The sequence below is a fragment of the Choristoneura fumiferana genome, chromosome Z (genome assembly GCF_025370935.1).
Source record: "Choristoneura fumiferana chromosome Z, NRCan_CFum_1, whole genome shotgun sequence".
Classification (NCBI taxonomy): Eukaryota; Metazoa; Arthropoda; class Insecta; order Lepidoptera; family Tortricidae; genus Choristoneura; species Choristoneura fumiferana.
The window spans coordinates 27,706,913-27,976,009 of NC_133472.1; the positions used below are offsets into that span (position 1 = coordinate 27,706,913).

Consider the following 269,097-nt stretch of genomic DNA (forward strand, 5'->3'; position numbering starts at 1 on the left):
TTCTTCGAGGGCGCTGGTGAACAGTTTAGGAGACAGCGGGTTACCCTGTTTAATACCTTTTTCGATAGGAAAAGCTGACCTGAAGTTTGGAGCTTGATATCTGCTGTGCTATTGCTGTAAATGGATTGAAGGAGATTGATGTATATGGGCTCTAAATATATCTTGGTTACGTAAGGATGTAACAATTACAGTGTGTGTTGAGCTGTCAAATGCTTTAGAGTAGTCTACGAACGCGAGATATAGAGGGACATTGAACTCGTTTACTTTCTCTATTATTTGATTTAGAGTGTGGTGATCGGTGTCGGAAAACCCGGGGCGAAACCCAGCCTGCTCTACTGGCTGGTTCTTGTCAATGATTTTTATAAATGCTTTATAAAGGTGAGAAGAATAACACATACATAACACATAACACACACAAGAAGTGAGGTTAGGATTATGGGACGATAGTTGCCAATGTCGCTTTTATCGCCTTTTTTGTGCAGAACTACTATATTGGAATGGCAAAACATAGGTGGCAATTTACCAGTAAATAATATTGTATTAAATAACTTTGTGATGTGGGGTAGTAGAACTGATTTTCCCAGCCTCAGCATGTGTGCCATTCTCATCCTTTAAACTTTGATGATTTGAATTTCGAAATTCCTTTCTTGGCTATTCTGAGAGCACGGTTCTTAATTAGGGCCTCTTGAACTAATTGTGTGTTGCAACGTCGGATATCTTTTCTTATGTTACGCTTTACTCGTCTGTCAAATATGCTATAATCTTTTGTTCCTCTCTCCACTTTGCTTCTCTTATCTAATAGTTCTTTAGTTTTTTCCGTCAGGTTTTAAATTTTGTAGGTACTTTCTTTTTGAACACTATTACTAGTTCGTTGAATTCCTGCAATAATGTTTTTTTAAAGAACCTCGACATCGTTAACATCCATTTCTAAGGTAGATAAGTGATTTGTTAACTCCAAATTAAATTAAGTGCTGTTATTTAAATTATGGTAGACTTATCTAAATTCTTGATGCAATGGCTAAATAAGGATTTTCTGTGGATTTTTAAATTGAAAAAGAGTTTGACACATACAGGTCGATGGTCTGAGCTGAATTTAATCCTGTTAATTATTCCTATATCTTTTATTATTTTTTGATTAGAAGTGAGCACATAATCAATTTCGTTCTTGGTCTTGCCATCTGGGGAAACCCATGTCCAACGCCTCTGATCTTTTTTTGTGGAAGAAGCTGTTACTTATCTGAAGGCTCTGTCCAAAGGCAAACTGGATTAAATGAGTACCACGTATGTTTCGAGTGCTTAGCCCATGTGGCCCTATGACGTCTTTGTTATCCAGTTGTAGCCTTGTGCCGACTCTGCCGACCTTAGCATTTAAACTACCGAGAACTATATTCCAAGTGCTTCGTTGTTCATCGCAAGCCCTGTTCAAGAGATCGTAAATCTCCTCTAGTTCATCATCAGTGTGAGTTGATTTTGGGGCATACGAGTACGTTTGGACGAGAGTTAAAGTATGTTTTTCTGTAAATTTAAATTTAAGAACTGATCGCAGTCATCGCCTCTCAGAATACCCAATAAATTCAACAATGTTGTATTTCCACTTCTTCGCCACCAGGAACCACACCCCATACAGTCCACCAATGGTTCCAAAGTGATAGAAAATGCCAGTATCGTACTCAATAATTTCCTCGCCATTTCTTCTTACTTCAGAAAGGCCTACAATGTCCCACTTAATGTCTTCGAGTGCATTCTGATCTGAAGTTCGACAAGACGCTCATCTTTCCCCAGTGTTCGGTTCGGACATTGTAGGTTACTACATTAAGAAAATCAGAATCCATATTGTTATTCGCTTTTGTCACTTTGTGGTGAGGTAGTCTTTTCGCCCGGGGATTCTTCGCACCCCTGGTTCCAAGGTCTCTCCGGCTACCACTATCTCCGAAATCCCTGGAGCCGCCGGGCACTCGGGGCCTGAACGGGGAGTTGCTCCTTTCATGAGAGGGGGAGTGGACCATAAGCCCGCCGCGCGGGTCCAGTGCGTGTTGGTGGGTCGTCAAAGCCTCGTCTGTTGTTTGGCAGGGTGCACCACGTGCAGGTGAGGATGACTTGAGGCCCGTGAGATGTTGTATGGACCCCCTTACATTAGAGAAATTAACTTATTTTACCTGAGGAATATTACTTCCATTAAGTTCATCATCATCATCATCATCCCAGCCTATACACGTCCCACTGCTGGGCACAGGCCTCCTCTTAGAACAAGAGGGCTTGGGCCATAGTTCCCACGCGGGCCCAGTGCGAATTGGGAACTTCACACGCACCATTGAATTGCTTCGCAGGTTCGTGCAGGTTTCCTCACGATGTTCTCCTTCGCCGCAAAGCTCGTGGTAAATTTCAAATGTAATTCCGCACATGAATTTCGAAAAACTCAGAGGTGCGAGCCGGGGTTTGAACCCACGACCCTCTGTTTGAGAGCCGATAGGTCAAACCACTAGGCCACCACGGCATAACCACCATGAAGTTAAACGAGAATAAATAAATAATGTAGGTATGCTATATTAGCATGATTTAACATTTTCAACAGTTGAACATATTTAGACAAACTCAAAGCGTACCTAATAAATAAAACATGCGAATAACTCATACTTAACTGAAATTACAATATTATAGGTACCTACTTATAAGCCCGTGAGGTATTGTAATCCCTCTCTTATTTTCTTGACCCGGATATGCTGTGCGTAAAACAGTCAAGAGTTGGTTTACCCCGAGGGGCTCGGCCGGAAAACAAATCCCTTTTTTTCACTTTATTATTTTAATCCCAGTAACGTGATTTTTTTGTTCATTTATTTAAATGGAGGCAGGAGGTTACGTACGAGTACTATATGTATATCATTGACTTTTGTAAGCTACACTTATTAGTTCAATTATTGTTAATATTAACAGTTTTAGGTAGGTACTTCAAATTAATTACACTTGAATGTAATAGGTATAATAAGCACTGTTTTTATTTTATTCTATCTTATATTATATGTCGGCGGCCGATCGTAAAATCCGACAGATCACGAAATGCCATGTGCAATTTTGTCTTATTGAATAAAGATTTTATTATTATTATTATTATTATTATTATTAACAAAATCACACAGACTTCGCTGGTTCGGCCACCTACTACGAATGGGAGAGGATCGGGCTGCCAAAAGAGCGTACGTGGGACGACCGGCTGGTCGCCGCCCGGTTGGGCGACCCAGGTACCGCTGGGAGGACAGTGTCCAGGCGGATCTGCGACGTCTCCAAGTCGACGACTGGCAAGAGGCTGCGCACGATCGGGACAGATGGCGTGCTCTCGTTTCGGAGGCCAAGACCCTCTTTGGGTCCCTGAGCCAAATTAGTTAGTTAGTTAGTTATTATTATTATTATTTCGTGATACGCCTAAAAGTTCAGGCAAATCACGATGTGCCTGAAAAACAATACGGCAGATCGATTAGAGCAACGCATTCGTCGATATTCCTAGCTCTATACCGGGCACATCGTGACATCCCGAAAATAAGAAAAAAAAACCGGCCAAGAGCGTGTTGGACACGCCCAAAATAGGATTCCGTAGACCGTTCCATTACGAAAAAATTAAGTAATATTTTTCTAAGGATTTCGTATTTTATACGGATCTTCCAAGTTTAGGTATATTTCATACCTTAGGCTGCTATTTACTCATAAACTACTAATAATTCTCAAGCAAACTTAGCCGTTATAGTTTTCCTTGAAAGTTTGATATACTTACTACCATCCTGTTTTTTTTCAAATTTTTCCACCCACCGGTTTAGATTTTAGAGGGGGGGGGGGACGCTCGATTTATATTAAAATTTTCACTTTAAAGTTGAATATTTCGCAAAAAAATCACTGAATCGAAAAATCGTCTAAGCAACCCCCTAATAGTTTAAAAAGACCTATCCAACGATACCCCACACCATAGGGTTGGATGAGAAAAAAAATCACCCCCACTTTACGTCTATGGGAGGTACACTAAAAAATATATTTTTGAATTTTTAATTGTACCATTTTGTCGGCATACTTTACTTATATATCCGTGCAAAATAACAGCTTTCTAGCATTGATAGTCCCTGAGCAAAGCCGCGGACGGACAGAGAGACAGACAGACAGACATGGCGAAACTATAAGGGTTCCGTTTTTGCCATTTTGGCTCCGGAACCCTAATTAGGTACAACGAGCGAAGCGAGGATTTGTTAGTATGAATTGTGACCACATAGCACGAGCCGAGCGAGCGAAGCGAGCGTGCCGTGGCAGCGGCCGGCGAAGTGCCAGGACCGATATTTTATGTTGTCTAGGAATTTCATGATCTGCCTAAACTGGCCAAATCATGAAATGGCGGCGTTTCATGATATGCCTAGGTATTTCATGATTTGCCTAAACGTCACTAGGCAAATCGTTAAACGGTGAGTTTTGAACGATATAGCGGATGTCCCTTAGCCAATTCATGAAATTGCGCCATTTCGCGATATGCCTAGGAATTTATTGATCTGACGGATTTTACGATCGGCCGCCGACATATAGGTATATTATTTTTATTTTATATTATAGCAAACTTCACTCGCGCATCGAGGGTTCCGTACAGATTTGTAGGATTATGAATATCCAGTGTTAGCAGAGCTCTGCTCATGGTCAGCATTGTGAGGTCATTTTATAATGTTTACTGAAGAAAAAAATTAAGTCTTACCGGTTCTGGTATGACGACTTTCATACCATATGTCAAATGAATTTAAAATTTCAAAGCACCTGGAAGTAGGTAGGTAGGTACCCTAAAAATGGTAAAATGAGACAAAAATTCCCACTTACATCTTTTTTTTTAAAAGCCTGTGTTCCACTACTGGGCAAGGCCACCCCTTTTTCCTTCCAGTCGCCTCTGGCTTCGGCAAAATGTCGCCAGTCCGGCTAGAATCGCTCCGAATTGTTCCGCCATCTTTTTAGGTCTACCTCTGTTCTGCTAATTTCAAGGTTAACATCGGAAAATAATAGCATCCTAAAAATTGCAGTAGGTACTATATAAAAAAAAAACATTTTGTACTCTTAGAAATCTACTTCTGCCCGACGGTGTGCCTATCGAGCGGCAGCGCGCTAAATTCGTTGTCAAGATTTACAAAGCCGACGGACTGCCCAAGATGAACTACTCCATCCTGGCTAACGTGAAGCGCGCTTTCACCGGCGAGACGCAGGACCTGGTCGACCCTTACGTCCAAGTGTGCTTTGCTGGAATGACAGTAAGACAACTAAGTATAAGTATACTATAGGTATTAAGTTAGGTTTTTCATCGTCAATGAGCTTTGAGAGAATATCTAATTTAAGTAGTGTTGCCGATCGATAGTCCACTATCGATAGTGTTTCGATAGAATATCGATAGTTTGAGTAAAAGCGATAGTTATCGATAGTATCGATATTTTTGATGTCTAATAATGCAAAAATCGATAGTATTGAACAGAAAATTACGAAATACTATCGATACTATCGATAGTTTTGAACAATCGATTGTTATCGTTATTTCAATAGTATCGGTTGCATCTACACGGGGAGGTTGGCAGAACAGCCGTTGCAGCAACAGAATCCTAGTCCTAAGAGTAAGTTGGTCTGGTTCGGTAGATCGTTAAGTAAGTCGGAAAGCCTTTACCTACCTTACACGAAACCTTTACATCTTGCAATCTTGCTTATAATCCGATAGTATTGAAATATAGGTCCCAATCGATTGTTCGAAACTATCGATAGTATCGACAGTATCGATAGTTTTCGTAATTATCTGTTCAATTCAAAAATTCAAAATTCAAATTCAAATTCAAAATTCAAATGATTTATTCAGTAAATAGGCCGCAATGGGCACTTTTACACGTCATTTTTTTAAACTACCAGCGCTTTCGGAAAGACCATCATTGCCAAGAAGAATGCGCCGCAAGAAACTTGGCAGAAAGTCATTTTTTCATAAAAATATAAGTACAAATAAAATACTTAAAAACTATATTATACAATTAAAGAAAAAAAAATACAAAAAATAATAATAAAAGAAATACAGGGATGTATGGGGTCCCTTAGTTAAAATAATAATAATAATAAATTTCTTTATTTAGGCATATTTTTTTTTTTAAACCCATACAATTTAATACAATTGAAATACTAAACACTAACTATATCTACGTTCAGTGGAAGTGTAGAATGCTTCCACCGTCAATACTATCGATAGTATTGCACGGAAAGAGATATCAATACTTACTATCGATAGTATCGATACTATCGATAGGCCTATCGATAGTATGCCTTTTTTCCGATTAAAACTATCAATTTTCAGCAACACAAATTTAAAGCTTAACTGTGCATTTAACCCATATATGCCCAGAACTATTTTTGGTCTCTATTTCTTTTTTAGCATAGACGTCACAAATAAGCAATTTCTTTTGCTAAATCGCGCGTTAGCTGATGCCTATTTTTCGGTGCAAAAACGAACCACTGGGCATATATGGGTGGAGGTGCTCTTCGAATTGATCGTTGATTATCAAGGGTAACGGCAGCAAATATTACTTGGGATTTATTTATTTGTTTATTTTTTATCCCACTAAAATTATAAATGGGAAAGTTTGTAAATTTGTTTGTTTGTTTGTTACTTCATCACGTCTAAACCACTAAACTGATTTAGATGAAATTCGGTATACAGATAGTTTGAGTCCCGGAGAAGGATAAAGGATAGTTTTTATCCCGAAAAGTTGCATAGTTACCGCGGGTTAACGATAAACAAATTCTACGCGGACAGAGTCGCGGGTAACGGCTAGTATTGATATAATTTATTCGATTTAAATTACAACGTCTCAATTTATATTCTTCTTTCAATTTGTTGTTGTCCAGGGTTGCACGTCGGTGAAGAAGAACTCATACACGCCGGTATGGAACGAGCAGATCGTGTTCACGGAGATGTTCCCGCCGCTGTGCCAGCGCATCAAGATCCAGCTGCGAGACAACGACCCCGTGCACCCCAACATCATCGGCACGCATTTCATCGATCTCAAATCCATATCCAATGATGGAGAAAAAGGTGTCTACCTGACTAACGATATTTGGTTTGCTATTAAGTCAGGAGTCACCAAATGGCGGACTGTGGGTAGGTATCAGACCGCAGACGCGTTTTATGTGGAGTGGGCGGTTATATAATCTTGATTGGTAGATAGTCATCTATCTATCACCAATAAAACGGGCCGGGGCAGGTTGTAAACATATTCCTCAAGAAAGGACCCCAACAAAAAGCCTTTGGTGACCCTTTTACTAAAACTCTCAAATATAGGTATCTCACCCTAATCTCTCTCGATTTGACAGGAGAAACGTTGAAAAATTACCACTTTAACAGTATTGACTAGTACCTGTACAAAACACCACGCCGAATAGAAACATAAAAGCCCCAGAAATTGGTATCCGAAGTTTTACTTTTCCTTATTTATTTATAACTTAAATTGTAACGTTTTTTACTACCGCATTGGTTAATTACTAAATAGCTCTTTATATATTCATCGGCAAATGCTATCAAAACTTCTCTGCTTTCTTTAATTTTGGAAAACAATTAATATTCATAATGTTCTTTTACGTCCAACAATCATTCAGGATTTTTACCAACATTTGGACCTGCTTATATCTATCTCTACGGCTCAACGCGCGACTACAGTTTGCTGGACCAGCACGCCAGCCTTAACATGGGCATGGGCGAAGGCGTATCTTACAGAGCAAGGTACACATCAAAATAAAGCTACTTAATGAGAAAGTATCTACTCAGAACAATATTAAGGGTGTGAAGCCAAGTTCAAGCTAACAGTATTATTAAGTACCTTCTACAGTCAATAACAGTCATGGAAGACCCCATGTTCGATAGCTAGTTTCTATCAGCAAGTAAAATTTTCGGAAGAATAAAATAAGAACTTACAGCTTTAGAACTTGCGAAGGCTATAATATAATTCCTATATGAAAACTAGCCAAGTCCGACCTTAGGCTTCAATACAGTATTATTATTATTATTATCCTAATTTATAAGAAGAAATTATATTTTAGATTGTTACTAGCGACCCGCCCCGGCTTTGCACGGGCAAAATAAAAAAAAACCGCCAAGTGCGTGTCGGCCTCCCGCACGAAGGGTTCCGTACCTATACAAAATTAGACATTAGCAAAAATCGACAAAAAAAAACACGTTTGCCGTACGGGAGCCCCCTTAAATATTTATTCTATTTTAATGTAATTATTTATTTTTAAAGTGAATGAAAATATAAATAAATATTCTGTGAATATTTTAAGCAACTACCTGTTTTTTTTATTTTACATGTAACTGAACGTGTAGCCGTCAAATGTTTATTTTATTCTTTTGTATTTTTTGTTATAACGGCAACAGAAATACGTCTTCTGTGAAATTTTCAACTGTTTTGCTATCACGGTTCATGAGATACAGCCTAGTGACAGACAGACAGTTGAGTCTTAGTAATAGGGTCCTGTTTTTATTACCCTTTGACCACAGAACTCTAAAAAGGTCTCTAATTGAGGGCACTTCCCACACATTTTTCAGCTCCAATTCCCAAAAACAACACCCGACCCGCGCGAAGCCAGGGCGCGTCAACGTAGACTAAATGCATTTTTTGGTTAGATTAATATTTTTAATATCTTTTGAATGGAATGTCCCATTTGAATAATTCAAAAAGTAATCTACAGGTATTAAAACCGTCTTGAATATAAAATTATTTATCTGGATAAGGATGAAATACAAAGATATGTATAACTGGTCTGATTTTAGTCGGTATTTCAGTCAACTTTTAAAATGTAAGAAAGTAGTTGTGGTATCATAACTACAATAGTTCGACATATGGTATTGGAAAGTTTTTTGTAGATATTGATATATTCTTTAATATTGTAGAACATTTTTTTGTTCTTTCATCAATAGTTTCCACAGCGCAAGCGATGAAAAATGTTTTATGGTAACTTTTTTTACACTTTGAGGTACATTAATGTAGTTTAGTACGGAGCCCTGATTTTTGCTGGAAATAAATATAGCCTATGGCACTTTGGAATAATTTAGCATTCTAATAGAGAAAGATTTTTTTTAAATCGGTCTAGTAGTTTTTGAGTTAATTCATAACAAACATCCAAAAATACAAAAATCCACATCTTTCCTCTTTATATGTAATATTAGTATAGATACTCGTAGTATAGATAAATAAATTTCAGGACAGACCATTGAACTTGGCACCCATTTAGATTTCAGTTCTTTTGTCGTTGAAGTCAATAATCAATCATAATATTGAACTTGGCTCTCATTTCACATTTATGTTCTTGATATGACTTGACGCTGAAGGGAAATCATTACCGAAATTTTATTTATTACAGGATCCTCATTTCAATTCGAACTGAAATAACAGATAACATGGAATGTCCAGCATCAGACGTTGAAGTAGAAATTGTACCTCCGATAACTGAATCTACGTTTGGGAAAAACGAGGAGTTCTTTCTCTTTGCAAGTATTTTTGATGCTAATATGATTGACAAGCGTCTAACTGACAAACCCATACAATTTGAATTAAGCATTGGTAATTCTGGTAACTCATTGGATGGCCACAGCGATTCTGTTAGACGTCCTCAAGATTTGGAATCAGACGAATTGGGTAAGAACTTCATATTATACTTTTATAAAGATTTATACCCTTAACTTAGCTTTCACTTGAAAACAATGGGTTGGACTTGTGGATCACATTTACAAGAGCTTCGTCGTAAATATTAGCAGGTCCTACAATCTTTACCTTTAAAATACATACATTTGAAATAGTGTCATCTAAAAACCCAGATTTTCGGACCCACTCACGGGTGGGTTATGTAGCTATAAGCTATAAGTATAACCTATAGGTACATATTATCACATATGCCATATTCCTATACGATAGAAATGTTTATTATTTTAACAATAAACCTTTATAGACGAGATGAGTGCTGACACCGGCTACTGGCAAAGTACCACCGCAGCGACAAAAGCCTCTTCGTTGAGCGATAAGAGCTACTACTATCTCCCGTACTGGGACCACAAGCAGTGTATGCACGTGCGCAGCATCTGGCCCGATCATCGCCGGCGCATGTATAATTCCAACTTAATTGCCAATGTCATTGAAAAGTTTGTAAGTATTTTTTGCTAGGTTGGTAACTACATTTAAATTTACAATTTATACCTAAGTCTCTGGATGGATAGATAGTGGACACTGATAAATAATTGTTGAGCCTCTATATTTTTTGTAAACATTATCTATAGGTACGAGTAGGTAGGTACATATATAATAAAGCTGAAGAGGGTCGAAAGATATCCGAAAAAAAGTTGGCTGGGGATACTTAGAATCGATAACAGAACATGTTGCAAAAGTTTTTAGAATTTTTGTCTGTTTATATGTTTGACTGCGCATCACGTGAGAACGGCTGAACGGATTTTGATGCAAACTTTACTAATCTGTCGAGAAAATCTCCGGCCAGGTTATAGGCTATAAAAATTCAACCTCTGAAGGGGGTAGTCCAGCCACGACACTCAATTGAGTTTAGTTTGCACCTGAATCTTATGACGCTTCTTAGGAAGGAGAAGGAGAGAGACTTTTTTTCAACGGTTTGTTAGATAATTTTCACAAACGCATTTTTTCTGAGTGGCGAATTTTCACATCGCGATTTTTCACGATCGCAAATTTACTGGTTCGTCCTTATTCATGTAGCGATTTTTCATGAAGCGTTTTTTAATGTTCGCGTAAATTTTTTTCGCTTATTTTACCAGACAATTATTTTACTATTCGCACTTATTATCAGTATAAAATAGTGCGGCTTGAATAAGTAGGTTAGGTTCGTTAGGTATTTTCAAATGCCCGAAGGGCAAACCGCCCAGAAATAGGAGCCCCGCGTTCGCGGGGCTCCTTCGACATAAGGCGTGGTTTACCTAACGCTGCTGAAAATATATGCGACTGATAAAGTAAGCAAAAAAATAAACGCGAACATTATAAAACGCTTCATGAAAAAAGACGAATAGTTAAATTTGCGATCATGAAAGAACGCGATGTGAAAATTCGCTACTATGAAAAAATGCTTTGGTGAAATATGTCGCACAAATCTTTTCAACGACTACGAGTACCCTCCTAAACTAAGAATAAAGTACTACTTTAACTAAAGTAGTACTTTGTATAAAGTAGTTACTTTTGTCGGTAGCTGGACGTCTGGAATAACACATAGGCTACTTTTTATCCCGATATTCCCACGGGATAGGGATAAAATTTCGAAATAACAAACGCTGGGTTTGGAGTCATGAAATTTGGCATGAGTGTTTTAATTTAACGTCAATGAAAACCACGATGTAATTTTTGGGAATTCCTGCGAGAATTTAATAAAATCCCGGAATTTCAATTCAACTGCTGTATCTAATGATTTACGCGTGCGAAGCCGCGGGTAAACGCTAGTGTAGTGATAAAATCAACACACTTAATTATCAACACGCGTATAATTACATAAATATTTAATATACTACGAAATAATAGAAAATTATTAATATATGTATGTATGTAAATATGTATAAATACTTTATTGTACACAAAACACAAAGAAAATACAAAAAGAAAACATTAATTTCCTCGGTCATGACTCATGAATTACACCTAATCGTAATTATATCGCATTAATATTCACACGTAGGTATCGCCTCCTTTACGCTCTTAATAATGGCCACGGGTACTTAAAAAAAAAACATATTTCTCTGTCGTTTGCGGGGTATATCAAACTACTTATTTGGGGCTCGCATTTTATATAGACGTTACCATACCTTCCTGTATGTAAAATTTTGTTCCTTGAGCTGAAACTTAGTGAACAGGTTTTTCAGTTGATATTTATCCGCAGTTTGAAAGGATTTTTCGAAAATCCCATGGAATCGCCGCAAGCCGCATTCACATTATTTTATTTGTCGTGTTGTATTGTGATGTTCTCCGTCTCTTTCTCTCTATAGCTTGTGATGCGACACAAAAAACACAAGCCGTCACAACACACTGCATCAGATAAATGTGAATGCGGCTTTGTATGAGGAAATCTCATTATGTACAGTCGAACCAACTAAATCGTGCGTGACCCACTGTGGAACCTTTTCGTAGAAAAAGTCATAGTGACATCGCATTGCTTGACAAGGGAATTTACTATGACACTTACTGTGAGAACATTCTACGGTGGATCAGGGTCAGGACTTCAGGACTCAAATGGTTCGACTGTGCTATGGAGTATTGTGTAAATATCGAAATCTACGCAGACGAAGTCGCGGGCAACAGCTAGTCAAGCAATAATTTAAGTTCGGGAACGTTTCACGTATGCTCAACAATGAATGCTGATGGTACTTGTAATAGGAAGAGGGCCTCACATATGCCCAAGCATGCATCGAGAACGAGGGCGGGCGCGACAGCGGCAGCGTGGCGGCGCTGCGCGCGGCGCTGGAGGCAGCGAGCGCGGCGTGCGCGCAGTATGCGCGGCACGTGGCGCAGGCGCCGCCCATCGGCAACACCAAGCTAGACCGCGAGAGGCAGAAAATGTGTCTCTTTGAAATCGTATGCGCTACATCTTTTTTTTCCTTTCATTATTATCTTATCGTGTTTATTACTTTACTTAAGTAAGTATACCTAGTGCCATTCACGAAGACGCGTGATTTTGTCAAAATTAGACATTAATGCCATTGTTATTAGAACCACGGCACGCGTCATCGTGAATGACTCTACCTATATAAAAAAGTACAAGGTCGATTCACAAGAGCGGGTATGGATGAATTGAACTAAAGTTACGTCAAGTGAATGTGTGCGTCTGCCTCCTATACAAGAGTATTCTATTATTTTGTAAGCAAGTTACATTGAATATACTTCTTCGTTATTTAAAAATAATTGGGACTGTGATAAAAACGCAATGATTTAATAAAATCTACCAATAAAACGGTATATTTCTTAACTGATTAAAATTATTTTAACCTTTTTAGTTCTTTTTACATTTTATACATTTAATATAAGCTTGTTGTTAAAGTTTTTTTTTTCTTTTAATTTTTTTTTTGTATTTTCGTTGCAACATTTTATACGGTGTAGTCGTACGCGTAGCAGCGTTTTCCAGCTCCATCTTCAGACACTATAATATATTACAGTACTCTGTAATAATATTAGATAATTAAATTAGATAAAGTGTACAGTGTACAGCTATAAATATTTTACGATGATAGAGTTTTCATAATTTATATTTCCAAATATTTTAAACACTGAATTTGAGTGTTTAAGAGACGATATCGTCGAAAAACACGACTATCAGTTTTTAAATTAACCTGTATGTAGGTACCTACCTGTTTAATCATTTTGCGATGCACACAATAGACATTCAATTTTTTCCTGTTAGCTCTAGTGAATCGACCTATAACAATTAATAACTTGTTAACCAACATTTTGTATGACATGTATGTATACCTAACTTGCCTAAATGCCTTATTTAGGAACAAATGAGCACGATGACAAAGAGTCTTAGAGCGCTGATAACAAAACACTCTATTAAAGACCGGCTGCGCACCGCTTACACCTATCTAAACAAACTTAAACGACTGTGTGAAGATGTAAGTAATAACGTTTTATTGCATAGATATCATATTTTATTGATTATTTTTATGCCCAATATTTAGGACAATGTGCTATATTTAAAAATGTGTTTGTGTTTTACGCAGCCACAACAGGCGATGCCAGATGTTTTCATCTGGATGATAAGCAATGGAAAACGTCTAGCGTATCAAAGGATAACCGCAAGAGATATCATTTACTCAGATCATGAGAAAGAAGGCGGGAAGCACTGTGGAAAAATGCAAACATTTTTCCTAAAGGTATTTTGTACAACACAAAAGTGTCAAACTGTATTCCCATAATGTACTTGTAACTTTAATTGAAGATACATCTGATCCATGACATACCTACATCTGATATTACTACGTAAGTACACATTATTGTCGTTTCAGTGGCCAGGAAAAAAAGCTTCGTCTCCTAGTGGTTGGAATATTCCAGCAAAAATAAGTGTATATCTCTGGCTCGGCGTTTTGCAAGACAAAAAGCATTATATCGATGGACTACCTCAAGGATATGAACTCAGCTTAGAAATTAGAAATGCTGACAAGCTACGCTCAAACGCACCTGCAGTCATTTTCTATGCTGAAAAACATGTAAGTGTACCATGTAAAAGTGATACCTAAGGTTCCATGATAGCTGTATTTTTATGAAGTATTAACTGTTAGTGACGTGTCTATTCTATACTCAACGTATGTTCTTAAGTAGTAGGTACATAAAATTTTGTAAATATCTGTTATCATACTAACTAATCATATTGAAATTGCAGATTTTCCAGATGCGTGCTTACATTTATCAAGCAAGATCGCTGATAGGTTCCGATTCCTCAGGATTATCCGACCCATTCGCTAAAGTGATTATAGGTTCAAGCACTGCAACGACTCAGGTGATTGACGAGACTCTCAGCCCAACATGGGACGAGTTGCTTCTGTTCGAAGATATCTTGTTGTATAGTACAATTGAACAAATAAGAGCTGATCCACCTACTATAGTTATTGAAATATTTGATCAAGACAACGTAGGAAAATCAGAGTTTATTGGACGAACGCTTGCAAAGCCTCACGTGAAAGCTTTTGAAGATCCTTACGAAAGGCCTCAATTTCCACCATCATTAGAATGGCATGAGATCACCCGTGGCGATGACAAGGCGGGAGAACTACTAGCAGCCTTTGAACTTCTAGAGATACCTTCGAAGTTGGATTCGACAGTTCTGCCGGAACTACCTATGCCTAGAGAAGCAACAGGAAAAGTACCACTCGATGCCAATAAAGGTCCCATATTTCCGGTACCAAGAGGTATACGCCCTACTCTGTCTAAATATCGAATCGAGGTACTGTTTTGGGGTCTGCGTGATCTGAAACGAGTTCACTTGCTAACGGTGGATAAGCCAAGAGTGGACATAGAATGTGCTGGCAACATTTTATATTCTTCTGTCATTCAGAACGCTAAAAGGAATCCTAATTTTACCAATCCAGTCAAGTTTGTGGATGTTGAACTTCCCGACCAAGACTTGTACAGGCCGCCGTTGACCATTCGCGTTGTTGACTGTCGAAGCTTTGGAAGGATAACTCTTGTAGGGACGCATACTATCAATTCAATTCACAAATATATTTACACGCCAATGAGCAAAAGAGAAAAGGAAATTGAAGAAAGAAAGAAATCACTCATTCAATTACAAAACGTAGATTTAAAAGCTAATTGCATAGTTCATGATGATATGTTTTCAGTAGAAAATGAAAAAGAAAACTGTCCATTACTCACTAGGGAAGGGAGATCAACAGTGTCTTATGGTTCAGGTGTGAGGCAGTCAACCCGTAAGAGAGATCCAAAAGGTGAATCTTTTAAGAAGAGAAAAGCTAGTACTGATTCAGTATTAGATGATGACGAACGGAGTAAAGATTGGTGGACAAAATATTTCGCTTCTGTTGAATGTATGATTGAAGAAGAGAAAGAAGCTAAAAAAGAAAGGCAGGGTTATTTACAAACTCCACAAGTTGTGTTCGTTGACGAAACCAGGTCGCCGAGGGAAGAGGTGCACTCCCCACGGCCAGAACGCGACCGTTTTAAGCGGCGCCGTCCGCTCTCGCCGCGCGCCAAACTAAGCCCAACCATTTTGAAAAAGAACGAAATACCCACCTCAGCATTATCCAAGGTGATTCGGAAATATATCAAGCGATATTGATGAATTATATATTTCTATTTATACATATACATAACACAATTCATCGCTTTTAATTTCAGATATATCCTCACGAACTTGAAGCAGTGTCAGAATTTGATGAATTTAAGGAATGGCTTCACTCGTTTGAGTTGTACAGAGGGAAAAAGACTGGCGACGATGCAGAAGACGAGAGTAGAGTTGTTGGTATATTTAAGGTAAGTACATACATCAAATTTTAGAACAGTGCTTGCCATTTTTTTAACGATCATTGAAAATTAACATAAACAATGCGCTATCACATAAATAAATCAAAATATTATCTGCGTTCCCTACCTACTCGCTGTGGTCTGTTTGAAGCAGAGTTATTGCAATGTGTGACATCGGCAGAAGAGGAGCCAGCTAGCCTATCTATTTACATAGATAAGCAGACCTCTGCCGTACACCGACTTGATACTGATTGAGATATATATTTAGATTTATTATTCGGGCAAAATCTAGGTATAAACATGTATAAAATAACTTATACTCTTTTAATAAATCGGCCAATTTCAGTTTTATTCACCGTTTTATCAATTTAAAAACTGATTATGATTCAGGTCCTGAACTCTGGCCCTAATCGAAAACAATGAGGGATAAAAGTGAGTTTTTTTAACGTTACAGTCTGGCTTGCAATTGGCTCATTTAGTTATTAGCCAATTAATTGCAAGCAATCTATGACCGTAACTTCAAAAAGCCTAACGCCATCTAGCGATATTTTGCCTGTCTTTTAGCCCTCATTGTTTCAGGGCGCAATCAAAGTTTACAAGTGGCCGCTCCCGAAAGGCATAGATGATCACACGGTAATGGGATTCGACCCCAACTACGGATTCTTCCAAGGCGTGCCCAGCAACGACCCCATACACGTGCTGGTGAGGGTTTACATCGTGAAGGCTACTGATCTTCATCCCATGGATTTAAATGGAAAAGCCGATCCATATATAGTTTTACACTTGGGGTCGAAGAGAATAAGTGATAAAGAAAACTATGTTTCGAAGCAACTGAACCCAGTTTTTGGGAAGTGCTTTGAGATCGAAGCAACATTTCCTCAGGATTCAATGTTGACGATTCAAGTTCTAGACTGGGATTTATTGGGTTCAGATGACATGATAGGGGAGACCAAGATCGACCTCGAAAATAGATTTTACAGTCGCCATCGTGCTACTTGTGGGTTGCCAATGAAATATGAGGAGTGAGTATCACTTAGTAAGTAGTCATATCATAAGACCCGCATCATCATATATAAAACATTCAATAAATTTTATCAGGCAAGGTTATAACCGATGGCGCGATGCTATGAAGCCTACGCAAATACTGGCCAAGCTGTGCAAGGATGGGAAACTAGATCCTCCAGTGTACGAATACGGGCGCGTGAAGATTGGACGCAGCGTGTTTAACATGCCGATGCACGACAGCGAGCTGTTCTCGGACGTGAACTTGGCCGAGGAGCAGATGGCGCTGCTGGTGCTGCGCCGCTGGCACGAGTTGCCGCGCGTCGGCGCGCGCCTGGTGCCCGAGCACGTCGAGACCAGGCCGCTCTACAACCCCAACAAACCTGGTACAGACGACCAGTGACTGATAAGCGACGGTGGCCCTAGGCTGAGATCGGTTTAGTGAGAGGATTTCTTTTTACGCCCTTCACCTCCTGGCGCCTACAGCGGCCCGCCATTCCACTCATTTGACCCTCGGGCCGACGTTGTATCAGGCTGCCTACAGTGCTTTCATTGAAGCGTGGTGCGGGTGACACTTGATGCACGTTTCGCTTTACTCAAAACAAGTTGCTGCGGTCTAAATACGAATATATGGAAGTATATTTCAGGTGTAGCCGGAATTCCATACACAATAAATGATTATAATGATTATGATTACAATAATATAATTTTAACTATTCAAAAGTTAACACTCTAATACAGAAAATATCTATAAATTACATTTCGTTCAGCAGTTGAATTCAGCAGATTTGTTTTCAAGAATAAATTTGTTTTCTACTTTTTGCGGCACTTGCGGTGGAAACCCTTGGGCCTTGGTCGTCCGACACAAAAAAGTTTATGAAAGAAGTGTCGGACAAACTAATCGGCGTCTCTGGCGACAAAAGAGCAGGCTTTTTCTTCGCCCAAAGACTGAGCCTCGTAGTGCAACGAGGCAACGCCGCTAGCGTCTTGGGTACAATGCCCCGCGCTGCACTGCCTTTGGAAGGAGAAGCCCGTTTTAGTTCGTTTTATGTGTTTTTATTTTTATGTAAAAAAAACATTGTTTAAATCAATATTAATTATTACACTTGAAAGTTGTAGCCTGAATATGACTGGCGTAAAAAAGTTAAACATAAAGAACTAAATAAATTAAAGTTATCAGATTTTTATAATCAATTAATTAAATTCAAAGCACAATTAAGTAAATAAACGTAATATGCATGTAACGTAACTCCAGAGACTCGTTTAGTGATGGAACCTAATGGATGTTGAGTTATTATCGGTACTTATTAATTAGTAAGCAACGAATATTCTTGCAAACTCCGTTTAGCCTTACTTCAGTGGCAAATATTATTCCTCTAACCTAGAGTTATACTAATATTCTTATGTTAATTAATGATGACATTAATCCTGATTAAGATTTTAAATTATTAGTTTTATCGACTCAAGTTTCGACACTTTGACTCTCTAGTCTTGTGATATTGAAAGCCGTCACCGCACCATGCTACAATGAAAGTACTGTAATTTAGTTGTACATTTTTTTAGGCTCAGTAGTTTCAGAGAACAGGGGAGGAATGGTCAGTTTTCGTCTTATTTCATGAATAAAATCAAAACAATTTATTTTACAAAAACGAGCCCTTTTATTTGATATATGGCACAGTAAGGTAGCAAAACTTATTTATTTCTAATTTGTCCCTCGAAAATGACCCTTATTAAAAAAAAATATTTACTTTGCACAGCTGTGTTTGGGTCATAGAATTACACCGTCCTACCAAATTTCAACTGATTTGGTCCAGTAGATTCGGAGCATATTGGCTGTGACAAACGGACGCACAGACAAGACAGACGCACGAGTGATTCTATAAGGGTTCCGTTTTTTTGTACGGCACCCTAAAAATATGTATACTTATACACACACGACTACGTACGTAGACGACTGTATTCTCTTAATATAAGGTCGTGTATAAGTACCTACATATTTTTGTAACTTTGGCTGTATTGATATAGTTATGGTTGTAGTTGACTGTACTTATTAGTTTTTGTCAGTCTGTCATAGCATCGTACAAATTATCTACCTACTCGTATCATTGAAAGTATGTTTGAAATAAACCAACCAACCAAACCATCCAAATAAAAACCAACCAACCAAACCAACTAAATAAAAAACAACCAACCAACCAAACCCAACCAAAACCAACCAACCAACGAGACCAACCAACCAAACCAACTAAAGGCCAACTAAAAACTTTAAAAAACATAGTTTAGCGTGCAAAAGCTACACGCAGCTTTTCATACATAGTTCGGTGTAACTACCTATTAGTGGAATAGTACCTTGATTGTTTATTATTATTTAGGCATAGAACAAGGACGCTTAGAGATGTGGGTAGACATGTTCCCGATGGACATGCCTCTGCCGGGGCCGCCGATGGACATTTCGGCGCGCAAGCCCAAGTCCTACGAGATGCGGGTCATCATATGGAACACGGACGACGTGGTGCTGGAAGACGATGCTTTCTTCACTGGAGAAAAGATGTCTGATATCTATGTAAAAGGGTAGGTTTGAAGTGAAACATTAAATTCACTTATATTCAGGTACTTATGTACGTTACGTACCTACACTACATGCACCTTACGCGTGCAGCTCTCCTCACGGTAGAAGGTAAAGGTGAGGTAGGTATGGGGAGGCCCGGTAGGTATTTGTAGCTCGGCGGCGGAATGGCGTAGTGACACCCCCCTGGTAATGGACCCTTAAAATATTTTGCTCCTTAATCCTACCGTAGCTGCCTGTGCAATTTGTGAGTTCTTAAATTTGTAAGGTAAGCCTCACTTAGACGGTGCAAGAAATTTCGTGCAAGTTGCAGTACACTGCCACCGTCGATCTCTTTAAACCTAATATCCGCATGGCCGGCCCCGCAATGTAACAAAACACTAGCACGATATTTGTCGCACGTCTAAACTAAATGAAGGGTCCACGGAAAGAACGTGTCTAGTCACCTAAGCAACTTTTTGAGTTATAGCGGTTTGAAAGTTAGTCATCACGAACAATTACTATGGTTACCATTTATTCAAAAGTGAAAAAAAAAAATATATTGTTTTCAGATTATTTCATTCAGTGGTAAGTCATAGTACTTTTTGAGCTCTACATTTTGGCATTAAAATCTCATTTTCAAAAAAAGTGACTAAACATGTTCTTTCCGTGGACCCTTCAAATGAAGATTTACCCCTAAACGCTTGTCTAAACATTCGCCTGGTTTTATTATCTGTCATATTGACATTTTGTTTCTTGGATGGGTAACATTATCGGAGATTCGCGCTGTCATCGTTCAACCACCATTACCTCTCATATTTCGTTTTCTAGAATTTTTTTACCGTACAACGGCAAAAACTACTAGACACTGGCAAAATTGTCCTCCGATGGACAGAGCCATATTTTTTTAAAGAAACAACAACAACAACATTATCGGAGTAAGGAATAAATAAGCAAATGTTTATTTGTGTGTTTTCAGATGGGTAAAAGGCCCAGATGACTGCCAAGCCACAGACATTCACTATCGATCATTGACTGGTGAAGGGAATTTTAACTGGCGATTTATTTATCCCTTCGATTACTTGGAGGCAGAAGAACGCATCGTTATTTCTCGCAAAGAATCCGTTTTTTCCTGGGATGAAACAGAATGCAAAATCCCAGCAAGGCTCGAATTACAAGTCTGGGATGCTGATCATTTCTCAGCTGACGACTTTTTGGGTAAGATTTTTTTGTGATTTAACTTCCGATGATCAAACTTGAGAACGTAAATTTTATTTATATTTTTAGGCGCATTAACTTTGGACCTAAACCGATTTCCTCGTGGGGCCAAATCTTCTAAACTATGTACACTTGAGATGCTCAGTAACGATGGCACTGTGCCCATGGTAAACATTTTTAAGCAAAAACGTGTTAAAGGCTGGTGGCCTTTTTATATTAAACGTGATACAGAGGAAATGGAACTTACTGGAAAAGTTGAAGCCGAAATCCACCTTCTAACCCGCGAAGAGGCCGATAAGGTGCCAGCCGGCTTAGGACGCAATGAGCCAGATCCCCTGGACAAACCAAAGTAAGGTGTTATTTCATCAATCCACAAACTTCTTGAAATATTATTAAAAAAACACTATACTAACCTGGGTACTATAAAAGACTGCTGTATTTTACATATTGTAGTAGTATTTTACATATTAATTTTCCAGCCGGCCTGATGCGTCTTTCATGTGGTTCCTTAACCCGCTGAAGTCGATAAGGTACATCGTGTGGCACAACTACAAGTGGACCATCCTGAAGGCCACCGTTATTCTGCTCGTGGCCATTATGTTTCTGCTGCTGATATACGCCGTACCCGGGTACTCCGTCAAGAAATTACTCGGCGCCTAGACATATTGCTGCACTTTGCACTAAAATTATTTATTTTTTAACTACTTATTGAATAGGTTATAACACATATCTAGTCAATTTTTATCTTTTAAATCTAACCTAATCAATATAATTAATTACAATGTACACCCCTTATCATAATCAATAAACACAATCTATTTAGAAATATGCGTTCGTTTCCTGTTTTAATTTAATGTCATGAACAAAGTGATTAATGAGGGCAATATTTATAAATATTTAATCCCCGAGCATTATGAATCATGGCAAGCTATACCGGGCCATGTGATAATCTAAACTTCATTATTTATCACATTGTCTGGTTATTATAAGAATATTGGTATCAGCTTTATTTATTTTTATTTTCTTCTCATTCTGTATTCGTCACTCATTCTATATTCGACTTGTTCGATATCTGTCCCTATCTTCGTTAGTCCAATTCTGTAACTTGTATCATTCTTAACAACTATTTTTTTTCCGTCACGGTCTTTTAGTCACCTACCTATTAGTCATTCATCCCTTTCGATTTTTATCTCATTCGCCTCAATTTTTTCGATACGTTCGATGCTGGTCACATTCATAATTATTATTTTTCGTTTTCAGTCCAATTCTAAGTTTGTTACATTAGTTTTTCGTCTCAGTCTCTAATTTTGTATCTATCTTTTTGCGTCAATCGTAAATTACCAATATCCGGGCGTTCGATTTTTGCTCGGCTATGAAACCTATTTAGATCAACTCAAAATATAAAACTACGTCTATGTAGGTACCAAATATTCAAATCCTTGCTACGACTATATGTAGTATTAACCTAGGAAAACCGTGACGAAAACCGAATAAGACTTATAGTCAAAATACCACGCACAGGACTTATCACGCTAACACACGAGTAATATTTACCTCGACGTTTCGGCAACATTACAGTGGCCGTGGTCACGAGTAGACACCCTGTCCTGTGCTTGGTATTTTGACTTTGAGTGAAAATCACGAATGTAAGACATTATATCGAATAAGACTTATCAAGAACAACATTAAGTTACAGATTTGGACTTAAGAAAATCGAGACAGATATCGATCAATATTAATAAAGAATGAGTGACGCATACAGAATGATACGAGATAAGCATTGAACGAAAAAACTAATGGGACGAATAAAGCTGACACTAGCTGATTTTTGGGCATTTGAAGTCTGATTCGTTCATTCGGAAAGTTAGGTGCGACGACGAGCGAAGCAAGGAGCGTGTTAGGTTAGGTTCAACTTACTATGACCACAACCCGACAACCCACAAGCCACGCACAACCCGAGCGAGCGAAAACAGGCATGCCGCGCGCGGCCGGCGAGTGCTAGAGAATAACACAAAGAAAGCGATAAAGACGGTCATACTGAATATTTTTTCCCATGGGACCAATACAAAACTCAGGAAAAAATAGGTATCCCTTGGTTTCATTCATTGACGCTGATGAGGCCCTGAAGGTTTTCTATGAAATAGCTGATTTTTTGAAAAGTTATTCAGTATGACCGTCTTTATCGCTTTTTGTTATTCCTGATCACAGTTTAAATAAGTTTTTGGTAAAAATTTCATTTTTAATGCAAGCTTTTTTTGCTGACTATACTTTTTATAGACTGTACTTGCATTGTCGCCCAAACTACATTTGCATACGAAATTACAAGTCGATGCCATTAACCGTTGAAGAGTTCCGTCCTGCGGAGACGATCCTGGCCTTTAAAATCATCGTGTACCTATAACCATTGTATAACCTATCCACGAATGCATCTATCTATACGAAGGAGATTTTGGTCAAAAAAAATTACTAATAATTAATAGTAAGATATTTGTTATTGGAAAGTTACTGCTTTGCGCGAGTGCTTGTATTGAAACCCGAGCCACAGTACGAGTACAAAGAAGGAGCAGTACACCGTCTTCATACAAACGGCCGGAACGCGAGTTATACCTACGCCACGAATTCTCAGCATACCTCGGCAACGGCAACCATCAGTCGCGAGTGCCCCGCGGTTACGTACAGACTCACGCGCATTTATTACGTACCTACCTTAATATGTCACAACGATATAAACAGAATTGTTCGGTGTACGGATGTTTCAATTCATCTAATATAATATAATAAAAACGTATGTATTGTAGATATTTATCAGAATGCGAATTTTATATACTCTTAAATTTAACAATAAAGCTTTTCGCACATCCCAGAATAGCACAGGTAAAAGACTTAGGTAATAGAACGGTTTGGCGGCAAAACATTTACATCAATGGAACTTTGTTTATAACTTTTATCTTGGCACTAGAAATGAGGATCTGCCGAGTTCTACCAAAATTTAGGCGTCCTACCCCCTCCCAGGGGGTAAGGGCAGGGGCCAACGATTAAAAAATGCAATTTTTACAAACTAGGCGAGGTGTCATGAGAACATAGGTACTTGCACGAAATTGTGACCTGTACTTTTCCCTAACAAGACTATTCCCTACTCTGGACACTAAAGTTTTCCATGCATTGCTCTCGGTTGGACAAATAGCTTTTAATCCAATCTAAAATATTACCTCTAATCCCATAGAATTCCAGCTTTGAAAGAAGGATCGAGTGATTTACAAAGTCAAAGGCTTTACTCACTTCGAGGAAAATTGACATCACTGGCACTTTCCCAGTTCCGCCGAGTGGTTTTTTCGGAAACCAAATTGTTCAGGCACAAGGATTATTATGTGACACCAAATAATTAGTAACCCCCTTATTCATAAACGACAATAAAACCTATTTTAGTTAAAATGCCGCTAAAATTCGTTTGTCCTTATCTGTCACTTCGACATTTGTATTTGTTAGAAAGGGACAAAGCATTACATAGGCTTGTTAAGTTTTATGAATAAGGGGGTTAATCTGGAAAAGACAGCATTTTCCATTACCTTCGACATAACAGGGACAATGGTAACAGATCTATGATTGTTTGGGTCATTACTATCACCCTTCTTATATAATGGTCTAACAATCGAAAACTTTAATTGCTTAGGACTTTATTTGCTTTCACGACACTGCTCGAAAATGTGGCCATAGATAACCTAAATCCAGTACCCAAAACTGCCTTTATATTCACACTAGCTTTTGTCCGCGGCTCTACCCGCGTGGTATTCGGTTCTCGCGCGCTTGTTCAGCTCGGGAACTGTGCATTTTTTTTCTGGGATAAAAAGTAGCCTCTGTCACTCTCGGGCCCATAAACTATTTCTGTGCCAAAAATCACGTCGATCCGTCGCTCCGTTACGGCGTAAAAGACGGACAAACATGCAAATACACTTTCCCATTTATAATATTAGTATGGATTTATCCGTGGTTTTTATGACAAGACAAGACAATTTACCGGGCCATAGAAAGAATAGCTCCCGCACAGTTCAACTCTAATAAGGCCGTGGGATAATGTCAACCCACATCCTAATTCTAGTCATACACAATAATGGATGAATCAATGTTTACTATTTCAACCTAAGCTTTACCTTTCAACCTAAGCTTTCAACACTCAAAATCTTCAAAATATCAAAAAATTGTTCGACCTATGTACTTTTGTTTCATAGAAATTAAGGTAAGTGTTCGAATTTCTCCGTAGTTTACTGAAATTAGAGTTCAAGTGAATTTAAACGGCTGCCAAAGATACTTGTATATTACGCGATTAAGAAGCGTGTTGTGAATGAAGATCATAAAATACATTTTTTTTTAGAAAATGAAAAAGCCTATGTATCGTTTTTGATACCTGAGCATTTCTAAAAAAGTTTGTACATTTGATTTGCGACTCAGATTTGGGTAAAAATTTGCAGGTAGATAGTGAACGATTACTGAGTTTAAATAACAGTCTCCTGAAATGTCCCAATTAATTTGTATGGAAAGTTCCTTTTTTGTTACCGCAAATCCATAGAGTTTTGGTAACAAAAAAGGAAATTTTGATACAAACCAATTGGGACATTTTGAGAGAATATGTTATTACGACTCAGTATCGTTCACTCTTACCTATCTGCAAATTTTTATCCTAATCCTAAATCGAATGTACAAACTTTTTTAGAAATGCTCACCTACTTAATATGGAGATCAGACAATAATTTAAAGAAGTTATACCACAATTTTATTCAAAAACACACTGTCAAATCTACATCTACAATACAGAACTATTCACAGTTTACATGATAAAAAGAAGTTAACAACGACGGCGACGCCGGCGGCGGCGGCAGCGGCTGCGCCTTCTGCGACGCCGGCGTTTCTTGCAGCAGCAGCTCTTAGTGCGTCGACGCCGCCGCCGCCTCCCACATCGCTCTTCTTGCACCGTCCAATTAGCAAAATGGGATCCTTTCCGATCTAAGAATCCATATGCAGAACCCTTCTCCAGAATTGATTTCACATTTTGATTTAATCGCTCGCTGTCTTGATCGCGAAACTCTGCCCGTAAATACTGTAATATATCCTGGACGGTTGCACCATTTCGAGTATCGTGAAGAAACTGTATTATTGATTTTCCGATTGGTTTGATGATTTCTTGTAAATCTGTTTGTTCTTCCGTAGCAGACATTTCGTTAATTTTAAACCGATTAAATGTATGTATATTATTATAAAAATATTTTTTGATCTGAAAATTTGCTTGATCTTCCAATGAAGTAAGTAATTTGAATAAATTGATCAATGACATTAGAATTATATTCTTTTTATAAAATAAGATATTCAACAAGATTTTTTAAATTTATGACCAGGTACTTATTAGTATAGTAATGTTATATAGAGATTGTGATAAAGAAGGTTAAATTGGTCACAAGGCTTGTTTTAATGGTGCTCCCACACTGGCTGTTATTACAGCCACATAACCACAGCACCATTAATTGTAGTTTGTCGCTTAGTTAAATTGCATCTTCATTTGTCTACTCTAAGTTATATTGCATATCAATCAAATTTATAAAAAGTGTAATCAAATCGATTTCATCAAGATTCTTTTGCTATTTAGGAACACCGTACCACACCGTGCCCTACTTATACAACGTGTATTTTTGATACTACCTCAAACTTTAAGGGTAGGCCCTAATAATCACATTTTATTATATTTTAATAAAAAAAAAATGACTTACTATTTTCCTTACAAAATTAATTAGCACGCAATGTTTCACGCTTTGTTAGGGTTCCGGAGCCAAAATGGCAAAAACGGGACCCTTATAGTTTCGCCATGTCTGTCTGTCTGTCTGTCTGTTCGTCCGCGGCTTTGCTTAGGGACTATCAATGCTAGAAAGCTGTAATTTTGCACGGATATATATGAAAACTATGCCGACAAAATGCTACAATAAAAAAATCAAAAAAAAATTTTTTAGTGTAAGTACCTCCCATAGACGTAGTGGGGGTGATTTTTTTATCTCATCCAACCCTATAGTGTGGAGTATCGTTGGATAGGTCTTTTAAAACCATTCGGTTTTTTTGCGAAATATTCAACTTTAAAGGGCTAATTTTCATGAAAATCGAGCGCGCCCCCCCCCCTCTAAAATCTAAAACGGTGGGTGGAAAAATTTGAAAAGATTTAGGATGGTAGTTAAGTATATCAAACTTTCAAGGAAAACTATAACAGCTAAGTTTAAGAGAAAATAGCAGCCTAAAAAGCCTAGGTATAAAACATACCCAAACTTGGGGAAGATTTCGTATAAAATACGGAATCCTTAGAGAAATATTACTTAATTTTTTCGCAATGGCTACGGAACCCTATTTTGGGCTTGTCCGACACGCTCTTGGCCAGTTTTTCTTATTCAAAAAGTCGCATTGACGTGACAGCTGTCACAGAACGTTTCTCTCTCGTATCAAATTATTGTACGAATTACGTTCATTGCTGTTCCAAAATATTTCAAAAATTAATTTCGCTCTGGTAATTTTGATATCGGTTCACAGCACTTAAATCTTCGTCTGTTTACAGTTTGTGGTAGTATAAAAAATACACGCCGTATAAAATTCTTAGGTCTACAATGTTTGTAACCAAACTCCCCCAAAACGGCTAGACCGATTTTTACTAAATTTTTTATGTATATTCGGTAGGCCTAAGAAAACGATGTAAGCTATTTTTCATACCCCTAATCGAGTAGTTTCAATCATTCCAGATCATTCGGATAATTTTAATACCACCCAGAAAACCTGTCCAGCAATTCTTGAGTTTGATAATGGTGTCCTAACCTGACTTTGTTTTATTATAAGCCTAATAAGCTATTAACTTAATATTTATTTGTAATTTTGAACATGAAACTACTTACCGTGTGACTAAACGGATAACTCACGTCTGAAATCGAGTTCAGCTCGAGTTGAGTTGGCTACGTGTTGCAGGAGCCGCGAGTCTCGTCGCCCCCAGAAGAAGGGTTACGGATTAGCCCGAAACATGTCGAGCTAAACTCGATTTCAGACGTGAATTATCCGTTATGCTATCATTTATATATTTGTACTCATTTAATTGCCTCAATAAAATCCTACATTAAAAGTTTGCGTAAAAGTTAACATGACATTAATTGTCTTGTCTGTTAGGTAGGCGGTACAAAGTTCGCCGGGACAGCTAGTCTATACAAGGTGTTAATTAAATAACTCATCATCATCATCATCTCAGCCTATATACGTCCCACTGCTGGGCACAGGCCTCCTCTCAGAACAAGAGGGCTTGGGCCATAGTTCCCACGCGGGCCCAGTGCGGATTGGGAACTTCACACGCACCATTGAATTGCTTCGCAGGTTTGTGCAGGTTTTCCTCACGATGTTTTCCTTCACCGCAAAGCTCGTGGTAAATTTCAAATGTAATTCCGCACATGAATTTCGAGAAACTCAGAAGTGCAAGCCGGGGTTTGAACCCACGACCCTCTGCTTAAGAGGCGATAGGTCAAACCACTAGGCCACCACGGCTTCAATTAAATAACTGAAAAACAGAAAGTAGTTTGCTCAGAATCAAGAGTAGAATCGCTTACATTATGTTTAAATCAGGTTGTGTTGTGTTTCCAAATCCCTTATTTACTGTCCCCAATCTAGATGTTACAAATGCAACATGCGCCAGTTAAACGTTTTTGTGAGGTTGCATACTAAAGCCTGACCAGAAATATGTGACTATTCATGGACTATTCGCCATGTTGCGGAATTTCATTGGAACTAATTTCTTACACTGGCAATAATTTTAATGATTGTCAGTGTCACTGTGGCGGTTTCTATGAACCAGACTTTGAACAATAGCAAAAAATGCCCAAAACGATTTGTAGTCAACAACTGATCATTGTAAATAATGTTTATTTAAAAAACTACTGAAAAAAAAACGCACGGGGAATAAAACTGTAGACAAGTCAATATGTCATTGTTCCGACTATACTGAACAATTGCCATATAATAAGAACATAGCGCCTTCTTGACAAGTCATATATTTTTGGATTACCTTTATTTAGATAATTTAATACTGGCGGGTTTGCTGTCAGCTAGATTTTCTTCGAAAAAAGGCGGAGCCTAAATGACAATTACAAATTATGAGTGTAGATTGGTGTAGAGTTAGAAATATATTAGAATCACTGACTTAGGAAAACACACGAATATTTTGGGTGTCTGAGGTTTTCAGTTATTTAATTTTCACCTTGTATATATATATAATTATTATTGTATATATTATATAAAATTCAAAGTCCTGACTGACTGATATTCAATAATTAGCCCAAACCGCTGAACCTTAAAGGCTTGGAATTTGACACACATATACCTTAAGCAACATAGAGATACCTTACTTCAAATTTGGCATGTATGTAGGTACCTAATACTAACTGCTAAAAACAGTTTTCAGGATTTACCGTAATTCCCACGGGATAAAGAATAAAGCGTTACTATTTTATACTTGCCGACTAGCTGATTTAGAGACTTGATATTTGGAACATATATTTCTGGAGTCATACGAGGGCTGCGTTTTAAGTTGTGTCGTTTGGAAAAATTAAAGACAATTTAAGAGTTGATTTTCAAAGTAATCACCGCGATATGTAATACACTTTTTCATCACACTTGCTCGTAAACAGTGTCGTAATATGTAGGCTACCTTGGTTGCAACCCCCCAAATAAAACCCTCGACCTTAATGTGCTTGTCATGAAACCCGTGGTCGGTAAATGAGTCATTGCGCGTACTAATTTTCATGCCATGAAGCCCAAGGTCGGTAAATGAGTGTGATACTGCATGGCGTGCTGGAGCGCGGCGCGCGCACGTCGGGCACATGCTACGTGGGGTGGGGCGGCGCGGAGGCTGGCGCTGCCAAGAGCGTAGTCAGCGGTATCGGCAATTTTTGAAAAATATAAGTTTTTCTTTTACAAATATACAATTTTACTCGCAAATGTGATGAAAAACATTGTACGTCGCACGGGCGGTACTAGAATTACGAAAATCGACTTAATAAAGCCCTCAGTCTTCGACTTCGGGCTTCTAAAAGCCTCTCGTTCGTAATTCCTTGTTTACCGCCCTTAAGACACAATGTACTATTTCATTCGATGGAACCAGTTTTTGACACATTTATCCCACCAAAAGCATTCTGTAAAAAACTAGCCAAGTCTCGATGGAGCTGATTGTTTATCTCTAAAAAGTAATGAAATCTAGACAAAATCGTGCCAAGTCTAAGGTTCCTTACTGCGATTTCTTTATTATTATAGTTAATGTTGTGTGACTTGGCCGTTGACTTGTACCCACTCACGTATAAAGAATGTTGAGTCTTAAGTCTTATCCAGTAAATGTTGAGACTCAATACGCGGACAATATAAAGAAATCGCAGTGAGGAACCTTAGACTTGGCACGACTTTGTCTAGATTTCATTACTTTTTAGAGATAAACAAGAAGCTCCATCGAGACTTGGCTAGTTTTTTACAGAATGTTTTTGGTGGGATTTCACTTCTTTTTGTAGAAACGTGGGCTTATTGATTTATTTTATAAGATTTTCTTATTTGACACAGTTTTTTTGGTTGAACTCTTGTGTTTTCTAATCAGGGTCACCATGTAGGCACTCCAGATCTTCGATTATCCTAGTTTATATAGTTTTCCCTTTATGTGGCCATTAAACCATAACTCTGTACCAAACATCAGCTCTCTGAGTTTATGGGAAGTACTAGTTCTATTTTGATGATCATGAGTAAGTGAGTGAGCGAGTGTCATAAATGCGAAACTTTGCTTTCGCTTAACTTCGGAACTAAATGACCTACAGACTTGAAATTTTGGATTTTAAGTATTTGATTACATCTAACTGGTTGACGAAAATTTCTGCGTTCTGGTCTTATCCAGAGGTTCTCAAATAGGGACCTGAAAATGCGGCGAAATGGTTCCTGTAAAGGATGGTACGGCAGTGTTTGCTTCGCGCTCGACTTGACAGGGGCACTACTGTGCCCCCAGATTCCAGTCCGAAGTCGGGATCTCCAATATGACCATTTTGTATGCGTCAACCGCTTCTTCAGGCGTCCGTTACCGTTGACCACGAAGTCGTGGCTTAATTTTTGGAAAAGTGAAGAAATCATTAGAGCTTAAGTCTGGGCTGACGGCGGGTGTTCCAGATTTTCTACGTTTTGCTCTTTTAAAAACGCAATTGTCTGCTGGGCGGTGTGCGAGCTCGCATTATCGTGGTGCAATAATATACGACGTCTTGGGTTATTTTTTCGGAACTCGCCGATTAGGTACTTCAGGTAAACAAAGAGTGGTATACCAGTCAGCATTAACTGTTTCACGGTCTTCGAGCACGATTTTTTTTTATTCGACTGGATGGAAAACGAGCAAGTGGGTTTCCTGATGGTAAGAGATCACCACCGCCCATAGACACCTGCAACACCAGGGGGATTGAAGATGCGTTGCCAACCTAGAGGCCCAAGTTGGGATACCTCAAGTGCCAGTAATTTCACCGGCTGTCTTACTCTCCACGCCGAAACACAACAGTGCAAGCACTGGTGCTTCACGGCAGGATTCGTGAGCAAGATGGTGGAAGCAATCCGGGCGGACCTTGCACAAGGTCCTACCACCTGCAAAACGATGGTGGCAACATGGCCATTTTTCGCTACAAACGTGGCGACCATTTTTTTCGAAGTGCTCCGTGAGCGTATTACTTTGGTCGGTTTTGGCTCATCTTGGAACACTCAAACAGCCGACTGCTGTTTAGAGTCCGGATCGTAAGCATATATCCAAGATTCGTCATCACTGATAATGTCATAAATGTGTTTAGGGTCTCCGCGGTTGAATTGCCGCAGAGTTTTGTGACACTAAGTAAATTTTTGGTTTCACTAAGTAAATGTGGTATCCAGCGTGAGATCAATTGTTTTACGCCTAAGTGATCATGCAAAATATTTTGAACACTGGTCCCTGAAATGCTTAATGCACCTTCTATCTCACGGTATGTCGTAGGCGATCTTCGACGATCAGTAGCCGTACAGCACCAATGTTCTCCTGGGTTACGGCTGTTTTTGGTCGGCCTTCACGGTGTCTATCACTAAGACTAGAGAAACCACGTAGAAATTCTAAATACCAGCGTTCCACAGTCCGGATGCATGGTGCTATATTATTAAAAACTGTAGTCAGCTCTTCAAAGCACTGAAGATGCGTCAAACCCCTTTTGAAATTATAAAAAATTATCGCACGTAAATTTCCATTTTCACAACTGACTTGTCAACTTTGAACCGACGCTGTAGGTACTTAATACGGTTCGGCCGATCTCGAGTCATTCAATGAGGGCTATCGCGTATGAATTCGCCGCTAGAGGCGCTAGTGTAGCGTGAGGTCTCCGAAATATCAAATCTCATAGTTTTTGGGTGAGCTACGCGGGTTTATTTATAATTAAAATAATTTTGTGAATATTTTGCAATATCTGAAATTAATTATGGCAAATAAGCGTTCCGGGGCAATGAATGTCTGTGTTTTGAGACAGTTTTGTCTTTCGGAAACCTTTTTCCGAACAAAACGGGGACTATGCAACACTGTGGCATGCTCGATATTTTTATGGTACGGATTTAAGGTGTATTAAATATGATTTTAATCTAAACTTTGTCTTTACGCCCGTAATAACATACTTTGAAAGCCATACTTAAAAACCTCACGCAACAGTGCGCCATCTAGTGAGACAAAAAACGATAGCCCTCATTCGGTTAGCGCGCGCTTTTCCCTAGGGAAATGTGCATTTTTTCGGAATATAAAGTAGCCTATGTACCTAAATAAATTATTTTCTTTCTTTCTTTCCTTTGTCACTCTCTGGCCCTATCTCTATCTCAAAAATCACGTCGATCCGTCGCTCCGTTTCGAAAGACGGACAAAGATACACACAAACACACACAACTTTCGCATTTATATATTAGTAAGTAAGTATGGATGATACTAGGTTTTTTTAATTATCACGGGATGTTTGCAAACGACAGAACTTAAAAGGCAGCCCTCGTAGAGGTAGATACACTAAAAAGGGATTTTCTGAAATTCCCACGGGATAGGGAATAAATGGGATGAAAGATGGGATGACATGCTCGGAAAGTGCCTCTTGACGTGGGTCAACATATCCATTGAAAATTAGTGATTCCTGCACGCATCCACAAGTGTGCAGAAAAGTTGTATGGATTTTACTTTCCGCACTTGTGCGGTAAAGTAACTTTTTAAATTACCAAATCTCAAAAAATTATGTCCAAACTATTGTTAAAAAATAAGTCTTAAGAGTCGTTATAGGGCATTTTCACTAAAACATGTACCTAGCAACGGCATAGTTAAGGAAAAGTTAAATAATGTCAGGTTGTGACGTTTTATTCCATACTAGCTGTTGCCCGCGGCTTCGCCCCGTTGTTTATTTTCTGTATTTTCTTCCATAAAAACCTTCTCCTGACAGTAATGAACACAACAAAAAAGAATTAGCGAAATCGGACCAGTCGTTCCCGAGTTTTGCGCTTAGCAACACATTTTACGATTCATTTTTATTATTTAATTTTTATTATTTAAAAAATATAGTTTTAAATGTAGGGGAAAATCGTTGCAAAACTGACAACTTTTAACTTTACGCCAATTACGCCGTTACTAGGTACATGTTTTAATAAAAATGCCCTATAGTTAGGCTTCGAACAAATAAGATAACGTTTGATGCAACCAACTGAATATTTACAGATAAGATTATACAGATTAATTTAATATAAAAACACGACAGAAAAGAGAACATTATTTTTTTTGTTCATGTAAACTCGTATTTTAATTCCGTCTAAAGTTGTGAAAAAAAAAGTAAATTAATTCTTGAGTCCATTTCGGACCTTGCGACGTCAAGCGCGCGCACTCGAATGTCAACCAATGAGCTTCCAGTGCGCACGCACGACATAGCACGAACCAATCATGGTTACCAGTTCGCGCCTGCCATGAAACCCCGCCAAAGTAATATTCACTCAGAATGTCAATGAGTTTAGTCCGGTGAATTAATTTTTGGGAGATTCGATTTGTAGCATTCGAAGATGGCGGATGTAGACAATATCTAATTTTGCTATTTCTGTTTCTTTGGCTAGTTGAAGTATAATTTTGATAGTGTTTTATGCGGCGATTAACCTTAACAGTGAACAGTGATCCCAAAACCCTATATTGCTCTCGTGTCTAACATTTTTTAATGCGCAAGTGGTCTCCACGTGGTTTCTGGAATTTTACTATCTAGTTGCAAAAACTACAATCACCGTACAACGTGCCTCTCAAAGAGAGTTTAACTTGACTATCGAAATTGTCCTATTAATTAGGACAGAAAAGCCATATTTTAAAAGTGAAGAAGAAGTATTAATTTTTGATAAGTAAATTAAAATGAAGGTTTTAATGATTAATTTACATATGACTTTACGTTTACGCCGCTTGACACAAATTGTCAGTGAAACTCCCACCGCCTTAATCAATGCTGAAATACGTGAACTCAAGTGAACCATAATATTAAACACCTAAGTTAACATCGTAAATTGACAGAATAATCTGTAGATATTATAACATTCTACCGGTACGTCTTATTCTTATTTATTTGCTTTTATCTATTAGAATCAGTAAACCAATTTTGAATTATTTACAGTTCCAAAACTAAACAATCTCAGATTTACGGTGACTTTTTGTTAATAGCTTAGTAGATTAGATACATTAAAAAAATACTTGATGATTATTAACTGCTACACAGATTTATTCACACTGATATTTAGTATTATAGGAGCGTACGTACAGGAGATAAGGACTAGCCAATATAACTGTGGACAATGTCCAGCAACAAGGGCTAAAATTAAAAATGAATCGTAAAAAATCACGATACTAAAACAAAGTCTCCTTTACCTATCATAAGTAGCTGTAGCTGTCCTAATCTTCTGGATCAATGATTTTTTTTAAAGTTGGTTTAATAAAGTGTATACGTTAACGTTTTTGGTTTGGTGTACATGTCGGTATGTATATCTACTGCCTGCTACTGTAGTAAAAAGAGTATAGCAAATAAATGATGATAGTCACTGCCTCGATTTTTTCCTCGCTTAATGCATTGTAAAACGTTGTATGAGTAGGTATACGTGTCGAAAGTAGGAAATTTACAACTCGTGCCGGCTCAAAACACTCGCTTCGCTTGAAATGGTTCCAAAAGCATTTTTTCACCCCATTTACATGCCTTCAGGGATGAGGAATGAAAAAAAATGGACCGCCGGACCTCCCGGCAACATTCAGAATCATAATTTGCAAGATTTTTTGAGTTCAAACTATTCACAGAATGCGGTCCTCATATTTTGCATACCAGACTCCGTCCAGCACCCGCTCTAACATGCAATAAGTTTAAGATAAAAATCTCATTTTTAATACAAGCTTTTTTGCTGACTGTACTTTTTGTGGACTGTACTTTTGCATTGTCACCAAAACAACATTTCCGTGGCAAATTTCATGTGGATGTCATTAGCCGTTGAGTTCCGTTCTGCGGGGACGATCACTACGGCCTATTGCATAATAAAGGACCTACAAGCTAATCCTACTAATATTATAAATGTGAAAGTTTGTGAGTGAGTGAGTGAGTATGTTTGTTACTTCTAAACGCTAAAACGGCTGCACAGATTTGGATAAAATTAGGGAGAAAGTTAATTTATAACCTGGATTAACACATAGGATACTTTTTATCCCGACATTCCCACGGGATAGTGATAAAATCTTGAAATAACAACCGCTGGGCTTAAAGTCATTAAATTTGGTATGTAGGGTGCTGGAGTTCTGGGACAACACATAGGCTACTTTTTTACCTCGATATTCCCACGGGATAGGGATAAATTCTCGAACTAATAACCACTGGGCTTAGTCATGAAATTTTGTATGTAGATAGCTGGACATCTGGAATAACACATAAGCTACTTTTTATCCCGATATTCCTACGGAATAGGGATAAAGTTTCGAAATAATAACCGCTGGAGTTAGAGTCATGTAACTTGGCATGGTAACGACAATGAAGACCACGATGTAATTTTCCACGAGAATTTAATAAAATCCCTGTATTTCAATTCAACTGCTGTATCTAATGATTTACGCGTGCGAAGCCGCGGGTAAACGCTAGTACTGTTATAATATTAGTTATTAGGACTCATATTATTTCACTTGTATTTTCATCATCATCATCCCAGCCTATATACGTCCCACTGCTGGGCACAGGCCTCCTCTCAGAACAAGAGGGCTTGGGCCATAGTTCCCACGCGGGCCCAGTGCACACAGTCACTTGTACAACTCGTGTTTTATTATGCAACAATTATTTACAAGTTACAACCAAAATCACTAATATTATTAGCTTGTACTTATTCACTTGTATATTTATCACTCATATTTAATTATGCAACAGAAAAGTACAAGTTACAATCAAAATCACTAATAGTATTAGCTTGTACTTTATTATGCAATAGGCCCCACAAGTGTGCCAAATTTCAAGTCAATCCAACCACTGGAAGTGGCTCAAATTTAGCATTCAAGATTTGACCCAAACAAATAAATAAACAAACAGGGCAAGCTAAAGAAAAGCTTGTGATAACAAACAGGGCAAGTTAAATAAAAGCTTGTAAAAATGAAGCGCGTTATGTCCCCTTGAGTTGTCCCAGAAGTCGATGTCAAACTAAAATCTGCTTTCAAAATGCAAACAATAGTTTTGTTTGTATTTTTCTGGGGTGTTTCCCGTTCGTCCGATCCACGGGTCCGATTGGTCAATTGGCCTAATGGAATTTCTTTTTCCCTTTTAACCGAGCCCTTTGTACGGCGAATGGGAAAAAAACTACTGGATCGATTAATCGGTCAAACGGGAAACACAATTTCCCATTTGTTAGATTAGTATGGCAAACTGGAAAAAAGAGTCGCACTAGATCGATTGTTCGGTCAAACGATCGGACGAATGAGAAACACCCCGCTGAAATAGTACATTGTGTCTTAAGGGCGGTAAATAAGGAATTACGAACGAGAGTCTATTAGAAGCCCGAAGTCGAAGACTGAGGGCTTTAATGAGTCGATGTTCGTAATTCTAGTACCGCCCGTGCGACGTACAATGTTTTTCATCACATTTGCGATATTTAATTTTTCTAAGAGAAAAAATATAATTGTTCCAAATATTGGCGATACTTTAGGCTGCGCTCTAGGTAGCGCCGCCCTCCCCCTCCCCCTCCCGCAGCATGCGCCGCAACGTGCGTGTGCTTGTTATCCTGCAGCAGCGCGCGCACGGCACAGCAGTATCGACTCATTTACTGACCTTGTGCTTCATGACAAGAAAATTTGTACGCGCAAAAACTCATTTACCGACCACGGGTTTCATGACAAGCACATTAAAGTCGAGGGTTTTATTTGGGGGGTTGCAAACCAAGGTAGCCTGCATGTTACGACACTGTTTACGAGCAAGTGTGATGAAAAAGTATTATTACGGCTTTTGGGAACCCCAGTGTATTTTTAGCATGGGTATCAAAATAATAAAAATAAGAATGAAATGATCATTTTGTTTTATTTAACTCTATAATAATATTTACACGTTTTAAAAACATATTGATATATTAATAATAATCGAAACATTTAACATTTATTAGGACTTTACCAAGTTCAGTACACTTATTGCTTTATTTTCTATTCCTACAAGAGGACTAGGCTGTAAGGCCGAATAAATTAAATAAGCATGCGAATGACGGACGAGCAAGTGCCTCATAGGCTGGAAGCATCATTCATATAAACATTTTACGCGTGTTTCTTAGTCGGACACCCGAAATGTTAAATACTTTATCTGCACCTACCACTACGGATTTTATACAAAAGAAGTTTGAGAGCAAGATGCCTGATAATAAGTAGGGGCAAATCCATAAGTAGGTACCGTACATACAGATTACTTTCCTTTAATTTCGTAAATTTGCTTAATTTCATACTTCAGAAATTAAATTGAAACTATTTTGGTTGCAAGCATATTCAGTTACCTACACCGTTGCGAGGGCTGCGATATACTTACTCATTATGGTAAAGGCAGCTGTATTCTGTATTGTGCAAGCATCTCAAGGCATTCGTTATACAGTACACGGGGATATTACAAAATATAACATTTTCGTCATATTTAACCTATATATATCTGTAAAAATTATCCACAAAATTATGAACCTAATTTCTAACTGATTAACAAGTAGTAGTGGGCACCTTTTATAAATGATGATTCTAAAACAAATCATAGCTAAGAAAATTATTTCTCTTAACGGTTATTTATTAATGATACTGTATCATTATTTTATAGTATTGACCTCATTATAACATTTACTAATTATTTCATAACATAATATAACAGACGAGTGATGCAATAACTTTAACGGAGCAAAGAACATTTTTATTTTGCTTCGTGAATTTACACAGTTAAACTTCAGCACGTCAGCACAGGAAAGTAAGTATTGACAAAGAACGAAGGGAAAGCCCCTGGGCCTAAGTGAAGTATCACATATTGAGCAGTTAAGAGACTTTGAAAGGGTTTTTCCTTTCGTTCCACACCTACGGGAGAGCAGTAGTTGCATCAAAGCTTATTACGGAGTGGAATACCGTTTACTGTCGGAGAAACAGCTCAGCAGTCAAAGCGTATTATATCCGGGTAAGCATAGTAAAACTGCCCTTAGCGAAAAAATGATTTTCCTTTTACCGGATTAATATCCTCCTGAGCCTGACATTTTTTAACAAACTTAGCGTTTAAGACCTAGACGTGGTTCACCTGCTTTGTTACTTTGGATATTATTTCAAAATTCTTAGGGGTTGTTTCACCATCCATTGATTAGTGTTAACTGACGGTTAAATGTGATGCCATCTCCGTCTATTCGAATAAAACCAATAGAGAGAAAACTCACTTAACATATTATTTTAATACTATAACTTTTGATATATTACTGCAAATGTGAACTGGCCAAAAACGGGCTTAAGGTGACCAAAACCGGTACTCCTTCCCTACAACATATCCAAATTACAAAGAAATCGGATTAGTAGTTTGGCTAAAATAAAATAAAAATGTTTTTTCTTTTTATACATTTTTTTTTAAAACCAGAAGCATTTACGGCCATATTTTTGGTGAAAGCACATAATTAAGGTTAATAATCCGGTAAAAGGAAAATCATTTTTTCACTAAGGGCAGTTTTATTATGCTTACCCGGCTATACCCGACTATATCCTTTATGTTCCAGGTGAAAATGATAAACGAATTAAATTATAAAACATACCCTGATATTGCTGACCCGGGAAGCAAAATGATAACTACAAAAAACTTAATTTTCCAGGAAAATTAAAAAATAATAATTTACAATTGTTTCCAAACAAGTGGAAGACTGATAATGATGAGATGATAGTCGGAGTTACGGAAATATGATTTTACAAAAAATCTATTAGTTTTACTAAAATATATGTAGTAAATAATAAAACTGAGACATTTAAAAAACAGGAAGTTACTAGAAGTCGTTCATTACTATCTAAGATTTATAAAGCCAATTATATATTTTTATTTCAGTTTTGTTTAGGTTTATAACAAGTATTGTATGATTATATTATTATTTATCTATACACATATCATAAGTGCTCTAAAATAACGTTCAAAAACCGTTGGCAATTACCAGCATTAAATAACCGATTTTACTAGGACAAGTTTCTTGTCTATGGTAGTAGGTAACAACAGTAACGTAATGTTTATTACAGTATCAACTATGTACTAACGAGTTTCAAATTTGGAACGGAGGGGCTACTACGGAATTCGAAAATCAAAGTTCGTGTCGTACCGTCGCTCTCATTTCGTATATAATATAAGCATAGACGGGACGGCACAATACCAAGATCGAACTTTGCAATTCGTAGTATAGGCTCTGTTCTCAAATTAAAGATGTCGAGCGACATAAAAATACGGACTTTACTGGTTTTTCAATGTCTTAAAAAAATACGTGACAGAGATTTTTCTAGCTGCCATTGCTGTTGTCGTTTTATTTGATGTTTTTTATTGCTGTGTTGTTGTTTAAGTTCATAATTTATAAAAAATAATTTGTATCTGTTTTAATTTATTTATTGCTTTAGTTTAACACCTATGGAAACGTTACTGGGAGAACAAGTCAGTAATGCAATGCAGGTACTATAATATATGTGTAGATAATAGTTATTTATGCAACTGTATCGTAATAGGGGTCCTTAAAACACGAGTGTGGTTTTATGCGTACATGCAGGATTTACTATATGGGTGTAGATAAAGTAATGTATGCACCTACCATACATAAATTAGGCCTAAAACACTCATATGGTCACACTCATGTTTTAAGGACCCTTATTACGTAACATTTGCATAAACTACTATTATTGTACGACTAATTAAGGTGTAAGTAACATAATCAATCATCTTATTCTCGTATTTCTTTATTTTTTATGATAGTCACTCCATCTGGTATTCTCGGAAACATTGACATGATAATCAACTTCCGCAATATTAAAAAAAAAACATTAAATTTTGTTATGTCACATACAGGTTTGTTTTTGTAATTTTTGTGAAGATTGAACTTACTTTAATAGTTTATAGTTTTGTATTTCTGTAAGTAACAGCAAGTGTGCAGGAAGTGCAGGAAGTGTGTATTGGCATTCACTGATTTCTAACATGGTATAACACTAAAACCATGATAATAGCGATTATCATTTTATTCTACGGGGGCAGCGATATGATTGACTGAATGAAGTGTTTGGAAGCGATCCTGGAGGAGTTGAGGTTTTACGTGTCATTCATGTTTATGTACCTACACCCAACTGCTACTAATATGGCAGTGTCAACTTTTCTAAAATGTTATTCGCAGTACTTATCACAAAATTAGATAAAATAAATCCTAAATTATATGTATTAAACACTCTTACGATAGCCTTAAAGGTGTAACCTATCGCAATCACTAAAAAAGTTAAATCCATTTTATTATTTGGGATCAGTGATCGGCGATTTGGTTGCACGTCGCAGGAAATCAGATAAAAATAATTAGGTCAAATAATTGATAATTCAGGATTCTAGCTAAAGCCAGCACACAATTACAGAAAGTTGAAAATAGCATCGAGAATCAAAAATTGCTTCGAGGTATGGTACGGCCGTACTTTTGTTTTGCTGTACTCTTGGCGGGGGGGCTTGCTGTGCCGTCAGATATAGAAACACCACTCTCGCGATACCGATTAAACTATTCGAATAAAATGTTATTTAAAGTTTATGCAACGTTGATGACTAACTAAAATTTTTAACTTTCGTGTTTTATTTAATTAAACCTTACGTTAATTTAATTCGGAAGTCCATTCTATAGTAAAAATATTCACTTAAAACGTCGACCTGTAACCGCAAATCGATTTTGAAGAATATCTACGATAAAAAAACATTGTCCTTTTATAATAACACGAAGCCTGGAATCGTATCTAGTATCATGATTAATGATTATGGTCATTGACTCCCCAGTTCCAACCGAATCGCATCTTTTCCTGGACAAAGGAGTAAACGTTGAAACAAGAAATATTTTGTCCAACAGGGTTAAAAATAATCATTTTTAGTAATTGAGATAGCTGAACCCTTAAAAGACTTATCCTAGTTTATCCTTTAACCCTTTAACCACCATTGTCTGAATTATAAGACACAAATTATCCAGCTCTTTTCACCGCAGTCTTATAATTAAGACAAACTTTCATATAGTTTCCGTGTAGGTGGCTACACGGGCACGTACGAATGAAATCGTATTGGCGGTTAAAAAGGTTAAAAATGCGTTTATTGATGAATTGAACATATAGAATACTGACAAGCCTTGAAACAGAAATATATTAATAACCTAGTCGAAAACGTGCCATTTCTTGTTAAATATGTATATACATTACATTACGTAATTATAAATACTCATTAGCAAAATTAAGCAACTAAAATTTAATTAACATACTCTTGTTAACTTATGAAGCGATAGCTGATTAGATAACGTCAAATCTTTTTAGTATATGTGGGTTTCATATTTCTGTTATTAACAGATTATGAAAAAGGTGACCCTATTTTCGTGCATTATATTAAAATGTATAACAGCAGATATCTTGCCGTTAATCATTAATGGGTTAAAATAAATATATTAATTATATAATATAGTAACTACATTTTAGCTAAAATTCTGATCATGAGTTTTAAAACACAGAATAGTATTGCACACGAGTTTTCTTAACATAGACGGTGAAAGGAGGCATTAAAATTAAACTGCTCTGCGGCGTAAACGCAAACCACCAAGCCAAACTGAATGTTACAAAATGTTTCATTGTTTATACCTTTATTCTGTTATGTTATACATACTAACACACAAACACATTGTTGGGAATTTCGCTAACCTAGACGATCGAGAGTTAGTTGTTTGGTGAGAATGCAGAAAGGGTTGTATCCTCAACCATAATACAAAGTATTAGTAGACAAGTATCCCTTTAAGATTTTTCCCTTAAAATGATTCGACAATATACATCTGGTGCTGTAATCTTCCATGGCTTTACTACAAAACTTTTACATATATTAGATATGCCCACAATGACAGTTTTCTACGAACTGATCGGTTTAAACACATGTTCAACCATTGTCTAAGTTTTAGTGGTAATGCGGTCAGTGTTTTATGTACAATATATAGATAATACATGCATACAAGTTAACGTGTATTAGGACAAAGAATAAGTACATAGAACACTAGAAACGCAAATAGGCAGCAATATTTAAAACGGATAAAATTAAAACTGACTAGAAAATTACGATATTCAATCATAAGGACGAAACAATCATTTATACAAACAGATTAGCATTATAACCAAACAAAAATACCTATAATAATCTAGTTAATTTAATATTTTACTGGGTAGGTACTCTAGTTGCGACAGGCCATTCATTCACGCGGGCGCGCCAGCAGCCATCCCCGCGCCGGCGAACACGGCGCGAGGCGGCTTCACCAAGCCGCCAACTTAAAGCTACATTATAATCATAACAATATTTGTTACAAACACGTTGATAAGTTAACGTCGATAACACTACAGTAACCGCACTAGGCGGTCAGGACAGTCATAGGGAAAGGCACAATGTCGTCATCGCCTTGTTACTTTCTAGCAGTTAACTATAAGTTTAATGCACGCTATTGGCCATGTTGATTAATTTGCAGATGCAGTATTTGGATATAGTACCTACATTTGGGTCCACACACAGCAACTCGAAGTATGCCCCCATGTCTTTTAACTGGTGCGCAAATAACTTTATTACAAATTTCAAATGACATATTAATCACAGATGAAATTGACGATTGATTGATTGGTGATTGATCACAGATTAATTAAAATAATTAGAAAAGTCGTTATCTTCGGGTCAACTTAATACATATATCGTCGTTGATAGTTCAAACCCGCATATGAGCAGTTTGTAAATACCGCGTATGTGCAAAAGTGGCAAGATTGAGATTTCGCGCCGACAGGTAGCGAGCACGGATTCGCTGCAGCTAGTGGCCACACGATGTAAGTTAGCCAATCAGAGACCGTCAAAAGATCGGTGAAACAGTACCGCGTAACCGTTGGTCGCATGAAGTTGGTTGCAAATCCGCGTATTTACTCATTATCGTTAGAAAAATAACACGGACCGTATATTTTTTTGGATTGGATAGCAGTCTCGTCAGTATGTTAATCTTGTTAAAATGTAATTGTTTATTACTGTTCTAATGATTATGTTATTTTGTGAATTGCTTTTATTAAAAAAAAATAGGATTTTAGCTGATTAGTTTGATATATACTGTAATTACGCGGTTTCAATATAGCGAAACTACAATTGAAGTGCGCATTTACGCGGTATTTTATTAGTGGTTCGTCCTTAATAATGGATGTTTCTGTGTATATGTTTCTGTCTATTTTTGAGTATTTATATAATTGTAAGAATTTATAAAAACTATAGAATTTATAAAAAAATTGTAAAAACAAACTATTTCAACGCCGCATATCTACCACTTTATTTCAATCCTTGTGGCTATTTCATGGTACAAAACCGCGTAAGTGACTTTACTCAGAATCTAAACATATTTTGAGTAAAATTACATACAAATAATATAAAAGACTTCATAGCAAATGTACTATAAAGTTTAGATGGTTAAATCTGTATAAATGGGCAAAGTACAACGTCTTTTCATCTTCCTGAACAATAATAAAAAACACTTACGCGGTATTTACAAACTGCTCATACGCGGGTCTGAACTATCAACGACGATATTGGGTATGTCCTTTCCATTTGTTTCATACTAGGTACTGTGACAAGACATAAAACTTTCGAGACAATTTTAAGGGGCTGTTTCACCATCCATTGATTAGTTTTAACTGGCGGTTAGGTGTGATGCCGTCTCTATTTGTTTTGTTCGAATAGACGGAGACGGCATCACATTTAACCGTCGGTTAATGCTAATCAATGGATGGTGAAACAGCCCCTAAATGTACAAAAGTTTTAAATTTTTAACAGTTCAATGGAACAAATTGAAAGTGCTATTATTTGTACACTTGTTCAAAAGTCAGGAAGTAAAATAATTATGACCAACTGAAGACAAGATAAAAACCTAATTTTGTTTCGAACATAACTATTATATATAAGTAAGTATAGCGAGCAAGCTGTTCCATCACAGATGACAGATATCAACAGGTGATATTTAAAAGTAAATCAATCATCAACAATAAATTGAAAACACGCAAATAAACAATTATTTTCTAAAATCTTTTTTTAATAAATAATCAATTATTAACAATTAATTGAAGTTTATTAAAGTACGATTCACATTGAGCGGACCGGGTGGAATCGGCTGCCGCCGTGTTCCACCGTCTCCTCGAGCACGCTGAGGCAGCCGACCGGCGTCCGCCAATCGGAGGGCGCGAGTCGGCTGCCGCTGCATGGCATCGGCTCCTCGAGCACGCCGCGGAAGCGGTAGGTAGCCGAAATGCCCAATGGAATGGATACGTCTGTACGCGACAGAGGCCGAACGGAGGCGAAAGAACGCGACGGCAGTCGAACGCAGCCGACGGAGTACGTGAGGAGCCGACCAGCTTACACGGCAGCCGAACGCAGTTGTAGGAATGCACGAGGAGCCGACCGTCCGCAAGCTGTGTAAATTCTATTCAAATGTGTGATGTTACTACTGCGTCGACATTCTAAATTCCTTTTGCATCTGATAAAGTGCGCTAGGACGCCGTCCGGCCCGGTCCACTCAATGTGAATTGTACTTAAGAGTTCAAATTATGGTACAGTCAGCAACAGAAGTTGATGCGCGGTTGTGGTACTCAAAATTATTTACACGCCCTTTTATTACCTTGGCAGTAGTGGTGTGTAGATCATTTTGAGCACCATAACTGCTCATCCCATGTCTGCAGCTGACTGAGAAATAAATTGTTTCTCTTGTGCCATAATAACGATCGTCGCTCTGTGCCATCTGTAATGGATGGGTAAGATTTTCTCACTACGTGTCTACTTTAAAGTACTACTTCTTGTTTTAAGTTTTATACTAAATTGTAACAATGAGGTTTAGTGCGCAGAGCACAAGTCAATATTTTTTTACAGCTTTGAAATAAGAAACCAAATGCTGCGATAAACGAGCGACAGCGCCGCTTCACGGACGGTCCTCAACGGCCCAGAGACTGTTTTAATAATATTTCCGGCGGGTTTATCACAAGGCGAGTTATATTGAACACTTATAAGTTATCTGCAGCGCTCACACAGAATCAATATCGCCTACATTGATCCGGTCCTCGGCTGCTGTCACAGAGAAACCCAAAATGCGAGCATCAATTTTTAGCATTTTATTTTTCTTAGTCTTTTTTCCTTTGCCCTGTAACAATAATAAAATCTATAAGTACATGCCAAAAGACCAATTATCTAATACATAACTCTAAATATAAATTAATACAGGTCGTTAGGAATAGTGGATAATCCGTGAACTGCTGATAGAGATAAGACTGCTTTTTCACCAGAGATGTGTAAGGATGTGTTTGTCCAGAACCAATAGAAACGTTTCATTTACCTGTCCTCGCACATCACAGCTCTAGTGGAAACGAGCGAGTTGAGTCGAGCGAGAATAGGTAAATAAGCCGTTTCTATTGGTTCATGAGAAACACAATTCTCGCAACGAATCCATGCACATTTCTGGTTGAAACCCTTGCAGTAATAAAAAAATCAAGTTTTAGTAGAACTAAATTCAAATTTAAATCATTCAAAATTCAAATCATTTATTTAGTAAATAGGCCGCAATGGGCACTTTTACACGTCATTTTTTAAACTACCAGCGGTTTCGGAAAGACCATCATTGCCAAGAAGAATGCGCCGCAAGAAACTAGGCAAAAAGTATTTTTTTTTTATAAAATAATTTAACGGTCCACGGAAAGAACGTGTCTAGTCACCTAAGCAACTTTTTGAGTTGTAGCGGTTTGAACAATTACTATGGTTACTATTTATTTAGAAGATAAAAAAATACATTTTATATTGTTTTCAGATTATGTAATTCAATGGTGTCATAGTACTTTGTGAGCTCTACATTTTGAGATTAAAATCTCAATTTAAAAAAAAGGCGACTAGGCATGTTCTTTCCGTGGACCCTTCAATTACAAATCAAATACTTAAAAACTACAATATACAATTAAAGAAAAAAAACATAATAATAATAATACCGGGATGTATGGGGTCCCTTAGTTACAAAACTAAACACTTAAATCTACTAAATAAGTTCCTACCAGTAGCAAAACAATATTCCTTTAGATGCCCTAAAATCCTAACCTAACCTAACCTAACAATCTTGTTCTCATTATGCACCTACTACTCTTACAGAGTATTTAACTATATGATGGTTTAAATGCAAGAAAATGGCTTCTTTCCTTTCAATACCTATCTTTCGGAAGGTTGAAAAATGATAATTCCGATTATTTTATCTTCTTTTTATTTATACAGCCGTAAACAATTTCGAAGTCATTGTTTGCAAAAAAAATAAGTTAGTAGGTACCTACACAAATCACGCGCGACGCGTCCAGCATGCGAGCTAAGCGGCAACCCACTGCCGTGCACCCAATGGTTGGGTGCGCCGGCCGAACGTACCTAAACTGCGGAGTGTCCAACCCCTGTTTATAGTAAGCTTTCTTCAGAAGTGTACTCTTTATGTATTCTTTAAAAGAGTTGTGTGGCAACTTCCATGCTTCTACAGGAACTTTATTGTAAAAATGTGTTTTTTTTCTTTTTAGTTCTTAATGGAATTTCAAACAACATTGCCTGGCCATGGCCAGCAAAGTGATCGTCTTTTGTTTTGTTTCACTGAGTTTTTACTCGTTATAACTAGGTAGTCATAGATGGGTGAGTATATAATAATAAGAGATTAAAAAGTAAAAACATATTCATAAACTATGATACCATAGATAGATTAATAAAAAAAAAACTCAGTGAAACAAAACAAAAGACGATCACTTTGCTGGCCATGGCCAGGCAATGTTGTTTGAAATTCCATTACTGTCCTCTAATTTGAAATTAAAACGATTTTTCAATAAGTGTTTATACAAAGACGTACTTCGCGTATTATCATCATCATCACGAATATATGGAAACATTTCCTTGGATGCTTGAGAAAAAATATTGTGTTGGTTAATGAGTTTAATTTTCAACACTACTAGTCATTTCAAAAAGGTTTGCAACAGGTTGCAATTTGATTGAAATTACGGCAGAAACGGTGAACATATTTTGCAGTATTCATAATATAAGGCATTTTTGCCACTAGACGGAATAGTTCCTAAATTATTCGGCAAATTTGTATTATAAAAACCGGCCAACGCCCTGTGCAACGGTGCTGAGTCATCGACTTCGAGCTAATACGTACCTAGAAAAATATTTTAAGGGTTTTGTAGTCGGTTCCATTTTTTTTTATTTTTTTATTTTTTTGGACTGTTTTACTTTTTTATTAAAAATTTTCTTTATTTCTCACTTTTTAGTGATTCGTAGCCAAAGTACATCTCACAACGATTCTATTAAGCCCAAACACGACTTAGTTGCTTTGTTTTATAACAGAGTTCCGTTGCCTACCTTCAGGCTTCAGCATCATATATCAGTTCGAAAGACTCATTAACTTAAAGGTTCTTCTTGTTCTTAATGCTAATAATGACAAAATTGTCATAGGTGTGCCTATAAAATTTGAGGTTTTTCCTCGATTTCCCTAGGATCCCATCATCAGATCTTGTCTTGGTGACAATGGGACCACCTCAGAAGAATACCCTTTCAATTTAGAAAATAATTTTGAAAATCGGTCCATAATTGACTGAGTAATCGGTGAACATACATTAAAAAAAAAAACATCGGGACATAGAACCTCCTCCTTTTTTGAAGTCGGTTAATTCGTTATTTTAAGAGATGCTATCGAACGATTATCGAAAGTTTCTGGAACATAAGTTTCCATTACAACTTCACAATAAATTATCTTCAAAAAATAATATGTATACCTTCACTTCCTGATAATCCGAGCCTGAAGTAGTGCGAGGATTAACTGCAACGGCCGGAGAGCATAGGTCATCGGAAGGAGTCACCATGCCAACACGTAGCAATTTGGATCTGTCAAAATACCCAAACTTTAAATCATAACTAATTACGCAACAAATTTAAGTCAACGCAATCAAAAAATACAGTCATTAAAAAAGGTGTTTCCATATAAATTGCCGTAACCGAAAAACCGGGGAAAAAATAGATTGCTTTCGGTTGTTTCAGAAATTTAATACAAAGGTAGCACTCATAAAACAACCAATATGCCAGAAAAATCTTTATTTATTTTTTTATTTTCCGTCTGTTCATGTCAATAAGCAACTAAAATGACCCCACACTGCGTACATTTTGCTTCGGAGAGGGACTGCTAACACTGGATATTCATAGATACCAACATATTTGTACGGAGCCCTTTGTGTGCGAGTCCAACTTCTACGTGACCGGTTTATTTATTTATTTTGTAGAATCTCGTCCTGGAATTACTGTTTTTTGGTGTTATATCCCTATCATACATTATTCTATTGTACAGTTCACACTGCAACACTGACCTTTTTTCAAGAAAATGGCGAGCGAATTCGCTGGATTCTCTAGTTTCGCCCAAATAGCACTTCACATAATCTTTTACTTCATACGGCGACTCGATATCCTTGAGGAAACCCACAAAAGTTGGTACTGAAACAAATATTAATAATACATTACTGCTGTTGCTCAAACAAAGCAGACCCCTTCATATATTTTAACAATAAGAATTTTAAAAGCATTATTAGAACCTTTGCACACCGCGTATTTTAGATGACAAATGCGCGTTGGCAGCGCTTTTTTTTCATATAACAGCCTAGCAATCGCGTGCGTATCATGTTTGTACGAACACTATGTACAAAGACTCTGAATTATGTCAAAGGTTCGTTGTGTTTGTATGTTGCGCATCGTATATCATTGCCATCGACATCCATGTATAGACTGCATGTTTCTCACATTAAAACGGCGCAAAAAAATAGTATATAGCGCGGTTTTGTGAACGTCGTCAGGTGACAAGCAAAAGCCACTAACTACAAAAAAGATTAGTGGCCCAAGTAGCATTAGTGGTCATATAATTATCCTACCATCGAATTATAAAACTAAACGACTAAATCACTGTTCCTACAACAGCATCTTACAAGATGATTTGAGCTACAATAACTTTCAATCCTATAACATAGTCTCGTAAACTTTTACAGGTTAACTTTAGAGGACTCTTATTAGAGCATGGCCTTATAAACGCATCTTAGACTTTTTAGCATTGTTGTCCTATAAACGCATTTAATAAAACCGTTTACTCTTCTTAAGGTCCTATTTATTTTCATTATAGGATACGTAATCTTATAAATGTTATAAAAATTGCTGCAATAGGCCAAGCATATATAGGATCCTATAAACGCATGTAATAGAAATGTTTACTCCTATTAAGGTCTTAATTCTGGAAAAGGTTAACTGGAAGAGATCCCTTTAAGGGATTAGTTCGTCTTTGTACATCTCTTTCTATTGTGAACTGTAATTTTCATATGTTTTATGTACAATAAAGAGTTACAATAAAATTAATTCTTCCTTCTATAAGACATGAGATCCTATACACCGTGGGTTTTAATAACCCGAAAGATTTAAACCAACGATTCTAGAGCCTTATTAGAGTATAGAATGTGGTATAACATATAGTCCAAAAGCCCTTAATTAAAGAGATATTAATTATTTAAAACAAATCACAAGTTAAAAAATCTCAATGAGGGCTATCGCGAATGAATTCGCCGCTAGAGGCGCTAGTGTAGCGTGAGGTCACCGAAATGTCAAATCTCATAGTTTTTGGGTGAGCTACGCGGGTTTATTTATAATTAGAATAATTTTGTGAATATTTTGCAATATCTGAAATTAATTATGGCAAATATGCGTTCCGGGACAATTTATGTCTGTGTTATGAGACAGTTTTGTCTTTCGGAAACCTTTTTCCTCCCTTTTTTACGAACAAAACGGGGACTATGCAACACTGTGGCATGCTCGATATTTATATGGTACGGTTTTAAGGTGTATTAAATATGATTTTAATCTAAACTTTATTTTCACGCCCGTAATAACAGACTTTGAAAGCCATACTTAAAAACCTCACGCAACAGTGCGCCATCTAGTGAGACAAAAAACGATAGCCCTCATTCTAACACACCCTAAAGGTGTGACGTAACCACCTACTACTTTTACATGCAGAAGCAGTTAGCTGCATAGTTTTTAGCCAGTTACTATTAATTAAGTTTGGTATCTAAACACAAAAAGGTTTCACTACCGAGAGTATTTTCTTCGTGATAAGGATGTGACTTGCCGTTGAAAGACATCATTGATATCTTTATTTTTTCTTTGTCATAAGTAGCTTTCCTCTCTTATCGCTAAGACTAGACTTTAGTTTTGTTCTGTTCACAATCGCGAGTGCAAACTATTTAGATACCTTCCCTGACAACTGCCCGATAGTTTGAAATTGATGTCACTAAAATGTCATAAATTTCAAGTTATTACGGATTGTCACGCAAGATAAAATCACGTTGCAAATTTTATTAACTGTGATAAATAAAATTCGCCATGCCGCATTATTCTCCCGCTGCTATTTACGGATTTTGCAATGGAAACTCGCTCCAGGCAGTCATCGAATACCGAAAAAGATTACCGGCTCGTCGCGTACTGCAACTACCGCCCTCAGATGAAATAAAAAAGTAAAGATGGAGAGCGGTGAACAGCCGAGTGAGGCCGATCAAACTACACCAATCCGTGTGCTTACACAGTGGCACGCACACACTTGCAAACCCTTTACACCAAAACCTTATCACTTAGCAACGCATTCCCGTGGAGCATGATGTATCTCAAACTTCGACAAATATAACTAATAATGCCAAATTGTGTCGTGAAAGGATGTAAAAACTATCCATACAAAAATAAAAAGCAGGATGGAATCACTTTTCACGCGCTAGTAAACTCGAAAACCAATATTTTCATTAAAAATCGAAATAATTTTGTTTGAATTTTGCTTTGAACACAAAACATCAATACTAGTGTTGCCATTATAATAATTGTAGTTACCCTATTATTGGGTAAAAGTCGCCTAGGTAATACAATCTTTTATTTTTTATTTTTAAATTCTTTTCTTTCTATGGCTTAAAACTTGAGAACGTGACACGAAACGTAAAGCTATTTGGGTCTTGTAAAAGTTCATCAACGTTTTTTATTGTAGTAACGGTATTAACGTGACACGCTACGTAAAGTTATTTGTTTCCTGTAAACGTTTACTAACGTATTTTAATGTAGTTGTTTTAGGCTGGTTTATGAATTTAAAGCAATAAATAAAAACGTTATTAACGATAACGATACTTTTGTAGTTGCTGTGTACTGAGAATTATTACGGCAACACCGGCCTACGAACACATGTTTATAAAACAGGCCTCACTTGGCTGTTTACCGCTCTCCATCTTTACTTTTTTATTTGAACTGAGCTACCGCCTTCGACTTTCGCGGATGTCCATAGACAGTTTCTGGATTGGCCGCGGAAGCCTGGCCCGCTCGGTCGCCCGACCTAACTCCATTAGATATTTTTTTATCTGGGACTTTGAAAGATAAGGTTTACTCAAAACCAGTAAACTCGCGAGAAGAATTGTTGATAAGGATTCGAACAACTTCAGAGGAAATAAAAAACAGTTTTGTAAATGTAAATAATGAAATCCGTTTAAGAATAAATAATATTGCTTAGTATAAGTAGTTGTTTATTTTATTTTACTCAATATAAATTAGCACAACGAGAATTTAAAATATGGACTGTTTAGCATGATCTCTTTTATAACAAAGTAATCATCCCTTTCCAGCTATTAGTATGAGATGAAACAAGGAGGTATTTATGTTTTTTTATGGAATAGGGGACAAACGAGCAAACGGATCGCCCGATGGTAAGCGATTACCGTCTTCCATGGACACCTGCAACACCAGAAGGGTCAAAAGTGCGTTGCCGGCCTTTAAGGTAGGAGTACACTTCATTCCAGAGTTTTGCTGTGCGAGGCAGGAAATTTCTGGAAAAACGCACAGTAGAGGACTGCCAACCATCTAAATTCTAAATAGTGAGAATGGAAGTGTTAGACAGGCAATAAATGCGATGGTTCCGTACAACGAAGATTATGAAGATGATTCTGAAAATTCTGATATACTCAACGCCGTATTTAGATTCCAAAAAAGTTACCAAAGATGGCCGAACGTCATTGTCACAAGTGTCATTATCATTGTGACGTTCCAGATGTAAACAACCCATGCACATTAATAAAAAAAAAACTTATAATATTTTGTTAAACCTTAAATTAAACAGAGTATAAGTTATTTAATTTAATACGAGATTCTGGCACAATACGTTACGAACTTCGATTTTCGAATTTCGTGGTACCACCCCAGATGCCGAATGAAGTGACAATGAGGGCTATCGCGTATGAATTCGCCACTAGAGGCGCTAGTGTAGCGTGAGATCTCCGAAATGTTAAATCTTATAGTTTTTGGGTGAGCTACGCGGGTTTATTTATAATTATAATAATTTTGTGAATATTTTGCAATATCTAAATTAATTATGGCAAATATGCGTTCCGGGGCAAAGAATGTCTGTGTTTTGAGACAGTTTTGTCTTTCAGAAACCTTTGTCCTCCCTTTTTACCGAACAAAACGGGGACTATGCAACACTGTGGCATGCTCGATATTTTTATGGTACGGTTTTAAGGTGTATTAAATATGATTTTAATCTAAATTTTGTTTTCACGCCCGTAATAACAGACTTTGAAAGCCATACTTCAAAACATCACGCAACAGTGCGCCATCTAGTTAGACAAAAAACGATAGCCCTCATTGGAGATGTCATGGTGGCCCTGTGGCCGCCATGTTTACCATAGTTTTCCATACGTTATTTGTTGTAAATATTTTTATGTGCATATCAAAAATATTTATAAAAACGAGGGCTGCTATTTATGTATTCAGAATAGAAAAAATAAACAAACGTATATGGCTAGATATGGTTTTATTGTTTTTCAAAGTATTATCCGCGATGATCGATGCACTTTTGCATACGTTGAAACCAATTTTTAAAGCACTTTTTCCACTCTGATTGAGGTATCTCCAAAACGTGCTGTTTGAAGGCGTCGACGGCATCTTCACGGATCGAAAATCGTTGACCACGTAATTTATTCTTTACATTTGGGAATAAATAGAAAACATTGGGTGCCAAATCAGGGTTGTACGGTGGATGACCCGTCAATTCTATTTTTTGACCTTCCATAAAAGTAGTTGTTTCGCGTAATTTATGACAGCTGGCATTGTCAAAGTCTAAGAACTTAAAGTCACTAAACTCGGACGTCTAGACAGAGCAACGATGCGGTGCGGTGCGGGGCAGAGGGGCGCCCCGTCCACTCCGACGTTCAGTGCGCGATGGGTACTGGCTGCGAAGTGTCGCAATTTATCGTGAATCACCCCAGCCTATATACGTCCCACTGCTGGGCACAGGCCTCCTCTCATAACAAGAGGGCTTGGGCCATAGTTCCCACGCGGGCCCAGTGCGGATTGGGAACTTCACACGCACCATTGAATTGCTTCGCAGGTTTGTGCTGGTTTCCTCACGATGTTTTCCTTCACCGTAAAGCTCGTGGTAAATTTCAAATGTAATTCTGCACATGAATTTCGAAAAACTCAGAGGTGCGAGCCGGGCCTTGAACCCACGACTCTTTGTTTGAGAGGCGATAGGTCAAACCACTAGGCCACCACGGCTCTTTACTAGGCCACCACGGCTTTTTTCGTGAATATAATTTAATAATTGTTCCGATACAGGAGTGGCCAATTTATTATAAATGCGTTGTACATGTGAAGTATACGGCTCGGTATGTCAACGTCGTACAGCCGTAATGATGGGCAATTGATATTCCATAAATTACGTAAAATAAAATCCCCTGGTCGTCCGTTAAGTGTACGTAATTACTACCTATTAAAAACAAATGTTCACGAGATGCTACAAGGTTGCCAACAAGCCTCCGACGGCGAGGCGCGGTGCGGGGCGGGGCGCGGCGCAGACTGAGCGGTTGCTTGCTAGGCGGCATCTGTGGCGGCATTATCAAAAATAAACAGAACGCCACCGCCGCGCGGCAATTCGCTTTTTAATTCCCGACAATCGCGACTCGGTATAAGTGTGAACTAAGGCATCGATATTAAGTAATAATATATCTACTTACAAACTAAACAAAATTACGACTTCATCGTATTCCTTCTTTTATTCATCATCATCATCATTATTACGATTTCACAAAAAATGTTAAGAACCCCTTCTTCTGTGACCTTCTAGAGTCCAATGTTATGTAAATATTATAAACAGATATTGAGTCACATCGGTTAAATTTTTTTAACATTTTTTGCACCATTCGACGCGAGCTTTTTTTTGATCCTGAGTTAAATTGTGCGGGATTTTTTTTACACACTAATGTTCATGTAATATTTTATGAATGCTCGTCATACATATGCCCAGAGTGTCCTTTATCTCGCGATACGTAACATGACGGTCTTGCATTATAAATTTTCGCACAGCTTCAATATTTTGTGGCACAACCTGAGGGCACAAAGACGGATTTCGGGCGACCTTCCTTAACTTCGTCCGTGAGCTTACTGCGTCCACGATTAAACTCACTAAACCAGTGATACACAGTGGTTTTCGATGGAGCTTCATCACCAAAAGTCGAAGTTAATTAATTGATCTACGCACTGTTGTTGCGTTAAACCACGTCGCAAATCGTAATAAATCATAGCACGAATATTTTCACGAGCTTTTCCATTATTTCAGCGATATGACATTTAAACCCAACAAAAACAAAACAATAGCGAACGCAAGGACAAAAAAATAGCGTCCAGTATTTAAAAAAAAGTACGAATTTTACCATGGAGGTCAGACATTTGCGTTTAAAAATGTTGGAATCCCAGATTCCGGATACATAAGTAGCGTCTGCAAGGTTGTCGGCTCTGAGGTTCTGACGTTTTGAAATTTTATTGCGACATTGTGACAAAAATGTGATTTGGGTGGACAAAGGGCTGTGAATTCATTTTTGGTCATTAAAATTAAATAAGGTAAGAAAATTTATTCAAAGTCTACAAGTGGTCTCCTTTTCTGGTTTTTCTGTGAATCCATGTCTCATTTTGTATTTTCGATATGGTTTCACGGGATACCCGTAAAAGTAACAAATTTTGAGTTGAAATAAAAAATACAAAAAGACTCCCAAAGAACCAATCATAAACTTTGACATAATATATTTTCGATATGTCAGTTTGTTTACTTCATGTTTAGTCGTACTTTTATTGTAAAACGAAAAGATAAAGCTACTTTAATGGTTTCTTTAAATAATAGTAAGAATATATAATTGTTCTTGTATTGCTAGTAATAAATTAAATATCGTTTTCAGATCAAAATACGTATTATTTCGACGACCGGTTTTGTGTGTATTACTTAATATAAAATTTCAACCACAAACCGTTTCAAAAGGAAAATTGTTGGTATCTGCTGGAAATGTCCAGGATGTAGAGGAATTAAGAACAAAACAGGGGCTGTGTTCAATAATTCAAGAAGACAAACATCTATTACTAAAATTAGGCAGTTAAGTCTACACAAATTGCTTTGTTAATGACAGATTCATAAGAGTATGACAGATGAGAGCCTACATTATTTTTATTTCTACTTTTGGGCACTATAAGCGCTGCGATATATTTCATTACCCCCACCTAGTACCTACTTCGCACCAAGCCAATGTAAGCAAATTATGAGATTAATAGTATCCAAATGTTGTTTAAGCCTGAAGTATTACCAGTGTAATATAAACTTTTCTTCTACAAAACAGTTTCAACCAAATACCTGTTGGTGAAAATAATATTTACATTAAATTATTTATTTATGAAGTTGCATTTAATTTTAGCTTTACAATTATATATAAATAAATTACTTATGTACATTATTTAGAAAAGTTAAAACTTACCGATGCAAAACTATTTCATTTTATTGGCAACACATGAGCAGTTTTTTTGGAATCTTTATACGGCGTTGAGTATAGTAGTGGCAAAAAATATGAAATTGAATTTGATGATGATAAAATTACAGATTTAGAAAAAAAAATGCAGTCTCAGACTAGTGTATTTTTTTTTTCAAAAACAATGCTCTACGTAATGCAATGAAAGAATACCCTGCATATTGATTTTCAATGGGTACGGTTTTCTTATAATCAAAAGGAACTCTAAACAATCAAATGGCAACTAACTATGGCTTAGAGTTGTCTTGAACAGGAACAAATGATTTTATTAAGGTTTTGATTAAGACACATTAGACTGCGCTGTCCGATAACTATCATGGCTGCCGCATTTGTTAACATATCAAATAAATAAATAATAGACTAACTCATTAAAGATTCACTTTGAAGACAGGGCATGAAAATACGTTTCTTGTCCCTAAATTAGTTTATCAATAAAGTTAATTCCGCAGCTTGATTTGAACGCATTATATACTTAACAGTAAAATAACAGTGTAGAAGACTTAGATATAAAATAATTATGGGTGAAGCTTTTGCCTTTGAATTTTTTTTCGTATCACTGCACGCCGTGGCTCAACTCTCTCAAGAAAAGAAATGTACGCTCTTGTTATAGCATCACTCTGATTACTGTAGGATCAATTACAAGGACACGTGCCCGATCCTTAATGAAGTAATCGCTCTCATTCAAGCAGTTTACCGGATTCTTATAAGAGCATTTATGCTTGTAAGTGCATACAACCAGAATATTATAAAATTGAATGGCACACTTCAAGACCTTAATAAAACGACTATAACCCCCTAACGCCCAGAATCCTTTATAAAGGAAATTTGAAATTATAATATCAAACTATCATAAATGACACAAAGTTTGATGTTCATAAATCCAAAATTTGACTTGGGCTGGGCGTTAGGAGGATAAGACGGTATAGCCATATAAAGTGCGCCCAAATGCGGTTTTATAAACGTTTCTCAGTATTCTATAGAACTAAAAAATACATGCTCCTAGGATAATTACAGGACCACATTTTGCTACTTAGAGGAATATTAACCTTACGATGCTATGCATAAGTTTGACTATCCCTCCTGACTTTAAGTGGTAATTAGTGACTATTGCTTGTCACCCGACGGTTTCACTATAGTTTATATTGACGTCCGTGCAGGGGTTGTGTAAAAAGTAATCATCATCATCATCATCATCATCCCAGCCTTTATACGTCCCACTGCTGGGCACAGGCCTCCTCTCAGAACAAGAGGGCTTGGGCCGTAGTTCCCACGCGGGCCCAGTGCGGATTGGGAACTTCACACGCACCATTGAATTGCGTCGCAGGTTTGTGCAGGTTTCCTCACGATGTTTTCCTTCACCGCAAAGTTCGTGGTAAATTTCAAATGTAATTCCGCACATGAATTTCGAAAAACTCAAGAGGTGCGAGCCGGGGTTTGAACCCTCTGCTTGAGAGGCGATAGGTCAAACCACTAGGCAACCACGGCTGTAAAAAGTAATACTGATGATTAATGCGCCGCGCATTTTATTCCAAACAGCCAGTCTAGTGCTGTAAGGTACAGAGATGTCAATGATTTATTGCGGGCTATGCTCGACATTGAATGTACTACCGTGAACTGCTTCAACTTTGCCCTCTGGCCCCAACATTGCCTGATTCAATTTAGAGTCGATAACTAACACCCTTCTAGGTTTTTAAACTTTTATCCCCCCGTAATAATAATTCCCGTGTAGAGAAAAGTTTAAAACCTATAAGAGTGCTAAGTTATCGACTCTAAATGGAATCAGGCAATGTTGGGGCCAGAAGGCAAAGTTGAAGCAGTTTACGTTACCATCGATTTTGGCGCTCCACGGCGCAAGCACGGAGTTGCACCAAATGTCGAATTCGGCAACAGGGGATGCTTCTTTTTTGGCAGGAACATTAAGTGTGTTTTTCTTCTTAATTTTCGCGCTTTGCTCTGCAACTCGCGGCATCTCCTGAACCTTGTCGACAACTTTCGATGATTGAGCTGGTGATGGCGAATCCCAAAAACCTCCTGGAAAAGGGAAACAAGTATCTAGGTGTAAAGTAACGCCAATACTATACGTAAGCGAACAATTACTTAAACATTAGCCTAAACAAACAACGGGGTTTGTCTAAATTCGGAACAAATAAATAGCATCAGACCAATTAGACGCTAGGCGTCTATTATGTAGAAAAGATTATAGGATACTAAACTATCAGAATTTTACACCCAGTAGCCGATCCCAAATTAGTTAGTACACCTACCTCCATTATGGGTGTTGCCCCAAGGTACGTGATTGGGCTGAGTCATAGCCACTTCTTCGAGCGCCTGCGCCGCTTGTGCCGCCGCCGCCGCCGCGTCCACAGCCGCCGCCGCCGCTGCAGACTGCTGACGCGCTTCCGCCTACCCATAGGCAAGTTTATTAGGTACTAAAATAAATACTCGTTCCTATTTACTTATGAAATTAATAACAATAACGACAAGTCAACATACCTGAATCTCCGCTAAAGTCAACCCTGGTACAGTCGTGCTGGGTTTCTTTTTCGCCCAACCCAAACCTGCTTGCATTTCCTTTAAAGAAAAAAAAAAACTAACTCCGTGTTTTAACAGATTGACTTTTTTTATTTTTGACTATAGTGAATTTAAATTAATAATAATAATATATTGGGACAAATTACACCAATTGACCTAGTCCCGAACTAAGCAAGCTTGTACTATGGGTGCTAGACAACGGATAGTCATATAAGTAGTATATCCACAGATATATGTACATGTTATATCGTTAACTAACCTTAGCAAGAAGTCTATGAAATGTAATTAAATACTAACAATGTGATCCAAATTGGTCGAAAAATAAATAGATAAATATCATCACTACTTTGAAAAAAAACTCGTATCTATAACTCATCAAGTATCTAGGAGGAAAAAAAAATCCTGTAGATTATTGAGATTGATCAATTAAAGAAAATTATTATGATCGATAACAGATAACTCACGCAAACACTTTTTATTTACGAACTTCAACAACGTGTCTGTCTCTGTAAAGAAACTGGTCATGTGTGAGTCGGCCTCGCGGACGCAGGGTTCCGTACCATTATCTATACAAATTAAATTTTAGTTAAATCCGACTAACTTCCAGTAGTTGGATTGACTTGAAATTTGGTATACCTATGTAAATTGCGTGACAATACAATAATCTTGTAGTGACAACCTGGTAGTCCGACCAGGATCGTCTCTACAGGACGGAATTCTTCAACGGTTAATGGCATCGACTTGAAATTTGATATGCAAATGTAGTTTGGGTGACAATAGAAGTACAGTCAGCAAAAAAAAGCTTGTATTAAAAATGTTTTTTTTTTACCAAAAATGTATGTTGTTATAGCAGCAAAAAATGTTAACTGTCTAGCTATCACGGTTCATGAGTTACAGCCTGATGACAGACGGACGGACAGCGGAGTTAGAAATAGGGTCCCGTTTTTACCCTTTGGGTACGGAACCCTAAAAAGATCGGCTCGAATTATTTTTTCTCAACCATACGTACATACTATACATGCAATAAACTATCATAAATGCATGGAAGTACTTTGGCAAAATCGGCTTTAGAGATTACAAATCATCGTATTTTCGTTTTTTAATAGGTACGGGTCCAGAATATAGCTGAGGAATCGCTTGATGTTCTGAACTATCATTGAATATTTGAGGTAGAATAGTCCAGATGTCATCAAAGCGAAGCTGTCTGCACCTGCTGTCTTTTCAGGTCAAATAGATTGTATAGTGTGGCAAAGTTTAAAAAAAATGTAAATATTTTACATTGTAGTTTTTAGACAAAGATGCCTGTTATTATTTAAAAAAAAAACATTTTTGAACAAAAAATGGAACCAACTTCAAAAACTTGTCAATAATTTTCTACTAGTTGTCTAGTGTTGTTTTCTAGTAGTTGTGAGGTAAACGAGTATAGTTCCACTCCTGCTGGCTCGTGCTGAGGCACCAACTTCAAACTAGTAGAAAAATATTTTCAAGGTTTTTGAAGTCTGTTCCATTTTTAGTAGTTTTTAGTGATTTGTAGCCAAAGTTCATCTCGCAACGATTCCATTAAGCTCAAACACGGCATAGTTATATTATTTTATAACAGAGTACCGGTACCTACGGTCTTCATCATCAGGTCCAGTTCACCAAATGATACTTTCTGAAAGTAAATACTTCACTTGGTGTTAAAATTGCCAAAATCGCTATAGGTGTGCATTAAAAATTCGAGGGTTGCCCTCGATTCCTCTAGGATTCCAACATCAGATGAATAGTCAATGGGACCACCTCGGAAGTATGACCTATAGAACTAAAAAATAATTTTGAAATTCGGCCCACAATTGGCGGAGTTATCGCGTAACAAACATACAAAAAGACATACACCCGAATTGAGAACCTCCTTTTTTGAAGTCTGTTGAAAATGGTATAAAATGTTGCCATTACGTCATCAAAAACGTAGAAAGTAACGCATCCTGGAGACTAGCTGCTAGTGTCCAACTGTAACGAACTCTTAACAGTAAGTAAGTATGACATTTACTTCCTGGACAGAAACGGGTTCCTTTAAAATTTTGGAACCCGTTATAAACAGCGCGCCGGCCGAGCGGCAGTGTTGGGTGTAGTTAACTAGTATTTTGAAATAGGTCCATGTCACCATCATCATCATCATCATCATCATCATCATCATCCTAAATCACCGTCATCATCACCATCACTACCAACCATGGTCATCACCATCAACGACCATCATCATCACCATCATCACTAACAATCAGCATCATCATCATCAGCATCATTATCAAAATCATCATTACCAACCATCATCGCCATCATCTTCATTATCATCATCACTTTTATCATTATCATCATCATTATTTTTGAGAAAAGCACTTATACAAGCTTCGACCATTAATAAAATATAAAGGTATTCGTAATCGGAATGACGACTGGGTTAATTAATAACCCAACCAACAAAAAGTTGGAAAACCCCCGTCTTTGTCACTTCAAAGTTCAATATCTCAAAATCAGCTAAACCAATTTTGATGAAACATATCTAAGAACTATCGCTAGAAAACCTGATTTCAAATATAAAAAACATTAATAATATATCGTTATTTTTCGTCCGACAGTTAGATTATGGAAAAATATGGGACACGTACTCTTGATGGTTTATCAAATTATGAATGATCGACAAAGATAGAGTTCAGCAAACTTTCGGAGTGGGGGCTTACGACGTCACTATTAGGTAAAAATCGTACCATATAGTGACTTCGCACGTAACTTCTAAGCACTATATCCTCGTAATTTTTTGTTTCATCACCATCAACGACCATAATCATCACCATTACTAACAATCATCATCAACCATCATCATCAACACTATCACCATCAATCATCATCACTATCATCATCATCATCGCTATTATCATTATTATTATCATTATTAGGGCCCGGAATTTTGCGTGCGGCTATTAACATTAAAAAATCGAAATATCGGAAAGTTTAATCCGTTTAAATTGCCTTATTGAAATCACTATAACTACGAATACATATTAGATATATATAAAGAGTTGATAACCTAAGTAGGTATTTGCTTGCAAGTGTTATTTTATTTATAGATAAATTAACCGCATTGATAATAGTTGGATACTATCGATAATATCGATAAAAGCGGTGCTCTCTCCCTACAATCTGTCAAAAGCCGCACGCAAAATTCCGGGCCTTAATTATCATCATCATCATCACCATCATCATCAGCACATCACAATCACCGTCATTTCATTACCACAATCATCATCATTTTTGAGAGAAGCACTATACAAGCTTCGACCATAATCGCCTTCCTGGCCTCGTATCATTGATGGCCTCACCTGGGCTACTTGTCCAGGATGGCTTACTTACTGGTCTCTGCAGTAATGTACTATTACAAAATCGGCAGGCACATGAGTTCTCTGTTTTCTTTAACTTAATTTTACTTTAATTATTTTGCCAGTACCAAATAAGTAATACCCATTATGAAAAATAAATCAGATAAGAGTTTTTTTCAACGTAGTGACGATAATTTGTTTACATACGATACTTTTGAACTAACGTTTACTTAGTGTAATGTTGATTTATCGACGTTGGAGTTTCTGCAGCATTCTCCATGTATTTTTATTAGTAAAGTACATATAAACATCCAAGACCTTAGAATTCATCATACAAATATTTGCCTGTCACGGGGATCGAAGCCGCAATCTCTAGCTTCATAGCCAGGGTCACTAACAACTTAGCTACCCGGTCGTCTTAATGAAAAATGCAAGTTTGTGTCTATCTGTACGTATGTTACTCTTTCAGACTAAAACGGCTGGATGGATTTGGATAAAATTTGGCATACATATCCCTAGGGGTGTGTAATGATTGGTTTAACAACTTTTGATTTATTTTCACTGGATATAACAACATTTAAGTAATATTATTTCATTGGATATAATCACTCAAGGGACATAATAAACTTTTGGTATAACAACAATCAGTATAATTTCATGGCGTATAATGTTCAAATAGTATAATACATTTTTGATATAACGTTTAATGGATATAATGTATATTGGATATAAGTATTAGGTTACAATGTTTTGTATTTTTTATTTTCGGTTGCAATCTGTTTAGAAGGAAAATATATGCACTTATTTTTGTTTTATTTATTTATTAATAAAAAAAACTATAGTATTATACCAAAGAGTCGGGTCTGGCGCTTCGCCGGCCGCTACCGAAGCACGCTCGCTTCGCTCGCTCGGCTCGCGCGCTTTACGGTCACAGTTCCACCTAACACTCCTCCTTGTTTCGCTCGTCCGTCGTAAACTAACCAAACCCAAAGTACATCAAATCGAATTAATAACAATAGAAATGAGTTTGGTTTTTAAGATAAATTGCATTATATCAAATAAAAATGATATCAATTGTTGCATTATCACAATTGTTGTTATATCCTTTGTTACGCACCGAAACCAACCTGCCTTAGAGTAAAATAGGTAAGAAATAATAGTAGTAAATATTCCAGATTATGCCAATAGTACCTACATTATACCAACTGAGCTTTATATCCCATGTATGTTATACGTTATGACTGTTAGATTAATAGTTGTTATATTACAAGTTCATTATATCTGTTGATAATTATATTACATGAGAATATATCAAATGTTGTTATATCAAAAGTGCATTATATCCTTTAATCGTTATATCCAGTGAAAATATATCAAAAGTTTTTATATCGACCGTTACGCACGCATAACCCTAGATTAACATATATTTTTATTAGCCTTTTGCTCGCGATTCTGTCTGCGTAGAATTCGTTTATCGCTATCCCGCGGGAACTGCAATTTTCTGGGACAAAAACTATCCTGTCCTTCCCCGGGACTCATACCATCTATATACCAAATTTGATCAAAATCGGTTCTACGGTTTAGACGTCATGAGGTAACAAAACAACAAACAGACTTACAAACTTTCGCATTTGTAATATTAGTGGGATGGGATAGCAAAAAGCGCAGTTTCTACGGGACAGCAACTAACGAATTATTCGCAGACGAAGTCGTTCGCACTTGCTATTAGACCCGTTTTAGCCATGAGATATTTTCCTACGGTAGACCGTCCAGGCCAGACCGTTAAACGCAATGTGGCGCAAGTCGTACGTGTTCCCGGGCGAGTGCGGCGGCCTGCTGCTGGGCGATGGCCTGCATCATCTGCTGCTGTTCTTTCATCTGCTCGAGCTTCTTCTCGCGCTCGAGCCGCTGGATTTCGGCCAGCGTCGGGCCCTCCTGGCTCGTGGCCTGCTGCGCCTGCGCGCCCACAGCGGACCACGGCGATTTCTTAATCACACCTTCACTCGCTTGACGCTGTTGTTGCTTTTGTTCCTGCGCAACAGAGAGATAATAAAATATGTTACGATCAAACAGGAATAGATAGATATTGCCTTTACAGAACCCAAAGAGAAAATAAACTAGACTAGACAAGAAATACCACTGGAATTGGTTTCATGCTGGTATCAGATGGGTATATTCACCTTTGAGAGCGTCTGCCGAGCACTTCCGGCAAAGAAAATACTGACAGTACTTTTTTTGGTACTTTCGGCAAGTTCCGCCGCGGCAGACTATCAAATTCGGACTCAGCATCAGTTTTATGGGAAACCATTGTGCGTTTCATCGCGGTATCATGTAGGTACAAAATTATGCAGTCCGCTCTTCTTCTAAAAAGTGTCGATATCGAAGTACAGAGTATCGAATATCCTATGTGTGAACTATCACGTGACAAGGTCGACGGTTGAGGCGCTTCGCGCCTTGACGCAATACTAACCTAAACTACTAACTACACTAAAGACATTTCTGTAAAATGATGAATTTCCAAAAATATTTGGTTCGGTTAGGTTAGAACTGCGACCAACCACAGTGCTAAAAATGACTAGATTATGTAAAACAAATAAGAGTGTGCTATTAAGAGAAAGGAGTAATAAATAAAGCAGATTTGTGGACGATATTTTAATTTTCGACATTTATTCCAGTCCCAAGTCGGGGTCTCCAAAATGGCCGTTTTATATGCCTCAACCGCTTCTTCAGGCGTCCGGTACCGCTGACCACGAAGTCGTTGCTTGATTTATGGAAAAGTTAAGAAATCATTAGGGCTTAAGTCTGGGCTGTACGGCGGGTGTTCCAGATTTTCGACGTTTTGCTCTTTTAAAACGCAATTGTCTACTGGGCGGTGTGCGAGCCAGCATTATCGTGGTGTGTCTTGGGTTATTTTTTCGGACCTCGCCGATTAGGTACTTCAGGTAAACAAAGAGTGGTATACCAGTCAGCATTAACTGTTTTACGGCCTTCGAGCACGATAGTAGCAACATGGCCATTTTTCGCTACAAACGTGGCGACCATTTTTTTTTTCGAAGTGCTCCGTGAGCGTATTACTTTGGTCGGTTTTGGCTCCTCTTGGAACACCCTAACAGTCGACTGCTGTGTAGAATCCGGATCGTAGGCATATCCAAGATTCGTCACCACTGATAATGTCATAAACATGTTTAGAGTCTCTTTGGTTGAATTGCCGCAGAATTTTGCGACACCTTCTAACGCGCCTTATAACCTCGCCGATTAGGTACTTCAGGTAAACAAAGAGTGGTATACCAGTCAGCATTAACTGTTTTACGGCCTTCGAGCACGATAGTAGCAACATGGCCATTTTTCGCTACAAACGTGGCGACCATTTTTTTTTTCGAAGTGCTCCGTGAGCGTATTACTTTGGTCGGTTTTGGCTCCTCTTGGAACACCCTAACAGTCGACTGCTGTGTAGAATCCGGATCGTAGGCATATCCAAGATTCGTCACCACTGATAATGTCATAAACATGTTTAGAGTCTCTTTCGTTGAATTGCCGCAGAATTTTGCGACACCTTCTAACGCGAGGCATTTTTTGGTCTTCACTAAGTAAATGTAGTATCCGGCGTGGGATCAATTTTTTTTACGCCTAAGTGATCATGCAAAATATTTTGAACACTGGTCCATGAAATGCATAATGAAGCTTATATCTCACGGTATGTCACATGGCGATCTTAGACGATCAGTTGCCGTACAGCATCAATGTTCTCCTGGGTTACCCCTAAGACTAGAGCAACCACGTAGAAATTCTAAATACTTACCAGCGTTCCACAGTCCAGATGCATGGTGCTATATTATTAAAAACCGTAGTCAGCTCTTCAAAGCACTGAAAACTCGTTAAACACCTTTTGAAGTTGTAAAAAATTATCGCACGTAAATTTTCCTTCGAAATTTCCATTTTCACAACTACTTCAGTTACTATGACTTCAGGACAGCCAAATCTAGATATCCAAACGGTAAGTAGAGATTTTCTACTGTTTCAGCTGTAATGTCCATCATTGGGATAGCTTCAGGCCAGCGTGTAAATCGGTCAATGGCTGTAAGGCAGTAACGATAACCTTGAGATGGTGGCAGCGGACCAACTATGTCAATATGCACGTGTGTGAATCTCACTTTGGTTAAGTTGTAAGTCCCTAAAGGTGCTTGCACGTGTCTTGTTATTTTCGACCGCTGACATGCTGAACACGCTCGTGCCCATGTACGACAATCTTTGTTCATATTCGGCCATATAAAACGCTCAGAAACTAGCCTTACAGAAGCCCTAATTCCTGGATGGCTGAGCGAGTGTAGGGTATTGAATACCCGTTTTCTAAATTTTGGCGTTACGTATGGTCTAACAGTTGACGTACTGTTGTCGCAATATAGCTGAGTGAGGGAACCAGGTATCATCATTTTCTTCAGTGTGATGCTGTAGGTTGTGTCACCGTTAAAAATTTGTTTCAACTCTTCGTCATAAATTTGTGATTCAGCTAGCTGTAGTAGGTCGACAGGTTTTTCAAGTTCTTCTATTCTGGATAAAGTATCTGCGACGACATTGTTTTTTACCAGAGATGTGTCTAATGTCAGTGGTAAATTGTGAAATCAGATCAAGATGGCGAAATTGTCTTGGTGAGCAATTTGATTTGTTTGATGTAAAAGCTAACCATAATGGTTTATGATCAGTGAAGACAGTGAATACTCGCGCTTGCAGCCAATGTTGGAAATATTTAATGGCGTTATATATTGCGAGCAATTCACGATCATAAGGTGAACACTTCTGCTGTGCTGGACTGAGTTTCATAGAGTAAAATGCCAGAGTCTGCCATGCGTCTCCTTTTCTCTGTTGCAGTACAGCGCCTAATGCTGTATCCGAGGCGTCCGTGACAAGAGCGAGATTTGCATTGCAGTCAGGATGTGCTAGGAGATCTGCCTCACATAGACATGATTTGCACTCTAAGAAAGCGTTCAAAGTGTCGTCCTTCAAGTAAATGGGATGTAATCCTTTTACAGAACCAGTCAAAAGTCTATTCAAAGGACTTTGAATTTCAGCTGTTCGAGGAATAAAACGACGGTAAAAGTTGATCATTCCTAAAAATAATCTCAGTGCTTTGACAGTCTTGGGTGCTGGGAATGATTTTACAGCTTCAATTTTGCTCTCCAATGGTTTCGTACCTTCAGCAGTGATGTGATATCCGAGAAATTTTACTTCAGTTAATCCGAATGTGCATTTAGAAGGATTTATGACGATACCGTATTCTTTTAGCTTAGTAAACAGTTGCCTTAAGTGATCTTCATGTGTTTTTTCGTCTTTAGAAAATATCAGAAAATCGTCCAAATATGTAAATACGAAATCTAGGCCTCTTGTGACTTCATCGACAAAACGTTGGAAGGTTTGGGCTGCATTTCTGAGCTTCCTTCCTTCCTATTTTGAGTTCTTCCTTGGCTATTTTGAGTTTGTCCGGCGCTGTCTTCTGGGTGGGCAGTGAATCGGTGGGCCATCAGTAGTTGTGATAAAGTGTACCGTATGGTGCTTTATTTCCCGATGAACGCCAGGAGGACGAGTTATTTCAGGATAATCTCGAAGGATGTCATTGTATTTTGAATCTCCATAGAGTGTCTTGACATAAGATATAGTGTCCGCCGCGGTATTAGAAATGGCTGTTATTCAAAGTGCTGTTGTATTGTCTAGCAGGCGTTTGTTTCGGCAGTCGACAACTAAATTGTAGAAAGATAGGAAGTCGACGCCAATAATTGCCTTAATGACGTCAGCCACGACGAATTGCCATCTAAATACCAAGATCTAGGTTGAGTTGTGTATAACCATATGTGCTGGTTGTAAATCCATTTGCAGCGAAGAGTTGGTATGCAGTTTTAGGTCGGAATTCGCGAAGTTCAGATCATGGGAAAACACAAAGATCGCTTCCTGTGTCAACGAGGAATTGCAATTTTGAACGTCGATCTGTATCTATTCGAAAATAAGTCATTATTATTATTGAATTATTATTATTATTATATGAAATTTGCAATGACGGGTCATGCCTGTTCTTTTGACATCTGTACCTATGTATATATGTGTGCATGTGTTCATTATGTAACAGTTAAATGATTCTGATTCTGATTCTGTAACGAATAAGCTGTAAGACTGTGACAATCGCTGATCGCCATTAACGATTGCCCGGTGCGTTTCCCGAAACAAAGTCGCACGGCTTCACGCATTTCGTTGCTAGCTATTGGAATTTGGAATGGTACCAACATACTGGATACTTGCGATATCCGAGCGGCTGTGATTGCGATCTTGACATTGGCTCTTGCTGCGACTACGATATTGCTGCGTGTCTCCGCGTCTTGACTTAGAGCGAGATCTTGTTTGCATCTGAGTCGATAAAGCGTGCACTTATCTGGTAAGTTCGGCAATCTGGTTAGCCATCAGATCCATAGCAGATGTTGCTAAGGTACTTGCTATCTGTTGCATACCGGCTAATCCAGGAGAAACATCCCAAACTCTGTCTGCTGCTACGGCAAGTTCATTCAATGACGAGTGCGGTTGCGAAGTAGTAAGCACTTGGATACTTAGCGGCAAGCGACTGGTCCAAATAGCCTTCAAGATGTCCTCAGGAACGTTGGGACCGGCGATATGTTGAAGGTGTCCCAAGAATTGCGAGGGTTTTCGATCGCCTAGCTGCTCACGCATTAAAAGCTTTTGTAACTCCTTCTCTCTTGAATCTGTCAGCCGTTTTATAACTTCGCTCTTCAGTTTTACGTACTTATTGGTTGCGGGTGGGTTAACAATAATATCTTTAATTTCCGCTGCGTATTGATGTTCCAAATGTGAAAGTACGTAGAAAAATTTCGTGCCGTCGGACGTTATGTTGGACAACGCAAACAGGCCTTCTACCTGGGCAAACCAAACAGCCGGTTCTTGTGGCCAAAATGGTGATATTTTTACTCCAACACGAAATTTTTCGAAGCGAATGGAAATATTGTCGTCATTTTTTTTATGTTCGACATCTGACATTGCGTTGGAAAATTCGTCTTTGTTTGTCGACATTTTTGAAAACGATTTGTGTACGGACCTTGATTTTACTTCCAAGAAAGGCTGCGTCTTTTTTCCAATCTAGGGCGTCACCAATTTAGAAGGTCAAAACTAAATATGTGAGAGAAAATATTTTATTTACAATATGTCGAGTATTGACGGTTGAATTCAAACAGAAGACAAAAGTAGGTAAGGCAGATCTCTTGTGCGGCTGCGTGAAATATATTATCATATTCTGGCGTCAGGTGGCGCGGCTGTAGTGTTTTTACACACGTAGTTGCGAAAAAACAGTGATCAATACGTCTATGGCGCTATTTTTTCCACTATGTAGCAGTCGAATTTGCAAAGCTCTTGTGAATCATAAAAAATGTAACAAATGTACAGAATTGTACGCTAATAAGTTACCTGTTGTTTCTTAAGCAATTCAGCCTGCTTTCTCTTTTTCTCCTCTTCTGTTGCCAGTTTTTCTTCTTCTTTCCTGAAATCATATAAATAAATAGCAAATAAAGGTAAGTTTTTAAAATAGAAAACAAATATTTGCTTTATTTTCGTTAGTGATTTCATTACTATCTTTCATCATAAACATAAAATAACCTCTTTCGTTCGGCTTCTTCAGCAGATTTAACATCTTCGGCCTTCTTTTTATCTTTCGTGTTCTTTTCTGAACCCTTGACGATAGTAAAACCTTCCTTGATCCATTCCTGTCACAAAATAGACAATAACCATAAATAATAACTCAACACAAATTTATTTACTGAACTCCAGTCAAAATCCTCCCACAAACGCCGCTCAAATTGTCTGCGTTATTACCTTTTTCTCTTTTTCTAGTTCTTTTTTGTTCATTTTGTCATCTTTTTTGGTCTTGGACGGCGACAAATCTTGAGCCTTTTTCTGAAAACATGGTTAATCCCGATTAAAACCTAATTTATATTATGACATTTTAGAGTCATTAAATAAACAAATTCCTATGCTACTCTGCAACACCACATACACGTTACTACAAATAGCGCGCGAGTTAAATGCAGTCGGGCCTTTAGTGAAGAGCAGGAGCCTCTCCCCCCGCTATCCATACGCCTCGCCTCAGTCGCCTTTAGTGTAGTGCTGTCCTTGTCCTTGATAGCCGTCGTACACATAATATCAATCGCGTTAAAACTCATGTTGCACTCCGTATTTTTTTTTAATGATGCCTGATCAGAGTCCTGTATATATAAATAATTATTTGTTTAACCCTTTATAAAGCCCCATTTATTGCAGCATACTACCACAGAATCAAAAGCAGCTATCGAATACATACCTGACAAAGAATATTTTAATGCTAGTCGTATTTTCAATAATTACAATGTAAATTGTGACGTATGTTGAAAGCAATAAGGTTCAGTTTCCAACTCAATGCAAGTGGTCGCTTAATCGCCTCTGCCTTATTAAAGGTTAAAGCGCGAAAGTAAAAAAAAAAGTGATAATTAAAATAACACCTCTTTTACAAATTTATTGACATACCTTCTGTATGTCGATAAAATCGTCATCATTAATTCTAATAAGGTCGCAACACTATCGTATTCCTGTGCTCTGTATTCAACTCGCGCGCTATCTGTACATCTGTGTGCCACTGGATATGGACAAGGAGAGGCGTAAAACCCTTAATTCAAACAACTATTTTACGTAGTTCTATCTACAAAGCAATAATTAAGTCGAGTGCCTTACCTCAGGTTTATTTAAATCGTCTTCCTTATTACCAGTATCTGCTGTATCGTCCTTCTTTTCTTCTTTGACCTTTTTATTTTTCGATTTGCTTTCTTTTGTTTTGACTACTTTTTCAACTTCAGTTTTCTGTTTAGCCTGTTTTGCATCTTGCTGTTTAGTTTGCACTTGTTCACTGGTTTTTACAATCTCAACTGGTTGTTCTGATTTATTCGCTTTCTCAGTTTTAGTCTATGAAAAGAACAAACTATTAAAAGCCGCATACGAAATTCTGTATTAGGTACTGGAAGTTTTAATGTATAATCCTACTAATATTATAAATGCGAAAGTTTGTCAGTACGTCTACATGTTAGTTACTTTTCTTCACGGCAAAACAGCTGCATGGAATTGCATAAAATTTGGTATGTAGATAGTTGGACGTCTGGAGTAACAAATAGACAATTTTTATCCCGATATTCCCATGGGATCGGGACACAACGGATAATATTTAGTACAACAATAAAGAGAAGTGCGCTTATGTCTTGAATAGTTTTAAAATATCATGAAAAAATTATCTTCAGATTTCGTAACTTAAAAATTACCTGCACATCTTCCTTCATTTCAGGTTTCTTTTTCCGGACATCTGCATTTGACGTATCTTTCTGTATTAGCTTATGCAATTCTTCTAGATTTGGTGTTGCACTAACAGAAGAGACTTCCTCCTCTGTTTTGATTGGCGCAGGAATAGGTACATGACTTTGTTCACTAATAAATGGCATATTAGGCACTGCTCCTGCATTCTGAGATGCTCGTAGCTGGGCTAAAATTTGATCTTCTGTTTTCATTTTTACCATTTCTTCAGGCAGTAAGGAATTAGATGCCACTGCTGAAGACTGAAATAAATAGTTATTTAATAACTTAACACTTATTCTGACAGCTCAATACCACCTCAACTACGTACCTGAGTAAACATTCAGCGTTTCTACAACGATTTTTTCGTTATTATCCTCTCAGTAAATATTGTTAACAGACGATGACGCTCAGTGAACTTTTTATGAAGACGTAATACATCGACAAAATAGTAACGATTGCTAAGTTTAGTTTATTTATAGTTGCAGCTATCCGTCCTTCCACTGTGGCAATATTCCTGGGAGGATAATGACGCTTGACCCGAGCGGTTAAAATGCTCGAATATAACTTTTAACAAATTTGTGAACATGGTATATATATTCATTGAAAATTCAATTTCGTGTCTGATATAGAAAAAGCAATTTCTGTAGCTTAGACTACATAATACCACGTATGTTCTAGTGACTTCTACAGGTTCTGTACATACATTTATACGGAGTTTCGTTGGTAAAAGATGTTGTTTTCTACAGATAGGTTAACAAAGGGGAGTCGAAATGATCTAGGGATATAGTTTCAAACAATCCTAAAGCTAAATTCTGTGCATAAAAAAAGGTTAACACTAGGAACAGTTTACAAAATACATTTAAATTATTAGCCCTCAAGCGGTGCCGTTTCCCATTTCGTAAACCCATCTTAGGAATGCATAATACATATTATTATATCAAATTTCTTTGAAAAGGAATTTCGATTTAGAATCACTATTAAAATATCTCGTTAACTAATATTTATTTTATAGCACAACATATGATTACGATTTTTATTGAAAGAGGCTGCCCCGGCATCCTAATCTTTAATCCAAGGCCACGAAGCAGCACACAGCTGCGAAGAAATAGTAGCTTCAGGTTACACATTTTCGCAAACAACGATTGGCCGCGTAAATATATCAAAAAACAGATTATAAAATGATTTTAAAATTTGACAAATGCAAGCTAGACTGCTAATTATGTAGAATAAATAATAAATAGGTATATTTTTTTCTTATGGTACGGCACATAGAATCAAAATTTGAGGTAGCTATGTAAAAGCCTTATTTAAAGTGCTCTATGGTTTTATTTGCCTTTTGTTTTATTTATTTTTTTATTTATTTGTTAAGAAACAAACAGTCATACAGATAAATAAAATCAAATTAAATTATGGGTTATAAACCAGACCTATAGTTTCCTTAATTAACAAAAGATAAACGTGGCTAGATAAATTTAGAACAGATGTAGTTAAAAAGATTAAGTTATCAAATTACGATTATATCGCGATTACTATAACCAGGACAGTCCGATCACCAGGTAACCGCGGAACCCTACCAAAGCAGGTAAATTTAATACATTTAATGAATGACGTGAATGTTTAAATGACCAGGTTTCGCGGCGGCCCCGAAATCGAACTGATTGACTATATATCAGTTATATTCCAAGCTAAATTGGTTTTTAAATATTGAAATTATAAGACTCGAGAATCTATTAAGCTTTTTTTAAAAGCACTCTTTAGGGTGCGTAAGGTACAATTGAATATATCGATGTCCTTGAATCTATCGCTGTCATTTAATAATTTACAAGCACGCTTTACAAATATATTACGACCAAAACAGATTCTACTTCGAAGTATCGAAAATAAATCTTTTTTTTCTACAGGGGCGCTCTCGTCGACGCGGAATTCTAAAACGAATTTGATGTAACAATGAAGGGGCATCTAATTGACAGTGCAAAACTATATAAAAGAACAATGTCTACGCAATCACGGCGGTCACTAAGCGTCTGTAGAGAATGACGCTGAATTGAATCCGCGTAGTATATGTAAAAATGTCCGGTTCTGTAGTCGAGCGACTTAACGATTTTTTTTTGTAATCTTTCGGTTCTAGTTATATGAACAGCATGAAAAGGTTTCCACACAGCACACGCAAAATCAAGATGGCTGCGGACAAAACTGTTATATAGGATTTTATAAGTCAAAGAATTTTTAAATGGTTTACAATGCACGTGCTCGGAAAGTGCCTCTTGACGTGGGTTAACATATCCATAGAAAATTAGTGATTCCTGTACGCATCCACAAGTGTGCCGTAAAGTTGTAAGGATTTTACTTACCGCACTTGTGCGGTAAAGTAACTTTTTAAATTGCCAAATTATGTCCAAACTATTGTTAAAAAAATAAGTCTAAAGAGTCGTTATAGTTAGGCTTTGAACAAATAAGAAAACGTTTGATTTAACCAACTGAATATTTACTGATAAGATAATACAGATTAATCGCGACAGAAAAGAGAACGTTAATTATTTTTTTTCATGTAAACTCGTATTTTAATTCAGTCTAAAGTTATGAAAAAAAAGGAAATAAATTCTTGAGTCCAATTCGGACCGTGCGACGTCAAGCGCGCGCACTCGAAAATTAACCAATGAGCTTCCAGTGCGCGCGCACGACGTAGCACGAACCAATCATAGTTACCCGTTCGCGCCTGTCATGAAACCCCGCCAAAGTAATGTCCATAAGTTCAGTCCGGTGAATTAATTTTTGATGAGTAAATTAAAATGAAGAGTTTAAATGATGAATTTATATCTGACTTTACGCCGCCTTACGTCCTTCACGAAGTACATATTGTCAGTGACAAACTCAACGCTGAACAAAATACGTGAACTATAATATACATAACTAAGTTAATAAACATCTTAAATTGATAGAATAATCTACTTCTACACACATGGATATTATAACATCTACCGGTATGTCTTATTCTTATTTATTTGCTTTTATCTATTAGAATTAGTGAACCAATTTTGATTAATTTACAGTTCCAAAGCTGAAAAATCTCGGATTTACGGTAACTTTTTGTTAACAGCTGGTAGATTAGATACATAATACATATACTTGATGATAATTAACTATTACACGGATTTATTCACGGGTTGCACTGATATTTAGCATTATAGGAGCGTGCAGGAGATAAGGACTAGCCAATATAAGTGTGGAAAATGTCAAGCAAAAAGGGCTAATAATTAATCATAAAAAATCACGATACTAAAACAAAGTCTCCTTTACCTATCATTAGTAGCTGTAGCTGTTCTAATCTTCTGAGTCAATGATCTTTATGAAAGATGGTTTAATAAAGTATATACGTTAACGATTTTGGTTTGGCGTGCATATCGGTATGTATATCTACTGCCTGCTACTGTAGTAAAAGGAGTATGGCAAATAAATGATGTAGTCACTGCCTCGATTTTTTTCCTCGCTTAATGCATTGTAAAACGTTGTATGATATACGTGTCAAAAGTAGGAAATTCCCAACTCGTGCCGGCTCGCTTCGCTCGTGTTTCAAGTTCTCCGCCACTCGTTGGAAATTGCCTACTTTCCGCACTTGTATCATAAATAACTATTACCAACGCGCAGTATAAAACCAAGTTGCTTGTAGGATTTAGTCAGAACTTTATCAACATGTGGAATAAAAGTTAGTTTACTATCCATTACAACACCAAGATCACGAATCTGTGTCACTCTATTCAAATGTTTTATACCTATGTCCCAACTAAAAATTTAGCTAACTACAGACACGCAATAATGATAACGCTGTATCATTTGCCGGACACGAATTCTTCCATATCAGGTCGGTTACACGCGACGGCAAAAGTGCCCAAACATCTGCCAGCCAGCAAATGGATCTGCGCGGCAATTTTAAAATGTTCAGAAGTCAACTGCGAAATAACACGAGTCATATTTCTATCAGCGACCTTTTTTGTACGGAGCTCTTGACTAGCATTTAGTTCTCCGTAACGTGTGCATTTATAACTTATTTAATTGATTTTGCTATTCATAACTACCTACTGAAAATCCCCTTTTTTGATATTTTTATTACACGTTGGTATGCCTAATTATAATAGTTTACACAGCTTTTTTTATTCTCGTTAACTTCTACATAACTATCTGGTAATTTGGTACCAGAAACCGACCAAAGAAAAAAAATGCAATTTGTTGTACAATTCATGCTTTACCCAACTATATTTTTGCTATCATTTAATAACGCGGATCACCACCGTCATCATTATCCCATCCTTTATACCTACGCATCAACACAGGCCTTCACTCAGAATGAGGCTTAGGCCGTAATTCCCACACGGGCCCAGTGCGGATTGAATGATGCGGACAAGTAGGTAGGTACCCTAATTTCCTGGAACGCTGAACCATGCTTTGTTGTATTTGGCAGTCCCGCAGCTTAACACCTAACATGTCTTAACCTCGATAACATCGAATGTGATAATATGTCGTCGATGAGTATTTTTTACCCGACTTCAAGGAGAGGTATTGTTTTTTTTTCTAAACGGCCGTCCCAGGATAGGCTGTGATTCAGCTCGCGCCGTATTTTGGGTTTTCATTTTTATGTAGCTCCAGATTTGTGACAAATAATAGTGCTAGCGGTACACCCCGAAATTCAGTAGAAAGCTGCAAAAGGTGTTTAAAGTTCGAAAATCGGAACGATTGATCTATAGGCCATACGAATCAATTTGACCCGTAGCACAAAAAAAAGGAGAGGAGTTAGGAATGACGTCATTTTATTTGTTAAGGGACAAAAAAAATTGTTCTGAAACCTTTTGTAATGTAACCCAATGAAAATATTTTCAAAATTGCTTTCTTGGGGTTTGATATGAGGCTATTACCTATCATTTTAGGTACATAATACAAATAATGAATCAACCGCATCATATCTGGAGGAACCCGAACTTGGTAAGTTTTGAAAATGATTTTTATTTTAATTTAAAACAAGTGACTGAAATACAATGATGTGATAAATTTTTAGAATCGGCTTAGTAAGCCCTTTCATTAAATACATCACGATAGGTTTCAGGTTTTTTTTTACAAAAAAAAAATATGACGTCATAACTCCTCTCCTTTTTGTTTTTTTTTGTGCTACGGGTCAAATTGATTCGTATGACTAAAGATCAATCCTTCCGATTGTCATGCTTTTAACACCATTTGCAGTTTTTTTTGGCGTACCGCTACCTATACCTAGTGCCATCCACGAAGACGCGTGATTTTGTCAAAATTAGCCATTAATGACATTGTAATAAAAACCACAGCACGCGTCATCGTGAATGACTCTACCTATAGCACTAAGCCAAATTTCAGCTTTTAAAACTGTACAGTTTTACATATTTTATATATGTAAACTCTTTATTGTACAAATAAGTAAACAAACACAATTGACAAACATTGATATACATATACAAAGGCGAACTTATCCCTTTTTTTACTTTTTTTTATTGTACCACTTTGTCGGCGTGACTGATATGTATATTCATGTCACAAATTACAGCTTTCTAGTACTAGCGGTCTCTGAGATTACCCGCGGACACAGACAGACAGACAGACAGACAGACGGACAGACATGGCAAAACTATAAGGGTTCCTAGTTGACTACGGAACCCTAAAAAGACTTTTTTTAGATTTTTTGTGGTAACAAATTGACATCACAAATATTTTGTGCCATTTATTTGTATGCCATCATGTCATACACAAAATAAACATTCTTAACTATCAACCCAAAATACCCTTGTCAACGTCAATAGTTTATTATTATATTACAAATGAGTGAAAATGCTCTGTCACATTCTAAGATTATATAATTATCAGTGCAGGATTTCATAACTAGGTATTTTAATAAATGATGACAAAATTAACTGACAGAGCGCCGATTTCACGTTCATCAAAATCGTGTATCGTGGGTTCCTACGATAAATCGAGTGCAGTTTTATGCCAAATAGCGACAGATATTAATGGCACGGACAATCGGGTCTAGGTCCTAGGTCGGGTTCCATGAAATGTATTAATCTTAAAAAACAGCAAAAATGATGTATTTGGCAGCAAAATCAAATGAATTGTGTCTCTACTCACAAGGCGCCAACGTAGCGAGTATAGCGAGTTTGTAAATGTAGCATAATTCACCTTTATAGTTTATCTTTTACTGTACGAGAATTAAAACATTCCAGAAATATTAATACTTGAAATAAACTGTCATATTCTTTAGTAATGTTTTCTTATTTAAGTATCTGTCTAGCACAATTAACCACTAATAAACATTTATAATATAAGTCATATTGGTATAAATATATCCTGGACCTGATTGTTTTCTATGAAAAAAGAAATGATATCTGAAGTCTCTCTTAACAATTTAAATTTGTCCTAACGTAAAACTGAACATTGTCATAAAAATATTAATCAATGACAGTATTAGTGATAAAAATTTGCACGTCGTCAAGTTATTAAGCTACTGCAATTTTATGGAAACGAATTTACCACTTTCAGTGTAATAAACTGAAAAGGCAATAAACACCGTCTTGAAAGACAATCATTTTTGACAAAAAAAAAATGTATTTTATTAGAGCATTAGTTTTAATATTATGGGGGTAAAGCAAGATAGTATAAATAAGCCCCCACATAACACATACGAGGATAGGGCTTTCAAGCGTTTTAACCGCCGTATCCCATGTGTTACGAAGTTCAACTTATAAACTGCCCGTCGACTAAAAATCTCAATCACCACCACCACGTGGGTTGATGATGAGTGGCGTGTGGTCGCAGAATTGAAACTAGTTTTAGTACATAGACATTATCGTTAGATTTTCGAAACACACGGGCTACGGCGGTTGAAACGCTTCAAAGCCCCACCCACAAAAGGACAAGAATATTACATAACGAAAAGAGCATTTAAAAAAATTAAACAAACTGTTAAGAGCGTTTATACCTGCTGAGCTGGCAACGTTGCATTTTTGTTAGTTTTTCTCGATTATTCCATAAAAATTGAATGGAAATTAATAATGTTATCTGATAGAACACTTCTTAATATATAAGTTAATGTGTCTACTCCAATAATTATTCGTTATAGACTTTTATTTTCTTTAAAAACCGGTCATAAACATTAATTCGTTTTGAAGGAATATAAAAGTCTATCACGAATAATTATTGGAGTAGACACATTAACTTATATATTAAGAACTGTTCTATCAGAAAACTAATATAATATATAGTATAATAATTGTTTCGCTCCTATTAATAGCAGATTGTAGTACCAGCGTAAGGTTTTTTTACAGTGCGCACTTTAGCGTTGAAAGTTCTATGACCAAGGAAGTAATTCTTAGGGTCTCCCCAAACCTGTCGACGCGGAATCGGGTTTAGACGATCAAAAAACTCTTTATATCCATGCAATAAGAGCGAAAGACGTCGATTGGCTCGGCCGACGCGAAACGACTTTCAAAGGAAGACTTCTTTGTCGCTCTTAGGACATAAAGCGTTTTTTGATCAGCTAAAACCGATTCTGCGTTGATAGATGTGGGGAGACCCAAAACCATGGATTCATTTAAACAGGGATAAGTTTTCACATGTTACAATAAATTAAGTATGTGCGGGTCCTTGACTGTGTCCATCCAATCAAGAACAACACAAGTCTGCTAAAAAAACCTTGTAACACACTCTTCAACTCTGTAATCAAATTTTTTATTCTATTTGAACAAGTACATAAAATTTGACCACTACATTTTTAAAAATAATTTCACGCAACAAGCGTATTGGTTGGTCCTCATTTCAATTTCCATAATACTATCAATAAAAAAATCTGGACGATGTTAAAAACTTGAATGAGCCAGGACCCATCGAATTATAACTAGTTAACCTAATAATGTAGATAAATTCGTCTCATTTAAATTCTTAACAATAATTGGTAACCAATATTTGTAGTAGGCAATTGATAAACATAGGTAAAATGACTAAATCCGCAAAAAACGCAGTAAATAAATTTATTTTCTATTTTCCACCTCAGACATTCGAATAGGTAAAAACACAGACAGATAAACGAACAGATAAAATAATGTCACGGATCTGATTCGAATAGGAAATTAAACACCTTAAAGCAATTGGTTCCAACCATTCATTTCATAATTTACAATTAGTTAACCAGACCCTTAAATGTATATTTCTTTGTAGAGCTGGATTCGTCGGATCAATTTCTAAACATAGGGCTTTAACAGTCTTGTTCTAGAAGCATCTTCTTTCCGTTCTATCCATTTTCGTTAACTTTCTAGCCTGAAAACCATATGGGTCATTTAACGTAATATTGATCCAACTAGCGAGAAAAGTCCTAGTTATGCAGGAAGAGAATTTTGGTATCGATTTCTTATAGATAACGTAAACGCCTTTTAAATATTTAGTACTTTGTATTTTCACGCATACATTTTTTTTTTCTATTGATAAGCTATGTTACATTTAAAAACCCTCATTATACGGAAAATTTGTCCCAGTCCAGATCTGGGCTAGTGGCTATCAGCCTATCATAAAAGAAGGCAACTGAAACATTTCCATGATTGGTACCTACAAATATGTAGTGTTGAAATAATCTGGAAGTGCAAAATGTTTTTTTCTATTTTTGCCCATAAGAAAGGCAGGTATGCATCTCATCCTTGCTATTTCGGATCTCCCTCAGCCCAAACTAGCAGTTTATCTATACCATTTAATATAATATAGAGACAAAACTTTTTCTGTTTAGTCGTTTCTTTGTTTGTGTCAAGTTTGTATATATGAAAGGCGTAATCTCTAGGACTAGAAAACCAGTCCACTTCTGGAACGCTACACTATCAGACTATCACTGACTAATATGTATAATCTACTTTTCATAGCGCAGGTAAGATTTCTGAGTTGGCGGTGCGGTATTGGTGCATCATAGTACACTCGATAGTTTTATACTTATTCTTTACCGAAAGCCTGAGTTTGAATGAGCCCTTCATGGCATGATGCAAATATTGCGCCGGACGCAGACGAATATGCGCAGAATGGCTAGTTAAGAACACAAATGCAATGCTTGAAAAAAAAAGGTCAATTTCACTTTCATTCCGTAATTTGGTCTATTTTTCATTTTCATAAGCTAGCAATTCTATGATATAATATTATGAGCTTTGGGGCTGTTTCACCACCCATTGATTAATAAATGTGATGCCGTCTCCGTCTATTCGAACAAAACAAACAGAGACGGCATCACATTTATCTGTCAGATAGAGATAATCAATGGATGGTGAAACAGGGGATAAGTTTAATGTTCTTAAAACCAAAGTAAAATATTTAATTCTTAGTATGACTATTTGCTATTTTTGGAAAGAAATCAGAAAAAGGAATCATCCTTCAAAATGGCTCTGTGGAGACTGTTTGGACCGCAACAGTAAACTGGATACACTTTCACAAACAATTGCGAGTTAACTAACGAGTCATTATGGAGCTTGCTCCGCTCGCAGCGTAAACCGCACTTTTCTCTTTAGGAAAATGAGCTTACACATGGTGATCGTTGACAAAGGCGAATATTTAGTTAATGCCAAAAACAGCCGTTACGCATATGTTAGGTATCTTAAGAAGATGGTATCCCGGCCAAGGGCGGATTCAGCTTTGGCGCCATGGGTGTCACATAGTCGTAGTCAAGTAAAAAGAAGTTATAATTTTACTTTGATCATAATAGATGCAGAAGTAGTATAGAAGTATTATTATATTAAACAAATTAAATACCAACTGAAGGTACTTACACAAAATCTATATTGTGACAAAAATATATAAAAACATTGTTTAATATTTTTTTTAATTAGTGGTCCACCTAGGTCGTGGACCCAGCCCAGGGGGAGGGGGGGTCATGACCCCCATGACCCTCCTTCTGTAGACGGAAAGCGGACTGCATAATTTTATACCTACTTGATACCGCGATGAAACGCTCAATGGTTTCCCATAAAACTGATGCTGAGTCGGAATTTGATAGTCTGTCGCGGCGGAACTTGCCGAAAGTACCAAAAAAATAGTCACTTCCGGTGCGAAAAAGGGGCGTCATTTAACCCATCAGATACTGAAATAATAGTCATGACATCAGTTGGGAATTTACTGGTAGATACAGAAAAGCGAAATATGTCAGTATTTTTTTTGCCAAATTTTGTTTCTGCCGAAACACCTTGACATACGAGATTATGTGAGCAACCTCTACTCCGCTCAATATAGACATTTCAATTTTCATAAATTCCGACAAAGCTGAATTTTGGTGGAGACCTTGGGTACACTATTAGGAATAAAGTGTCAAAAGTTCCCATTGATCCCATGTGTGCAAAAAGTTATTCGGGGTCAAAGTTCAAAATTTGAGGTTATTTGTTTTTTTTCCGAAAATGGTAAGTTTTATCAAAAAGTAGCCGAAGCCAAAATAATAGATCTTAAAATTATCTACAAAAATGGTCTTTTTCCTTTTTTTGCTAAGAATTACCATTCCCGAGATATCACGATTCTAAAACGTGATAGCATATTTATGCCACGTATACCTATGGGGTGACTGGGTAATCGACCTATTCCTTAAAAGGGATTCAAGAGCTTATATTTGCAATAATTTCAGTCAGTAAGCCAGGGATCGAAATTAACCGTCATTTCCGGAATATATAAGTATACCAAGGCTTTTACTGCCCAAACACCTTGACATGCGAGATTATGTGCTTACTATTTCTGGTGTACAATAAGAAGTCATTGTATTGTATTTTAAGTATGTTTAGTTGTGTTGAATGAAACACCCTAATTGATTGTATAGAAGTAGAAGAAGAAATTTATTTACAGAAAAATTGTATATAAGTCGGCGGCCGATCGTAAAATCCGCCATATCACGAAATTCCTAGGCACATCATGAAATGGCGCCATTTCATAAAATGCCTAAAAGTTGGCCAGGCATATCATGATGTGCCTGAGAAACAATACGGCAGATCGATTAGAGCAATGCATTCGTCGATATTCCTAGCTTTATACCGGGCACATCGTGATATGCTGAAAAAAAGAAAAATTTGGGCACGACGAGCGAAGCGAGGAGTGATTAGTATGAATTGTGACCACTACGCACGAGCCGAGCGAGCGAAGCGAGCGTGCCGCGGCAGCGGCCGGCGAAGTGCCAGAACCGATATGGCGGCGTTTCATGATATGCCTAGGAATTTCATGATCTGCCTGAACTAGCCAAATCATGAAACGGCGACGATTCATGATATGCCTAGGAATTTCACGATCTGCCTAAACGTCACTAGGCAAATCGTTAAACGGTGAGTATTGAACGATATGGCGGATGTCCTTTAGCCAATGCATGAAATGGCGCCATTTCACGATATGCCTAGGAATTTCGTTATCTGGCGGATTTTACAATCGGCCGCCGACATATATAAAAATAATCAAAGCGCAACTAGTGCGAAGTTCGCGGAGGATATAAAAGGGCCTTAGGATCGCCACGCTCACGCTAAATTAGCGAGAGGATGCGTGAGCTACGCAACGCTTGGCTCCCACGGTTTCGATAAAATTTGCTATGTGGGGGTTTTCGGGGATGACAAATCAATGTATCTTGCTCTTATCTTTGGAAACACGCTAATTATCGAGTTTAAGCCCGAGCAAAGCTCGGTCGCCCAGGCACTAATTATTAAGGTCTGTGTTAGGTAGTAAGTGATAAAAATATCTACAGGTGAGTTTTTTTCACTAGTTGTAGATATGTAATTAAAATATCCGTAATCTCTACAATTCCAAACTACGGGATCCAAGGATGTTGCTCACATTTATCTCATATGTTCAGGTATTTCGGTAGAAAAAGCCTAGACACTTAAATTTTCGGAAATAAGGGTTCATACCTATCGAATAACTAAAACTACTGAATTTCGATCCCTGGTTTACTGACTAAAAAATTTGAAAATAAGCTCTAAAATAAGCCCTTTCAAGGAATAGGTCGATAACCCAGTCATCCTATAGGTATATGCGGCATTAATGTGCTATCATAATAATCCATACTAATATTATAAATGCGAAAGTAACTCTGTCTGTCTGTCTGTCTGTCTGTCTGTCTGTCTGTTACGCTTTCACGCAAAAACCGCTCTGTTACAAAGCTAAACGCTGGGAAAGACATGGGCTATCTTTTATCGCGAAAAAGAGGCTTTAAGGGGTTGAAATAGGGGGTGAAAGTTTATATGGTGGAAGTTCACCGCTGTCAAAAATAAAACCATGAAACTTGGGATTTAGGCACTTAATAAGAAATAAGTCTGTATTTGTTTGAGCTTTTTTAAAAAATCGACCTGTGAGGGGGTGAAATAGGGGATGAAAGTTCATATGGAAGGTCGTCATTATCGAAGATAAATCGATGAATCTTTATTAAACTTGCCATTTCGGCACGTGATTAAGAGATAAATAGACATTGTACGCGCGTTTTTTTTTAATTCTTTCTGTGAGGGGGTGAAATAGGGGATAAAAGTTTATATGGAAGATCGTCATTGTCGAAGATAAATCGATGTTTTTTTATGAAACTTGGCATTTGGGCACGTGATAAGAGATAAATAGATATTTGTTCGCGCGTTTTTTAAAATTCTTCCTGTGTGGGGGTGAAATAGGGGATGAAAGTTTATATATGTAAGAGCGTCATTGTCGAAGATAAATCGATGGTTTTTATGAAACTTGGCATTTGGCCACGTGATAAGAGATAAATAGATATATTTTCGCGCATTTTTTTAAATTCTTCCTGTGTGGGGCTGAAATAGGGGATGAAAATTTATATGAAGGTCGACATTGTCGAAGATAAATCGATGGTTCTTTATGAAACTTGGCATTTGGGCACTTTGTAAAATAAATAGATATTTGTTCAAGGGTTTATGAAAATTTTACCCGCGAGGGGATGAAATAGGGGATGAAAATTTATATGGAACGTCGTCATTATCACAGATAAATTGATGAATCTTTGTGTAGGTATTCTTATTTATTTATTTTATTTATTTGACTGGATGGCAAACGAGCAAGTGGGTAACCTGATGGTAAGAGATCACCACCGCCCATAAACATCTGCAACACCAGGGGTATTGCAGATGCGTTGCCAACCTAGAGGCCTAAGATGGGATACCTCAAGTGCCAGTAATTTAAGTATTTAGGTATTCGATAAGAACTAAAAAAACCGGTTAAATTCGACTCGGACTCACGCATCAAGGGTTCCGTGCATAGGTATTTATGAATATCCAGTGTTAGCAGAGCCCATTCTAAGCTCATAAGCAAAATGTACGCAATGGGGGGTCATTTTAGATGGCTTATTGACATAGACAGTCAGACATGAAAAATTACGATTTTCAGATTTTTCTTACTTATTTCGCTATAAGGGGAATAAAATTTGCTATAAGAGCTATCTTTATACAAAATTTCAAGTTTCTAGGACAGCCGGAAGTACCCTTTCACTTTTTCTGTTTAGACGATTTCTATGGAAACACTTTTTTAATGACTAACTTAGAAGTTCGAATTTTTTCACAGCTTCCGGGACTATTGACCTGAGTTTAGGGTTTTAATTTCAACTCGATCATACTCCGCACGTTTACGTGATAAAGGGTCTTGACGGACAGACGGACGGACGGACAGCAAAGTGATCCTAAAAGGGTTCCATTTTATTCCTTTTGAGGTACGGAACCCTAAAAAACATTTGTTCCGGCTCTTTTCAAAAATTCGTCATTTTTCATACTTGAAAATATGGGAATGAAAGTTAGTAAGGAGTTCACTATGAAGAATTAGTCCTTTTGTGTTGGCAGGGGAATACATGTCGTATTGCTAAAATGTGGCTACCCGCAAAATATTTTGGTTTTATCAAAGAATGGCAGAACAAAAAAAAATAGTTTAGATATAAAGCAATGTATTAAAATAGGTTATTTTCAGTAAACCGTAGAAGTTTCTATGGTGTATTATTGGCAGAATAGGTACCCTAAATTAATTAAATACTTTCCAAAGTTACTATTCCACGCGGACGAAGTCGCGGGCAAAAGCTAGTATATTTATTTATTTATTCGTATGGCTTAATATTAAATACAATCGCTCAAATTCACAATAAAATATTCATATTCTGTATCCATTGGATTGCGTCGTTGTCAAGGGTAAGCAGGTCTGCTGGTTGGCCATCGTATTTAGTGAGTGGGCAGTGGGCGATGATGTGCTCGATGTCCTGCACTGGGGCTCCACACTCGCATGCTGGTGACTCTCTCCACCCACATTTGTGCATAAATGCTCGGCTTCGGCCACATCCCGTTCTCATTCTGTTCAACTGGCACCAGTCCTTCCTGGAAGCGAGAAACCAGGCAGTCGCTGTGGGGTTTATTTTGGTTGGCACATTTTGGTTCATTAGCAGCCCATTCCCTTTTCCAGCTTTCCATCATATTAAAAGCTGTTGAAGCTCTTTCAGTCTGGTGGGTGGGTGGCGTGTACCTAAGCCGATGCAGCGGAGGGTTGGTAAATTCAGGGTAAACGGGTAGGTCGTCGTTTAGCCAGATTTTTGTGCTTTGTGCATCATTCTTGCATTCTTAGGTGTGGAGGGGCTATGTGACTGAGCGTAGGTAACCAATGCAGAGGGGTATTTTTAATGGTTCCTGAGACACATCTCATGGCCTGATTCAGCTGCACGTCGACTCGGTGCGTGTGTGCACTGTTGAGCCAGACCGGCGCACAGTACTCCGCCGTCGAATACACCAAGCTGAGACTGGTAGTCCGCAAAACATCAGCACCTGCTCCCCACGTTGTTCCTGTCAGCCTATGGGTTAATTTCGATAGCTTTTTCCCTGGGTTTATTTCAGTGGTGTGAGGCAAAAAAGGGTTACACCTAGATATTTTGGCGTTGGGTTGTATTTCAGTGGTGTTCCTGCAAAACTGATGTTCGCTCACTTCTTTTTTCAGATGAACTGTTGACCTCTGTTTTTTTTTTACTCCATCTCGCACATTTACAACTTCTCAGAGGGTTCGAAGTCAAGTGCTGGGTTCGATGACCTCATCGGCGAAAAAATTTACGACTCAAGGTTTCAGGAATGTCGTGAGTATACAGATTGAAGAGTAGTGGGGCCAGCACTGAACCCTGTGGCAATCCATTATTGAGTGTTCGAGTACGGCTTATCTCATCTCCAAGGTGGACCACAAACTCACGCCCACAGAGCATGCCGCTGATAAGTTGTACAACCTTCTTACAGGGCACAGCAACCATGAGCTTGTATATCAGTCCTTGCCTCCAGACTGTATATTATAATGTAGAACGTGACTCCTTCAACTTTTAGAATCGTGATAACTCGGAAATGGTAATTCTTAGAAAAAAAAAGTATAAAGACCAATTTTGTAGATAATTTTAAGATCTATTATTTTTGCCTCTTCTACTTATTGATAAAACTTGCCTTTTTCGGAAAAAAAAAACAAATAACCTCAAATTTTGAACTTTGACACGGGATCAATGGGGACTTTTGACACTTAATTCCTAATGGTGTGTCCAAGGTCTCCACCGAAGCTCAGCTTTGTCGGAATTTATGGAAATTGAAATGTCTATACTATATTGAGCCGAGTAGATGTTGCTCACATAATCTCGTATATCAAGGTGTTTCGGCAGAAACAGCCTTGGCAGACATAATATTCCGGAAATAAAGGTTCATACCTACCTACTGGAATTGGTTTCATGCTGGTATCAGATGGGTATATTTAGGAGTCCTGGTGGTGACGTTTGAGAGCGTCTGCCGAGCACTTCCAGCAAAAACTGTCATATTTCGCTTTTCTGTATCTACCTGTAAATTCCTAACTGATGCCATGACGATTATTTTAGTATCAGATGGGTTAAATGACGCCCCTTTTTTCGCACCGGAAGTGACTATTTATTTCGTACTTTCGGCTAGTTTTGCCGTGGCAGACTATCAAATTCGGACTCAGCATCATTTCTATGGGAAACCATTGTACGTTTCATCACGGTATCAAGTAGGTACGAAATTTTGCAGTTCGCTCTCCGTCTACTGGATCCCGGCCGAATTCGGTGTTTTTACGTCGCCTGTTTGTGTTTTTAGTATGCTTGAACGTTGTTTAAACAATAAAGTTCCGTAGATAATATTTGAGCTTGGTAACAATCTTTGATTTGGTCTACTGATATTTTTGAAAATATTTATCACAAGAAAATGAATTTTTCGTGAATCTTTTTCTCGAGGTGAGATCCGTATATCACTCCTATTATTATAGAATGCTATTAGAACGCTATTAGTGAATAATAATGATGTACACTTAAATTAGGTCTGCTTATTTTTCAGTGATATAAAATAGTTTTTGAGAAATCTTTACTATTCAACTTCTGTTGCGTCGTCTGCGCGGACGAGCGGCATTCACCTCTTGTTCATCGGACAGGGAATAATAATAAAGATATTCAAGAATATTTGACAAATTACATTAGCCGCCCTATCAGCTGTCACCGGATTATCGCCGGTTATTGGGACACTCGTAAAGTGTACATTCTGATAAAGTGTACCTATCCATTGGCATGTGCACTTTTGAACAGGGTTGGAAAAAATCATGATTTTTTGAAAAAATCGTATACATCGCGATTTATTGAAAGAATCCTAATACAATCAGTTTTTTTTTTCAGTTGTCATAGTTTTAACAAAAGTTTTGCGTAAAACGGAACGCGCTCTGAGAAAAAGGGAATTCCCCGCGCTGTGTTTAGTAAACGGCGCGCGGGAAATTCCCCTGAAATATCTCATTCATCCAAACAAGCTTTCGATCGTTCCGTTCAGTTTCAGTTTTCATTGAACTTGTTCTTGTTATTGCTGTTGCTGTTGGAAAACTGTTTTTTTTGTTTAAGTACTATAATAATTAATAACGATGACAATTAAATTAATTGATTTTTAACCAACATTTATGACAATCAAGAGAATTGATTAAATAATTGATTTTTATTGAAAAAAATATTTGATTTAAATCGTGATTTAAATCATGATATAAATCAAAATGATTTAATCATGCCAACCTTGTTTTTGAAGATAGTACACCGTACGAGAGAGTGATCGTTCTAATAAGTGCATCTTTGAAGAATGTGCACATTGCGGGAAAGTGGGTTTTGCAAGCGTACCTAAGCAGTAACTGGGCCAATCAACTATTTTACCGACACTTTGGGCGTCTCCTGCTTTACCAAAATTGTCTCTTGCTTTACCAAAAAATCGTACTTCCAACAAGATATTTCACGGTTTTATAGGTTGAACTTACGTAGGATGGCATGTATTCATGTACACCATCTATTAAATTACAGAAATAACATGTTTACTTTAAAAAAATCTGCAAATGTTTGAAAAATGTCGCGGGCATATTAGTGTCGGCAAAAAAGTTGATTGACCCAACTACGCCGCCGCAGCGCCGCCCGTTCATATTCTTTAATCTCTTTTTGAAATGCAATCGAATTTAAGTTTATGCGGCCCTTCTTAGTAGAAGGTATTAACACATATCGTCGGTTACTTTTCTGACCAACTATGTATTTAATGTTTTTTAAACCATAGAATAACCTGCTTTCCTCTATCGTTCGTTCGTTATGATTTTTTAATTAATACATAGATATAAGAATATTCGGTAATAGATAAGTTATAATTAGAATTTGTAAATAAATAATATCTATAGACGATTGAAGAAAACGTAATCTTACGATCGATCTTTTTACAGACGGTAGAGAATTACGAACTCGGTTCAGAAAATTCAGTTTTCCATTTTGGGATAATTAATAGTCTCGTTTGCTAATCCTTACTTAATGCACTTAAGACGCAAAGTACAGTCGCTATCACAAGCACAAATATCTAAACAAGCACGTACTTAAAATTACACTTAAGCGAATGCCAATATAATTTTGTTCATATAGATATTTTTGAACACCTGGAAAGCTATTAAACTACGCAACGAATTTTAATGCGTGGTTCACAATTAGTTAAATAATTTTTCGCGTTAGGTTTATATACACACAATACATTAATGCATTCACTGCCATCTGACTTCCACACAGGTACCGCCAACGCACATGTGCGTTCAAAATGTGTGAATAATTATGAGTGGCACTGGGCGTTGTTCCGGAAACGCAAATATGCATCGGTGGCAGTGAATGATTCAAGGTTTATATAAAACCTATGTAACTAGCGATGCACCCTCGCTTCGCGCAGGTGTAGTAGTGGGGAAAAGGGGGTGAAAAATCAGAAGTGCTTATGGTTATACAGAATGGCCCATTTAGATCGGTCAGTATGGGAACGTCTGAAACTATAAGACATACGAAGATCTGTTCTTAGGAACCATGTCATCGATTTTAGTAAGTAAGAAAACTGCATTCATAGATTTTAAAAAACCGGCCAAGAGCGAGTCCGACACGCCCGAAATATGATTCCGTAGCCATTACGAAAAAATTAAGTAATATTTTTCTAAGGATTTCGTATTTTGTACGGAATATTCTAAGTTCAGGTATATTTTATACCTTAGGCTACTATTAAACTACTAATAATTCTCAAGAAAACTTAACCGTTATAGTTTTCCATGTAAGTTTGATATACTTACTACTATTTTAGAGGGGCCGCACGATTTTAATGAAAATTTGCACTTTTAAAGTTGAAGAATATTTTGCAAACAAATCACTGAATCGTTAAATCGTTTTAGCAACCCCCTAATGGAAACCTATCCAACGATACCCCACACTCACCAAAAAAAATCACCTCCACTTTACGTCTATGGGACGTATGTACATACTGTAAAAAAATTGCCCTGAGCAAAGCCGCGGACGGACGAACAGAGACAGACAGACAGACAGACAGACTTGGCGTAACTATAAGGGTTCCGTTTTTGCCATTTTGGCTACGGAACCCTAAAAACTTGTGCTCAGAACGGGAATCGAACCAGATTGTTTTAAAAAATAAAACCAACATTATTTCTACTTGGATATCGATAGTGTAGATCCATAAGCAAGAAATGCATTGTATTTCATATTCTTTCATAATGTAAGTTTTATTTTTCAAATTGTCCGGGTTCGATTCCCGAGCTAAGCACAAGTTTTTTTTTAATGTATAAATGCAGTTTTTCTTGTTATTAAAATCGATGACATGGTTCCTGAAAACAGATGTTAGTCTTATAGTTTCAGACTTTCCCATACTGATCGATTTAAATGGGCCATATCCTGTATACCTTTATTTTTTCAACATTTTTTTTCAAGTTTCACCCGTCGGACTGATCGCTAGTTTCTTAAAACGCCTTGTTTGCAAGTTTACCGCACAACTCGAAACAAAAGTGTTTAACTTATCGAACTTAGCCCTAAAAATATTAATATCTGAAAGTGACTTTACCTGCTGATCCCAGAAAATCATAGGTAGATTGTTGACTCGCATATCATTACGTGCATTCATTGACTGTTGCATCCACATGAGCTCAGGTGATGTAGATGTCTGGCTCCACAAAGAATCCACCTGGAAAAGGAATCTCAACTTAAATCTACGAGAGGGGCGTCTGAAAAGTCCTAAGCCTAAGATAGAAAAAAAAAATCTGAAAGAAATATTTTATATTTGTTTTTCAATATAATCCCCCCCCCCTCCCATAAATGAATGCATTTTTTACATTTAAAAAAAATATTAAAGGCCTTTTTAAAATGTTATCTTCATTTTGGCCTTCAATCTCTTCATCGCCTCCAAATCGCTCTCCTTTGGTCTTTTTCAATTCCAGCCGTCAAAATTTCGCACATTATTAAAAAAATAAAGAGTTAGGTACCCTCTTACTCATACTATGTTTGCAGATCCAATTGCAAATGTTCTTTGCCACGACAGTAATTTTCAATCCATTGCATAGTATTGTACGTAGAAAAATCCGACCAGGTGCGAATCGTACTCTCACACTCAGGGTTCCGTACAAACATAAAAATATGGTTTAGTCACGCGCAACTATTTTTGTTTTCATACAAGGTTTTGTTTCCTGCCTGGACGAAAATTTTACATCTTTGCCCGTAACTGAGAAAATAGTGCTACTCAGCGTGCTGAATGGACCATGAAGTAATTCCATAAGCCTTAAATTATAGTATTACTAGGTTTTACCCGCGATTTCGTTTGCGAAGAATTCGTTTCTCACTAACCAGCAGGGACTATGCAATTTGTCCGAGATAAAACTATCTTGTCCTTCCCGGGGTCTCAAGCATCTCCATACCACATTTGGCTAAATCAGTTCAGCGATTTAAAAGTGAATAGGTAACAAACAGACAGACAGAATTACTTTCGCGATTATAATATTAATAAGGATATATATTATTACAATGAAGATTTACATTTAATACATACATCCAATCCAAGGCCCGACTGAGAGTTCATAACAGAATCATGTGACCCCTGGTTGTGCATACCAAAACCGCTTATTGGGAATCCAGCCATGTCCTAAAAAATAAACCAAATTAATAATATAATAGTTATTTTTTGTGTTGCTATAATTAAGTTGCTGTTTATGTTTTCCTTACCATTTGGGCAAATGGGACCATAGTGCCATATGAACCCAAAGGTCTCATGTGGGTATCACAAGCACGTCGGACCATTAAACTTGGACTGAAAAATCCTGCTCTGTACCAATTATACATTTCTTTTGATGAAAATGGTCCTTGAATATTTTTCTGCAAATAGTAAAAATATGGCATTTAGATAACAGTAAAAGAAGTAGAAAACAATAAAAAAGATTTAATTAAAATGAGGTAATTAAGAAAATAAAAAGTTAGCTCGTCGCGACTGCAATCACGCAGTGACAGAAAAAACTTTTGTTTCGGCGACGCCTGCTTGCGTTTATTTATACAAAAGATAGTCTGTACTAACTAAATGATCTCCGTATCAATGCATATCCATTAAACATAGTAAGCAATCCAATGAAAACCTTTTATTTTAGCGATGTTTTTAATTTGTAATGTATTTGATTGAACTGTGATTACGACGCTAAAAATTTGGTAAGCACGATTAGATTAGTGGCATGAATCTCAAGAATATCTGCCTGGCGCTGTACGCTGTATGTATAAATAAAATAATATAAACAAAATGTATGTATAAAAATCCTAGGTCTTTCTAGGTCTGTATGTATCGGAAATATTTTTAAAACAATAGAATGGTTTACTGCGTTGTGATTTATTTAAAACATTTTTATTTTACCTTTGGATCTTCATAATACCAATGATCAGCCAAAGTTTGAGAGCTAGGATTATTTTGTGGTGGTGATTGTCGCATCATATTGCCATATAAAGATGAGAAAGGCCCTTGAGAGCCAGAATGTTGCTGTAATCCATGCAAAGGAAACATGTTACTTTGTCCGTGGTTTGGCATTTGAATATCATTTGGAGGCGGCATCTGGAATTTTATTTCCTTTGGGTACAAAATTGAAGCGTAAATAATAGGAAACAAAAGACTCGTTAAAAATATTACTGTTAGAACACGTTATCATAAAAGTTGAAAGGTTTTCTAACCTGAGTATTGTTGGGATTTTGACCGAGACCAAAAATGGAGTTATTTGTATTTGTCATTCCTTGCATAGGGGAAGAATTAGGAAATCCTGTCATGGCTGGAGATCCAGGATGCATTCCGCTCGCGCCCATTGGCGAGTTGGCCATGCCCGGGTTAAGTAGCAACGCTGGTGGTGACATACGTTGAAGTGGAATTCCCATCGAATTATTTGAATGACCTTGTTCTATTAGTCTTGGTCCTTGTAGTCTCATTGCAGAATTCAGCGCAGCATTCGATATTCCAATATTTTGCAATGCAGGTGTTTGATTGCTAGTATTTTGCATACCAGGTTGCATGCCAGATGATTGCATTCCTAATGACTGCAATCCAACTTGCATACTTGCTTGCATACCTGGTGCCTGTATTCCGGGCATCTGCATCCCGTGCGTTTGCATACCAGACGCCAATAATCCCTGTGTGTGCATCCCAGGTGACGGCATCCCTGCATTTTTTGATCCAGATGGTTGCAGTCCAAGCGTTTGTAAAGTTGAATTTTGAATTCCTGGAGATTGCATTCCAGATACTTGCGCACTGGGTGACGGAAGTCCATGGGCTGGCATTCCTGAATGCATAGTCACTGTTTGAAGGTGATGCGAGTGCACCCCAGGCGGCTGCATGCCTGGTGCTTTTGTTCCAGTTGCGTGTCCTAGGGTATGCATACTGTTTGGATGCATTCCGGGCCCTACCATACTTGAGCTTGGCGTATGCATAACATTACCATGGCTTGCAGGATTTGGACTCGATACCCTTTTCTGCATTGCAGGAGAAGATCCATGAGGCACTGAGTTAACCATCGTAACTTTACTAGGAGAAATGCCAGCGTTTGACGTATTTAATGGTAAACCAATTACCGAAGGCAGTTTAGAAAGAATATCTTTATCATCCAATGTAATTTCAAAAATATCTTCAACTATTTTATCTTCTGGCGATTTCGCAGAAAGCTTTGAAAACTCCCTGAAAATATGTGACAATCATATTTGAAAATCATTTATAACAAACAAAAATATAAATCACATTCCAATACACACTAAATCAGATTGTTCAGTTATTAAAAGTTTACATACTGCTCTACGGTTTGGCCAGCAGACGCTTCTTGCAATCCTTTTAAATTTCCACCTTTACGAACTTGAGGACTGGGTTTATCCGCAGCAGAGGCGACTATGTTCTGATGTTTCTGACGGAGACTGTTATTAGGTTTAATTGTTACAGACTGGAAGTTTCCTCTCTCATCACTTGCTTCATCCATATTGATATCAGACCTCATCAGTGCATCAAACGTTTTGTTTTCTGAGAAGTTGGACCTATATGCATTATTCTTGTTAAATGTGTTTTCCGCTTGACCACTATCAGACGAATCTGGTGAAGTCACAAGATTTTCTTGTGCTTCATGTGATGCATTGTTCTCTTCTTTACTAGTCCCGCTTGGTTTCGAGCTTGAATTATTGCCAGTTTCGTCCCCTGCTGGCATGCTCATTTGCTGGAATTAAACGAGTATATGTAATAAATAGAAGTTTACCTACATGGATGCAAGCTAGTTACAGTATATTGAGATGCAGAAATTTACCTTTTTGAACTTTATATCACTTGCATCAAACTTTTTCGGAGACAATTTTTTGGCTTTTGCCGAGGCCCACCATTCCTCCGAGCCATCTTCAACAGACTTTAATCTGGCAAAACTGCCGTGAGTGTGGGACCGCGTTAGAGCTAAAATTAAAGTCAGATATTTTTAAACTTTCTATGTAATGGTTAAGCAAGGGAGATCTAAACATTTTTTGGGTTGTAGGTTAGTTATTTAATTCGTATAGTACGGTAAATGTTTTAAAAGTATCAAAAAATACTTTCTCAAAGCCAGAAATCGGATCTATATGGTTTGGCATCGACTATTTTAACTAAAGGGTATTGAGTTATTAGCGTTATTATTACTATGATGGATGATATTCAATTGTTACTCATAATGTAGTAAGAAGTATGTAAACAGACATTCCGTGTTGTATATGTACAGCCGCCATCAGATATTTCGGAGCGCCCAAGATCGAAAATATCGAAACATGAATTCTAATAAGTACCTTAATAATACAGTGCATGTGCCGATATTTTTGAACACCCTGGCCGCTCCGACATATATGATGGCGACTGTACATCTCTAGTTTATTATATAACGTAAGACAGGGTTGCACTTCAAGAATAATTTTGTTGTTTTTCTTTTCTTTGAGTTTTTTTAGCCTATGAACTCTTAACAAGGGATCATTTAACCCCCTTTCCGCCTAATAAGCATTTTTAAACGACTTCAAAAAAAGGAGGAGGTTATTAATTGGGATGTCCCAATTTTTGACAACGTATAATAAATCGAAAACCGTTTGGAGAAATAGGCTTTGTGAAGCGTTTTCAGAAATCAGATTCCAAAAATATGATAAACTGAATTAAATAAACAAATTTAAGTAATGACCTTCATTTGACCCCTGCAGTGTCCCGTCACAAATGACAGTTTGAAAGGTTTTTTTTTAATGGCGTTTGTCCAATGGGACAATTTTGCCAGCGTCAAGGTTGAGAGCTACAGATGATACTCGATCCGTCGTTTTTTAATTTGAAATGTTGCTGTCCTGCTTATAATAGCAAACCAAACAGTGACAAAGATAGAACTTTAATCACATGATGCGCACCCGGCGTTAAACAGTTGTCATTTATCGTAAAGTCCGAAATACATAAGAGTATTCCCAATGTATTTTTACAAATTAAATTATTAAATTACGACGTTAAAAGTAAATATTATTAAGTACAAATAAATTTAATTATCAGATTTTAATAAAAAATATCTATTTACTAGTATTTACTATCACGCCAATTCTTTGAAACATAAATGTAAATACATAGATTAGTTGCAAATTCATTTGATTTAACAAATATGTATTCCAACTCTTAAGAGGTAGGCAGTATACGGAACGCTTTTATTAAAAAAAACAAGAGTAGCGGCGTTCGTGCAACGAGGTTGCATGCTTTATTAAAAGAGCGGGAAATTGTAACATTTTGGAAATATTTCGTTGTCATGTAATTTATTATAAATTTTACTATTTCACTATTAGCTTATTCACTATCAACATATTTGTTGAATAATATCAATTTAATTTAAGATTACAATTAACACAGTATTTTTTTTAATAAGTTGGTGTTATGATTATTAAGCCGTGATGGCCTATACTAAAAACTGGAATTCAAGACCAAAAAATCTACGACAGATATGTCACTGTTAAATCTCTCAATGTCACTTCTGTCACTGTCAAATAAACTTTTCAGGTGTCGCCAACCTTTTTTAACAGTGATCACACAATTCTATATTGCTCTCGTGTCTGACATTTTTTTAATGCGCAAGTTGTCTCCGCGTGGTTTCTGGAATTTTGCTATCAAGTTGCAAAAACTACAATCACCTTACAACGTGAAGAAGAAGAATATATTTAACTGACATTGGCCTAAGCCTTAAGGCCGCCACGCCATTGAAGGGAATAATAATAACCTTTATTAAATAAGGATTTTAAAAAAATATATATTTACTAACTTATTTTCAATTCTCAACTAACATTAAGACAATTTTATTCTAATGAACATAAACAGGATAAGGTTGCGTTGTTCTACCACAGTGTAGTCCTGAATATTTATTTTATTCCGTTTTTTCGTATTTGTTGTTATGGCCGCAACAGAATACATTATCTGTGAAAATTTCAACTGCCATGGTTTATGTTATGAGATACAGTAAAGCCTAATGACAGACGGACAACTGATATTAAATCACCTCTTATTAAATCACAGGAAAGGAATTTGAAAAGGTTAAATGAAATGCTTTTTTAACAGTTTTAACCACCGTATTTGGCCACCATAAACCCCATAAAGCGCGCTACACAATATTACTCTGCAGTTTTGTTGATTAGCAAAATGTATGTATAAAATTAAATCAAATATTAGTTTGATTTTATCTTAATTGTAAATTATTGCAACAAATGTTATGAATACCTGAAGAAATACAAGCACAATACCAGTTTTTCAACCAAAAAGTACGAAATTATTAAGTTTTTATTCTGGCGTCTAGTATTTATGTAAAAGTAAGTAAACAAAATTACTTCTTTAAATTATAGAATCGAAATTACTAATAAAAAGAATATTCTATCGTGTGTTTTAAAAAAAAGGAATGTACTATATTGTACACGCATTTTATTTCAGTGGCAACATTGTCGTAGATTTTTTTGGTCTTGAATTCCAGTTTTAAGTGTAGTGGAAGCTGTGATGGCCTAGTGGAAGCCATGGTGGCCTAGTGGAAGCCGTGGTGGCCTAGTGGAAGTCGTGGTGGCCTAGTGGAAGCCGTAGTGGCCTAGTGGTTTGATCTATCACGTCTCAAGCAGGGGGTCGTGGGTTCGAACCCCGGCTCGCACCTCTGAGTTTTTCGAAATTCATGTGCGGAATCACATTTGAAATTTACCACGAGCTTTGCGATGAAGGAAAACATCGTGAGGAAACCTGCACAAGCCTGCGAAGCGATTCAATGGTGCGTGCGAAGTTCCCAATCCGCACTGGGCCCGCGTGGGAACTATGGCCCAAGCCCTCTTGTTCTGAGAGGAGGCCTGTGCCCAGCAGTGGGACGTATATAGGCTGGGATGATAAATTTAATTTAAGATTACACACAATTTTTTTATTAGGTTGGTGTTATGATTGTTCTTGCGAATTAAAAGTAAAAAAAACTTAGAAAAAAGTAAAAATAAGCAGGAATTTCGATCATTACGTTCGTTTTGTGGCATTTTGGAAATATGTATTTCTTATTAAGTAAAAAATCTTATTAGGTGAATTGCCCAAGTATGAGCTCTGAAGATTCTGATACCTATTGATATGGGCGGCACTCATAATAATATTGCATTGTCATCTGATTTACACACGTATGTAAAATTTTAACTCGATCTGAAATCGCATATTTAGTCAAGTTTAGCTTCCAAAATTTTATCCACTACATACTAATTAACTAAACTAAAAACCCGAATGCAAGACCAAAAAATCTACGACAATGTTGCCACTGAAATAAAATGTGTGTTCAATAGTACATCCCTTTTTTTTTTTAAACACAAGATAGAATATTCTTTTTATTGGTAATTTCGATTCTATAAGTTAAAGAAGTAATTTTGTTTACTTACTTTTACATAAATACTAGACGCCTGAATAAAAACTTACACATTTCGTAATTTTTGGTTGAAAAACTGGTATTGTGCTTGTATTTCTTCAGGTATTCATAACATTTCGTGCAATAATTTACAATTAAGATAAAATCAAACTAATATTTGAAATAACAAGACGTTTAAAATGGCAGAGGTCAGAGAGTTATTTCATGAAGGCCTCCGGGAGGTGACACCGAAAGGTGGCAGTCTTATATAGACCGCGTCATAAAAGTAGAAGATGAGATGTGCAAACTGGACGGATTAATTACTGGAGTTATGGATAAATTTGTTATTCATGTACCAGAATCAGACTCCGACATTACTGATAGTAATTCGAACATTAGTGATGGAGATAAGGAGTTTGAATAAAGAAAACACTGTTAAAAAATATTTCATTTAATCTTTTCAAATTCATTTTCTGTAATTTAATATGAGGCCTCTTATGTCTTGCGTAGAGCATTTGTCTCGTATTATGTATGTAACTAGAGCGCTGTTTTTAGAGTTCCGCACCCAATGGATAAAACCTATTACTAAGACTCAGTTGTCCGTCTGTCCTTATCCTGTTTATGTTCCTTAGAATAAAATTGTCTCAATGTTAGTTGAGAGTTGAAAATAAGTTAGTATTTTTTTTTCACAAAATCCTTATTTAATAACAATACAAGGAATCATATTAAAAAAGGTTATTATTATTCCCCTCAATCGCGACCTTAAGGCTTGGGGCAATGTCAGTTAAATTAAAGATAAATATATTCTTCTTCTTCACGTTGTACGGTGATTGTAGTTTTTGCAACTTGATAGCAAAATTCCAGAAATCACGCGGAGAAAACTTGCGCATTAAAAATGTCAGAGACGAGACCAATATAGAATTTTGTGATCACTGTTAAAAAAGGTTGGCGAAACCTGAAAAGTTTATTTAACAGTGACAGAAGTGACATTGACAGATTTGACAGTGACATCTGTCGTAGATTTTTTGGTTCCGAATTCAAGATAAGGCAAGATAAGTAAAAAAGCTTGTAATAAAATAAATTATTTTGTTAAGAAATGAAAATATCACATTTTTTTTCTTAAGTTTGCTACGGAGGAAAATATACAACGATCTAGATGTGTTTACGGTTTCTGCAACGCTCGCATCGTACGCACACAGCAAACCGTGGTAGTGTGCGGGCGAAAGACTGCCGCGGGAAGGAGATCGTGCAAGACAAAACATCACACAAACATGACTCGACAAAATGTTTGCGCGCTCTTAAGAGCATAGTAACAAAAATTAGCTAGTTAGCTCCTATTTATACGCAGTGTACTCACAATATGAAGCCTCTTGGTTCTTTGGCAAGTTGGAGTCGTCATTACTGTACCCGTGAAAAGCGCCAGATGAGTCAAATGTGCCAGCGCAAGCCTCTGCGTTATCCATTGCCCTATAAAATTAATACAAGAAAGCATCCTTATTTTACAATCTCCTTAGGTATAATTTCAAATCCTATGGTTAATACAGGACATAACATGAGTGATGTTATTTACATTACAATCCATTGACCTCCACTCAGAATCCTTCAGTCATAATTGGTGTGTATGTCTATGGTAAGCCTCTGAGTTGCCACCAGTACCATTTTTTTATTACTAAATGAGTCCATCCCGTTTTCAAAGTGATTTTGAAATTTGGTATGTAAAATTGAGTATACCACCACGGAAATAAAACATAGGCTACTTTTTATTACGATATTCCCATGTGATCGGAAAGTACGCATGTAAAATACCAAAATGTCAATGGCCTTTTATAGAGGCATGAAATTCTGCATGTTCTTGACACAAGCAAAATGGAAACAACGATGTTATTTTGTACTAAGTATTTGTATTGTGATATACTAAGAATATTCATAAATCTCGGAATTTCAATTCAGCTGCGGCTCACGCGAGCGATGCTGCAAGTAAAAACTATATAGTCTAAATAGTCATACTTGTTATGACAATTTTTTGACCGGATGCTGCACTTCGTGATGAAAGCAAGCCGCTTTGCAGTGATAGTAGAGACTTAACTGAGTGATTTGACCCGCAGCAGCGAGTTTCACCCCTTAGGAACAGAGATAGCGCCACTTCTTTAAAAAATATTTCTAAAAATTCTACAAGCTTAAGTAATAGACAGATTTCTATGTTTAATATCTCAAATGAAAGCTTATTATATACGTTACTCATAAAAAAAAAATACTGTAAACTTCTGGCAAAACACGGCATCTTAAGTTTTTTTTTCTTACTTGATTTGTAGTTTTTACTTGATTTCTTAAAAAAACTGTAAGCAACATGAATGGTTTACTGCATATACATATTACTGAGTATATAACAAGTATTTTTAAAAAAACCCGACACCGATACCTTTCATATTTCACGAAATATTAAAGTTTAAATGTGAGCACAAATTTCTTTAAAAATATTTCAAAAAATTCTACAAACTTAAGTAATAAATCGATTTGAATGTTTAATATCCCAAATGAAAGCTCATAACACTCATTATTTACGAAAAAATACATAAAAAATCTTTACCGTAAACTTTTGGGAAAAAAGGCCATCTTAAGTTATTATAGTTTTTTTTCCTACCTGATTGGTAGTTTTTACTTGATTGCTTAAAAACATTGTATTTTGTATGCAACATGATTGGTTTAATGCATACCTATATATATTTCTGAGTAAATAACAAGTATTATAAAAAAAAACCCGACACCGATACCTTTCATACTTCACGAAATATTTAAGTTTAATTGTGCACGCTTTTCTTACAAATGAATTTCAACGAAATCTTCAAGTAAAAAGAGTGCTCTGATTTTAATGTATAGTGAATGAAAAGAAGAATGAAATTACCTAATTTATCAAAAAAATGATTTTTTTTCCTGGTGTTACAAAAAAATATAGTTACTATAAAATTAGTAATTATTTTTATTCAAATGTGACTACATTTGAAGACAAAAAATAAAAACTATATCGTTTCCGGCTTATTTTGAGATATATTATAAGGTATTAAATATAATGACCCGGATAACTCACGTCTTAAATCGAGTTTAGCTCGACATGTTTCGGGCTAAGGATTAGCCCGAAACATGTCGAGCTAAACTCGATTTAAGACGTGAGTTATCCGGGTCATTATATTTAATATGAGTGAGTCTCACGGTAGTTTCATGTTCAAAATATTATAAGGTAGTTTGCGAATTTATTTAAAAATTAGCTTTTTATCTGATAGGACTACAACTTATAGATATGTCACATTTGAAATAAAAGACTATGTACATCAATGTTTATTAAATATTTTAATTAAAACTTAAGTCCTATTCGGGTTCATCGGCAGATGTAGAACTGAAAAGGAAAAGTCGTTTGCTTTGCCAGAAGCTTACAGTATATTTTGTTTTAGTATTTTTTTTATAAGTAACGTATATAAGCTTTCATTTGATATATTAAACATTGAAATCGGTCTATAACTTTAGCTTGTAGAATTTTTTGAATTATTTTTAAAGAAGTGGCGCCATCTCTGTTCCTAAGGGGTGAAACTTCCACTACTGCGGGTCAAATCACTCAGTTTAGTCTGTACTATCACTGTGCAAAGCGGCTTGCTTTCATCACGAAGTGCAGCATTTTGTCTCTAACAAGTATGACTAAAAATGATATGCACTACATAGAAAATCAATGAAAATAGTACTTTGTTGTAGAGGCTGCAAAGTAAGCAATAGACGAACGAGTTAGTTTAAAGGCCGACCTGAAGGGGAGGCCATCGATAATACGAATTCATCTATTGCACTTTTGGCCAAGACTAATCAATCATTACTCGTATGCTTTTCACGACCACTGCGAGAAAATAAAAAACATCACAAAACAAACAATAACAATCCAAAGACTGCGTTGCTCCTGCCGTGACACTCTTTACCAGCCCAGATAATACCGACCCGATTTTACTTGTACACGCCCATAGAAACTCATGTCAGATTGACACGAGTTTGTACGTATAGGCGTGTACACGAATTATCGGGTCTGTATTTCTATGTCGGGCCGGTAAAGTCTCACCCCTCCCGCCGATTTTAGTTTTTCTTTTGTGACGGTTTCTTTTTAAACGAGTCCGTTCGTAGTGGTCTGTACCCAACCACAAATTTAAAAATAAAAACGTCATCCTCCTTACGTATTGTTGGATCGAAGATGGCCACATTTTCGAGCAATGTCGTGAAAAATATACTTGATTGAGCCTTTGATCTTACCATTCTGGTAAATTTTCTTCGTTTTGTGAATCTCCACCCCACGTGCGCCGATTAGTATTCCACGATGGCGGTTTCTCTTGATTAGGCCTGTCACCCCAGTCTCTTTCTATGGCATAAAGTGTATTAAAAATAATTATAATTTGATTGAGAATGCTTTACAAATAAGCAGAGTGTATTAATTCAATGAAAGAAAAACTGACCCCATTTTTCTTGTGGACCGGTGCGCGGCCTCCCAGGGTCTGACAAGCGCCATTCCTCGCCATCTTCACGTGTCTGTGGTGACCTCCAGTTCGTGTTACTGGTCGGCCGCTTGCTAATTGATGGATAATAAGTAAAATCATTAATAATGGAAATTCATGCCTGTTAAAGCGCTTCTTGGGTTGGCGATTCGACGTATTCTCCTTAGGAGGTGATAGGGGTGACTATTTGCGATAATTTTAACCCCCACGCATTATGCAAAAGTGAACTAGATATTTTTGAATTATCATGTTTCTAAAATGCAACACCAAAGATTTATTTTTAAAAAAAGTATCATATTTAATCTAATTTCTACTTCTGATTTATAAAAACGATTAAAAGCTGGTTATTTATCAATACTAAAACAACATTTATTAATATTAGAAAAACGATATTATTTCAATATTTTTATGCGATTTGTTTCCACTAAAATGCCATAAAAACAAAAAAAAACGCTATGAAACTTGGTTTTCAAATTATTTTAAAAACAACCGTTTTCTTAGCCCTCCAATAATGCATAGCAACTAGGAACTTCGTATTCGAACTAAACTTAAAGTCGCTGTTTGAATATCTTGCAAATATGTAGGTTTAATGCGTACCTAAGCCAATGCAGGTTAGTGGAATCGACTTGAAATTTGGTATGCACCGTTGAACAGTTCCGTCCTGCGGAGACGATTCTGGCCAGGCGGCCAGGATGTCACTACCAGATTATTGTATTGTCACCAGATTTACACAAGAATGTTCAATAATAATAATAATGATTTATTGTACAACAAAAAACAGTAATTTACATTCATATGAGTTTAAGTCTATTATAGGTATAACTGGGTCATGGAAAAGGTCAACATGCTGTCCCCTAAACTAGGTAAGAACTTGTATCTTGTGGGCTAGAGCGTTTCTCCGATTTCTAACAGACAGATAAAGAATGAGGACGGAGTTCCAGTCTAACGAACAGTACAATAAATTTACTTAAAAAACTAAAGTAAAACTTAATTTAACACTAATATACATACACCAGCACATACTAATAATTAACAAAATATTGAGAGATAAAGAGCTCAAGGATACATTATCACAATAAAAGATTTTCCGTGTCACTATGAAGAATAGAACTTTGAAGTGACAAATTCGGGGGGTTTTCAACTTTTTTTTAATTAGGTTATTTGCTTAAATGTGGATTTCAGGACTATTTTTGTTAGTAAATAAATAAATACCCTTTGTAAAGTTTCGTTATTAACTTATAGATAGTCGATAAAATTTAACGTTCCAACTCTATTGACGTTTGATTTTTGCCATGGGAATTCCGTTGTCTGATAATAACGCAATTTTCATCCTTTTTTCAAAAGAACTTGAAAAATTACTCATTACAATTTTTTTCTTCATTACTGTCCGATCTACTATTGTTAACCTTGTAAGACCCATGTTAGTTCTTAACTCAAAAGCATAAATTCCTTGTAGTGATAGTCAAGTTTAGGTATAAATCGTTGCCTACTCTTACGACTTGCACGCGAAATTGAAACTTATCATGTTACACGAGCGTTCATATTCCGTTGGGCACCGTTGACTCGAAACCGGTTTGGCGCCAAGAGCACAGGGTTCCCACTCGCCGATGAATAAAGATAACAGTGGGTACTAATATGAATTCAATAAGCTACCTTTAATAAATAAGTAAATAAACTTTAATGTCTAAAGCTACAAAACAACAATATTTTATCAGCAACAGCAACCAATTGGTAGTAGGTGGGCCAATCAACTATTTTACCGACACTTTGGGCGTCTCCTGCGTTACCAAAATTGTCTCTGGCGTTACCAAAAAATCGTACTTCCAACAAGATATTTCACGGTTTAATAGGTTGAACTTACGTAGGACGGCATGTATTCATGTATACCATCTATAAGTTACATAATTATACCCACATTAATTTATACATACCTTATTATAGGAACGTACTTGCATATTACTTTTTTGTGACAACCCTGATACATTTCCAGTGTCTAGCCGATTGTCGGCATTTCGCGCTCAGACAAAGAACATTAACCACTGTACATTTTCTTACACTGTGACAATGATAACCTACTTATCTACCTACTACAGATTTCCTTATTGGCGAAACCATGTCCTAATATTATTTCTGACCAACCAATTAAATAATTGTATCACTACATAACTACAAACATACGAAACTATTACTAGGCAGGGACTTAAGAAATTGGAGAAGTAAAGAGAACGACCGGCTACCGTTTGCCGTCGCACGCTGCTGTAACAGAATGTCTATGTATACCTACGTACTTACTTATAAACAAACATTTGAGCAAACTTAGTTACTTAGGCAATTGTTATTTGTTTTAAAATGGGTCCTAAGTGTTTACTTTTGGGTGAATTAAACGGTATTCAATCAAAAAGGAATCGACTTTGATTGCTACCGGTTCGCTACAACTAAATAGCATAATACCAAGTTTATAGTGCGACGTCAAAACATATTAGTTTCAAAATGTCTTAAAGCTTGAAATGACTTACACCTACTTCTTAAAATACCGTATTCTTGATATAACTATAATTCAAATTGACTTTATCATGTTTTGACTAATTTTCATTTCAACTATTTCCCAAAATGTCTAAAACTCAAACTGAAAATGTCTCAAGATGAAAACGTCATATCCTTAAAATACCCAAAACTCAGTAATTGAGTACCTATGGAAAAAGGTCCAAATTTCGAAATCACTGTTTTTTTATAAATAGCAATGAATGACCTAATTAATTATTTTTTATCCAATTTCAACTCCTTACTACTTTTGTTAAGAAAGCGATTAAATTAAATATAAAAAGTCATTAAATGTTTATAACTAAAAAAGAATAAGCTATTTATTTTGTTTTAAGAATGAGTTTAAGTTGTTGGTTAAGAATAAACGGAAATGCGATCATTTTAATAAATGTTTTGACATTTTTTGCGTTTTTAAATTGTAAAGTTGACTACAGTTACTATCGGTGAAATAGAAAGCCCCTTATTAAATAAAGTTGTATGAAGCAAAAAGAAAGATACCTAGTAGATAATTTTTACGCATTACTAGGTACCTTTCATGTTTAGTCTGTTCCCTTACAATACATAGCAGTCATAAACTGCGGAACCAATTCTGACAGTTTCCGTTGCATTACTCAGAAAGAGGAAGAAAAAAACTGCTCACATTCAACATACCCTCCCAGTCAAAATTTTAGGCATTATGAGACAGAGTCATTGTGATCTTTGAGCCATCCAATCAAAGGTTTTTTTGAGTTTTGGTAATTATGAAATTAATGCATTTTCACCTTCAGTCATAATTATAATTCGGTATTTGAATGATTTGTTCTTTTTACCAACTATACAGTTTGAGTATCGGGTGTAATGTGTAAACGTGTAAACGTTATTATGATTTGCGATTTTTCACAATTTGGAACTAAGACAAATTGAGATCGAATCAAATACGTAACAGGGTATTATGACACTTGGTTGTAACGAACCGGTAGCCTTTGATTGTGAACAATACTAAAATCTATTAAATACCTGGTTAGGTAGGTACCTACGAGTACTTACCTAATTCTTTGTATTTCGCAAAACTATATTCATTTAGACGCCCTAAAATTCTTATAATACCTAATAATCTTGTTCTCATTAGGCACGGCACCTACTACACTTACGGAGTATTTAACTATATGATGGTTTATATTAAATATTACAAGAAAATGGCTTCTTACCTTTCAATATATTTCGGAATTCTGAAAAATTATAATTCCGATTCCTGTACCTTGTTTTTAGGGTTCCGTACCCAAAGGGTGCCAACGGGACCCTATTACTGAGACTCCGTTGTCTGTTGTCTGTCTGTTTGTCTGTCTGTCTGTCTGTCCGTCCGTCTGTCACAGGGCTCTATCTCTGAAGCCGTAAAAGTTAGACACTTGAAATTTTCACAGATTATGTATTACTGTGGCCGCTATAACAACAAATACTAAAAATAAAATAAAGTTACAAATTAAAGGGGGTCGTCATACAAGAAACGTGATTTTCAGCGTTTTTTGGTTGCTAAGTGACCGAGTCGCCTAGCAACGGGTAGCTATGTCGTTTGAATATTTACCTTTCAGTTTGCGATTTTAATGATGTTTTATAAAAGCTTCGATAATATAATGTACTGACTGTCTGATTGTGTGGTTTATTCGTTTTTGTGCAAAATTAATAAAGCAATTTATGAACCACAAACCTCAATGAAGCCAACTTTGATAAAGCGCTCGCCAAATCCACACCGTATTAACCACTATGTTTACCTATTGTTTTTTACACTAATAAAATCATACTAAGTATTTAACACTATTTAAAAGGTTAATAATACTGTTTAAAATGTATTCACACTAGTCGAGCTTCTTATTATTTAATTACACAACATACGAAGCCGAATTTCCCGCGAATGAACTGTGCTGACAAACAGCAATTTTTTTTTATGCTGCGCGCGGCGTGTGCTGTCAATAGTTTCAGAAGCAAACAGCCAGAACCAAGGACGATGAAAATTCAAATTGTTTTTTATTCAAAATACTTGCACAAGTGCTTACGTTTCGGCGATATTTTTAGAAGCTTTTCTGTAGCTTGCCCTGTTTGTTTATTTATTTATTTATTGTTGACATTTTGACACCTGGACATTCTGACAATTGGCCCAACATACTCCGGAGTCAGTGTGCAAAATTAATTTCGCGTCCTAGGACGGAACCCAGAGCGTGGCCCGCCTCGCACTTGATCGGTTTTTTAAGAATTGCTTACCTTCGGAAAGTTTTGTTTGTAGCCCATTCTGCTTGTTCATTTGTGTTTCTGTTTGTGGAAGGTCCCCCGTTGGTGTTGCCCCACGAGCGAGGCACAGCGGCCGCTTCCTCGTCCGTCGCAGGTCCATATCCTGGTATTCTGGGATGATACGCGTTTCCTCTGAAAATTACGATCATACAAATAATAAATACTGTATGTATACATTAACAGACAGCTATTGGCGTGAAATTTTTATTATATTATAACACCCATCTTTTTGTGTATGGGGCTTTAAATAGAGACTTGCGCAGTGGTTTTGTGTAAAAGAAGGTAGGATAAGTTTCGATCACGAAAGACGCGTTTCTTAACACACACAATTACACAATTTTCAGACACAGAAAAAAAACAAATTACGATACGAGCCACCCAATAAGCCACACATCATAAATCTGCAGTTTTTATTGGAATAAATTGATAACAGCGATTACTCAGTTTTTGTTCCGAAACACCCAGAAACTAAAGAAGGGGGGCCCTAATTACAAATTTGTAGGCATATATGGATATCCACTATGGGCTGAGCCCCGCTCCTAAGGAAATCGTACGCAGCAGTATGGGGATATCTTACATTGTATACTGACAAACAAAAGTAAAAAATTATACAGATAGGGCCATGGATTTATATTTTTGTTTCAAAGTGGCTCTGGCCAAACTATTTTAATAAGACTTACATAACTCTAAGGGGCTGTTTTACCATCCAAAGATTAGTGTTAACTGACAGTTAAATGTGATGCCCACCCCCTTTGTTTTGTTCAAATAGACGGAGACGGCATCACATTTAACAGTCAGTTAACACTAATCAATGGATGGTGAAACAGGCCCCTAAATCTCCACCAGATGTTGTTTAACAGTATAAACTACTTTACTCTATTTGTTACTTTTTTACCTAAGAAACGAAGAACGAAGTTGCGCGGAAAAGCTAATAAAAATACAAAAAGACTGATAAAACCAAAAATTAATTATTGTAATACTTCGTGAAAGTATAAAGCAAAATATACACATACCTGAATGAAAAATCAATGGTCTCTAATAATCCTTTTAAAAGTTTTGATATTTCCCTATAGTTTTATTAAACCTAAAGATTATTATTTATTACCTTCCCAAAGACGGCTGACGAACAAATGGCATCCGTGGTCTTCCGCGGTTGTCGGCCACGGCTAGACCACGACCCAGGCCACGACCCATTCCAAATCTTTCCGGCGTCATTACTCCTCCAATGGGTGGTCCCCCACTACGCAGATTTTCTCGCTAAAAAATCGAACGTGCTCTTTATTAATTTTTCACTTCTCATGCTCTTAAAATGTTACATTAGTCTCTGCAAATCAGGACTAAAGCTCCTCATTACTTTCTAGGGATTAAAGTATTTTTTTTTTTACTTTGGAAACTCCTAAAGAGCCAAGCACGGTGCTTGTGAATGGAGGCTTATCGCCATTTTCAGTGATTATGTATAGACAATTATTAGTATGTACCTCAAAACGACACCTGTGTAAAAATACTTTAAAAACACGATTTAATTTCGTGAAATACAATTAATGATTACGAATAGCAATCTATTGCATTATATTAAGGATGAATTGATTTTATTATGCATAGCCCAATTAGTTTTAAAATAGTTTTTAATTCTGAAACTGTGGGCTAAATGCGAGCATTTAAAGCGATAGGTACTTTACAAAAAAAAAAAACTAAAGCAAAAAAAACCAGGAACAATATTTTTTCCCACTTGAATTTTGAACAAATATGTCCATTAGTCATATTGAGCATAGGTACGTTTTCAACAAGTAATATTGTAATTTTGTTTTTTTCCTCGCATACAAAGTGAAAAGTAGTGTTTCACGCGAAACTCAACATCAACAACCACTCGCTATGCTCGGGTGGCTAAACATCTCGTATCATTATGGCTTGTTTTAGTTTCTTGTTGAACAATCTACTATTATTTGTTCATGCCACACAGTTAACAATTGGTATTGTTCATATTTTACCAATGTACCCTGATTCAAAAACCATTTCGAGGGATAGGGTTCTAGAACAATTGTGTCCTATTCTGATCCAAAAATACTTAAGAATTACGAATATATAGCCAAAAATATGTTAGACCTTAGTTTGGCCTTCGTATTTTCATTAAGGGATGAATCCCTTTTACCTGAGAAGTAAATCCATAAGTATCTAGGTTTATCTATGGTATCTGTCACGCAGGGCCCGTACTACGAAGTGCAAAATTCATACTTCGTATTTTGCCGTCCCGCTGACGCTTATATTATTTAATACGAGAGTGAGAGGTACAGAACGAGACGAACTTCGATTTTCGAATTTCGTAGTACCCCCGCAGCCCCCGCAGGTCGCAGGCAGACATTGATGTCAGTCAGTTGTCACGTTAGCCAAAGAATAGGTATTGATAAACATAAAACAGAATGTACTCTAGCAGTTTTCTGCCTAATGAGTACCTAATTGGAAAAAAAAACATTAAAACATAATATTATACAGTGTGTTAAAGAATCAGATGCGGATGTTTTTCATTTGGCGCTGCTGGCTAAGTAGTTTCCTGCTCTGGAGTCAAAGTCACGCTCGGCCGATAAAATTGCACTCAGATTGTCAGTGATGGAGCGCAGGAGTACAGGTAAATAAGAGTAAAGCAGTTTGAAAGTTAATGTGGCGTAAGTACAAAATGATATCATAGATAATTGTACTAATAATAATAATCTTTTCGGCCTATATATATAGCAAAACCATGGCGGCTCGTATTTCAACTCATAGATAAAAAATATCAACTTCTAAATAAACCAACGCGAATAACCATCTTCCTTTTTTAATATTTTTATGGATATTCATAATATACATAATACGAGTATTTACTACCGAAAATACCCTACTGTAATTCTATTTACGATATTTACCATGTCATCTTCAAAGGAATTATGTAGTGCAAAGGGTGGTTTTCCTCTGGGTTGATAAAGTTGATCTATAGATTTTAATTCAGTAGGCGCCTCGACTGTCCGGTCATAGAGTGCCAACATTTCTTCTCTGCCGTACCTGGTCATAAATATAGAAAAACAAATATTTTTGACTTAATCGCGAATACTACTAGGAGCTTATTTATAGATTACAATCCATGTAGATAATTAAGTAAGGTGGCTCCGGGCGACTTCGTCCAGTTCTATTTAATTAGTCATTGCCATATGGTCCACTGCTCTACCTGATTCGTCGACACAACTACATTGCCGTCTTCTTAACTTGCCCATATTCTTATATGGTCCACTGCACAGTGGACAGTTAAGTAGATTAAGCAGTGAACTAATTGTAACAAGCAACTGCTGATCCTTCTACCTTTTGTAGGAATTTGGCTCAGGTATTTATATATTAAAACACGTTGAATTGAACATTAAAACTGTAAAGTTCTATATATATGGACGAGTGAAGCACTGTGTGGACAAGATAGAAAATTGACGATATAAGAATTATGAAGATGTAATGAAGATGACAATATACGCATTGTACGTTGACGACATGGCATGGAGAACGAGTTAAAAGACGGCCAAATAGGACTGTAGACGAAGTAGCTCTGAGTCGCACTTCCTACTTTCATTATAAATGAGATAGTTTGTGAGTATTTATACGTGCGCGTGCGTGTTTTGTCTTCTTCACGCTAAAACTGCTGGACGGGTTTGGATGAAATTTGGTATATGTAGATAGCTGGACGTCTGGAATGACACATAGCCTACTTTTTATCCCAATACTCCCATGAAAATGTTAACTAGAGATGAAACGGATAGTGGTTTGGCCGTATACCGGATACCGGATATTCGGCGGGACCGTTGGGCGGATAGCCGGATATTAGTCCTAGTTTTAAGTACAATTAAATTAAGCTAATTCGAACATACGCATGACACCGTGCGGGTAGCAACTTCTATAGTATAATTAACTTAGGGGCTGTTTCACCACCCATTGATTAAATTTAACTGACGCATAAATATGATGTCGTTTCTGTTTGTTTTGTTTGAATAGACACGAGACGGTATCACATTTATTGGTCCGTTAAAATTAATCAATGGGTGGTGAAACAGCCCCTTAGAATAATAAACTGATGTCAATAATTGATAAATCTTCTATATAATAAAAATTAATCGTAAAATGTGTTGCTAAGCGCAAAACTCGGGAACCACTGGTCACATTTCGCCAACTCTTTTTTTGTTGTGTTCGTTACTTGCTGGAGAAGGTTTTTATGGAAAAAAAATACAGAAAAAATACAACGGGGGCGAAGCCGCGGGTAACAGCTAGTTCATAAATAAATACCAGTTTTTAATCATAACTATAAGTTTCTTACCATCCGGTATATGGCCGGATAGTACGCAACTATCCGGTATTCGGCCGAATAGTAAAATAGTGGCCGAGTAGGCCGGATACTGGATACTGTCCGGATATCTGTTGCATCTCTAATGTTAACCTCTAAGTCTAGACATAACATTTTGCACGGGGGTGTTCGTGATACAACCAACGCCAATGAAAACCACGATGTAATTTTTGGAAATCCCATGGGAATTGAATAAAATCTCAGAATTTCAATTCCACTGCCAGATCTAAAGGTATATTCGAGCGAAGCCGCTGGTTAAGCCTAGATGTAGATACATATTTAAAACTTACAGGTGCCTGTTCCGACATGAAACAAACGACAGTTGCAAAAGAGTCGTACTACATAAAGTCACTTTGAAACCAATAACATTTTTAATAATAGTATCAAATTCGAAGTAGAATTAAGATATATTATGGGCATGAATAAATTGCTCACCGAAGATTAGCGAGATGTATTTTTTGCGGTGTAGATGCAGACGCGTTGAGTGGATTCCCCGGAGGCGGCGAGGCGGGCCGGGCCGCGCCGCCCGTGGACAGTGCCGCACTCTGATTCATGGAACCGAGATTGCTGGCGTTACGTTCTCGTGACAAATTGCGGAGCCACTCCGGTCCGAACTTGATAGGGTTATTACGGTCGCCCATTGCACTGGACCAATTACTTTATTCAATACACGTAAACAGAGACAGCTGAAAAGAAAAAAAGAACTATGATAGCCAGTTAAAAGTTCACAATTAGGAACAGGTAGGACCAAAAAGAATGATGGAATACATAACATTACTCGCCAAGTCGCAAAGTTTAATAATGTTATTTATATAATTATATTAGGGTGGGTATTTGACACCATTATTAATCCACAATTCAAGACAGCACTAATAAGAATAATTTAATTTTATGCCGGGAAACAAGATTTAACTTTCAATTACATAAATGCAGAAATTGATGATTAGGAGCTTTGAAGTAGATAAATAGGTATGTGGTGTGGAGTTAGTTAATTGAATTAGTTGGTAAGTGAAAACAAGAGTTCAGTAATATAGTAAGGTCAAAATTTATGGAAAAATCGCGTTTCGGCAGCGTAGGTATAGAAAGTAAATCAATTGATTGGGGGGTGTCAAGTACCTACCCGATTTAATAATGTAAATAAGCCCCTTTTGGCAGGTGAATATTCGAGCGTTTTGAACGCTCGGTTCAAACGTTATCCTCTCAAGATTATAGTAACAACGGAATTTAACAATTTTTATAAAACTAGACTCGGGTACCGAAAGGGTAATGTCTTTTGTTTCATCAAAAGTTAACTCAGAGTATGAATGCTTGCTGAAGATAAAGCTGTAACAGAAACGCTGAAAGTTTACCCAAATGCACATTTCGACTTTAATTTCCTTTCCAAACTTTTTATTTTATTTTTTGCATTAGCATTGGCAATATACATTTTAATTTCGCTGAGCTTTAAATTTATAACTACGATTTACAGGTATTATTGTAATCTTACAGGAACACCAAAATACAAAAACTAATGTAATCATGTTTAATCACACAATCAAGATAATAAGGACGACATAATAATATGAAGGAAATGGGAATTTAAAAAAAAAAACAATGTTTGCTTCAATATTTTTCCTGCAAGGATTTATTCTTCCAGTCTGACAAAAAATATATGTATACATGGCATATAGACTCCTAGATACTTAGTGTGTAGTGTACATATATATACAGGGTGTCCCAGAAGTACCACGTCACAGTGACACCAGAGGTAGGCCAGCTCAAGAGGAACCTAACCACCCTAACATGACCCCAGTAAAAGTTGCACGGTTTTCGAGTTATTACCGAAATAAAGATTTTTGGGGATACTCCCCTTTGTCTTGACATTTTTAGTACCAGCATCGACTTGGAAAGCTTTTTATAACAGTTTTTTATGTGTATCGAATCGTGAATAGTTACTTCAGAAGTGTAGTGTGTTATTTTGTCAGTAACTACCGTAAAATGCTGAAAAAAACTTTATTAATCTTGATTTAAGTTGTCTCAAAAATAAGAATTTCAACTTTAACCATCTGCCATGAAAAAAAATTACTAGAAACGAAACAAACAAATAACGCCAATAAATTAGACATGTTATGCAGATTCAGAAATGGTATGACACATGTATCTTACTGAAATAACATTAGGCATGGCTCTATTTATTAGGTTTCTTAGTCAGGGATCGCTCTATTGTAATAGATTTTTCAATAATACAATTGAAATTCAAGTAAATACCAAGTTTTTAAAATATCAATAATTGCTAATACTAAGTATTCCCGCCGTTTAGCAGCGACCGGGCGCGCGCGCGGGAGTGCAGAGGGCTTCGGGGCATTAGTATCGTAGCAGCTAAAGTATCGAAAAGTACCTATGAGACATCACAGGAAAATTGACTTTATTACAGACCGTATAAGGTCCAATGATCCAGTTAGCTAATAGTCCTCTTTTGATACAATTTGAACGACGTTGTTCCATTTTCAGTCTCATGGTGCAATCCACATGTCATTGCTTTTTTAAGTAATAAAAACTCTTTTATAATGTAATAATACTGGCAATTTCGAGCCATGTTTAAAAATAAATCCGTTTATTCGGAATTCTGACAGTGTAAATAAAACATGCGAAAAAAGTCGTCAAGCTCCAAATGAAAGAGATGAAACGATCATTGACAAGTTGGCACTCTTCTCGATGATTGTCAAAAACAAAAAGTTCGAAGTTAGAGATGATAGATGATCTTATGATAATATACCTACGTGTTATAAGCGTGTTATAATTTATTTCGCACTCAACCCAAATTAAATCTTATACCATTTAAAATAAAGCTCAATTTTCTAATGTGTCCCATAATTTTGATTATTTTTTATTAACGTCGGTTTGGAGCTACGTTAAAAATACTCTATTATTGTACATATTTCACGGATACCCAGAAGATCCTAAAAATAAAGGTAAGTACGAAATCTACAGAGCAACTTAAGAGGCGAAAACTTCGACGGCGAAAACAACAAACGCCGAATTAACTGCACAGAAATACTATTTACTGGCAAAATGGTTATTTCAGAAACTAATATGATGTTTTATTTCTAAATATACCTACCTACTTTCTTGTTACATAGGGTAATGAAAAACTCGCTACTGACATGCGACTACCTTTTGTCACAATTTTAACCTCACGTGAGTTGTAATAAGAACGTATCGCTGAATTTTAGCCCGGGAACTACATCTCGTCTGTGTATTTATAGTATATCCTTAAAAGTATAATGTACGTTTGAAAATTTGTTGGATAATTGATAAATCTGTTTTAATATACATATAATCAAATGACCAATACATATACAAGAAATTACGTAATTAAGCAAAAATAAAAATAAAAACTGTTTCAAAATGAAAAACTTTGGGATAAGGAACTGAGAAAAGCTATGTATTTGAACATATAAAAGCATATTAACAAATAACAATCAGCAGAGCAATTTTTCAGTAGAAGTTATAGTGCAAAATGTTAAAAGTTAAATTTGCGGTATCTCTGAAGTCGAAAAACAATTGGATTCTTTTACATACTATTCTAAGTAGTACATAGGTACGTATACAGAAAGAATTTAAGACTGAGGAATTTTTCACAGAGAGCTATAAACAATTTTTAGGTAAAAATACCTAACTTTTCGTAAAAAAAGTTGTTGGATTGTTGTATAATTATAATGTGTATTACCTATTTTCATCATGTGCCAAGTTTCATAGACGGAAGAATTTTTCGTAAGTCTCCATACAACAAATCTTCTCGTAGACTAGAGTATAATCGCCGCAATTTTTTTTTAACACATTTTATAGACATTTTATAATATTTCATCACTATTGTTTAATTTAATTTCAACACAAAAATAAAGGTACAAAGAAAGTTTTTTTTTTACTTTTACTGCCGTAACTGAACATATTTCTTCTTTTTTCTCTCTTTCTTTCAAATGTCAAATGTATCTAGGTATGGGTGTACTGCCTTTTCGGCGAAATGTTTCGCCAAATTTCACTTTCGCCGAAGTTTCATTTGGCAAAATAATCGTTGGCATAACTTTACTTCGCATTTTTCTTATTTTGCTACATTTTTATATTGCAAAATTTTAATTCATCACACTTTTATGTATATTGCGTAGTTTTATTTCAACTTGATTTTTTTTTTGCTTACCTACGTAGTTTTTCGCATTGTTCTTAACATAAATAAACATTCGCTCAGCTCAATGTTGATTACCCAGCCTAGGGAGTTTTATTTATACAAAGTAAGAACAAATTGGATAATTGAGAACTAAACTAAGTACACCGATTAAAAAATATACTTAAAGGTATTTTTTATTTATTTCAATGCTCTAAAATAAGTCAGTAGAAATAAAATTGAAATTGGAAGTACATAATTGCAACATAAAGTTATTAATGGCTTCATTTGTTGCCTAATATGACTTTAATAGGTTTTGGAAAGGCACGGAGTTGTGCATAAGTGGTGGTGGATAAAATGTACCTAACCCCAGTCTTTTTGCGGTTTTATGGTTATATCTCGTAAGGCACTTACACTATCGGAATCTGTTCTTTAAAAAGCTGAAGGGCATTTCATCCCGCATATATAGAGGCCAGATTCATATTTTTTTACACTATGGGTTCTCATGTTAAGGCTCATCAAAGTTAGGTGTATTTTACATGTTTATGAAAAATTATTCGTTTTACCACGTGAGAATTTTTAGAAATCATGAATCAGTTTCTACCTGTTAGTATTACCATGTCCATTACTTAACTTTTCTAAATTTGAACTCTCTAATATTTATAAATTACTAGCTTTTGCCCGCGGCTCCGCCCGCATGGTATTCGGTTATCGCGCGCTGTTCCCTCGGGAACTGTGAATTTTTTCGGGATAAAAAGTAGCCTATGTCACTCTCGGGCCCATAAACTATCTCTATGCCAAAAATCACGTCGATCCGTCGCTTCGTTACGGCATGAAAGACGGACAAACACACAAACACACTTTAGCATTTATAATATTAGTATGGATAAGTAACTCCGTCCGCGTAGAATTCGGTTATCGCTATCCCGCGTGTCCATCCCCATTGACTCAAACTATACTGGGTGGCACAAAATTTGGCCACCGCCTTTCATACAAAATTACCGATTCTGCATACATTTGAGGGCCAGATTTTTTGCCGCTCAGTATATCTGTACAAAGAATTTCATCTAAATCGGTTCAGCGGTTTAGACGTGAAGTAACAAACAAACAGACTTTCAAACTTTTGCATTTATAATATTACTTGTAGTGTGATTAGTGTGATTTCTGTTGTTGCAGATTAAATGACAAAGCACATTATGTATGGCTTGTAAGACGTTACTTTTTAGTAGAAGGATATACCTAGGAGTTTGCAGTTTTGATATTTGATCTTTATTAATTTTGTAACCTAGATTTAAGTCAAATTTTTGCATGCCTACTGTTAGAGGGCAGCTAGCACTATTGACACTTTTATAAGTTAATACCTTATAAGAAATTCCAACATCGCACTTATCCACATAGTGAAAGCAAATAAGTATTTTATTTCATTTCATTTTTATCACGGATAGTTCCCGCGGGATAGCGATAACCGAATTCTACGCGGACGGAGTCGCGAGTAACGGCTAGTTTTGCTTTAATTTAAAGTACCTAGGCGACCGAGCTTCGCTCCGGTTAAAACTTGTTAATGAGCGTTTTCCCAGAGATAAGACCTGTGACCTGTGTATGAGCTAGATCGATTTATCATCCCCGAAAACCCCTACATACCAAATTTCATCGTAATCGTTGGAGTCTTTTCAGAGATCCCCGAAATATATATATGCAAGAATTGCTCGTTCAATTTTACTTAAATTTAAATTACGCGTATAATTGAAACATTGCAAATAGTATTTACTATTTTTTATTATTAGTTTTGAGTTGAAAACATTTAACTAGACTAAAATTATTTGATGGCACGAAACTAGAAATTATTTAATGGCACGTCTATAACCTCATTAAACATTTCTTTAGAAAAATGGTACGTTGATACGTAAAGGTTCGCCATCCCTGGATATAGATCAACGCACAGCCCAAACCGATGGGCCTAGAAACTTAAAACGCGTCCAAGCCAAAACTAATTCCAAAAACCTATTCCAGTAAATACGTCTCACCTCTAGCTTTAACTCCGTAATTATAAACATTAAAGACTAGCCGCTACCCGCGACTCCGTCCGCGCAGAATTCGTTTATCGCTATCCCGCGGGAACTATTCAATTTTCGGGGATAAAAACTATCCTATATCCTTCTCCGGGGGGACTCAAACTATCTGTATACCGAATTTCATATAAATCGGTTCAGTGGTTTAGGCGTGATGAAGTAACAAAACAAAAAAACAGACACAAACTATCGCATTTATAATATTCAAATTTGGCTTGCACTACTAGTTTGAAGCCGGTGCCTCAGCACGAGCCAGGAGGAGTGACAGAAGCCCATCAGGTTTTTAAAAAAAAATTAACTGTTTATTCAATAAAAATTGCGGAATTAACTTGATTAGCCTTAGCTTCTAATCTTACAGCCTTATTCATAAAAAATCCTTAATTGAGGTTTGATCGGTCTGTTACTTAGCAGACTGATTAAGCTTAATAGACGGTTGTCAAGAAGTATGATTCATAAACACTTGCTAGCAGTCTGCTAGTTGTTGAGCTGCTGATAGACGGATTAGACGCGTTATGTTGGCCACCTTGACAAATCAAAGACAAAAAATGGCCTAATCGATAATTAAAAAAAAAATTGACAGCAGTGACAGCAAATTACCAGGAAAAAAAAATAAAAAGCGAGATGTTTGTTTTCCCGCCATTTCCGATCCGCATGTTTATGTTGTGCAAAAAGCCATAATTATGTTAATCATCCTTATTTTCATTTCATATTTATTGTTAATTTATTGTTGCTAATTTAGAGGATTTTTAAATACAAATTCCTGAAAATAAATTTTCCTGTTTTTTTTTTATCTGCGTAGCCCTGCCTTCACTATAAATATCTTCGGTACCTATGGTTTTTTGCTCTAGTCAAAGTCAGCTGTTCAAACTTGTGGCGGCCATTTTGTCACTTAGCAGAGAGATAAAGGAGGGTCTACGGTCCTCTAACTTTAGCAGAGCCTTGATCGACTGATTAGCGCTAACAGACGTTTATGAATCATGTTTTTTAGCATCGGGCCTTCAAGGAGCCTTCAAGGAGGCTCTAACTTTTTATGAATAAGGCTGTTAAAATATAAAGATTTTTTGAGTTATGGAGTCTCTAAAATTTGTTTGTATGTGATCATAATTAAATCATTTTAACGTAGACGACTATAAGTCCACTCCTGATGGCTAGTGCTGAGGCACAGACTTCAAACTAGTATCTAGATTAAGGTAACATTAAAAAAATCCGCGCACCGAGGGTTCCGAATAAATATTTTTTTATTATATGATGTAACTAAAAATTTACGGTTTTCGCAATTTTTCCTTTATCTGTGCTATAAGACGTTGCTTCGTACCAAATTTCAAGATTCTGAGCTCACGGGAAATACCCTGTAGGTTTCGATTCCCTTGCGAGTTTCGAAAATTTGCGGTATAAACGGCTGTATCTTTTGATTGCATTGGCTTAGAAGTTTGATTTTTTCACAGCTCCAAGGGACAGTAGACCTGAGTATATGATATAATTTTCAGCTTTATGTCGCCAAGCGTTCCTGAGAAAAAGGGTCTTGACAGACAGATGGACAACAAAGTGATCCTATAAGGGTTCCGTTTTATCCTTTCGAGGTACGGAATCTTAAAAAAGGCTTATTGTTTTTTTCCTTTCAGTTTTTTCGGCGGTTTAAATTTTTTGTTGAAAGGTTTTTATTTAATACTTTTTTCCCACATTTGGGGTATTTTTTTCCAAATTTATATAATACCAACTTTAAGGTATAATAACCCTATCCAATAACAAAATAATTATGAAAATCAGACTACTCTGTAATAGTACATTGTGTCTTAAGGGCGGTAAATAAGGAATTACGAACGAGGGTCTATTAGAAGCCCGAAGTCGAAGACTGAGGGCTTTAATGAGTCGATGTTCGTAATTCTAGTACCGTCCGTGCGACATACAATGTTTTTCATTACATTTGCGAGTAAAATTTAATATTTCTGAAAGAATAAATATTATTCTTCCAAATATTGGCGATACCATAGGCTGCGCTCTTGGCAGCGCCGCCCGCCCCCTCCCTCAGCATGTGCCTGAGCCGCGTGTGCATGTAGTCCTGCAGCAGGAGCGCGCGCAGCTCCATCAGTACGGGCACGGACTTATTTATCGACCTTGGGCTTCATGACAAGACAATGTGTACGCGCAATGACTCATTTACCGACCACGGGTTTCATGACAAGCACATTAAGGTCGAGGGTTTTATTTGGGGGGTTGCAACCAAGGTAGCCTGCATGTTTTGACACTGTTTACGAGCAAGTGTGATGAAAAAAGTTTTGCCTGGTCATACATTACAATCAGTGACTGAACAACTGAACAATCAATCATCCTCCGTTTTCCTACACTTCGTTTGTTTTTTTTTAGCACTAGAAAGAAGGTAAGCGATCTTGATGTGCCTTTTTATTGAAAAACACTTGAAAAATAAATCACAGCAAATATGTAACAATCAGCAAGGTCATATGATCATTTACATTCTTTATAAGTAATAGTTACTATTTTTTATAAGTTTTTCAATAAAAAGACCCGTCGAGATTGTTTAGCCATTTTCTAATGCTAAAAAAACGAAGTATAGGGTAGAATTATTATTTTTAAATTTAAATGGGATATACGGTAGGTATACGCTTTGAAATAAAAAAAGAAAAATCAAAATCGGACTACTCTGTAAAAAGTTGTGCGTGGTCATACATATAATATGTGTATAATATATATATATACATACACACACGTGTTCTCTAAACCTCCATTTGTTTTCGTCGGTAAATAAAATTTTGGATTATATGCCATTTGCTATAAGTAGTAAAGTATTTTACATTTTTCCCGCAAAGACGGTAGCGCCGATTCACATCCAATGTTTTTCATGGTTGGTGGGTCTGTCCGATTAGGGATAAGGATTTCAAGAAACACCTAAAAACCAGCGCAGCAAGTACAAGTCGGACTCGCGCACGGAAATGACAAATAATACGCTTTCAAAGGTCGTATCTATAAATATAGTGTTATCAGAGCCCTGCTTCTAAATACAAAATACAGGGTCATGTTAATCAATCGCAAAAAATAAGGGAATTAAAAAAATCTGATATATTAATATGTTTGTAAAAGATACGTAATAATAAAAATGATCACCTTAAAACCTATCACCTGAAATGTGAGGAAGTTAATAAATTCCTCAGTATCAAATTTTCAAAAAATTCAATACTTTGATGCCTTCTTATTTCTTTGATTTCTCATATTTTTTAAAACAAAAAGTACAGATTTTATCTAATAAATGAGCTCAAAACGTGTCCACAAGATGTTGCCGTGAATTTGAAGATTCTATCCGTTTCGATGTAAAACCTGTGTGTTAGACGATAGATGGACAGACATGTGTGAAAGCAATGGGGCTCTGTTTGGACCTTTTGGATATGGAAACCTGAAAAGTATAAAAGCCATAACTGCAAAACAGGCAATACAACTTTACTGCTAAGTCCAACCTTTTTAAGTTTTCAGATACCTACCACTTTGCCACAAGAGATATTAGCCTAGGTATAATATAAGTTTGGTTTTGGTAGGGCCTGTACTTTATGGTAAGCAAACACTACATCACCAATTTAACAACATTCTTCTATCATTTAAAATTATAATTTAATCACTTTCTGCAGAAAATTACAAATACTTATCCTTTTGGATTTATTTCTGTACTTGTGCTTATCGGCATTGATTCACTGAGAAAATACCTAATAGGTGAGTTTTCCATTAGTGTGTTTAGTTAGTATAAAATAAGCTATTTTCGGGAATTCATATTTTTAACAGGATAATGGTAGAGAATATCATGTGAAAGTGAAATTAAATAAATAGTTTGTAGCTGTACGCAAAAACCGCCCAAAAGGATTCAGCAAGGTTAGTAGGAAACTCGTAGTTCGTGTTGTGCGGTCCCTCTGACACTTATACTATTTAATACGAGAGTGAGAGGGATGGTACGATACAAACTTCGAGTTTAGTAGTAGCCCTGCAGGTACATAAATATTATTTATTCATTTATAAATATGTTACATATTACCTTAGCTAAATAAAAATAATACTCACTGCAGAGGCCAAAGCTAGATATAGAAAATACCTTGTCTATTTAAGTTTTATCCATGCTATTCCCATGGTAGCACATCTTAGGTAGGTTAGGTAGGGCTTCCAATCCCTGCAACCTGAGCCTTCTACAGTACCAACCAAACCCAATTAATATATACAATTGTAGCATATCAAAAATTATTAGTGAATGACAAAAATAACTGAAATTGTATAGGTACAGTCAAATATAAAAAGATATCAATATATTACCAAAGTCACAAAAATATGTACAATACAACTTCATTGACTTAGCATTAAGGTTGTGCACAAGTAGGTACATAATTTTGTATCTATGTAGTTGACTTTACATTTAGATTATTTTATTTTAAGTATTATTGTTTTTTTGTGTACCTGTCTTGTAGTGTTTGTGTTGGGAAATGGCTGTATCTACAGGCATCTCAACTGCTGTCAGTCCCTAGTTGTTAATATGAACCAGCAATTATTCGGGTCTATATTGGAATCCCTAATATCTTCTGTCCTAATTGTATGTTCCCTAATAACTTTGGTCATAATGATCTTTTGCCATAACAACGTATTCCCTAATGTAAGTGCCATAACTTTTTTTACCCTAGTATTGTATGTCATAATACTTATGTGCACTATCGTCTTTACTACTAATGTTCGTATGTCCTAATAGTTATATATCCTAATAGTGAATGCCATAATCATAGGTATATATTGGAATCCCTAATTTATTTTGTCCTAATTGTATTTTTCCTAATAACTTTGGTCATAATGATCTCTTGCCATAACGACGTTTGTCCTAAACACTATTTGTCATAAAATATACTTAACGTTTACTACTAACAGTTCTTTTCCTTTGGGGACTCCGTGCTAACCTAACCTAACATATTTTTCTGGTAACAGTTTGTTTCTGTTGGGGACACAGTTCTTACCTAACCTACTTTTCTGGTAGCAGTTCGTTTCTGTTGGGGACGCCGTTCTAACCTAACCTTACCTACTTTTCTGGTAGCAGTTTGCTTGCATTGGGGACACAGTTATAACCTAACCTAACCTACTTTTCTGGTAGCAGTTCGTTTCCGTTGGGGACGCAGTTCGGGTGCCATTCGCGATCAATAACATCGTATGTCCTAATGTAATGTTTGTCCTAATCATCATTCGCCATAACGGTTTTTTTCTGAAACCGTAAATATTTCAGAAATTTTGAAGTGGTCATTCTGTAGAACTGTATAGGTTAGGATAGGTTTATTTTATAACAACCCTGAAAAAATTATGGTTTCAGAGAAAAATGCGTTATGGAAAATAATGATTAGGACGAACATTACATTAGGACATAAGATGTTATTTGTTATAATATTAGTACAAAACATAAATATGTTATATTATGGCTAAAGTAATTAGGTATTTTGAGCATTAGGTAATGTAATATTATGGCTTATGACTCTTAGGACATAAGAAACATTATGGCTTATAATCTTAATGACTAATGAACAATATGTCAAGAGCGTTTAGGACAAAATTGGTATGGCACTTGACTTTAGGACATACAACGGTATGGATCGGGACCAAGACCCCAATTATTCATATGCATCAGTTTTTTAATTGATCCTGACAGAGGCTGTTTATATCATAATTAAAAGTTTAGTATTTATTTATATTGTGATTTGATTTAAATAACTTTACTATGGTACTATTTTCATTTAATATATAGTAAAGGACAAAGATAACACTTTCCTACCCTTGTCACTGTATGCCTACTGACAATTTAATACAAAAGTTCAAACACAAAACGACCGCAACAAGGTGGCAACGTGTAAACAAAACATATCTTTGACCTCTACTATTCACTATGATGATTTCAATATAAATAATATTACTCCTATAATCTGTACATCAGAGCCAATAGGTCGAATGTGCATTTGTGAAACTTTACAAGTCAAGCAAAATTAAGCTTTAAAAGGTTTTAATATCGTCTTCATATAAATTCTTGTAAATTGACATAATAATTACATTGTCATAAAAGGTGCAACGCATGCTTAAAAAACGGTCATCATCCCAGCCTATATACGTCCCACTGCTGGGCACAGGCCTCCTCTCAGAACAAGAGGGCTTGGGCCATAGTTCCCACGCGGGCCCAGTGTGGATTGAGACAAAATAAAGCATGTAACAAATAATGCATCTCATAAAAATCTTGGCATACACCTTAAAGTCCATAGGAATGTTAAGAATGAACTGGAACAATTACTTTTCTCACCTGCAACCTTATTACAGCTGTTTGTGCAAGAAATGTGTGTTCATACAGTTCCTCCACCTGCACACTGTCAGAACACACACATCACACAAACCCATCTATCTAATTAGGTACACTGAAGCGTTTTGAACTGAACCAGAGCTCATCTTCAGAGCATCACAACCTTTGACCTTGCAACCAGATGTTAGTCGAACAGTAAAGTAGGTAATTGTTTCAGTTCATTGATATGGACCTTCATAAAGTATCACCTAATTCAATAAATTATTTGCATGTTAAAAATTTATGAGATTCAGGATTCCATATCTTAGTTTGCAAAAATTTAACTCTTCACTTTGTGCCCTCTGTCCATCTGTCACGTCCGTCAAGACCGTTTTTCTAAGGAGCAGTTAGAAGTATCAAGTTTAAATTAATGTACTTAAGTTAGAAACTGAAAATTTGGTATGAAGGTACAGTCAAAACCATGTATAGCGACACCAGTTATAATAATGACATATTGGATATATATAACAAACCAAAAAAAAAATCTCAACACAATGTTATAATAAGTACCCACTGTTTATAATGACCAGCCACAACCAAATATTGTTGCCTAAGAGAGAGGCCCTGCGAAAACATTTTTACTGTATTATCTTTTAAGCTATTATATTGTATTGCAAACTTGAACAGTTAACCACTTAAATCAAGAAATTTGACCAAAACTTACCCTCATAATAGATAAAAAAACGAAAAAATTTGAACCAATCACCTTCACAAATTTGATATCAGATCACTAAAAAATATGGAACAGTTCATATGAGAATGAGTATAGCAATGTTAATTATTATTATATTCGCTACAGCTTTTCGTAGTGAGACATCAGTACTTATATAGAGTACTACAGCAATTATATTATAAGGATATTACGAATTTACATAGCATTAGAACAGTTTTTAATACTAGTGGATTAGTAGAAAATCGGACTAAGATGTTCAGTGAAGTAAAGCGACTTTAGGAACCTATTCAAGTCAATATTTAGGTCCTATAATTTAACTATTTTGTAATATTCGTTGTTGGTAGGTCCGCAAATAAATAGTACCTACTAAAAACATTCAAACAAAGACTAGTATTATTGTCGGTATATTTTAAGTCTACATTTGGAATAACGTCAAGACACCAATAAAAGCACGAATGGTAACAAAATGTTACTTATTTTCGATACGACCTTTGCAACAGTTTGAATACACGCTAAGCGATTTAATAGTACACAAAAATGATCATACGTAGGCACCTCGTGTATGCTCATTTCACCAGATTGAAACGAAACACATTACCTTATCCAAGAGTCAAGGTAGCAGTAAGACACAAAATTTTAACTCAACGCGTTAAGAAAGGCACTGTAGTGGACACGCGATGTAATAATGAAAGAACTCTGATTAGACCGAAATAAGAAAGAGACGAAATTAGATCATAATTACCTAAGAGCCAGTGTTAATCAGACACACGCACAGCAACAGAGCAATATGGCCGCCCAAAATGAAGTGAAGAAAGAACGCGTGCATGCAATGTACAAACGAGATGACGACAGTAAATAAATGAAATGAAGTTTAAACAGTGCTACCAACTGCAGTTATCTTATCCAGTCTATTCATTCGCACAGCCGGTTTATCTGTTGCAAGCCACAGATTATACATCCATGAAAAAAGTGACGTACGAACGTACGAAGCTTGTACGAAGTATCCCTTAGGCATAGATGAGAGTGAGTGTGTATATTGGTAATAGATAGCTAACTTCACGTATATTTGTGATCTCGACTAAAGCGCCACCAAGCGGTCCGTTACTAAATGTCTTCTATATGGATGTATAGCTACGATAGCTGTCTATTACGTATATATATATATATATAGGTATAGGTAGGTGTGTAGTGTTAGTTAAAAGTAGGTATGTATAACACGACCAAGCTAAGTTTGCACCTCGCACTTAACAAAAACAGTAAAAAAAAAAATTCAACAAATAGGAGACGAAAATTCGTATTATGCGTATTGGCGACAAAGAATTAAAGCTGTTATTTAAAAAATTTTCGTCTTCTATTTGTTGAATTATACATTTTTGGACTGTTTTTGTTAAGCGCGTGGTGCAAACATAACTTGGCCATGTTACAGGCAAAAGGCGGCAGTCTTTTACGCCGATTTCAAGTACATAATTTCAAATAAAAATTTACTTGGATATGATTAGCAAAGAAAACTGTGAACGTTCAAATCAGAGAGCCGTTTAATGTTGCCAGCACTACGAGGGCGGTTTGATAAGTCAGTAACTTTAAGTAAAAAAAATACTTTTTCACAAGATTTATTTTTATTTTTCTACATAATCTCCTTTCAACTCGATGCATTTCGTCCAACAATGTTCCAGTTTTTGTAACCCCTCCAAAAAATATTCTTTGTCAAACCCCGAAAAATATGCTTCAGTTTCAGCTATGACTTCCTCATTTGATGATAACCTTTTCCCACCGAGACATTTCTTCATGTAAGGGAACAAGCAAAAATCACACGGCGCCCAATCTGGAGAATAGGGTGGGTGTGGCAGTATTTCATAACGCAATTCCACTAATTTGGCTGTTGCGACTGCGACTGCCGACGAGAGTGCAGGTGCATTGTCGTGATGAAAAAGTATTTTCTTCTTTGCCGGATGTGGCCGTTTTTTCAGAACTTCTGCGTTAAATTTTTCAAACAAAGCAACATAATAAAGGCCATTTATTGTTTTACCCTTCTGTAAATAGTCGATATGAATAACATCTTGGCTGTCCCAAAAAACAATGGCCATTACCTCTCCTGCCGAATTATCGGTTTACGCTATCTTAGCTTAGGGGCCCGTTCGCTAGTAGAAGTCCTAGGGGCCCGTTCGCTAGTAGAAGTCCACTGTTTTGACTGATTTTTCGTCTCTGTCGTATAATGGTGTATCCATGTTTCGTCCACCGTCACGAATCGACGTAAAAATTCAGTACGTTTACGTTTAAATTTGGCTAAGCATGCTCGGAAGTTGTTACGCGATGTCGTTTTTGATCGGCTGTGAGCAAACGCGGCACCCATCCTGCGGAAAGCTTTTTCATACTTAAAATATTATGCGAGATATGAAAAACTCGTTCAGATGAAATGTGTACAGTCTCAGCTATCTCACGTATCTTCACTCGAAGGTCATCCAAAACAATATCGTGGACATTATTCACGATTTAAGCAGTAGTCACTTCAATCGGCCTTCCAGAGCGTTCTGCATCATTGGTGGTGATACATCCAAAACGAAATTCCGTAAACCACTTGTGTACCATACCATGAGATGGAGCAGATTACCCATAATATTTTTTAAGCCGGTCTTCAGTCTCTTTGATAGTCCACGTAAAAAGTAATGTTTAATTTGCACACGAAATTCACTTTTCTCCATATTCAACCATTTTCCGTGAATTTTCCGATATCATGTGACGTCTCGATTTTTTTTTTTATTTTCCCAATATAAAAAAAATATAAAAACAGCCAGCTACCAAAGAGTTAAGAATTAGGAATAAAAAGTTCATAGGTATGTGAAAAAGGTTTTTTTTTTACTCGAACTCACTGACTTATCAAACCGCCCTCGTAAAATTTAAATTTAAATTCAAGTTTTACTTTTAGGCGCATATATTTTTTTTTAAATAACAATTTAGAATAATAATAATATATGTTATGGATTTTTACTTCTACGATTATTTTTTTTACCAGTGGTAACAATGTGTAACATTAAGCTTATCAGCGCCACCTAGGCGATCTTTAAAGAGATCGAGCTCGTCGTGAGTATTATCTTATGAGACTCATCCAATAGATGGCGTTTTTACCAGTGCTCTATACTTGGTTCTAAGATAACACAGCATGCCCTTAGGTAGGTTGTCTGTGGCACTGGCCTACAGTGCTGCCAACGTAGGCAATTTGTCGCTAATTATAAAATGAAAATCGGCGACATAAAATTCTAAATGGGTATTGGTCGCCTTTTAAGTTTTAGGCTACTTGAAGGACAAGGCCCTTATAGTAGTTGAACGAAATAATCACAACACAAGCCCAAAGGTACAAATGCCAGAGCTTCGATTCCTTCGATATTTTATGTGACAGATATTTTGAGACAGTAGAGCTACTACGAAACTCTAAAATCGACGTTCGTATCGTACCGTCCCTCTCACTCTCGTATTAAATAATTTAAGCGTCAGCGGAACGGTACGATACGAACTTCGATTTTCGAGTTTCGTAGTAGCCCAGCAGATACCATCTTTGTTTGTGTTGTCTGAATAAACAAAGACGGCCACACACTCAGCCCTTTAGATTTATGAAATTTGACTCCTGAAATGGAATAAATAAGTTACACATCGGCTACTTTTTCAGGCTAACTCAGTTCGAATTTGGCAACATGAAGCATTATTACTAAGGTAGGGAATTTTGCTCATTGATTTTGCGTGCGGCTATTGACATATTGTAGGGAGAGAGTACCGCTTTTTATCGATATTATCGACAAATCGATAGTTTTTTTTTATTTATGTTTTTATTAAATAAAACCCCGAACTTTCAGATGATACGTACTTTTTTCAGCTGTCAATGATGAAAAAAGTTCGAAATACCGGAAAGATTAATCCGTTTAAATTGCTTTATTTTAATTTATAAAGAAAAGATCCCTCTGAATCCACTTAATGTTAGGTAGCTTAGCTTATGTTTGTCTACCCACTGATAAAATAAAAGAGGAAATATTATTTTGTATTCCATTATAGTTATTTTCTTACCATAGCCCATATAGTATTTTATAATGGTATTCCAAGTAAGTAAAAATATATACTGAGCGGCAAAAATCCCTCAAATGTATGCTGAATCGGTAATTTTTTATTAAGGGTGCGCCAAATTTTGTGCCGCTGAGTATACTCGTATTTACAATTATTTACTAATGTTACAACTTACAACTCTCTCTTCCTGGGCTACAATCTGTTATTAGTTGCAGTCGGGTAAAAAAGGGTAGTGTACATATAATACTAAACTACATAATGTTATCTGAACAAGTTTTTTTTTTTGGTAATTCATAAATTTTATTAGGTAATTGCAACACTAAAAATCTTACTATTTTCTATTCTATAGGTACATAACATTACACTAACCTGACCCAATGAGGGCTATCGCGTATGAATTAGCCGCTAGAGGCGCTAGTGAAGCGTGAGGTCTCCGAAATGTCAAATCTCAGTTTTTGGGTGAGCTACGCGGGTTTATTTATAATTAGAATAATTTTGTGAATATTTTGCAATATCTGAAATTAATTAGGGCAAATATGCTTTCCGGGGCAATGAATGTCTGTGTTTTGAGACAGTTTTTTCTTTCGGAAACCTTTGTCCTCCCTTTCTTCCGAACAAAACGGGGACTATGCAACACTATGGCATGCTCGATATTTTTATGGTACGGTTTTAAGGTGTATTAAATATGATTTTAATCTAAACTTTGTTTTCACGCCCGTAATAGACTTTGAAAGCCATACTTAAAAACCTCACGCAACAGTGCGCCATCTGGTGAGACAAAAAACGATAGCCCTCATTCTGCCCGAAACCATATTAAGTGCGAGTGCGACAAAAGAACACGTAAGTAATTCGCTATTTACCAATGCCCACTGCGGGTGTACAAACCTTTGAGGCCGCCGACGACGCATCGCATTCGGCACGCGACCTTGTAGAATTATTCATTCTGTGAGTCGACGGGCAGATCGTAGGCGCGTCAATTTAAAAATGCTAGAAAACTAAGTATTTGTCCGAATTTAAACTTAAGTTATCTGTGAGTATTATTTTTTAATTGCTTTGCAACCCAATTCTAAACCAAAGCTTTGGTCACCTTTAGTGCTGAATAATAACAACCTTCGCGCGCAGTACTAACTAGATTTCAATGTTGCTTGGTGGTGCGTGGTGATTTTACTAATAAAAATTACGTAGGCATATAAAATGGCGGCTTTCGTCAACATCTACATAGGTACTTATACTCTTTGGTCAACATCAAAACAGAGAGTTAACGTTTCTGCAGGGCTACTACAAAACTCGAAGATCGTGTCGTGCGGTCCCTCTGACACTTATACTATTTAATACGAGAGCGGGAGAGACGGTACGATACGAACTTCGAGTTTCGTAGTAGCCCTGCTGACCAGTTTCTGACGTTCAAAATCGTAATCAAATGACAGTTTTTAGGGTTCCGTAGCCAAAATGGAAAAACGGAACCCTTATAGATTCGCCATGTATGTCTGTCTGGTCTGTCTGTGACCGTCCGCGGCTTTGTTTAGGCACTATCAATGCTAGAAAGCTGTAATTTAGCACGAATATATCGACGGTGGAAAGCATAAACGCTGTAACCCACACCCTTACCAAAAAAAAATTATTGCATATTTCGAATTCAGTTTTTTTTTCTGCTTCGAATGCTGTACTTAACTCTCGTTGCTCTACGACGTTTAGAAGTTTCAGGGCAGCGTAGTAATTTTTAAAATTTTTGGGTATTTATGGTGATTTTTGCAGGTGGTAGGACCTTGTGCAAAGTCCGCCCGGATTGCTACCACCATCTTGCTCGCTAATCCTGCCGTGAAGCAGCAGTGCTTGCACTGTTGTGTTTCGGCGTGGAGGGTAAGACAGCCGGTGAAATTACTGGCACTTGAGGTATCCCATCTTAAGCCTCTAGGTTGGCAACGCATCTGCAATACCCCTGGTGTTGCAGATGTTTATGGGCGGTGGTGATCTCTTACCATCAGGAGACCCATTTGCTCGTTTGCCATCCAAAAAAAAAAAAAAAAAAAAAAACGTCAAATGCTGTAACCGGCAAGAAAAACGTAAAACAATAGTCCTGTATCTTACGTCATACACGCGGAACAATATTCATCCGCACGATGTCGCTTACAGCGTTTAGTAATACAGCATTTACACTGATCGAGAATGTATTTGCAGGTGAGTGTTAAAGCATTCACTGGGAATCAAATCAACTGAATACTTAGTTACAGCTTTCTATCAAAAATTTTCAAGGCAGTTTAAGTATTTAATACTTTTATCTCCCGGAGTATTAGGATAAGATTCATGACGTTACAACATTTGAAAATGCATGATATTATTGTTAGCAGTCAATTTACATCATTTTTACAACGCTTTTATTAGCTTTACATGTACTTATGGTTGTTTGTAACCGACTGCTTTGAACTCGATTTTTACCCCCTTTAGCTAGCTCCATTTCCCGCGCAAAACCGGAACGCTTTTTGTAATTCGTAATGTTTTTTGAGTGGAATGCCCTATTATTTAGAATAATTAAAAAGTGATCTATAAGTATTGAAACAATCTTGAATATGAAATAATTTATTTGGATAAGGATTAATGTAAAGGTATGGATAATATGGTTTCATTTTGGTCGGGATTTCTATCAACTTTATAACGTAAAAAGTACCTGTAGTTATAAGTGACATTATACTAGTAGTTACAATAGATGGACATATCGTAAAGTTTTTTCTAGATACCGATATACCTTTCTTCTTCTTCAGCCTTTCTCAACCTCTCTGTGTAGGCCTCCTTCAATTTTTTCCACTCGTCGCGACATTGAGCATTTTGGATCCAATTTGAACCAGCAACCTTTTTTGAAGTTGCGAAATGAAACAGGTTGCCAAACGTTATTCGCCGAAACATTATTAAAGCTAAAAAAAATAAAAATCAGTCAGAAGATACTATCGAAGAAGACGCGGATTGCGAAAAATATCAAGACGAATAAAAAACACATATTTCCCTAAATTATTTTGCCGTATTTATTCATTATTGTTACGATTAATCAGTAATACTAAATAAAATAAGTATTTGCCATTTTGAAAGTCCCATAATATTTTGACCAGTTGCTGATTACGCTAATTTTTTTTTTATAATAATTTATTACACTAATTTATTTATTCAATCTACTATTTTTTAGTGTTCCGGAGCCAAAATGGCAAAAACGGAACCCTTATAGTTTCGCCATGTCTGTCTGTCTGTCTGTCCATCCGCGGCTTTGCTCAGGGACTATCAATGCTAGAAAGCTGTAATTTTGTACGGATATATAAGTAAACTATGCCGACAAAATGTTACAATTAAAAATTTAAATAAAATTTTTTTTAGGGTTCCTCCCATAGACGTAAAGTGGGGTTGTTTTTTTTTTCACATCCAACCCTATTGTGTGGGGTATCGTTCGATAGGTCTTTTAAAACCATTAGAGGGTTGCTACATTAAAATCGAGCGTCCCGCCCCCCCCCCCCTCTAAAATCTAAACCGGTAAGTGGAAAAATTTGAAAAAAATCAGGATGGTAGTAAGTATATCAAAATTTCAAGGAAAACTATAACGGCTAAGTTTGTTTGAGAATTATTAGTATTTTATGAGTAAATAGCAGCCTAAGGTATAAAATATACCTAAATTTGGAAGATTCCGTATAAAATTCGAAATCCTAAGAAAAATATTATTATTTTTCGTAATGGCTACGGAACCCTATTTTGGGCGTGTCACGCTCTTGGCAGGTTTTTATGGTTCCCACTGTCAATATTCAGAAACTTCATAGTAAGGATTTTTACTTCATCGGCCATTGACTGTATTACAATTTTTTCATGTGCTGTGCGCAACATTACTTGTACGAAACAAAAAAAATATATAAAATGTTTTTTTATGAATTTATTTATATTGACTGTACACTTTTCTGACTTGACATTGATGCAGGATGTAGGTATAATTTAAAAAGTTTGACCACGAGGCAACAAAATTCTCCGTAGTCAAACCAGTTGGACAAAAAAGTTTGACTTCTCTCTGCCTTTGCACGCATTTTAGTCTGCCTTACCTACCCTAATTAACGTACAATCAAGGTCTTTAACGTTACCAAAAAGTCAAAAATATATACATTTCTACACACTTTTATGCCACTGACCATAATGTACCTCTAGTTACTTACTTATCCTACTCGTACGTACAAGTATTTTTTTTATAGTAAGTAGGTGCTTACTTGTACGTTTACGGTTCGAAAATTTGACGTCATTTTGCTGTAAATATAAGGCTAATGTAAGGTAAATTTAGTAAGAAGTAGGTTCCTAACTATGTCAAAAATAAAACGTCCATTGTTTCTTAATTCTGATTTATTTTAATACTGTAACAAAACAACCATAATATAAACGAGTAATTCATACCAAAGAACTCAGGAATGATTTCCTTTTTAAATAATTACCTATCGGATCCGCCGTTGTGAGCACGATGGGCATGCCTACAACCCTAATGGACTGGTGACGGTCCGACACATTTTCACGGTCTATCAAGATGCTTGGATGGCCAATGTCTTGATGCGCGGAAAATGGGAAATAAATAATCAAGTTCAAAAGTCGTTCATGCATGAGTCATGATTGTTCATGGGCGAGTTCATGTTCCGACTCGCACTTAACCGATTTTCGGGTGGCTGTGACCATAAACTTTTTTGAGGCTTGGATCCGCGCCTGATTACCTACCTATACAGTGTGGAAAAATAAGTCGGGCCCTGGAGGGAAACTACCTTAAATCCTTAAGTTCGCTCATTTTACTTAAAGGATACATTCCTTTATTTTTAAAAAGAAACAAAACTGCATTCAAAGATTTTCTAAAACTGGCTTGCCTCGCCCGGGTCTAGGACCAGCTAAAATTAAAAGAACAAACACTCGCTATTTTATTATACTAATCGATTGGTATTATTCAGGATAAAATTTCTCTAACAAACATTTGGTGTTACTCTCATCTGTCGTACAAAATATCCATGAAGAATACCTATTCTGCAGACTTGCTGGACTTCTTGCAGGCCATCTAATCGTCCCGTTTGTACCTATCCAGACATTGAAATTTTCATTGAGGTAAGCCCTGGAAATTCTGCTGTTGTGGGCAGGTGCACCATCTTGTTGAAAAATGATATTATTAGTCTTTGAATGTTGGACAGATAAGAGAACTGTTACGTGTCTTTTACTTATTGAAAGTGAACAGTAAGCAACTAGGTAATGTTCTTAAAACTTGTATACTAAATAGGTATTCTTCATGGATATCTTGAACGACAGACGAGAGTAAGACCAAATGTTTGTTAGAGAAATTTTATTCTGAATAATAATCCTATGGATTAGTAGGTATAATAAATTAGCGAGTATTTGTTTTTTTTTTAATTTTAGTTGGTTCGAGTCCCGGGCGAGTTTTAGAAAATCTTTGAATGCAGTTTTGTTTCTTTTAAAAATTAAGGAATGTCTAATTTAAGTAAAATGAGCCAATCTAAGGATTTAAGGTAGTTTCCCTCCAGGGCCCGACTTATTTTTCCACAATGTATTCTTGTATGCACATAGCATATATTTATATATTGTAGTATTACAATAAGTAGGTATGAGTACATAACAAAGGGAAGAAAATCCTTTAAGTATTATAAAATAAACCAGTTACTGTAAATTTTCCAAAATATTTGTTTTTTATTATTTTGATCAATTGACATAAGTATAACATTTTCCTCTCTTTTGTGCATGAAACGACAGGTGATTTTCACATTCCTGAGAATAAAACCGAAGTGATTCTAGTTCTTGGTGGCTTAAATACATACGTACCTACACCCTCTTACTCCTAAAATTGTTACAATTGCACTTAATCCTCAAACATGTGCAGGTACCCAATGTATTGTATACGTCTCATAAATATGTCAATATCAATACTTACATATACATAACAATGTATGTGAAGGACCCATCGACATTTTTTGTTTTACATCTTTTACATTTGTTACTATTGGTGTTTCCAATTCAATGTTAAGTGAATACAACCTGGATTGATTGGTTTATGTAAGTGAGAAACTTTGAACTTTAAAATTACCTGATACACAGACAAAAGTTTTCATTTTACACTTTACTTACGGTGAAAAATAAGCAAGTTATGTACATGAATTTATGAACGTAAGTTTACAAAAATACTACTTTTCACCTCAGCACCTCAAACAGGCAGGTTTTGCTATGAGAAATCAGTGAGCAAAATCGCATTTTGCTCACTCCGTGAGACAAAGTAACTTTTTAATTATTATTTTTAAATGCTAAGTACAGTGTTCTCACTGAATTCCAAATATTTTAACCAAAGAGGATTTGAACTTTACTTTGATCTGTCATAATTTCACTTCAACACGAAAAAAGCGAGAGATGATCAAATGTGTTGATTATTAAATAAATTTTTGGTATTAAAAATATATAGATACCTAATAAATTACATGACAACGAAATATTTCCAAAATGTAAATTTTCCCGATCTTTTAATAATGTATGCAATCTCGTTGCACGAAACTTCACGAAAGCCACCTCTCTTGTTTTTTGTTATAAAAGAATTCCGTATACTGCCTCTACAGTTGGAATAAATATTTGTTAAATTGAATAATTTTTTAACAGATCTATTTATGTTTATGTTATATATAATTTAATTTGTAAATCTTAGTAAAATTCATATTTAAATAATGACCTACGTTTATTCTTCAACCTTTTTAGTGACCCCAAGATGAGGCTTTTTGCAGTATTGAAAAATAAGTTTGACATTAGTACAAGAAGTTCTTACAATGCATGTTATGAGTATGAGATTTGTATTGTATCTAATGGACACTTTTTATGGTTTTAATTTTTTTTATTACCTATATTTGTTTCTTAATAATCGGATTCTATTAAAAAAAATGTATTTGTTTTGTTAACAGGTAGGTATATGTGGTTTTATTCTTATGTTACATTTAAATTATGTTCTCGCAGCTGAGGTGAAAAATTGTATGTGTCACACGAGACCAAAGTTTTTTTGCATCTCGTGTATTTGAATCCCTTGTTGCTCTCAGGATTCAGGATCCCTTGTTGCTTCGCTTACTCGGGATTCAAAATCAACACTCGCAACAAAAAACAACTTTGCTCTCTTGTTGCACAAATAACTATTGGCATAACTATATAAACATAAAACAGTTGAGTAAAGTTGACATACCTATCTAGATACTTTAGGTCGATAGCCCATGTAGATGCACCACAATAGAACTTTAGAATCACTTTAGTATTGATGCCCAACAGGAATGCTTCTGTTATGTTTTCTAGTCTTGCATGTCATGTACGCAGTTACTTTATTTTAATTTTGGTACATACAATATCAATAACTACCATACAGTACAAAGACAAAAGGACCTTCACTTGATTTCATAAAAATCATTTAACATACCTTCGTTCTGACCTTTGGGTTGTTTAGAATAAATCCTAAATGTACCTAGTTACCTACTTAATAATCGCATCACCTTGATGTTTTTTAAATTTAAGTATTAAATAAATAAAACAGAACCTAGTGTAATAAAAAGGAACATTTCGACAGTAATTATTTTACATAATAGGTACGTTATGTAAATAGGTATAACTTAAATGTATGTAGGTATACACTTACTCATAAGTATAAGCTACAGTGCGCCTTCGACGTAATGTCAACATTTCATTTTAATCGTTATAAAATACCTACCTTTCCTATTAACTTACAAAAGACAATTATCACTAGGTAGGTACAGCCAGGCTCAAAAGTAGCTTAATCCCATAGGGCCGCTTGCAGGGTCGAGGGTTAAATAAATATTTTTTATCACACAATTCCTTACTTAAGTTAATGATAGCAGTTAACTCGTAGTTATAATGTATGGTTACCTCAACAGAGCTACTACGAAACTCGAAGTTCGTGTCGTGCGGTCCCTCTGACACTTATACTATTTAATACGAGAGCGAGAGGGACCGCACGACACGAACTTCGAGTTTCGTAGTAGCCCTGCTGGTTCGTGCAAGTCAGCCTTAATATTTAGTCGCATTAAACAACAGTAGGTATGTTCTGCGACAATTTCAATTGAGTGACAGCGACAACGTACTAAGAGGTTCAGCTGCTTTTGACCATGACTGTACAGAATTTTTTTATTTACGTAAGAAAGGTAATTACAAACCAAAATGTTATTTGTAAACAAACAACTTGTGGACAAATATTTTCTTTAACGGCACTTAAGTAAACATTTATTAAAATATCATGAAAAGGAAAATTTATGTCCAAAAAAATAATAATTTGAAATGTAGTTGGATAAGTTTAATTTGATTTCTGTTATTTTTCTTTACTTATAGGTTATTTTTTACATTTTGGTTTGTTTGCAGCCACATGTGTCTCAACTAAGTAGCTATAAACACATTTATCTACAATTCCAACACAATTAATGAAAATTTCACGCACTTAAAACCACGGTACTTACAAGTTTTTTTTTGTTAGCTACTACATAAATGCCTTACAAAACTTCGATATGAATTTCTACTCTACTAAGCCCTTTTTGGCATAGAATCTTCGAAAGCATAAAGAGCCGCAAGATTTAAAGTAGTTGTGTAGGTACCTGGCACGGTGGACAATCATTTTTTGATTCCCGGCCATAAAGGAGGCTCTTGTACTGTCGACTCTTAACAATTCCTGGCAACTATACTACGGAAATGCCATCACACTATCACGAAACAAGCCTGATCTATTGAATTTAAATCATTCAAATTTTATTTCATTCTTTAGGCTCACACTTTAATAAGCATGCTGTCAGTCATTTCAAATATTTTTCAGTAGCTAAATAACAACGTCGAAAAAGTATATTTTGCTTATTTTAAAATGTTAGGTATATAAGCAAGTTTCATCTGACATCATTATAATCTTTTTTTTATTGGCAGATACCTATACCTTTCTATTAAACCTAAATGTATCACATTTCAATAATGCACTAGAAAATTCTCACACGTTTACATAAACTTATCTATAATCACTTAAAACCTAAATGGCTACAGAGATTCGGGACTAATTAAAAATACGAGAAAACAAACATATATGTTGGCACCACGCTCAAATAATTAATCCTATAATCTTTCGCGGCCGCGGCAAACATTACCGCTTTTAAATCAAGAAACCTATGTGAAACTTGTTAGAAAGAGTACAGCAGGTTCATGTATGTTGAAGTGGCACCATATGAATAACACGTATTTTTGAGAAAAAAAAACATAATCAAAGGTAGGTATGAGCTATATGTGATCTCTGATGCAGTGTAACATAATTCTTATACAAAATAAAATATTAGAAGCTAATATGTAATATAATAGATTAAGTCTTTAACAAAAGACTTTCTAAATACAAAATACCTATCTTAATTTATCTGAAGAACAAGCGATCACGTCCATTTAGATTACTCTTCACCATGAATTATGTCTAAAATGCTTACATAGGAACCTGAAAAGAATCCAAGGATTCCAAATGAGACCAGGAATAGATTTTTCCACATAACCCAGTTCCAAGTGCCCAGTCCATTAGGCCTATCCCAGAAAGTAACTGTTTCGATAACAGCCGGGAAAATTAGGCCGAGGAAAGAGAGGCAGACCGCGCCCACAAGTGAGATGAACGGCCCTAAATTAGGAATGGCGACAGCAATACAAAGAGTCATTACAATAATGAAGATCCTTATACTGTATTCAGCGAGTTTCTTTCTGGCGCCAAACATGTGCCGGACGTTCTTCCAGATGATCTCCATGGGGACGTAAAACTGCAAGCTGTACGTGAAGAAGATGGCAACAGCGATCATCAGTTTTACGCACTGTCCCAACCTGCAACGGAGGGAGAGTAGCTGTGAATTACATTTAATTTAAAAGAAAATTAGTAGACATTTTGTTAGACCTAGGGGTTGTTTCACCACCCATTGATTAATTTTAACGTACGGATAAATGTGATGCCGTCTCCGTCTATTCGAAGAAAACAAACAGACGGCATCACATTTATCCGTCAAATAAACTTAATCAATGGATGGTGAAACAGGGGGTTAAAAAGTAATGAACATGACTGTTATTATTACTGTAAGTAAGGAATACCTATTATATATAATATTATAAATGTGAAAGTTTGTGAGTGAGTGAGTGAGTGAGTATGTTTGTTACTCCTTACGCTGAAACGGCTGGACAGATTTGGATGAAATTTGGCGAAAAGTTAGCTTATAACCTGGATTAGAAGACAGGACACTTTTTACTCCGATATTCCCACGGGATAGGGATAAAATCTTGAAATAATAACCGCAGAGCTTAGAGTCATGAAATTAGGTATGTAGGTAGTTGGAGGTCTGGAAAAACATATAGGCAACTTTTTGACCCGATATTCCCACGGGATACCTAGGGATAAAATCTTGAAATAACAACCGCTGGGCTTAGAGCCATGAAATTTAGTATGTAGGTAGCTGGACCTCTGGAATAACACATAGGCTACTTTTTATTCCGATATTCCCACGGGACAGTTTTGTAACTAAGGGACCCCATACATCCCTGTATTATTATTATTTTGTATTTTTTTTAAATTGTATACTGTAGTTTCTAAGTATTTTATTTGTAATTATTTTATTTTGAAAAAATGACTGCCAAGTTTTTTGCGGCGCATTCTTCTTGGCAATGATGGTATTACCGAAAGAGCTGGTAGTTTAAAAATGACGTGTAAAAGTGCCCATTGCGGCCTATTTACTGAATGATTTGAATATGAATTTTGAATTTGGATAGGGAAAATTTTTGAAATTTCAGCACTGGGTTTAGAGTCTTGAATTTTGTACAGTTATTCACAACACAACCTCAATGAAGACAACGATATAAATTTTGGAAATTTCCACGGGAATTTTGTAAAATCCCTAAAATTTCAATTGCAACTACCAGACTGAATAGTTCACGCGTGCGAAGCCGCGGGTAAAAGCTAGTAAATAATATATTCGAAGCACACTCGACTACACTGTGTACAAGTATACCTACTAACTGTAGTCTGCGTCAAAATCACTGATCATTTTGCCCTTTGTCACATTCAAACAATTTATGTACTTAGTTCGTTTTGTTTGACGATACGCTTATTTTCATTGTGACTGTACGTAGTACTAAATAATAAGTATTCAGAGTTCAAAAAGGCCGGTACGCACCCTATATCTAGTCTGACAGTACCTAGACTAATGTGTTAGATAGGATGTTCTGTTCTGGTCTCTTTGATGTTCCGCTTACGTCAAAGTAGTAAAATGTCAATCTTTACTAATGTCTATGTCTTGGACGGTCCAAATCGCGAAATGTCAAAGTAGTAAAATGTCAATCTTTACTAATGTCTATGTTTCGGACGGTCCAAATCGCGAAATGTCAAAGTAGTAAAATGTCAATCTTTACTAATGTCTATGTTTCGGACGGTCCAAATCGCGAAATGTCAAAGTAGTAAAATGTCAATCTTTACTAATGTCTATGTCTTGGACGGTCCAAATCGCGAAATGTCAAAGTAGTAAAACGTCAATCTTTACTAATGTCTATGTCTTGGACGGTCCAAATCGCGAAATGTCAAAGTAGTAAAATGTCAATCTTTACTAATGTCTATGTTTCGGACGGTCCAAATCGCGAAATGTCAAAGTAGTAAAATGTCAATCTTTAATAATGTCTATGTTTCGGACGGTCCAAATCGCGAAATGTCAAAGTAGTAAAATGTCCAATCTTTACTAATGTCTGTCTCGGAAGGTCCTAATCGTGGAATTTCTAAGTATTAAAAACCGGCCAAGAGCGTGTCGGACACGCCCAAGATAGGGTTCCGTAGCCATTACGAAAAAAAATCAAGTAATATTATGTGCGTTATATTATAACACAATTAAAACACTTACTACGGTCTTAAAATCTATTACCAGAAAAAGAGCGTATCTTCACGGCACTTACGTCCTTTTGTTGAGAAGCGCAGTTTTTCGGCAATAACTCAAAAACCAAGTTGAAAACAATTTTCGTTGAATGTATTTATTAAGCGTTACTTTTCCATATTTTTGCATATTTTTTGGACAAACGGGTTACAAGATAGAGGGGGACTCACAATTTTTGCTACTTTGGGAGCGATTATTTCCGTAAATCTACACTTAATCAAAAAAGTTTTTGAGAAACCTTATTATCTTTTTTAAAGAGCTGTCGAACTATGTGCCACACGTTGAAGCTAGTTTTTTTTTTTTTTTCAATTTCGCATGTAGGTACCGGCCAATTTGCATAGGAGTAATAAAATTTTAAATCTGGACCGCACACAGCCGTGCAATTGATTGAATGATTGCCATGCCGATCCAAAAAAACTTCCCCATTATTCCTTCCGATTTAGATAAATTTCTTTATACAAAGTTGGGTTTACTTTATTGTTAAAAAAATTCGTACTATGTACTATTAATATCAATTTACAACCTGGCATTTAACTACCTGGTTATGTTACGATCTTGACATTCTACTACTTGGTTATGTTACGATCTTGACATTCTACTACTTGGTTATGTTACGATCTTGACATTCTACTACTTGGTTATTTTAAGACCTTGACATTCTACTACTTGGTTATTTTACGACCTTGACATTCTACTACCTGGTTATTTTACGACCTTGACTTTCTACTGTCTGGTTATTTTACGATCTTGACATTGTAGTACCTGGACATTCTACGACCTGGGCACCTGGACATTTTACGACTTTGACGTAAGACGCCGAGCGGATTGTTCTAACCATAAGTTAGTTACTAGTTTTAATTACATGAAATAGCATTTTTTGCTGTCAGACTATAGACCATTGGGTGTGATGTGAACTGACATGAAAAAAATCAAATACAGTTGTTATGCTTATGTACTTCACTTGAATTGGCACGCCTGAATGCATGCGTCTTGTCTTGCTTAGTGCATTTAAATCGTTTCTACTTATTAGTGTGAGCGACGGAGATGTCAAAGGCGCAATGCGAACCATGCAACACCAAGTGATCTAAAGTAGGTAAGTAATCTTAATTTTACCAGCTTCTTCCTCTTCACAACGTCCATAAAATAGGTGTTTACTTTATTCAAACCTTATTCATTATACGGAAGGAAAACGATAACTACAATGCTCGCCCAAGGGACGAAATTAATATATAGAAAACAGGCATTGGATGGCAATGAAATTGATAACTTTAATTTTTGAAGTCTTTGAATGTTTTGTAGCAAGTACTGTGTCAGTATGTCCGTTCCGTTCGTATCTGTCTCTTCGTCTGTCCATGGCTTAAATAGCACAAAGACATTAGTCTTCACGTACTAACACGTGCTAGAAAGAAAGTAGGTACAAGTGAATTTGACGTGGATTATCACGCCGAAAAAGTGGTAAAATTAATTCACGCGGTTGGTGTGTGTTTTTATGTGTGCATGTACACACACACACACACACACACACACACACACACACACACACACACACACACACACACACACATACATACATGAAAATATAATAAATATATTTACATAAGCAAGGCCATCGTTGCACAATCTACTAGTTAAATAATTTTATTAAAAGATCTTTTTGACAATCTCACATTAAAAAAAGGATACTCACACTTGATCTTGCGGCAGGTTAAGAGTGATGCTTCCCATTGTTGCTTCTCCGTACTTCAGGTATCCGAAAAATCCAGTAGTTGCGTATAGAGAGACAACGAAAAACATCCCGGTGTTGAGTACGCCTGGGCAACCGATGAAGTGCGTGGGAGTCTTCATGTTGTTCTCAAGGGGCATCACGACGCCGATGCCCTCCAGAGCGAATATAGCGGTCCCAAAAAAAGTTGGCAGCCTTTCAAATCCTGCGAAACTATCACGCTCGCTAATTGCAGGAACATCTTGGAACAGGTAGTAAAACGTTATGCCCATTCCAGTGCCGACCAATAAATTAGCAATCATAGAAAACGGCGCCAAGTATTTAAGGTTTCTGATCAAGTTCATCAGAATTAGAAGAGGTAGCAGCACAGCCATGTAGATTCTTAGATCTAAATCATGCGGGAGCCAATCACTCGACTGCGCGTAGAAGTCTACTACTTGTTTTACATTCTTTGCAACGAATACGATGTAGACGCAACAGCATCCTAGCAAATCGATTACTAGAAACCAGTTCACCATGGCTCTGAAAGAAAATAAATAAATACTTCTTATATCCGCTTTAATCGTAACGTAACAGATAATAAATAGGTACCTAAGACATCTGGCGTCAGTTCAGTCCATCATTCTGGTCTGGATGACGGCAGAATTACCGTGTTACCCTTTCAGACTGAGGGACGGATGGTCCAGACTGATGAATCCAATGTTTTTAATACCTAATATTCGTCATTCCGATGTGCACGACAGAAAAGCAGAACGGTGGACTGAACTGACGCCAGAATGGGCGTGTAACCGAAGTCTAAGTAGATATACTATAATAAATAAATTAAAGTAAGTAAAGTTCTTTCAACCAATCATCAATATTTTTGTCGTTGACTTTACTTACAACAATATCAGCAGAATACTTATGAATGACTGAACTACGAACAACGAAGCTTGAGGTTCCGGGTTCGATTCCCGGCCGGGGCAGATATTTGTATGAATAATATGAATGTTTGTTCTCAGGTCTTGGATGTTCAATATGTATTTAAGTATGTATTTATCTATATAAGTATGTTTATCCGTTGCCTAGTATCCATACTCGTAGTACAAGCTTTGCTTAGTTTGGGGCTAGAGATCAATTGGTGTGAAGTGTCCCATGATATTTATTTAATTATGCTAGTCTAAGTCGTATTACTGTTAGAATTTTCCAAATCATCAGAATGACAGTTATATCAAGGACCATATTATATTATATCCTTGGTTATATGTATATTTTCTTCCGGCAATAGATAGATCGTTAAAACACACTACACAATGTGAATATGTGTAGTATAATATAAAATTGATACTAAACTTAACCCCAACATCCTGCAGCTCGATTTTTATCTACTTCCATCCAATGGTCCGTCTCATGCTTATTATGAAACATAATAGGTACATACAACATATTATATGTACCATCAGCCAAATAAATGGTCTATCAATGTTTAAACAACTTTCTATCAAATGAATATGTCGCTAAAGTCGAACTTTCAAGTTGACAGACACGTCTATTGGCATTTTTGTTTTATGACGTGCAAACACTTATCAACTTTAGGGTGGTAGACCATACATTTGGCTGATGGTACATACCTTAATTAAAACAAACCCCCAATCTTATTGTTACATTGTCATTGGATTTATTTATAGATACCTAAGTACCAAATTTCAAGTCTTTCGGACCATTGGAATTGGAAGTGGATACAAAACGAGCTGCACGATGTTAGTGTTAGGTTAGAACGAAATCACAACTCACTTCGCTAGCCTAGAAAATTTGTGTGCAGCCGGCGGCCCAGCTAAAAAGGCAGCTTCAGCTGTTTCAGCGAAACCCAGTGACGGCTTCTGCATTCTATGACATAACTCGTGAGCTGTCTTTACGAGCACGTGCACGCAGTACGTGCATATGCCTCCGATGGCAAAAGTAGCCACTAAGCCGAAGAACAGCCCTGCGTTACGGAAAGCTAGGGGCATGGCTAGAATTCCACTGCCAAGCGATCCTTTCAATAGATGAATAAGAGTGTCCAAATCCCTGTAAAAAAGTACAAAAAAGGTTAAAAAATACATATTCATTAGGTAAATAGGTTCATATATAACTAAGTATTCCCAAATGAATACAAATGAGATTTCCAGTTATTCAATTAGTGACTTACGATGTAGGATGTGCCAATTTTCGGTGCTCAAAGGGGTTATAGTCTTCATCTGCCTCTATGTCCCGTCCCGGGATCTCCATAAGAGGCAGGGTGGACCCCGCCTGCTGTTCCACCGGAATCTCATTAGGGTCAACTTTGTACCTGTGGAACGTTTTCCAATACTGTTATAGTTACTTTCAAAATTCAAAACGTAATAGCGTAATTTTTAACATTAGAACTATTTATCTATTTGGTTAGATAGAAGTGAGTAGGTGGATAAGAGTGTAGTTTCATCATCTTGAACAAAATTAACACAAATCGAAGAAATGTGATGGGTAGCTAAGAACAAGTAAAGCGCCACACTTGAAGCTGGTATGTTATTCAGTCGAAATGTAAGACGATGTGTTGTCGCGATCGCGGGTTGAGTGTCGATGAGGTCTATTGTGGCTATACTTAATTCGGAATAAACAAGAATACTTGCAAATGTTTCTTTTAGCTGCGATAAAAATAGGTTTGACGTGTCAGTGTTGATGTGTAAAGTGTGATACATTCATTATGGTCTCTAAAACAGTGTGTAAATTATTTTTCATGTGCGTGTCACTCTGTTAAGACTCGGCATTTACAAATATGTGGTTCCAACATTAAATTCAATACAGCTTTACATTTTAATTTAATTATGTACAACATTATAACACCGAAATATGATATTTTCGTAACGTTAAATTGTCGTGTACTTACAGTCTAAATGTAGGTTAATTTAAGTTACTTAATTTTAAATTATAACGTGATTAGGTAGATTTTAATTTAAACTTTGTGATTGTATTTATGCTAATCAGTATTAAATAAGGATACATAAAGCTAAATCAAATTTGTACAAATTGCCTGTTGGAGCCAATCCCGAGCCTGAAGAGAGATGGCGCACGAGGGCCCGCCGCAGGCGCCGGCGCACGCGCACTGCACCGGAGGCGGGCTCTCTCACTCATTACATATCGAAATTTTACCATTACCAAACAAAACAAATTAAATAAACAAAATCGAAACCATAAAATGGAATGATGTACCGGTGTAAGAGTCCATTGCGAGATGGTCAAGGTCGGTGACCGACTTTAATCTCGTGAAGCAGCACACGTCTTCCCGGAACGTCTCCGTACGGCGTCGAGCATTATTAGCTCGTTTTAAGGAGCGAGAGTACTTAACAGTCAACATACAATATAAAATACCATTTTAACAACAAAACATCTTTCAAAAATAATCAAAGATGGAGAAGCCCAGGCCTTGCATGCCTGTGCGCTTCATGTCATGAGCAGCTCATTCTTGTATTGAAGGTTGTAACTAGCGAGTAGTAAACAATTTAATCTTTGATAGGTATAGCACATACAGGTAGGTACATTAAATACATAAATTCTCTTTTCAATGTCCTGTTGAACAAAAATGTCAAAATTATTAGTTTTTCGACTCAACTCAATTGTAATGTCTTGCTTTCCAAATAATGAGGTTAAGCTATGAAGCATGCTGTCTGCTTATTTACTTCCTAAATACAAGCATTAAATCACAGATTGCAGTGAAATTTATTAAGAATTTAGTGATGATTTGGTGGTAGTTATGTATTATGCTTATGCATCACTAAAACTGATATCGAATGAGCACCGCATCAAGGTTGACAAAACACTATAACTTTATAGTATTCAATAAACAAGGGCATTCGAAGCTCACAAAGTGATAATGATTGTAGGAAACATGGGCTTCCGTCGAAAATTTTGCAAACGGTATCACTTACTTGACCATAACTATATCTGATAAGTCATTTCTGACTCCTTTTTTCTTGGGGTCATATTCGGCTATCATCGGCCGCATTTGGGGTTTCTGGAACAAGAAAACGAAGTTATATCAGCCAATATGTAATAAAATAAATAACCAAAACATACATACAAAGACATAATTAGAAATAGTGCGATAAGGGAACGATTAAGAAAGGAATAGAAATAGAATAGAAAGGGATGCTTGGATATGGTTTGGGCATGTTGAGAGAATGAATGAAAACATATTGACTAGGCAGATCTATAAGACAACCGTGAATGGGAACGTTAAAAAAGGTCGGGTCGGGAGTACTCTAAGCCGACGTGCATGCATGAAAAGATTGATGAATGTAGATGAGGCGAGAGTGAGAGTTGTATGCCAGGATCGTAGCAAGTGGAAGGACGTAGTTTCTGCCTACCCCGTTGAGAAAGAGGTGTGATTTTATGTATGTAGGTATGTATGTATGTAAAACTACGTAAATATTTTAAACTAAACAAAGTACAAACAAGACTAGTTTGGCACGGTACCAAAAAGAAGTCAAACTTCGTTTACCATAATTTCATTTGTCATAATCATGTGCTATTTTCTGCATTTTTTAAAATGGCATTTTATAAAATACTGCGTTATGTTACTTTGATAACTTGCTTTGAAAATAAAACCGGCCAAGTGCGAGTCAGACTCGCACACGCCGGCTCCGTACAAAGGTGAAGGTAGGTAATACTCGTATGAGTAATAGTAGTGGAGTAATATCTATGAATATACTGCTGCGCTCCTAATCAAAATGTAAAAAATATAGCCCGGGAGATGGTGACACAAAATATTAGATCATTTGTACCAGTATAGCGGTTCTTCAGGGGTCTAATTACGGAATGTCAAAAATGAAAATTATGATCATAGCGCTGGTACCGGTGGCTCAATCGCGTGGGCGTTAATCGAACGTGTCGGGTACTTAAATAACGAGTGTCGAACGATTTGTTCCACAAAAATGCTTGTATTTTCCGATAGTCGATAAAAAAAGAAGTAGTTCTCAGGTGTCGTTTTGCGAAAAAAAAATTATTTCTTAGCGGCGGTATGACGGCCATTTGGAACCGTCAAAAAAGTATGGCATGGTGTATTTCGTGAATGGCTACTCGACGATGATTAGCTGTGCAAAAATTAGTCTGGAACAAATGGTTGAATTGTTTTTTTTTTTTTAATTAATGTATTCGCGTCGGTATGGCATACTGGTACAAATGACCTAATATTTTGTGTCACCATCTCCCGGTCTATTATGGGGTCGTTTCAGATTGGTTACTGACAGACAAAAAAATAAATTAGGTAACTAAAACAAGACCGCTGAAAAAACTAAAAACCACAAAATAATAAACCATTTTTATTTAACCTTAATCTAGGTACCAGTTTGAAGTCGGTGCCTCAGCACGAGCCAGGAGGAGTGGTAGACGACTTACTAGTCCACTTCAGGGCCCTGTTTTTTCAAAGCATATTAGTCTAATAATATTAGTGTTTTATCTCATAAATTGTATGAGAAAATGAGACAAAACACTAATATTATTAGACTAATATGCTTTGAGAAACAGGGCCCTGCTGGCTAGTGCTGAAGCACCGACTTCAAACTGGTACCTTTATTTAGGTTAAATAAAACTGGTTTAGTTTTTTCCGCGGTTTAATTTTTTGTTAATTTTTTTATTTTATAATATAAAAAAAATCCTACCCAAGGGTGGGAAAAATTTAAATGGGACCAATTTCTAGATACCCTATCCAATAAAAAAAGTATGATCAAAATCTATGCGAAATAAGTTATGCGTGGTCATACATTACAATCAGTTAGTGAACAATCAATCATCCCCTTTTTTTAGGTTGGAATTTTTGTTCCAGATTTATATGGGACTATCTTGGGGGTAGGTATACTCTTTCCAATAAAAAAATATTTTTCAAAATCTTACTACTCTCATAATAGTTATGCGCGGTCGAAAATAAAATATATACGGTTTTCAGTCATTTTTAGGGTTCCGGAGCCGAAAATGGCAAAAACAGAACCCTTATAGTTTCGCCACCTCTGTCTGTCTGCCCGTCCGTCCACGGCTTTTCTCAGGGATTATCAATGCTAGAAAGCTGTAATTTTGCACGGATATATATGTAAACTATGCCAACTAAATGGTACAATATTTTTTTTATAAATTCAACTTTAAAGTGCAAATTTTCATTAAAATCGAGCGCCTCATCCCTCATCCCGATGAATGGAAAAATTTGAAAAAAATCAGGATGGTAGTAAGTATATCAAACTTTCATGGAAAACTATAACGGCTAAGTTTGCTTGAGAGATATTAGTAGTTTAAGAGTAAATAGCAGCTTAAGGTAAGTATTTTACTTATTTTTTTCGTAATGGCTACGGAATCCTATTTTGGGCGTGTCCGACACGCTCTTGGCCGGTTTTTATTAGTTGTGCTAAGATAAGAACTACCGTCATAACAAATTTAAATTTCCTAGGACAATCTTATAGGCTTTCAATCCTCAGAAAGAAACCTGTACAGGCTCTTTTGCAACAAATCTCCCTGAGCACAGACTACTCAGAGAACTCAGGTTTCCCTTAGAGACGTCACTGTCGGTGACGTCCACGTGGCGCAGTCACTGCGCAGGGGCTCGTTTCGGTCGAACGCGACCAAGTCGCTGCTATTTCGGGTCTGATATAAATAGCCCACACTCGTGAACACACGAGGCAAACTCGCAAATTTTACCCGTTACGTAGGTACAGCGGAACTCCCGAAAACCGATGGACGTTTTTATTTATTAACGTAACCAAGCATGAGGACAATTTCAAAGATAAATAAATTGTAGGGTAGAAGGGTACACCTAAAATTAGGACTTTAGGTATCTATATTAGAATAAAATTTATTATTTGTATTAGAATAAATCGGTTAAGCTCCAAAAAGTCAGTTAATTAATTATTTAGTAATTTTATTAAAACATCATGATTCTATCGTTACATTAGAACCTTAAAAGTGAATGTTCACTCCTTTTTGCAAGTGAGCTTGGAAAGTATTCCGCCAGGCCCAACCTAACCCTTTTTTAAATGAGTTAGTCATTCAGATCGTACCATCGTACGTTTTGATTATTTAGTAGTATGCAATTTGCCACCCTAATTTTATTTACCCCTTTACTTTTTTGAAACCAGTTTCTTCGCTTCGCCTGTCAATATATAAATAAAAGCACACAGCAAAGGAGAATAAATTATAACACATTGTATGATTTGCGAGGGATCCCCAAATTGTACCTACATTTTGATAGTGTAGGTACTACATACTAGTAAAAACATACCTAAGTATATCTATTTTACTTATTATTTTATTATTAATGAATAGGCGAGTCTAAATTAAAATATGTATATGCATCTTAGCAACCTGCCCGTACTCTTCTACTTACACTTACATACCACAGATCAACTTTAACGATATTATTGAAATATCCACTACCAAACTTAGTTACTCGCAAACTTATCAACATTTTATGTGCATAAACAAGAAAGTGTCTAAATTCATTTGTATTTTAAACCGTTACGAATGGTTGTGTTTAGTGCTTACAACAACTATGGATGAAATCGGGGTATTCAATCGAATAGCAATGCCGCAGCCAATTTAACTGATGAGCTGTAATTGGGACCGCGCTGTGGTGCTATTAAATCGTAAAGCTGTCTTGTTACGTTTCATGACGTTGCAAGTACAACACTTGTTTATGGAACAATGATGCTTAACCCATTTGTCTTATTGCTGTCCATTTCACGCTGGGTTTTAGGCATACCTATACATAGTTCTAGGTGTCATACCGATACATACTGCGACTAATGACTGAAGTCGCTAAAATGGTTTTTGACAATTCGAGATAATTACGAGTGGCTTTATATTGCCGTCGTCATACTCAACATGTGACCGTGTAAATATTTGTTACAAACATCGCTAATGTCCACAAAAATGGCACGACTTATTGCGAATCGGTCGCTTTTTGTAGGTACAATAGCCGCCTCTGTAAATGTAGAGCTGATCGTCACCAGTGCTAATAAGAAATATACTTAGTTAAGAAGAATGATGATAACAAGATAGACCGGCAGTCAATGTGCGCAGTTCGTCTAAATCAACTGCCAAGGTTGTAGTTGCTGAAAAGTCACTGTGCAAATTAATAGTCGATGAGCGACACGCCTCCTATCATCTCGACATAACAAAAATAAACTTACACCGTGGCGTGTACACAGCACAATAGTTTGTAGTCACGACAAGCAAGCACTCGTGATCGAACACATTGTCAAACACACAATTTCAATTGACATAATAAATATAATATTCTTAAAGATGAGAGTTTTTGTCCTCAGAGCCTCAGAGCTCTGTGTCCGTAGAGAGTCAGTCACATCAAGGAAACTACAAAATTTTGCTAATTTGCCCATATTACATCAATTGCATGAATATGTTGGTCATGTGTCATTGTTGCTGATGCTGAAACTTTATTAATTCTATTACAAATTAAAAGTAGAGCCGTTTAAGTTTAAAGCTAAATAGCTTCATAAAAAATTGTCGCTAACGAATAGACATAAATAGTACCCGCGTCCTTGCATCGCAACCCAATGTCAACGACGATGGCGTCAAACGGGGAACGTCACACAATTACTTATATCGACAGTTTATTCTCACAATGTTAGAATATCACATTATATGTATGTATTTATACTCTGTGACATGTGAACATTACATATTAGCTACTGGACACACCCTTTTTTTCATCTATCACATAATACCTACTTCTTCCTGGCAAAAATCCACAAATATTTTTTGACTGTTGTTTTCATGAAGACAAAAATAATAACTTTTCTAGTATTGGATGTGAAACGTTTATTTTTGTACAATATTAAGAATCTCGAGCTACGTGATGTACCTACTTACCTAGCCAAACAAAAGTTGTGGAACACTTCGTTGTCTAATTAATTTAAATTATGAAGAAATAATCTCATTCTTCAAACAGTGAAAAACGCTACAGGATTAGAATTGATGAATGAGAAAATAAATAGATGTGTAGGTACTCATATTTTTTAATTCTTTATCTTTAAATACCCGTATACTAGTTTTTGCGCGCAACTTCGTTTTCGCACGTGGTCAAATTAACGATTATAGTAAAGTGGTTGGTACCATATTAGTGCTAATAAAAAAAAAACAGCAAAGTGTGTCTCACCAGAGCCACTTTCACACAAAAGTATAAATAAGTACCTGTATGTATCACGCGCAAATTTAAAGTCCCTAGCTCCAGTGGTTTAAGTTGTGCGTTGTCCGAGTTAGTTAGTATAAAAAATGTTCTATATTCCGTGTCCCTTGGGAATAAATATTGTTTTTTTTTGCAATTATAACATAAAATAACAGCCAAGTTGCAAGCCTATTTTGAAATCTCCCTTGGAAAACTCTAAAAATAACAGTTACTTACTTGAAGATAGAACCACATTAAATAGATACTTAATACTAAATCCCTTTTATTCCCTATCCCGAAGGAATTTCTAAAATTTCCTTCTTAGTGCATCTCTATGACCCTCAAGGAATATTTGTGCCAGATTTCAGGTTTCGTTTGTGTTATTTGTCAAGAAATAAAATTTAGGTATCGAAAAATACATAAAAAAATATCAAAATACTGATAGAAATACCCCATGCGGTCGGTTATTTACGTTTCTTCAAGTTTTTTCTCCGTATAACTTTGTGTGCAAAGTGACATTACTTTTGCTCGTCAATTTAGTATGCCATTATGAACCTAACTTTTCTACAACGTTTCGCCTTAACGAGATTTAGATACATTATCCAAGTCATTAGCCAATTTGTGTCCTATCCAATTCAGTGACTAAACGGGTCTTGTTTAAAAATAGACTCCAATTTCATTGCTCTTGGGTGTGTACGCGAACAATAACTACATCCTTGCTGTTGGAGCGAATCAGGAAGACGCCAACTTACAATTTTATTATGCGAAATTGATCCAGCCGGATCAGAATGATTTAGTACTTGAATGAGCGGTTTGACTAAAGTGAGACAGAGAAGGCTGAATTCGCGCTGGTCTGTAACTATGGCGCGCTGCAAATCCGCGTTTTATAAAATTAGGCATGTCTTTATGAATAGACAGTAAGGTTCCGTAGTCACTCTTATATGAATAATATTTATGTAATTTTTTTGGAGGCAGATTATTTTTATGACGTTTAAGATTTTAACTGCAACTCGTTGTTTGCTGATTGCGGGGTTCAATCAAATTGCACCAAGCGTGCTATAACACTTATTTATTATTTGTTGAGAAAATGTTCCGAATATCTATATTTTATGAATTTTGTTGACTTGGCAGCCGATGTGTACGTGTATGAGTAAAATTTACTACATGGCTGTAAAGGTAACGTTATCGCCTGCAATCCAATCCATGTGACCATTACAAGGATGAGCCTACACTACACATACACATAGTTATACAGTATTGTTGACAGTCCCTGCCTCATTTTTAACCGACCTCAAAAATAAGAGGTTATCAATTCGGTTGTATTCTTTAAGTTTGTTACCTCAGAACTCCATTATTTATGAACTGATTTGAAAAATATTTTTTTTACTTCGCATGCTCGTAAAGTTTATATTTTATGCTCGATATAGGCGACATAAAATGACTTTTTATGCTCTAGTGCATAAAATAAACACTTCGTATAAGACCAAGGCAGTTGGTGTAAACAGCCACAAACAAACAAGTTTGTACAATATATATAAAACTAAAAATCAATCAAATCAATCGAAATAGATCAATAAAATTAAAAAATGAATTATATACTAATACAAGAACAATAAAAGGTACATAGTAAGTGAACAATAGTTTCCACTGTTGCTATTTCATTTCCTCGCCATCGAAGTGAAAAGTAGTGTAGGTAGAACTCGAGCATTCGAGTCGAATGCCTCGGGTAAAATGGCTCGTTTTATGCTCTCGTTGTACAATCTACTATTTTCGTTCGTTTAGAAATGCCTTCAATCAGGTCCCATAAGCACCAAATCAGGATCTGATTTAACTCGTGCATTTGCTCTTGAAAATCATCATCTGAAGTGGAACTCATGATGAAGACCACATTTGACCAACGGAGCTATTAGTCAATAACAAGTACTTCACGGGTTAAATTTCAATTACTTATTAACGCAGTTGCTAAGCAATTTATGCTCATCGTAATGCATATGGTGAAATGGAACGGGTGGTGAAACACCAGGACTCTTCAATAATGAATGCCTGCATCGGAAAAAGCAATCTTTCATAGAAGGTGACGACCAGTTGACATTAAACTATTGTATCCTACTTACACTAAAAAACGTGTAAAAAAAATATAGCAAAAAATTTAACCGACTACAAAAACCATGAAAATAATTTTCTACTAATCTGAAGTCGGTGCCTCAGCACGAACCAGCAAGAGTGATTAAAACCCACTAGTGTACCTAGGTACATAAATTACAGAATATGTAAGCGAGGTAGACGACTATTTATAGGTACACTCTTGCTGGCTCGTGCTGAGCCGAGGCACAGACTTCAGACTGGTAGAATTTTTTTTACGTAGTATTTTGTACTCGGTTCAATTTTTTGTTATGATTGGCGAGTTTAGCTGCAGTAGTTTAAAAATTAGAATGAATATGATATACTCTTTCGAGATAAAATATATACAAACCGACATCCCGTTAACAGAGAAGATAGATTTTCCCCTATGTTTGAATACAAATTTAGATATTATTTATTATCATCCGCGCGTACGTCGGCTTGCCAACAGAACTCGCCTGTGTCCTTTAATGCCTAGTGATCCGTCACGCCGTTGCCAAAAAGTAATATTAGTTAGCCGAAAATATCACTTAGGTAATTGTCGTGATGTTTAATTACTCTAAATATACTTGGTGATTTTTCTAACTAAATTTCTATGGGCATTTCGGTATGTACCTGAAGTGACCTTTGTTTAGACAAGACTTATAAGGAAATAACGGAAATCAGAAACCTTCTTCCGCAAAAAAAACTTGTTTATTGCCAAATGATCACAATTTCAATCAAATAAACCAGTCTGATCCCTAATCAGAGTTCTTCCCTTTTGCTAAGTACATAGACACTTATTTAATACAAATGTTCCTTATCATCAGATCTAGATGAAAGTTAATTGGAACCTTGAAATCATATCTAAAAAAACAGTATCGGTTCATGTAAAAAGTTTATGTCTATAAACACATTAAGACTCAATCCAAAACGGCTACCTAAATACAAGAACAAGGCTGAAAGAAGCAGTGCAACATTTGATTGAGTTTGAGATCTGCAGACAGTTTTGGTTTGACCTCTAGGGCCACACGGGAGTCTCGTTAAACGGATATGGACCAAAGAGGGTTACAGTGAGAGATTACATCGAACCGTGTGAGCCGTCGAGAATGAAGATTGAGCTCGAGGGCACTACACCACGTCACGGTACCTGAATAACGCGACCTTGTTTTGCCGGAAGCTGATGCTTATACAGCATTGGCGGCTGTGATAGATTTTTTCAAATTATTTACCTTGCCTAAGTACCCAACAGAATTGTTAAGTAGATTATTAAACAAAAAAGTAGAGGACTAAAGAAAATTAAGGTGTATCGCGCTTTTTTAATATATAAACCTCACCAGGGCTACTGCAACGAAACTCGAAACTCGAAGTTCGTGTCGTGTGGTCCCTCTGACACTAATGCGAGAGCGAGGGGGGCCGCACGACACGAACTTCGAGTTTCGTAGTAGCCCAGCAGATACAAACAAAGTACATACTTTGGTAACAGTTTCAGGTATCACTTCGACTATAGGTATCGTCCCCAGTGAAGTAAACATTCTCCCGTTTCACTATTAGTGTCAATCTCGCAGACGCTTCCTCTAGACGACTCGAGCGAGGCCAATCCAATAAGTGTGTGATGGACCACACCACATTCATCAGCCAGTCCGGTCCGTGCTAGTCTGTTACATACCTACTCGTACCTTTGTAGAGGGAGAGTAGGGTAATTGAGAACGACGGGTGATTGAGTCAGTTATTTTTTCAGTTTTTGACTCTCAAACAAGTCTAAAACACATCATACTTTTTTATTAACTTGTTTGCTACTCGTATTTGTTTTCAAATGCCTTCACATTCATCAAAAATGTTATTGTGTGTGACGACTATTTTGATTAATTTTGGTGCAATTAAGAACGGCAGTAGACTCTACAAAGATATAAAGGAACGGTGGAAATCAGAGAAGCTCCAAGTGCTAGATGACAGAATCAGAATGCATTTCGGAAATAGAAAGGATTTCAAGTAGCAAAATTTGAGAATCTGCAACGACAGATGATTAGGTAGATTATGTGCGTCATAAACAGATGAAAAATTTTCTACCGACCTAAAGAGAGGGTACTCATATTACGTGTACAAACCCCACATGGTGTGGGATGAATAGGAACTACAGTGAAATTTGGTTTCGTTTCCATTTGTATTATTTCATTTATTACAATTGCAATAGGTTTCTACCTGCGATAAATATTGTGTTTGTGACTTTCTCTTATTATTTTCTAGCGTTAAGAATCAGGTGGTCTCAATTACCCCACTATCCCCTACCTAACTAGCATTAGTGCACATCTAGATGGAACTGATTTGTATCGACGCTAGGTATCAATTATTTTGTCTACTTACTATGCATTATAAAAACATCAATGTCAATTATCATTGCCATTTATTGCTTTAGTTGCTCAGTTTTATGATAATTTATCTAATTATTAGTTGCGGTAAACGGAAAAACATGAAACAAATAACTGAAAGAAAAACATTAAGTACCTACTCGTAACTTTATATATATAGGTAAAATATTGTTTCGAGATTTTTATTGCGGTATAATCATTATTTCGCTATAGTGTAGCTGTACGTTGCCATAAATCGCAAGTTTTTTTCTTTCGCAATATCCCTGTCTCTAGTCGATACTTGAAATTAATAAATATTAATCTCAAAACTGATAGGCCATTATACATATCTATCTATACCTATAAAACAGTACCGTGACTGACTGACAGACAACGCACAGCCTAAACTACTAAGAGACTTGAAATTTGGCATACATGTACCTCGAGTGTTGTAGAGGTGCACTAAGGGAGGATTTTTCAAATTTCCACTGGATAGGGAAATATCTAAAAAAATTCGTTTCTTTGTTTGTAATCGAATCTCTGAAACTATATTGAGCCGATTTTTAAAATTCTTTCACCATTAGTAAGCTACACTATCCTTGATTGACATAGGTTACTTACATAGGTTACTTTTTATCCGGGATAATGCAAAATTCCCTCGGGATAGAAATAAATTAATTCAATTTCGAAGCTGATTTATAAAAAAAACTTACATATTATGTGATATGACTATCCCCAAATGACAAAGGCTACTTTTTCTTTGGGAAATTACTAAATTCCCATGGGATAGAAAAAACTGAATTCAACTTCGGGGCTGATTTTAAAAATTCTTTCACCAACAGAAAGCTACACTATTCCTCATTAGTATAGACTACTCTTCTTCGGGAAAATGCAAAATTCCCGCGGGATAGAAATAAGTGAATTCAACTTTGGGTCTGATTTTAAAAGTTCTTTCACCAAAAGTAAGCTACAGTATTTCTGGTTGACATAGGATACTTTATCCGGGAAAATAAAAATTCCCGCGGAATAGAATAGAAAAAGTAAATTCAACTTTGGAACTGCTTTTAAAAATTCTTTGATCTATATATATATATATAATTCAAAGTACTGACTGACTGACTGACTGACTCACAGATATAGATTACACTAGATTACGCAAATGCATCTACTTCGCGTGTCCGAACCCCGACAAATGTTGGGGTTGGCCCCATACAAAGACTGACCGCTAACTGACTAATCATGACTAGTAACTGACTCGAGCCCCACGGCGCGGGCGGGCGGCGCATTTGAATCGATTTTGCGCGGACATCGGGGAATTCACATCGCTAATTCGCTCTTGAGACGTCACAGTAGATATAAAAATGTGACACGGTTGGTTCATACAGATTGAGGTGTTTACGTTATCTAGTCAAATCTATATCTGTGGACTGACTGACTGATATATCAAAGCACAGCCCAAGCCGCTGAAGCTAAGCGCTGAAAATTTGGCATACATATACCTTAAGTGACATAGAGGTACATTAAAAAGGATTTTTTTGAAATTCCCACGGGATAGGGAATAAATGAGATTTACATTTTCACTTTAAAATAGCTCTATTTCCGTAACTATAATTATAAGAGACTTCAAGTTTGGCATGCAAGTAGGTAATACCTACCTAAAAATGGTTTTCAGGATTTTTCGAAATTCCCACGGGGTAGGGAATAAATGGGATTTGTATTTTTTTGTCAGTGTCAATTAATGATCCTATTTCCGTAACTATAATTATCAGACTTCAAATTTGGCATGCAAATAGGTAATACTAACAGCTTAAAACAATTTTCAGGATTTATCCAAATTCCCACGGGATAGGGAATAAATGGGACTTATATTTTCGCTTCAAAGTGGCCCTAACTCCGTAATTATAAATATTAGAGACAAATCTGGCATGCCGGTAGATAATACTAACAGGTAACAAAATATTTCAAAGATTTCCCGAAAATCCCACGGGATAAAACGAATAAGGAGGATTTTATAGGTATTCCAACTGAATCAGAAAACGAACAAGCTAAACTAATAAAACTAGAGACTGGAGATTTGGCAAACTGATGTAAATCTGGTAACAATACAATAATTTAGCAGTGATATCCTGCTCATCCTGTCCAAGATCGTCTCCATAGAAAGGAACTCCTTCTCAAGTTGATCGCACACACAAAATACTTTACATAATTGTTAAATTTCAATGACAATGCGTTTATATGTATGATATGCACCACCTGATGCTGCAGCCAGGGTCGACTGCTGATGACAGAACTCCTCAAGGGGCACAGATTCGAAAATTTACATGTACGTTCAACGAACTGACACAATTACTTTGCTCAAGCGCGACCTTTATGATAGCTACTTTTATGCATGAAATGTGTGTTCATTCCATTCCTCCACCTCCACACTGTATGAACACACACAAATCCATCTAGCACCACCACCATAAAAATATTAAAATAGATCATAACAGTAATTCATGTCCGCGGGAACTTTACAATTTCTCGGGATATACTACTCGTAGTACTTTAACGTTTTATAAAATTCCACCCCTGAATCAGCGAAACAGGGTTTCAAAGTTGGTACGAATTATAATTAATTACGTATGTAGGTTGATTTTTGAACCCCAAATTTAACGCGAGCGAAGCCATGGGCAAAAGCTAGTATGATATAATATGACTATTCTCGATTGACATAGGCCACTTTTTTTTCGGAAAATCCGAAATTCCCATGGAACAGAAAAACTGAATTAAACTTCAGAGCTGATTTTAAAAATTCTTTCACTTATATAAAGCTACACTATTGCTGATTGGTATAGATCACTTTTTTTTTAGGAAAATGCAAAATTCCCGCAGGATAGAAGTAAGACAATCCAAATTCGGAGCTGATTTTAAAAATGTTTTCACTAATAGTAATCTGCAGTATCTCTGATTGACATAGGCTGCTTTTCTACGGAAGAATGCAAAATTCCCGCAGAATCGAAATAAGTAAATTCATCATTGAGGTTGATTTAAAATAGTTATTTGTGCAACAAGAGAGCAAAATTGTTTTTTGTTGCGAGTGTTGATTTTGAATCCCGAGTAAGCGAAGGATTCTATAATTGAATCACTAGAGCGAGCGAGTGATTCTAGGTTAGAATCCTGAGAACAGCAAGGGATTCAAACACACGAGATATAAAATAACTTTGGTCTCGTGTGACACATACAATTTTTCACCTTAGCAGCGAGAACATAATTTAAATGTAACATAAAAATAAAACCACATATACCTACCTGTTAACAAAACAAACACAATTTTTTAAATATAATATATTTAAATTTTTCTGATCTACTGTTAATGCACGAGCTGCTGTGAACTAGCCCTTCCTTCTTTCTGTAAAAAGGTTGCCTGGAAGAGATCGCTCTTAAGCGATAAGGCCCGCCTATTGCTTACCTTTTAATTTTATCTGTGTACCTGTTTTCTGTATCGCTTACTATTTCTCGTGTACAATAAAGAGTAATTGTATTGTATTGTATTGTATAATCCGATTATTAAGAAACAAAATAATCGCATTTAAAACCATAGTGTCCGGTAGGTAGGTACAATACAAATCTCATACTCAGGACATACATTGTAATTTGAACTAAGAACTTCTTGTAAAATATGTCATACTTATTATTTAATACTGCAAAAAGCCTCATCTTGGGGTTATTAAAAAGGTTGAATAATAAACGTATAATTTATTATAAATGTTATTGAACCCTTAAATATGATTTTATTAAGATTTCTATTACAGATTTTTTACAAATTCATTCAATTTAACAAATTTTTATTCCAACTGTAGAGGCAGTGTACGGAATTATTTTATAAAAAAAAAACAAGAGAAGAGGCTTTCGTGCAACGAGGTTGCATACTTTATTAAACGATCGGGAAAATTTATACTTTGGAAATATTTCGTTGTCATGTAATTTATTAGGTATCGATATATTTTTAATACCATAAATTTAATTTAAGATTGTAATCAACACATCTGATCATATCTCTCGCTTTTTTCGTGTTGAAGTGAAATGACAGATCAAATCGAAGTAAAGTTCAAATATTTGGAATTTAGTGTGTAGACCCAACCACCCAACACTGTACTCAGCATTTAAATAATAATAATAATTCAAAAGTTACTTTGTCTCACGGAGTGAGCAAAATCACTGATTTCTCATAGCAAAACCTGCCTGTTTGAGGTGCTGAGGTGAAAAAGATATTTTACCAATTGGGAGCTACATTATCCCTAATTGGCATACGCTACTTTTCTCCGGGAAAACGTTAAATTCCCACGGGGTAGCAAAAAGTGAATTCAACTTCAGGGTTGCTTTTAAACATTATTTTACCAACAACTAGCTACGCTATCCCCGATTGATGTAATCTGATTTTTCCCAGGGAAAATGCAAAATTCCGGCGGGATGGCAGTAAGTAAATTCAACTTCGGGGCTGATTTTTAAAATAATTTCAACAATAGAACGTTGGACTATCCCTAATTTACATATTCCCGGGGAAAATGCTAAATTCCCGTTGGAAAGATGTAGGTGAATTAAACTTCGTGGCTGATTTTAAAAATTCTTTCACCATTAGAAAACTACACTATCCTTAATTGATATAGGCTACTTTTTCTCCGGAAAAATGCAAAATTTCCACGTAGTAGCACATAATCGTTTTGTTGTTTTGTTGTAAGGTCAATTGGGTTTTATGAAATAAAAACTGTTACATCACCTTCCATTAAAATAAACAATATTTGTATTACTTATGTTGTCTGCGCGCACGAAGTCGCGGGTAAAAGCTATTTAAGTATAAAACTTCAAGGACTCCGTTAGAACGGGTTCTGGAGGGAGTTGTGTATGCAAAATTAGAGGTCCGCATTGTGTGAATAGTTTTGAACTCAGAAAAGCTTGCAAATTATGATTCTGAATGTTGCCAGGAGGTCCGATGGTCCATTTTTAGGGTTCAGGAGCCAAAATGGCAAAAACGGAACCCTTATACTTTCGTCAAGTCCATCTGTCTTTTTGGACAAACGTTTTACAAAATAGAGGGGGGGGGGCACAATTTTTGCTACTTTGGGAGCGATTATTTCCGGAAATGTTCACTTAATCAAATAATTTTTTGAGAAACCTTACTATCTTTTCAAAAGAGCTGTCGAACTATGTGCCACACGTTGATGCGAGTTACAAAAAAATATTTTCAATTTCTGTTACGTGTAGTGCCCCCCCCCCCCCTATAAATATTTATTAAATTTTGTAATTTAACTACAAAACTAAATAGCGGCTTTAACAAGACATCTGTACTCCAAATTTCATTGATATACATCTTGTAGTTTTTGACATACGGACGGACAGACAGACAGACGGACTTGACTAAACTATAAGGGTTCCGTTTTGGCCATTTTGGCTCCGGAAACCAAGGGGATGGGGCATAAAAAAAGTGGACCACCGAATCTCCTGGCAACATTCAGAATCATAATTTGCAAGCTTTTCTGAGTTCAAAACTATTCACAAAATGCGGTCCCCTAATTTTGCATAGGTACGCAACTTCCCTCGGCGCCTGCTCTACGTTGCATTTCCTTCTGAAATTTAAGTAGTTTTGAAAGGGGCCCACTGAAAAACAGCGTTGCGGCTTACCACAACACTATGCTGACTGGGGCCTAATTTATACTATTCGATGTTTATTTGTATTTATTTTTTCCCTCCAATGTATTTTTCTGTGTATCGAATATGTTAAATAAATGTTTCTCTCTCTCTTTCTTTTTTTTTCTTTGAAATTATGCAGCGGTTTTGTGTGCATTTTGATATAGTATTACCTTACCTACCTACCTACTTACGCTAGGCGGTAGGAAGGTAGATACTAATATGACTACTTTGGCGTGAAACCTTACAATGAAGCGGCTCCACCATGCAATAGTCGCATTAAAACATTGGCGAGCGAGGAACAGTCTTTCCCCGTGACGTCATCGTCTGAACGCTACCCCGCAGCCCGCAGTGGCGCCAACTTGGCATTCACATTCGTACACGGGGGGCGTTATGAGAATATATATTCACTTATACTGGGTAGTTATGTATATTGAAAAATAGCTTGCGGGCATACAATGCAGTTCAATACCAAGTCCCTAACCTAAGTAGATTTACGATCAGCAAATTACAGGATACTTATTAATGTGTAATCTAGCTTCTATCCTACTAATCCTACTTTATATTATACGAGTAAATGCGAAAGTTTGTGAGTGAGTGAATGAGTGAGTATGTTTGTTACTCCTTCACGCTGAAACGGCTGGACGGATTTGGATGAAATTTGGTATGAAGATAGCTGGCTGGACATCTGGAATAAAACATAGACTTCTTTTTATTCCGTTATTCCCACGAGATAGGGACAAAATCTCGAAATAACAACCGCTGGGCTTAGAGTCATGAAGTTTGACATGATTGTTTTTAATGAACTAAAATAATTTCCTTGCTCACCCGCGACCTTATGATAGCTAAGCTTATGCAAAATATGCGTGTTCATGCAGTTCCTCCACCTCCACACTGTAAGAACACACACAAATCACACAAACCCATCTATCACCACCACCACACTACACTGACGCGTTTCGAACTCAACCAGAGCTCATCTTCAGAGTGACACAACCGTACACCATGCTCATGTCATGGGGGTGTGGAGGTGGAGGAACTGCATGAACACGCATATTTTGCATAAGCTTAGCTATCATAAGGTCGCGGGTGAGCAAGGAAATTATTTTAGTTCATTGATATGGACCTCCGCAAAGTAACGCCTGATTCAATAAATTGTTTTTAATGTAACGTCAATGAAACCCACGAATTATTTTCATTTTTTTCAAATCCCTAAATTTCAATTTAGCTGCTAGATCTACTGATTTACGTGTGCGAAGCCGCGGGTAAACACTATCCTACTAATATTATAAATGTGAAAGTTTGTGAGTGAGTGAGTATGTTTGTTACTTCTTCACGCTGAAAAGACAGGACGGATTTGGATGAAAATTGGCGAAAAGTTAGTTTATAACCTGCATTAAAACATAGAATACTTTTTATCCCGGTATTCCCACGTGATAGGGATAAAATCTCGAAATAACAAACTGGGCTAAGAGTCATGAAATTTGGTATGTAGGTAGTTGGACGTCTGGAATAACAGATAGGTGACTTTTTTACCCGATATTCTCACGGGATACCTAGGGATAAAATCTTGAAATAACAACCGCAGGGCTTAGAGCCATGAAATTTGGTATGTAGGTACCTGGACCTCTGGAATAACACGTAAGGTACTTTTTGACTCGATATTCCCACGGGATACCTCGGGATAAAATCTCGAAATAACAACCACTGGGTTTAGAGCCATGAAATTTGGTATGTAGACAGCTGGACCTCTGGAATAACACATAGGCTAATTTTTATCCCGATATTCCCACGGAATACCTAGGGATAAAATATCAAAATAACAACCGCTAGGCTTAGAGGCATGAAATTTGGATGTAGGTAGCCGTACGTCTGGGATAGGAATAACACATAAGTACGCTACTTTTTATCCCGATATTCCCACGGTATAATTTTGTAACTAAAGGACCCCATACATCCCTGTATTATTATTATTATTATTTTGTATTTTTTTCTTTAATTGTATACTGTAGTTCTTAAGCATTTTATTTTTAATTATTTTATTTTGAAAAAATGACTTTCTGCCAAGTTTCTTGCGGCGCATTTTTCTTGGCAATGATGGTCTTTCCGAAAGCTTTCTGGTAGTTTAAAAAATGACGTGTAAAAGTGCCCATTGCGTAAATTTTGAATAAATGATTTGAATTTGAATTTGGATAGGGAAAAGTTTTGAAACTTCAGCACTGGGTTTAGAGTCTTGAATTTTGTACACTTATTCACAACACAACCTCAATGAAGACCACGATATAAATTTTGGAAATTTCCAGGGGAATTTTGTAAAATCCCTAAAATATTTATTTTACCACACCGAATAGTTTACGCGTGCGAAGCCGCGGGTAGCGGATAAAAGCTGGTAGTATTATAAATGTGAAAGTTTGTGTGAGTGAGTGAGTGAGTATGTTTGTTACTTCTTCACGCTGAAACGGCTGGACGGATTTGGATGAAATTTGGCAAAAAGGTTGTTTATAACCTGGATTAAAACATCGGATACTTTTTATCACGATATTTCCCCGGGATAGGGATAAAATCTCTAAATAACAACCACTAGGCTAAGAGTCATGAAAATTGGTATGTAGGTAGCTGGACATCTGGAATAATACATAAGCTGCTTTTTATCCCGATATTCCCACGGGATAGAGATAAAATCTTGAAATAACAACCGCTAGGCTAAGAGCAATGAAATTTGGAATGTACCTAGATAGCTGGACATCTCAAATAACACATAGGCTATTTTTCATCCCAATATTCTCACGGGATAGGGATAAATCAGTTGTCCCATCAATGGGACAACTCAATGGGACTAGTGGGATAGACGGAAATCTTGAATCTTTGATGTGAAACGTGATAATCAGATTTATCAGTGGATTTTTAGCCTTAGCCGTAGTTTGAAGAAATCACAAGGAAACGGGCAATGCGGGATATAACCTCATTCCTATGGAGTATTGTGTAAATATAAAAATCTACGCAGACGAAGTCCCGGGCAAAAGCTAGTGTTAAATAGATGTGATGTATTGCATAGGTAGGTATTGCATCATCAATAAACGCTTATTACCCAACTGCCCGAAGGAGGGTTATGTTTTTCGAGCGTATTATTTACCCTACTGCCCGAAGGAGGGTTATGTTTTTCGTGCGTAAGTCACAGAATAACTAATAGTACTACCGTACGTATGTATCTATGTATGTATGTGAACGGCTAGACAGATTTTAATAAATGGGGTATCATTGGATTCGTCATAACTGACGGAGTGACTTAGGCTATATAATATTTCAATATGGCGTCTGCGAAAAAAAAATATGGCGGAGGAATAAGAAATATATTTTGTATTGTAACAATATGGGTATCAAATGAAAGCTAATAATTAGCCCATTTTAAATATATATGGGTTATAATACTTTTAATCTACCGTTTTCTAATAAATATCGAAAAAGTGTAAAATAAAACATTAAATTAAAAAAATCAAAAAACCAGATTGCCAAAACTAAAAGGAAGAAAATAAGCCTAGCGGTCTAGAACTCTGTTAAGTAGCTAATTTAAAGGTCAACATTCGGTACCCATTTAAATCGTGACTGAAAAACTCTTAGTAATGGGTCCCGACTCCCAACTGGTTGAACTTTAAATTAGCTACTTAACAGAGTTCTAGACCACTAGGCTTATTTTCTTCCTTATAGTTTTGGCAGTCAGGTTTTTTGATTTTTTTAATTTAATGTTTTATTTGAAAACTAAATTGATTAGGTAAATAATTCATCTTGGAACGAAAAGGATTTTTCATACTTTCCTGAATCCAACCCTATGTGATTGCGATGCATATACAAAGTGGGGGTTACCGTTATGTAATTTGTGCCTTCAAAGCTGGAAACGGCAGCACACAAGAGAGCGAATGATTGTTAACAAGTGAAAGGCTTAACGACGCGTCTTTCACATGGCTACTGACTACGTACCTTCGCGTATCGGACTGTCTGCACCACCACCTCTGCCGCCCGTCATAACCCTAATCTGTATGTTATAGTTAATGTCTACTGACTGGTATCCTTGACCTGCTTTAAGAGATATTGGATTGTTTTGTCTTACCAAGCGTACCTATAAGCATAGCCTACCTAAGCGTTAAGAAAACTAACGTTAACAGTAGTTAAGACAATGTCTGTTCTATTTCTGAAATAAATAATGTTTATAATAAACTACTGGAAAAAAACGCTCGGGGAATGAAACCATTTCGCTACAAAACCTTTTCACATTAACATCGGAGCTAACAGGTAAACGTTGTAGACAAGTCAAGATGTCATTGTAGTCTGGTAAAACATTAAATTTAAAAAATCAAAAACCCGACTGCCTTAAAAACTAAAAGGAAGAAAATAAGTCTAGTGGTCTAGAACTCTGTCAAGAAGCTCATTTAAGGTTCAACAGTCGGGACCCATTACCAAGATTTTTTGAGCTGGTTACGTTTTGAATCTAACTAATCTATCTTTAAAGTCGATTTAACAATAATTAAGTAAATAAAATAGAATGGTTGCATTGGATTTCCGATAAGTAGCGGTATCGTTAGCAGCACATTGTAGTACACGAGTAGAAAAAATAAATAAAAACACCACTACATATTTTATTGTTGATTTTTAAGAACAGATCAGCTTAATATTGCTTGTTATTTATTACTGCTTATTATTTATTCGTAGCAAATATGTCAACAAGTTCATTGGACATCCGCGTCGTGGCATCAGCAGGGCTACTACGAAACTCGAAACTCAAAGTTCGTGTCCCTCTGACACTTATACTGTTTAATACGAGAGCGAGAGGGACCGCACGACACGAACTTCGAGTTTCGTAGTAGCCATGCAAACAATGAAACAATTATCCGACATCATAGCAATGCATTGATTTCTTAGAATACTGAAAAATAAAAGGCGTCACATAGCTATGCCAGTCCCATGCCATTTGTGTAGTGTTACTTGTTTCATATGAGTAGATAAGTACTTATTTTAAATAAACTGACTGTGGATTGTAGCAGAAAACTTGAATATTTTCAGTTTATCTTGTTTTTTGCAATTCGTTGCAAGATAAAGAAATCGCACGGTACGAATTTGAAGCTATAAAAAACGACATTGTCATGGCCAGCAGAGCGTGCCTGCTTAGTGCTCAAACAAGCGCACAGACAAGACATCAACGTCTTTGCCCCACTCGCGTGATGCGTATTTTAGGATAGAATTAAATATAGACTTAAATATCATTGATTATCAAAATGAAGTAGGTACTTAATCATCTGATTGTTTCAAATACTTTACCCGAAAACACAATAGTAAATACTTCAAACTATTCGTATCTGCCATTTAATTTCCTAGAGTCATAAAAATGACCATGTTATTTCGGCGAAGCTTAGACGTGCAACAAATGCCTACTATGACCCATCAATATGATCCATACTGATGGTTTTCAATATTACATTCTTACTTCATACTCACGAGCAGTAAATACCACAATATGTGATAAATATCCTGTAGACCACAATATTTATTGTACGTCTAGCCTTCGCTAATTCGCGCGCGCACACAAATAACATACATATGTAATGGACAAACATACAGGGAAATAGAAAACTGTCATGTGTCGAATTGTGCATGGTTGCTCTGATTTGGCTATGCTTCCACCTAAGGTGTGTGAGGTATCTAAGTGGTACGGAAAAATCTACCACTAAAGTTTCTTTTTCCTAGTCTTACTCATAGCAGCTTTTTAAGTGGGGAAATTATGCCTCGCACACATCGCTTTATACCTCGCACAGTTGCCCCGCATACTCGTATAAACCAAGACAATCATTGAAAATTTGGCTACCTAACACGTGACAGTTAACACATGGCAGTTCATATGTCTTTTAGTCATGTCTAAGAATTTGAAGTTTTACCTATTATGCCATAATTATATATTTATTTAATTAAAAAGGAATTTGCTTGTCCTGCTCAATGCATTAAGCAACAAGTATAAAGTACAGCATAATAAGTAAATACACTATTATTTAGAAGACCAAATCATATAGGTACTAAGTTATTTGCATTAAGTTATTTAAAAAAAACTAGTCCTAGTACATACAAGATCAAACTTCGCGTTCGTAATAAATAAATCAGACTTGTATCAATCAATCAGTAAAAAATGGCACGTGTAAACTCCTTTGCCAACGCCAACACACATTTGACCCGCTGCGGTGAACGGCGGTTAGCAGACCGCGGCGACGTAGCGTCGCAGCATGTTGCATGTCGGTTTTGATTTACTTTATAGGTAAGTACTCGTTGAGTACTACACAACACAGTTTCCAAACTAAGGGACTACTTCCTTATGCGGATATAGGAGGGAATTTCTCATGGATATCTTGCGGCGGATGAGGGCTGCAGGACTGAAATGTCTTTTCATTTAAGTATACTGTTTATTTCCGAAATTTAAATTAAACGATATTTCAGTCTACAAAATTCAATGATTGGATTTAGGTAAGAACATTGCTATAAAAAGCGGCAAAAAATCTGGCCCTCAAATGCATAATGTATGCATGCAGTAATGGGTAATTTTGTATGTAGAGTGGGCCAAATTTTGTGCCGCTGAGTATATTTATTGTTGTGTTTGTAACTGTTGTTTGTAACAGGACAATAATTGTATGAAAAAATAAGTTTCGAAAATTTAACGGAAAAGTAAAAAATGGTTTTACTCTGTACCATTATTTAAAGTCGCATAAACTGCACTGTGTATCTTTGACCTACATTAATCAGTGATGTATGGCACTCACAATGGCTTAGTAAATATACTGGTATAGTACTGTAGTATGGTATATTAGGTAAGTACTTATGGTCAAGGAATTTGGGATCGAGAACATAAGTAGCTTGGTACGCGGAATCAACATTTTTGGCAAAGAAATATCAACTGCTGTTGCCAATTTAAACATATAAACGTGCACCTTTCTGTATTAGGAAAAAAAAATAGCCTTATAGATTTGTAGCAGTAAGGGAATGTGTACAGTGGTCGGGTCGGAACGTGATTCGGGGCCGGGTCCATTGGCGCTGTACGGCGCGGCGACCGCGCTAGCACGCCGCGACCACGTGCGGGCCGCGTGCGCCTGCGCCGCGGGGGGAGGGGCCTGCGTGTAGATGCTCGTTCGCTCATAAAGCTTCGCTACAAGCGAGCTGTTCATTCTTCAATCTTTCATCATCACTTGAATTTGAAGGGTCTTAATCATTTTCAGTTAACCTTTCATGCCACTCAACATCCTAGGCAATTTAGTTTACCTACTGAAGTCTACAATGTTTCTTTGTAGATTTTTCCACTTAATTTAGATAAGTCATCATCATCATCATCCCAGCCTATATACGTCCCACTGCTGGGCACAGGCCTCCTCTCAGAACAAGAGGGAATTTAGATAAGTACTTGAAGTGATTGGCAAAGATTCTAATCAAACTTTCAAGAGGTAAGTATATTATTTCCGAGATTTATCAAGAGAACTTGTAAATTCAGATGCTTGCGTGGAGCGACATGCAATCAATCAAATGATTTAGCTTCTACGGATTTACCTATCTACGTACTTCTCTATTGTATACTTTATTTACTACCCGCATAATAATTACCCATGCCAAGCAAGTCAATACGGTCAAATTAGTTTCCTTGGATGAAGTAAGTACTAGGTAAAAATAGAATGTTACGTACGGCATATTTTCCTTGTAACAAGCTACAAACATAGTGTTATTTTACGTATGGGATCTGTGCAAATGCGGAAAGTTACAGCGGCTTACAGAACTCATGAAACAACATTAGGCTCGTGTCGATAAATATAGGCACCGTTAAACTACACGTAGGTAGCTAACAAAATCTAGACGCGTGCTGCATTCTCAGACTTGCCGACCTGAATACCAGGGAGAAATTATGTTTATATAGTTATATAAGGTCATCCATTGATATTAAATCAACTTAGGTATCGTTTAATCGTCCGCTAGCAAATGTTTTGGCCAAATAAAAATAAATTATTCCAAGTTACACATGACCTCATGAAATGCACCATAGGGCTGGTGCATTTCTCGCTCAATGTATGCCAACATACTCCATGGTGGAAGTGGTATCGCAAGGATAACACTTAGGCGAATTGTTTTTGTCGCTTTGATTTACTATAAATAACATTTAAATTAATGAACTTTTTCGTCTTCTTTCCAGGTCATACTTACGAGTCAATATGTCTAACATGCAATGTAAGGTTTACAAAATTCTGTTCTGCAACACTACTCTGCATTTAATTTTCTTGTACGCAGTTTCAGTATTCGCACAAGATGCAAGTTAGCTTAGTTAGCCACGTAATAAGTAACCCTCTCAACACAATGTGATGTTTATAAATCGAAGGCGGCTAATGTTGACACATATGCGGCTTACAACCGCCTTTTACTGGTTCAGGTACTGTAACAACTTTATTGTATATGGTGTTTGTCACGCATTATTGAAATGTTTTCTTAATAATTAATAGGCCAAAAGAAATGCACTTGAACACATATTTACTCAGCAAACATGCTCATGGGAAAACCGAACCAACTTTCAAGAGTTAGATTGATAGGTTCCAAGCTAATTTGCTATCTTAAATAGGTGACGAATGGAATTCCCTGCCTGCGTCTGTGTTCCCTGAACGCTACAATCTGGCCGTCTTCAAATCAAGATTGAGTGGACATTCACTACGCAAACATGTGCTATCTTATACCACATACTCGCTCACCATCTGACATGATTGAGGTCAAACGCATATGCCTATTAATTAATCTACGTTTAAAATAACAAATAAAAATAAAACCGCATGCCTAAAAAAACCGGCCAAGAGCGTGTCGGACACGCTCAAAATAGGGTTCCGAAGCCATTACGAAAAAATTAAGTAATATTTTTCTAACGCTTTTGTATTTTATACGGAATCTTCCATGTTTAGGTATATTTTATACCTTAGGCTGCTATTTAAGAGTAAAACTACTAATAATTCTCAAGCAAAGCTGCTATAGTTTTCCTTCTAAGTTTTATATACTTACTACCATCCTGAATTTTTTTTAAATTTTCCACCCACCGGTTTAGATTTTAGAGGGAGGAGGACGCTCGATTTTAATGAAAATTTTCACTTTAAAAGTTGAATATTTCGCAAAAAAAAACAATGAATCTCAATGAACAATGGTCTTAGCAAACCCCTAATAGTATTAAAAAGGACAGGAAAAAATCGCTGATGGAAATAAATTGAAATTACAGTTATGCATCAAAGTAAGAGTTTATCCATACGTTACATTAGTTTTCCTGAAAAAACTGACATTAATAAGGCATTTGAAAAACCTCAAAACCACTGAATGAACTTTTTGTTTGCACGCTCTTAATCATATTAAAAAAACTCAAAAATTATTTATACAGTCGCCATTACATCTTTAAAAAGATCTTTTTATTTATTTATATTTAATACAACTTTAAGAGAGCGGCATTACCGATACAGAACGATTTTATTTAAAAAAAAAACAAAAGCAGCGTCTTTCTCACAAGAAAATTGGAAAATTGTAACATTTCGAAAATACTTCGCTGTAATATAATTCACACTGTTTTTTTTAATTTCACCTCGTGTTTTTCTTTTTCAACTTGTCTTTAATAAGTTTAATTAATTAATTATTGACATATTTTTAATACTAAAGGTCAACACCGTATTTTTTTATTTGGTTGGTATAATCCTTCTTGCTAAATTAAAAAGTAATAAAAATAGAAAAAAGTAAAATTGAGCGGGATATTCGTTAATTTATGCTCGTTTTGTTTGCTAATTTATCTTTGTATTTTTTTGTTTATATTTGAGAAAAGCACCGTAGAAGCTTCGAACAATAAGTGATATAGTCCCTTTTCTAATGCACTGTATATAACAGACGTTTTGCAATTTTGCGGTTATATGTGTAGGTATCCGAACGTTTGTTTGTTTCTTTTTAGGCCTACAGAATTTGAAAATCGAACTTAGTATCGATTTGATCCTATCTCTCGCTTTTTTCATATTGAAGTGAAAGTGACAGATCGAAGTCAAGTTCAAATATTTGGAATTCAGTGAGTGGACCCAACACTGTCCTCAGCTTTTTAAAAAATAATTAAAAAGCTACTTTTTCTCACGGAGTGAGCAAAATGCGATTTTGCTCACTGATTTTTCATAGCAAAACCTGTCTGTTTGACCTGCTGAGGTGAAAAGAATATTTGTATTGTATTGTATAAAGTAATAGGTTCCTTACATACTTAAAACCATAACCCTCCTTCTGGCAGTCGGGTAAAAAAGGTACTTCGTACAGCATAATATTATAAGTACGCTTAGGTACAACAAGTAGGCACCGGGTAATCATGAAGTAATTTTTATACTTTTGTATGACCGTGGTGATTAAAAGGCTCGTACTAATTTAGGCCAAAAAGCTAGTCTATGTAACTTTCATCTACCATAGCAAATAGGTACGTAACAGAATACTATTACATAAAGGCCCTTTCTTCCCGGTTGATCGAAACCTCTGGAGACCCAAGAGCTGCTGGGCTACTACGAAACTCGAAAATCGAAGTTCGTGTCGTACCGTCCCTCTCGCTCTTGTATTAAATAGTTTAAGTGTCAGAGGGACTGCACGACACGAACTTCGAGTTTCGAGTTTCGTAGTAGCCCTGCTGGTACGTATATTTATCTCAGCGAATCGCACTTGCAGTCCAAAGGGGTAATGCGGCCAGCATCATGGGAACTCTGCCACAGGCAGATCTTTAGGACGGGGTGTTCTTTTTATAATTTTTATTTTTATAGTAACATATAGATATATTTAGTTAAGGTTTCTTAGGTAAGTTTTCTTTATCTTCTTCTTATTATTATATTATTTAATTTAATTTAATTGTGACAATTAATTACAAGTGTTCCTTGAATGAAAACCTCGGTTTGTGTTATGGTTAATGATACTAAAATTACTCTTATGGAAATTGTGGCTTCCGGATTTTTTATTTAAAAGATGATGCTAAGTTACTATCCACGTAGGTATGCAATGAAGATGTACCTAAGACTAAAAGATAGTGTAGCACACAGCATTCAAGCTTGCTGTTATTGTGTTATACCTACCTAACGAAAACAGCTGAAAAATTAATTTGGAACCAAGTTAATAATTGCTTCTGGATACAATCGCATGGCAAGCAGACGACACTGAATATTCCTCGCAATCATCAATTACTCGCAATCTAGACAACGTTCATGTAAATTGAGTCATGTTCTCATCATCATCATCATCAAAGATTTCCGCAATTGTATCAATCGATAAATTCTATATAAATCATTCACTTTATCAAAATTATCAGTAAATACATGTTTAAAGCAGTAAAGATCGGTTATGATGTTACACTGAGTACCTCTACGTTATCTTCGTTATACCTACACAATCATATATTATACTCGCATGTACCATCAGCCAAATATGTGGTCTACCTCCCTAAAGTTGATAATCGTTTGCATGTCATAAAACAATAATGCCAATAGACGTGTCTGTCAACTTGGAAAGTTCGACTTTAGCGACATATTCATTTGATAGGAACTTGTTCAAAAATTGATAGACCACTTATTTGGCTGATAGTACGTACATAAAACAGCTTTAAATTTGTAGTCATTGTAGAAAAACTTAAATTTATAATAATAACATTTTTAAATATGTGGTTTTAGTTTTAGGTACTGGCCTCTGAGAACGGACTCTGACATGAGTTTCTATGGGCGTGTATATTATCCGGGCCGGTAAAGTGTGTCACACGGCAGGAGCAACGCGCAGTCCTTGGATTGTTATTGTTTGCTTTGTGATAAATGTTTTTTATTTCCTAGCAGTGGTCGTGAAAATCACAATGTTTAGTCTGGACCAAAAGTGCAATAGATGAAATCGTATTATCGAGGGCCTTCGTTCATCTATTGTTTACTATCCAGTCTCAACAACATGTACTATTTTTACAATTTTGTTAGCTGTCTACGTTTACGTGTCCTTGCATCATTATGCAAGGACACAGACGAATGCTGAATTGCAATCTTGTATATGGAATATGAATAATTCACAATTCGTGTCATCTTATACTCTTGCTTTGCTCGTGTCTTAATATTATCTACAGTTGTTGGAAATTGCCTACGATTACTGAAAATCAGGTTAACACCTCTATCTCAAGCTAAATTTAAATGATGGATGATGATAGTCATCATAACGCATTCTAAGGTTTACTTAATCAGCTAAAGAGTAAACGTTAACAACTTATAGTTAAAATAGTTTCAATAAAAAAAAATGTATGACAAATCAATGGCAATAGGAGTCGAAAGTTGTTAGTAAGTAGTTAGTTATAAGAATTATGGGAATTTTTGTTGAATCAAAATAATCAGTGATAAAAATCTGAAAGTATCGAAATCCGTATGTTAGTGTCAGTTTCAAGTAGTCTGTGATAGATAACATTAGTGATAGTCACTGTACCTATAACTACCTATCGCGGGCTGGGCGGCTGGGAGCGGCTGGCTGCGGCACTTTTCGATGGTGTTCTGTCATGAAATACTCTAATCTAACCTATCACGGATCACGGGGCATGCCCCGATATTTTTGCTTGTCCGTATTGATACATGTTCATAGCATACCTTGCAAGATTTGATGTGAGCCAACTTTTATGATAGTAGTCCCTCATCATCTTATAACTTGCAATACCCAATGAAAAAATTGTCCATGTACGAGTAAGTGTCAGTTCTCGTACTGTAAGGACCATATGTACCTATATTTATAAACATAAACATCAAATCTTTGTATATTTAAATAATTGACAAGATTTCATTTTTTTAACACCTGTAAATTACTACAGGAATCGAAAGAGTTTTGCCTCCTGAATATGTGAAAATATTTATTATAATAATCTATTTCTCCATATTAAAAAAAAATACAAAAAATTAAAAAAATATATCTGAATTTGCCAACACTACCACAGAAAAGATATGTTTCCTTTGCCTTTTTCACCAGAAAAAGGAGCTGTCATAATTATGATAACGTCTCTATGCAACGTCTACGTCAGATTTACGTGATCTTTTTTTAAGAGACTAGACAAAACTAATGGTTCTATTGCGTGGTAGTTTTGGAGTTATGCCCTTTTAGAATAAGCACATCTTAGAAAAATTTAATAAATGAATTAATAATTGTAGCGTAATTTTAAAAATATCAGCGTCTTTCTCTTTCCAAACAGAATACAGAGAGCGAATGAAATTATAGTCTTAGAAATATGAAATCTTGTCAGTTATGTTGAACAATAACATATATTATATTATCCAAATCACAGTCCCGTACTCTTGAAATTTGTAGAGTTCGTGAGTTTATAAAGGACCAATCGTAAATGTGCCGGGCATGAACCAACAAACCAACGCCAAGGTCGCCATGCCTTATCTTATCAGTAACTTATACGCTGCGTGAACGGCTTAATCGATGGCTAAACCCATAAGTTTGAATGGATTTTTTGTCTGATCATAAAGAGGCTGCTTTAGTAACACTAACATGTAGTGTACATTTTAATGATTTTCTTATTAATCCCGATTTGATTTCTTTTAAATTAGTTTGTGAGCGTAGGCGAGCATGAAGTCAATCTTTGATGCTTTTCGGCCATGATAATAATAATACACAAACTATCATTATTCTCATACAACAATGATAAAAAGGGACCAAAATGGAACAAGACTGAGAAAGGGCTGGCGCTATCATCAAGATTCAAGAGAAAATGGGTTATTAAACCATTCACTTTATTTAGAGTACTTAAGTAAAATATTATATGTACTTAGTCACATTTAAGATCTTATACAAACTTAATGTTTTTTATGACCAAAAGGAATGTATAGATGTATGTTTGACTTTTTAGTATGTATTTAAAATAACTATTATTATATTGTGATTTTCCCATTGCACGTTTAAGTGGATCGATGCTTGCATGTATGTTTTTACATGCTGCTTTTTTCTTTTTTACAGTCAATAAATTTATGATACTGTCTAAGATTCGATTATCCAAACTCTATAATACAAATTTCAAAGCCCACCTTATCATACATGTAAATTCATAGCATTTGTAGGTGTACCTATAGGCAGAAAACTAAAAAAAGATGACTTTATTTAAGTACGTAAAGTAAAGAATAAATTAAAATATGTAATTATAATAATAAACATAAAGAAGATGACTTGCTGTATATAGTAGTAATGTTGTGATAAGTTGACGTTCCATATTCGAAAAATGACTTAATTCCCGTATCAATTCTGTGCACTTCTACGAGTACCGCATACAACGGGTCATCTCCTTAAGTTTTTTACTTATATTTTTTTAAGCAGCTCGATCGATCTATTAGAAAAAACAATAGAAAACAATAGAATAAATAGGCGCCTAAAAAATCTTAGTGTCGTCCGGCAGTCGGCGCTCGACCGGCTTTCATTAGTATTTCAAGTATGTACGTCAGCACAATACATGTGAAAGCCGCGTAACGCGCAGGCGCAGGTAAGCACCCGCACCCCACCCACGCTGCACGCTGCGCCTACTCTTCGCGATTGTTGATCGAAGCTTCGCGATCATGAATTGTCACATCGCATGCAATCCTAATAATGTTTTAAAACAGTGTTTAGAATTTTCTATCATTTCAATCCTTAGTTACAAGAACACCAAGGAGCTAGGTAGGTACTATATTAGTATAGTAGTATTTGACGTTATCGTGTTAGCGTGTTATCTAAACCTAGCACATGCCTACTTTAATCATTGAGTATTTATAGATATTTTTTTAATAGTCATATATCGAATATTTTTAAACAAAATTATTCTATATTTCTGTTTCTGGGATCTTGGAAACAGCTCTATCAAATTCCATGAAATTTGTTATATAGGTTCGGGTGGGAAACGCGTGTTTTCAAGTTTTAGCCACACAGCTACACTTAGTCGCCCAGACTACTAAAAATAATCTATAGTCAATAGCGACTCTATACTTAATATTACAGACTTTTAATAGACATTGGCTTGCCTTTTTGGTACTAATTAAGAATTCTATACAAGCTCGAGAAGAGCCTATTAGAAGATTCCATGTAGGCTCATGATCATGACTTGATTCAATTGGGGCCAACGTATAATATAATTGAACAAAACAAACAAACTTCTAGAAAAATCTTTACTCTTTCAAACAAAAAAGAACTTTGGTTTCATAAATGTCAGTGTTAAGAGGTTAAAAAACAATACAACAAAAAAAATACAACCGAATTGATAACCTCCTCCTTTTTCAAGTCGATTAAAAATTGCAATTGATATACATATGTACCTTCAAAATATACAAGTAGAGTTCGAAATATGATATAAAACAGGTACCTAACGTGTTCTTGGTCTAGCAAGGACTACCGACAAATATAATATTTTTTACACATAAGTACTTGTACAAAAAGGGCGCGTTAGTTATTTATATCTGAGAAATGGCTATCTCAGTCACAATTTATTTACTCGTTTTCATCATAATTTCCAATCAACTTTGTTAAGAATCTCTAGGACTACCGTTCAAGTGACAAGCTTCTCGAGAACGATTCGAGGCCTTTATTTTAAATATTTCCAAGGCATATTCGCTATGATTACAATGAATTGCGAAACATTTTAGAACTGAAATAAAAACATCAGCATTCGTATTTCTATGAAATTCAAAAGCTTTCTTGGGTTACCTGGAATGTGGACAACGGCACAGGAACACAAAAGTCGTTTCATAACAAAAAATACAACTGGAGTTAACCAGTAGCTAACCATACAAATCGATTCATTCGTAAAGTTTAGTTATGTGACCCGGAATTTTTCAAACAATTTTATTAGGTTCCAGTGTTAAATAATACCGATTGAAAGCAATTTTTGACGAATGCTTAACGTTACTTATTTATATTGGCATGTAGTATACAAGTTTAGATTCGGTGTATTCATAGTTTTTTTTTAACATGTATTCCATGAATTTGCATCGATTACAAGCTACATTGGGAATGACCGGTTCAAGAAAGGGTCCCAATCCTTTTGAATACTTATGAATCTGGCGAGAAGCGGGGAGCAGCAAAAGTATGGTATTCCGCGTGGAGGGGAGGGGCAGGCGGGGAGGGAGCCGCGCCCGCGCCGACCCGAACCGAACACAGTGGAAATTTCCATCGGCCAAGCGCGGGCTCGAATAAAACCGCGTACACATTGCTAAACCGGTTCGTTAACACGATAACACGAAGCTTTATGATTCCACGAAGTTACCTTTCTGATTCGGTTTTCGGCAGACAAACAAAACAAACTCGTCTTTCGTGGACTATTACTCTACTTTTAGGCATATTTTTTTAGAATACGAGTAGCAATTGAAATGATAGAATTTACACAAAATAATGTTTGATGTGTTAGTTAACGTTGCGTTATTGTGTATGGTGTATTAGTCGCGCTTTATGTATAAACCTAATCAGATTTATGAAACTAGTCTCGTTTCGTCCCAATTATTCATGCATGGAATGGGTTGTAGCTCGGACAGAAGTTGGCATTGTAAATCAAACGCGCGGTGGCGGTGAGCGTCGGTGGCCACTGGCCGGTGAGCCGGTGAGTAAGCGTGGCGATGGCGAGTGGCGTTGCGTTGCGAGTCGCGGCCGCCTCCGCTTCGCTCTAGAGCTCTACCACTACCACGCCCGCGACCTCGCTCGGCGCAGATGGCGCATTTTTGGTCGCGCTTCAGTTGAAAAGCGAGTCTGCACTAGTGCAATACTGGGGGGCTACTACGAAATTCAAAAATCGGAGTTCGTATCGCACTGTCCCTCTCACTCTCGTATTAAATAAAATATGTGTCAGGGGGACGGCAAGATACGAAGTTCGAATTTGGCACTTCGCAGTAGCTATAGGGCATGTTTGGCAACATTCGGTTCACCCGACCTACCTGTACGCCAGCAATTTAGTAAACCCTACCAAAACGAATACCCACCAGCATTATATTATATCATTACCTTTAGATTTTATAGCATTGCAAAACTTAATTTCTATCCTGTATTTTGTGTGTTCATTATATTCACGGTTTTTTTTTCTAAAAAGTAGATGATGACAAAATCTAAATCACAGTAAAATAGTTTTAATACAAATTAAATAAATTTAAGTAGTAACGCTTTAGGTTTTGTTCATAAATAAACAAATAAAATAAATATCATGGGATACTTGACACCAATTGACCTAGTCCCAAACTAAGCAAAGATTGTACTATGGATACTAGGCAACGGATAAACATACTTATATAGATAAATATACCCGAGAACAAACATTCGTTTATTCATACAAATATCTGCCCCGGCCGGGAATCGAACCCGGGACCTCAAGCTTCGTAGTCAGGTTTTCTAACCACTTGGCCCTCCGGTCGTCATGAGATTTGTTATCCGAAAAAGACTAATGCTTACATTGCCACAGCTTAAGTAAGTACCATTTCGTTGCATAAAGCAAGCTAGCTGGGTGCCTAACCGGACAAAAATGTTTCGTGGTCTGTCAAATAGGTACTATCCTTTATGCAAGAAGACACGATGACATAATATATACTAACGAATCTAACCATGTAATTACATTTATAGTTTGGTGGAAAGTCGCTTATTCCCGAAACATCGGATCATTTTCAGTCAGACGTCTCTGTGCAAAAAAAGCCATGGTGGGGTTTTTGTTTAGTATCAAAATTAAAAAAAATCAGCCTAACGTTGTTTACAAAAAATAAAAAATGGTGCTTAGTAAAAGGTGCATTAACGTTATTGCCTTTGCAGGTGCTCATTGGAATCACGTGAACTGATTTCTTCAGGGTATTTAGTAAGTGCCTTGTTTACGAATAGATTTTCCTCAGGCGCAGTTGTATGGCAGAGCTGTTACCTGAACAATAACATATTCTTGCGACGTATCGCGTGAACAATGCGCCACCCGACTCCGAGCGAAGAATGGACACGTGAAAACTATACCTACCTACCTTATTACGCGCTTGGGTATCAATTTATTGACGTTAAATCACGGCTACGATAGTCATCATTTATTTTCACATGATTTCGATGTTTCATGGATACCATCTGCCTTGTGTCTTTAAGTTTATTTTGTTTTGAATTTATGACAATAAACTGGTGAAATATCCGTTATTTTGAATTATTTAGGAGGGGTGAGAAGTGAACACGACTAGTTGAAAAGACGATTTCAAAATGTAATTTTCTAATTGCTCTTCTTATATTTACTCAAATTTGACACCATTTTTATCACTTCCTAGTGACCACTTCACAAGCGTGATTAAAAAATCAGCCGCAAGTATTACCTAAGAATTCCTCTGAAAATACAGTAATTTTGGTTTTTTTACATGTAACAAATCTCTGCATTTAGTTCATTTATGGTAGCAAACAATATAAGTATCTTAAAAGTAAACAAATTAGTTAATTGATGTAAGATATATAAAACGTGATAGACCTATTCATTTTTTTAGCAATTTGATGTGATTTAATTTAATTCAATGTAAGAATGACATTGTTCATTTATTATTTATTTTAACATGAAGGTAAAACTTTGCTACTTATAAGAAATTAACTTTGCTGTGCAAAATAAGCCAGTGTACGCAGTGCCCATAGACAGACATAAAAAATCAGATTCTGATTTTTCTTATTGCTTGTGCTACCAGAGCTACCTTCATAGCGAATTTCAAGTTTCTACGAGTAAGATAAGTAGAAGTGCCCTATGCGTTTTGATTCCCCGGAAATTCATATGGAAATATCTTTTATTTCCTCGCAGTGATCATGAAAAGCACAATGTTTAGTCTCGGCCAAAATTGCAATAGATTCTCGTATTATCTAACTACCTCGTTCATCTATTGCTTACTTTCGAGCCTCTACAACAATGTACTATTTAACTACTATAGGTATTCTTTGATCGTGTTGACTTAGAAGTCTGATTTTTTCACTGCTCCAAGGGGTAGCAGACCTGAGTATTTGATATGAAATTTAGCTTGATCCACGCGTTCCTGAAAAAGTGTCGTGATAGACGAACGGATAGACAGACGGACGGACAACGAAGTGATCGTATATAGGGGTTTTCGTTTCTACCAGCTGATATACGAAACCCTGAAATGGTTTCTTTTACTATAACTACCTACGTTTCTTAGGGTTCCGGAGCCAAAATGGCAAAAACGGAACCCTTATAGTTTCGTCATGTCCGTCTGTCTGTCTGTCTGTCTGTCCGTCTGTCTGTCCGACCGTCCGTATGTCACAGGCATTTTACTCGAAAACTACAAGATGTATATCAATGAAATTTGGAGTACAGATGTCTTGTCAAAGCCGCTATTTAGTTTTGTAGTTAAATTACAAAAATAAATATTTATAGAGGGGGCACTCCATACACGTACTTACCAGGAATTGTAAAAAAAAATTTTTAACTCGTTTCAACGTGTGGCACATAGTTCGACAGCTCTTTTGAAAAGATAGTAAGGTTTCTCAAAAACTTTTTTGATTAAGTGAAGATTTCCGGAAATAATCACTCCCAAAGTAGCAAAAATTGTGTCCCCCCCTCTATCTTGTAAACCGTTTGTCCAAAAAATATGAAAAGGTAACGCTTAATAAATACTTTCAACGAAAATTGGTTTCAACATGATCGGATATTATACCTTTTTTGAGTTATTGCCGAAAAACTGCACTTCTCAACAAAAGGTTGTAAGTGCCGTGAAGATACGCTCTTTTTCTGGTAATAGATTTTAAGACTGTAGTAAGTGTTTTAATTGTTGTGTTATAACGCACATAATATTACTTGATTTTTTTGGTAATGGCTACGGAACCCTATCTTGGGCGTGTCCGACACGCTCTTGGCTGGTTTTTATTTACGTCAGTAATACGATGTATAGCAAATGTTACAAGCTACGAAGTTAGAAGACCCAATTGTTTCAACAACGTCATAGAACATCGTAGCTAGAGGAAGGTAAATTGTGGTAATTTATCCAACATTAATTATGCAGTTAATGAGTAAAGAACGGTGACGCGACACGTAGTTTAAGACAACCGATTTTTCCTTCTATGACTTGCTTAATCTAATTCGTTTCATTACTTAAGTCGACCAAGAAATTTTTTTACCACCTTAAGGTTCAATGTCAGTTGTACAATCAAATCATTAAAGACTATCTAATCTATCTATAATATCTATAATAAAAACAAGCAATTCTTGTATATATGTATATATTTCGGGGATCTCGGAAACGGCTCCAAAGTTTTCGATGAAATTCGGTATATGTAGAGGTTTTCTGGGATGAAAAATCGATCTTGCTTGGTCTATCTTTGGGAAAACGCTTGTTTTTGAGTGTTAGCCCGAGCAAAGCTCGGTCGCCCAAGTATTTGTCCCTTACAAGTCAATGTGACATTCAGCCTTATTATTTTTTTCTGTTGTACGACCTGTCACAAAAAATATATTAGATATTGGTGCTGGTGACTGTACAAAGTAATAATAACAAACTTAATAATATTAGTGAACATTAATATAAAAAAGTTTGCTTCATTTTTTAGATTAGGAATAACTCTCCACACACATATTATATTACAGACAACTAGGTCCTCAATTGCTTTTTTTAGCAGTCTATTAATGTGCGACAAAAATTGGCTACATTTTCATACCTATACGAGTAGGTACCTATCCATAACCGTAATTACCCTGTTCTTAAAGAACGTCACACTAAAACCAATGTCTTTTTGATGTAATTATTCCAATTATATTTCCAAATAGTCTACTTCTATTTTAAGTTTAGGATAGTTTTATAATATATTATTTAATGCTTATTGTTATATTATGATACACCTTTTAACATTAACTTTTTAATCAATAAGTACCTATTTAATGGGTTCCCTTTATCTTGCATAACATCGATTCTCCGAAATACACTTTGCATAACAGGTATCTCATAATTTTTTTTAGCCGAATGAGTCTTTTGCATAATCATAACTTTGCATAATTATCAGTTCGAATAATAGTCATTTCTCAGAATATGAAATAGCAGAACATTAGTATCGCCGATTTTTGCATGGCATAATGGCGTAGAAAATACTAGTTTGGGCTATTGTATTTTCACGGAATTTTAAATAGCGCTGACTTTAACATGGCGTAATGACATAGTTTAAGGAACTAACAGCTTCCATAATAATGGGTTAAGATTAAAGTAAGGCCAGCAAAGTAAGCGTGCTGTTGCTGTAACAGCAGCAGGCAAAGTGCCAGAACAGAACAGCAGCTACATAGTAGGTTGGGTTTGGTTAGAACTGCGACCACAACAGCGCGCGATCCGAGCGAGCGAAGTGAGCGTGCCACGGCAGCGGCCGGCGAAGCGCCAGAATCTTACTACTGCCAATAAAGGTTAGGTTAATATAGAACTACAATTAAAACAACGCTGGGGTGTTTTAACGTTTCAGCATTATATTGAGCCAGTGTCAGATTCACAACCGTAAAGAAACATAATAATATTGTTGTGTCTTGTGTTGTGCATAAATGTTTTTTGTTTCTTTATTTAGTTCTTTCTAATTAATTCAATTGCAAGGAATGTTTAGTAAAATTTTATTCTGCTTTTTATTATCCTTATATCGAACATATAAATATTATTCTCATCGATATTATGATGTTAATATTCTGCTTTACAAAATTATGACAAATCATAATATGAGAAAAAAAATATGATTCTGCTCAAGGTTGTTATGAGAAACAAATTTATGAGATTATGCAACATATTAGTGAACCCTATTTAACTATTAGTGCTTCTGATTTAATACCAGTATTATCTATTATACAGATATCAAGATGCTTCATAACAAGGTTACTTTCATTTTTAGGGTTCCGTACCCAAAAGGTTAAAACGATCCTGTTACTAAGACTTCACTGTCCGTATGTCTGTCTGTCTGCCACCAGACTGTATCTCGTGAACAGTGATAGCTAGACAGTTGAAAATTTCACAGGTGTTGCTATAACAACAAATACAAAATACAGAATAAAATAAATATTTAAGGGGGGCTCCCATACAACAAACGTAATTTTTTGCCGTTTTTGCTCAATATTAATAACGGCAACAGGTAGACGCATAAAATATTCACAAAATATTAAGTTGTATATTCATTAAAAAAAGAAATAATTAAATTGAAGTATAATTAATAATTTAAGGTGGGCTCCCATACAACAAACGTGATTTTTTTGTAATTTTTTGCTAACATCTAATTTCGTATAGATAATGGTATGGAACCCTTCGTGCGCGGGTCCGACTCGCACATGGCCAATTTTATTATCATATTGGTACTGTGTTACGTTGTTACTGGTCACGAAAAAAACTGGCTGTGCTTGCTTTTTGCTTGAAAATTATCTCCTTGATTATTATTCTGTTTTAATAACGCTTGAATTAATTTAATACATATTTTTAAATAAGTGGGGTAAGATACAAGTATTTTGATGTTTAAATTTGTTGCTTGTTATGTACATAACAGGGCTTAGGAATAAGAAGGTACGAGATCTTTAATACCTTATTAAATTACGTACCTAATGATTGTGTATAATATTTTTCTTGAGTTAAAATACTGACCTTAACCTACATACCTATATCTAAAAATCTTCAGATAGACATACCACAATATTGTTTTCTACCTTTTTAACAGACTGAGACAAAAATGAGAAGTTTCTATGTTTCACTGCATGTTTTTTTAGTTGCATTCCAACTGCAACGTTTGATCAAATATTTATTGTTACATATATATCATAAAACATTAAATTATTTTAAGGATACTCGTATTAGGTTATTACCATGACATTGCAACGCGTCGTGCTCGCACAGTACTATTAAAAAACCACGTTGGTTTTGTACATAATATATTACTATACTAAGAAGCTTATGATTGATCACCAAAATAGTCTATTATTAAAAGTGATGAATAATTAATATAAAACTCTACCATGAAATGCTCGATATCTTTTCAATTTTGAAACGGAAGTGTGAGTAAAATCTTGATCCTGGGAGCCGGTGTCCGAAATAACATCTATGAATAATCTAAAATGATAATAAAACAATTTTCACCGTTAATATTCACGCTTGTGATTTGAGCCATCTCCACCCAGTGCCCTGTACATTATTCTTTCCTGATCGTTTGAAATAAGAAAAGCATTACTTGAAGTAAGCACTTTTAATGTTTAGTTACCAAGTGTCTCTAAAATACAATCACACCAGGCCGAGGTCATCTTAAAAGTTAAATCTTCATTGTCTATTGTAAATCGTAAACAAAATACGTAAATAGCATGCGGTTTGTGCTTATTGAGTTTTATCAATACTTTTACATAAAAAAAAAACCTTAGCATGTTAACTAGCTGTGTTTGTAACAAGAACATCTCTGGCGCAGTCGATAAAAAGATTTTTTTCGGAAAAAATAAGTTGTTAGGTACGTATCATATGACATGATAATTGCCAATATAAATTTAAGTACTTATAGTGCTGTTTATTGCTTTACTGTGCATATCAGCTTTATGATTTAGCAATATGCTTACCTATGTAATAGTAAAAGTACTTACAAACGTGTTTAGTTTACAACAAGTAGGTATATTATAACAAAATTTACGTGTTAACTGTGACTATCTGTTTGATTAAGTATGTTACTATATTGATCAATTTTAAACCTAAATATGTATGTTGTAATAAATGCCGATTGGATCAATAATTAAATATGTGGTTAATTAATTTTCAATCAATCATTTAGTCAACCTCTAGTTTAATTGTTGGCAAACTTGCGTCGACTTTCGTTTCGGTTTCGTACCTACATTGAACCAGTTAAAGTTAAGTGGACCACTGTGAAAACATTACCTATGGCATTTACTGTAACCGTGTCCTATGTTGTGTATTGATGTCGTTTCCATAGGGTCTATATTGGAATCCCTAATATATTTTGTCCTAATTGTATGTTCCCTAATAACTTTGGTCATAATGATCTTTTGCCATAACGACATTGGTCATAATGTAAGTGCCATAACTTTTTTTACCCTAGTTTTGTATGTCCTAATACTTATGTGCACTATCGTCTGTAGTACTAATGTTCATATGTCCTAATAGTTATATATCCTAATAGTGAATGCCATATTCATGGGTATATATTGGAATCCCTAATGTTTTTTGTCCTAATTGTTTTTTCCTAATAACTTTGGACATAATGATCTCTGCCATAACGACGTTTGCCCTAAACACTATTTGTCATAAAATATACTTTTCTGGTAGCAGTTCGTTTCTGTTGGGGACGCAGTTCTAACCTAACCTAACCTACTTTTCTGGTAGCAGTTTGCTTGCATTAGGGACGCAGTTATAACCTAACCTAACCTGCTTTACTGGTAGCAGCTCGTTTCTGTTGGGGACGCAGTTCTAACCTAACCTAACCTATTTTTCTGGTAGCAGTCTGCTTCCGTTGAGGACGCAGTTCGGGTGCCATTCGCGATCCATAACATCGTATGTCCTAATGTAATGTTTGTCCTAATCATCATTTGCCATAACGATTTTTGTTTCTGAAATCGTATATATTTCAAAAATTTTGAAGTGGTCATTCTGTAGAACTGTATAGGTTAGGATAGGTTTATTTTATAACAACCCTAAAAAATTCGGTTTCAGAGAAAAAAGCGTTATGGCAAATGATGATTTGGACGAACATTACATTAGGACATAAGATGTTATGTGTTATAATATTAGTACAGAACAAATTAGGTATTTTGGCATTAGGTCATGTTATATTATGGCTAAAGTAATTATGTATTTTGAGCATTAGGTAATGTAATATTATGGCTTATGGCTCTTAGGACATTAGAAACATTATGGCTTATAATCTGTATGACTATTGAACGATATGTCAAGAGCGTTTAGGGCATAATTGGTATGGCACTTGGCTTTCGGACACGACGGTATGGATCGGGACCGAGCCCCGTTTCCATAATATAGGCAATTTATGACCTTCTTTAAAGTATGACATCTTCTTGCCGAAAGCAAAACAGTGTTATACCTACCCACTAACATAATAAGTATAAGGTTGAAAATGACAACCTGCTGAATACCAAAATGACTAGTCTTTATTACGGGTAGGTACTATTTACTTACAGTACCTATGTTTTCATATTTGCTCAAGCCAAAATTGTATAGGTTATAATCTACATACCTAGATTGTAGTCAGTTTAAATTATATATATCTGTCTAATCTTGTAGGAAGGGTGATAGAGTAGGGTAGAGTGGCGGACATACTGTAAACATTTAACTTTTTTTTACGGCTCCGTAAATCGCCTATTGTTACAGTAACACGTTGCAAAGATTAAACAAAAAGCAACTTAAGCTGTATGTTTGCTCCATTTTAACGCTGATCTGATTACCTATGCTAAATTTGTCACTTCAGCGACATGAAATACAAATTTATTTATACTTTTGAAATGGAAAATAAGCAAAGATTTTTTATTACGTAATAAACGTAGGAGTTCTTATAGTTAGTTAAGCATTGATTGTACTGTACATTTCCAGCAAAGGACTATTTAAAAAAAACCGGCCAAGAGCGTGTCGGACACGCCCGAAATAGGGTTCCGTAGCCATTACGAAAATATTAAGTAATATTTTACTAAGGATTTCGTATTTTGTACGGAATATTCCAAGTTTACGAGTAGGTAGGTATATTTCATACTTTAGGCTCAAGAAAACTTAACCGTTTAGTTTTCCTTGTAAGTTTGATATACCTATTTACTACCGAAATTTTTCAATTTTGTCCACCCACCGGTTTAGATTTTAGCTTGGGACGCTCGGTTTTAGTGAAAATTTTCACTTTAAAGTTGAATATTTTGCAAACAAATCATTGAATCGAAAATCGATTTAGTAACCCCCTAATTGACTTGCAATACACGGGCCTTGCCTAGTTTGTGAGTCAGGATTCAACTTATTTAATTGTGCTATGTTAAACCTAAGTTGTCTTTTTCTTTGTAACTGTTCATTCCTCTCTTGTGCAATTTTGTCTTATTGAATAAAGATTTTATTATTATTATTATTATTAATAATTAAAAGATCTATCCAACGATTGATTAAACTACAAGATTGGATGAGAAAAGAAATTGCCCCACTACGTCTATGGGAGGTACCTACTTTTTTTGAATTTTTGATTTTGGGCCAATCAACTATTTTACCGACACTTTGGGCGTCTCCTGCGTTACCAAAATTGTCTTAGGCGTTGCCAAAAAATCGTACTTCCCACAAGATATTACACGGTTTAATAGGTAGAACATACGTTGGATGGCATGTATTCATGTATACCATCTATTAAATTACAGAAAAAACATGTTTACTTACAAAAATCTGCAATTGTGTAAAAAATGCCGCGGACAGATTAGTGTGGGTAAAAAAGTTGATTGGCCCTTGTACCATTTGGTCGGCATAGCTTACATATATATTCGTGCAAAATTACAGCTTTCTAGCATTGATAGTCCCTGAGCAAAGCCGCGGACGGACAGACGGACAGATAAGGGTTCTGTTTTTGCCATTTTGGCTACGGAACCCTAAAAACCTTAGACATCGACCCTCGGCTAGAGTTTTAAGGATAATAAATGTTTAGGTAACTTCTATTTGAATGAAAGGTAAGCCCTGGCTTTAGTCAAAGAAAAATGACCCTACGTATGTAAAAACGACCCTAATTTACCTTCCTATTTACTTTAAGAGGGGCTTTCCTGTCATACTTAAATTATACCTTCCTTTAAAACTATTACTTACTATAAACTTAACTATTCCGACTGAGTCATTATTCAGATAGTTTCAAAAAATAGAATCCAAAAATATTAATACTTGAGTAGACAAAATCAGCTCAAATCTATTTAATCATTTGAAATCTGTGTATCGCAAAGCGTTAGTATTTGCTTAAAAATATACTTAGTAGTAATCGAAGAACGTGCCTGTGGTTGTAAAAATTACAAAGCACAAATAGATATTATCTGAAAATTCGCAATCGTTGTAGAGCATGACAAAAGTACAACTTTTGCTTACCTTAAACACAGCTGGAGCTAACGGTATAGCTGCTTGGTTGTGGAGATGTTTTTTCGACATTTTCGGTTCCTTCCTGTCAACTTCTTTTCAAAAACTGCGTTAAATATTTCACAATTGATAATTAATTCCTGTACAAGGATTCGTATAGAATTCACAGCTGGAAAGCCGTGTTTATCAATTCGCGCTTATCAAAATTCGAGATTTCAGTTTTGCCGTTAAGTTTGAATAACTTTGCTCGAGATTTCGAAACGAATATTCGAGACTTTCACTTGTTTAGAAATGAAATAAAAAGGTGTCTGGAAATTAAAAAGTTATAGAAAAGCGCGACGGCGACGTCGTGCCACTGTTGCGTTCAGATCGGCAATGAACGGTGGGGCGCACCGTACGACCGAGTGCGCCGAATGGAGTGAGCCAAGTTCCGCTAGCGCAAGCCGCGCGGAGCGCCAGGCCCGCGGCGCCGCCGCCGCCTGTCAGCGCGCCGCTGCCTACCTACCTACAATACCTATACAACAACACGCGCTATACGTGGCTCTGTACAGCCTTGTCTTCAGTTTTAGTACGCCTATGTCCAACAGCTAGCATCGAAGGCACGTAGTATATTTAAGCTACCGCGTCACACTTAGCAACACTCAATGCAATGTTGATCACGCAATGCACTCAGTCAAATGGGTAGTGTATACGAGAGCACCCTACGGACTCATAAAACTGTGTCCTTTTAAGCCTTTTATTTCCCTGGAAAGTTACACCGCACACTCGGTAGTCAACTAAAGCTGTGAATAAATCGTGAACTGTAAAATTTGCAAATTTGATACACCCAAGAGTTACGAGTACTTTACTTACGTATTTAGCTATGAAGCTGTTTTTTAATGGCAAAGAGTTACTCACTCATCTCATCAATCAGTATACGTCGCTTAATAACGTGCTCACGTGTCCACCATACCTACATAATATTTACCTACAGGGTTGTTTTGTTATTCGGTTCCCTAAACACTGTCTAAAATCTTAGTGAAATTACGACAACAAAAGCATTAAATTCTAGCATAACATGGAGATTATAAGCTTTCATAGCGCTTTTGCCCGATGATACATTTACATAATTTCACAACCTAGAAAATTCGTAAGTACCTACTTACATGAATTAGAAATTCAAATAAAAGTAAACGCATTCAAATCGGTCCACATACAGACAGACAGACAGAACAGACACACACACACACACACACACACACACACACACACACACACACACACACACACACACACACACACACACACACACACACACTGAAAGAGAGAGAGAGAGACACAATATAGCGGTCATACTTATAACCCCTCTTTTTGCGTCGGGGGTTAAAAATAAGCCGTGTGCCTATTTCCCCATCTACTAGTAAGTAAGTAGCATAGGTAGTTTCATCGGTAGTCATCACAATAGACAAAAATTTTGTTTATCAGTTCGAGAATAAATTATTTTAGAAACTGTTATATTCTCATGCGTAGACAGAATGCACTCAGTCGAATGGGTATGTGTATACTCGCAGGTACATGTATACATATAACATAACAATTTTAAAACAATTGTAAACAAAAAGTAGTACCAAGGCGAATTTATTCCGTAGAAGGGATCTCTTCCTGATAACTAGATTATAAAATTTAATAAGTGTGTTTTGTTTTGGTTATGTCAGGGTTTGTTTACTTTTTGAACATGAAACTACCGTGAGACTCACTCATATTAAATGATATTATAATGGATAACTTACGTCTTAAACCGAGTTTAGCTCGACATGTTTCGGGCTATTTCGTAGCCCTTCCTCTCAGGAGCACGCGACTCGGCGGCTGCCGCAACACGCACACTACGCGCCACCGCTCTGCTCGCACGACTGTCCGACAAACTTCACCCTCAAGTTCAACTTCAACTCAACTTCTTCCGACTTTTTTTTTTCTTTTGTTTTTGTTTGTTTACTTCATGTTTATTTGTACTTTTACTGTAAAACAAAAGATGAAGCTACTTTAAGAAATAACAATGTCAAGATATTGAAATTAAAACAAATATACAATCACAATTAGTCAAATAAACCGCCCCGCGTCATACCTGGTGCAAAGGTGCCCAAGCCCAATACACTCGCCGCGTTGCCGCGTTGAACGCGATAGACAACCCTTGCACCAGAAACGATCCAGAGCGGGGATCAAGACCTCTCTCACGAAGACGGCGCCCCACTTCATTAAAAAAAAAAAAAAATGTCTATAGGTATCTACAGAATCTTAGACGCGAATGTAATACTTAAGTATTATCTATTCTAGGCGCGAACTAGATTTCGCTTCCCTGTTTCATACTTTCATGTTCATCGGTCGGAATGAATCTGTGCTTATACTCAAACATTTACAAATTCGTCGCAAGATCCTCCTAATGCCCAGTCCAGTTACAAATACTTTGTACCTATTTGCTTAATAGTGTCATTGAACTATTTAACGTTCGTGGCACAAAAACCTAAGAAGATGTACTGATACTTAATACACATTATTATAGTCGCTAACACTTGACTGATTATTCAAATTCTTTTTACTTTGTCACGTTTTATACAAGTTCACCAAGTCTTGGGGGCTGTACTGTACGTAAATAGAACTGTGCCCTTAGCGTAAGTTTTCGGTTACAAAATACGTCTCGATCGCGTTCAGATAAAGATAAAGATAAAGATAATTTATTTGTCAAACATGAGTTTCGCGTTAAAATCTTAATTTGTATGGAAACACGAACATCGCAAACGTTCCGCTAGAGGCGCTGTTCGTGTTTCCATATAAATTGAGATTTTGACGCGAACGTGATCGAGACGTATTTTGTAACCGAAAATTTACCCTAGGGGTAGCTGGTGACTTTTGAAGATCAAAGGGCGACTGGACGTACCTATCATTTTTAGGGTTCCGGAGCCAAAATGGCAAAAACGGAACCCTTATAGTTTCGCCATGTCTGTCTGTCTGTCTGTCTGTCTGTCCGTCCGCGGCTTTGCTCAGGGACTATCAATGCTAGAAAGCTGTAATTTTGCACGGATATGTAAACTATGCCGACAATATAATACAATTATAAATTAAAAATGGACCAGCGCTGGCTCCACCAAAGGAGTCCGCATTTTATGCTGAGGCGGGACCATTTCGGGCGCATATATATAAGTATATATTTTTTTTCTTTTTTAATTATTTTTGTAATTATTTTGTAATCTCATTTTATTTTATTTCACTTTATTATTATTATGCTTTTGTTCTGTATCTATTATTTATATGTGTGTGTCCCGAATAAATCTTTTCATTTTAATTATCAAAAAAAAATTTTTTAGGGTACCTCCCATAGACGTAAAGTGGGGGTGATTTTCTTTTCTCATCCAACCCTATAGTGTGGGGTATCGTTGGATTGGTGTTTTAAAACCATAAGGGGTTTGCTCAGATATGTGACAGTGATATGTTTGCGAAATATTCAACTTGAAAGTGCAAATTTTCATTAAAATCGAGCGTCCCCCCCCCCTCTAAAATCTAAACTGGTGGGTGGAATTTTTAAAAAAAAATCACGATGGTAGTAAGTGTATCAAACTTTCAAGGAAAACTATAACGGCTAAGTTTGCTTGATTAGTAGTTTATGAGTAAATAGCAGCCTAAGGTATAAAATATACCTACCTAAACATGGAAGATTTCGTATGAAATACGAAATCCTTTGAAAAATATTACTTATTTTTTTCGTAATGGCTACGGAACACTATTTTGGGCGTGTTCGACACGCTCTTGGCCGGTTTTTTTATAAAATATTTGAAATGCAAACTTGAAAAATCGTGGGTTATATAAATTTTAAGTATAAATTAGCAGTCAGCTTCTTATTCCTTATGTTGTAATTTACCATTTTATTCATAAAACATATGGTACATAGACATAGAAACTAAACTGATTACGCTTGGGTTATAATAGCTAATTTATTTAATTTCTAATTTATTGGAGTACCTATTCAGATGATGATGAAAAATGATTGCCGATATTGTTATTTGTTTTTGGTTCAACCCTATTTTTAACCCCTGATTTGTATGGAGATCTCATTGAACCTGCTTCAAGTTTGGCTACCCAAGGAAAAAAGTAGTCGTTCTATTGATGTTAAGTATGTTATATCATAAGAAAAATTCGCAACTGACTGATAGCAAATAATTTTTTTATAAGAAATATTATTTGTTCACTATTATATTTCACTAGGCAATGTCACATTTTTCAGACACAACTTTGCCTACGACTTTAGCTAATAATATCTCAGAGATGAATACCTAGAGATACAAAGCAATTCCAACTATTGAAAGATAGGCTTAAGGTTTAACTTTGTATGGATAATATTAAATGTCACAGATTATGAATACTCCAACAGTTATTTAAAAAAAAAACCAGGCAAATTTGCAGCAGTTTACGGTATGTCAAAGTTCATTCCCGGAATTCCAACTTCTAAGAGAACCTATAAGGCAGTATACGGAACGATTTTATTAAAAAAACACAAGAGCAGCGGCGGGTGACATTTTCCCGGCCCGGATAAAAAAGAAGAAAAAGATTCCAAAAAACCAATCTTAATAAATAGATTTGTTAAAAATTCATTCAATTTAACAATAGTTATTTGTGCAACAAGAGAGCAAAGTTGTTTTTTGTTGCGAGTGTTGATTTTGAATCCCGAGTAAGCGAAGGATTCTATAATTGAATCACGAGCGTTAGCGAGTGATTCTAGGTTAGAATCCTGAGATCAGCAAGGGATTGAAATACACGAGATGCAAAAAAACTTTGGTCTCGTGTGACACATACAATTTTTCACCTCAGCAGCGAGAACATAATTTAAATGTAACATAAGAATAAAACCACATATACCTACCTGTTTACAAAACAAACACATTTTTTTAAAATATAATCCGATATTATTAAATATAATAATTACATTTAAAACCATAAAAAGAGTCCAGTAGCTACAATACAAATCGCATACTCATAACATGCAATCTTAACTTCTTGTACTAATTTCACACTTATTTTTTAATACTGCAAAAAGCCTCATCTCGGGGTAATTGAAAAGGTTGAACAATTAAACCTTTAAATATGATTTTTATTAAGATTTCTATTACATAAACATAAATAGATTTGTTAAAAAATCATTCAGTTTAACAAATAATAATTATACTGTAGAGGCAGTATACGGAATTCTTTTATAACAAAAAAAAAACAAGAGAAGCGGCTTTCGTGCAACGAGGTTGCATACTTTATTAAAAGATCGGGAAAATTTACATTTTGGAAATATTTCGATATATTTTTAATACCAAAAATTTAATTTAAGTTTGTAATCGACAAATTTGATCGTATCTCTTGCTTTTTTCGAGTTAAGTGAAATGACAGATCAAAGTAAAGTTCAAATATTTGGAATTCAGTGAGTAGACCCAACACTGTACTCAGCATTTAAAAAAAAAATTAAAAAGTTACTTTGTCTCACGGAGTGAGCAAAATGCGATTTTGCTCACTGATTTCTCATAGCAAAACCTGCCTGTTTGAGGTGTTGAGGTGAAAATATTTATTCCAACTGTAGAGGCAGTATATGGAACTATTTTATAAAAAAAAAACCAAGGAGATACTTTATTAAAAGATCGGAAAAATTTACATTTTGGAAATATTTCATTGTCATGTAATTTATTAGGTATCTATCTAAATATATATTTTTAATATCAAAAATTTAATTTAAGATCGTAATCAACACATTCAAATATTTGGAATTCAAAGTTCAAATATTTGGAATTCAGTGAGTAGAACCCTGTACTCAGCATAAAAAAAAAGTTACTTTGTCTCACGGAGTGAGCAAAATGCGATTTTGCTCACTGATTTCTCATAGCAAAACCTGCCTGTTTGAGGTGCTGAGTTGAAAAAGAAAAAATATTTAATGAGGCTCGTTACTTAAAACTGTCCGAATCGGTGTCCACATTGTGAGTTGTGAATGGTATTGCGACGTGGACGTTGACACTGCCATGCAAAATCTACCGAACAATGCACTCAGTACCAGTCAGTGCCCTTAGTGTAAGTTTTCGGTTACAAAATACGTCTCGATCGCGTTCGCGTTAAAGTCTCAATTTATATGGAAACACGAACAGCGCCTCTAGCGGAACGTTTGAGATGTTCGTGTTTCCCTACAAATTGAGATTTTAACGCGAACGCGATCGAGACGTATTTTGTAACCGATAACTTACACTAAGGGCACTGCTCTAGCCTGATACAGTGAATTGATCATGTTCGTTTGGAAATGGTTTTGAAAGTTACAAATACCTACTAACTCATTTATCTCTATCACATGTCTTGATCATGCTTCCTTGATTAAGTAAAAACTCTTGCACGAGTGCGTGCAATATAAATTGTAGATCGGTAGGTATAAGTCATGTATAAGTACTTACTTATGAGTTGATACTCTCATATGCTTGAAATACATGCCTGCTTGAAAATGCGTAGTTGACTCAGTTAGTAGGTACGAAGTGTTGATGGGTAAAACGTAGAGATAATAATTTACCGAAGATTAAATTTATAGATTTTTAAAACTTCGATTTACCTATTATATAGTCTGGCTCACTGTCTGGCTAATGAAAGCTGAGCCCAGCTATTGTTTGAGTGGCAACATTATTCAAATTTCATGGACAAACAGACCAAAGAGTATTACTTAGAAAACATACACTTGAACTTTTACTATTCTACTCGTATTCTGTGACTTGAGTAGTTTATTAATACGCCCGTATTTTGTACTATGAAAAAGTACGCGTTTCTTCTCCCTTAGGTAGTGCCTACTAAAATAAACCGAACAAAAAAATCCTAATCGTTTAATCCTACTTTGGTAACAAACATACTGTTACGGCGATAGGTTAGGTGGTAAACTTTGATCGTGCTTTTCGACCCATTGGAGGCGTTTTCAGTAGGCTGGAATACGGTTTCAGGCCGTTTCAGAGGATGCTCTATCACATATTAGTTTATCAAAATTTCACCCAAGTTACCGTTGTTTTCAGGCGCCTGAAACATGTTTTCAGTCCGTTTCAGGCCACCCTCTAACCGATGACGCCATAACCTGAAAACCCGTTTTCAGGCGTTTTCAGGACCCCTTATGGGCGCGTTGCAAACTGTGCGTAAGGTGCATGTACCGAATTTTTGATAAATTTTGGTCATAAACCGAAGTAAAATGCCAGTGTTCGCAGTGAAACTGTTTAAAAATAATACTACAAGAAATAAGAAGGTCACTGGGATCACATACCATCAGTAAATATCGTATAATTTCGAAATTACAAAATAAAAACGATAAAACTATTTAGTTTGTTGATAACTACCAACTATAAAACGACGTAAGCCCGTTGCGTCAACATCTCTGACGTCTTAGATATAGACTGCGCAGGTTCTATCATAATTAATTATGATTCTTCTTTGGCGAGGTATTTTATTTAGGGAACCCAAAAAGCACTTATCTTATAATTACCTAATACATATTACAGTAGAAATATTTTGCGAAGATTCGTATTCGTGTGACTTGCAATTATGGTTTTTATTATGTAGAGTGGTGTCAAAAAGTCGATAACGTTTTTTGACGAATAGTCATCGATATATATGTACTAACTAGAATATAAGTCAATGCGAATAGTATACCTACCTGCTTCGTGTCTCAAGGATCTACTGTACACTACAATTTTCATATTGCACCTTTGCCGCTCACATGAATAATGATAAAGTGCATCTAATTCACGCCCTCCAATAATTCGGCGAATTCGATATTGGTGAGCAACAAATGACGGGTAGGTAATGTTAGATTCCACGGTTGCGCCTGTATTTCAGAAACCTAAAGGTTATAAGCCCAGTATAGCTCCTTCAAGCTCAAGCATTACCTTCTCGTAGAGTTCCAAAAACGCAAGTTAATAAAACTGCTTTGTTTTGATGGCACCTGACCACACTACACCTAGTATTTAGGTTTCAATCACACTATCTCCGTCCCTCACGTGATAAATTATATGGTATCTCGTTCGTTCCAACGTCTATTTTAGGAAATATATTATATGCAATCATAAACTGGAATCTCTCGGTATCGGTAGGTATCCCCCTTGGCACAGTAGCCCGGCAGTTACTTTCCTCCGTGACGTCAGTTGGGGGCAGACAAGCAGGCGCCAATCCCATTGATCTGGCTGCTCCATTCAATGTCAGCATCCAGGGAGCAACTCCCACCCCTGCGTGCCCTCGATTCCGTAAACAACTGACCTTCCACTATAAGCATTCAGTGAAATCAACTGATGGTGGAATATTTCTTATACCTACTGACATTACTTATGTACCTATAATTATAGGGGTAGGTACGAACAATCGATCTAGTTTGGTCTTAACCCTGGGACACCCCGTGTGTTCGAGTTTTAGCACGAGCAAATCCCGTTTGCCCGGGTACCTACAACTAGAAACAAAATTAAACAAAAAAATATTACTTATTTGTTATGCAAGGCTGGAAAGCGACTGTTTAGCACGTGTGCTTATAGTGAAACCCGAGCAAGCGAAGAATTCTAGGATTGAACCACGAGCGAAGTGAATGGTTCAAAAAAAGAATCCTGAGCGTAGTCGAGTGTCAAAGGCACGAGATGCTGAAACAACTTTACAGCCCAGCGAAACACAGTTTTTCACCTCACGACAGCGAGAAAAATAGTAGTTAGGTAGGTAGGTACTCGTAGATAGAAGAAAATAAATTGAACACTTATAAATCACTTTCAGGTTAGCTAGCTAGCTTACGCCCGCGGCTTTTTCTCAATCGCAGAATTCTCATCGCATGGAAATTTCTCAAAATACATTCATGTTCTTGTCTCCATAAAAAGAGGGAATTTCCAAGTTCAAGTAAAATTTCAGCTTTCTATAGATCCTGTGTTTGGGCTGAACGTTGATAAGCGAGTTAGCCAGAATTTTTGCATTTCAGTATGCAAATAGCTAAACGTACTTATAGTTAAAATAATTGTTACTAGAATAGTAAAAAAATTGTTAAAAATTGTAAAAAAATTGTACGGAACCTTCGGTAGGTACGCGCGGTTGTGTTTCGGCGTGGAGAGTAAGACAGCCGGTGAAATTACTGGCACTTGAGGTATCCCATCTTATGCCTCTAGGTTGGCAACGCATCTGCAATACCCCTGGTGTTGCAGATGTTTATGGGCGGTGGTGATCTCTTACCATCAGGAGACCCACTTGCTCGTTTGCCATCCAGTCGAATAAAAAAAAACGCGAGGCCGTCTTGCACTTGGCCGTTTTCTCTTCAGGACTCCTTGTTGCATTGCATTAGACGCAAGGATGGAAGAAAAGTAAAGGGAGAGAAAATCTTCATAACCAGTTTGGTATAGGTACAAACTTACATTCATCATCATCGTCCCACTGCTGGGCACAGGCCTCCTCTCAGAACTAGAGGGCTTGGGCCATAGTTCCCACGCGGGCCTAGTGCGGATTGGGAACTTCACACGCACCATTGAATTGCTTCGCAGGTTTGTGCAGGTTTCCTCACGATGTTTTCCTTCACCGCAAAGATCGTGGTAAATATCAAATGTAATTCCGCACATGAATTTCGAAAAACTGAGGTGCGAGCCGGGGTTTGAACCCATGACCCTCTGTTTGAGAGGCGATAGGTCAAACCACTAGGCCACCGCGACTTACATTAACCTAACGTAATATATCGATTTTATTGTTAAATATGTAATCGATCTCTAGACTTTAAGTCTTTCTAACGTAAACTACTTTAACCACTATCGAATTGAGTGTTTCGTTATGGTTGAGTCAACGGCTCGGTTTTTTACAAGCGCTACCAGCTACAAAATTGTTATTTCGCTCATTCGGTAATTTTCCATCGCGGCACCGATGCTAATTGTATGAATGTGAACTCAGCAGTTGTTCATAGAAAGACATGAATTATTTTTAAAAATGACGCGTCGGGAATGTGGCCAATAAAAAAACTGTACGTATGAGAAAGTTTCTGGGGTTTCGTATGCCAAATCTCAAAACAGTAAAACCGCTACATTTCCGAGTACATTTTCAGAAAATTTTCTTTGATGAAAAGCGCACTTCTCTTATACACACACATTACGTATTACATTTTAATACATACTTACCTAAACTAAACTGCATTTTGAGTAGATCTTGTAAGAACTCCAGAATACTGAAAAGCGATACAGTTAGAAACGTGATGCTGCGGTTGGCACAATACCGTTGATACAAGTAACGTGCAGACGCAGAGAACCATTACACACGATTCTGACTTTTTCGTCTTGTGCTGCGGCCCTTGGTAAACCAGAATTCTGCCAAGAAAATTAGTTCTGCGTAGTTGTTTTTTTCATGTTAAAAATTTGCAGGAGGGCGGACCGCGACTTTGTTCTTTTTTTTTTTGAAAAAAATGGTTTTGTTTTAATCCTTCCAATGGATCCAAATCCAATTGTCGTTAAAAATAAAGCAAAATATTAGATAATTACCGATAGGTACTTTTACTTAACCAGGTAAGTATTCCGAGCGGAATTTCCATAAAACGACAATAGTAACCTCAGCATTATCGTCTTAAATTATGACGGGTTCACTTATGGTAGGTATAGAGCAAGAGTCACCTTTTTGTTATCATTACATCATTACAAATTAGAGTAATATCTGCGCTTCATAACGAACTGCGTCGATTGTTTAACGTACAGAATGGCGCTTTTAAGTAATTAGTCATTTGACGATGATGACACACCCACTCAAGAGGGGAAGTTCTATCTAGGCTTGAAAAATATTGGAACAGTGATAACAGCTGATAAACGACCACGACGTAGGAAAATCACGCTAAAACTGCTGAAATAACTTTATTTTCGTTGTGAAGATCGATGACTTCACTGGATTAAATTTTCATCTAGATTCAAGATGCTACACGTGAATAAACGAAACCAAACAGCTTAGGGATTCCGAATATGTAATGTCTCTAAAGCGGCACTACGGATGAATGAAATATCTTATGTGCTGAATATGAGAAACACGTACTTACCTAAATATTAATTGCGAACAATTATGCTGCTGCAGACATACACTTCAGCGTACTTACTTAAGTAAAAGCTATGCGTTATATTCACAGCCGCAACTCATGCAAGCAACATGTAAAACAAACGCAAAAGAATGGTCTTAGTACCGACATGACACTATAATAAAATAAATAAGCTATCTAACCGTTAGCTCCTACTCTTAGGTTACTCCTATTCCTATTTGTACTGTAGTTAAGACTTGTACTGTACTGTTTTTGTACTGTATTTGTATGTGTGACTTCAAGTATGTTTGTGGTGGGAAATGCCGTTTGGTTACCTGATAATCCTGTTTTATAAGCTTGATAAGGAACAAACGCTAACCTTATCTTAGCATGAAGAAATAGTATATTTTTTATCGAGGGACTAAAATAAGCCAATATAATATTATACCCGATGTGGTTAGCCACCCGAGCTTTAGAGGGTGTCTATTTATCCGAGGGTTTATTTATGTTGACTTATAGTCTCGTGGCGAAAACTCTATTTTTCACTTCGATGCGAGAAAACACTTTCTGTGAAAGATTATTAATGCGTTTCTTAATCCTTTCCAGTCTATAAAACTTTCATAGGTTTTTAAATAAATCTTTCTAGATTTCGGCGGCAAAAGATTATCTTCACTAACACTAAACGACATCGTTAGAAAAATCAATTAATTTAAATCGTTTAAGATTTACGTTCTACAACAATTTCAAAGTTTTCGCGGTAAGTATTTATTTTCCAACCAGACACAGATATAACAAAATCCAAACACAATGGTCCAAACACAAACTGGAATAAATAGAATGGCACCACCTTCTATGCGGAAAAAGCATAGAACTAAGACCACGTAGACTAAGAAAGTAACATTTTCGTCATGAAAATGATCCACACAATTTTATAAAAAAAAAAAAAACTTTATTTCAGACCAAAACAAAAGCATATTTTTTGTTAGTAGGTTGGTCTTACAAACTAGTGCTAATCAATTAATTATTATTATTATTATTCTTCATTGTTATTATTATTATTTAATGCCAAAAACTGAGCAAGTAGGTACTGGCTGTTTGAGTTTTATCTAAGTCACCCGAAGTCAATTAAAAATAGGTCAAGTGCGAGTGCGAGCGACTCGCGCATGAAGGGTTCCGCACCTCCGTACAATGTTTTAAAAACAAATAGTTCAGTAATATTTTTTTGTAAAAAAATATAATACTTGCAAACTTTTTTGGTGGCGGTACTTTTTGCCCCTGGTTACCAAAGTAGGTAGTCGTCAAGACAAATGAAATGAGACCAAAATCGATGCGGTCGTGTCGTTTTATTACAGAGTTCCTAATGTTCCTATGGCCAACATCTAACTTCATCATCAGATGAGCTCTTCGTCATAATAATATTGCATTATCAACGGATTTATACATGCATGCAACATTTCAGCTCAATCGGTTGAAGATATACACTTCAAATTTAAGTAGAAATATTAATTCCACCCGAACAAACATAACTAGTTACATTAAGTACAAGTGTAGGGTGAATAAAGCGCCAGGAAGACAATGAGGGCTATCGCGTATGAATTCGCCGCTAGAGGCGCTAGTGTAGCGTGAGGTCTCCGAAATGTCAAATCGGGTTAGTCTCACTTCGTCTAAAAATCAACTGGTCTATGTAGCATGTGGTCTAAAAAGCAGCTGGTCTAAGTAGCAAGTGGTCTATAAGGCAACTGGTCTAAGTAGCAAGTGGTCTATAAGGCAACTGGTCTAAGTAGCAAGTGGTCTAAAACGCAACTGGAAGCTGGTCTAAAACGCTTTTCGCCTAAAACGCAACTTGTCTAAAAATACAACTCGTTTATAACACTACTCGTCTAAAACGCTTCTCGTCTAAAATGCAACTGGTCTAAAACGTTTTTTGACTAAATCTCATCTCGTCAAAAATGCAAATTAGTCTCACTACCATACGCCATTGATTAAGCGCTTGATTAAGCAAAGGAAAGTATGCACAGTCGGCGATAAAAGCTTGTTTTAAATTTTTTTTTAGATATGAACGTATTTCTTTACCGTATGTTATATAACTAGTAGATAAGCATAATATAGGTCTAAGGAATAAAATTCTTCTTCATATTTAGACCAAGTGGCGTTTAAAACCGATTATCAGGTAGCTTAAGACCACCCGTTACTTAGGCCATCTGCGTTTTAGACCTATGGCTATGGTGTCTTAGGCCATTTCAGTTTTAGACCACTTGCTACTTAGACCAGCTGCTTTATAGACTACTTGCTACTTAGACCAGCTGCTTTAAAGACCACTTGATAATTAGACCAGATTCCTTATAGACCACTTGCTACTTAGACTAGCTGCTTTATAGACCACTTGCTAATTGGACCAGCTTTCTTATAGACCACTTGCTACTTAGACCAATTGCTTAATAAGACCACTTGCTACTTAGACCAGTTGCCTTATAGGTCACTTGCTACTTAGATCAGCTGCTTTTTAGACCACATGCTACATAGACCAGTTGCTTTTTAAACGAAGTGAGACTAACCCGTCAAATCTCATAGTTTTTGGGTGAGCTACGCGGATTTATTTATAATTAGAATAATTTTGTGAATATTTTGCAATATCTGAAGTTAATTATGGCAAATATGCGTTTCGGGGCAATGAATGTCTGTGTTTTGAGACAGTTTTGTCTTTCGGAGACCTTTGTCCTACCTTTTTTCCGAACAAAACGGGGACTATGCAACACTGTGGCATGCTCGATATTTTTATGGTACGGTTTTAAGGTGTATTAAATATGATTTTAATCTAAACTTTGTTTTCACGCCCGTAATAACAGACTTTGAAAGCCATACTTAAAAACATCACGCAACAGTGCGCCATCTAGTGAGACAAAAAACGATCAGAAGGTTTATTCAGGAAAACTTAAAAAACAGGTTTAGGGCTTACTTTAGTTAAATAACCTTGGTAAAGTATAGGCATACAACTGTGAGTTTATGGAATGGACCGCATAGGCCGTCTCACCCCGTACCCACTTGTTGGTTTTACTTGAGGACAGCAGAGGCCGCCTCTCAAGCTAGACCACTAGCTGAATGAATACTCTCGTCCGCGCAGCGCCTTTTATTAGTTCCGAATGCAGCCTTTGTAGGCGCTCGGTTGTATCGGGCCGCCGAGCGAGATAGGTAGTTACTATGCGAGCGGGAAAGTATTCGAGCCCGCGCGCATGCTGTACAGATGTCTTAGTTTATGGTTCTACATTCTCCCCCTCTGGTACTCGTTGACGTCCCGTAAGAGTACCAGTACCAAGAACTGGAATGAGTTGCTGTGTCTTCGGCCGTCCCCGTCGTCTAATAGGTAGGACAGGCTCTGGATTCTTATCATCTCGTTATGTAAATCGAGTTATAGCAGATGTGTGAGTCTCAACCAGAACTAGGTCTCCTATTTTGTAACCAGGATCAGGCCGTCATTTCTGGTTTGATCTATCTCTGTTATTATCTTGCATTATTTCAGTGTTTTCTCTCGCTGTAGATAAATCTTTAGCCAGATTTTTTAACTGTGGTGTAATTTCTGATACAAAATTCTCTGACTCAACGATATCGCTCAAATTATGTGCAATTTCAAATGGAGTCCTCATTTCTCTTCCAAATGTTAGATAAGCTGCTGTGAAGCTTGTGCTCCTATTACATGCAGAGTTCATGGCGAATCGAATTGCAGGTAAGGTTTCAGGCCATCTGTTATTCTTGTCTTTTACCATGATAGCTATTTGAGTTTTTAAGTCTCTATTTTTCCGTTCTACCACGTTTGGTTCTGGATGATATACAGGACTAAGACTATGTTGAATATCCAAACAATAGGTCAGTTGTTGCATAACTGCAGATATAAATTGTGTTCCATTGTCACTAGCGTGGTAAGCCATAACGTAGAAATACTTCATTTAATAGTGTAAGTGCACATTGTTGTGTCGTTGCTTCGCTTAATGCAAATAATTCTACCCATCGTGATGCGGTATCTTCTACAATGAATACCCATTTTTCATTTTTTTGTCCTTTAGGTAGAGGTCCAAACAAATCAATAGATAAAACCTCAAAGCGTTGATTATTTGCTGTTGATTGAAATAATCCAATTTCCAGGCTGTATTCTTTTTTGTTAGATTTGTTAAGGGTCTCGCAACTTCCGCAAAGTTCCTAATGAACCGGCGATACCAAGAAGCAGTTTGTAGAAATGAAATCAATTGTTTCAGAGTTTTAGGTGCCGACAATTGACTGATTGCTTTTTCTTGTCTGGATCTGTTTTTATACGCTCGGGTGTAATTACGTGTCCCAAATATTTGATTGTTGCACAAGCGAATTTGCATTTGTTTCTGTTTGCTCTCAATTTGTAGTACCTCAATCTCCTAAATATTTCATGTAGATCTTTAAGGTGTTGTTCGAAGTTAGGTGATCGACAGATTAGATCGTCCAGATATGCAAATACTAATTCTGCTTTGAGTTCACGACAGAATTTATCCATCAGCCTTTGAAATGTGCTTGGTGCATTTCTCATACCAAAGGGCATTCGTTTAAAACGGTATGTGCCAAATGGGGTCACGAAAGTAGATTTATTTTGGTCATTTTCATCGATTTTGATTTGCCAATAACCTGACTGTAAATCGATTGTTGTCATATATGGCATAGCCTTGGCTTGCTGGAGCAAATCATCTATACGAGGTAATGGGTATCGATCAGGAGTTGTAATAGCATTCAACTTTCTAAAGTCTATACATACTCTGATGTCTGAGTCACCTTTAGGCACTAATACTACTGGAGCTGCCCAGGGACTTTCACACTCCTCAATTATGTTATTTGCCAACATTTCATCTAATTTTTCTTTTAATTGGTTTTGTCTAATAGGTGAGAGCCTATATGGTTTTAATGCTACTGGTTTGTGATTTCCAGTTTCTATTTTATGTTCAGCAAAAGGTGTAGGATCACCTTGTTTATTGAAAATGTCATGAAACTCATTTAACGATTCATTTAGTTGATCTTTTTCAGATTTTGAAAGGTACATAGCTTCATGGGGTTGTAAAGAAATATCCATCGAATACAATTGTAAAGGATTTATTGGGATATAAGTTATACGAGGATCTTTAGGACATGTGTCTTCGATTCCACGTGGTTCACGGGGGCGGACAGGTGGAGGCGGTGCTTCCAGTCTCATCAGCTTCCATTCTTTCTCTTCAGATGACTCGTCGTTTTGAGCTGGGCTCAATCCTGGCGGTGTGTCAGGAATTGGCGACAACATTTTCAATTTTGATGCCCAGGCCAAAAAATCAGGCAACGATTCTCTCGTACTCGCGGTATTCTTCTCTGGTTCAATGAACTCTATTTTCTTGATTTTTGTGCTTGTGAGTTCATTTTGAATACGGAGGAACTCGTATTTTGTGTCTGGTTGAGCAGCAAAATTCCACAATCTTTGACCCTGGTCTAATATAATGCCGTTAGTCTGCAGGAAATCTATGCCCAAAAGTGTTCGAGTATCTGCGTCTGGAAATACTGTAAAATTGATTGGCAGTACTCTATTCCCCATAGTGATTTCTACGGTGATTGACATTAGCTCCATCCATTTGGATGATCCATCCGCTAGGTTCACTAGCGTTTCGTACTGGTAGCTCCCGCTTCCTTCATTAATTGGTACAGTTTGTTGCCGGCAATACTTGTCCGAGCAGCTGTATCGATATGGGCGTGGCCCTTTTTGCCATCGAATACTATTTCTATGGTCGGTACTTTCGATATATTCTGAACAGTGGGACAATATGTGTAGAATTGCACAGGTTTTGGCGGGCTATCTTTAGTTTTACAATTTGGGCAATTACTGCGGAATACGCCTGGAGCACCACACCCGTTGCACGTAATGGTTGCTGCTGGCTTGGACAGCGTAGTAATAGATGGTTGAGTAGCATATACCCTCAATTTGTTTATATATTGATATACCCGTAATAAATTCATCTACTTTGTTATAGTCGCGCTCACCGTTGTAATTACGTGTACAACGGGTAAAATTTTTGTTTGTTGTCGAATGGGAGGAAAATCGACTTAGTAGCTCCTCAAATTGTTCAGGAGTAAATTGAATCGCCATCTGATGTGTTTCTTCTTGGCTATCTTCTTGTTTAAGTTCTTTTGATTTACGTCTGATTACGTAGGTGTCTGTTTGATTGTAGGGTGACGTCTAGTCATTTACGTTATTTACGTTGGGCGCCAGATTGTAGTGTGAATGAAGCGCCAGGAAGACAATTCAGAAGGTTTATTCAGGAAAACTTACAAAACAGGTTTAGGGCTTACTTTAGTTAAATAACCTAGGTAAAGTATACTAATTACATTACATTACAAGTTAATAAAATCATATCACCAAAATGTAAGCACTAGGTGCAAGTATTTAGAATAAAGAACAATTTTAAATTCTCATCCTCTTTGGCTGTTGCCCTGTCGGAAGCTGACTAGTGCTTTACTCTTGCCATGCGCCGCGGCAGAAAAAAAAAGGCTGTCAGTGCCAGCGTTCTTTCGCGGAAAATTTAGCTCACTTTGTATGTTGTGTAATTAAATAATAAGAAGCTCGACCTTATAAATAGTGTTAAATACTTAGTATGATTTTTTTAGTGTAAAAAACAATAGGTAAACGTAGTGATTATAGGTACGGTGTGGATTTGGCAAGCGCTTTATCAAAAATGGCTTCATTGAGGTTTGTGGTTCATAAGTTGCTTTATTAATTTTGCACAAAAACGAATAAACCACACAATCAGACAGTCACTATATTATATTATCGAAGCTTTTATAAAACATCATTAAAATCGCAAACTTAAAAGGTAAATATTAAAACGAAATAGGTAGCTAATAACGCCTGGCAACCAAAAAACGCTGAAAAAAACACGTTTCTTGTATGACGACCCCCTTTAAATTGTAACTTTATTTTATTTTTAATATTTGTTGTTATAGCGGCCACAATAATACATAATCTGTGAAAATTTCAAGTGTCCAACTTTTACGGCTTAAGAGATAGAGCCCTGTGACAGACGGACAGACTGACAGACAGACACCGGAGTCTCAGTAATCGCGTCCCGTTGGCACCCTTTGGGTACGGAACTCCAAAAAAACAATAAATTTTGGCGGTTCCCCATACTTGGTACTGAAACGCAAAAATTGAGGTTTCTAATATCATTCTTTTCTCAACTGAATAGTTTGTGCGAGAGACACTTCCAAAGTGGTAAAATGTGTGTCGTTGTCGTCGTCCCCCCCTGTATCTTCTAAAATAAGAGAATAATAAAACTAAAAAAAATATATGATGTACATTACTATGCAAATTTCCACCGAAAATTGATTTGAACAAGATCTAATATTAAGGAATTTATGGATGAATGAAAATATCAGTAAATTTGAATAATTAAGTACATGCACTTATTATACGCATTTGTAAACAGAATATTATTGTGCCATAATAGTTTATAACAGTCTTATTTAATTTATAGCATAATTGTAACCGAAGTTTTTAAGCTTTAATGCAAGTACGTAGGATATCTTACTTTTTAGTTGCCTTAGAATTAGATAACATTATTATAAATGTGGCTATACCCTACCAGTACCAGGGTGCATAATATTGTAAGACTTATTAGAATAAAGCCTTATGTATTTTATGTCTTTTGCCAAATAAATAAATACTAAATACTAAGTAGTTTTTTTTAATACGTCATAAATCGCAAATTAAAGGAAACTTTTATATTATGTTACTTCGTGCTACGGAACCCTTCATGGGCGAGTCCGACTCGCACTTGGCCGATTTTGTTTATTAGAAATACTTGCACAAGTGTTTACATTTCGGCCATATTTTAAGAAGCTTTTCTTTAGCTTGCCCTGTTTGTTTATTTATTTATTGTTCGTTTGGGTCAAATCTTGGAAGCTAAATTTGACCCACTTCCAGTGGTCCGGTCAACTTGAAATTAGGCATACTTATGTAAATTTAGAGACGATACAATAATCTGGTAGTGACATCTTGGTGGTCCTGCCAGGATCGTCCCTGCAGGAGGGAACTCCTCAATATTATTAGTACCGACTTGAAATTTGGTACAGATATGTAGTTTAGATGACAATGCAAGTACATCTTATTATCCTGTGTTCTGTTATCCATGTGTCTTTATGTACAATAAAAAGTTTTACAATACAATACGATACAGTTAACAAAAAGTACATTCGACAAAAAAAGCTTATATTAAAAATGATTTTTTAACAAAAACTTACTACAAGCATTATAATTTATTTGCAGTGTAATGTAACAATGCAATAGTATTATGACAAAGAGTTGATCTGACGATAAAGCTAGCGGGTGACCATAGGAACTCTTTGATAAACGACACGACCGCATCGAGTTTGGACTCGTTTGATTCGTCTTGACGAGTACTTTGGTAACCAGGGGCATCAAGTACAGTCAGCAAAAAAAACTTTATATTAGAAGAATTTTAAGAAAAACTTTTACTGAACTGTTTACGGAACCCTTCATGTACGAGTCCGAATCGAACTTGACCAATTTTTTATTATTTTTATGTTTATCCCATCCTCGTCGCCAAATGGTAAATCTTGTACCAATGAAACAAGGCGTGTGCTCTCAACCGACAGTTTATTGCGAACTAGTATAACTGTAATTTCATGCTACCCGCATACATAACAGTTACCTCAGAACTCCGTCGTTTATGAAACAATTTGAAAATTTTTTTTTTGTTGGTCTAGGAATGCTAGGTCCCATAAAGCACCAAATCAGGATCTGATGATTGGATCCCTTAATCGAGGGAGTCAAATACTGTAGGGGCACCTATGGTAATTTCGATATATTTAGTAGTAACTCGTGCTCTTGAAAAATCATCATTTGGTATAGTATGTGAGGTAGACGACTATGATGATTCCACTCCTCGGTAATTTTTTTTTTTTTTATCTCGTGCCTTGCCAACCCTAAACCCACACCTCACGAGGTGGCTAGCGAGCAAATAGCAAATGACCTTACTTAAACAAGGTTAAAAATTAAAGTTATCTTGAGAAAATCATATTACAAAGTTACAAAAATAGGGATCGCCGGTAGCCTGTCAAAGATTTCTTTATCGTCCGTTTGGCCTGGCTTTCAAAAAGGTTGATCAGCCTTGTTTTAACTGGAAATAATGCGAAAAATGTAGGCACCGTACTTCAATGTAGAATGTAGGTATACATACCTGTTCATTATCACTCGCGCCGAGGGAGGTGTTTATTCGTTTGTTCATTGTTTTGCAAGTTACTCAAAAGTCGTGTGACATATCAATTTACATCTACGTACGTACATAAATAGGTATCGATAAGCTATAAAAGGATGTGCCCACTAGAGCGTTTATCGTCCTGGTTCAGTCTTGTTGAAATTAATTTGTATTGTATCAATAAACGAGTAGGTATTGATAGAATATAAATTAGAGATGTGGATTTCGTATTCTATTAGATTCTTCATTTCAATCGTATGATCGAAGACAAAGGAATAGAGTTTGAGTTATACGTTGTCCAAACAGAATATGAATTGCTTTATGATTCTTTTTTTAACCCGACTGCTGAGAGGTATTGTGTTTCTAATAAGTACTTGTAACATTGGCTTGCTCTGGTTCTTATATTTTTGTAGGTACTTACCTACATATTTTATTTTAATTTAAAAAGATTTCACCTAGAACAGTGTTTTTCAATCTGTGGGGCGCGACCCCCCGGGGGGCCGCGGATGCCCCATAACTGCCACTGCCTGTATAATCATTCAATATTTGTATTAACAACGTAAGATAATACAAAACCCTGTAAGTGGAGGTAATCAGGGGGTCGCCAAACATTTTTAAAACCAATGGGGGTAGCTTCCTGAAAAAGTTTGAAAAACACTAATCTAGAATTTATGACCATGTTTCCACTTTGGAGTTCTGGATGCTTATAAAATTATTTTTTGATTGTTTAGCTCAGTGTTTATTACTTTTCAGTATCATGCCATGCGTCTAAATATTCGTACGCATGCATACCTACAGTCACTTGGCTTTCAGTGCCAGTCATAATAGTCGTTTTATGGCATAGCACTCGTTATTTGGATGATTAATGTTCTGTATGCCCTTTGTTTCGACAATGAACATTTTACTGTCGTTATACAGGAAGGATTTGACCAATGGAAGTTTCCGTCATGATTATTGTATCACTTTACTTTCGGACTACATGTCTATTAAAATCTTATAGCGCTGTAAGGTTTCATTGCCATTAATTCCTTATGGGCAGTCTCTATTCTTCTATGCGTATATATAACAATAATTAAATTAATAATACCCACTCGTATATTTTGAGATCTCGAGAACGCGGTTTGTTCTAGTCAAATATTATAAGTAATACTATTTTTGTTTTAACCACATTTATTTAGTTTACAATTTTCTCCAATTCAATAATGGCAAAAAACGGAACCCTTATACGAGGTCTCACCATGTATGTCTGTCCGTCCGCGGCTTTGCTCTGAGACTATCAATGTTAGCAAGCAAAAATTTGCACGGATATACATATAGCAACTACGCGGACAAAATAGTAAAAAAAAATATGTAAAAAATTTTTTTTTTGGGATGTCCCATAGACGTCGTGGGCGTGATTTTTTTTTCTCGACTAACCGTATGGTGTAGGATATCGTTGGATAGGTCTTTTAAAACCATTGGGGGGGGGGGGGGTAATTCCAAAAAAGTGGCACAACCTGTCATTTCGTTTTTGAATAGAAAATATGCTCAATTTCTCGTTTTCAGAAAAAATAAAAATGTTCACAGGTAAAAACCAATCGAAGAAACAAAGGCCAGGCCTTTTTATTGAGTCAATTTCAATTTATCAGTTTAATAAAAAAAATTGATAGTGCCATTTTTTACTGTAACCTGTCTTGTCCAAACGCGACACTTCGAGTTTTAGTTCTTTGGTTTATTCGTATACGATACTATGTTAAAAAATATAGCGCTATATGACAACAGGAATATAACTTTATGAAAAATATATTGCACGGATTTTATACATATATCATTTTTAAACAACAATATCCACGCCCGAAATTTGTCCAGCGATATTTTCACTGTCTGTGTGTTGAAGTGTGTTCACAGTACAGCGTCTCACTCACACAGAGATATCATTTTTAGACCATAAATCGCGGCAAAGCAAAACTGTCAGTATCCAATCCATCTTGCTATGGGTGTGCTCACCAACGGAACCTACCGCTCGTATTAAATTAATTTCTGATAAAAGGAAGGGCTACTACGAAATTCGAAAATCGAAATTCGTATTTTCGTATTGTACCGTCCCTCTCACTCCCGTATTAAATAATATTAGCATCAGCGGGGCGGTACGATACGAACTTCGATTTTCGAGTTTCGTAATAGCTTCTCAGTTCACTTGCGTGCAAATTTATCCATACGAAATGTGAATTTTAGCACGTATGTGCAATTTTCCGGTAGGAAATAATTAAAGTCAAGCTCTATAAAAGAAAAGACGATAAAAAGTACTTAATCAACTTCCGAAGGCCTTTGGCACGTGCTAGTCGTACGATGATAAGATTATCGACCTTGCGGAATATAGCGGAGTGTACGATTTATATCTCCACTGAGCTGTACAGTCAAATTCAACCAACATCTAATTAATAGAAAAAAATATCAGATTTTTAAATAGCATCAATTAATAAAAAAAATGAAAGTTCTCTTTACCGCCAAATTACGACAGTCCGGTCGGTTATGGGTTGTTCCATAGTTCAGAATAAAAACATTAAAAAAGAATGTATGTGTCTTTGACTATATCATATCAAGACTATATCTTTGCTTTAACTTGATCGTTTTGACAGGTGACACTACCAGGCCGAATAATACTGACATGGAAATACCGCCTCTGTTTTTCATGTACACGCCATAGAAACTGACATGAGCTTTTATGGGTTTGTAGATGAAAAATAGGGTCGGTATTATCCGACCCGGTAAGGAGTGTGTGTCACCTCACCTGTCAAAACGATATCAAAGCAATGTCAAAGACACAAATTATTTTTTAATGTTTTTTTATTCTGGACTATGGAACAACCCGTAGCCGATCGGACTATCGTAATTTGGCGGAAAAGAAAAATCTTTCATTGTTTTAAATAAATTGATGCTAATTAAAAATCTGATATTTTTTCTGTTAATTAGAAAGGTTAATCCTATCGATAAAAAGAAAAGGGTGACTCTTTCCGGCCCTGACATTACCGGGATGAAAATACCGACTCTGTTTTTCGTGTACACGCCCATAGAAGCTCCTGGGCGGGCTCCAAAACAGGGCTGGTATTTCTATGTTGGTGTTATCCGGGCCGGGAAAGTGTCACCCGATAAAAAAAGTTTCAAGCGTTTCTAAAATTTTTATCCATTTCCCAATTCCCCATTACATTCCCTGAATATGACAACCGGTACTCTTACTGAGAAACCATTTTTGCCAGTTTGATTTCTAGGCCACTAAGTATAGAACCTTGCCATATTAAATAATTTTGATTCGATTGAACGTTGAACCGATACGTTGCCGTTGTGTTGGTCAAGCTGAATGTGAAAGGTGTTTTTTAAAAAAAAATCTAATTTGAGAAATCATGCAATTAAGAGAAATTAAAATTTCTATCCCTAAAAATGTTTTTTTTTTCTACTATTGTTTTTATGTTGCAATTTACTTAGCACTTTCAGCAGGGCTACTACGTAACTTTTTTTTTTATTGAAACGGGCAACGTAAAAATTTGTCACATTAGCCCATAGGGCAAAACATTAACTAACCAAAAAAAAATTACATCTCACAATTGATAATAACCTCAGATAATAACTAATTGATAATACTACGAAACTTGAAAGTCGAAGTTCGTGTCGTGCGGTCCCTCTGACACTTATACTATTTAACACGAAAGCGAGAGGGACGGTATGATACGAACTTCGAGCTTCGAGTTTCGTAGTAGTCCTGCTGTACTACTAAGTGCAAAATTTGAACTTCGTATCTTCCCGTCCCGCTGACGCTATTTAGTACGAGAGTGAAAGGGACGGAGCGACACGAAATTCGATTTTTAATTTCGTGGTAGCCTCGCAGGCATTTTATTTTGTATATCTATATTATAACAAATATTAACAGGAGGATATTAAAATACATTGAATTATCTAAAAAGCGATTTAACAATGCATCAAACTTATATTTATAATTAAATAGCACATTTCTAGCCCATTCGTCTACTCAAACCACAGGCTCAAATTTATACTTAAATGGCTCTGTGGCCTGCATCCAAAACAAATGCACTTTTTTACCTATGCCATGAAAGAAAGCATCAGCTTTGCTTGGGTTCTTAAATGGCTGCGGGAATATTATAATTTATAGCAAAGTTTTTAAAAAGTATTTATTTACAGACATCCTTTATTGTAAATTTACTTTTGAACGTGTTTTGACAGTGTCATTCTGAGTACATTTTATCGTTATTGCTAGGAGCAGGTGAGGTGAAATACGCTTGTCAATAATCAAACAAAGTAAAGATGAATGAATGAGTTATTACCGGGATTTTGATATTCTACAACAATGATCGGATGAATAATGTTTTGGTAAATATGCCGTAATTCGAAGGAAGCTGTTCATCATATCATTAGTGTTCACATTACAGTATCCATCCAACTTCAAGTGGTATCAGCTCGTTGTCGGAATTGCCTCTGTTAGCTGCAGACTACAAAATATGATATTAAGTTTAATGCTCGTTTAACTAACCCACGCAGTGTATTCATACTGTTTTATTTCGTTTCAAAAAATTTAGCAAATAGGTAATTTTGATAATATTCTCAACAGTCAGAACGACATTGAAAGAATGCAAGCATTATGTTAATAAATAAGATTATATATAATGACGAGTATCACAGGCCACAGCTCAGGCCCAGAAGTGTTTATTTGTGTGTATCTCATTTGGAAAATTATTAGCAACTATTTCTTACATAGGTACCTACATAAAATGCCCATCAGTAGCAAGTTAATTGATGTACATAACAAAATTGACCTATCTCTTGATTATAGCAAGAAAGATATTGTGGGATTGAAAATTAGTAAAATCATCTATGAAGAATGAACTCATTCATGAAATTTAAACAAATTTGTCAATTAATGAATTATTTAGTAGTACATTTTTTAAATTCAGATTTTGAAAAAAAAACGATTCCCTGTTACTCTGCATGTAGCATAGGTTAGAGCAGGTACAAGATAAGGATAAAAAAACTAAGAAACTTAAGTTACATCTGATTGCCTTGATCTTAGACAAAGATTTTACTTTATTTATGCACTAGAGCATAAATATTCATTTTATGTCACCTAAATCCAGAGTAAATACGAACTTTATGAGCATGAAAAGTGAAAAATCATTTTTTTAATAGCATTAGTAAGTAATTTAAGAAGATAAATTGTAACTAACCTAAAATAAAGTTCCTCAACTTTATGAAATATATTATATACCCAAGACCACATTAAGACATTGTTATCTTATGTCATATTATATTATCTGGTGAATTAGTAACATCTTTGAACAAACTTTAAAAGCCATAGAAATATTGCTTAACCCCTTGTATGCTTAAGACACGGATCCGTTTCAAATTTAAGGCTATCTTTTTTTATTATTAGTACAATTTGTTTTTATTAAAACAGATGAGACTAGAAATCAGTACCTTTTTTAGTTGCCGGATATGAGGGGATTAAATATTGAGAAAACAGAGGACACACTAGTTTAGTTAAATCTGGCCATAAAATCATGTTTGCATGTAATTTTTTTTTTTTTATACAGTATAGTCTTGCGTTTGGCCACAATCATGCCTGATGGAAAGCGAGGATGAGGCCTACGATGGAGCACGCTTGCCTAGTAAATGCTCATTCACCCTAAACTTGAATGCGGCCAAATTGTAGTGTTCAGGAAACACTACAATTTGAATGAATTTGGTCATGTTTACATACTGGTGCCATTCTACTTACCTTAGCTAATATCATGCCATTTCATCCATCTTATTTTATGCATAATTTAATAATAACTTGAAATGTTGGAATGAAAAGAGCAAGCATTTTGTTTTTAAAAAAGTATTATTTACTTTTCTATGTTCATGCTAAAATAGTGGAAAAGTATGTATATATATGGATATATACATATATTGATTATCATTATTGAAGCTAACTTGTACAAATTATCACATTCATCTGCTGTTAACTCATTCATTACTTGCTGTTTCTATTTGTTGTTTATGATCAATCTCTTGTGCAGTCTGATTGTAGTTGTGAGTTATTCACAGATTTTGAAATAATAATGAGGAGATCAATATGAAGGAGATGGTAGGAGGATGCTGTGTGTGCTCAGACGAGCGCGGTTGGCCTGACAACCCGCTAGTCTACTGTGATGGCAATGGGTGCACAGTCGCTGTTCATCAAGGTATGCAACTCTTTTATTTCCAGAAGTCAAATGACAGGTAATCAAACCCCATCTCATTTACTGCCAAGCTATCATGGAATTGGTAAATAAGTACTAAGTACATAATTATGCATGTAATAAATAAACCAATTGTCTTACATTATAATTAAAATTTAATTTATGTATAAAAAAAATTTCAACTTTAAATATTGGTTGTTTCTAACAATTGTCTTTGTTTGACCTTTATCTAGATTTTAATTCATAAATTTAAATCTGCATAATTAAACAAACATTTGTTTACTTACCCATCATTCGTACAGTCGAGTTTGTAAGCTTCTGAGCAGAAATTTGTTCAAAAATATCTGCACACACTTCTACAATGTTAACAACAGAGTTGTGTTCACATATTTTTGATCAAATAATTGCTCAGAAGTTTATGAACTCAATTGTACTTACATGCATAGCATCTGAATTATTTAACCAAATATTTAGGCTTATGTTGTTTCTAATCTATTCAGCTATGTTTTTCCAGCATGCTATGGCATTGTGACAGTACCTACTGGTCCATGGTACTGTAGAAAATGTGAGAGCCCTGAAACTAAAGGAAAAGTGGTAAGAAGTAATTAACATTTAACTAATAAGTACATACATCTCATCTTTGTACATATGCATATTTAATGTTTGTCTATTGTGTTTGTTTGCTTATTTTGTACAATAAAGATTTTTTACATACACACATACATACATATTTTATATTATTTCATTGTAATTTTAATATTTTGTGACAAATAAAAATCTCATTTACATATTTAACTTTGCATATTATTTCTTGTAAATAAGTAACATATCTATAAAACAACATTGTTTTATATTTTAGCGGTGTGAGCTTTGTCCCTCAAAGTCTGGTGCTCTCAAGCGAAGTGACACAGGAGGCTGGGCACACGTTGTCTGTGCACTTTACATACCTGAAGTGCGATTCGGGAACGTCACGTCTATGGAGCCCATAGTTTTAAGATTAATCCCACCAGAGAGATATAACAAGGTACCTTCATAACTCAAATATTTTTTTTCTCAGTTTGAATATTTGTCTACATGTATGTTCTGTAATTTTAAAGCGAATATTTATCAAATAAATGTTTTTTTATTTCTAAAATGTACTTTATCATATGTTTACTGTTTTAGAATTGCTACATTTGTCAAGAGTCTGGAAAGACGCACAGAGCTAATGCTGGTGCATGTATGCAGTGTAATAAGTCTGGTGTGTATTTTAAAAATGAATATTCACTCAAAACTTTTTTATTTATTTCATGTATAATAACAAAATGAATACTTTTTGTTTGTTCCATTAGGTTGCAAACAGCAGTTCCACGTGACTTGCGCTCAGAGCCTGGGGCTGCTCTGCGAAGAAGCCGGCAACTATTTGGACAACGTAAAATATTGTGGCTATTGTCAACATCATTACAGCAAACTAGTAAGTATTTAATGAGTTGAAAGTTCTCATTTAGGTATGTTCCAAAAACCATCCTTACCTGAGACGTTTGAAGAGTCATGTTGTAAAAGTCAACTGGTTTATTTGAAAAGATATCATTAGCTCCTTATTTGCCAGCCACATTCTTTCTTCGTGTAACCATCCTTACCCCTTATCTGAGACGTTAGAAACTCATTCTTAGAATAATGCACTTTCTTAGACACACTGTACATCACTAGACTGGTTAAATTTACAGCTATAGTTTTCTTATCATGATGTCACCATCATCGCAAGAGTACAAGTTTGTACAAATACAACGGGAAATCAGATTATAAACGAAAAACTAAAAAGCCTAACCAAACTCAACTAACCATACCTAAGCACATCATATCAATTTTAATAGTATTTTATCCTGTTTACGAGGCTTCTACACACCGGCAATGAATAAGTGAATAGTGTCGTATTAGCTTTAGTAAGTAGCGTATTTCTGGTCTGAATTCGTTGTCATAATTAGTTTCGATGAGGGATACGTTCGAATCCAACCGAAATGGTTGATTGTGCAGAAAAAGGGCGGGAACGTGAAGACCATCCCTCCGTACAAGCCAGTGTCGCATGACAGCCCGTCCAGTGACTCCAGCGGTGAGAAGGAGGGTGACGCGTCGCCCATGGCTAGTGGCAGCGGGACCCCCACACATGCCGCTAAAGCCAAAGGGGTATGTGTATATATGTATACATTTATAGGCCGAATATTTTACGATACGACTTGATTAAATATTTGGTGATCCAATAGTTGATTTAATGCGTTCCTAAAAAAACAACTTAATGGGCCCCCAATTATTTTCTTGTAAAAGATTTGTTTCGTTAAATAATACCTTAGCGTCTGGTGGAGTGAAAATGTGATGTTTGTTAGCTGGTACTTTTAATAAATATATAAAGTACAATGTGGCATGTTATCAGCCTATCAGGTTACGTTAGTTGACACGGGATGTATGAACGCACTTGGTTTGTTTTGCTAAGGCAAGCTTTTCGATGTAATCTTCTTTCTTTCGAGCACATTGGTTCTCACCATATAGTCGACAACGCCTTTTTGGTTTCGTCGTTAGTAAGAATACAATCAAATAAAATTCTTCCAAATTTTTAAAAAAGAGCGTTGTGTTTATTGCGATGATAATGATATTATTCTTTTTTTTTACCTTTCTAAATGGTTTACCTGAAATTTTTATACATCTTCAGAACATTTTATTGAATAAAATTGTTTAAAATTTTAGCCTGGTCGAAAATCATCACACTCGGGCGGAACAGTATCCGGGAAAAACACTCCAAATCCTTCAAAGACTCCAACAAGCACAACACAGCTCGTGGGTGAGTAGTTACTTTGCATTTAATTTAAGTTAACTAATACATACATTACCATGCTTCATATATTATTTTTACCCTGAAGCACAAACTTGGACGCCAGATACAAACACAAAGGTACTCACAAACTTTCGCAATAATATCAGAAGGTTTTTTGAATTCATTATTCATTAAATCAACATTATTTAACATCACTGATAATTGCATATGTGTGTGTGTATTACACTAACACACAGAGATCAAAAGGGACCGTGTCGTACGCTCGGCTCAGTCATAATGGATGCCTTCCACCGTAGCCGCGCAGGTCAGCTGAGATCGTTTTATTAGGCCATCCTAGCACAGGCAGCCAAGCGATTGTTTCTTCTCGTTTTAAGCTTCCTCACACAACTGGTTGTGAGCTACCCTTTAAACCTTTTTTTTTTTAATTAAACTGCTTTGTGGCACAGTACAGTATGGTATTAATTAAAAAGTAGATTTTACACGTTTTACTAAAATACTTGTACATTTCAAAGCAGAGGTAGGTCTGTTTGTACAGAGATGTGTGTATTTTGTAAATGTATTAAATCAGCGCGATTACTGCAGCCAGGCGAAAGGAATAATATTGAATTTGAATATGTATGTGCTGTGTGCAAGTAATTTGGATGCGCTAAGAGTAAAGTAGCTTTATACGGAGCTCTAGCTCTCACTATAACACTCAAGAAATATGTGTACCGAATTTCAAGTCTAGCTCCAGTTGTTTAGGCTATACTTTATATGTCAGTCAGTCAGACACTTTACTCTTTTTTAGGTAAGATATGAACTAAGTTCAAAATTAAAATCGTCAACACAATATGGAAAACATGCACTTAATAAAGAAAGAGCTTAAAATGCGTAATGGTAACCCGATAGTGAATGTAAGTAAAGTTCTTTCTTTTAGAAATAAACTTCTTTTTCATCACCCTTGCTCGTCAATGATGTTATTCCATGCCATGTCCATGCTAAAGGTTAATGGCCTTAGGTAATTATTTCCGAGGGAGTTATGGATTAACGTATAGTTTTTCTTCTCAAGGGAGTTATGACAGTTATGACTTTAGTTTTAAAAAGTAAGTAGGTACGTCATTTACTATATTTTAGTATATATTTTTTTTAATCCATTGTTCTTATGTTTGTCACGAATAAATGTTTTCTTTCTTTCTTTTATTTCAGACTAAAGAGGTTTCAAGTCACCCAAACTTTTATTTACATCTTTAAGACTTAGCTAGAACCTAATTTGACACCATACAAATTTTCCACGCATCATGAAACTTCGTAAATTTTATATTTTAAATTTGTATCAAATTGTTTTGCAATAATTTTAGTAACTATTTTTTTAGCATGTTGGGATAATTAGCTTAGCATTATCTATGGTAGACGACTCGAAAAAAGTGACGGGGGGCCTACTACGCAGTTTGAAAATAGAAGTTCGTATCGTTTTGCTGACGCAAATATTATTTAATACGAAAGTCAGAGGGACGGTATGATACCAACTTCGATTTTCGAATTTTGTTGTAGCCCCCTGTATTGGTGGGTAGCCATTATTTTATTCAATTGTTTTCTGAGTGTCTTTCTTTTGTCAAACTGTGAAGTGTTTAGACACAAAATAATTTCAGCTTTTGCATTTCTTCCTGGCAATGAAATGTGATGAAAATCATTGTGTATCACGGGCCGTAAGGGGATTACAAACTCGAGTCATTAAAAGCCCTCCGCCTCCGGCGTCGGGGTTCTAATAGACTCTTGTTAGTAATCCCCTTCTTACGCCACTTATTGCACAATGTACTATTTCTTGCTTTGTATGGCCAATACGTAACGACTCAACGAGATATTTTAGGTACGCATCGAGACATGATGACAGCATCATGACTAAGGCTGCGTTCCAATCAGAAATGTGCGAGGATCTGTTGCGAGCAATGCGTTTTTCATGAACTAATAGAAACGCTTCATTTACCTAGCCTCGCTCCGCTCAGTTGTTACCATCAGAGAGGTGCTGTGCGAGGATAGGCAAATGAAGCGTTTCTATTGGTTCATGAAAACACGTACCTCGCAACACATCCTCGTATCTCAGGTGGAAGTGGAGAAATAAACTGAACTTTAATGTTTTGTTTTGCTTTGCTTTGCGTTGCATCGCGATATTTAGTTATTCCTTATTATTTATTTATTATAATTAGTAATTATGTAACCACGATCACATTAAACTTATACTAAAGTCTGTTCACAGAGAGTTGATAAATATTATGATAATATTGACTATCGCTTAATTGTCGCAAACTGTATACTTTTCACCGCGTGCACCAAGTTTAATGCTAGACGCTAAGCTGTTGTTGATGCACACAATACATGCGGGCTTCGCGCTTGCTTAGTTAAAAAGTTTCGTAGCCTATACTGGCCTTTTACTGATCATAATAGTAAAAAACTTAATACAATTTTTTTGAAAATTCCCACGAGATTAGACATTAATAAACGGGGCTTATGTTATATTAAATTCAAAGGGACTCTGTCTCCATAACCATAACAATTAGAGACTGGAACTTTGGTATGCAAGAAAACAGAACAGGATTTTTCGCAGTTACTGTGGGATAAGGCATAAAAAGGATTATATTTATCTTACTAACTGCAGCTATTACAGCGACTTGATAATTGGAAGATATCATCCTTTAGGACGATAAAGGTGCAGTATTTTTGATATTTCTCTCGGGATAGAAAAAAGGACTTGACAACATGTGCGAACGAAATCGCGGGCGCAAGCTGATTTAATAATAAAGTAAAAATGTGTTATGTAGGAGCAGATAAGAAAAAACCCTCTCCGTCGCGACGCGGGTCGTCAGCGGGCGAAGCAGGAGGCGCGGGAGTCGGGGGGAGCAAGGCCAGCACACCGGCGCCTTCGCCGCAGCACGCACCCGACTCACAGCCACCGCCTGCCAAACGTGAGACCGACAGACAGGACTTATGAATGATAATGCGGAGCCACTCGAGCGTCTTAGAAACAGCGCGGTAGGAAGGATAAGAAAACAGCAGAAGCAGAAAATTACCATATGAAATATGATTCTTGGTACCTAAGAGAGAGAGAATTGTACATGTAGGTATGCAAGAAAAACGATCATAACGGGTCAGATTGGCATTGGCAACCTGTATATTTATTTCATTTTCGGTTCCTCCATCATAGCTTCTATAAAATCCAGTAAATGTTGCCTTGACGCTCGAGTGACTTAAAACCTTATTCGCCTACCCTGCTAATCCAAAAGTTCTGCTGTAACACATGATAAATACTAAAGTTCACTCTAAAAGGACTTAAAGCAAGCCGCACAGTAGCTGTAATTTAACTAATTAATTTAATACTGTTTATTATTTCATCACACTTGCACGTAAAAAAATGGGTGACACTCTTTACCGACCCGGATAATACCGACCCTGTTTTTCGCTGCCTTTAGAAACTCATGTCTGTTTCTATGGGCGTGTACCTACACGAAAAACAGGGCCGGTATTACCCGAGCCGGTAAAGAGTGTCACCCAACAAAATCATCCGTACTCATATTAGAAATGCGAAAGTAATTCTGTCTGTCTGTTTGTACCTCTTCGTACTTAGACCGCTTAACTGATTCAACTGAAGTTTTGGATCGAGGTAGTTCGTAACTCTAGGAAAGACATATGATAGTTTTTATAAATTTCAGAGTACCTGCGGGCTAGATAACGATAAAAAAATTCTTAACATAAAAGTCAATGGCAAGTGGCAACAGCTAGTAACAAAATTTAATGTATGGTTTACGGGTGGTATGGCGATTACGAATCTTGATTCAGGAAGTCCTCAGTATTCAATCAACGTCAGGCTTCTCATAAATTCTGATTACGTAATTCCTTACTGCTCCTAAGACATATTTTAATAAGCTTTTATTTAGTTTCACCTGTTGTCTGTAATCAAATCATAGAAGTCACATTTCACCCACCCAGTAGTCAAATTGACGTTAAATACGGCATACTTAAGTAAATCCGGCGACAATAAAATAATCTGGTAATGAATTTTTTGTGGTCCGGCCAGGATAGTCTTCGCAAAAGAGGAGAGAAAAGAGGTCCCTCTTCAACGGTTAATGGCATCAACTAGAAACTTGGTATGGATATGTAGTTGGGATGAAAATGCAAGTACATTTAACAAAAATTACAGAAAGCAATATATATAAAAAATGAAATCGTTTGTATTCATTATATTAAAAATTGCTATGTATCATAAAATTAATTGTTAACAAATACCTTTTACGTCTAATAGCTATCGTCCTTATTTCTCCTGATGGTGTAGTGCACATGAGACCGAAAAAGGCTTTGCATAGCCATAATTTCTATGTATTATTATTTATCTATAATATACTTTTTTGTGCTTTAGCACCGGGGGGATCAACTCCGAAGGCGACACTGCCTGCTACGTCTCCCAGTTCGAAGTCCATGGACGCAGGCGGCGTCATCAGCACCGTCGCTTCCGCTGCTGCCGTCTCTTTGCCAGCCATTACTGCAACTCCTACGAGGTATCATCATATATCACGAAACAGCATTACATTACCGTGCAGGCTATTTCAATTTATTAAGTGAGACTATTTGCGAAAAAAAATTAGCGTGTAAAATATACCTACTCTGTGTCGAGGTTGAGCCTTACCCCGAATCATAATTACGTGATTCCATTGTTATATAAGAAAAAACAACTCGTATCTTGTTTACTAATTATAGTTAACACTTAACAGCACATCAGTGAGCACAACAATCGTGCAAGCACCGACAGCTAAGCCGCTTTATCAAGAGTCTGTAATCACCAACACGGAAGCCATAGACACCAAACAAACGAAGAAACGTAAGGCTGTGGCTGCCGCCAACAATCCTCCTACGCCAGTCGACTACGCAGCTACTCCGCCTCCAGGGGTAATTCATATCATTAATATATTTATATCTATGAGGAAGTACAAAGTTTGGAACTTTGTACTTCCTCAAAATGCTTCTGTTTTTTAAGTTATTTAAACAATAACATAACATAATCGACGGGTCTCTTACTCAATGTCTTATAGTTTTGTTCTTATAGTTTTAAGAAATTCAAATAACTGTTTTAGATACACATCCTGAAGGTTGATATTCATGACATGTATAAATGTAAAGCGTGAGTATTAAATCGCACCCTTAGATTTGAATAAAAGTCAAATTGATAAAGAATTGCCATTTTTTTCACAAACATTACAGGTGCTTTATAAACTTAAACATTATGTAACTGTCAATTTTTATATGGATAATTTTATTAATACCTACATATTTCAAATATAGTATCCGTAAAGTACACGGTACCTAAAGGGTGTAAGACATTCCAACAAAGTGCCGAATGCAACTAGTTTTGCGATGTCATCTAGTTTTTCTTACTATTCGGTGCTTGACTATTTGAACAACTCCGGTTATTCAACGACTCGATTTTCGTTTCAGCTAACAGACGTCAACTCGCAAAGTTGTAGTAGCATGTGGGAAAACAGCCATTTATCCAGCGACGTGCAAATGGATAACGTGGAAAAATTAATGAAGAAGGTATGTTTATTGCTCCTACGTCTATTAATTTTAGTTGTTTGTATTTATTGTTACTATTTTGGCATATATTTTGGCAGGGTAGGTTCGCGTTAATCATACTTTGTTACTAACGCCAGTTGAAGGTACACAGTTAGAATGAATTAGTACCCGTCACAACACGCGTAGGTCATGTCTTGTGTACAAAATAGTATTTATGTAGTGTTATTAATCACTACAAGGCCATCAGCTCTCCAGTCGAGCTAGTAGGATGATAAGTACCTCCTAAATTCCTGGCCAGATTGGGTGAGTCAGTTTGTATTATTAATTTATTGGCATTTGAAAAAATTAACGAATCTTCTCATAGAGAGCGACGCTGAATATTACATATTTGAATATTTTATTCGTTAAATGGGCGAGTGTTCATACGTTCCGGATTGTTTTTAAATAATAATACTCGTAATATACCATTCATTTCAGGAAACACGGCCTATACAATAAATGCATTTTTTTATATGACATTTAAAAATACTAACTTTAATATTTCGCGTTACATAATTGACCCGTGTGGTGTTGGGTTAGAATTACACCTCTCCATTTCTTCCGTGGATGACGTAAGAGGCGACTGAGGATATAGGTTAAGGTACAGGCTAGCAACCTGTCACTATTGTACCGTTTTTGTCAAGCTTAAAGTCTAAAATTACTAAAAGTGGCTCCGAAGCGGTAAAGTTTGGTGTCTGCCATTTGGGAATACAGGCGTGATGTTTGTGTGTGTGTGTGTGTGTGTGTGTGTGTGTGTGTGTGTGTGTGTGTGTGTGTGTGTGTGTGTGTGTGTGTGTGTGTGTGTGTGTGTGTGTGTGTGTGTGTGTGTGTGTGTGTGTGTGTGCGTGCGTGCGTGCGTGCGTGTATTTAATTGACCGTGTTTATAAATGAAAATGTACGAATTTTAATTAGGACCGAAATTATCTAACCAAGATATCCTGTAGTTCTGCTTTTCTGGGAATTGTAGCGTTACATTAATATATCTTTTCCGTTCAGCTGCATAAACGACTGCATTGGTTGAATGTGGGGGTCCCTTCGACACCCATAATTTTATTGTTTCGATTTTCGATGGTCAGAACTTGGTACCTATATTATTTTTGGTCATTATCAATAGTCATAGTCGTTGTTAGGTATAACGCGAAATAAATATAATGATTAAGTAGAATTACATGCCAAACAAGACAAAAGTCATAAAATTGATCAGCATAATATCCAAACGCATACCGTTTATTTTCATAAATATTGTAGGTGATATTTTTATATTTACTACTAGCTTTTGCCCGCGACTTCGTCCGCGTGGAATAGTAAGTTTGGGAAGTATTTAATTTATTTAGGATAAGTACGTATTCTGCCAATAATAGTACATAGTAACTTCTACGGTTAACCGAAAATAACCTATTTTAATTTAATACATTGCTATAAATATAAACTATTTTTTTTTGTTCTTCCATCCACCCGATGTTCTTTGGTAAAACATAAATATTTTGCGAATGGCCACAATTTAGCAATACGACGTTGTATTCTACCCTGCCAACACAAAAGGACTAATTCTTCAAAGTGAACTCTTGACACCTTACGTCCTTTATAGTAAGTTAGGAGGGTAGGATTATAATTAAGACGGCATTTTTACTAAGCATAGCTACACATATTTCTGATAAATATACTTATATGTAGTAATTTGTTTGGAATTCCTTAAGAACTTTCATCCCCATATTTTCAAGTTGAAATTTGAAAATCTAGAACTCTGTTAAGTAGCTAATTTAAAGTTCAACAGTCGGGACCCATTACTAAGAGTTTTTGAGCGTCACGATTTAAATGGGTCCCGACTGTTGAACTTTAAATTAGCTACTTAACAGAGTTCTAGACCACTAGGCTTATTTTGTTCCTTTTAGTTTTGGCAGTCGGGTTTTTTGGTTTTTTAAATTTAATGTTTTATTTTACACTTTTTTGATATTTACGTGAAAACGCAAAATAAAAGTATTATAACCCGTATATTTTTAGAATGGGCTAATTATTAGCTTTCATTTGATACCCATATTGTTACAATACAAAATATTTTTTTTCATTCCTCCGCCATATTTTTTTTCGCAGACGCCAAATTGAAATATTATGTACCCTTTGTCACTCCGACAGTTATGACAAATCCAATGATACCTCATATGTCAAAATCTGTCTAGCCGTTTAGGCTGCAGCGAGGACCAAAGCAATGGACATTTAAACTTTTTGCAGTCACGGACCACTTTCATGATTCAAACAATTTCATGGACCCTCATGTTTTTTTTTTTAAATTTCCTAATAAATATGTTTACAGACTGACATACTGCGGACCCCTGATACACATGCTACGGAGCCCTAAGGGGTCCGTGGACCCCACTTTAAGAAACCCTGATATAGACCCTTGAATGTGTCATGTCAACAAAAACATAGTTAAGACATACTTATTATGTTATACCATAATTATAGCGTAAATTAGCGCTAATGTATATGATGTTTATGTTTTTTATGTAATTGCCCCAGAAACAATGTATTTGTTTTGTTAGATATCTACCCGCATAGTGGAAAAAAATGAGTAAGTATATGATTTTTAGTGTATGGCAATAACACGATGTACTGCTTGGCAAACTTATTATACTCAATAGTAGTGTAACAGGTCTAGAAAATAGAACAATTAAATTAAATATATTGACCCGGATAACTCACGTCTTAAATCGAGTTTAGCTCGACATGTTTCGGGCTAATCTGGAGCAACGCGACTCAGCGGCTGCTGCAACACGCGCACGAGTTATCCGGGTCAATATATTTAATATGAGTGAGTCTCACGATAGTTTCATGTTCAAAACAATTAAATTCGTAATTGGCACACAAAAATTCCATACAAAGTAGGTACTTAAAAGTTATCACGTTTGGGGACGGATTGTCAATATTGTTACGTTTGGTATATTCAAAAATAAAAAGTAAATGTTGCGGCAGTACTGATCATAGACGAAAAAAAGACTTCTTCTATAGCCGACTGTGGCCCGACAACTTAGATTGTGGCCCGAAAAACATCACAACAGCAGGTTTTTTTTGTGTGTGTGACACATATATGACTGTACAAGACGAGTGTTTTCTGGGACACTAGCAGTTTGTGTTAAAGCCTAAAGCGGCACCGAGTTACAGAGACATAACTCAGGTAGTCAGGTAAATCCAGGAAGGTCAGCTCAAAACAGTAACAACTATAGATAATTGCTCTGCACGATTTCCTAGTAATTGAAGGATTAAACAGAGGTATAATATATTAAGGTCGTTTGTCACGGTCAGCTAGGCACTACAGTGCCAGTAGATGACGTTAGAGTGCAAATTCCACGTATTTTATTTTTTTTAGGAATGAAATCGTGGATACTTTTATAAAATAATGTACATACCGCCAATAGCGTGAAATTTGTGATATATCGTACCAAGTTTCAGATGTATTTTAATTGAGAAAATACTTTCACTTGATCGCTGCAGTTTCGACTGCGATATTTTCGCACACATGCTTGTAATTTGTTGTAAACAGAAGTCTTTGTTAATTTCGCTCTCATGATCAAAGAGCAGATTGGCCTAGTTGCATAAGGCTAGAGTTTACCCTACCCTCAGCTTAGGAAGTTCGGGTTCAAACCCGTTGTAAGATTTAATTTTTTATTGTTTTTTATTATTGTTCTCAGTTAATGATGTTAATATTTTTTGAAATGTGTAGCTAAAAATTTATAAGACCTAATTTAGGCACAAACATTTTTTTTTAAAAATTTTGGTAAATCCGAATATGCACAGCACAACTACAGTAAGTACTATGAGACTTATAATTCCTCACATCCACTCAAGGGTTGCTTGGTAGAGATCCCTTCGAGGGATAAGTTCGCCTTTACAAAGTCAAGGAAACCGAATCACGTACCAGAGTGGAACCCAAGTGGAACCTTTTCATATTCAATTGCGCTGTGATTTCTTTGGCAAGTGTATGGGATGTCAACATGACATTAGTAGCACATAGGTTCCACCCTGGTACGTGACTCAGTTTCCTTGCCCGTAACTCAACGATTGTTTATTTATTTTTTATTTACAATACACTTTACATACTATGAGAAAATTAGTCATAATCATTATCCCTATACATACCTACATACACAGGCCTCCTCTCACAATGAGGGCTTGGGCGTTATTTTCAACGCAGGCCCAGTGTGAATTGAAATATAGCACACACCATTAATTATATAGCAGGTGTGTGTACGTTTCTTCACGATATTTTCCTTCAACGAAAAACACGTGAAAATATGAAATTAGACTTGTTTATTTTTATTTCAAATTTAATTGGTTGGGTAGTAATCGAAGGCTCTATTGAACAACAAATAAAAAAGTCCATCACTAAGTCAGTTTTTATTTTTATTTATTTACATCAGTCAATTAAATTAGCCCACATACAACCACTGCTGAGTGCCTCTTGCATTTTCACGCCACTTTTCCAGTCTTGTGCCAGTCTCGTACACAGCTCACCAGCCAACAATGTATGTTATGACAGTGTTTTTCACTCTGTAATTAAATATTTTATTATGAAAATAAAACATATTTTGAAGAAGCATATTTTGTCAAATGAACTTTTCTCTGAACTCCAAAATTACCGAGATATGAGGCTCAAAAGTTAGTCCGCTACCAAGGGGCTGGGGACTTGGAAAAAAAAAATCAGTAAAAAAATCTGTCCTAAACACCTACGGTCATGGAAACTGAGACTTTAGGCCTCCCCCATATTTTCCCGTGTTGCCAATACTCGCCACGTTTGATAAGCGGGTTGGCGAGCGTAGTAAGTATATGATGTGGGGTTGCTTGGAAAACGCTGCTACCCATCTTCTGATATTATCCCTCAGCCGATTCCTACGGTACCCACGGGGGTGGTGGAAGTTGTATGTTGTACTCAGCCTCTACTGTACTTACTTTTTAATTTCCTTATAATGCGTCTTTTTCGAGACCAGAGTATTGATGCTTTATGTATTTTTTTCGCAAAGTTCGTGGCTTCATAGTTTCCAATGTGAATTATAATTCAGTTCAATACTTGAAAATATAACTGCATTCACATTATAGATTATAGATAATGATAAGCCGGCCAATTTCGAGGACAAATTACGATAATTTAATTTAGGAAAAAATTACTCCATTAGTTTAAAATATCATGACAACCTATGACAACAAACGAACAAAAAATTATGACTTGACGAATTTGACATTTGACTTGATATATTTTAAATTTTTATTTTATGGAAAAAGCCACAAGCCATGCAGCCTTTATCTGATTTTATCACTACTAATTTATAATCCGTTAATGCAATTTTCCGTACTTATTTGTTACTACGTTAATGTTATGTGATTTTCTTCCTAATTTCTGTCGGAAACCCAAAGAATTGGCAATACATTTGTTCGTTGCACTTCAGTCTTTTGACTGACGGACTTTGTACCTATGGCCAGCAAAAATATTTAAAAAAAAGTTAAACGAGCTTCAAAATGGTAATTATGTGATTCTGATCAGACAAATCAAACGAAATCTGGCAACGTCGCTTAGCATCGAATTGTCAGCGAGTTGACAACGTAGCTGAAACACACACTACTAACCGAGCCGTTGGCGTACGATACTGTCGCCGTCCACTCACACATTGACAAAAAATAACTAAAATAATCATCTAGATTAAGCTATTAATCAAAAGCTTTCTTTAGGTAAATAAAAAATGCCTCAAATAAAGAACAAAATAAAAGTCAAACGATGTGATTTTAATTTCAAATTATTCTTTCAAGCGCACATGATTGTGTTAATACATTAGTATGGAAATCGTTCCACCTTAAGGGGCTGTTTCACCGTCCATTGATTAGTGTTAACTGACGGTTAAATGTGATGCCGTCTTTATTTGTTTTGTTCGAATAGACGGAGACGGCATCACATTTAACCGTCAGTTAACACTAATAAATATGCCAAAAAAATCTTAGCAAAATTTAATATGAAAAGGTTCCATCCTGGTACGTGATTCAGTTTCCTTGACTGTACATCCGATATATAGACGCAACGTCCTCCGAAACATAATAAAGAACATTATTTTTACCGAAGGACCTGTTGAGAGTGTGGTCTCTTGGGTATTAGGGCGCGCGCGAGTACTTAGAATGTTCAGTCATATGAATTCGTGCTACAGAGCGCTACTACTTGTATAAGGTGCAAATCGTGTTTAAAAAAAAGTAACTTTCTACAGCGCTATACACGCGTGCTAAACGGTAGCGCTTAATTAAGTCGCCAGGGCGGTTTTTGCAGCGATGTAAACGTAACCCACAGTGAAAAATTTAAGTCACCAAGTGCTGCTTATATTCGCCAAGTCATCATATAATAAAGAAAAACTTTTGCTTGTCTCCTAGGCGAAGACTGAAGTTCAGGAGAACGTGCCCATAGCACACTTTTCGAGCGTGAGCGCCGCGCCGCCGCCGCCGCCGCCGCCTCCACCGCCCGCGCACAGCCCAGCGTCGCACCCTAGCCCCAGGTAAATCTTCTTTTCAAGATAATGGATACTAACGGTCTGCCTTCAATCAAAAACTGCAATAGTTTCTAGACTCAAAAATATTTCATTGTGTAGATGGCCTGGTGTATCATTTTATATTTTATTTGAATAGTTAATCGATTTATCATCATCTCGGTCTAACATACCTCCCGCTGCAGGGCACAGGCCTCTCAAAATCGATTACACGTGTATAAATATTTGAACTATGACGATGATGTGTAGATTCAAAGACAATTTCAAATATCTAGATAATAATCAACATAAAAACTTGCCAAGTTAACACGACAGCTAGTCAAGCCAAGTTCGGTAAAAAATTTGTAACACTGCATCGATTTTTGTATTTTGACCCCAATTCCAGGCATCTACCTAGTCCAATGCCAGGTCCCAGCGGGATGAACCCAGGGGGTTCCAACATCAGGTCGCCATCTCAACCGCAGGTTAGTACATTCATTTACGGTAATACAAGGTTACGACACCGTCGACAGTGATCGGCTTCATAAGCTATAAACCCCTAAAGTACTTTACTTTACTCCAAATATACTGAGTTAGTATGGTAACCCAGTAAATCGTTTTAAGTATGAAATATGTCATCCTTAATTAGTAGCATGTGCAATAAAGTAGCATTCCGTACATGGTTCTTAAGCAAGGTTTTGGTGCCATATTTTATGCTCGCCCTCCTAAAACCAAATAAGTGGGCAGATATTTTATTGCACGTATAGAAATCTTATCTTAGGCGAGAAAAATCTGTTTGGTGAACCTTTTTAAGAAAAGCGGAATTGTTTTGATGTAACTAGTTGCATTATTTTTAACATCCTATGTGTATCATCGTTCCACATGCCATAAGCTTTGCTTTCTATTTATGTTTGTGCAGCTTTGCAACATTATGTTAACATTATACATATTATTTACCACGGAAAGAAAAGCATGTATTTAAAGCATTATGCTTCAAACGTGTCGAAAAATTCAGACTTTAAATAAATAATAAAAAAAGAATCACTTCCAATTTTTTTTAAGGTGTAATTACTGTACCTACCTGGCCATAAAGATTGCACATCGGTCTTTGGAAAGAGACTCGCCTAATTTCGGCTTCGTAGTCTTAGAGCGTTGTCACACACTACTTATGTGACGTTTGTCAGTCGTTGTACATACAGGTAGAGTACGGACGCATTTAGATGAAAATATATATTAAAGAGTTGTTGAAACTCCCCAAAAATTTAAATTGTACGATGGCATCTTTAGGAAAAAGGGAACTATCCTTTTGTAGTACTTAGTTGCAACAGCTCTCTATAGATATCCGAAATTTACATGTCATTATTTTGACGTAAACTAATTATAGGCTGACCAGGAATATAAAAAATCCTGACGCGAGGCGAGGGCAGCACTTCTACGTTTTATATTGCAACATTCTTTACACTTTCTATAGGTACCTAGCAGTCATATTGATAACGGTGACGGTGATGTTATTTAAAGGAATATTTCTAATCCTAACTTTTTCTATGACAAATACTTTTATACACTATGAATTATTTTCCTTCCATGGTTATGGATAATCTTCGGCATTTTAACGCATAAAAACACAAAATAACTCTTTAAAATGTCACGCGCAAACAACGTTAAACTTTGACAGCAATAGACAGATGACATTTGAATTTAATGATACCAGTGCATGAAATTAGTTCTATTGGTTTTCCGCAATATGGCGAGGTTTTTTATAATTCTGGTCAGCCTTTAAGTCCATAAAGTTGCAGTATTTCTATATATTAATAATTTCGTACCGGTCTACGGTAGACTCGAACGAAATGCACATCAAATTGAAGAGCGTAAAAAATTAGCCAGTCCGAGTCGATAACTTGTAGGCGGAAAATTAGGATTATCGAGTATTTTCAATATAAACTTGAATAAATTACTAAGTATATAATGGCGTTGCGAAGTAAACATGTCAAAGTCATCACATCAAAGTGGCGTTAGTGTCACGTCATCACGTGTCACAGGTGTCACAGGTTTGCATTTGGTTCTCCATTGTGACCTCTTAAGGGCCCCACACACGGTACGATTCGTCGATTTTCATCAGATCGATCGTACAGACGAATCGTACCGTATACGGGTTGTTTATGAGACAGAGACATCATAGTCATGGGCAAATAAGATTTAGGAGAAATATCTACGTGAAATACCGATACGTAGGTTAGCTGTGAAAGTACGTTTCTGATAATATTAAGGCTGCGAACATACGTCAGATTTTTCGATAAGTACGACAGTCGTTACACTGGCAATTTTTTTTTTTCATAATATTATTATGAGTCCACATTTTACCCGAGCGAAGCCGGGTTTTCATCTAGTATTTGATATAAAACGACACTTAATAAATACCATGATTGATGGACGGTCGCCAGTGTTTTTCCGGAGACCGAGGTGCAATCTTTTTCGCCGGGTACTGTAATTGTTTTAGTCGCAAAATAAGTTTAAAGTAGTTTAAGTATTTCGCCCCGCATTAGTGCTAATAGTCGCGTGGCATCTTTGGTTTCGGACTTTAACTAGTTCCAAGCAGTGTACAGTCAAGTGCAAAAATAAGTATCTATTTGAACCACTCAAAAATATGTTACTACGGCCTTATTGCGTCTGAATAAGAGCCTTTGGTACTTATTTTTGAAACTTTGAGTAAGTTCATATTTTTACACATGACTGTACTTTAAACCAGAGCCATTAATTACAAATTGAAATAGTAAAAAATAAAACATTACAAACCTCTGTTTATAAAAGTCAGGTCCCTCTCAGACTTTTAAACAAAATGGTCCAAGGAAGTCAAAATTAACTTATATTGCAGTATCGATTGAAATTCAGAAATCTTTGGACACCTGCCGGCAGTTAATATAAAGGAGTTCGGTACAGATAAAACTTCATGCCCGCTTTTTACAGCAAAGCTATGACAACTACAAAGGAACGTCATCCTCATTACGCAACTTGAACTCGATTTTAATTATCTATAGCAAAACTATAATCCCGAAGTCAAAGTTTTCAATATTATGTTAAGATCGTAAATGGGAAATAAATTTGAACACTGTATAATTTTTTTAAACACTATTTTCATCATTAACCCCGGATTGCTACCACCATCTTGCTCGCTAATCCTGCCGTGAAGCAGCAGTGCTTGCACTGCTGTGTTTCGGCGTGGAGAGTAAGACAGCCGATGTAATTACCGGCACTTGAGGTATCCCATCTTAGGCCTCTAGGTTGGCAACGCATCTGCAATACCCCTGGTGTTGCAGATGTTTATGGGCGGTGGTGATATCTTACCATCAGGAGACCCACTTGCTCGTTTGCCATCCAGTCGAATAAAAAAAAAATGAAAATTAAATAAATACTTAAAGAATTTCTTAAAACACTTGGATCATAACAATATTTCTAGATGCAATGCGTAATTAATTTGTGTTCAGCAACACAACACAACGTGCGCGAATGATTCGGCTAATTCATTGCCGTTCGGCACTCAAATGTTAGGGCGGCGGGTTTAGGTGTTATTATAAAATTTTCGGATGCTTTCTAACCGCGTGGGTTGTGTAGGGCGGGAAAAACGAGCGCGACGGGCCGGCGTCGCTGCTCGTGTCGGTGCCGTTGCCCTGCACCAGCCGCGGACTCACTCTCACCGCCCACGCACAGGTTAAATGCCAACTATCCCGAGGGTCTACGCACAACCTTTATTTTATTTTGGCGTTTTTTGTGACACATAAATCTATTTAATAGGTCCTCTCATACAATCGCTATCGCAATTCCGTCTGATTTTTAAATATTTTTGTTTCTTTCTCCATTCCTGAGAAACATATCAAAATTTAAACTAGATTAAAAAATACATAAATTTAATCCAAGCAAGACGTTGATAAACTGACATGGTTTGTATAAATGCCGTTTAACCATGAGCTGTCTGTGTACCGGGTTGCATACTTTAGTCCAGTTGTTTACCATAACAAAGGTGAGAATGTAGGGTTCGCAACACTGAACTACCTGAATTTCTTGTTACAATGTATGAACCAATGTAAATATTTAATCGTTGATACTGATACTTAATCGAAATGGAACCTGTTTTTTTTTAATAAATGTGTCTAACAATTTTTGACCAGGATGTTGTCGTAATGTGTGTTCTACCTGTGTCGTACCTGTGACCCTTCCACAGTAAAATAACGGTTGTGTGTTTCCCGAGGCGCCAGGTCTCTCAGGATAACATGGCTTTGTGTTAAATAATTGTGACGAAACAAAAAGCAATCTATCAGCTTGGGGTTTGCTAGATAATTTTTACAAACGTGTTTTTTCTGAGTAGCGAATTTTCACGTCGCGGTTTTTAACGATCGCCAAATTTATTTGTTCGTCTTTTTCATGTAACGATTTTTCATAAAGCGTTTTATAATATTGGCGTTTATTTTTTTTCGCTTATTTAACCAGTAGATTATTATTCGCAACTATTATCGTTATCAGTATAACATAGTGTGATTTGATAGATATTTTACTCGAAATCTTTGTTCGAACAAATCGTTACCCCTTAGTGACCACATTGTTGAACATTAATAGGTAGGTTAGGTTCGTTAGGTATCTTCAGATGCCTGAAGGGCAGACCGCCCAGAAATAGGAGCCCCGCTAAACTAAGGGGTCGACATAAGGCGTGGGTTGCTTAATTCTGCTGAATAATCTACTGGTAATAAAATAAGGGAAAAAATTAAACACGAACATTATATATAAAACGCTTCATGAAAAATCGTTACATGATAAAAGACGAATAAATAAATTTGCGATCTTGAAAAACCGCGATGTGAAAATCGCTACTCAAAAAAAATGCGTTTGTGAAAATTATCTAACAAATCCAGTTTGGCCGATATTAGTGGATTACGGCACAAGCGAAACTTTCCTTTCTATTAACCTTCTTATTCATGTTCATAGGCGGATATTAAAAAAAGCCTTATGTTTCTCCGAAAACAAATAAAAAAATACATACTTACTTGTGTACAGTCAAGTGCAAGTACTTATCTATAGTAGAACTACTCTAAAATATGTTACTACGGCCTTATTGCGTCGGAATAAGAGTCTGTGGTGCTTATTATTGAAACTTTAAATAAGTTCATATTTTAACACTTGACTGTACTTTATGAAGTCAAATGTTTTATGAATAAGGATGTTATTATTTATCTATGGTAAATATTGTCAGATATAAACAAGCATAAGTCATGATATTGTAAGAAATCATTTGAACGCTTTAATTTATTTAACTATTTAGCTCTACTAACAGCTTTGTTGGCCCGGCCCTGAAGGTCCAGGTTATGCATGTCACTTCATTGAGATTATTTCTCAAAGCTTAGCCTGTGTGACTCATGGACAGATTCTACTATTGCGTGTCAGACAGTTTCGCAATATCGCAACAGACAAGACGCTCGAAATAACCGAACACCCTGTAACAATAAATAATGCCATATTCATATTCATAGAAGATTTAGTTTAGAGCACTTCTCTGTTGTGATGGATCTGATAATACCCCATACATTTACATATTTTAACTGCATGTCGTTTCCCTAATCGCGTCTAAGTTGTAATTGAATATTCTTTAAGGTATAATATAATCATAGTAAGTTGCTTTCGAAAAAAGAGAGGCGGGTTTAGAGAGGCCTTTGAAATACCAGATAGACTGTAAGAAATTGTTTTGTAGTTTATAACTAGAAGTTAAATAAACAATAGTTGACAACGATTACAACGAATTACTAAATCAGTCATACAATTTAACATAAGAACATCTTTACTAGTATATGTGTCTGCTTTAGGTAGAGGACATTTTGTAAGCCCTATCTCCCCGTATACTTTTCGCATAAAACATTATTACTAATAATGCTAAGCTTTCTGATTGTTAACAACCAAACTTCATTATTAAAATAGTACCGGTCAATACAGGGTTCGGAATGAATTAATTAGTTATGTGCGCTAAATCTTAAATTTTAAGTTTTTTTTTCGTCTATTATTCGTTAACTTGTAAAGCCTACATAGCTCTCTGTGATAGTTATCCTCTTTTATTCGTTATGTTTATGTAGGTAATTTTTCCGTAAATCTTACTAATGTTATGAATGCCAAAAGTTTGTAAGCTTTTTGTTAGTTTGTTACTTCGTCACGTCTAAACTGGTGAACCGATTTATAGGTTAAGAAAACTAAATTCAAATGTATGGAAAATTTGGCAAAATTAATGGAGAACTTTTATCTTTCAGGATATGTAGGTTATAGAGCAAAATTAAATGTTATCTACTCTCCTATCTTTGAAGTAGATGTTATAATAGTTAATAAATAAATAATAATAGTGTTAGTAAAAAATACAAATTAAGTTTAAAGGAAGATAATAAAAGAAAGACGTCCACTGCTGGACATACTCGTAGGCCTCCCCCAAGGCTCTCCACTCAGACCGGTCTTGCGCTTTCCGCATCCAACGCGATCCCGTGATCTTAACCAGGTCGTCGCTCCATCTTGTTGAAGGCCTACCGACAGCTCCGAAGCCGAAGATAAGTTAGCTAGTTTTATTTGCAATTTGCAATCTCTCTCAGGCAGAAAAAAGGCCCTGTACCTGTAGGTAGCGAATTTTCAATACCTAGGTAAGAAGGAATCTAAACAAAAAAATCATCAAAAGAACTCTCCAGACCACACTTGGACACACCATTCACCACGTATCATACTTAGTTCCGTTTCGGGGTACATTTTTAGAGCTTTTGTAAGGTTCCGTACCTCAAAACGAAAAACGGAACCATTATAGGATCACTCGTGTGTCTGTGTCTATTCGTCCGTCTGTCATAGCCAATTTGCTCCGTAGCTACTGGACCGATTAAGTTGAAATTTGGTTCACCTATGTAAATTGATGACCCAAACTATGTATAAACTATATCGTGACATATCAAATGAAAGGGTACATTATGAAAATCTCAAATATATATTTTTCATTATTTAGAAGTAATCAGTTTTGATGTTATTTAAGAAAATAGGTGAACATTGACCATTTCCCCGTCCTTTATCTCCTCAAAACCCCAGTAGGGCTTAAAAAAACATACAGAAAATAGTTCTATACCTATAGATTACAGGAAAACATATGAGAATCTAATGGTATTTATCATAAACGTAATAGATAAAATTTAACTTTGCTCTATAACCTACCTGATAGATAAAAGTTCTCCATAATTTTTGCCAAATTTACAGCTAATTGTACTGAACTATTAGATTCGAATTCTTTTGAATTCGGTATACAGATAGTTTGCTTCCCGGGAAGGACATAGGATAGTTTTTATCCCTGAAAATTGCATAGTACCCGCGGGATAGTGAAAACTGAATTCGACGCGGACGGAGTCGCGGCTAACGGCTAGTTATTAACACATACACCGCCACCTGACTTCCACAGGTGCCACCGACGCACTGTATAAATAATTATGACAGCGGCACTGGGCGAAGTTCCGAAAACGCACATATGCGTAGGTGGCAGTGAATGCGTTAAAATATATCATTTACCTTTACATTACCTCTTGGTGTCCTTCTAAGTAAATAGTCGTTTTAGACAGCCAAACCTATTTACGTCAACATTTTTCACTATTTACGAATTTCTGAATCAAATGATAGTTTTCGGAAACCAGTATTTGTTACACTAAGAACATTTTAACCGACTTACGAGTTTGACCTGTATGTATGTATGTACGCGATTGTCTCGCGTTTGGCTAACGGATTTTGATCCGGTTTTCAGAAAAGTATTTGTTACATTAAGCAGAAGGTTTGGCATTTTAACGGACTTAAAATACTTAACTCTGTTATAGAACAATATAACTAAGCCGTGTTTGGGCTGGAATCGTTCAAGAAAGTGCTTAACCAATTTTAATGACAGTTCCTACTTCAGAAATATTTTGGCAAAATGAAGAAATCAACTTACCGACGAAAAGTAATAATGATCGTTGTTAATCTTACTGTTTATTGAATCAGGTGTTACTTTGCGGAGGTCCATATTAATGAACTAAAAGAATCTCCTTGCTCACCCGCGATCTTACGATAGCTAAGCTTATGCAAAATATGCGTGTTCATGCAGTTCCTCCACCTCCACACTGTAAGAACACATACAAATCACACAAACCCATCTATCACCACCACCACACTACACTGACGCGTTTCGAACTCAACCAGAGCTCATCCTCAGAGTGAAACAACCGTACACCATGCTACCAGTTGTTAGACTAACGAACCACAACCACCGTTTTAATTTGTCACTGTAACTCCTCAAGTACCCACATATATTTTATGAAACAAAACGAAACTACCCACAAATTATTAATAAATTATTTAACCGTCCTTCAAAAGTACTTGATTTTTTATTTATTTACTGTCAAGGCATGTTTTATTAACTACCATTGTTGAAATTAGATCCAAGCCGTAGCAAAGGAGAGGAAACTAAATTTACCTGCTCATTAATAATAGACCCCATACTGTTGTATCTAATTATCTCCATGCATTCTAATTCATATTTTGCATAAGCTTAGCTATCGTAAGGTCGCGGGTGAGCAAGGAAATTTTTTTAGTTCATTAATCTTCCTGTTTTCTCGCATCATTTAACGGCACAATAAGACGTGATGCCGTAAATTGAAGCTGCTTTATGTTATGTTATGTTCGGTTCGGTTATATGTACACCCATGCCAAATTTCAGATTTCTAGTACTTAGAGGCTCTGAGCCAGGTCAAGGATAGAAAGACATACACGGTGAAACTTTAAGGGTTCCGTTTTGGCCATTATTTATGACAATGAAACCTTTAAAACGATCTTAAATACACCTACCTATCTAAGTTAGTCCTATCTAGGCATATCTTGCATAAACTTAGCTACCATAAGGTCGCGTGTGAGCAAAGACAGTATTTTAGTTCATTAACTCGTATGTTTGTTAGTGCTGTTAGTCAAACTGCAATAACAATTCCTAAAAGAACAAACTTCATTGTCCGTTGCTTTGTAAGAAGTCGTTTTAAAATAATACAGATTATTATTATTTGGTTGCATGCGGTTTTACCAGCGTACCTAACTCTCATTAAATTAAAGACCTTCACATCGACTTTATTGATAAGGGCTACCTAAATCAATTTATGATGTACAATGTAGACCGCAAATTATTTTTCTTCGGCCTTACCAGTTTAAAAATGGTCTAGGTATTGCAACAAAATTTTAAATGTTCCCGAATAGTAAATTTATGTGAATTGTGGGTCACGGGTCATAGAATCGGAACTAAATGCTGTCTCTAGTTATGTTACTGCAAAGTATTCATAGTTAAACGTCTAATCAATTCCTAAAACTATCATAACATTTTAAATACTTTTGTACTGATGCTTTCAAATTACGCGTAGGCTACCTTTTTCAACATTAACGGAATTTTAATAAATTTTGTTCACGTTTGTAAAAGGTTTCTGCGCCACCGGAGATGTCTGGATTGTCTCATATGTACCACCAGCACCAGCCCCCAAAGCAGGCAAGTGTTTCTTGAACTAGGCTTATTTCTTATACCAACAACCTATTATTTATTACACTAACACTTTCTGCATCTTGCCTCACTTTCCACGTATTGCTATTAATTTTACCACAGACCAACTTATTACCTGAGTTCCCTTAGAAAACCTGGTTCGTGTTAGTAAAATTCAGTTTTTATTTTAGAAAAATAATGGCAGCATAGGGTATTTCAATTTGAATATTGAGACAGTCAAAATTATTTTCTATTTAATATTAATCGAACGCATCCTAATTTTTAACCCCGCCTTTATTAATTTCAGTCGACATAAAACATTTAACGTTAATTTTATTTATTACCCAATTGGATGTACCTTGTGGTTATTTTATTCACTATTTGTACTGAACTCGGGTATTGTAACAAGGCTGATCAAGCCTTGTTGATTTGTAACCTCTTCTTTATTTCATTTTCGGTTCGTTTAAAAATTCAATTCAAAATATCAATTTTCGAATATCCACTGTACTTTCATATTCAGCACTTTGTTTTTATGTCAAAATTCATTCTCAGATCAGCAGCCGTACTATAAGGACTATTTTTATCACATTGACATCATGTTCGATCATATATCATAACAGTTTCACAGAGCAGTTAATTACAGTGTTCTATAACCAGTTTCATCACACATTTGTATCCTGTTTTACTTAACCCTCTAAGGGATCTTGAAGAAACAATACGATATTTGACAACTCCTGATTTTGCCATATCTTAATATTATTATGAAAATATAGATAAACAGATAGTGTTTAGTGAAGAGAAAATTTAAATCGGTTGAAAATTGGATTTATAGTAATTTTTTGAAAAATCTATATAACTGTCTCTTTCTCAAACGCTTTTTTCTATGCAGGAAGTATGGCGGTAATGGCGTGTGACGTCACATGCCAGTATGTCTTTCTCTGTCTAATCTTGAATTTCAGACCTTTATAACTTTGTTATTTGTAACGGTAGCTTAAAAATTGTTTTTCTATTCGATAACCAGCATTGTGTAGTTTTAATTTATAAAACATATACAAAATAGTCAAATACCGTATTGTGCCTTCTACATCTTACATTTAATAAACCTCTTGAACATTCTGTCTTTACCTCTTTATATTCATCTGTCGCTTCGCATCGCGACAATTACTGAACTACAGTTTGATTCACACGAGTAAGAAATGTTGTCTTAAACCGACGCTCTGTTACAGAGTGACGTATCGTATATCTGATCGACAAAAATAACATTTGTATAAATTTATAACCGTGTTATACACCTGAATAAAATTGAGATGATTGAATTTTAAATTCTTCGCAAATATAAATTCTAGACGGAGACGTAACGAGGCCTCTGTGTTTGTTTCAAATTTTTGATCACGTGTTACGATTTCGTCAAGCAACGTGTACCGCTGTGTTAACATTTGTGAATATTCTTACAAAAGTTCCCTTGGCACCCTTAAAAGTTGCCGTTTTGTACCTGCTCCCCCATCCGCACGGCTTCCCGCGCGTGCTCGCCCCATGTGACCGGAGCCGCGCCCGCGCCGCGCAGCGCAGCGCCGCTCAGTCGCATTCGCATACCCGCTTAGCGCGCGACGCCGCGCTGGGGCACATCTGCTGCCATTCCCTTCGCAGCAAGGCGTGCTCATTTATTTCGTTCTCGTGAATGAAACTGACATTATTTTCAGCGAACTACAGTGATTTAGTGTAAAATCCTTTTTTACTTTTATTAAATAAGATTTGAGTGACATCAACATGGCTGTCAGAAACATTTTTTCTATTTATCAACAATGGTAAGGAGCCCATGTTTAAACACAACAGAATATAACCTAACAAATAGTAAACTGACGTGCTCGGTTAACAATATGAGAATTTTTATTTTAGTAGGCGTGCAGCATGTTGTGTTTCCGTCAATTTAAGTCAAATGAGAAATTTAAATTGAATAATAAAAGTCGCAGTTATTATTTGATTACTGAAGTATTTTTAGACTTTTGTATTTTTGTATTGTAGGGCCTATAACCCATTTCTTTGCGTTTACGTGGAAAAATATGTTTGGTTTGTTTTTTTCCTAACCAATAGTTTTGTTAAACACCAAAGCATGCTTTAAATAGTATTTTTTTGCTTACCTAAGTAAATTTTTACATGTAGGTAATTATATTATTACTTCTTATCACTAAGTTGGTAGTATTAACTAACCCCCATTCAGTAATGGTTGTTGCCATAGACATCGGTCTAATTTAAGTGTAACATTCCCAGGCCACTATGGAATCAAGTATGGCCAGCCACTCGCCGCACACAGTTCCTGGCCGCAGCACTTGGGGAGGATTAAACGTCTCTTACGAAATGCAACAAGATCCAAATAAGCCCAGGTAATTGTCGTAATCTTATTTTATTTTAAATCTTTAGTGACAATCTAAATAAACGTTTGGTCTGATGGTCATACAGTGGATTACTAATGTATGGGCAAAAAACTTTAACCAAAGTAGTTAACTCATCCCAAAATATTTTACTCAAATTATCATTAGTAGTTTATGGTGCTAGAGTCTGTGGGGAACGCAGTTCTAACCCAACCTAACCTACTTTTCTGGTAGCAGTTGGTTTCTGTGGTTGGTTCTTGTACAAAGTGTCATTTTGAACAAAAAATTTTTGGAATATAATATTAGCCAAAAGAAAACGTTGGCTTCATAAACGTTTGTCATAATAAAACTTGACAATGTAAAATTATGCCAAATGATAATTTATTTTAAACCAAATGAATAAAATGCGAAATGTTAATATGCTAAAGATTCGTTTGGGAACTACTGCGATAAGTTTTCTGGGAAGTGAAATTTGGCAAAAAATATTTTGCCGGAACAGCAGTACACCCATACAGTATCTATATTATAGTCCAGTGAAAGTAATAGACAGAATTGGTCTTCACTTAATCTATCTAATTAAAGATTGCTTAAAACCCTGATATAAAATTTAGACAAATATTCAAAATGCATGCACTATTTCAGACAGGTATGAAAACCTTGTCACAGTATTATATTTGTAACAGTAGTAACTTATGCAAATATTTTGTCACAGAATCATTTTTTTTCTGTTTTACAATATATCTAAAGTGACGTTTTGCCATATATATTTTCCGTAAAATACATTTTACCTCTATCCCATCGTTATTTAATAAGTTTTTTTTGTCAACGATACTTTAAATACACTCAGTAACTAGACTAACTACATATATAAGTATTTGGTAAAATCGATTATGAGGTATTTTTAGGGAACCCTCATATTTCCGCCATGTCTATTCATCGATCCGTCTGCCGATTCGTCCGTTTGTCTGTCCGTCCAACCGTCCCGTCGTTGCATACATATGGCGTGTATTTTTGTTATACAGAATATCCCACTGCTATGCCACATGGAGGGAAAGTATCTTAATTTAGGGTTCCGTAGCCAAAATGGCAAAAAGGAACCCAATTTGGCACGGATATATGTAACAACTAGCTATGCCCGCGACTTCGTTCGCGTCGACTTAGAATCATCAGTCAGTTATTGTTTTCACTGCTTATCAGTTTACAAAGAATACCTGCTATATACATTGACTTAACACTTATAGCGCGATAAATGACTTCGCGACGTGCTGCTTCAATGAGAGAGTCCTGACATTGACACCCAAGTCATTTACGGTGCCTGTATAAGGCACCTCCTGACCACATAATCGGAGTGCCGATGCCAGTCTCTTCTATTTTATTAAAATGTCTTGTGTCGGACCTACATTCGGCGATAGCCTCCATTGGCAAGACCAGGAGCACCAGGCTCGCGGCGCCCTTTATATATAATATCCAACCTAAGCTGAACTCTATAGGATATGCGTAACCGTAGTTATGTGAGCTCATCTTATGTTGGTTACGTATTTAAATATCTACTTTATATTTTTTAGCTTTACTTAACTATTTTTTAGTTAACTTAAGGGTAGTTATTAATAATCATACTTTTAAATATTGAATAAAAGGTAGATTTAATACAGTCAATTGTTTGTTTTTATGTGCGTTTCATAAGTGACTGAATATTAGTAGAGTACGGAACCATACGCTGCGCTTGCTGTCGTTATATTTTTTTCAAAATAATTATCGTATACTATATTTTTCAACAGCGTAAGTTGCCTTCCTGGCACCAGCAAAGATGCTGGCATGTCCGTCAGCGGTATGGGACCTATGCCTGTTACCATCAGGAATAAAAAACGCGCAGCGATGGCTTCTTCAATCGCCGCGATACCCAACAATCCCACATCTTCTATTCGTAAGTATTCCATACAGGTTGTCTTTAAATTATTTCACCAGGGCATTTCACCATGTTCTAAATATTTCACAAGGGGCCTATTGCATAATTAGACTAATAATACAAGTTACTAGTTAGCAATTTACAAGTTGTATTATTTCGTGTTGCATAATTATTTTGTGTTTTCACTAATTATATTAGAAAATTGTGTTGTATAAATTACTAATAATATCTTGAAAGTATAATTCTACTTTTATTTATAACAATAAGCAATAAAACACAATACATTAAACATTTAAAAATATGACTGACTATGTACAAAAATATATAAGCTAGCCTAACCTATAAATAAAAAATCCCTCCTAGGTCACCGTCGCTGTTCATTGTGCCCAGAAGGCTGGCAGCAAGTTACAAGTGAATTCATCATTATTTAAAAGTAATATTTTTGATAACTTGTAATAAGCGTACTAATATTATTAGCAAAACACAAAATTACAAGTAACCTAGTTGGCTGAGTGAGGTAAACCTTTGGCCGTCTGTGGACTTTGCAATGAAAAATAAAAATCTTGGCAGAAACAGTAACGTCAACGTAAAACTTTTTCGAAATTTCTAACTGCGAAAATGGTTTGTTCAGTAATTTGGATCAATTTACACTAGCTGTGTTTATTCCAGAAACTACATCCGATAATGAAAATAATACCGATAGGTACCGCGTACGCAGATCAGGGATAATCAGAATATTGATGATTCTAATAATTTATTTAAGTGTACATTAGTATAATAGTAACAACAAAGATACATATATGCATTTGTCCAGGATTAAAAGTAGCCTTTGTTACTCTCTAGTCCATAAACTATGCCAAAAATCACGTCGATCCGTCGCTCCGTTTCATTGTCAAAGACGGACAAACATACAACACACAAACATCATCGTTAGTTATCGTCGGATAAATGCAAAATATTAAACATTTTTCGTCGATTAGACCTTAACCAAATCACTTGTAAGTAATTCAAAACTACCGTGGTCCTTAGGTACGTAGTAATAAATACAAGTTACAACTAATAGTTTGAATTTTTAGACTCTTATTGCAACAAAAACTAATAAAATGCACTTATAATATTAGGTTTTACGGGATGACCGTAAAAGTAAAAATTTGGAATTGAAATAAAAAATACAAAAAGATTCCAAAAAAGCAATCTTATAATATTAGTTACTCGTATTTTATTATGCAACAATAATTTACAAGTTACAACCAAAGTCACTAATATGTAATATTAGCTTGTACTTATTCACTTGTATATTTATCACTCATATTTTATTATGCAACAGAAAAGTACAAGTTACAACCAAATCACTAATAGTATTAGCTTGTACTTTATTATGCAATACGCCCCAGTTTATATATGAATGCCCCTATGAAGGTTTCCATCTCATTTTTTGATTCAAAGTGTAGCCACGCCTTTGACGCGGTACACTTTGAATATGGACCAAGGCATGCAATATAAGGAAATATTTGTCAATCATAATTAAAATATCCTGATCAACATTTACAGAGATGTCCAGTCAAATTAATTCAATCATCTGCTGAAATATTTTTACGTATAAAAAGCGTACCTAACATTAGCTTAGCAACTGTTAATAAACAACGAGGATAGTCGATACAAGTATGTGTGCAGGGGGTCATCCATAAAAATAACGGTACACATTAGGAGAGATTTGTGACATACGAATAATCTGGTTTTCTTAGTAATAGTATAAACAAGAGAAGGAATGGAGGAAGGAGCAAAAATTTAAAAAATTGGTGTGGCCCATTTCATGGATGGCCCGTGGGATTATCTTGTGTCTTTCGAGCCAGACATAATGTATGCAATGTCCCCACGTGATGCAGAGGCGGCAGCTGTCCAGAGCTTGGCCAGCGTGCGCCGGCAGCCACAGCCCACGCCACCGCCCATCTACCAGGAGACCATCAAGGACTCCCCGCCGAGCTCGCCAAGTAATATTCCCGCCAATTATGTGACAACATCTGCTAACAATAATATTATTCTAAACTTACAGAATATTTTGAGAACGCTAATTAAATTTATTAAATCAAGACCTGTGCTCTATACATTTCGTTTCTTTTCAGGTTCGGAGCGACCGTTGAAGCCTAAGTTGGAGTCAAAGTAAGTTCACAAATTGTAAAAGTACATACTAATGTTTGCCCGCGGCTTTGCACCCGTAAATCATTAGAGACAGCAGTTGAATTGAAATTCCGGCATTTTACAAAATTCCCAGGGAAATATCGAGATAAAAAGTAGTGTAAGGTAATATCCAGATGTCTAAATATTTACATTACAAATTTTATCGAAATCCGTACAGCCATTCTAGCTTGAAGAAGTAACAAACAAAAATGACCGTAGGAATTACCGAAAATGATATCATGATTTTCATTGACGTTACATTAATAATAATAATAATAGTTTATTGCAAATAAAAAAGTACAACAACAAATATTTAGAAACAACTATGCCAAATTTCATGACTAAGCCCAGTGGTTGTTATTTCGAGGTTTTATCCCTATCCCGTGGGAATATACCTAGTTGGTTACTAATTTCTGTTACTGGAGTTGTGACTGATAAAATATAATATAAAGCTTTTAATAAAAAAAAACAGAATACAACACTTGAAAGCTTTTTATATACCGATCAAAATATAAATTGATTTATCTTATATGTTAACCGTATTTTTATAGAACTCCACGAAAATATTGACATTGCCGTCAGACGCAAACGTGCGGTCGATTTATGAAAATTAGACTACAAAATATGAGTGCAAATCTACTGACTTGTAGTATCCAGGAACAATATTATTTATATCTATGAAAGCTCTATGGCGCAGCATATTTTGGAGCTAGTATTCAGTTTTCTAACGATTCTGTGCTTCAGCTATCCCTCTCCTGAATCTTGCTTGTTTTTCACTTTTGGCCAAAAACGCATAATTTCGGCGGCCATGCATCAAATAGACTTGCTAAATCTTGTCATACTAACCAAGTTCTCGGTAAGACCCACTTCATCTAAACATTACAATGAAGATTAAAGATCTAGCTATCGTGAAGCGTATGATTAGACCCTTTTAAACTGGAATATAAAATAAATATAGACTAAAATCCACTTGAACAGGTAGCGTGATTTTGGCGTATATTTTGTCTATCGTTATGGGGTTTTGGATCATACCACATTTGCGTGAAGCGTGAAAGCGTGAAGGAGTAACGAAACTACACACACACACACACACACACACACACACACACACACACACACACACACATAAAAACTTGCGCATTCATAAATTAGTAGGAAGCAGGATTCACTACTGGCTGTCGAGTCTAAAACTCGTAGGTCCTTGTTAAGTTGTGACAGCAGCACTGTACGAAAGACAATAATAGTACAATTTTGTCGAGGCTTGGAAAGTAATATGGCCTGACGACGTAGTTTGCAAGCCGAGCATCACGTGAATTGTAAATAGTTAGGCAATTCAAGTGTCTTTCGAGAAATATAAAGTGCTTTTCTAAAACATTGTAAGAAAATAATAAATATTTGTAAAGAAAACATTTTTAATATGAGCTTTTTTGTCGATTGTACTTACATTGTCAACACTACATCACCACCATCATCATCAGCCGGAAGACGTTCACAGCTGAACAAAGGCACCCCCTTAAAACGCCACAATGAACGACAACTCGCCACTTGCTTCCACCGGTTGCCCTCACAATATCGTCCGTCAGTCCACCTAGTGGGCGGCCTGATATCGCTTCGTCTTCCGGTTCGTGGTCGCCACTCGAGGACTTTTCTCCCCCAAAAGTTATCTGCTTTTCGAGCATTGTGGCCCGCCCATTACATGATCCGTACCAAATGTTTACCTAATTAATCAGATTACAATAGCCCATCCAACAACTTCGTGCGGGACCGTCCCTATTAATGAAAAGCGGTGGCGGGGGCGAGGTAGCACGTCATAATCAGCGCGTGATTACACACGTAGATAAATTTGCCAAAGATATATCTAGAGACCTAAAAGTAAGAGCACAAAATAAGTGCTTAATTTAAAGTTTCTTCATCAAGAGAAGGAAATAGAAAGACGGTTAAAACTGTTGTTACTTCATGACAGTGTACCACTGTGAAGTTTTTAAATGTATGAGACGTTTCCCGCGAAATTATCTAAGTCAATTATTTTTCGGGATGATGACTTTTTGTGGCGATTTAAAGATACGCTGGTGCGCTGTATTTACATCAATTTAGGGTCTTTAACCATTTTTTAATTTTGGTCAGCAAAAAACCAGTGGCTTCAGAGACAGTTCTTGCCAAATTAATGTTATTGACACATTCGGATGAACAACTAATTTCTGCGTCGTTTAAATATTTGTACACGTTATACACAACACAACCTCCTTTGTCTGTCGATTCATCTCCGCATTTATAATCTCGTGTGCATCGAACGTTTTGTGAAATACCCTCTGTACACCGTGTAGCTGCTTCAACTGCGCGGCCGCGACTGAATGCGAGCGCCGTGTGTGCATTGCGCGCGGTTTTACTACCTGCTACCCCTCTGACTCAATCCCCGCTGACGTCTATAGTACCTCGCCCCCGCCACCGCGTCTAATTCCTAGGAAGGATCGCGCACGAAGTTAGGGGTCTAACAAGTGTGTGTTTGGGTGTAGGTTGGCAGCGCCGCATATGCTGGGCAACGAGCTGAACCCGGAGAGCGGCGCGGCGGCGCGGCTGCAGGAGCAGCTGACCGCGGAGCTGGCGGCGCACGCGGCCAGCGGCGCTGGCCTCGACCCGCTCGTGCCGCCACCGCTCATCAACAAGGCCGCGCCGGTAACTACACACGGTTATCTATTGTTTGCCCGAAATTCATACTCTATAATTTTATTGTCTCCAATATGCTCGGAAATGTCCGCCTATTTGTCGCAAACATAGTCCGCGAAGTTCTTCCTTATAGACTGTCACAAATAAAAATAGTAGATTGTTGCACCAAGCAAAAAGTTATTTATTATAGCACCGAGTGCCGATTTGGAGCCCGAGCGACAGCGAGGGCTTTAAAAAGCACGAGGGCAATATAAATTACTTAATGCGAGGTGCATAATCTGCTTTCCTTTCAACTATTTCAGGAATATTAGACGAACAAAAAAACTTATGCTAAGCAATTAATAGGAAAGAAAATGTCACTAGCACTCGATGATTCCATTTTTGTGAGTTTACATTCGCACTCTCAAAAAATTACCACGGAAAATTCGCAAGGTTCCCGCCAATTTTTATTTTAATTTCTTACTTTTTTTGGGGGGAGTCAGAGGGGGGGGGACGCTCGATTTTCATGAAACGCATCTCTGCAAACGGATCTCTGAATTGAAAAATGGTCTTGAAAACCCCCCAATGGTTTTTAAAGACCTATCCAACGATCCCCACGCTATAGGGTTAGTCGAGAAAAAAAAGACACCCCCCACTTTACGTCTATGGGAGGTACTATAATAAAAAAAAAACTTCACTGTTGGCGTGACTGATATGTATATTCATGCCAAATTACAGCTTTCTAGTACTAACGGTCTCTGAGCTTAGCCGCTGACGGAAAGACAGACAGACTGACATGTCGAAACTATAAAGGTTCCTAGTTGACTACGGAACACTAAAAAACAAGTATCGCGGGAAAGTAAGAGGCAAAAATGTTAAAACCGCGCACAAGCTTAACTTAATATTTTAACAATTTTGCTTTATTTCCTCGCATTATTGGAGAATAGCACTATATATTATTTGGACGACTGGATGGCGAAGTGGTTAGAGAACCTGACTAACGAAGCTTGAGGTCTCGGGTTCGAATCCCGGCCGGGGCAGGTATTTGTATGAATAATACGAATGTTCGTTCTAGGTTTTAAATGTTTCATATGAGTTTATCTATAGAAGTATGTTTATCCGATGCCTAGTAGACATAGTACAAGCTTTGATTAGTTTGGGACTAAGTCAAAATGGGTGTCAAGTGTCCCATGATATTTATTTATTTATTTATATGCCTCAGCAGAAATGACAATTCGTGGATTCGTATTTATTGAAACTCTTGTCGCGAATTCACGCGACTCCTGAACGAATGTGAGTATGTAAGATTTCAACACTGGTAACATTGTGAGATAAAAATGGAGGGAAAGGGTAGATTTGAGAGAGATATTTTTTTTAGCTTTTTGGCAGAAGGAGGAGAGACACGAGAAAGATTAAGGGGCTGTTTCACCATCCCCTGATTAGTGTTAACTGACGGTTAAATGTGATGCTGTCTCCGTCTATTCGAACAAAACAAATAGAGACGCCATCACATTTAACCGTCAGTTAACACTAATCAGGGGATGGTGAAACAGCCCCTAAGAGAGTTCAAAGGAAATATGATTAAGAATTATGGTACGAAATTGTGAGTGAATGAGATGATATGAACACGAGCGACGAAGACTGCCCCGGTAAGTGCTTATGCTGATCATACAACAACGAAAGAGGAATACGTTGAGAGGTTAAGAGTAAATGTAAGATATGATGGAACAGGGGAGGTCTATGGGGATGGTGGAGCTGCCCATAACTGCTTGATATGCTGAATGACATATAAGATGGGATGGGTGGGCTGTCAACAGGGGAGACGGTCGAAACTCGACTGCTCGCATTTCCGCTACATAGATGAACATGCAAAATTTCCTACTGACCGCTGAAATGATCCGGTTTGATGCATTTCGTAACCGCTGAAATGCAATGGACTTGCCGAATTTGATAGTCTGTCGCGGCGTAACTTGCCGAAAGTACCAAAAAAATAGTCACTTCCGGTGCGAAAAATGGGGCGTTATTTAACCCATCTGATACTGAAATAATAGTCATGGCATCAGTTAGGAATTTACTGGTAGATAGAAAAAAAGCGAAATATGTCAGTATTTTTTTTCCGGAAGTGTTTGGCAGAAGCTCTTAAAGGTGACCACCAAGACCCCTAAATATATCCATCTGATACCAGCATGAATCCAATTCCAGTCGGTAGGTATGAACCCTCATTTCCGGAATATATAAGTCTGCCAAGGCTGTTTCTGCCTGTTTTTCGAAAAAAAAAAACGAATAACCTCTAATTTTGAACTTTGACCCCGAATAACTTTTTGCACACATGGGATCAATGGGGACTTTTGACACTTTATTCCTAATGGTAATTCGGCTTTGTCAGAATTTATGGAAATTGAAATGTCTCGGAGTTGAGGTTGGTCACATAATCTCGTATGTCAAGGTGTTTCGGCAGAAACAGCCTTGGCAGACTATATTTTCCGGAAATGAGGGTTCATACCTACCGTCTGGAATTGGTTTCATGCTGGTATCAGATGGGTATATTTAGGGGTTCTGGTGGTGACCTTAGAGAGCGTCTGCCAAGCACTTCCGGCAAAAAAAATACTGACATACTTCGCTTTTCTCTATCTACCAGTAAAATCCTAACTGATGCCATGACTATTATTTTAGTATCTGATGCGTTAAATGACGCCCCATTTTTCGCACCGGAAGTGACCATTTTTTTGGTACTTTCTGCAAGTTCCGCTGCGACAGACTATCAAATTCGGACTCAGCATCAGTTTTATGGGAAACCATTGTGCATTTCATCGCGGTATCAAGTAGGTACGAAATTTTGCAGTCCGCTCTCCGTCTATGAGCGGAGCGAGACGAGGTAAATGAAGCGTTTCTTTTGGTTCATGAAAAACGCATTCCTCGCAACACATCCTCGCACATCTTTGGTGGAAACGCAGCCTAATACTAGCGATAAATAGTTAGATGACATCGAAGTTCGAGTTATGAAATGCTATTGGGCAGTGTCAGGTGTTGATGCGAGTAGTTCCTGTTCCAGGGTGCCGGCGGGCGCGGCGGTTCGTCGGGCGCGCAGAGCCTGGACCAGCTGCTCGAGCGTCAGTGGGAGCAGGGCTCGCAGTTCCTCATGGAGCAGGCGCAGCATTTCGATAGTCAGTCATCCCTCACTGCTGCACTAAATAACTAACGTTAGCTAGACCTTTAAGACATACCAACAGTACATAAACAAAAGTACCTGGGTGACCGAGCTCCGCTAGGGCTAAAACTCGGTAACCAGCGTTTTTCTAACCTAACGCCCTTATAAAGGACTTATTGTAATTTGAACATCAAACTCTATCATAAATGACATAAAGTTTGATGTTCATATGTATATCAAAAATTTGACTTTGCCGTTAAGAGGATAATCATCTTATATTTCAACAATCAACTTACTGCAGTGTCTGCAGTAGAATTACAGTAGTGATGGACCGACCAACCTTATGAACCAGTTTTGAGTAATTTTTCACGCAATTGCAGTACTACATTTCTCAAACATTCTATGTAATGTTTATGTCGTGTTCCATAAAACAGGCTTCAAAATATACTGTTGCGGGCCTAGGCCTGCAAGACAACAGTCTTTTGTTTCAATGCAAAACGTCAAATATCCACGATACACGACTTGAAATTAATAATCTGGATTTCTATGGTTCATTTATTAGTTACTGAATAAATTCGCAGGACCATGAATATTCTATATGTAAATATATAAATATTACCGACGCGTTTTACGTCAAATTACAATTTAATTTACATAATAAAGTATTAATTTAGCTGATTAAATGGGCTACAGTTTGTGTATAATGGCGCTAAAAGCCGAACAGCAAACACAATAAAAAAAAGTTTTGGCGGGAAAATTGACAAGTATAATTTTTTTTGATTGACTGAACTTGGGCTTTAGCCAATTTGCAAGTAAGTTCCATTGTCATTTCAAAAGTTTCGTTTAGAATCGTGATTTTTTATATTTGCAGTCCGTTATATCTACATGTTTTATAGCAATTTTATTTAATTGGGATTATTTAACGTTTTAAAAATCATGTTAGAATGAAATCAACACTTATATAGATGGTAGTTATAATTTGTGTTATAATTTAGATGTCTTAGAATAAAACTGATTTCTAGGAGTTTTTATTTCTTTTAGTGCATGTTTGAGAAAAGCACCTATCGGGTCTCGCTTCGCTCGGCCGTCTATACATACTCGGCCTGCAAGCCATTCTTTCCCGGCCTCTGCAGTAATGTACTATTACTGCAGAGGCCGCGTAGTTATAGATGGCCGAGTGTTAACGAGGCCATCTAGAGAAACGAGGCCGACGATCCCTGTTGGCGGACGAGGCTTGTATAATGCTTTTCTCAAATAAATTCAAGGAAATATGTAATACCATGTCACCATGTCACTTGATGAATGAAATATTTATTTGAAACACAATGCAACAACACTTTTACAGAAATTACTTAATCTAATAGTAGGTAAGTATATTAATGCCTATTACAGTGTTGATTGTGGTTTCAAAAAGGAGTCCATTCAGCATGTGTCGCCGCAGATAGTGCAACGACGCTGATTTTCAGTGAATCCATATGACACTCACTAAACATATCACCATCCCAGCCTATATACGTCCCACTGCTGGGCACAGGCCTCTCAGAACAAGAGGGCTTGGGCCATAGTTCCCACGCGGGCCCAGTGCGGATTGGGAACTTAACACATACACAAATTATAACTTGCAAATGAGAAGCGAAATACAACAGAAAGAGCAGTGTCTAAATAGCAGTATTGAATTTGAGTTTTATTTTTATATGAATAAATAAATGTACGAAAATACGAATACGATTATGAAAAGCATTGGTAAGTGTATTTATTGTTACACAACGCCGGCTAGTCAAAGGAAGCTTGTTCGTTCAGCAAGTGGATTTTCAAGTTTCAATTTCGTCTTAAAGCTGACCAGTGAACTCGCGTTTTTAATCTTTGGTGAGAAGTTATTCCAGCATCGCGTGGCAGCGTACCGAAAGCTGCCATCTTGATCATCATTAAGTGACATGGTGACATAACTCATAACTGAAAAAATAACACTTATTCGGATTAAAAACCGCTCGTTTTAGTTTAGGTATAAACTGTATAAGTTGTAGATTTTTTTTTTCAATAAAATAATAAAACCAAGTGAAACCAAACAAAAGACAATCTCTTTGCTGGCCATGGCCAGGCCATGTTGTTCGAAATTCCGTTACTGTCGTTTAATTTGCAATTAATAAGTTTGTGCTATACAAAGACGTATTTCGCGTCTATCATCACGAATATAAGGACGACATTTCCTTGGATGTTTGAGAAATGGTAATTTTTCTGGGTGGCATTTAATAAATAAAATAAACATTAGAATAGTTACCTGGATACTAAAACGTTTAGGTCTACCAAAGATCTACCAAATGTTTTCGGCGCCCTTGTATCTATTTTCTTCGATTATGTGAATTGAACTCAGTTCTGTTTTTTGGCAAAACATAGCTTAATGAACTGAATCAAGCACTTTTAAAATAAATGTGGGATGATCGTTTTAGAGAATTCGTTCTACTGCAGTGAATTATTTGTCACTGTATTGTATACCCTAAATCACAGAATAAATAATGTTGCATGCACTCCTTTGATCTTGATGAAAGCCGCCGTTTTAATAGCCTACAGAATTAGGTAGGTACCGCGTTCAATCCGCACCTTAACGCCAAGCGCGCGAGAGTTGTTACTATGTTGTGCTGCCTCTTGCTCCGAGCATACCTACGCCGCCAGAAAAATAAAATTAAACAATCCAACTAAACGTTTACAAATATTATTTATTTAACTTTTATGTAATGTCTGGTGAATTGTTTACCTTCTCTAAAGTATGTACCTATTATCAAATTTTAGTGGTGCAAAAATTCTGAAAAGTACAAGTAATTTAAATAAACATTCTGCTGGATAGCACAGATATTTAAGTAAAGATCGAAACATTCAAAGCAAGCTCCGAGATGGCCGACCGACCACATGTTTGTGCTTTGTGCATGCGGCGGACTGAATCTGAAGTTGTCGCGCGCTGTTGGTATTTATAGCTGTAGGTATGGACGAGTGACGGAAGCCTGCCTGAATGCTCTAACTAACCGATAGAACAACAAATAATTATATACTCAGCGGCACAAAGTTTTGCCCATCCTTCATACAAAATTAACGATTTTCCCCAAAGTATATTTGAGGGCCAGATGTTTTTCCGCTCAGTATATTATTTTTCTCAATGATGACGTATTGTATACGGCAGGTATAATAATTAGACTTATAATTAACAATCAACTTGGAGTGCAGAAAACCTACTTACTCGTACTCGAATCTCGGATAAACTAATTGTATGTATGTGTTGTCGAGCAGTCGCGTCGCTGTTGTCGTGCCTACACCAGCTACGGACGGAGAACGTGCGGTTGGAGGAGCACGTCGGCAGCTTGCTTCAGCGGCGCGACCACCTGCTCGCCGTCAACGCGCGCCTCGCCATCCCGCTCACTGCCGGTCAGTACACAGGCTGGAGCGCGCGGCTGAGGAGCAGGTCGGCAGCCTGCTTCAGCGGCGCGACCACCTGCTCGCCGTCAACGCGCGCCTCGCCATCCCGCTCACTGCCGGTCAGTACACAGGCTGGAGCGCGCGGCTGAGGAGCACGTCGGCAGCTTGCTTCAGCGGCGCGACCACCTGCTCGCCGTCAACGCGCGCCTCGCCATCCCGCTCACTGCCGGTCAGTACACAGGCTGGAGCGCGCGGCTGAGGAGCACGTCGGCAGCTTGCTTCAGCGGCGCGACCACCTGCTCGCCGTCAACGCGCGCCTCGCCATCCCGCTCACTGCCGGTCAGTACACAGGCTGGAGCGCGCGGCTGAGGAGCACGTCGGCAGCTTGCTTCAGCGGCGCGACCACCTGCTCGCCGTCAACGCGCGCCTCGCCATCCCGCTCACTGCCGGTCAGTACACAGGCTGGAGCGCGCGGCTGAGGAGCACGTCGGCAGCTTGCTTCAGCGGCGCGACCACCTGCTCGCCGTCAACGCGCGCCTCGCCATCCCGCTCACTGCCGGTCAGTACACAGGCTGGAGCGCGCGGCTGAGGAGCACGTCGGCAGCTTGCTTCAGCGGCGCGACCACCTGCTCGCCGTCAACGCGCGCCTCGCCATCCCGCTCACTGCCGGTCAGTACACAGGCTGGAGCGCGCGGCTGAGGAGCACGTCGGCAGCTTGCTTCAGCGGCGCGACCACCTGCTCGCCGTCAACGCGCGCCTCGCCATCCCGCTCACTGCCGGTCAGTACACAGGCTGGAGCGCGCGGCTGAGGAGCACGTCGGCAGCTTGCTTCAGCGGCGCGACCACCTGCTCGCCGTCAACGCGCGCCTCGCCATCCCGCTCACTGCCGGTCAGTACACAGGCTGGAGCGCGCGGCTGAGGAGCACGTCGGCAGCTTGCTTCAGCGGCGCGACCACCTGCTCGCCGTCAACGCGCGCCTCGCCATCCCGCTCACTGCCGGTCAGTACACAGGCTGGAGCGCGCGGCTGAGGAGCACGTCGGCAGCTTGCTTCAGCGGCGCGACCACCTGCTCGCCGTCAACGCGCGCCTCGCCATCCCGCTCACTGCCGGTCAGTACACAGGCTGGAGCGCGCGGCTGAGGAGCACGTCGGCAGCTTGCTTCAGCGGCGCGACCACCTGCTCGCCGTCAACGCGCGCCTCGCCATCCCGCTCACTGCCGGTCAGTACACAGGCTGGAGCGCGCGGCTGAGGAGCACGTCGGCAGCTTGCTTCAGCGGCGCGACCACCTGCTCGCCGACAACGCGCGCCTCGCCATCCCGCTCACTGCCGGTCAGTACACAGGCTGGAGCGCGCGGCTGAGGAGCAGGTCGGCAGCCTGCGCAGCGGCGCGACCACCTGCTCGCCGTCATATTTTTTTTTTTCTGTAGGTATTATAACCAAGTAGCATTCAACTGGCATTCGGGCGGTTTACATATTTTACATTTGGTACGGGGGATCCTAAAATCGCGAAGCACGTCATGCACTTGGCTGTTTTCTTTTAATTGCCATTATATATACGTAATGTAAAATGTACCGTATGTACTGGTAGTGTCGTCAGGTCCGCCGGAGCCGAGCCGCTGCCCGCGCGAGAATGGCGCGCCGCCGCGCGCGCCGCCGGCACCGCCGCGCCCCGCAGAGACCGTCACCTCCGACCGCTCCCACCAGGTAAATATAACACACCATCTTACAGCAGCTTCGACTGATAGAGTATCGTCACTACTCAACTTCATGACAACGCAATATTTTTTATATTTTTTTAACATTAACGGTGGCGTCGCTGCCCTACTCTTATGGTTTTCTTATTTGAAGTACCTTCCTTCTTTAATGAAGCTTTTTTTTGTATTAGTTATTTTAAGGAAGCGTTTTAAATACGCCTACATAATATACTAGCGACCCGACCCGGCTACGCACGGGTAAAATAAAAAACTGGTAAAGTGCGAGTCGGACTCCCGCACGAAGGGTTCCGTACATATACAACATTAGACGTTAGCAAAAATCGTCAAAAACCATGTTTGCTGTACGGGAGTTCCCCTTAAATATTTATTCTTTTTTAATTTAAGTAATTATTTATTTTTAAAGTAAATGAAAATACAAATAAATATACTTATTCTGTGAATATTTCAAGCAACTACGTGTTACGAGCCCCAATGCAAAAGAGTTCGTCTACTAGTAAAACGGAAAGTAACGTTTGTTTAAAATTGAAATATAGATTAGTAATACTAGTTTAAGAGTCTAATAAAAAATACTAGGTACACTATTACTTTATAATCTTTATTTCCAATACAGTATTAAATAATAAAAAACACTTATTTTATTATTATAAAAATAATTCTTCCACCGATGTCCACGCATAAAAGTTCGGCTACCACTTAGTTGAATCTTCTTTACTACCAAAACTGCCTTAATTCTCAGCGGCATAGTAGCTATCAATTCTTCACATTCTTCTGGAGTTGTTGAACTGACAAAATTTTCTCTTTTAAATCGGCTTTTGATCTTGATAGAAACTTGCGTCACTTTTTCTTCATTTTCCACCACAAGGTTTCAATAGGGAGACAAGTCTGAACTGTTCCGTCGAATTGACGTCGCTACTCCATCGTAGGGATTTTTTTAGAGCTAAGCCAGGCCATCGTCGCCTTTGCTGTGAGACAAGAAGCACCATCTTGTTAAAAAGTGAAGGCATTTTGATGTTTCAAATTCGAAATTGATGGCAGTAGACTCGTTTCCAACATGTTTTGGTATTTCATCTCATTCCAACAGTCCCTCCTACAAAATGCAGGCGACCCACACCTTGTGCTGATATGCAATCCCAAATCATTACCGAGCCAGGAAACTTCATTTTAGTCTTAATTCAAGCTGTATGAAATACTTCGTCTTTAGTTCGAATGATTTTTTTTCGTTCATGACCGATAATTATATCAAATTTGGATTCGTCACACCATATTATTTGCTGCTACTGATCAGCAGTCCAGTTTAAGTGATCAAGAGAGAATTTCAATATATTTTTTTCTGTAGTGCTGTGAGTAATGGTTTTTCCTTAGCTGTATAAAAATCATAACCCATTCTATTCAGAACTCTTGCAGGTGTCGACCGATACATCTTTCTTAATCATGTCACGCCGCTTCACTGTAAGTTTTGCTGCCTGGGCACGACGGTTTTTCTTCATAATTTTCTTCAATACCCTATTTTTAGCTGCACTCTTAATACGAGGGCGGCCCGGTCTTTTCAATAAAGAAGTTGTGCCGTTCTTTCCATAATTCTGAGTGATTGACTGGATACTAGACCTATTCAGGTGCAAGTCTTTGGTGATTTGGTAAATTAATTTTTCACTATTACTACTAGAAATTTTAAGTTTTCGCATTTCTTCAGCAATTGGTTTTCCACGACCCATATTGATCAAAATAATTAATAAAACTAACGAATACTTACTTGGAACATGGCTTTTTATACCATGTTACATCTTTACTTTGGACGACCAGATGACCTAGTGGTTAGAGAACCTGACTGCGAAGCTTGAGGTCCCGGGTTCGATTCCCGTGTCGGGGCAGATATTTGTATGAAAAATACGAATGTTTGTTCTCGGGTCTTGGGTGTTTTCTATGTATTTAAGTATGTATCTATCTATTTAATTATATTTATCCGTTGGTTAGTACCCATAACACAAGCTTTGCTAAGCTTACTTTGGGACTAGGTCAATTGGTGTGAATTGTTCCGTGATATTTATTTATTTATTTATTTATTTATTTACTGTCAAATAATATAGATTTTTAATTTGAACCTTATTTATTTTGCTGTATAAAAACTTAACAAATAGTTAACGCTAGCCGTAGACGAACTATTTTGCATCAAATAAGAACTAGACGAACTGTTTTGCGTGAGCATTCGTAAAGTAATATATCCAGAATATCTATAATTTTAAAATAGTGATTATTTTATTAGTGCCCAATTAACGTCGTTTTGATGGAGTATTATACAATATAAATTGTTTATAGCTAATGGATTTAGATGAATGATTGGTCTCGCGCGCTCGCTCGACTAGATACCGCCGGCGTACTTGTCAAATGCGGCAACAAATAGTACGCCGAATTCGGCGTACCCGAGCCCGAGGCGAGTCAGTCGCGTTGCAAACTGTGCGTAAGGTGCATGTACCGAATTTTTGTTAAATTTTGGTCATAAACCGAAGTAAAATGCCAGTTTTCGCAGTGAAACAGTTTAAAAATAATACTACAAGAAATAAGAAGGACACTGGGATCACATACCATCAGTAAATATCGTATAATTTCGAAATTACAAAATAAAATAACATGAACCCTCAACGCCATTCTGTGTTGCCGCGTACACAAGAATCGAATTCCCCGTGGTTGAGATTTTAATAAATTGAATTTTATTGTTATCATCATTAAATGATGATAAATTTTAATAACTTATTTTATTTAAGTATCTAACGTAATTATTATATATACATAACCTAGTTTTATATTATTTAATGTTTATCTTTGTGATATATACACTGAAGGTGTATAAATTGTTACCCGACACTATGTAATTAAGGGGTGAATGTGTCTTAAACTTAAAAATGTTTTTCGTCTTCCCATTCAAAAAGCCCAATCAGCTGATTTACTTAGGTATTAGGGAAAACGAAAAAAAAATTTTTTTTTTATTTCTACCAATTTTCCTGAAATGTTAACTTTTTACCCGACTGCCCGAAGGAGGGTTATGTTTTTCAAGCGTATGTATGTAAGTATGTATGCATGTATGTATGTATATTTTGTAAACAATTTTTTTTATTTTAGTCTTAATTAACCTGTACATTATATTAGGTTTAAGCAGGTGCAACGTGTTATCTTAAGTACGCAAAACTTCTTAGTTGGTAGTCCATGAATTTTTAGTAATAATTTGTAAATATTGAATGTCCTTAAATATATATATTTTTTAATTAAAAGTGAGGCCTGATCATTGATATACCTACATCATACCTACCATTTTTTTTAAAGAAGAAACCTACGCCTAACCTATACACAAACATATTTATACATTCACTCTTAATTACTTCTTAATTTCTAAGTATTTCCCAAGATACATTTTGTAACCAGTAACTTAATCGACCACAGAATAATTTATTTTCCCAATAATTCGGGTAACAGTGGAGCAGCTGGTAACACAATTCGTCACGCACACCAGCATCCTTGCAAATTGTCTTACACCGTTCTTACGCACACTACAATATTGAGTTGCCGCATTCACGAACCTTTTGTTTTTAGGTAGCGCGGTATCTAGTCGAGCGAGCGCGCGAGACCAATCATTCATCTAAGCCTGGACTTCTGTAAAACAAAAAATTGATATTCTATTTAGATAGGCTTCAAAATATATGACTAGACGAACTCTTTTGCATTGGGGCTCGTACAAGCAGCATCATCAAGCACCCCTTAAATACTTATTTTATTCTGTTTTTAGTATTTGTTGTTGTAGCGGCAACAGAAATAGATCATCTGTGAAAATTTCAACTGTCTAGCTATCATATTTAGCTTCATGAGATACAGCCTAGTGACAGACAGACAGACGGACAGTGGAGTCTTAGTAATAGGGTCCCGTTTTTATTACCCTTTGGGCACAGAATTCTAAAAAGGTCTCTAATCAAGGGCACTTCACACACATTTTCAGTTCCATTTCCCAAGAACTACACTTACTAGGTATATCCGACCCGCGCGAAGCAGGGGCGCGTTGACGTAGTTAGATTGATATTTTTAAATTCGTAATATCTTTTGAATGGAATGTCCGATTTGAATAATTCAAAAAGTCATCTATAGGTATTGAAACCGTCTTGAATATAAAATTATTTATTTGGATAAGGATTAATAGAAGGGTATGGATAACATGGTCTGATTTTAGTCGTCATTTCTGTCAACTTTTGAAATGTAAAAAGTAGTTACAGTGACATAACTACAATAGTTGGACATATGGTATCGCGACGTTTTTTGTAGATCTTGATGTATTCTTTAATATTGTAGAACATTTTTTTGTTCTATAATCAATAGTTTCTAGAGCGCATGCGATGAAAGATGTTTTATGGCAACTTTTTTTTTACACTGAGTTACATTATTGTAGATTTAGTACGGAACCCTAATTTTTTCTGTTAATAAATACAGCCTACCTAGCTAAATTTAAACTGGTCGTGTCTGATGTTTGTGAGTGTGGCTTGGGTATTGCAGACACTAATCATAGATTTCGCTCATGTCCTCTCCATGACAACTCGTTCCTTTATGAACAGCTTATATCCTGCAAAGTCCCATTACCTACGTCCATCTCTGTCCTTTTAGCCTCTAATGACGTAACTATATATAACTTATTGAACATATTTATAAATAACTAGCTGTTGCCCGCGGCTTTGCCCCCGTTGTTTTTTTCTGTATTTTCTTCCATAAGAACCTTCTCCTGACAGTAATGAACACAACAAAAAAAGAATTAGCGAAATCAGACCAGTCGTTCCCGAGTTTTGCGCTTAGCAACACATTTTAAGATTCATTTTTATTTATATAGATATAGAAGAAGAAGATAGAAATGATATAAAAATTTAAATATGTATTAATAAGTAAATTTAATAATTTAATTTATCATGTGTACCTATGTAAAATATCTTTATTTCTTTCGCTTTAATCCCATGTAATCTTCTCCTGTTGAATTCCGTATTCTAAAATCCCGTATTTTCTATTGATTTCGTTTCCTAACCTTTACGCGTCTGTGGCGGATGCGCAAACCGCGCGAGCCAGATATAAAAAATAGGCTATCGCACTTTGAAATAAAGTACTATTCAATGGAAAAAATCAATCGTGTAAACAAGGCAATTTGTCACGATTACTCCGTAGTTACTTACATTTGAACGCCAATCCCGATCATATTCACATCTCAATGAGCTCACCACTGTTTTTAACAATCATTTTATCATTAAATAATCGTGTAAATATGTTTATTTTATAGAATTAATTGGAAGACGAAAATCCGTTATATTTGTCAAATTGACATGATAATTTTTTCCTCACCGAAGTTGGTCAATGGTCTGTCTAGTCTCTGGAAATTTAGTGCTGTACAACAAAATTAATTATTTGACTGAACCAACCTTACCTACCGATAATTATGGCTGGCTCTGCAAATTTATTTATTCGTAGATATTAATTATTTGTGTTAAGTTACACTATTTAATGAAGGTTTATAAAGGTTTCTAATCCTATCCTACTTCCTACTAATCCTAGTGAAAGTTTGTGAGTGAGTGAGTGAATATGTTTGTTACTTCTTCACGCTGAAACGGCTGGAAGGATTTGGCGAAATTATTACAACATAGGATACTTTTATCCCGATATTCCCATGGGATAGGGATAAAATCTTGCAATAACAACCGCTCAGCTTAGAGTCATGAAAATTGGTACGTAGATAGTTTGACATCTGGAATAAAACATAGCCTAAGTACTTTTTATTTCGATATCCCCACGAGATAGGGATAAAATTTCGAACTAATAACCGCTGGGCTTAGAGTCATGAAATTTGACCATGATTGTTTTTAATGTAATGTCAATGAAAACAACGATTTAATTTTCCGGAATACCCACGGCAATTTAAAAAATCCCGGTATTTCAGCTGCTGGACCTAATGATTTACGTGTGCGAAGCCGCGGGTAAACACTAGTTGGACGATGAAATAGTATTATAGTACAAATTATGTAGATTTCTATTTACTAGTATCATATTTACTGTGGAGTCCATTGTTGGACCAAAAACTCATTTTGAATCACTTCCCTGTGTCTACTCTCATTTCCATGTCTTATGTAAATTTAAAAATGTCTCTTCTAAATTATATCGAAAATAAAAATTGAGACATGGATGCACAGAAAAACCAGAAAAAGAGACCAGCGCTGGGAATCGAACCTAGGTCCTCAGCAATCCGTACTGCGTACTATAACCCCTACACCACCGTTGGACAGAAGTCAAGATACAAATTTCTCCTATGCACACATATCTCAGGTTGGCTTTTTCTACTACGCTACTTAAGCAGCAAAAAAATCTAAATTAATCCATATTTTAACTGAGCCTTTCAATTCTAAAATATATAAAAATTTAAATATGTATAATAAGTAAAAATATAATTGGATTTACATGTTTCATGGTGTAAATATCTTTATTTCTTTCGGTTTAAGGGGAGTGTAATTTGTATGTTGAATTCGTTATTCTAAATTTGAAGATATTTCTATTGATTTCGTCCTAACCTTTAAACGTTTTAAGTTAAAAGGGACAGATATAAAAATAGTGAATCGCACTTTGAAATAAAAGGGTGGAAAGTGACCCATTTAACCCGAGATATTTCTGGTCTGGTCAATAGTTCGAGGGGAAATGGGTAATTTCACCCGAGTTGGACACTACTTTTCATTTCAACTGTGGGGAAAGTAAATTACTACAAAAATGAGAATAATAATAAATAGAATTTACTTATATCCAACCTGCAACACTACCTTTTCGACTGGCCACATGCCACGGCAGACTACAAAAAAAAAATCGAGTTGGTCACGACCAAGGAGCTTATCACAAAAGTGGACGTTGAACGCCGAACGAAAAAAGTTTGACCTTTATTACTTATTTAATTATGGGAAAGTCTAAAACTATACGACATACAAAAATTTCTTCTTAGGAACCATGACGACGATTTTTTTCTATAGTCGGCCGTGGCAAAGTGGCCAGGTCGAAAAGGTACGGTTGGATATAAGTAAATTCAATTTATTATTATTCTAATTTTTTTGTAGTATTTTACTTTCCTCACAGTCGAAATGAAAAGTACAGTGTCTAACTCGGGTGAAATGGGTCACTTTCCACCCTTGGTTATCAATCTACTAAATAGCCGCTATAACAACAACTAGGTATAGGGGTCTGATAAATGGGGATCAATAAAGTGTTTATTTATTGTTTTTACGGTGGTACGGGGACTCTTCGCGGTGCAGTTCCGAGTCGGAATTTTCGACATGTACTTAGTTAGCTAGTTTTTAATTAACTGAAGTAATAAAATATTCCCAAAAAAGCATTTTAAAGGGAAGAAAGTTTCAAGAATTATATAATTTCAGCGGTCTATAGAACAAATTGGAAAAGCCCAGACGACCGATGCTAATGTCGAAAAGGGCTTGTTACAGCTGATGATGCGCGAAATGCAGCAGAAGCCTAGCTGAAAGCAGCCTAGCGGCGGCGGCGATGGCGGAGGCGGCGGCGGCGGCTCGCCCGCCCAGCAGCCCTGCAGCGCCGAGCCGGCGGCGGCGGGGGCTGCGGGGTCGGTGGCGGCGGGGGCGGGCGGCGCGCGCGACGCCGACGCGCTGCGCACCGTGCAGACATACATCATGCTGGAACAGCGGCGCCGCGCCGACTTCTCCATCGACGCCATACTCAAGTTCGACCACTAGGAGCCAAGCCGCGTCAACTCGCCGACTTTGATCAATCGCCGAATACTAGCGTTTCATTTATTAGTTTCTTGTTACCTGTTCGGACTGCGTTATGCCGGATGTGGACGATTTCAAGCATCACGCGTCACATTTTATTCATGCCGATATTGTAATAGAATATAAATTTAGTCTGTTATATTTCTCAAAAGACGATCGGTATTTCACCTGCGCATAATATTATTACTACGGTAGTGCTAAAACGTGAATAAACTCAAGTGCTTACATTCTGTAAACTCAGAAAACGTTACGTGCCCTGACAGTTCCATTTTGCAGTAGCTTCAGCATGATCAACATTCCGCAATGGATGGATTGCGCAAGAGTGTTAATTAGAACAATTACTAATGTAAAAGCGAGACGAGCCTGAAGTGTTCAAATAATAAATCATGCAGAAACAAACAATCATAGCGTCTTAATCATAATCAATGTTTTAAATGTATGTAATGTACAATGTATGCTGATGAAATGTCGAAAATATTATAATACGCTTCGATCTATCACTAGCCTATTCTGATGTAAGTATCATGGTTGAAAATTATGTGTAAGACATTTTTTTGTATATATTTATCAGCCGGTCACGTAGAATTGGGTGCCCATCAGAATGCATTGTACGTTTCTTTAACGGTTGCTATAAAAATATAAACAAAATTATTTTTAAGCGCGCTTTGAACGTTTGAGTGTTTACAAGATTATGTGTACAGAACTTCCCATTTAATATTATAATAAACAACTTCAGCGGATACTATGGATGTCAATTGGTAAATGTTTAGTGTTATAATTGGCCTTGTACTCAATGTTCAGTGTTGTTTTCAGTGTTCAACATATCATACAGATTTAAGTCTATGTTTAATGTGATAAATTCAGATAGAAATAGTTGAATCGTAATTAATATCACGTTTTCAGTATTGAGGTTTTAAGGCGGCAAATTACTTTACACTTTGTAAAAAAAAACCAGGCGCCGCCATACGAATTCCCTTACGCTGAAAACGCCACAATGTAGTCCTCAACCTAACTGTCGAACCTTGAGTAATTGCCGGTGGGCAGCGCTCCACCTGACGCTTATATTGATATTCCTTTGTTTTAAATGAGTAAATCTGTGTGTTGAATGAAACAACAATCATTATAAAAAATCTTGTCAAAAAAACCTCTTTGATCGGTGTTTTTCGCTATAAGCAACACCACATAATCATCAACCCTACACTCCAAAGGATTGTCATTCGCTTATCTACATTGACCAAATCCATCAAATATCTCTTGACGGTAATATGAAGTTCGCATCACTTTCAGCGTGTTTTACCGAACGGTTCACGGTTTCCATGGATATAGTCACTGAGATCACACACTTGTTTTCCAAAACTTAACCGCATCGGTGTTTTGTTCGTAATTGATATTATGTTTTCTATGTATTGCTTCTTCAAGGGATCTAACAATAAAAAAAAACATGATCTACTTCAGTATTCATTGGTCAAACATGTACACACATTATATGGCCGCTTGTAGACGTCCGTTGTTTTCTCCTGACAACGGCCTGCTATTTTTGCCGGAGTTGCGGTTTTGTATGGCCTACAATGAATGTGTGTACACGCACCGGACGCTTGTTCGGCGACGAAGCCATACAACACCGAAAAAAACGGCCCTTCGTCCGGTGAAAACAACGGACGTCTACAAGCGACCTATATCTTGAAGCCTCTTTCTTTATCCACAAACAGAAATGTTAGACGTACAGCCGGCTACAAACAACGGCATGTTTAGAAACATGCATGTGCAGTCGTTTTTCACGAGCTTGACCTAATAATAAGTGACTCAAGTGTAGTAATATTTTCTTGTTGTGGCGCTAGCATTCGTAGGTACACAGAATGCGTGTGCATGCATATTTTTTTCCATGAAAGTATTAACTACAGTTACAGCTACATGCTTTAAATTTACACAACTTGAAAAGATGAAAAACGCATCGTGGTTAAAATTTAAAATTAATTTCTCACTTCTCATGCTTGTAAAGTTCGTATTTATGCTGGATCTAGGCGATATAACATGACTTTATATGCTCTTGTGCATAAAGTGAAATCTTCGTCTAAGACCAAGGCTATTAAGTGTCAACAGCAGCAAACAAAAAAGTTTCTATATATTTTTTAATAAGTTTTCATTTATATGAAACTAAAAATCAATCAAAATAAATAAATAAAAGTAAAAATGTATAATTATATAGCAATCCATGAAAAATAAAAGTTACCTAGTAAGTGGACAATATTTCCAATGTTGTTCTTTCATCTCCTCGCAATCGAAGTGAAAAGCAAGAGTATAAAACTTGAGCATTTAAACCTATTTTCCCCGCGACGTGTCTATCCACGTGGATATATGAACGTCTCGGGTAAAAAGGCTCGTTTTATGCTCTTGTTGTATAATCTACTATTGTTTGTGTGACATTTCTGCAAAAGTGATGGTGCCGTTATCGTGGTTTTTTCATCTTTTTGCGTTCTGTGATTGAATAATCATATATGGGATGTAACTTGAAAGAAATGTAGGTACATTTTGTTATGAATATTTACGAAATATATCTCCACTACCTCCCTCTAAATATTGGCGATCATATCTGTCACAACAAAGCATCGTATGTATGTAATTTTCAAAACAGTCTTTGTTTTGGTTAGTTTAGGTTATTGACGTTTATTAATGTTTGTTTTAAATTCTATGTTAAAATTGATTCAATTCAATTTTTTTTAGTGACATACATAAATAGAAACTAAGTTTACTCGGCGTAAGTGTACCTGTAGCCCGTAACTACTCACGACCACTGTATTATGCTATTATACGGTATACAATTAACACAAGCAGTTACACAATTACCACTACGACGTTTGATGATAATAAAATAAATAGTAACGAATTTCAGTTACGATAAATCTTCAAATTTCTGTGTACTAGCCAGATTTCTTATTGGTTTATGCTACGACATTGCTCGAAACGCGTCGTTGCAAGTGACTCAACTGCCTGCCTCTAGCAACAACAGTGGCATTGCAACCACGTGATTTTCATGTCTATATTCGATAGTATTTTGATATTCTTAAGTGTGTTATTAAAACGCATCCTTCTACATAATGATCTCAGCCTGCGTCAGAGTAAGACTAGGTTATTTTAATTAATTTACCTACAGTTTAATTTTATGTATGTTGTCATTTAGATGTTATATTACATTAGGATACGTCTCCGGTGTATTTTGTACCTTAACAAATTGTTTTGCATCTGGGGAGAGTGAGATCAGTAATGTTGACCACTTATTGTGGTGTGCATTATTTTGACTTGTTGTTAATTTTTAAGTTAAATGACGCGTAATGATTGTTTTCAAAATAAGAGAACAGTCCTAATCTGATGTTAATGTAATTCGTTTAAATGCATTTAGCGTTGAGATAATAAGAGCAGCCAATTACCAAACATGCTAGTGTATTAAATAAATAAATTTGTTTAGTAAAAAAAACCCTATTGTTATTTATTTACTTGTAATTTATTTCGTGTTATACACACAATTGGGATGTCCCAATTTTTGAAAAGATATAATAAATCCAAAACCATTTGGAGTAATAGGCCTTGTGAAGCGTTTTCAGAAATCAGATTCCAAAAATGTGATAAACTGAATTAAATAAACAAAATTTAAGTAATGACCCTCATTTGACCCCTGCAGTGTCTCGTCACAAAGGCAGT

At 36.6% G+C, this 269,097-nt stretch overlaps 4 protein-coding genes across 8 annotated transcripts in view; 2 read left to right on the forward strand and 2 right to left on the reverse strand.

Moving 5' to 3' along the window:
- Positions 1–21,592, forward strand: part of LOC141433137 (otoferlin-like) — a 58,522-nt gene extending 36,930 nt beyond the window's left edge. For both annotated transcript variants that reach the window (XM_074095008.1, XM_074095016.1), the window contains 17 exons: positions 5,072–5,258; positions 6,883–7,069; positions 7,630–7,753; positions 9,391–9,665; positions 9,976–10,169; positions 12,405–12,602; positions 13,520–13,636; positions 13,745–13,897; positions 14,030–14,230; positions 14,404–15,786; positions 15,876–16,010; positions 16,581–17,023; positions 17,100–17,389; positions 19,376–19,574; positions 20,528–20,766; positions 20,836–21,115; positions 21,246–21,592. In XM_074095008.1, coding sequence (XP_073951109.1) covers positions 5,072–5,258; positions 6,883–7,069; positions 7,630–7,753; positions 9,391–9,665; positions 9,976–10,169; positions 12,405–12,602; positions 13,520–13,636; positions 13,745–13,897; positions 14,030–14,230; positions 14,404–15,786; positions 15,876–16,010; positions 16,581–17,023; positions 17,100–17,389; positions 19,376–19,574; positions 20,528–20,766; positions 20,836–21,115; positions 21,246–21,426 — 4,786 coding nt within the window. In that variant the 3' untranslated portion in view covers positions 21,427–21,592. The remainder of the gene's footprint in view (positions 1–5,071; positions 5,259–6,882; positions 7,070–7,629; positions 7,754–9,390; positions 9,666–9,975; positions 10,170–12,404; positions 12,603–13,519; positions 13,637–13,744; positions 13,898–14,029; positions 14,231–14,403; positions 15,787–15,875; positions 16,011–16,580; positions 17,024–17,099; positions 17,390–19,375; positions 19,575–20,527; positions 20,767–20,835; positions 21,116–21,245) is intronic.
- Positions 21,593–37,351: 15,759 nt separating this feature from the next.
- On the reverse strand, positions 37,352–126,169 carry Gyf (GIGYF family protein Gyf). 2 transcript variants are annotated; one of them, XM_074094916.1, is made up of 27 exons: positions 126,076–126,169; positions 112,540–112,790; positions 110,651–110,786; positions 108,856–109,007; positions 107,724–107,882; positions 102,909–103,021; positions 102,709–102,814; positions 99,785–99,894; positions 94,858–94,997; positions 94,358–94,770; positions 93,257–94,247; positions 92,946–93,140; positions 92,273–92,422; positions 92,100–92,192; positions 91,122–91,241; positions 71,706–71,996; positions 71,128–71,355; positions 70,237–70,317; positions 70,021–70,127; positions 69,832–69,904; positions 64,186–64,407; positions 58,982–59,059; positions 58,753–58,891; positions 58,316–58,519; positions 48,950–49,073; positions 48,365–48,473; positions 37,352–45,723 (listed from the first exon to the last, which is right to left on the reverse strand). In XM_074094916.1, the coding sequence occupies exons 2-27, from the start codon at positions 112,743–112,745 to the stop codon at positions 45,607–45,609; spliced, it is 4,857 nt and encodes a 1,618-aa protein (XP_073951017.1). In that variant the 5' UTR covers positions 112,746–112,790; positions 126,076–126,169; the 3' UTR covers positions 37,352–45,606. The 2 variants fall into 2 exon arrangements, with proteins under 2 accessions (XP_073951017.1, XP_073951027.1); XM_074094926.1 differs by lacking the exon at positions 126,076–126,169 and adding an exon at positions 125,932–126,055.
- An 11,831-nt stretch (positions 126,170–138,000) lies between these two features.
- LOC141433179 (proton-coupled amino acid transporter-like protein pathetic) lies at positions 138,001–189,821 on the reverse strand. 2 transcript variants are annotated; one of them, XM_074095098.1, is made up of 6 exons: positions 189,374–189,821; positions 146,975–147,060; positions 145,219–145,359; positions 144,825–145,097; positions 143,016–143,573; positions 138,001–139,247 (listed from the first exon to the last, which is right to left on the reverse strand). In XM_074095098.1, exons 1-6 carry the CDS (start codon positions 189,431–189,433, stop codon positions 138,833–138,835), a joined length of 1,533 nt encoding a protein of 510 aa, XP_073951199.1. In that variant the 5' UTR covers positions 189,434–189,821; the 3' UTR covers positions 138,001–138,832. The 2 variants fall into 2 exon arrangements, with proteins under 2 accessions (XP_073951199.1, XP_073951207.1); XM_074095106.1 differs by lacking the exon at positions 189,374–189,821 and having other exon boundaries at positions 146,259–147,057.
- A 23,859-nt stretch (positions 189,822–213,680) lies between these two features.
- Positions 213,681–265,152, forward strand: Alh (coiled coil domain containing protein Alhambra). Of its 2 annotated transcripts, XM_074095037.1 has the most exons (25): positions 213,710–213,884; positions 215,705–215,841; positions 216,353–216,432; positions 216,698–216,862; positions 217,003–217,078; positions 217,170–217,291; positions 217,852–218,001; positions 218,557–218,650; positions 221,440–221,583; positions 223,032–223,170; positions 223,384–223,558; positions 224,105–224,203; positions 230,624–230,745; positions 231,122–231,200; positions 234,325–234,420; positions 240,194–240,259; positions 242,519–242,631; positions 244,398–244,543; positions 246,412–246,516; positions 246,649–246,685; positions 249,217–249,376; positions 252,399–252,510; positions 255,774–255,908; positions 257,488–257,603; positions 265,036–265,152. In XM_074095037.1, the coding sequence occupies exons 2-25, from the start codon at positions 215,733–215,735 to the stop codon at positions 265,135–265,137; spliced, it is 2,742 nt and encodes a 913-aa protein (XP_073951138.1). In that variant the 5' UTR covers positions 213,710–213,884; positions 215,705–215,732; the 3' UTR covers positions 265,138–265,152. The 2 variants fall into 2 exon arrangements, with proteins under 2 accessions (XP_073951148.1, XP_073951138.1); XM_074095047.1 differs by lacking the exons at positions 257,488–257,603; positions 265,036–265,152 and having other exon boundaries at positions 213,681–213,884; positions 252,387–252,510; positions 255,774–256,149.
- Positions 265,153–269,097: the final 3,945 nt, after the last annotated feature.

What these genes read in the sequence shown, in the direction of transcription:
- Gyf (XM_074094916.1), bottom strand. Translation starts at nt 112,745, where the DNA reads ATGGGCGACCGTAATAACCCTATCAAGTTCGGACCGGAGTGGCTCCGC. An exon ending in AGTCGGGCCTTGGATTGGAT is followed by an intron (nt 91,242 to 92,099) that starts GTATGTATTAAA and finishes TTCCTTTTCCAG; the next exon opens with GTGGATTCTTTGTGGAGCCA. An exon ending in AACTAGAAAAAGAGAAAAAG is followed by an intron (nt 70,128 to 70,236) that starts GTAATAACGCAG and finishes ATTTTGTGACAG; the next exon opens with GAATGGATCAAGGAAGGTTT.
- LOC141433179 (XM_074095098.1), bottom strand. Translation starts at nt 189,433, where the DNA reads ATGTCGAAAAAACATCTCCACAACCAAGCAGCTATACCGTTAGCTCCA. An exon ending in AAATTGGCACATCCTACATC is followed by an intron (nt 145,098 to 145,218) that starts GTAAGTCACTAA and finishes ACTTTTTTACAG; the next exon opens with GGATTTGGACACTCTTATTC. An exon ending in AACCTGCCGCAAGATCAAGT is followed by an intron (nt 139,248 to 143,015) that starts GTGAGTATCCTT and finishes CCTCCGTTGCAG; the next exon opens with GTTGGGACAGTGCGTAAAAC.
- Alh (XM_074095037.1), top strand. Translation starts at nt 215,733, where the DNA reads ATGAAGGAGATGGTAGGAGGATGCTGTGTGTGCTCAGACGAGCGCGGT. An exon ending in TGGAAAAATTAATGAAGAAG is followed by an intron (nt 224,204 to 230,623) that starts GTATGTTTATTG and finishes CTTGTCTCCTAG; the next exon opens with GCGAAGACTGAAGTTCAGGA. An exon ending in CGCCATCCCGCTCACTGCCG is followed by an intron (nt 255,909 to 257,487) that starts GTCAGTACACAG and finishes ATGTACTGGTAG; the next exon opens with TGTCGTCAGGTCCGCCGGAG.